This window comes from Sturnira hondurensis, unplaced genomic scaffold (genome assembly GCF_014824575.4).
Source record: "Sturnira hondurensis isolate 20B ecotype Veracruz unplaced genomic scaffold, ASM1482457v3 Scaffold0000867, whole genome shotgun sequence".
Classification (NCBI taxonomy): Eukaryota; Metazoa; Chordata; class Mammalia; order Chiroptera; family Phyllostomidae; genus Sturnira; species Sturnira hondurensis.
Genome location: NW_028073498.1, coordinates 2,865,912 through 3,150,302, shown reverse-complemented (window position 1 = coordinate 3,150,302; position 284,391 = coordinate 2,865,912). Strand labels below are relative to the sequence as shown.

The 284,391-nt window shown below is 51.6% G+C and overlaps 2 protein-coding genes and 1 long non-coding RNA gene across 8 annotated transcripts; 1 reads left to right on the top strand and 2 right to left on the bottom strand.

The window, feature by feature from the left end:
• Positions 1–54,054: 54,054 nt before the first annotated feature.
• Positions 54,055–61,399, bottom strand: LOC118990628 (uncharacterized). Of its 3 annotated transcripts, none has more exons than XR_005067275.1 (2): positions 60,798–61,399; positions 54,055–54,361 (listed from the first exon to the last, which is right to left on the bottom strand). It is a non-coding gene; the product is annotated as an uncharacterized LOC118990628 (long non-coding RNA). The 3 variants fall into 3 exon arrangements; XR_005067276.1 differs by lacking the exon at positions 60,798–61,399 and adding an exon at positions 54,811–56,380; XR_005067274.1 differs by lacking the exon at positions 60,798–61,399 and adding an exon at positions 54,815–56,380.
• A 95,947-nt stretch (positions 61,400–157,346) lies between these two features.
• Positions 157,347–235,748, top strand: SLC6A6 (solute carrier family 6 member 6). Of its 4 annotated transcripts, XM_037051287.1 has the most exons (15): positions 157,371–157,415; positions 169,022–169,058; positions 196,448–196,690; positions 198,416–198,550; positions 199,636–199,870; positions 208,675–208,807; positions 214,800–214,934; positions 216,045–216,148; positions 216,278–216,402; positions 219,980–220,092; positions 225,101–225,238; positions 226,348–226,450; positions 226,999–227,099; positions 229,210–229,380; positions 231,674–235,748. In XM_037051287.1, exons 3-15 carry the CDS (start codon positions 196,462–196,464, stop codon positions 231,812–231,814), a joined length of 1,863 nt encoding a protein of 620 aa, XP_036907182.1. In that variant the 5' UTR covers positions 157,371–157,415; positions 169,022–169,058; positions 196,448–196,461; the 3' UTR covers positions 231,815–235,748. The 4 variants fall into 4 exon arrangements, with proteins under 4 accessions (XP_036907190.1, XP_036907182.1, XP_036907204.1 ...); XM_037051295.1 differs by lacking the exon at positions 169,022–169,058 and having other exon boundaries at positions 157,347–157,415; XM_037051300.1 differs by lacking the exons at positions 157,371–157,415; positions 169,022–169,058 and adding an exon at positions 187,712–187,818.
• Positions 235,749–238,528: 2,780 nt separating this feature from the next.
• Positions 238,529–283,434, bottom strand: GRIP2 (glutamate receptor interacting protein 2). Its single transcript, XM_037051277.1, has 24 exons — positions 283,371–283,434; positions 267,270–267,350; positions 266,867–267,002; positions 265,848–265,993; positions 265,074–265,160; positions 264,428–264,503; positions 263,054–263,199; positions 262,046–262,193; positions 261,765–261,934; positions 260,610–260,735; positions 260,135–260,284; positions 257,040–257,226; positions 256,448–256,593; positions 255,746–255,826; positions 253,270–253,336; positions 253,021–253,166; positions 251,950–252,094; positions 249,883–250,022; positions 249,067–249,246; positions 247,877–248,048; positions 246,134–246,239; positions 243,005–243,148; positions 241,909–242,055; positions 238,529–240,732 (listed from the first exon to the last, which is right to left on the bottom strand). Exons 1-24 carry the CDS (start codon positions 283,408–283,410, stop codon positions 240,574–240,576), a joined length of 3,126 nt encoding a protein of 1,041 aa, XP_036907172.1. The 5' UTR covers positions 283,411–283,434; the 3' UTR covers positions 238,529–240,573.
• Positions 283,435–284,391: the final 957 nt, after the last annotated feature.

The following is a 284,391-nucleotide window of genomic DNA, read 5'->3' as shown; positions in this document are numbered from 1 at the left end:
CACAACCCGATTCACTGACTGGGAATTGGAACAAACAACTCTTTGCTTCACAGTCTGGCCTTCAATCCACTGAGCTACACCAGCCAGGGCCAGTTGTCTCATTTTGTTTTCTCCCCTTTATTCCCCTCTGCCCTACACCACCCCTAACACCAGCATTCCCCCACCTTAGTTCATGTCCATTCCATGGATCATATATATAAGTTATTTGGCTTCTGGGTTTCCTATACTATTCTTAACCTCCTCCTGTCTATTTTGTACCTACCATTTATGCTTCTATTCCCTGCACCTTTCCCTCATTTTCTACCCTCCCTCTCCCTGCCAATCCTCCATGTGATCTCCATTTCTGTGATTCTGTTCCTATTGTTTGCTTAGTTTGTTTTTGTTTTGTTTTCAGGTTCATTTGTTGATAGTTGTTTGTTGTCATTTTACGGTTCATATTTTTGATCAACTTCTTTTTCTTAGATAAGTCCCTTTAACATTTCATATAATAAGGGCCTGGTGATGATGAACTTCTTAACTTGACCTTGTCTGGGAAGCACTTTATCTGCCCTCCCATTCTAAATGAAAGCTTTGCTGGATAGAGTAGTTTAGGTTGTAGGTTCTTTGCTTTGTTTGCTTTGCTTTGCTTCTCACAACGTTGAATATTTCTTTCTAGCCCCTTCTTGCCTGTAAGGTTTCTTTTGAGTAATCAATTATTTGATAGTTTTACGAGAACTCCTTTGCAGGTTAACTATCTCCTTTCTTCTTGCTGCTTTTAAGGTTCTCTCCTTGTATACTTCTATCTTGAGAAACTTAATGATGATGTGCCTTGGTGTGTTCCTCCTTGGGTCCAACTTCTTTGAGATGCTCTGAGCTTCCTGAACTTCCAGGAAGTCTATTTTCTCTGCCAGATTAGGGATGTTCCCCTTCATTATTTACTCAAATAAATTTTCAATTTCTTGCTCTTCCTTTTCTGCTTCTGGTACCCCTATGATTCAGATGTTTGAACGTTTAAAGATGTCCTGGAGGTTCCTAAGCCTCTCCTCATTTTTTTGATTTCTTGTTTCTTTATTCTATTCTGGTTGAATGTTTATTTCTTCCTTCTACTCCAAATCATTGATTTGAGTTCCAATTTCCTTCCTGTCACTGTTGGTTCCCTGTACATTTTTCTTTATTTCACTTTTCATAGTCTTTACTTCTTCCTCTATTTTTTGACCATACTCAGCCATTTCTGTGAGCATCCTGATTACCAGTATTTTGAACTCTGCATCTGGTAGGTTGGCTATCTCTTCATCACTTAGTTCTATATTTGGAGATTTGATTTTTTTTTTCATTTGGGCTATATATATATATATATTTGTCTTGGCTGCCTGTTACATAGTAAGGGGCAGGGCCTTAGGTGTTTGCCAGAGCAGGGCAACCCACATGGCTGCTTTGTGGTGCTGTATGTGGGTGAGGAGTCACAGAGGGAACAATTCTGCTTGCTTGGCTCTTGGCCGGCTTTCAGTCACTTCCCCTGCTACCCACAAGCAAATTGGGCCCTTCTGGTGGTGGTTCCCAGGTAGGTGGGTTTGTGTATGTTCTAGGACCCTGTGGGTCTCTCCAACAAACTCTCCTGTGAGGCTGAAAGTTACTTCTGCCACCGCAACCCCCACAGCTTTTTATAGTCAGAGGTTTGAGGCTTTCCTTCCCTGGGCTGAAAACTTGGATTGCACAGTCTGTCTTGCTCCCCAGTTGGTCCTCCATTTGTCTGCACACAAATGTAGGACGGCCCAGTCCTGCGGCCTTGGCCTTGTTGGAATCCTCTACACTCTGGCTGCCTGTCTCCATCCCTCCCACTGGTCTGAATGAATGTTTCTTTTTTAACTCCTTGGTTGTTGGACTTCCATACAGTTAGATTTTTTGGCAGTCTGGTTATTTTTTTTTTTAAACTTGTTGTCTTTCTTTTGGTTGTGTGAGGAGGCAAAGTGTATCTACTACCTATGCTTCCATCTTGGCCAGAAGTCTCAATTTATATTTTGCAACATATGTTTGGTGCATATGCATTTAGGATTGCTATGTCCTCTTGGTGGATTGATTCTTTAATCATTATATAACATCTTACTCTATCTCTGATCATTTTTTTTTATCAATTCACTTTATTGAAGAGTGATATAGATAGTTCTGCTTTGTTTTAAGTAATGTTTGCATGTCGTATCTTATTCCTTCCTTTTACTTTCAACCTGTCCATATTATTATTTTTGGAGTGAGTCTCTTGTAGACAGCATAGAATTGGTTCATGTTTTTTTAATCCATTCTGCCAATCTCTGTCTGTTAGTTGGGGTAGTTAGGCCCTAGAGTTTAATTTAAAAATAAATTTAAGGTAAATATGGATATTACAGGACTTAAGCCTACCATTTTATTTTTTTATTTTTTGTTTATTCTCTCCATTTTAAATTTCTTTGTTTTCTTTTTCTGCCTGCCACTTTTTAGAATTTCATTTTGATTTACTAATATTTCTGAGTATATCTCTTTGTGTAGATATTTTTAGTGATTGCTCTAATATTAAATTGTACATATATAACATCAGTCTGCTGATGCCATCAGTCGAAGTACAGAAATGGCAGCAAACTTTATGTTGCTTTACACTCACCTGTTTAACATGTAACTCCTTTAAGTGCCTCTTCTATAAACATGTAGAGCTACAGCAGCCATTGTGATCATTGTTGCTTCAACTATCAAATGTAATTTAGGAAACAAGAGGAAAAGGAAAGTGTATTTTATTTACCCATATGTTTGCTACTGTGTTCTTTCTTTTTTCCTTAGTGTTCTGAAGTTCTTTTTAAAGCTAATTTCCTTTCTGTTTAGAGAACTTTCTTTAGTCATTCTTTTAGGGTAGGTATACTGATGATAAATCCTTTTAGTTTTACTTTATCTGAAAACGTCTTGGTTTCCCTTCATTACTAACAAATATTTTTACTAGTTATTTGATTCTGGGTTGAAAGTTCTTTTCTTTCAGTTCTTGAAAAATATTACACCACTTCCATCTGGCCTCCATGGTTTCCTGTAAGAAATTGGTTGTCGCTCAAATTCATTTTCTTCTTTAGGTGAGGTGTAGTTTTTCTCTGACTATTTTCAAGATGTTTTTATTTGTTTTTAGTATTCATAAGTTTTATTGTGATGTGCCTTTTGTGGATTTTTTTTGAATTGATCTATTCTCATGAAATACACTAAGCATCTTTCTCTTGCTAAACTTGGGAAGTTTTCAGTTATTATAACCTTTTCTTCTTCCCCTTTTATTAAGATATAGTTGATATACAAAAAAGCTGCATATACTCAATTATATAATTTGGTGAGTTTAAACACATTGTATAGCATATGGACATGCTACCATCACCAAAATCAAGGTAATAAACATATTAATCACTTCCAGAATTTTTCTTTTGTTCCTTTTTGGCTGATTTGTTTGTCTATTTGTTTGTTTGTGATAACAGCACTTAGTATGATATTTACATATTGTAAATGCACAATACCAGTGTTTTCCAGCCTCGCCATCTTTCTCTGCTCCTGGAACTCTGATGACACACATGTTAGCTCTTTCATTACAGTCCCACAGATCCCTGAGGCTGTGTTCTTTTACCCGCCAGTATCTTTTCCCTTGGTTATTAAATTGGGTAATTTGTACTGTTCTATATTCCAGTTCATGGATTCTCTACTCTGTCCTCTCCATTCTCTCATCGAGCCCATCTTCTGAGCTTTCATTTTTTTGAGGTTATTGTACTGTATTTAGAACTTAAAGTTCTAAAATTTCCATTTGGTTTGCCTTGATAGCCTTTATTTCTTTGCTGAGGCTTTCTGTTTATTTCATTTTCAAGTTTATCCACAAGTTCTTTTTGGAGCACTTTTATTTTTATTTTTACTGTTTTTATCCTCACCTAAGCACATGCTTATTGGTTTTAGAGTCAGGGGAAGGGAGAGAGAGAGGGAGAGAAACATTGATGTGACAGAGAAACTGATCAACTGCCTCTCGCATGCACCACGAATGGCAACTAAACCTGCAATCTAGGCATGTGTCCTGAGCTGGGATCTAAGCCGTGACCTTTCAGTTTATGGGACAATGCACCAATAGCTGAGCCACACTGGCCAGGGCTTGAAGCAATTTTCATGATGGCTGTTTTAAGATATTTGTCAGATAATTCTAATAGCTGCATCATCTCAGTGTTTGCATCTACTGGTTGTTTTTTTAAAATTTATTCAGTTTGAATTAATGCTGGTCACTTTTGTATTATTTAAATGTCCTTTTAGCTGGCATTCTTTGACATCATTTCCACAGGAGAAACTTCCTCATTATTGACAGGAGGATGTAAAAGTGTAAATTTCCCACACAGCCTCCCATTGACACTCAAATGGGGAGGTTCCATCACTGCTGGGAGAAGATTAAAGTCCTGACTCTTCACTAGACCTCCTCTGACACCACCAGAGTGGAGATGGGGAAGGGCACATTATTACTGTCAGCGAGAGGAGTGAGTCCAGGCTCCTTACCACAGTGGGGCACAGAGGCATTAACGGCCCTCAGAGGTAAGAGCCTCACATCCCTCCTTGGCCTCCTCTGACACCAGGGCAGCAGGGGTGTTGGAATGCTTTGTTATAACCTCGTGTGTGTGAGAGTCTAGCTCCCACTTTAAAAAAATATGTCTATTTTATTCATTAGCTATCACTTTTGTCCCAGTTTTCCCCCCTCCACCCGGTAGCTCCATTCCCTCCAGCACTCCCCACTCTTAGTTTGTGTGCGCGGGCCATGCAATAAGTTCTTCGGCTACTCCTGTATGGTTCTTAACATCCTACTGTTTATTTTGTACCTACCAATCTGTACTTCTTAATCCTTGCACCTTTCCCCTCATTCTTCCCTTTCCCCCTCCCAGCTGATAACCCTCCAAACAATCTCCGTATCTATGAGTCTATTCCTGTTTTGGTTGTTTGCTTAGTTTGTTATTTGGATTCAAGTATTGATAGCTGTGAATTTATTGCTATTTTAATGTTCATTGTTTTGATCTTCTTTTTCGTATATAATTCCCTCTAGCCTTTCATACAATAATAGTTTGGTGATGATGAACTCTTTTAGCTTTATCTTGTCTGGGAAGCACTTTATCTGCCCTTCCATTGTAATTGATAGCTTTGCTGGATAGAGTAATCGAGGTTGTAGATCCTTGCTTTTCATCACTTCGGATACTTCTTGGCAGCCTTTTCTAGCCTGTAAAGTTTTTTTTGAGAAATCAACGGACAGTTGTAAGGCAACTACTTTGTAGGTAACTCTCTGCTTTCCTCTTTTAAGATCCTCTCTTTATCTTTAACCTTTGACACTTTGATTATGATGTGTCTTAGTGTGGTCCTCTTTGGGTCCATCTTGTTTGGGATTCTCTGTGCTTCCTGGACTTGTATATCAATTTCCTTCACCAAATTAGGGAAGTTTTCTTTCATGATATTTTTAAATAAGTTTTTAATTTCTTGCTCTTTATCTCCTCCTTCTGGCACCCCTATGATTTGGATGCTGGTACATTTCAAAATGCCCCAGAGATTCCTAAGCCTATTTTTTAAAATTCTTTTTTCTTACTGCTGTTCTGATTGAATGCTTTTTCCTTCCTGTATTCCACATCATTCATTAGATTCTTGGCTTCATCCCCTCTACTGTTGGTTCCCTGTAGAATTTTCTTTATTTCACTTAATGTAACCTTCATTATTGTCTGGGTCTTTTTTATGCTTTTGAAGTACCCAGTGAGTTCCTGGAGTATTCTGATAACCAGTGTTTTGAACTCTGCATCTGATAGGTTGCTTACCTCTATTTCATTTAGCTCCTTTTCTGAAGTTTTGCTCTGTTCTTTCATTTGGGCCATATTTCTTTGTTTCTTCATTTTAGCAGCCTCCCTGTATTTGTTTCTTTGTATTAGGTAGAACTGCTTTGACACCCTGTCTTAGTAGTGCAGCCTTCTGTAGAAAAACGCGCCTGTTAAGTTGTAGAAAAGTGCACCTGTTAGGTAAGTTGTATAGGTAATCAGCAGGGTGGGACAGCCCATGTATCTGAAGTATCCAAAGCATCCGCTCAGGCTAGGGCCCCAGCTTTGGGAATTAGAGCCTGAAAGCACCAACTGGAAAGACTTTCTCAGGGTCAAGCATCTGGGAGAGGCCCCCAGGCTCACAGAAAGTTCATTGGAGAGACCCACAGGGTCCTGGAGAGTACATGGGCCCACAGACCCGGGAACCAGCACCAGAGGGGCCCAATTTGCTTGTGAGAAGCCACAGAGGGGACAGAAATCTGAGAGAGAGCGCAGAGCGGAGCAAAGTGCCATTTTTTTCCTTTCTCTGACCCCACCCCCACATACAGTGTCACAACCCAGAGACTAGGGTTGCCCTGCCCTGGTGAACACCTGAGGCTCCACCCCTCATACATAACAGGTGCAAACAGACCAAACATTATGACTCAAGAACAGCTCAAAGCCCCAGAGCCTATAATTCTAAGTGACCAAGAACTAGCCAACCTTTCAGATGCACAGTTCAAAATACTGGTGATCAGGATGCTCACAGAATTGGTTGATTTTAGCCACAAATCAGAGGAACATATGAAGGCTAAACTGATTGAAATGAAGGGAAATGCACAGGAAACCAATAGTGATGGAAAGGAAACTGGAACTCAAATCAAGGGAGTGGACCAGAAGGAAGGAAAAATGACCAAACAGAAAAGAAGGAAGAAACAAGAATTTAAAAAAATGAGGAGAGGCTTAGGAACCTCCAGGACATCTTTAAATGTTCCAAAATCCGAATTATAGGGGTACCAGAAGGGGAAGAGGAACAGCCACCAGTGGAAAACTTATTTGACCAAATAATAAAGGAGAACCTCCTTAATCTGGCAAAGGAAATAGACTTTCAGGGAGTCCAGGAAGCTCAGAGAGTCCCAAAGAAGGTGGGCCCAAAAAGGAACACACCAAGGCACGTCATAATTACATTAGCCAAGATAAAATGAAGGAGAGAATCCTAGAAGCAGCAAGAGATAAGGGGACAGTCACCTACAAAGGAGTTCCCATCAGACTGTCAGCGGATTTCTCAAAAGAGACCTTACAGGCAAGAAGGGGCTGGAAAGAAGTATTCCAAGTCATGAAATCCAAAGCCCTACAGACAAGATTGCTGTATCCAGCAAAGCTTTCATTTAGAATGGAAGGACAGATAAAGTGCTTCTCAGATAAGGTCAAATTCAAGCAGTTCATCATCACCAAGCCCTTATTATATGAAATGCTAAAGGGACTTACCTAAGAAAAAGAAGATAAACAATATGAACAATGAAAGGACAGCAAACTCACAGTTATTAATAACCACACCTAAAACAAAAGCAAACTAAGAGGACAGCTAGATCAGGAGCGGAACCATAGAAATGGAGATTACATGGAAATTTAGCAACAGGGGAGTGGGAAGAGGAGAAGGGGGGAGAAGGTACAGAGAATAAGTAGCATAGACAGTAGGTAGAAAATAGATAGGGGAGAGGGCAGGAATACTATGGGAAATACAGAGTCTAAAGAACTTGTGACACATGGACATGAACGAAAGGGGGGAATGGTGGGGGAGGGGTGTGCAGGGTGGGGGGGAATGAAGGGGGGGAGTGGGACAACTGTAATGGCATAATCAATGAAATATTTTTTTTAAAAGAAAAAGTTAAACTAAATTCTACCACCAAAAAGGACTGTTAACTTTTTGTGCCCTCACGGTGTTTTATTTTGAATATGCTTACAAACATGCATAAATGTATATGCATCTATTTTTAATATCAGATGGAATCATTTTACATGAATATCTCTTAGTTTTTTATTTTGAAATGATTTCAAGCTAAACAAATTGCAAGACTCATGCAAAGCACTTTTATGTCTCCTTCAGTCAGATTAACTAATTGTCTGCATGTTGCCCCATTTTATCCTTTTCTCTCTTTTTTGTCTCTGTATATACTTATGCCTATATTACATAGTACATATCATATATTTAATACATTACTTAGATTTTATATATCATGTTATTTATGTATTGCTGTATTTGATTTTGTTTTACTTAATTACTGGAGAGTAAATCACAGACATATTTCCTTTATCCTTAAACACTTCAGTGTAATTTTCTAAGAACGGGACATTTGTTTGCATAACTATGGTACAATTAACATTGATACACTACTCTAATCTACAAACGTTCAAATATTGCCAATTGTCCCAATAATATTTTTAGCATTTTTTCTGGTTCAGTATCCAATATAGTATCTTGCATTGTACTCAGCATTCATGTCTCTTTAGTTTTCTTCAATTTAGAACAATTTCTTAGCCTTTGTCTTTCCTGAGTGTAGCATTTTTGAGGCATACAGGATGGGTGTTTTTCAAACTGTCCCCTCGGTTGGGTTTGTCTGATGCTTTTTCCTGATTAGACTCAGATCATGTCTTATACCAGGAATACCATTGAAATGGTGTTGTGTCTTTTTCTGTGCCTTTCTGTGTCTTTTTTCATCAAGGCACTTGATGTCAGTTTGTCCCGTTATTGGTGATGTTAACCTTTATCTCTTGGTCAAAATTGTGCCTTCCAGGTTCGTACATGGCAAAGTGACTGCTTTTTCCTTTGCAATTAGTGGATAATTTGTGGAGCGATACTCTGAGACTGTGTCAATGTTGTCTACCTCATCAAATTGTCACCCACAAGTTTTAGCATCCATTGATGGTCCTTGCCTGAATCAGTTGTTACTGTGATGAGTTCAAAAGGTTATTTTCGCATTTCAACCATCTATTCTGCATTGTTAGCTGGCATTCTATTAAGGAAGTGGTTTCTTTTTATATACTTTTTTACTTAGAAATGTTAATGTTTATTGCCATATTGTGACATAATTCTGACACGAACCACCTAGAATTATTGCAGACTCCACAGTTTAATGGTACAGCCCTCAGCACCACTGCCCTCACTTCTGATGGCAGCCACGCTTCAGGGGTCCCCGGCTCAGCCACTGTTTTGACCACACTGCAAATTTGGGGGTTCTCATAACTCCCTCAGTTTTGATAATGACTTATACAACTCAGGAAAATGCTATACCTATGATGATAGTTGAATTATAAAGAGAATAGGCCAGGACCAGCAAAATAGAATGAGCATTTCCTCCTATAAGTTCTCAGCAGCCTCTGCTTGGTGCCAGGTCCTGTCCTGACTTGGGCAATGGAAGCATAAGTCCAACATGGGGGGGAAGATCCACCACTTGCCATTGATGAGAGGAAGAAAAGACCACCCAGGCAGAGGGAATGGTGTTGCAAAGACACAGGGGCACAAACAACATGGTGCAGTCCTTCAGCACAATCAGAACATTGCTGGAAGCAAGCGACAACATTGTGGACAATGAGGCTAGAGTGTTGGGCTGTTTGTCTGTTTGCACTTGGTTGTGTGGGCCATGGGGGAGCAGAGCCTGCAAAAGTAAGCGAGTAGAAGAGTGTCAGGATCATAGCTATGTGACATAGTTAGATTTTCAGAGTGAAAGAGAATGCAAGGAGAAGATGCCCAGAGACTGCTTTTTTTCTTTTTCTTTTTTTTTAAGGAAAAGCAAGAAGTGATAGAGGTACAAAGGCAGGAGCCACGGAAAGTAGGGGTGCACAGGTCGAGGAGAAATGTTCCAAGAAAAGCATCAAGGAGACCACACCGAGATGTCTGAACCCCCCTTTCCAGCTCCGACTCCCACCCATTAGAAGCCATCTCATTGGCATCAGTCTTAGAGACCGATGAGTGTCCTATTCCCATCTTGTGTTCTTGCTAATTTCTCCCAACAGGATGACCCAAAGAAATCCACGCGGAGATGTTGTGCCCTGACTGGTTTGGCTCAGTGGACTGGGCGCCATCCCACAAACCGGAAGGTCGCTAGTTCGATTCCTGGTCAGAACACATGCCTGGGTTGCAGGCCAGGTCCCAGGTTCCGGGAGGGTGCTGATGTTTCCAATGTTTCTCTCCCTCTCTTTCTCCCTCCCTTCTCTATAAAAATAAATAACTAAAAATATATATAAAATAAAGAGATAATGTAATTAAACTTCTGAAGACCAAAGACCAAGAAAAATCTTGAAACTAGGTCAGATGCAGCGTACCCGATTTACTGAGTTAATGATAACTCCACAAGTATGTGCAGAGCACCACACTCTTCATTAACATGCTATTTTTGCCAGGCTTTGGTATCAAAGTTATCCTGGTTTCATAAGAGGAATTTGGAAGTGTTCCTTTTTGCTCTGTGCCCTGAGATGTTTTAAATAGCATTGGAGTTATTGTTTCTCTAAGGATTTGGTTGAGTTCATTTATGGGCATGGTGATTTGTTTTTTCTCCCCCTTTTCTTTTTTACATCCTTGCGAAGGTGTTCCCATGCAACCATTACCACAGTCAGTGTGGCGGGCATTCCCGTCACTCCCCAAAGCTTCCTCACGCCCCTTGGCACTCCAGCTGTCTTCCACCCCATCCCTGGGTAAACCTGCTTTCTGCTACTATGAAGTAATTTGCAAGTTTTAGAATTTATGTAAGTGGAATTCAATAGTATGCAGTCTTTCTTTGTGGGGCTTTGTTCATTTAACATAATTATTTTGAAACTCACCCATGTTAGGTGTGTCAGTAGTTTATTCATTTTTATTGCTGAGTAGAATTCCATGGTGTGAATACATCACCCTTTGTCTATACATTCATCAGTTGAGGGACATTTGAGTTGTTTCCAGTTTGGGGATATCATAAATAAAGCTTCGGTAAACATTCATGTACATATAAGTCTTTGTGTGAACATATATTTTTCCTTTTTCTCGGATAAATACTCAAGAGTGGAAAGACTGGGCTGTGTGGTGGATATTTCACTTTTTCAGGAACTGCCAAACTGTTTTCCAGAATGTTGCATTCACATTCCCACGGCAGTGCACGAGAATCCCAGTTGCTCCACATCCTCGCCAACGCCAGCGGTACAGCCAGTCCTCCGAGGGGATTTTAAGCGGCTGCAGTTGGACAACTTGCTCCATTTCTTCTCTTTGTCTTAGGTGTGTGTTGCCTAGATGACGGAGTTGGAGGCAGAGCTTAGGCACCTATGTTTCACTGCAGGGAGGGGGTGGGCAATACAGACTGAGGGAAAATGAGAAGTGAGGCCAGGAAGGATGAAAAGCAAACACAAGGTGGTATATTGCTGAGCTGGTCACAGTTGCACAGTTGGTCACTCAGCCATGCCACATCTTAGAGAAACTATATGGAGCGGCAACACCTTGAAAGAGTGTATGGGAGAGGAAGGGAAAGTATCCACTGACGGTTTCCATTTCCTGTCTTTCACATTTGTCCCGTGGAGACCTTAATTCCCCTGAATGTGCTGCACGGCCCCTTAGGACAGCTGCTGGGGAAGCCAGATCTGACACCCTAGAGTGCAGTGTGGACATCCTAGAGCATGGTGCTTCATCTGAGTCTAGAAACTAGAGCTTCTGTGTGTCCAGTAGGGTGAGACCAGGCCACTGGGCAGTGTGGTTCTTGCACTAAAGAGTGAAGGGAGGCCAAAAACCAGACAGGGCTCTGAGGGAGGCTGAGCCCATAGTAGTTAGGATATGAGCTGGCAAGGAGGGCCAGGGCTCCCCTGAGCAAGCAAAAGGGGCCAGGGTGGTGGCAGAGTTGGTGAAAGTGAGTAAACTTGGAGAGATCTGTGCATTGAGTTGGGTAGAGTCTACTGATTTGTAATGGTTTACATCCATTAGCTCCTCTGCTCTTCGACACAGGCCTGGAATACAGGCAGGGATTGATGTCCCTGTGTTTCAGACGAAGAAAGTTAGGTCTTCCCCAATAGACAAGCCCAGGATCGTATAGCACGTGGGTGACACACTTGGGTTTTTGGGCGCTGGGCCCTGTGCTCTCTTCATGTACTACGTGAATTCCAAATATTTTCAGATGTATGTTTTGGGGGCCAAGTCTGGTTTGGGGGTATCTTCTGGAAGATAGAGCAGCACATCTTGAGTCTTGTGTTTGTTCTTTTTTCAGTCACTTTGGGGAAGTGAAGCAGCAGGAGGTCCAGATACCTAGGCTGCACAGGGAAAATGGTCAAAGACCTGGGGGTCTAGTCCCCTTGTGTGACCTTGGGCTAATAATAATTTTCTTGGGGTTTCTGTTCCCTCGCTCAGCAAACATTGGGTAAAAGTGTAGGCACTTGCTCTGGCTGGTGTGGCTCAGTGGATTGAGCGTGGGCCTTTGAACCAAAGGATCGAGGTTCGATTCCCAAACAGGGCACATGCCTGGGTTGCAGGCCAGTTCTCAGCAGGAGACGCATGAGAGGCAACCATACACTGATATTTCTCTTCTTCTCTCCTTCCCTTCCCCTCTAAAGATAAATAAATAAAATCTTTTTTAGAAAGTGTAGGCACTGTGTGTCCGACGTGGTGTGAACTGCAGGGAATAGAAAAACGAGTATAGTGGTCTCTGCCCTCATGAGATTTCTAATACTGACTCACATTACATGGAGAATCATTCATATATGCCTCATAGGGCTGTTGGAAGAATTAAATGAGTTAATACTTGTAAAGCACTCTGAATGGTGCCTGCATATCATTGATGTTCAATAAGTATGATGATGAAGACAACTGGCCTCACGGGAGACATACTTTAGTAAGTCTTTTACATGACTAAGTGAGGAGTGCGCAATACATCCTATGAGCCGAGAACACATGACAACTGTGGAGCCATAATCTCCGGTACTTGAAGCTCCAGTCTATCAATATTAGCTTCCTGAGCAAGACATTTATCTTCTCTGTGCCTTAGCCTCCTCATTTGCAAAATGGGACTTTAATTTTGCCATTCTCGGGATGAAATGAGTTAATGCCTGTGAGATGGAGTGTTTGCAAAAATGACCCCAATTTTTCACCCTTTTCTGTATCCATGCCTCCTGTTTAGCGGTGGAGTTTCTTTCTTCTCTCACCAGAAAAGGGGATGGCCTGGTAACTTGATTTGGCCAACTGAATATACCTTTTTACTTTAACTGAGTATACCTTCTTTCTTTGGGATCTCAACATCACTATTTGAAGAAGTCCAAGCTGCCCTGGCTAGTGTAGCTCAGTGGATTGAGCGCGGGCCTGTGAAACAAAGGATCACGGTTCGATTCTCAGTCAGGGCACATGCCTGGGTTGCAGGCCAGTTCCCGGTGGGGGACAGATGAGAGGCAACCACACATTTATATTTCTCTCCCTCTCTCCTTCCCTTCCCCTCTCTCTGAAAATAAATAAATAAAATATATTTAAAAAAAAAAGAAGTCCAAGCTAACCCAAAAGATAAGGAAAGACCTAGGCTCAGTCATCTCTATCGATCCAGCAGTTAGTCAGTCAGTCCCCAGAAGCAGAGCCAGCTTGCTGGCCTTCAGTTAACCACAGACACATTAGAGGGACCGGTCAATACCAGAACTTCCCAACTGAGCCCAGCCTACATTGCCAACCCACAGAATTGTTAGCAAGCTAAAGACGCCATCAAAAAACTGTTAGAACTAATAAATCAATTCAGTAAAGTTGCAGGATATAAAATCAATACACAAAAGCCTGTCACACTGCTCTACACTATCAGAAAAAAAATTAAGAAAACAATCCCATTTACAAGTGCATCAAAAAGAATAATATATCTAGGAATAAATTTTTTAACCCTCGCCCAAGAATATGTTTATTGATAGATCAAGAGAGAAAGAGAAACACTGATACGAGAGAAACATCAGTCAGTGCCCCCATACATGCCACGACCGGGGACTGAACCCACGATGCAAGTGTGTGCCCTGACGGGGAATTGAACCTGCAGCCTTTTGCTTTATGGGATGACACTCCAACCAACTGAGCCACCTGGCCAGGACCCTAGGAATAAATTTAACCAAGGAGGTAAAAGCCCTGTATAATGAAAACTACATTCATGGCAGCCCTGACCAGTGTGATTCAGTTGGTTAGGTGCTGTCCCATAAAGCAAAAGGTTGCTGGTTTGATTCCCAGTCAGGGTACATGCCTGGGTTCTCCCTGCTTGGGGTGCATGTGAGAAGGCGACACACCGAGTGATGTTTGTCTCGCACATTGATGTTTCTCTCTGTCTCTTTCTCCCTCCCTTTTCCTCCGTCTAAAAATAAATAAAATCTTTTAAAAAAAGACATTAATGACAGAAATTAAAGATACAAATAAATGGAAAGATATTCCATGCTTATAGATTAGAAGAATTAGTAATGTTAAAATGTTCATACTACCCAAAGCAATCTACAGATTCAATGGAATCCCTATCAAGATTCTAATAGCATTTTTCACAGGAACAGAACAACATGTGAAGAACCATGAAAGACCCTGAACAGCCAAAGCAGTTTTGAGAAAGAAGAACAAAGCTGAAGGCATCCTGTAACTTCAAACTATACTACAGAGATAAAGTAATTAAAATAGTATGACACTGGCATAAAAACAGACACATGAATCAGTGGAACAGAACAGAGTTCAGAAAGAAACCCAGGCATATATGGTTAATTAATTTACAATGAAGGAGTCAAGAATATACAGTGGGGAAAGAACAGCCTCTTTAACCAATTTCCCTGTTGGGGAAATCAGACAGCTACATGCAAAAGAATGAACCTGACAGCAGGGATGGACATGGAGAACATTATGCTAAGAGAAATAAGCCAGTCAGAGAAAGACAAATACCATATGATTTCACTCCTGTGTGAAAGCTAATGAATGAACAGAACCAAGAAGGAGAATAAAAACAGACTTATAGATAGAGAGCAGAATGACAGCTAAGGGTGGGTAGGGGGAGGTTAGGGGGTGGAGGGATTGAGTAAAAAGGAAAAAAGACTCATGGACATGGACAACAGTGTGCTAATTGCTGGGAGGAGGAGGAAAAAAAAAGAAACGAAACTGGACCACGGTCTTACAACATATACAAAATTAAATAAAAATGAATTAAAGACCTGAACATAATACCTGAAACTACAAATCTCTAAAAGAAAACAGGCAGTAAGTTCCTTGACGTGTGTCTTGGCAATGATTTGTTTTCATCTGACCCCAAAAGCAAAAGCAACAAAAGCAAATGTAAACAAGTAGGACCACATCAGACTAAAAAACTCTGCCCAGGAAAAGAAGCTATCAACAAAACGAAAAGGCAATGTACAGAATGGGAGAAAACATTTGCAGATTATATATCTGATAAGGGGCTAATATCCAAAATGTATTAAAAACTCATAACAGCTCATTAGCATAAAAATCTGATTAAAAACATGGGCAGAAGATCTGAATACACACTTTTCCAAAGAAGATATACTGATGGCCAGTGGGCTGTACGTGAAAAGATGTTCTACCACATTAATCATGAGGGAAATGCACATCAGAACCACAGTGAGACATCACTTCACACCTGGGAGAGAGCCAGTCGGTGGGTGCCAAAGGTGGGTGGTGGGTGGTGGGTAAGAAGGTTTGATTTCCTGTCGACTGTGAAGGGCCATTGATAGGGTGTAAGCTGGGAGTGGTGGGATAAGAGCCGTTTTAGAAATACCCTGCAGTTAGCAGGAAGGATCAGAGATGGCCTGAGGGAGAGAGAATGACAGTGTCAGCCTCCTCCTTACACTTTTTGTAGCTTCCCATGACTCTCCAAATAACTCCAGACTCCTCAGACTCCCCAGGGCCTGGTGCGACTTACCCTTCACTCTGTTGAATCACTCTCCCCTTTTCTTACTCCATTCCACCCACACTGGCTTCTCTTCATTCCTTAGATGTGCCCTGGTTTGTCTCCCCTCAGTGCCTTTGCACGTACTGTTGCGTTGCCTTCCCTCCTTCACTTGTGCTCATTCTTCAGATCTCTAACTCAAATGTCACTACATCCTTAAACTAACATCACCCTGATATACCCACCTGAAAATGCTGTGCTTTTCTTTTATGGCATTGAGCATGATTTAGACTTACATGTGTAATACAGGAGTTCTGATTGGATAGGTATCTCTCTTTCCCACCAAACTGTAAGCTCTGCCGGTCTGTCTTGTTCATTACTATGCCCCGGAGCTTGGCCCAATGGCTGGTGTCCACCAGGCATGAACAAAATAATTGTAAAATGAATGAAGGGGCAGACTATCCATGCTCAATCTGGAATCTCTCCGTCCTGGGTGGACAAACTGGTCTTACCCTGGAAGTGTTGCCCAGGACTCTGGCACCAGTTTTATGGCTGGAGGACACATTTAATCCGGCCAATAAATAAGCCATCCCAAGGGCCCCAGTGGCTGTACAGAAGGTCCTCAAGGAGAGACCAGCACTGATGTGGAACATCCAGTTCCCCAACCTCAAGGACACGGAATTCTCCTGCAGGGTTTTAATCATCTGTTTGAACAAGGAATGCTTTTCCCAAGCCTTGCTTCATAAATGAGTCTGTGATCAGAGACAAACAAACAGCCCCTGTGTGGACATCTGACATCTGGAAGATTTCATCTGGGCAGCAGCAGGAAGACTTCACGGATAAACACACAGAACTGAGAGAAACAAAAACCTTTGCAGCCTTATCCTATTGCCCCCAAATAGGACAGTCACTGGCACCTCTCCCCTTCATTTTTCAGAATCCCTCTCCTCACTTAGAGTTCCTGGCTCATATATCACTATTTGTGGGATTGTGTGTCCATCTTTCCATCTCCCACTAGAATGCAAGTTCCATGTGGGCAAAGACAGGTCTTGCTTACCCATTGTTTCCCTACGTATATAGCTCAGTGCTTAGCACGAACCTGGTTTCATGAATGTTTGCTGACTGCATAAGCAAAGAAAGGGGGAGGGAGAGGGAGAGAAGGAAAGGAACATGATGAGGCTACTGCACGTAGCCCCACTGAAAGAGTCGTTTTGTTCCTTGCTGGATTTTTGGCACTCACTTCTATATCCTTGTAAGGACCACCCAAACTGTGCACTTGTCCTTGAATCTCCTTGATCTTCAGCCGTGCTTGCTTCCAATGGAGACCTGCTTCCCTTGTGCTGACTTCCTTGCGAAACCCAACAAGTGTCCCCAAAGCTGTGTGGTTATTCCTTCTTTGTGAGGCAGCCTCACACCAAGGACTGGGAACATCTGGAGAGCAAGAACCTGCTGTCGTCAGGCTCATCCTCCGATCGTCCACACCTGTCCCCCGCAGATGAGTTGATTCATTAGTTCATTTTTTTTCTACCAAGAAGTATTCAAGGGCATTTCAAGGTACACACTTCAGTTGTGTTTGGGACAATGGCCCCCGCGTCTGGGCCTCCCATTATTCTGTTTGTGGGGCTAATGAGAAACCAGTGGGGGCACTGTCAGCCCCTGCCAGGCAGCTGTGCTGTTATGTAGGACAGAAGGGGTGATGGCATCAGGAAGCCCAGGTCAGGAAGCGATGGAGGGTACCCTGTGTGCCGTCCAAAGCCTGTGGGTCCTAATTGATCACCCAGTTAGCCCTGAGGCATTTGGAAAATGAAGCTCACTTAGACAAGAGGTACAGAGCTGGGACTGTGAATAAAGCAAAGGTTTGGGAGAACCTCTTGGGGCTGTGCCAGTGAGACCTCGGGGTGAGCATGGTGTTTGTCTGTTGCACAGTTTCCTAGTGGTCATTAAACGTAAGCTGAGTGACAAAAACCAAGACTCTCCTTCCTCTGTCTTCCTTCCAAGCAGCCTGAAGGCCCAGGGTCTCAGCTGAGTGGATGAACTACTAAATCATCACATAAGAAGCCCCATTTAAGACTTAATGGATGACACCAAGTCTGGATTGTGCTAGAAGTTCTCTCATCTATTGCCAAGACAGTTTCTTTGGGGGACTGCCCTGACCACATGTCAGCCACGCCTCTGCGTGGTTGTCCAGTATGGCTGGGTCCACGGTCCCTTCTAGGGACTGATGTTTGCCTGGCAGCTCAGGCCTGAGATCCAGGACTTTTTCATCTTTTTGTTCCCAGACGATCTCATCTGGAGCCCTAGACCTTTAGGAATGTGTTTTGCCTGGATGCTAGGGATGAGACTAATGAAGTCTGAGTTCTTGTCCATTCCCTCTGGCTGGAATGTAGTTCTGAGTGTGGGTGGAGGACATCTTGAGCATGGTTCTTGTTTGCATCCTTGGTGACCTTCCAGCAAGAAAGGAGGTCAGGACTCAGTGTCAGTTCTAATAGGAACTGCATGGGGGTTCCAGTAACAGGGAGGTGGGTCTGAAGAACTGGAGGAGGAAGCACAGGTGGATTTTAGTCCTCTCATCCCCACCTTTGTTGCATGCCATTGCATTGACAGCCTGTCTTGGGTGTAGTTAAAATCTTATTTTCGAGCAGGTTCTGGTCCCACTACTCACTCACTGTGTGACCTGGCACCACCTACTTGTCTTCTTTGTGCCTCAGATTCCTTCGTGATTCAAATCTTCTCTGAGCTTCAAACCTGCCAGTCACTTGAAAGACATCACAATTTTCCTTGCTTCTCAAAAACAAAGGACAAGAACCAATATGCAGCCTCTCCTTCCCAACAGTGTGAGCTGTGGTTTGTCTGTAGGGGCATTAGCACGATGGTCCCTCCCAGGCCTCAGGGAGGAAGAAATGCAGTAACAAGCTTGAAAGGGATTTGCAAACTAAAACGGGCAACGCAGAGATGTCTACACCGACACCTGTCCCAATTCTCTCCCAGGTACCACAGGCTATATATTGTGTCACCTGTTTGCTTGTTTCTCCCACAACACTGCTCTTCAGATGTGTCTTCCCTCAACAGCGCTGATTGTGATGACGAATGCTTATATTCGGAGAGTATTGGGTGCACCTGGCCTTAGGCTAACTAGTGTGTGTGCATGTGTGTGTGATCACATCTCTGATCACTCCCCACTCAAAGGTGCAAAGACTGAAGCACAGAGTTTACCACCGGCTCTGCCTGTGGTTCTTATTCCTCCCCATGGCTCAGATCTCAGCTGTGCCTGCAGCTGGTATGTGTATGTGCATGTGTGTGTTGGGTTGTCTATGTTGTGTATATGTGTGTTTGATGTGTAGGAGTGTATTGGTGTGTGTCTGTGTTTGAGTGTATGTTGGGATTTGTGTGTTTGGTGTGCATGAGTTGGTGTGTCTATATGTGTGTATAGGTATGCATTTGGGTATGTTGGTGTACATGTGTTTTGGTGTGCTTGGCATGTGGGTGTATGTTAGTGTGTCCATGTATCTATATGTATGTGGTATTGGGATATGTTGGTATATGTGGGTTTGGTATGTGAGTATCTGTTGGTATGTCTGTGTGTGTATGTATATTGGGGTGTATGTTTGGTGTGTTGAGTGTGTTAGTGTGCCTCTGTGTTGTGTGTGTTGATTTGTGTGTCTGTGTCTATGTGTGGAGTCAGTGAGCTACTGTGTGTAAAGCCTTGGGCCTGGAACATAGTAAGTTCTCCATAAATGTGGGATGTCATTTTTTTAAATCTTATTTTCATTATCAAAGTATAAAAATTCAATAAAGTACACAGCTGATAATTGTAGAGCTTGACCAATTTGCATGAGTACACATGCATGTAACCACCACCCAGTTCATGATATCAGGCCGACTCCCTAGCAGTTTCTCTCTAGTCTCAACTTCTCCACTCTTCTGATTATTTTTTTTATTTTTTAAAGATTTTATTTATTTATCTTAGAGGGGAAGGGAAGGAGAGAGAGAGAGAAACATCAATGTATGGTTGCCTCTCATGTGTCCCCTGCCAGGAACCGGGAACTGGCCTGCAACCCAGGCATGTGTCCTGACTGGGAATCGAACTGCGATCGCGTGGTTTGCAGGCCTGCACTCAGTCCACTGAGCTACACCAGCCAGGGTGCTTCTGATTTTTTTTTTTAATATTTTAAAATTTTATTTTAAGATAGAGGGAGGGAGGGAGAAGGAGATGAAGAGAAGCATCAATGTGTGGTTGCCTCTCACATGCCACATGCCACAGGGGACCTGGCCTGCAACCCAGGCATATGCCCTGACTGGGAATCAAACCAGTGACCCTTTGATTTGCACTCAATCCACTGAGCCACACCAGCCAGGGCTTCTTTCATTATTTTTTCACATGAGTTTTCAATTTCTTGCTCTTCCTCTTCTCCTTCCTGAATCCCTATGATTTGGATGTTGGCACATTTGCGGATGTCCCAGAGGCTTTTTACACTATCCTTGTTTTTTTTGAATTCTTGTTTCTTCTTGCTGTTCTGGTTGAATGTTTATTTCTTCCTTACATTCCAAATTGTTGGTTTGAGTCTCAGCTTCCTCCCCTTCACTGTTGGCTCCCTGTAGATTTTTCTTTATTTCATTTAGTGTAACCTTCATTTCTTCCTCTATGTTGTTGCCGTACTCAGTGAGTTCTTTGAGCATCCTGATTACCAATATTTTGAACTCTGCATTTGATAGGTTGCTTATCTCTCTTTCATTTAATTTTTTTCATGGGGTTTTGTTCTATTCTTTCACTTGGGCCCTATTTCTTTGTCACCTCAATTTGGCAACCTCTGTGTTTGTTTCTGTGTATCAGGTAGAGCTACCTTGACTTCCTGTTTTAGTAGCCTGGCCTATTGTAGAAAAGGCACCTGTAAATTGTGTAGAGCAGAGCCTTAGGTAATCGCCAGGGTGGGGCAACCTGATTCACAGTTTGTGTCTGCGTGTGTGTGTTGGGGGACATCCTCAGAGAGATGACAGTGCCATTGCCTGGCTTCTGGAGATTTGCCTGGCACTTGTTTTGTTTCTAGTCACTTCTCCCACTGCCCATATGCGACTGGCATCCTACCAGATGTTGCCCTGGCACTAAATCCCAGAGTGAGTGGGTTTGCACACATCCTAAGACCATGTGGGCCCTTTAAGCAAAGTGTCCTGAAAATCCAGTGGTTTCTTCCTCTGTCTTAGCCTCCACTGGTTTTCACAGCCAGAAGTTATGGGGATTTATCTTCCCAGTATGGGAACCCTAGGCTGTGTGGTCTGGCCTGGGGTTGGGATCACTCACTCCCAATGTTTCATCCCCAATTTTTATCCCCCACATGTGAATGTGGGACCACCCATTCCTGTTCCACCACCGCCACCACCTCTCTGTGCCACACCACATCTCCTCGCCTCTCTGCTGCCCATCTCCGATTCTCTACCTCTCCTACCCGTCTGGATGAATGTGGCTTCTTTAAATCTTTGTTGTCGGACTTGCATACAGTACAATTTTCTGGTAGTTGTAGGTGTCATTTGTTTTGAGGTTTAGTTATAATTCTCTCTGTGGCTGTGCGAGGAGGCAACGTGTGTCTATCTACACCCCCATCTTGACCAGAAGCTGATATCCTCTTTTGTGAAAATGCCTGTGCAAGTCTTTTGTCCATATTTAAAATTGGGATGTTTATCTTTTTCCAATTTATTTTTAAAAGTTCTTTATATGTTCTGGATACAAGTTCTTTTTTGTAAATGGATTGCAAAATTTTGTCTTGACCTGTTTTATTCAGGTAATTTTTGCCTACTCCCAGGGTTCTTTTCTAGAAGATTTATCTTTTTACTTTCGTCTATGATCCATCTCAAGTTAATGCTTGTGTGTGGTATGAAGTAGGTTCACTCTTTACCCCCCACAGATATCCTGTCGAGCTAATACCATGTACTAAAAGGGCCACCTTTCCCCACTCAGTTGTGGTGCATCATTATTGTAAATCAGGTGTTGAGTGTGTGTCCGTCTCCTTCCAGACGCTGTATTCTGGTTTATTCGGCTACTATTACGCTATACTACACTGTCTTACTGCAGATTTATTTAAAAAAGAAACTCCTGATACCTGATTTTGTAAGTCCTCCAGCTTTGCTCTTTTTAAAAATGATCTTGCCTACAGGGTTGGGGAAAAGTAGGTTTCCAGTTGTTCATTTGGAAAATAAAACAATAATTAAGAAATAATACAAGAATAAACTGAGTTTTGTGTACTCACAACTGGAAACCTATTTTTGACCCATGCTATATTTTAGGTCCTTTGAATGTTCATATAAATTTTAAAATCAGCATGCTAATTTCTCAAAAGCTCCTGCTGGGATATTGGTTGGGTCTGCATTAAATATACAAAATGATTTGGGGAGATTCACATCTCAATATTATCAAGTTGGCTAGTTATCCAATGAACATGCATTAGTTCTCAATTTATTTAGGTCTTCTTTAATTTTTCTTCAGTGTTTTGTAATTTTTAGCATGTAGATCTTGCATCTCTTTTGTCAGATTTATTCATAAGTACATGATGATTTGTGGTAAAATTTAACTGAAATTTGCAATTTTCAGAGTAATTCAATGGGAAGATAACCCTTGTCAACATTTATGCACCCAACATAGGAGCACCCAAATGTATAAAGCAAATCTTGATAAACATAAAGGGAAAGACCGATAGTAATATAGTCTTAGTAGGGGAATTTAACACCCCATTGACATCTGTGGGATAGATCTTCCAGTCAGAAAATCAACAAGGAAAGAGAGGCCTTAAATAACACATTAAACCAAATGGATTTAATTGATGTCTTCAGAGCATTTCACCCCCAAAACAGCAGAATATATATTCTTTTCAAGTGCACATGGAAAATTTTCTAAAGTAGACCACATGTTAGAAACACAAAACAAGTCTCAATAAGTTTAAGAAGACTGGAATTATATCAAGCTTCTTCTTTGACCGTAATGATATGAAACTAGAAATCAATAATAAGAAAATAACTGAAAAACATATGAAGACATGAAGGCTAAACAGCATGTTACTAAAGAATGAATGTGTTCACATTGAAGTCAAGGAATAAATCTAATGAAAATGAGAACACATCAACCCAAATTCTATGGGACGAACGAAGCAAAACCAACCCTAAAAGGGAAATTCATAGCATTACAGGCCTACCTCAAGAAACAAGAAATGTCGCAAATACATTATCTAACTTTACACTTAAAGGTACTAGAAAAAGAACAACAGACAAACCCAAAGTGAAGAAGAGAAATAATAATGATCAGAGTGGAAATAAATAAAATCAAGTCTAATAAAACAATATAAATGATCAATGAAACCAAGAGTTGTTTTTTTGAAAAGATATACAAGATTGACAAGCCTTTAACCAGACTCATTGAGAGAAAAAGAGAAAGGACCCAAATAAATAAAATCAGAAAGGAAAGAGAATTAATAACTGGCACCACAGAAATACAAAGGATTGTAAGAAAATTTTACAAACAACTGTATGCTAACAAATTGGACAATCTGGATGAAATGGATAATTTCCTAGAAACATACAATCTTCCCAAACTGAATCGGGAAGAATCAGAAAATCTGAATAGACTGACTACAACTAATGAAATTGAAACAGTAATAAAAAAAAATCCCAACAAACAAGAAGGTTCTATGGCTTCACAGGCGAATTTTACCAAACATTAAAAAAATTAACACTTATTCTTCTCAAGCTATCCCAAAAGCTTCAAGAGGGGAGAAGACTCCCAAGCTCAATTTATGAGGCCAGCATTATCCTAATTCCCAAACCAGATAAAGACACCACAAAGAAGAAAATTATGAGCCAATATTTCCAATGAACATAGATGCTAAAATCATCAACAAACTATTACCAAATCAGATCCAGCAATCCATTAAAAAGATCATGCACCACTGTCAACTGGGATTTATTCTGGGGATGTAAGATTGGTATAATATCTGCAAATCAAGAAATGTGATACATCACACAAACAAAATGAAGGGCAAAAAGCATATCATCATAGATGATAGATGCAGAAAAGGCCTTTGACAAAATCCAGCACCCATTTATGATAAAAACTCGCAGCAAAGTGGGGATACAGGGAACTTACCTCAATGCAATAAAGCCATATATGACGTACCCACAGTCAACACCATACCCAACGGACAAAAACTACAACCATTTCTTAAGAAGAGAAACAAGACACAGATGTCCACTTTCACTACTCTTATTCAACATAGTACTGGAAGTCCTAGCCATAGCAATAGGCAAGAAAAAGACAAAAAAGACATCCAAATTGGCAATGAAGAAGTAAAACTGTCATTATTAGCAGATGGCATGATACTTATGTAGAGAACCCTAAAGACTCCACCAAAAAACTACTAGAACTGATCAATGAATTCAATAAAGTAGTAAATAAATATCCAGAAATCAGTTGCATTTTATACACCAATAATGAACTATCAGAAAGGGAAACGAAGAAAACAATCCCATACAAAATTGCATCAAAAATACCAAGGAATAAACTTAACCAAGGATATAAAAAACCTGTACTCAAAAAATTATAAGACACTGAAGAAAGAAACTGATGAACCTAAAAATAAATGAAGATAAAAATAAGCATATACTGTGTTAATGAAGAATTAACATCATTAAAATGTCTGTAGTACCCAAAACACTCTATAGATTCAATTCTTATCAAGATACTAATGAAGTATTTTACAGAACTAGAACAAATATTCCAAAAATTTATATGGAACTACAAAAGACCCTGAATAACAATAGCAATCTTGAGAAAGAACAAAATTGGAGGAATCAGGCTACCTGATATCAAACTACACTACAAGGCCATAGTAATCAAAACAGCATGGTACTGGCATAAAAACAGACAGACAGATCAATGGAGCAGAATAGAGAGTCCAGAAATAAACCCATGCTTCTATGGTCAATTAATTGTGGAGAGCCAAGCAGGATAACGCGTGCCAAGGGAGTTGGAAGCAGGCCTCGGGTTCAGCACAGCTGCCCCAGGCCATGGAAGACTGCCTGATAGATTGTTGTAAGAAAACAATGACTTGGCTGCTTGCTATATCACTGTACCAAAAAGGAGCAGCAAATGTTCTTAAAAAATAAAGTGTACCTAGCCTTGCAATTTGTCTTTCTCACACTCTGCTTCAAAGCTGGCTCAATACCTACCGCCTGACTTTACTGATAAACAGTTCCCTCCTCTGCATCCCAGAAAAGGGACTCCACTTTCACTCTGTCTCTTTATTTCTCAGTCTCCCATCATCTTCCCTCAAGACCTGACTGATCTAGCTGTGCCAGTCACAGCAATTAATATTTGACAAATGAAGCAATAACATACAATAGAGTAAAGAGAGTCTATTCAATAAATGGTGTTGGGAAAATTGGACAGACATATGTAAAAAAATGAAATTAGACCACCTTCTTATACCATACATAAGAATGAACTCAAAATGGATTAAAGACTTAAATGTAAGACTCAAAACTCCTAGGAGGAAATATAGGCAGTAGAATCTTGGCCATTTCTCATAACAATATTTTTTCTGATATTTCTCCTCAAACAAGGGAAGCAAAAGAAAAAAATAATCAAATGGGACTACAGGAAGCTAAAAAGTTTTTGCACAGCAAAGGAAACCATCAACAAATGAAAAGACGAAACAACATATTTGTTAATGATACATCTGAGAAGGGGTTAATATCCAAAATTTATAAAGAACTTACACAACGCAATACCAAAAAAGCAAACAATCTAATTTAAAAATGGGCAAAGGACCTGAATAGACACTTCTCCAAAGAGGGCATGTAGATGGCCGATGGGCAAATGAAAAGATGCTCAATGTCACTAATCGTCAGAGAGATGCAAATTAAAACCACAATGAGATATCACCTCACACCGGTCAAATAGCCATCATCAATAAATTGACAAAAAAAAAAAGTGTTGGCGAGGATGTGGAGAAAAGGCCACCCTTGTGTACTTTGGTGGGGATTCCGATTGATACAGCTGCTGTGAAAAGCAGTATAGAGATACCTCAAAAAGTCCGAAATGGAACTGCCTTATAACCGAGTGATTCCACTTCTGGGAATACATCGGGAGAAACTAGAAACACTAATTCAAAAGAATATATGCTCCCCTATGTTCACTGCAGTGTAATTTACAATAGCCAAGATTTGGAAGCAGCCCAGGTGCCCATCAGTAGATGAGTGTATAAAAAAAAGCTGTGGTACACTCACAATAGAATACTACTCAGCTGTAAAAAAGAAAGAAATCTTACCTTTTGCAACAGCATGGATGGACCTGGAAAGTATTATGCTAAGTGAAATAAGCAGTCAGAGAAAGATGAATATCATATGATCTCACTTACATGGGGAATCTAATGAACAAAATAAACTAACAAACAAAATAAAAAGAGACTCATAGATACAGAGAACAGACTGACAGCTGTCATAAGATAGTGGTGTTGGGGGGCCATGTGAAAAAGGTGAGGGGATTAAGCCAAAAAGCACCCCAAACTCATAGACAGGCAACGGTATGGTGATTACAAGAGGGAAAGGGGGTGGGGAGAGGTAGAAAAGGGTAAAGGGGTATAAGTGGTAACAGAAGGAGATTTGACTTTGGGAGGTAAACACAATACAGTATACAAATGATGTATTATAGAATCGAACACTTGAAGCCTATATAATTTTATTAACCAATGTTACCCCAATAAATTCAATATTTTTAAAAAGATTGCATTTATTTTCAGAGAGAGGGGAAAAGAAGGAGAAAGAGGGAGAAAAACATCAATGTGTGGTTGCCTCTTGTGTGCCCCCTCTTGGGGACCTGGCCCACAATTTGGACATATGCCCTGGCTGGGAATCAAACCAGTGGCCCTTTGGTTTGCAGGCCAGCACTCAATCCACTGAGCCACATCAGCCAGGGCTCAATAAATTAAAAAAAATAAAATAAAGTTTTTATTTTATAATCATTGATAGTATGTAGAAATTCAATCGAGTTTTTAAGTATGTTTTATTGATTATACTATTACAGTTGTCCCATTTCCCCCCATTTATTCCCCTCTGCCCTGCATTCCCCCTCCCACCCACATTCCCTGCCTTTAGTTCATGTCCAGGGGTCATACATGTAAGTTCTTCAGCTTCTACATTTCTATACTATTCTTAACCTCCCCCTGTATGTCTTCTACAGACCTCTTCCCTCTCTCTCTTCACTCATTCCCCTGCTGATTACCCTCCATGTGACTTCCATTTCTGTGATTCTGTTCCTGTTCTAGTTGTTTGCTTAGTTTGTTTTTGTTTTTGTTTCAGGTGTGGTTGTTAATAACCGAGTTTGTTGTCATTTCACTGTTCATATTTTTATCTTCTTTTTCTTAGATAAGTCCCTTTAACATTTCATATAATAAGGGCTTGGTGATGATGAACTCCTTTAACTCGACCTTATCTGGGAAGCACTTTATCTGCCCTTCCATTCTAAATGAAAGCTTTGCTGGATAGAGTAATCTTGGATGTAGGTCCTTCCTTTCATGACTTCGAATACTTCTTTCCAGCTCCTTCTTGACTTCTGGGTTTCTTTTGAGAAATCAGCTGACAGTTTTATGGGAACTCCTTTGTAGGTAACTGTCTCCTTTCCTCTTCTGTGTTTAAGATTCTCTCCTTCTCTTTAACCTTGGATAATGTAATTATGATGTGACTTGGTGTGTGCTTTCTTGGGTCCAACTTCTTTGGGACTCTCTGAGCTTCCTGGATTTCCTGGAAATCTATTTCTTTTGCCAGATTGGGGAAGTTCTCCTTTATTATTTGGTCAAATAAGTTTTCCACTCATGGCTGTTCCTCTTCCCCTTCTGGTACCCTTATAATTCGGATGTTGGAACATTTAAAGATGTCCTGGAGGTTCCTAAGCCTCTCCTCATTTTTTGAATTCTTGTTTCTTCATTCTTTTCTGGTTGAATGTTTCTTTCTTCTTTCTGGTCCACACCATTGATTTGAGTTCCAATTTCCTTCCCATCACTGTACATTTTCCTTTATTTCACTTAGCATAGCCTTCATTTTTTCATCTAATTTGTGACCAAATTCAACCAATTCTGTGAGCATCCTGATTACCAGTATTCTGAACTGTGCATCTTATAGGTTGGCTACCTCTTCATTGCTTAGCTGTATTTTTTCTGGAGCTTTGATCTATTCTTTTATTTGGTGTGCTTGTTACGTAGTAAGGGGTGGAGCCTTAGGTATTTGCCAAGGCGGGGCAACCCATATTGCTGCATTGTGACACTGTCTGTGGGGGAGGGGTTTGAGAGGGAACAATAGCGCATGCTCCTCTCTCTGCCGACTTTCAGTCACTTCCCCCGCTTCCCACAAGCAAATTGGGCCCTTCTGGTGCTGATTTCCTGGGTGGGAGGTTTTGTGTAGGTTGTAGGACCCTGTTGGTCTCTCCAATGAACTCTAATGGGAGTTTCTCCCAGCGCTCAACCCCCACAGGTGTTTTGAGTCAGAGGTTTGAGGCTTTATTTCCCCATACTGAAACTCTGGGTTTCCAGATCTGTTTGGCTCCCCAGTTGTTTCTCCCGGTTTATTTGCATGTGAATGTGAGACCGCCCTGTCTGCCAGGGGCTGCCTTGCTCCACCCCTCCTACTGGTCTGAATGAATGCTTCTTCTTTAATTTCTTGGTTGTCAGACTTCCATACAGTTCAATTTTCTGTCAGTTCTCATTGTTTCTGTTTTTACCTTTGTTGTTGTCCGTCTTATGGTTGTGTGGGGAGGCACAGTGTTTCTACCTATGTCTCTGTCTTGGCCGGGAGTCCTCAACTGATTTTTGAATGTTGATTATATCCAGAAAACTTGCTAAATTTGTTTATTTATTCTAACAGTTCGTAGAATATTTTGGGCTTTTTCCATGTACAATATTATCATCTGAAATAATGATAGTTTGTATGTTTTCTTTCTAATCTTCTTGTTTGTTTGTTTGTTTTTATTTCTTGCCTTATTGAAATGACCAGGCCCAATGCTGAATAGAAAACGATAGTGGTAGGCATACCTTTCTCATTCCTACCCTTAGGAAAAAAGCAGTTAATATTTCATTAGTAATAATGATGTTAGCTGTGTGTGTGTGGTGTGTAACATGGCAGATACCCTTTATCAGATTGAGGAAGTTCTCTTCGATACTATTTTCTTTTCTGAGAGTTTTTATCATTAATGGGTATTGAATTTTAACAAACATTTTTCTGTACCTGTTGATTTTAGCTCACAGCTATAGATGTAGCTCTAAAAAGCTGGGGATGGTTTGTGACTGGTCTCAGGCCAGAGGTTTCAGAGGCAGCTGTGCCCTGGTCAGGGCCAGATGACATGGCTGCAGGGGGCAGGGATGCTAAGTCCCCCTGAGGACACTAGGCAGTGACACTCACATGACCACCCCTGGGGGAGTCCTTGTCTGCTCACTCTCTGCAAGGACTTGGAGTCTGTTTTCTGAATGGAAACCAGTTGCTCTTACATATAACCCTGTGCCAGGCATGTGGGATCCTGGTGGGACACAGGACACAAGTGGTGACTCTGCCGGGCCCTCAGGAGTCCCCATGTGTCATGTCATCATGCAGCTCTTCGGAGGAACCAGATTTGGCTAGAACCAGCGGGGCTGTGTCTCTCTCCTCCACCGTCACAACATCTCCCTGCCAGGCACCACGGCCCTTAGGAGTAGTTGGACCGTGCAGAAACAGGGAAAGGACAGTGGAAAATACATCAAATGATTCCCGCCCTCACCCATTTCATCCCCTGCCCAGTTGTCTTGTGGATTCTTGGCCTTCCCAATGTGGTCTGGGAAGACTTAGCAACTTTTCTTCCAGACCCCCAGGAAGCCAAGAACAGGAGCTGCCTCAGGCCATTTTTGTCCCTAAGTCTCTTTTCAGAGAATTTCTGGGTAGATGAGAGAGATTGTGGCTTGTGGGCAGTCAGGGAAGAGGGCCTATCGTTTCACATTTCTGACTTGGCTCAAAAATTCAAGTTCTCCAATTCCCACACTACATGTTTCAGTCTACTGGGAATAAAGACTTTGCTTCCAAAGAATGGCCAGAACATTAGTTGCTTCTGCTGTCTCTGCTCGGCTTCCCTCACTGTTTTCCAAAGCAAGTCTCTGAACCAGCCAGGCTAGTGTAGAGGTTAGGAATTGTGGGGTTACAAGGAACAGAAATGGATGACAAACCATCCCAACCCTCCAAAGAGGGGGGATTTACTGGCTCATGGATCTGAAAACTCTAGGGGGAAATGGCTTCAGGTGTGGCTGAACCCAGGTGCTCAAAAAATGTCAATCAGAAATGTGACGCACAGGAAACCAATAGTGATGGGAAGGAAACGGGGACACAAATCAATGGAATGGACCAGAAGGAAGAACAAAACATCCCACCAGAAAGGAATGAAGAAATGAGAATTCAAAAAAATGAGGAGAGGCTTAGGAACCTCCAGGACATCTTTAAACGTTCCAACATCCGAATTATAGGGGTACCAGAAGGGGGAAAGAAACAGCCACGAGTGGAAAACGTATTTGAACAAATAATAAAGGAGAACTTCCCCAGTCTGGCAAAGGAAATAGACTTCCAGGAAATCCAGGAAGCTCAGAGAGTCCCAAAGAAGTTGGACCCAAGAAGGAACACACCAAGGCACATCATAATTACATTAGCCAAGACCAAAATGAAGGAGAGAATCCTAGAAGCAGCAAGGGATAAGGGGACAGTCACCTACAAAGGAGTACCCATCAGACTGTCAGCGGATTTCTCAAAAGAGACCTTACAGGCAAGAAGGGGCTGGAAAGAAGTATTCCAAGTCATGAAATCCAAAGACCTACAGCCAAGATTGCTTTATCCAGCAAAACTTTCATTTAGAATGGAAGGACAGATAAAGTGCTTCTCAGATAAGGTCAAGTTCAAGGAGTTCATCATCACCAAGCCCTTATTATATGAAATGCTAAAGGGACTTACCTAAGAAAAAGAAGATGAAAAAGATGAACAGTGAAAGGACAGCAAACTCACAGTTATTAACAACCACACCTAAAACAAAAGCAAACCAAGAGGACAGCTAGATCAGGAGTGGAACCATAGAAATGAAGAACACATGGAGGGTTAGAAACAGGGGGGTGGGAGGGGGAGAAGAGGGGAGAAGGCACAGAAAATAGCATAGATGGTAGGCAGAAAATAGGGGGAGGGCGAGAATAGTAGGGGAAATATAGAATCCAAAGAACTTGAGACACGTGGTTATAAACTAAGGGGGGGAGAATGGTGGGGGAGGGAGGGTGTGGGTGGAGGGGATTGAAGGGGGGGAATAGAACAACTGTAATGGTATAATCAATAAAATATATTAAAAAAAAAAAGAAATGTGACTTCATTGGCTCTGGCTTCTCCTGTGGCTTTATTCTGAGCCAAGATCTTCCCTTGCAGTAGCAAAGAAGACCCAGGCATATATCCTTGCAGCTTGGTAACTCCACTGGAAAGAGAACACCCCTTTTCAAAAGATGAGGCAAAAATCCCAAGACAGGCTCTCATTGGCCAGGCTCAATTCACACACCCGTATTGAGAATCAGCCCCCCTGGAAACATATGGTCTGAGAATGTAGGAAGAATAGATCCTGAGATAGAAAAAGGGTGCTGCAACCAGAATTAAGGATGCCAGCCAGGCAATATCATCAGGTGCCACCTGCCCCAGCTGTCTCTGTCCACCATGATACCTTCATTCAAATGTTTCCCTTTGTGGAATGCTGTTTTCTCTCCCAGGTTTAATTCCTCCTTTCCTTTGATCTGCACCTTCCCTGAAAGTCCTCTCCAGCTGTCCAGACCACTCAGACCTCCTCCTTTTTTGAATTTACCCTGTGCTGGCTGTCCAACTTTTTGGTGTCTCTGGGCCACACTGAAAGAAAAGTTATCTTGGGCCATGCATTAAATACACAAACACTAATTAAAACAAAAAGAATCTCATAATGTTTTAAGTAAATTTACAATTTAGTATTAGGCCACATTCATAGCCATCCTGGGCTGCATGTGGCCACCAGGCCATGGGTTGGACACCCCTGATACATTTGGTTTTCTTTTAGATTAATATAACTGGATTGCTTTTTTCTGATCACAGCAGCATAATACTTGTTCCTGGAGTAAATTAGAAACACAAAGATGAAATCCCATTTCCCACAGGGGCTACTTTGGGAAGGTGGCAGTGTGCGGAAGACCGAAGCTGGAATAGAAATTGGACCGGAGAGGAGGAGGGCCAGGACTGTTTGGGGGCAGGGAACCAGCTCATGCAAAGACTCAGCAGGGCTGAGGGAGGGGCAGAGGCTCGGGGCGCAGGCATGAAGGGAGGGAGGGCCAGGGTCGGACAGGGGGGTGGGCAGAGGAGTGGATGCCACGGTGTGGAGGTGAGCTTTCATTCTGTGTAAGACAGGGAGCCACTGGAGGATTTCAATAGGGAGGCAGTGTGATCTGGCAGGGCACTTTGGGAACGCTCTCTGGGCCTTGGAGCGGGGAAGGCAGAGTGGCAAGGCTGGAACTTGGGAAGCACTGCAGGCACCCTGCTAGAAATGGTGCTGGTTCTGCCCGAGGTGGTGGCCATGGAGAGGGAGAGAAGCAGGCGGGTGGTGTGGGGGTCAGCGTGGGGCTTGAGTAGCTGTGAGGATGGGATAACATATATATACACTGCTGTGGAGAAGATGGAGGATAGCAGACAGTCTCTTTAAATGGATGGGGAAGGTGGGTTTATACTCACATTTTATATAAGTTGCATGGAATTGTTTAGTGCTCTTCCCCTTGCCCCCACTCAACTGAGTATCTTTCCATATCAATAATGTATCTTTATGGCATTCTTAGCAATGTCTGCATAATATTTCATGTGATTTACTATACTTTTAAAAAATCAATATCCCGTGGGTGGACACTGAAGATGTTTTTGTGCTGCCCATTTAGTACTTGATTGGCCACCACATTGCTTTGTATCATAGTTGTTTGTCCCATTATCTCACCTGCAACTTCCCAAGTCCAGGAATCGTGTCCTTGTTCTGCTTCATCGCTCAGTTTCTTGCATTCTGGCCACTAGGTGCCAGTGTTGCATAGTATCCCCTGGTGGTTCCAGCCCACTCCAGTCTCAGTGCTGGGAGCTTATGGGAAGGGCACCCAACCTCCAGCTCTGACCTCTAGTGGGAACAGGACAAGACGACCTTCCTCAGAGACCCATGGTTAGTGGACCTCACATCTTCAGTGCCAACTCCTACCCTTGAACTGGATGTTTCCATGCTTCCCTGCAGGAATGAGGGGGCTGGTCCCCTGGGTTGTGGCGTCTGAAATGTATTCAAATTGCTGATGTTGCCTGAGATGGTTCAAGGGGGTGCCAAGATCTACATTACCAAAGCTTACTTGGTATGTTTTTTAGAAAAATAGTGTTTATCCTTTAAATCCATGATTTCACAGTTACTATTATTATTTAGAATGAGGCTGTTAAAAGTTCTAAAATTTAATTTAAAATTGTAAGTTAAAGAAAAACCATTGCATAGATAGCACACAGATGAAACATTAGCTTCATTGCAAATCATGGTCTTCCAATACAGCAGGGGTCCCCAACCCCTGGGCCACAGACCGGGCCGCACAGCAGGAGGTGAGCGGTGGGCCAGTGGTTGAAGAAGCTTCACCTGTATTTACAGCTGTTCCCCATCACTCCCATTGCCACCTGGGCTCCGCCTCCTGTCAGGTCAGGGACAGCATTAGATTCTCATAGGAGCGCGAACCCTGCTGCGAACTGTGCACACGACTAGGTCGCCCGGCTCCGTATGAGAATCTAATGCCTGACGATCTGGGGGGCGGCTGCAAATACAGATGATCGTTAGCAGAGAGGTTTGACAGCACAGAAACAATAGTAAATCAACTGCTTGCATACTCATATCAAAATTCCATCAGTGAGTGGCAAGTGACAATTAAACTGCATCTGGTGACAGGCTTTCCCATGGCAAGTTGATATACTTCGATTGTACAGCTGCATCTCATGGCAGGCTTTACGCCAGAATCCAAAAATACCATGAGTCCTAGTTAAATTACGAGTTCATTGTAACAGGTGATTCACATTCTCCAAGCCCACTTTGTATAATATGTGGCTACCCAATGAAGCCATAAAACCTTCAGAACTGCTTCCCCACATGGAGACCAAACACCCTGCATTAAAACACAAGCCTTTGGAATTTTTCAAAAGGAAAAATACCATGAAGAACAGAGGCAGTTATTGAAGGCCACCACTTCATCAGATGAGCCCGCACTGGGAGCGTCTTTCTCAGTGGCTGACCGCATCGCTGAAACCAAGAAGCCCGTTATGCTTGGTGAGGAGTGGATCCTGCCTGCTGCTGAGGACATTTGTTGTGAGCTTTTAGGAGAGGCTGCAGTTCTAAAGGTGGCATGTGGTTCTCTTCCGGCTAGCACTGTAACTAGACAAGTTGATGAAATAGCAGAGAAAATTGAAGAACAGTTGATAGAGAGGATTAATGAGTCACCGTGGTACGCAGTCCTGGTTGACAAGTCCACTGACATTGACAAGAAGGCGACAATGCTTGCATGTGTGTGATATACTTTTCAGGGGGATGTGCATGAGGGTGTGTTATGTGCATTCTTGTTGCTGCAACACCACAGCAGCAGAGCTGTCCAAGTCTTGGAATGATTACATGTCAGGAAACCGAACTGGTCCTTTTGTGTCGGGATGTGCACGGATGGAGCAGCTGCCGGACTGGACGGCTTTCTGTTTTCATGACTCGGGTCAAAGAGGTCGCGTCTGAAGGTGAGTCTGTGTGCACTGTGTCATCCATAGGGAAGTGCTGGCTGGCCAAAAAATGTCACCTGCACTTCACAGCATTTTGCAGGATGTGATTACAATCATCAACCACATTTAGGTACATGGCCCTGACTCACGTCTGTTCACACAGCTCCGTGAGGAGGTGGACACAGAGCACATACGTCTCCTTTCACACACAGAGGTGAGATGACTTTCTAAAGGTAGGTCCCTGGCCAGAGCATTTGAATTGTGAGAGCCGCTCCAGAGATCTCTTTTAGGAAAACAGTCACCACTGGCCGCACATTTCAGTGATGCAGAACGGGCCGCAAAACTTGCTTGCTTGTGACATAAGCAACCTGCTCAGTGAACTCAATCTGTCACTTCAGGGGAGAATAACTGTGCTCAAGTCAGCAGATAAAGTGGCTGCATTCAAAGCCAAACTGGAATTGTGGGGGCGGTGAGTGAACACGGGGATTTCTGACATGTTTCAGACATTAGCAGTGATTCTGAAGGAGACGGAGCCAGGGCCTGCCTTCTCCCAGCTGGTGCGTGATCACCTACCTCAGCTTGCAGAAGAGTTTGAGCATTGCTTCCCATCCACAAAGACCCTGGGAGGAATGAGGGACTGGGAGGAATGGACCCGTGGCCCATTTGTGAATAAACCAGGTGAGTCGACTTTATGCTGGAAGAGAGATTGCAAATGACGGTGGCCTTCAAAGCGTGTGTGAGACAACTTCAAATCTCTCCTACATTCTGGATTGAAGTCATGATAGAACATCCAGAGGTTGCGACAAAAGCACTGAAAAGCCTGCTTCCATTCTCGACATCTATCTTTTTGAAGCAGGGTTTTCTGCAGTGACAGCACCAAAATGAGATCACGGAGTGGACTGGACGTAAGCAGCACACTTCGGGGGTCACTGTCTCCTGTCACCCCCAAGTGGGACTGTCTAATTGCAGGAAAACAAGCTCAGGGCTCCCACTGATTCTGGATATGGTGAGTTGTATGATTGTTTCATTATATATCACAATGTAGTGACAATAGAAATAAAATGCACAATAAATGTAATGCACTTGAGTCATCCTGAAACCACCCACCCCCACCCGCCCTGGTCTGTGCAAAAATTATCTTCCACAACAACAGCCCCTAGTGCCAAAACGGTTGGGGGCCCTGCAATAGTGGATCCGGATAAGAAAGTATGATGCCTGCATACAATCTTAGAATGACTGCATATAAAAATGTAGACCCCAGAGAACATCAAATCATAGACCCTTGGAGCCCCAGAAATAGTCTTTGAACCGTTATATGTTTGGTTACATTTTCAAGAACATCACAGGAAAATGGTATTTGATAAAATAATCTGTAACTCCTAGAATCCTGGGAAACCTGGGATCCTGGTGTCTTGGAAGATTAGACTGAGGGGCTCCTAGACTTCTAGGACCCTAGTGTGACAGGTCTGCTTCCACCCCTTCTTTGGCAGAGGAGGAAATTACAGTCCAACAAGAGAGACTGGGTGACTTGTAGGAAGCCCTGCTGAATGCTGACCCTCGAGGCTTCACACCATTTTACACGCCAGCTTCTTGTCTTTCCTCGGTGACCTTAGATTTCCCTCTATTGCATGATGCTCAGGCCTTCCACCTGTGCCCTCCCCCCCCCCCCCATCCAATGCAACTTCGTATTAGTCCTTTCTCTTCTCTGTATCAACACTTACTCATCCTGTGTCCTTCCCAGGAGCTCCTTTTCTGTGCTGGCAAATCTGAGGGGTTAACTAATCCATACTGCCCCATGTGATTGGGCAAATGAGTAATTCATGTAAACACGTCCCCCCTTTGTAAAAAACACGTGCCTCCTATGGAATGTTGCAATCTACAGGGCGGTGCTGATGGTAGCGTTTCAGGCAGTATGACCAGTACTTGAGGGTCTGGCATCGTGGGTGTCCACTGAGGTCACCACGTATGTTGAACCTCAATTTTTGCTCTTCATTCCCACCTAGGAATGAGGAGATTGGATCTGGGATTGCAGAGGTTGGATGCCCAGGTTGGATGCTGCTTTGTCCTTCCTAATCTCAGTGTACAGGTGTCCAACTGGCGATCAAACTGGGGATCAAGCTCCTAGGGTCCTGAGCATTGACAAATCCTTCCCATCTGTCATGAGACAGGTGTCACCTCCTCTGGAGTCTTCTAGGATTACTACCCTCCAACCCCGCCCCCCACAGAGCTGAACGTCTCCTAAGGGCCTGCCTCATACCAGTGCCCCTCATTTGGGCTCCAGCTGTATACTCCAAATTGTGTTCAGTAGTAACCCCTGTGGAATAATTATTCCCCCAATGCCCTTATAATGTCTTAGATGTAGTGCCCCAGGCTTTGCCAGCCAACTCAAAGGTTCACAGAGGCCAGTTCAAAATGCTGGGACTGAAGAAAACTGGAAAATTTACCAGAGTGGTCACTCCTCCCCTCAGCCAGAGAGGCCATCTGGGAATGAGGGCCCAATGTTGCCAATGGGCAAAAGCCCAAAAGCCCAAAAACCCAATGTTCCTCTGGGCTTTTTTTCCTGGAAATATGAATTTTGGAAGTAAAGGCTACCAATTTAAAATACTGATAATTCCTTTTACACAAAAGTAAAAGTAATCAATCCCCTTTCAGGCCAACTCAAGCACATGGACGGGTTCGGCCTTCGAGCCGACACTTTGGGACCCCTGCTTCAGGTCCTTGTTGGGTGTGCTGTGGCTGGTACAGTCACAGACAACAGCGTGGTTTTGGGCGGCCATGATGGCTGCGTTGCCATTCATTTCTCTATCAGCTGTCTGTTAGAGTGTTTTGAACTCTACACTATTAAAGGCTTGCGGCAGAAGTCAAGTGTGTCAGTGTTAAAACATGACTCCCAGGCCTGGCTGGTGTAGCTCAGTGGATTGAGTGCGGGCCTGTGAACCACACGATCGCGGTTCGATTCCCAGTCAGGGCACATGCCTGGGTTGCAGGCCAGTTCCCAGCAGGGGACTCACGAGAGGCAACCATACATTGATATTTCTCTCCCTCTCTTCTTCCCTTCCCCTCTAAAGATAAATAAATAAATAATCTATTTAAATTTAAAAAAAAAAACATGACTCCCAGATCTTTGAGCACTCCTTCCGTCAAAATGCAGGACAGAACATAGACCCTCCTTCTGCTTCACTTACAGAGGAGAGCAGAAGTGACCCTGCCAGTCTCTGGGCCCCTGGCCCTGGGAACCCGGCCGGTCTGCCCTGAGGAAACCCAGGCCGCTCGTGAGGAGGCAGGCCCTGCAGAGAAGAACCAAGGCCCCCTCCCGTCAGCCCCGGCTGAGCATCCCCCAGCACCGGCTTTGCATCTGTGCATCTCCTTGGGAAAGAATCTTCCAGGCTTCCCTGTCAAGCGACCCCAGCTGAGGCTACATGGAACAGAGACCCACCTTCCCCTTGAGGCCCTGCCTGAAATGCAAATCAATGAGCAAAATAAATAACTGACTGTTTAAAAGCTGCTAAGTATGGGCGTTGTTTATTTCTTGGCAATAAATAACTGGAACATGGAGGAAACCGGGTTCAAGTCCTGCTTCCCTTGGTCACTGACTAAGATCTTGGGCCCTTTTCCTCCCTGAGCCTCAGTTTCTTCACTTAAGAGAGGTTTGGTCTGCCACCAAGTGACAGTGTGACTGTGGATGATGCAGTATCTGACGTGCAGCAGTGGGACCCAGAAGTGGCATCACTGCCTTGGAAGGCAGTCAGACACCATGTAGGGAAGCCATGACATCAGACCCTGCACCCCGTCGTGAGACCCCTTGGTCAATGCTTGCACCTGGGACAGCTGGATTGTGAGGGCAAGCAGCTAGAAACCGCCTACCCGTCCAACCAACAGGAAAGGGCCTTGATGAATCGAGGTTCCTTTATAGACTCAGTGTGTGGATTACAGCTCTGTGGAGCGATGTGGAGCAACCTCCCTAACTGACGTTGAATCAAAAAACAGTTTGCCAGTGACTCATACAGTAAAGTCCCATTTGTATAAAGTTTGAAAACAAGCAAAAACCAGTCAGTTAACAGAGGCAGATGTATGTGTGAAAACAAATATGGGAAGGGTACATTCCAGATGCAGGGAGCGATTACCCTTGGGAGAGGGAGGGGAGAGAAATGCAATCAGGGAGGGGTTGCTGGGGCTTTTCCGGTGTCTCTGACAGGATCCTTGAGGAAGGGGAGGAGCAGCAGCAGCAGCAGGTCGGGATTTAATAGCCCTGGGTGAGGAACCCATGGGCACCCAGTACGTTATTTTCTGCAGAATTAAACGTAACAATGCATGCAAAACGCTTAGCACATGCACGGCACTTGGTAAGTGGGCAAACGCAGTAAGGTGTAATGAGAATGACTGCGATGCCTAAGGAACTCCGCCATCCCGTAAGCCTGCAGTCCCGAAAGCTTCTAGGGTAAAACCACACATTGTTGCCGGGAAAATTCTCGGTGTGTCTCCCAAACTGAGTGCCTGGACCAGAAATAAAGGGGGGATGACAGGAAAATGGAGAGTTTGGGGAGAGAGAAGGATTGATCAAAAATGCTAAAATTAAGACCTCTATATTTTGAAATAATTCCATAATAAAACGAGCAGAATTCATAAGTGAGAGATTGGGGTCAATGCGGGAGGCTCCTCCTGTTCTCTGAGCCGCCCTGGGATGATGCACCTGTGTCCCCACTCTGTCCAGCACGTGTGGGCTCCGTATGACTTCTCCCCCTCCTAGAGCTGAACAGCTAATACAGGATTGCCACTGTGCTACCGAGAGAGAGACACACACACACAAAAAGGCAGAGAGAGACAGAGACAGAGAGAAACGGTGTTTGTGTGTGTCTCCGGGAGTCTCCCTTCCTTCTACCCACATTCAAGTTGGGGAGGCCCTCTTTCCTCTGCACATTCCCTTCAGGGGCCATGCAAGAAGCCACTCATGTGACAATGTTGACTCAGTGGTGTGAGGAGCCTGGATCCCTGCGTGACCTTGGGTTTTGGATTTCTCAGTGAGTTTGCGAAGTGCGTGCAGTGGGACATCCATAATTCTCATTTTCTTCTGAGCTCTGGCAACCTTTTAATCCCAGTGCCCTGGATACCCACCGCCACCAATGAGGTGATAGAAATAACAATTGTGGCCACCATGTATTAAACACCTGAGAGGTGGTTGTCTCATTGAACACCCACAACAGACTTCTGACAGATGAGGTACCCAAAGGTCAAAGAGGCCCTGTAGCTTGCCCTGGGAAGTGGAGTGGAGCTGTAGTGAAGCTGGGGCTTGCAGGGGTGGAGAGAAGAGGACTGCCTTTGCACTGGCCCCCGCCCACCCGGCCTGCCAGCCACCCAGCCACAGTTCCTCCTACTCAGTCCTCGGGCTCTGGATCCCCACCAACACCTGAATCCTTCCCTGGGACAGTCTGGCCAGGCAGGCCTTGGGTCTGATGGACTTAGGCTGGGAGCCAGGCCTGGGGAAACTGGGGACAGACAACGGATGCCCGAGGCCCCACGCATGCCAGACCTCTTGGCACCAGGGCTGTCCACAGTGCCTGGCCTCAGGAGGGGGCAGTGAGTAGAAGAGCAGGCACCCTGGTTCAAAGTGCTACAAACATCTGAAGGTAAGCTACGGCCAGGGCTGTGTGCCTCCACAAACCATCGCCCCTGCTCCAAAACATCAGTCACTGCTCACATCTGCTGCGTGCATACCACCAGCCAGTGCTGCTGTGAGAGTCTTATGCATGTTAATGAACTTCATCCTCTCAGTAATTCTATCAGGTCTGTCCTATATTTGCCCCCAGTAGACAGATGAGCAAGCTGAGATGTAGAGATGTTAGGTAACTTCTCCAGGCCACATGGCCAGGGAACTGTCAATCCAGAATTTTCCCTCTCAAAAGTTCTGGCCCAGAGCATGCACCCTAAATAAAGCCCACAGCACAGCCCATCCTCACGGTGGCTGGGAGGCTGGGCTCTGACCATCTCATGATGCAGACAAAGAGGCTGAGGCTGGAGAGGTTTGAATTTGAGGCCTGAGGCTCACTCTTGGTCATGAGTGGCATCCGGACCTGAAGCCGAGCCACTAAGCAGGTGTAGGGGAAGAGCAGGAGGACCTAGAGGACTGTCCCATCCTCCTGACAAGCCCTCCTGTACTGCACTGCTCCCCACCCGTTCCTACTTGCCTTCCCCACCCCCTCAACACAGAGTGGAGGAAGCCTGGAGGTGACAGTGAACCTGGAACTAGGTTGAGAAATCTGCTTTGGAAAACTGTTGCCTCCAGGAGGGTCCTGCTTCGACCTCCCAGTTCTTGTCTTATTAGTGGCTTCAAGGCAGAATGGCCCCGAGGAGAGAGAACTCAAATGATGGCCCTACCGTTCCCTGATTGTGTGACCTTGGGCAAGTTGCTTTGCCTCTTGGAGCCCACGATTTCTCCTTCATGAAATAAAACTGACCTCTTGGGGTCACTGGGCCCAGCAGCTTCCTTATGAGACTGACAGGGAAATGTTTGCTGAGATGGGACTTTGCCTCATCTTAGCTGAGGCTGAATAGTTGAGAATAATGGGGGACAAACACCCCCACATCCTAAGGAGAGGTGTTAAGACAACATTCTACAAAGTGGTCTATCCTCCACTATAGGCTCGGATTGAAGAGGGAGCTTGGAAGAGTACGGCTGGAGGCTGTGGGTGGGAGGGCACAGGCCCCATGCCATTCCAAGCAATGATGGCTGCAGGGTCTCCTGGGAACCAGCAGCATGATGGGTGGAGATCCCTAGGAGAATGTGACCAGTTCCTCCTGTGTGAGGGGCGTGGGGCCGGGAGCCAGAGGCTGCCGGGATGGGCAGAGTGGAGAGAGGTACTTTGTAGGCAGATGGGCTAAGGAGGGGCTGGGGACATGGCCAGGCTGAACCTGCCCTCAGGGACTTGTCCAAAGAGAATTGACTGTGGTGTGAGGTGACCCAAGGAGAAGTGAATTGTGTGGGGCATCCTGTAAGGGCAGGTGTCCAGGGGCCTCAGGAGTGCCCATGACAGCATGGGGGGACACAAGGCACCGCTGAGCGTGAGCACCTACGTGGAGGCAGTTGCCACAGAGAGGGCTGGATGCCAGGTGACAGCAGCACCACCCAGGGGGCCGTTCTGCCCCCTCTGCATTCCCCACCCAGGACGGACCAGGACTGGCCTTCAGGACTCACCCTTAGGCATCAGCCAGGTGGTGGTGCAATTTGGATACAAAATCCCAATATTGATTTAATTTGGCCCATACTGGATTTCCTAATACCTAAAACAACACCTCTGGTGACCCCAGAAGTGACCACAAAGACTAAGAGGGAGGCTGGGTTTGGGGGGTGGGGCAGCACCTTCCACAGACCTCACAGGCAAGGTGTGAGGACAAAGTGGAATTGCCGCCGCCCTCCGAGTGCCCCTTCGGCTCCTTGCCAGGCATCAGTAGGGGTTACTGGGAACAGCAGGCTTCCCTGACCTGGGGAGGGGGTGCTGTCAGGCTGGGCTCCCCCTCTGACGTTCTTTCTACAGGGAGCCATGCTTGAGAAATTCACAGCCCACGCATCCCCACAATGGCCTCTTGTGAAGTCGTGAGAACAATGGCAACGTCATACCAGTGAGGTGGCCTGCCTGTGCCCCCACCCGCCACAGACATGGCGCCTGGCTGCACCCACTTTCTGGGTTTGGAAACACAGGCCGAGAGGTCCATCTCAGGTTACCACAGCTGGAGGCCAGACTACCTTCTGCACTCTTGTTTGTTTTTAGCCGTGGGAACCCTGTGAGTTTCCCACCTTGACCGTTCTAAAGTGCACAGTTCAGTGGCATTAAGTGCATTCACACTGTTGTGCAACCTGTAACCCCGTCAGCCCCAGAACCCTTTTCCATCTTCCCAAAGGGAAGCTGTGCCCACTAAACACAGCTCCCCACTCCCCTCCCCTCCCGCCCGTCACCCACCATCTACCTACTGGCTCTATGAATTCGACTGCCCTAGTGACCTCATATAAGTGGAATTGTACAGTGTCCTTCTATTTATTATTATTATTTTTTAATCCTCACCTGAAGATATGTTTATTGATTTTAGAGATAAAGGAAGGGGGAGAGAGAGAGAAAACATCGATGTGAGAGAGTAGCATAGATCAGTTGCCTTCCAATTGCTCCCTGACTACGGATCAAACCCATAACCTAGGCATGTGCCCTGACTGGGAATTGAACACACAAACTTTCAGTGTGTGGGATGAAGCTCCAACCAAATGAGCCGCCAGGCTAGGGCATGCGTCCTTTTATAATTGCTTTATTTCACTTACGTAATGTTCTCAAGGCTCATGGGTCAGAATTTCCTGTCTTTTTTAGGCTGAATAATACTCCGTTGTCTGTATAGACCACATTGTGCTGATCCATCCATCACCAGGAAAAAATGGCAATGAACACTCGGGTGGCTTCCGCCTCTTGAATAACGCTGCTCTGAACACAGGTGCACGAATGCCCTTCAAGACTCTGCTGTCAGTTCTTCTATTTACCCACAAGTGGAATCGCTGGGTCATCTAGTAGTTCTATTTTTAATTTTTTGAGAAAACTTCATCCTGTTTCTGCAGCAGCTGCATCATTTTACATTCCCACCAACAGTGCACACGGGCTCCACTCTCTCCACCAACACTTAGTATTCTTTTTCAATATTAGCCGCCCTAATGGGTGTGGTTTGGGCAGCATTTCCTTTATTATTCGTGATGTTGAACAAATTTTCATACACTTCGTGGCCATTTGCATGTCTCCTTTGGAGAACTGTTTATTCAAGTCCTTTGCCCAGTTTTTAATCTCATTTAGTTTTTTGTTGTTGGATATTTTAATATTATAATAATATTTAATATTTTAATATTTTGGATATTAAACCCCTGCCATATGTGTGATTTGCAAATGATTTCTTCCATTCTGTAGGTTGCCTTCCTTTAGTTTTTAAAACGAACTTTTTATTAAGGTATCAGCTGCACACAGAAAAAGGTGTGGAGCGCAAGGGTGCAGCTTGATGAGTGGTCCCAAAGTGAACACACCGGGGGGATTGGAAGTCCTTCCTCTTCACTCCCCCTTCCAGGCCCTTCCCCGTCCCCCTTCCCCAGACGTCACCAGGATCCAGACGTCTAACAACGTAGAATAATTTTGCTTATTTTTAAACTCTATATACACAGAATATCACAGTCTGTAGTCTTTTCTATTCCTGGTTTCTTTTGCTCACCACTCTTAGAGATTCATCATTACATGTCACTGTAATTTGGTTTTATTTGTTGCTATGTGATGTTCCCTAAGTGGGTCTTCTACAAATTACGCTTCACCTGTTGGTGGTTGCCTGAGCTTACCCCCGCCGCTCCCCCCCCCCCCCCACCCCGTTGGAGCTGCTGACATCCTGAAGCTATTGTCGATGAGGCATCCCCTGGCGGTGCCCAGTGGAGGCTCACGTTGGGCCCTGGGTGGGGGTGGGGGGGTGGGGCACTATTATGCTCCTCAGCTGAGATGCTCCGCAGCTGAGATAAGGAGAGGGAGGATGTGGGGAGACCATAGGACTCCCCTGTGAGGCCAGAACTGGGGCTCTGCCCATGACTGTCCGACCAGTCATGGGCAGAGCCTCCCCTGCTCTAGCTCAGGCCTGCTCACACCCTCTCATAATTCCCCCGCCTCCTGTGGCGCGTTTGTTGTCTGCCTGCCCTTCCCCAGCAGGACCCACGAGATAGTCCAGTGCCTAGGTGTGTTGCCTGCATGACTCCATCCCGCCCCCGGTTCTCCCCACCAGCCTGTGTGGTGGGCAGGGGTGTTCCAGGCTGGGAGCCTTTCCCCTCCACACCCCTGGCCCGGGTCCAGCAGGTGCTGTGGGGATTCTGGCCAAGGCATCCAAGGGGGAGACCCCGTAGCTCTGGCAGGAGGTCCCTTGTGCTGCCAACACCATTTGGGAACCTGGTCAAGTGACCGCACTTCTGTGCCTCAGTTTCCTTTTTTATGCAAGGATGTTGTTTAAAGAGTTAAGTGAGCTGGTCCCTGAGAAGTGCTCAGTGGAGTGGTTAGGTGAGTGTCCATTGTTGTGGTGGCTGTGATAATTACCCCTGCTTGTTATTGCTGTCAAGGAGACAAAGGGGGCATTGTTTCCTGGCCCTGCCCACCCCCCCTGCCACTTTCTTTTGAGTTTTGAGCCTCCCTTGAGCTTGGTAAAGTGTGGCCTCCCCAATGAAATCTTTGTGCCTCGGACCCCACCCCCCGCCTTCTGGCCCTTTGAGGATCTCTGAGCCAAACAGGTGGCTCTTCTGTTTCCCTACAGCCAATTAAATTCAAAGTTTTAAAAGATGATAGCTGTCCACAATATAAAAGGTAAAAGTCTCCAGAAAAAAAACAGAAAAATTGGGGTTTTTCTCTTTCTCTCATTTCTGGGCCCCAGCTGCCTGTCCCCTCCCGTGTCTCCGATGTTCCCAGTCCCTCATGTACGTCTCCAGACATATTATGTCACAGACAGGAATTGTGCCTGCATTTACCTTTCACAGAAATGGGACTCTCTTCACCTTGCTATTATTACTATTATTATTATTATTTTGCTATCATTTTTCACAACAAAAAGAAATCAAATTGAGGAAAGCAGCCCCAAATCATTGCTACTTTAAAGCTTTTTATTTTGAAATAGCTTCAGACTCGCAGAAGTTGCAAAAATAGGACAGAGTTCCCATGGACCTTTCCCCCAGCTCCCTCCAGTCGCCCCCAGCGATAACATCTTACATAACCCAGTGCATTGTCAGAACAAGGAAATTGACTTCGGTACAAAATTACTAACTCAAAATCAGACCTTATTTGGGTCTCACCAGTTTTTACATGCAATAATTGTTTTGTTTTGTTTTCCTGTGCACATTTCTATGAAATCTTATCACATGGATGGATTTTGTAACCATCAAAATACAGACCTCTTCCAATCACCACAAGGAAACTCTCGTGTATTGATTTTTATAATCACACCCTTCTCAAACCTTGTCCCCTAGCAACCACGGATTCATTCTCCATCACTATCATTATGTCGCTTTGACAATGTTACACAAACGGAATCATACAGCGCGTAACCTTTTGAGCCTGGCGTTTTTTGCTCAGCATGGTGCCCTTGAGATAAATTCAATATGCTGTTTATCAATAATTCATTCCTTTTTATTGCTTCATAGTGTTCCATTTAATTGGACAGACCACAGTTTGTTTATCCATTTGCCTGTTAGAGACAGTTAGTTGGGTTGGTTTCAGTGTGGGGGGACTACAAATCAAGCCGCTGTGAATGTCCGTACACAGGTTTTTGCACGAACCTGTCTTCATTTCCCTGGGGCGAATACCCAGAGGGACAATCGCTCGCTTGTATGGGAAGTGTGTGCTTAACTGGACAGGAGACTGCCCGACCGTTTTCCAGGGTGGCTGCGTCCCCACAACAGTGTCGGAGAGCTCCAGCCACTCTGTCTTCTTGTCAGCCCTGATTTTGTTCGTATTTCTTTTTATTTTAACCATTTTAACAGGTTTGTACTTGTAATACTATTTTGTCAACTTTAGTTTGCATTTCCCTGGTGGCTAACAATGTTGAAATCTTTTCTTGTGCTTATTTGCCATTCATATGTCCTTTTTCGTGAACGGTCTATTTAAATGTTTCACCCACCTTCAGATTAATGTTTTTTTGGTTTTTATACTGAGTTTAGAGTGTTCTTTATATATTCTAGATGCAAGTCCTTCTTGGGGGTTGCAAACACTACTTTTTCCCGGTCTGTGGCCTGTCTTTCCAGCCTATTAACAGAGTCTTTCCTGCAGCGAACATTTTTAATTTTAATGAGGTACAGCTTACCCAGTTGTTTTTTATGGACTGTGCCTTTGGTGTCATGTCTAGACACCTTGCCTCTTACTTAATATATCCTGTAGATAGTTCTATATCAGCATGTTCAGAGCTTCCTTATTATGTTTTTGTGGCTGCAAGTATGCCAACTGACAAATAAAGCATAATTGATTTAACCGGTTCTCTGCAGGGGACCTAACTGTTTGAACTTGTGCTTCTACCGACAGCGCTGCAGTAAATAACCTTGGGCGCACACTGTGCTCGCGCTGCAGCTTCAGCCTGTGGGTAAGTTCCCAGAAGTGCGGTCACTGGCCGGAGGGTTAGAGCGTTTGTAATATCGCTCCCTCCCCCACCCCGGGACCTCCCACCACGGTGTATGAGCGGCTGCTATTCCTTCCACCCCCTAACACAGGATTTCTTCGGATTATTTTGATTTTACCAACTGGAGAAGTGATGAATGATTTCTCCATGTGGTCTGCGTTTAGCTTTCTCTTAAGGTGCTCACTGTGTTTTCAGTCCTGTGAACGTTTGGCTCCTGACCTATGCCTACTTTCCTCCTGATTGACGAGAAGGACCCCACCCTTCGCTTTCTGGATGGGGTGGGCCGTGGGACCAGAGAAGCCCTTCCAGGCCAGCACTCACTCATTGATGGGGCCGAGACCTGACCTGCCACTGTGACTCTCGTCCCCTGTGTTGGCTCAGTGTAACCCCCTATGAAATGGGGATGGGAATAGCACCTACATGTAGGACTATTGAGAGAAATTCTTGAGTAAATATGCACAAATGCACTTAGAACAGTGGCTGGCACCCGGTGAGGGGTATAGAAGTGAGAGCTCTGTAGTTAACAGCACTGTACTACAGCACGGACAAAGACCTGAACATGTGATGCTGCGTGAACTGTGTGGGGAGCAGAAGCTGCTGGCCATTTCTGGGGTAAAACGTGGAGAGGCGAGGGGAGAAGTTGGTGCTGAGAGGCGGGAGGGACCGGGTCAGGGAGCCCCTTGGCCTTGGGTCCCCTTGGAGTGGCCTGGAGCAGCAGAACCAGCTGGCCAGGTAGGCCAGTGGCAAGAACAGTGAGCTCGTTGTTAGGGAAGGAAAGCCGATGGTTGTAGGAGCCCAGGCCCCAGGAACTCGCACGTGTGCTGTTGCCAGATCAATTCTCAGTCTGGATGGGATGGGGAGGGTCCAGCTTTCCCCAGAGTGGCCCCTGGAAGTGCCACCATCGCTAACGGAGCATCTGCTGAGCACCCCAGTGCCCTCACCCTACTGGTGCTCAGCAGAGATCCGTGGCGGTAGGTAATTACCCACATTGTTGGGGGAAGCGGCGGGTCAGAGAGGGAAAGCCACTCGCCCCAGTTCACACAGCAGAGTGGGTCTTGAACCCAGGACTCCCAGACTCTCCTCCAAGCCACCTGTCACCCAGAGTAAGCTTTAGGCCAAGCTTGTCCACTGCCACTGCACCACTAGAGACATCTGAGAGACTTTCACTGAAAATATGTGCCTATTGGATTTTTTAAAACTATAGAACCAATAATTGCTCTTGATAAAATATTGAAACAGTACCAAAGAACGTAAAGTGGAAGATAAGCTTCCACCTCTCCGGCCCCCAGAGCGCACGCTGTCGGTGCCTGGCCCAGCTGCCCTCAGGGGTGCTGGCCCTCCCCTGGCTTCTGCAGGCCTTGCTCCTAGCACCCACTCCTGCCACATCCCCCAAAGGGTGGTCCTTGGGCTACTGGAGACGTTTTGCCCATGACCCAGAGAGCCTAGAGTGACCTCCACCCTGACGCCAGGTGGCCTGTAGCCAGTGAATGGGTGACCCAGGAGTCAGAGCAAATTCTGAGGTGTTTACCCTGAGCCCTGCCCCCTGCACAATCAGCCTGAGGCCACCGTTTTGCCTGGTTACCCGTGACCTGGTTTGCCATCCTTCCTTGCCCTGCTCCCCCTGCTCCCCACCAACATTCCCCTGCCCCGCCCTGCTCTGCCCTAACAGGTCACTCAGATATGAAGTCTGGTCCCAGGATTGGCCTTTGTGAAAAACAGCCACAGCAAGTTACAGAAATGGCCCCTCTTCTTCACCCTTTCCAGGATCCATGCCCTTGGCAGCCCCCACCCACCGAGATGCCGGACTTGGCCAGGTGACTTACTTTGGCCAAAGGGATGTTAGCAATCGAGATGCAAGGCAGGCTTGGAAGCATTTTGTACCATCAAGCTTGCTTGCTCTTGTGCCTCTGTCATTGCCATGATGATGTGTCCAGGCGAGTGGGACAGAGGATGAAACAAATGGCACCAAGCTCAGCCAGTCCAGTCGTCCTAGCTGAGGCCATCCTATGTCGGCCACTAACCAGCCTGCCCCGTATATCTGAGCCAGCCCAGCCAAGATCAGCAGAGCAGACTAGACTTTGAACTAGAGTAGCCATTCCCAGGCTAATGAGCAATTAGTGCTTATTATTGTGTGCTACTGGCTGTTTTAGGGTTGCTTGTTACACAGCATATTGTGGCAATAGGTAACTGATGCAGCAAACTTACTCTACTGCCTCAGGTATCTTTTTGTTACTAGTTTTTGCACATGTGAAAGCATAACTTTGATACTGTCCTAGGCGCCGATCAGTCTTCCACTTGATACCCTCTCAGCCATCCTCCCCTTGGTGTACACAGGCCCCTTTTATTCTTTTTAATATCTGCATAATCGCCATCTCTGGGGCCAGACCAGCTTATGCCCAATCCTTTATTGTTGGGCATTTGGGTTCTACTGTATTTTCAGTATAATCAATGCTTCTGCATTGAGGTCCTTGTGCATCCATCTTTGAGCAGGTATATAAAGACCTCCAGGATCCTCACCATGAACTTGCTCACCTATCCTTATTTCCAGGTTTGATAGCTACCACTTACTTCAAAAGGTCAGACTTTCAAAACTCCCCAGCTACCCTCCAATATTGAGTCAATCAAAGAAAAGGGGCAAAAAAGTCTTATGGTTTAGGGAAGAATGAGGGTGTCTGAGTGGTTTAAGCATCTATCTATCCATCCACTCATTCATTCATCCAATAGATATTTATTGGTGTCTGCTATGTACCTGGTATTATCTGAGCCCTAGGGAAAGACAAAAATCCCTGCCTTAATTAAGCTTATATTCTATGAGAATTAATAGATCACACACATACATACAAAGAAAAACATTTAGGACACAGAAGGTGATAACGCTGCAGAGAAAAACAGGCAGGGGGAAGGACAAAGGCCATTGAAGTACAGGTAAAAGAAAGGTCTGTAATCTTTAAAAAGATGGCAAAGGAAATACATTAGTTTGTTGTGGTTGTTGTAACCAAGTACCACAAACTGTGTTGTTTAAACAACAGAAATTTATTTTCTCACAGTTCTGGAGGTTTGAAGTCCAAGATCAAGGTGTTGTCAAACACCTTGATGTTTGACAAGGTTCTTCCGAGGCCTCTCTCTGCAGCTTGCAGATGGCCACCTTCCCCCTGTATCCTCACACCTGTCTTCCCCTTGTGTATGTCTATGTCCCAATCTGCTTTTATGAGGACATCAGTCATATTGGATTAGGGCCACCCTAGAGACCTCATTTTAACTTAATCACCTCTGTAAACTTTCTATCTTTAGTTACAGTCACATTCTGGGATCCCAGGGACTAGGACTTTACCACGAATTTTTGTTTTGGAGGGGACACAATTCAGCCCCTAACAGGGAGGCATCAGTGAGCTTGAAGGTGAGACCCATGGATATCTTTATAAGCATTCTGGACATGAGCAAAGATTATGAGGTAAGAGCATGCCTGGTAGGTTTGAGAAATAACAAGGATATCAGAGCAGAGCCAAGTGAGCGAAGTGGAGAGAGTCGAAACTAGGATCCAGGAGGTCCCAGGCAGCAATTGTGCCTGACTTCATAGAGGCAGGTGGGAGCCACAGAAGGGCTCTGAGCAGAGGAGGTGTGTGCCCTGCATCATGCTTTAACAGAGCCCCTCTGGCTGCTGTTGGGAGGGGGAACAGAATGGGAGGTGCTGTTGTCATGACCACTGTTCACCATGTGTTTTCAGGTCTGCATCAAAACACTGCTCTTCACCGGCTGCATTAGAACCAGGTGTGGCTTAGGACTGCTTCGGTTGACGGAGTGGGAGCAGAGTGCTGTCATGGCTTCTGGGGAATGCTTACAGACACACTCCAGGCCGTGCTCTCTCTTTCCCCTGCTATGGTGACGGTCAGTGTGGCAGAGTCGAGTCCTAGATTGGCTGCCCCCAAAACCTGGGTCCTGGACCATAGTCAGAGGGACATGTAGCGAGAAGAAGGAACACACCTATGTGGTAAACCCCGGGGATGTGAGGGTTGTGTGTTACCACAGCACAACCCAGCCGGCCCTGACTGGCAGAGAAAGGGGACACAATGGGGTCGCAGCGATGGAGACACTGATTCATCCATGTGGCAGATGATGGGGCTCCGGGCGAGGTGGCTGCAGTGGGAATGGTAAAGACGATTGGTCTCCGCACATATTTTGAGGGTGGAGCCAATAGGATTTGCTACAGATTGAATGTGGATGAGTCTGAGATCTGTGTCCTGAGAAGCAGAAAAAGGTGGAAGAGCCATCAGCAAAAGCAGCACAACCAAGGACAGCCAGACTCGGAGAGGGCGGCAGGCCCTGTGGAGCTGGAGAGGTCCCTTTAACTCAGTCCCTGGGGAGGTGCTAAGGGGCAGAGGGCTGTGTGCTGAAACCATGGGCTGTGGAGCCGGCATGGACCACCCTTGCGTTGTCCGTGAGGGCCTGGGATCCCCTCCCACCTCTGAGCACTAGGCTTCTAAGGAACAGGAGTTGTAGGTGCAAGCCACTGGAAAATCCTGGGTTTAAGTGAGAGAAAATGAACTCAAACTGCTTTCCAGTTTGAGAATGTATTGAGAATATATTGAGTCCTGTAGCTGAAAAAAAAAAATCCAAGGATAGTTTGGATTTCAAGCACAGCTGGCTTCAGGTGGTTAAAAAAATGTCCCCTGGCATCTGTCTCTCCCTCTCTCAGTTCTTCTTTCCCAGGTAATGGCTTTGCCTAGAGCTGTCCCCTGAGGAGGCAAACCTAGCACCTGCAGCTTCGGGAACATCCCACCCTTGGCTCAACCTGCAGGGAAATTGATGGCCCTCTCCCTGAGAGCTCACCCAGGGCTTCTGCCAGTGCCTGTAATGCCTGGATGCAAACTAGAAAAAAAAATAGGTGGACATAATTCTACTCTAGCAAGGAGCTTAAGCAGAATAAAACCTGGACTCTGCCTCCCACTCACCTTGCCTTAGTGCACTTGTCCAGTGCACAATGTGGATACGTCTTTATAGTGTCTCTGGACCCAGCAAATTACCTGGGAAGGCTCTCATTGGCCAGGCTTAGGTCACATGTCCATCCCTGAACCAATCACTGTGGCTTAGAGGAGTGGTATACTGACTGGCTAGACCTGAGTCTCAGGACCCCTTGAAACTGGGAGTGAAGTGTGCCATTAAATTACAGTGGCCGGAGAGAGAGACTGATCCCTGGGAGGAAAATGGGGGTGCCGTGAATGAGCAGAAGTCAGAAAAGGGGGTGCCAGGTGCTGGGCAGCCAGAACCAAAGGAGGTCCCCTAGTCTTTGAGGAGATCAGGCCGGAGTTTTGGACAGAGAGGTTGCAGCCGCTCTGCCTTCCTGAGGAGTGGGGCAGCAAAGGAGCAAGAGCAGCTCAGAGAACGTTTGCTGACAAGCAGGGAGAGTCAGGGCTTGTAGGAGCTGCCTGGAGCCCAGGCAAGCAATCTCCGATTCCTGCACCCGAGCCCCCTAATTCCGTACCTTGATCCTCACCCCAACTCTTCCCACTCCTGACTCTGGTGTCCTGTATAATTGCTTTTGTCTCGCTGGATTCAGTGGGTCCCTCCTTCCAGCATCCCAGGCCCTCGCCTCCCGCGTGCTCACACCCCACCTCTACCCAGTCTTAGCCACATTTAGGTGGTTGAGCTGGGAACAAAGCAGACAGAGGGGGAGCCTGTCTCCTAGCCCCTGAGAGCTGTACTGGGTCAGGGCACCCAGAATAGGTCTGCAGGGACCAGAAGGCCATGGGGAGGGACAGCTCTAGGACAGGGGGGACCTTTTTTCCTGCCGGGGCTGTTCCCAATGGGCTGACTGCCTGGGAGGGAATGTGTGGGTGTGGGAAGGTGCTGTAGATGTGGTTTGGAGAAGTCAGAGCTTGATCTCTCTGCTGCGCATCACCTAGGGCCCATCAGGTCTCTGGGAGGCTTGGGAATCTACATTTAAGCTGGTGCCTCAGGGAATTCCCATGGGAACCACTGGCCCTAGAGCATCTTGGTGTTTGTCCGACTCAGGTTCCTGGCACAGGAAATTGTGCCCCAAATAAGGATCAATCAAGGTTACCCAAGAGCTCTTGCCCTTCGCTTAAGGTGGGGCTCCCAGAGTTACACTGGGAAAGGAAGGCTGGACTGCTCACCTGCCCCCGGGCCCCCTGGCCCGGCTGTGCTGGGCCGGCTGTGCCGCTGTCTGCTGTCGAGACACTGGGCTTTGTGCTCAGGCAGCTGTTGGCAGCCAGATGTCCACACTGGGTCTCAGAGGGCTGATGTCATTGGCCTGGGGCCTCACAGCTACTCAGTGGTGAAGCCAGGATTTGAACCCACATCTGCCAACCTCAAGCCTCTGTGGCTGTAACCACAGGGAACATGTGGCATTCGTTAGGCTCACATCTGGCCCATTGTGGCTTGTTTTTGTGTCCTTTTATAACAAACAATTAAAAAAAAACCCAGTCACTGACATTTATGGAGTGTCAGTTGCTGAGAGCCAGGCCCTTCCATGGTGACATCATTTAATCCCCTCAATCGCCCTCAAAGGCCTGACTGATTTCATTCCTGTTTGCAGAGAAAACTAGACAAAATGAGTGGGTATACCTTTGTTTTCGTTTCTTGGCCAGCTTAGCATTCTTCACCCCTTTTTATGGAAGGACACCCCAATTTCCCTTTGGGGAACCTCCCTCCCCCAGTGTTGGCAGTCTGACCAAGACTCCTCTGACTAAGGCATAGGCATAGGACCCAGGCGTGGGCGCTCTCTCCCGGGACTCTGCTGTTCGGATCCCGAGGCCCATCTTCACCTTGAAGACTCTTCCTGCTGTACTTGCCCCAGGCCCCTCCTCTGAGCGCTGCTGATTCTGAGACTCTGAAGAGTGACCACCCATCCTCCCAATAAATAAGGCCCGGTATCTTTGGGTGCAGTTAGCTGAGCCCACTTCTGTTGCCTGCAGGCTGGACTCCTAGCCATCCAGGGGAGTTTCTGAAGTTCACACAGGTGATGCGGGACTCAAACCCAGATGGCCTGACGCCAGAGTCCAGCTTAGCTACTGCCTGGGGCCTGTGGACATTTCCCAAAGTGGTTGTAAAGTTTGCATTCTCTTCTATGATACAGCCGCACTGGTTTTTGTTACATGGATAACACCTTAAACCACTCAGAAGATGATTTTCATTGTCCTCAATTTTCAGGGCTTCACCAACTCCACAGACCAGATCCTGGCACCCCAGAGGCGTATGTACATCCAGTTTGAGACGTGTATTTGGCTCCTTACTGCAACCCAAGGCCTTTGCTCAGAAACCTCCTCCCCACACCCGGCCCTCACTGCTCTGGGGTTGTTGGCAGGGCCTGGGCCCTGGGACCCTCTCCAGGGATTGGGTGGATGGGGGTCCAGCATGACAGTGCTTTTTAGGACCCAGTGGATTGACTTGCCTAAGTCTTCCCCAGCTTTGGGTGTTTTCACCCAACCCCACATTTTTATCATATCCACATTCTTCCTGTGTGATCATTTTCTCAATGTTTTGTGTCAAATTGCCACATGTCCATTCTTTACTTGAAAAGACCTCATTCATATCACTGCTGGAAAGGGCACTGTGCATAAATAGAATACAGCAATGCCCAGAAAACCACATACATCACAGTCCAACCAGACGTTGCTGTCTACCCGGAGTGCCAGGTCGGCTGGGTCTCTGCCAGGGAGTTCCACAGGGGTTAACTAGGTGTTGAGGATGCCCGGCCCCACGCCGATCACTTCCTCTGCGAGTGAGCAGATGTTATTTATTTCAGGCCATGTTGTGTGCCCATGCTTCACATTGGGGGAGACACTGGTCCTCACCGTACAGCTGAAAACAGAGAGGGAAAGGGTCTTGTCCACAGCCACACAGCACACCAGGAAAGAGAGACTAGAACAAGGGCTATCCCACCCACATTCCAGCTCTCTCTGTAGCACTTAGAGCACTTCAGATGCTCCTAGGCAACTCCTGATCATCTGGAACCTCATTTTTAATCCCCGGCAGCCACTCCCCTTCCATCTGTCAGGTCCAGGCCCCCCTCCTCGCCCCGCACTGCACCCGAAGTGCCAGTTGGTGCGGGCTCTGCAAATGCAAACTCATTTAAATGTCAGCTGGAGCAACACCCAGCTAGAAAGGCAAACAGGTGACAAAAATAGATGTGACAATCACAGTATCCTAGACTGTCGGCAGGCGCTTCCAGTCCCTCTTAACCATTCCCGGGGGTAAGTAGCCCTGGAAGAATCAAGATAACTACAGACTCCTGCCCAAAGAAAACTCACGCACACAAATAATTTTGCATGTCACTTTGGAGGGGTCACAGGGCCATCGCACCTCAACATCTCCAGGTTTTCAAACCCGTCTTCTGGACTGGGGTTCCGAGAAAGAGTTCGTTTGCAGAAAGCAACTTGATCCTAAGAATTTGCAAACAACTGGTCTTGGTGACTTTTACCGGCAGCTCCAAGTTAGCAAGCGCTGAAGAAAAGCCCAAGTTCTGCCCAGAAGCAGCAGTGCAAGGTCCACCATTCACAAACGGAAACCTTACCCCTGACTTATCTCTTTGTGATGGTGAGCCTTGGGGGTTTATCTGAAAGGTGGGGGCACTTGTGTCCGGTCAGTAAACCTCTTTAACCACTTTGAAGCAGATCCAAGGTGAAGTGTCGGCAGGGGAGGCGACACCAGGTCTCCAGGCCTCCACAGCTCGGCCCCTACCCGCTGCCGGCACAGTCCCAGGACACCAGCTGCACAGAACACAAAAGCAGCCACACCCTCTGGCTTATGCAACCCCAAAGGCCTGGCCAAGGTCCTGAGTGGCCTTAATGTGTGTGCCTTGCCCTTGCCATCTCCGTTCCCCTGACTTCACACAGGAGAGGGGATCCCTGGGGTCAGGACCAGCCCATACCTGCTCTCTTTCTTGTTCTAGGACCTTGTAAGCATAAGGTCTTCGCACGGCCCCATTTGAAATCTGTTCTCATGGTGGTTTTGTTTTGTAGCTAGGATTTGGGGAAAAGCTGTCCCACCCTGAAAGGAAGTGGTAGGGATAGAAGTTGAAGGAAAGGACTGGAGAGAGAGGCCCCTGGGACAGGAAGGACGGATGATTGATGAGAAGGGAATGAGAAATGGTTGAAAAGTAGCCTGCAGGAAGAGGAAAAGAGGACTGATGGAGTCCGGCTGTGGGACTAGCAATGTGAAGGTGCCAAGAGAGGGTGTCACGTGGCTGGGAAGGATCAGTTTCTCCCTGCCATGAAAGACAATTAGAAAGTTCAAGGCTCAGAGAGCTGACTTGGTGCAGATGGGGCTGAGAAGCCAGCTCCTGCGTGTAGCTGGGCTGAGAGGCAGGCACGTGGTGCCTGCTGAGTCCCTGCCATGGCCACCTTGCCCTCCCTGGTTTTCTGCACTGCATACGCTGTAGAATGCGCCCCAAGCACAGCACCTGAGAAGGATAAATGGTCCATACTCAGTTGCCCCAGTTTCCTCACCCATGCAGTGGGGACAGTCGCTTTCAGTGTTGCTGGGAGTCAGAGATGGGTCGGGGGTGTGGAGGGTCTGTCCAGGGTCAGGGAGTGGCACACCTGCTTTCTCCTGGAGGCATCCTGTAGACCCAGTAGGTAACCTCCTGGAGCTTACGCTCAGATGCCTGCGGCGTTTGAAAACCAGGGTGCCGTGTGGGCTGGTGGTTGCACGTTCAGTCCCAGGCCATTCCTTTCATCACTGAGAGGCAGAATAGTGTAGGGGCCGTGAGCACAGGCTTCGGAGCCATGTCTGGATCCAAATTGTGGTTCTGCCACTTACCAACTGTGAACCTCTGAATCTCAATTTCCTCATCTATGAAGGGCTTAATCAGTGACAAGACAGACCATTAATAAACAGCATACCTGCTGTTATTTTGCATCAATGGCACACATCGCTAATTGATCAACATAACTGTTTTCTTCTTTTGCCCCATGGAAGATATTGTGGGTAGATCAAGATATTCTTTCTCCCTGAGCCTCAGACGCTTTCTGTGTGCCCAGAGCTCCAGACAGCCATTCCCAATAGATGAGATTTGGCATTTGAGATTAAACCTTTTTGCCATCTTTGTTATAATGCCTACAGAGCACAATTCCTGGCACAAAACTGATTGTGTAAAAATGTCAGTTACTATTCAGTCTCTGCTCAGCGCAGGAATCCTTACCCATTATCCCCCACTTCTGCTGACTCACCTCCAGTGACAGGGAGCTCATTACTTCCTCAAGCTGGCCATCTGTTGCTACACAGTTCTGATGATTAGGAAGTTCTCGACTCTCCCTCCCTGTATTTCCCTTATCCCTCAGTCTATAATTCTATGCAAAGTACTCCCTTCTTTCCTGGGTTAGCTGCCATTATGGATTGAAGTGATTTATTTTTAAACAGTAAATTTGAACCACTCTATGGGTAAAGCCTTCTCTCAGCTTGCATGTATTTGATTCCAGACTAGTTAAGCAGCTTCGGCATTTGATGGACATGTTGGGGGGAGTATGTGAGCATGGATGGGTGCGCGTGGATGTGTCTGTGCTGGAATCTGTGGGTGAGGGGCAGAGAGGAAAGAGAGTAAGAGTGTATTCTAAAGCCTTATAATACACCAGGCCAATGTCACTCCTTATGTAAGCCTAATAGCATCTCTGAGGATTGGGGCTGCATTCAGGGCCCTGTCATTAGCTGATTAAGGCTGATTATTCCAAGGGGAGGGACAGTAAAGAGGGACATAAAGTTACATAACCCTCCATTTGTTTGGATTTAATCCACACTTCTAAATTTAGGAGCTGGAAGACTGCAAAGGTGAGCCCCTGGCATTTGGAGATGGCACTGGCCACACGGGGACCGTGGGGCTGCTGAGCACCGGAGCCCTGTGGTGCCCACAGTGTAGGTGAGGGTTCTTGTAGGGGGACAGTTCAGGGGCCACCTCTCACGGCGCCAGGGGGACTTATGTGGGCAGCCAGTGCTGCCCAGCACAGTTCACACCCCAGAGCAGGTGACCATGCAATGGGGGTGGGGGCAGTGGTGGCACTGAGTGTGGACAGCACGGTCACAGTGAGGTGAACTGGAACCCGCTGTCCTGATGGGCTGGGCAGTTCTAGGAAAACCTGGGCAGCCGTGGTTACCCCTGGGGCGCAGCGTGTGTCTGTATGTGGTCTGGTGTGGCCACTTCCAAACTGATCTCCACTCTGCCGGGACCCATAGCTTTCCACTTCTACCTATTTGATCCCAGGGTGTCAAACTCATTTGCATCAGGCGTTCACGTTGCGTGTTGCCCAGGGGCACTGCAGCTGAGGGAGCACCTCACAGCGAAGCTAGCACAGACTCACATGTGCGAGGATCATTTTTGCAAGATGGCCTCCTAGGAGCTCTAACACAGTCGTTATTACAACACTTTTCTGGAAGCTGGAAGCCAAGTGTCTTGAGCAAAGGAAGTCTTTTCCTGATTTTCCCAAACATGTTTTACGGGCCAGCAGCACCTTCCTCCAGCCTCCATGGTGTCAGCTGCGGCAACCCGGAGTTTGGGTTGCAGTGGTCCTGTTCGAAGAGTAGCTGCTGAAAACCGAGGAGAAAGAGCAGCTCTCAGGCTGTGACTAGTCAATGCAAGGCCTCAGAAACACTTCCCAGGCCACTGCAGAGAGGCGGGAGCACCCGGTAATGGCACATGCGATAAAGTGCAGATAACAAGCACTTTATCAACGGTAAAGAATCCACGCCCATTTTAGGAAGTGGTATGAAGTTGTGTCACAGGAGGACAGGAGCCAGACTTGGCCCCCGCCACTTTTTAGCCCTGCAACCTGGGATGAATCACCCCACCTCTCCGGGCTTCCGCTGCTCAGCTGTTGCATGGGAATCAGGTGGCGGCCCGCTGCCATGTAAGAATCAAATGGGGAAACGGCTGTGAAAGGCCCTGCCCAGGAGCCCGGGAGTGGGTGCTCTATCAATGCTTGATTTCTCTCTCAACACCACTCTAAAAAGTGTCCAGGCCATGGCAACACCAGAATGTGGGATTTTCTTTGAAATCCTATGTACTTAGGAAAAAAACCATGTCCAATATCCTGGCTAAAAGTACCCTTTATGTCTGACTCCCTGCTCACCTGCCTAAGCCTGGCCCCCACCACACTCCCCAAGCTCACTCCACTCCTTGCTGTGAGTGGAGGGTGAGTAGCTACTTCTTCAAGATGTTCCCAGCTCCCCCCTCTGGGGAGGGCCTCAGTCCCATCTGCTACAACAGACAAGTTTACTTCTCTTTTTATAACCAGGCTTTTACAAATCTGCTATGCAACGGCTTCAGTGAATTAGTTTGGCTTACGCCAACTGTTAAGTGGACTAAAAAATTTGAATGGCATTAATTTTGTAGTTTACAAGTCTCTTTCATCGGTCATCCAAGTCAGCAAATGTTTAGTAAGTACCTACTACATATTAGAAATGGTTCTAAGTTCTTTTCATAAAATAATTTACTCACCAGGAAGGCACTGTTATTATCATTACCCCATTTTACAGGTAAGGAAGTTGTGACCCAGAGTTGGATTTTCTGTAGATCTCAGTGTCTTAGCCTGTTTGGGCTGCTATAACAAAATACCACAGACTGGGTGGCTTATAAACAACTGGAACTTATTGCTCTCAGTTCTGGGGGCTTGAAGTTCAAGATCAGGGTACTGGCATGGTCATGTGAGGGTCCTCTTCCTGGCCTCAGACTTCTTATGTTCCAAGCTGGTGGAAGAGACTAGGGAGCTCTCTGGAGCCTCTTTGATAAAAGCACGAATCCATTCACGACCTAATTCCCTCCCAAAGGTCCTACCTCCCAATAACCATCATCTTTGGGGATGAGGATTCAACATATGAATTTGGGCAGGATGGTGGAGGACACACACGTTTAGATCATCACACTTAGAAAAGAAGGTTTTAGAATTTCTTCTGTGCACAGCCTCCTTCCTATTGCCAGGTGGAGCCCAGCCCATCCAACGGCTGTGTGTGCAAAATTCTCAGAAGTAATATATTTCACCTGCAAGCAACTAAGAGGATCCAGTTTAGGGGAAGTTAAGTTGTGGATATACTCCATTTGAGTTTACTGATATAAATGCCTATGGTTCAAAGTCAGCAACCTTGGTGTAGAAGGCTGCCTCCCTACAGTGCACTGTGCCTGCTCACCTGGACTGTGATTCAGAGATGCTGGTTTGTAGTTCGTCTCACCACATGAGTACGCTTTATGTCACCCAGCACAGAAAGCGTGCAAATGGCGAAGGAAAATCGGGCCTGAAACGTACAGAACCAGAAGCTATTCTGCAGAAAGTTCTTCCTACCGATCGGACACGTGAAATTATAAATGGGCTATTTGCTTCTTGTTGCTATTGTCCACCCCTAATCCAAACCGAGTTTTCTTCTGTGGGAGTAGACTGAATAATGCAGAATATACCATAAAAACAACACATTTTCTTTCTTCTTCGGGGAGGATCATGCAAAATGCAAGATCAGATTTCCATGTGTGTAGGGCACAAACTTCCAGCTGTACTAAAAACAACACACGTCTCTACAACAGACCAAATATGAAAGCTTAACAATGGTGCTGAAACATGTGTGTTTACATAAAACGTTTCCAAGAACATCATGTGAAGCTGAAACCTTCCTGAACAATCGGTAGTAGTAAAAGCTCTATTTGATAGGCCATGCTAAAGGGAAGACAGTGATCTTTTAATTACCTATAAACAAAATGAGAGAATGGTCATCATATGAAGGTGATCAGTGAAGTGCTGGGTGAAGGGATTATAAAGGAATGTCAGACAGTTGATTAATAAAAAAATTTTGTGTTATTTTTCTGGTTTATGATGTTTATGGCATTTGTCAGCTTTCTAAAAGTTCTAATTTTCTATGACTCCTTTTCTCACTCTAAATCTTACCTTTTGGACCTAATTTTCTATTATTTTCCTTAAGGGATCTCCAAACTGTACAGGGGTGTCCAACCTGTGTTCCACCGGCCACATGCAGCCCAGGATGGCTGGGAATGGGACCCCACACAAAATTGTAAACTTATTTAAAACATTATGAGATTTTTTTGTGTGTGATTATGTGTCACAGGGTATTTAATGTGTGGCCCAAGACAACTCTTCTTCCAGTGTGGCCCAGAGAGGCCAGAAGCTGGACACCCCTCCTACAGGCTTTGGGCTCCACCTTTATAAATGTCTCTATGGCAGCTACCAGGATAGGGTGGCTCCCTTGTGCAAATGCAAGTTCATACAATCCCCTTTTTCTTCTTTTAACACAGAATATGGCTTACAGCCGTTGCACTGGCAGCGGCAGCTGTGCCAGCTGTGCAGCAAGACAAGGGTCGCGGCGTGGGGTGAGGATGGTGGCGGGGCACCCAGGAGCAGCAGAGGTGTGGAGAAGCTGCTGGATTTGCACTCAGTGCTAGACAGGGAGCCAACAAGAGCTGCCCACGACACGGTGGGGAGCGAAGGAAAGGAAGACAGCGAGGACGATTGCGGCTGCCATTCTGATTTTCCTTCGGCGGCCGCGACTTGGGGAGTCAGAGCTCTGGGAAGGCTGCTGTGGGCGGAAGCGGGACAGGCCTGTGTCCGGCAGGCGGGTCGGTGTTAGCAGCCTCCGCTCCCCACCGGGCGGACGCCCCGGAAGCCCCCGGGGCCGAGCGCCAGGGGCCCGCAGCAGCCTGCCCGGCCTTCCGCGCGCAGGCGGCCTGCCGCGGCCCGACACGTGCGGCTCTTCCCGTGGGCGCCCACGTGCAGCCCCGCGTGCGCCGCAGCCTCTGCCGCCCTGGCCCGGGGCCCGCTGCCCGGGCTGCGGCCCGCTCCAAAGAGGAGCAGACGCCTGCCGATGGGGGCGGGGCGAGGTCGGGGGGCGGGCGGTGTGAACTGGAGCGGGAGGGGTAGGGAGCGGTCGGGACCCCCCTCTGCGGGCCCGCTCAGTGACCTGTGCCAAGGGCTTCGCTTCCCCGAATCTCCGCTTACCGTTGAGGCGTGTGAATGTGTCCTTCCTGGACAAGCCTGGGCTGGCTTGTCGAGCTTTTCCAGGGCTGAGATGACAACAACAGTGATAATAAAACAGTAAAAACAACCGTGACAAACATTTACTGAGTGCTCGCCCTGTGCCAGAAACTCTTACTCATATAATCCCCCAGCAACCTTATGATGTCAGCCCTTTTATGGTCCCCGTTTTACAAATGAGGGAATTAAAGCAGAGGGAGTTGCTCATATGATGGTTGTAATTACCACAAATCACCATAAAATAATGGCTGCTATCAACCGTGGCGAGACTGATGGGGCTGTGCTGAAGGAGGGCTTCCTGTGTGCAAGCAACTGGCACACAGGACCACTCTACGTTTTATATCATCCCCGTTTTATGGGTGAAGACTGAGTCTCGGAAATAAAGTCACCTGCCCATAAAGACAAGTAGTCAAGGGGCAGAGTCAGGACTCAAGCCTAGACTACCTGAACAAACTCTCAGCCATGACGGCCACCAGCCATTCCTGAGGGGGTCTTTTGCCCGTGATCCCCCGTCTCCTCCCCTTGACCCTGTCCCTAAGCTGGGTAGGGCGGTAATGGCCTCTGCCCACAGGGTGCTCACTCCTGCTTCACTGATTTGTCGGGCAGTGACTGCTGCACCCAAGGGCACTCAGCTGGGCCCAGCAGAAGCTGGATGGAAAGCGGAGGGGCCTTGGCACCCACTTACCATGCACTTGCCTGAGCCCGCTTCCTGCCTTTGGGCTCAGGTGAAGGAGCCCAGAAAAGCCACTTCTTGTACATTTTCTCCTCCCGTGGATTTTAGGCTGGCCAGCTTTCCAGAAGACACCTGTCTTCCTTTCCTGCCAGGTGCCTGGTGATCTTGCCATCACTCCTGGATCTGCTGGCCCTGCCCCTGGTGAACTCTGGAGGCCTGGACTAAAAGGCTCCTAAGGAGGCCTGGTGCACTTCTGAGGGGTGGTCACTTTGCACACTGGTCCAGAAGTCTCCCAGTCTTGGCCTCAGTGCATCCCCCAAACCCCTGCCCTGCAGACCCTGACCTAGAGAGCCTCCGGGGCCTGTCAGAAACCTGGATCGTCAGAATCTGATGGGGCAGATAGGGTCGGGGCCAGGAAAGGTCACACTCAACCGAGAGGCTGGGGCTGTGGTGTGCCACCGGGAAGGAGGTGGCTGTGGGCCTCCTGGCTTCTCCACTCCTAAAGAGGGCTGTGAGGCCCTGGAGTGTGGCCCAGCCTCGTGTGCCTGGTGTCAGCTATGTGGCTTTCTCTGATCTACGGAGCTGGGCTGCTGGGATGTGAATTGAAGATCACCTTCGGCCGAGGCCCTCAGCAACTGCTGGCCTGGGGACTTGCTGGCTGGAGTCCTCTGCATGTGGTTGTCTTTCTCCCACCACACTGCCTCCCTCAAACCCCATGGCCTTGACCTTAGAGACCTTTTTCCTTGCTGAAGGTATAAGGCGGTGGTGTCTTCTTCACATGTGAGGGATTGTGTCACGAATCCCTGCATGTGGAGGAGGCCGTGTGGTTGATGAGAGAGCCTGGGCCAGGCAAGAAAGGCGCCTGAATGTTTACCTGCACCAGCCCTGTCCTGGGCACGCAGCAGCTGGCCGGGGGCAGAAACACCCGGAACTCAAACCCAGGCCTTTGCCTGCTGCCGCAGCGTTCTCCCCACGCTGTCTGTCCCACACTAGGGAAACATCTCCCAGGCCTCGGAGGCCCCCTCCTGTATACTGTGCATATGTGCCCTCTGTGGGTTTCACTTGTTCTTTGTTTCTTTCTTTTTTATAGCAGTATTAGGTTCATAGCAAAATTGGGAGGAAGGGTCGGAAATCTCACACGCATGCCCTGCCCCCACACACGCATTGCCTGTCCCGCCAGAGCTGTGTACCTGTCACTTTACAGTCCCACACAAAGTAGTCTTACTGCCTGAAAATTCCCTCTGCTCCACCCATTTCTTTTAAACTCTACTTCTACATTTTGAGAATAGAGATTTCTTTTACTGGGGTTTTTGCCAATTTAAAAATCATGCTTAGGAGTCCCTTGTTAATGGCCCCTCCCATTCCTAGGATAACCACTGCTAGGAGTGCCCATGTGTGTTTCCTTCTCTCCGTTCTATCTCTTCGTTTTATGTCTTTGTAAACATATGCCATTGTGGGGGTCAATCACGTGAGAAGTCAGGAGAGGCGGTACCAGGAGCTGGCACTGACTAAGTGCCTACTGTGTGCCCGGCCTTTCACTCTCACAGTGCCCCTGTGAGGCAGTCGTGATTTGTTCCTCTGCCTCACAGCTGGGAAGACCGAGTCTCAGAGGTCCCAGGGGTAGTAAGTGTCAGAGCTGGGATTTGAGCTCGAGTCTCTCTGACTTGGCTAAGAGCTCCGCACTTGGAAAAGCAGAAAGCATGGTGGTGTGTGAGGAATTCTATCCTTGCATCACGGCCTTGGGGATGGAGACTGAGCCCTACATGGGAAGGGTCTGAGGAAACAGCTTGTCTGGTGGCTGAGCCCCCAGAGGTGGAGAGAGAGGCCTTAGCAGCCTGCAGTGTGGCTCCTTCTCTTCTCAGGCATAGTTCCTAGAGGACCCAGGAACCTGGGGGAAGAAATGATCGTCCCACCTGCCAAGTCCATGTCCACAGGACGTGCCAGCAGAAAGAATACACCCACTCAGAGGAATGTGTCATGCACACTTGCACACGCACACCCTTGTCCTCACGACATCCAAGGCTCCCTCTGCTCTGTTATCCCAGCTGAGCCTCACATCAGGGCTGCCTCCTCTCGTCGTTGCCTAGGTCGTGCACCGCACAACTGCAAGGGGCACCCGCCACATGGACTGTGATGTGAATGGCACAGCCTGCAGTTGTCCGACACAGTGGCACTGGTCCCTGCTCACAGGGACCTGGGGGAGAGCCAGGGATACTTGGCCCATTTTAGAGCTGATGGAAACTGATGCTCAGAGACAGCCAGGCACCGACTTCCCCAAGGGTCACGGAGTGAGTCAGTGGCTGGAACAAAATCTGTGTCATCTTTTACCTCCCTTCCCCCAGCATTTCAAAAAGAACTTTTTCTTCCTAAAACTTTGGTCTACCTTAAAGACAAATCATATTCAAACTTCTGTCTTTCTATTTATTTATGCCTTCATTCATTTATTTATTTTTCAGAGTTTCAGGTAATTTGCTTATGAGGCACACAGGTATGGATCTGCTTGAGAACCATGCCTGGTGTCTTGCTGGCTGTGCATCCTACGCCTCCATCTTGGCCAGAAGTCCCTTTCTATTTATTTTTGAAGAGGAGCCATTGTCACACGATACAAAATCTTAAGAGCACAAAAGAGCACAAGGAGAATGTTGCTTCCCCTCCACCCCCACCCCCAGGCAGCCAGGGCTGCTGTGTTGTATACCCTTCCAGAGATGGTGATGCCCTTTACACAAAAACGGGCGCAGCTGAGGCTAATCCCACCTCGCAGCTTTCACTTTATACACCCTGCAATATATCCAAGCCCTTCAGGCTGACTGATTCTTTGCTTCACTGTGAACAGGATTCTGTTGTGCGGGGGCCTTGGAAGTCACCGGGGTTCATTGTGGCTGCTTCTGCTCTCTCACTAGAGCAAACGGTGAGTGCCGGGTGGATTCCCTTCACATGTTTCATCTCACGAGTCTGAAAAAAGCACCTGGAGGATAAATTCTTTATTTTTTTAAAAACTGCAATATTTCATTTTTGAAGCAAAACTAAAGTATCATGAAAGGACATACAGGATGAAGCAAAAAGTGGATTTACAATTGTGAGATAGGAAACAGTTTATTCTTGTATTATTATTTATTAATTATTGTATTATTTTCCATATGAACTGCTGTAAACCTCCTTTTGCCCCACCCTGTATAATAAAGTAAAAGAGAAGGTCCAACCTGCCCGTCCATATAGATTCTACTCTTTGGAAGTGATCACTGTTTCATATTTTTTTTTTAAATTTTAAAGATTTTATTTATTTATTTTTAGAGAGAGGGGAAGGGAGGGAGAAAGAGAGAGTAAAACATCAATGTTTGGTGCCTTTTACACGCCCCCCTACTGGAGACCTGTCCTGCAACCCAGGCAAGTGTCCTGACTGGGAATTGAACCAGTGAGTAACCCTTTGTTTCACAGGCCAGCATTCAATCAGCTGAGCCATACCAGCCAGGGCCACTGTTCCATATCATTTCACAGCTTGCTTATGCGGCTCACTATATGTGGTTGATTGCAAAAATGGCCACAACCCTTCATACCTCCCTGTTTCTGTGCCCTTCCTAATGTGATTGTACAGTTTCTCCCATCAAGAGGAAGAGTCTACTTCCTGCCTTGAATCTGGACTTGGTTATATGCCTTATTTTGTCAAGTAGAACGTGGCAAAAGTGATGCTATGCCAGTTCTGACCCTAGACCTCGAGAGACCTTGCATGCTTCTGCTAGCTCTTTCATAGCCTTGCTGACCACTGTGAATAAGCTGAACCAGCCTGCTGGAGGATGAGAGGCACGTAGAGTGGGGCAGAGTCAGCCCAGTTGTCCCAGCCAAGGCCCCAGAGAGCAAAGAGCCCAGCTAGAACCAGCAAAGCTGCCTCCCCGATCCCGAGCTGGTCATAGGTGCATGTAGGAGCTCAGCAGAAACCAGAGAGCTGCCCATGTGAACCCAGCCTAGTTGTTGACCCTCAGAATCTCAGGCTCACTAGCTAAATAAGAAATTTTTTCAAGCTACTGAGTATGAAAGGATCTTTTATGCAGGTTTATCAAGGTGATAGGTGACTGATACATGTATCCCTGAGATATTTCCCCAACAGACATCTGGGCCAACTGCATCCTTTCTTGTATTTCATTTGTGTGGAAATACCATGATTTATTTTTCCAGTGAGTTCTTGGTGGACTTTTGGGTTGTTTCTTTGCTTTTGTGCCTCTGTCTCCTCATCTGTAAAATAGGTCTGATAACCCTGCTTTGAAGTTAATTTGTAAGAATTAGCATAGGTGAGCCCTGCTAAGTTGGTTAGCATGTTCTTCCAATACACCAAGGCTGCAGGTTCAATATCTGGTCAGGGCACATATTAAGAGGCAACCAATGAATGTATAACTAAGTGGAACAACAAACTGATGTTTCTCTCTCTCTCAAATTAAAAAAAAAATTAGCTTAGGTGACACTGAGCTAATGGCTTACACAATAATGGCTGACACTTAGAAAGTGGCTGGCATGTGTTTTTCACCTTCCTCTTTCCTGTGGCTCAGTTCCCACTCAGACGGGAGTGGCAAATAGGTTCATCTCAATGCCAACTTGTCCAGTTAGCTGCTCCCCTGAGCTTGCACTGGGAGGGATCCTGAGGCTGTGTCTGGGTCAGAGGGAAGCAACACCATGACTGGCCAGTGGGCCTGCCATGTGTGTGAGGTGGGGGTGGTGAGAGAGGGATGTGTGCGTTCCGCCACATGTCTTCATCTGAGCTGAAGTGGGTCTTGCTCATATTCATTCAGAGGACTGTATGGCCAAATGACCTTCAGGACCTAAGGGGAGGGCTCTGGGAGGATTTGGACCCAACTTGCTATGTGACCCTGGACAGATGCCCCTTTCTTTCTGTACTTGTTTCCCCATTGGGACAATGCTCAAGTTGGTGGCAGAGGTGCGACTCAATCCCAGGTCAGCTGACTCCCCTACTATCCTTCTGTGCCTGGAGGCTGAACCCTCACAGGGTGATCTGGTCTGGAAGCATGGCTTGCCCGTGCTGTGGGCCCACAGGGCTCCTGAATGACCCGTCCATTCCCACCCAGGTTTCCCCAGGACAAGATAACCTTGGAAGCCACTTGCTGGGGATGCCTTTCTTGAAAGAAAAACCAGGTTGAAACCCCTCAGCAGCACTGTGCCCTTCCGTTTATATGCACCCTGAGGATATAGCCCTTTGTGTTGGGGGAGGTCTCTGTTCTTTGTGCTAAGGGCTTCTCTTTTATTTTTACTTATCTTTTCTCAGGAAATTGTCCATGGGATAGGCTTTTTTTTCGTTTTATTGAATTTATTGGGGGTGACATTGATTAACAAAATTAGGTAGGTCTCAGGTATACAACTCTGTAATATATCATCTGTTTGTTGGGCTGTGCGTTCACCAGCCCAAGCTGAGTCTCCTTCCATCCTGAGGGTCTCCTACTCTACACTCTCTACCTTGAGCAGTCCTGAGCACATTTGTATTTATCTATTTTTCCAGAAAATCTGCAAGTAAAATTTAATTAAAATTCAAAAAAATATTTAAAAAAGAATAGTAGAGTACATTCTACCCTAGACTACAGTAGTATATTCAATTCTATGGAACAGAATATAGCAGAGCCAGAATAAATGACAGGCTGCAAGACAAAAGGAGGTTGAGAAGGAAGGCCTCTCTCCTGCTTGCTCACCCTGACGTCCCTGCCCACCGAAGGTGCCCTGATTCAGAGCTGGGTGGGCAGTCCTGCTCCTTCCTTCGCCCTCAGCAGGCATGGCTAATCGATTGCAGCACTCTTCCTCACTGAGCCTAAATACATCCTCATTATCCTTCTAGGTAGCCACCCTCCATTCAGCAAAGAGAAAAACTCTTTTCCATCTACAGCTTAAAGTGACAGCCTTCTTAGGGATCACATTGTCTGAGGGAGGAGGCTGGGGCTTGGGTGGTAGGATTTCCAGCATTGTTAGCCTATGGTTAGGTTAGGATCTTGGACTAGGAGAGGGGCATGTTTAACTGTGAAAAGTCAGCATTTCCGGAGGCACACACAAACACTCTCACACATCCTCCCCTCCCACATAGTGTTCTTCTGCTACAGTATTGCTTCTTAAAAATATTTATTTATTTATTCTTCAGTGTTTCCAACAGCTTCCTGGTCCCTGTTTGAAGCCAGACAGGCCCTGGCCAACACTGACCTACTACTCCGGGTGCACAGGGAGAATCCGAGGGACAGGGTTCCCTCTGCGCCCTCTCACAGTGACATGATGCCCTCTAGAAATAGTGTCCCCCTCACTGAGCCTCAGTTTTCCTCCTCTGACGAGGGAGGAAGAGAATAATCCCACTTCTTAAATTGCTGGGCACCTTAAATGAGCTAACGCATGACGGGCTCTGAGCACAATGCCTGACACTAGAAAGTGTTCACTCAAAAAGTAGCTATGATCATCTTGGTTGTCATCATCATCATCACTGTGACTTCCTCCCAGGCTCGACCTCCCCTTTCTAGGGCCAGCTTTCCCGAGAAAGCAATCCAGGGAGGCGGCAGTGCGGAGAACAGTGGTGGGAGCCGAGCCGAGCGGACAGCAGCTCCGTGGACTCTGACCTGGACTTTGCAGCGCTACCCCTCCCCTCCCCCACCCCATGCTGGCATCTCCAGCAAAATCACAGCCCCTCCCCGCCTCCCAGGCCTGTCCACTTTTGACCACAGTGGGGACCAAATACAAAGCCTAGGAGTCCTAGTTTACGGAGCTGAGGGAAGCAGGGCTAGTGCCTGGGGCTTAGGGGAAGCCATATACACCTGCTCAGTGTGTGTGCTGGAGAACAGCAGTGTCAATGTGTCTTTGGGGAAAGTGTTGTAAGATGGTCACCGAAGACTGCCCCTTATCCCCTCCCACCTGCTCCACTCAGGCTTTCATCCCCTCATTGTGCTTGCACTGAGCACCTGGCCCAGCCCTCCCTGCCCCACTCAGCCTCTGGGCTCAGAATCCCAGTCTGCACTTGAGCGATGAACGAAGGCTGGTAAGAATTTCCATGAGGCCGGAACATTTGATGTCTGTGCAAACACAAACCACAAAGTACAGCCTCTCTATCCACTTCTCTGTATAGTTGTCTCTGGGATCCAGAGACAACTCCAGCCCCTCGAGGAGCCCACAGCCAAGGGGCAGAGACAGCACAGGTGCAAACCTCCTGCTTCCTGCCCGTCCTGAGCTCTGGGCACCCACGTGTCACCGGCTACAGACTAGGAAGCTGAGGGCCAGACAGGTGTCACGTGGTGCACACATCTACTTCAGCGATTTTCCACCTTTTTAAAAAAGACGTTAACTATTTATTTTTAGAGAGAGGGAGGGAAGAAGAGAGAATGAGAAACATCGATTCGAGAGAGAAACATCAGGAATCGAACCGGCCAACTTTCGTTTTGTGGGATGACACCCAATCAACTGAGCCACACTGGTCAGGGCAATTTTCCACTTTTCCATCTCATGGCACATATAAACTAATCACTAAAATTCCGTGGCACACCAAAAATATATATTTTTGCCAAGCTGACAAAGAGGTGTAATTTTGATTCATTTGCACGAGATGGCTGTTGTTGTCTTGGCTGTCGTCATTTTTTAAATTTGACAGTCTAAGGGAAAAGAGGTCAATGCCCTGACTACGTAGTTGGGCACTGCGTGTTTTAAAGATTCTTGCGGTGCAACAGTGAAAAATTGCTGGTCTAGTTGATTGTTGAGTCAGGTGTGCTTTCTGCTGCCCCAAGTGTAACAGGCTCCAGGTGGGTTTCCATGGCGCAGATTTAGGCTAAGAAGGTGGGGGTGGGGGTGGCATGGGGAGGGGCAGGAAGCAGGAGATCAACTAAGTGGGCAGTAAGTAGGTTAGGGTGGTTGGCACTAAATTGTCTCAGGTTGGGGGGACAAGAAAGGGAGACAAGGGCCTAAGTGAGTCTGGAGGAGCCAGAGGACTCAGCCCCAAACCACAGGAGTGTCACCCGCACACCGGGCCAAACCCTGAGCCCTTAGCTGGGATGTGGAGGAATCAGATGCTCTCCTTGCCCTGGGAGTTCATGAATGACCTTGTTGGTGAGTCAGACCCACAAGGGGGAAGCACAGGCAACTGAGGAGGGCTAGGGAGCCCCGACCCAGCATACAGGACCGGAGAAGGCTTTGGGTGGATGCAGGGCCTACAGGGCCTTCCTGCACCTGAAAAGGTGCACAGCCTGGTGGAAAGGGATGGAGGGGACTCTGAGGCAGAGAGACAACGTGTGCCAAAGCTCTGAGGCTGGAGGGAGGTGTCCAAGGAGGTGGTGGAGAGGGGCCATAGAACGGGATCCAGAGCCCAGGGAAAGGACCCCCTCGGGTGAGAGGAGTGGGGCAAAAGGAAGAAGGATGCAGAGGCTGGTTTGTAAATGTTGGGGGTGGAGGAATGAATGGCAGGAGATATCTTTGTCCTCCCCACACTCCTCAGTCACTGCTTCAGCCATCCCTGTCTCCTGGCTATTTCTCCAGTATTTCTGCACACTCACTCCTGCCCTTGCACGTGCTCTATCTTCCCCCTAAACGCTGTCCACCCCTGTCTGCAGGGCTCATTTCTTGTTATCATGCCAGCATAGGGAAAGATCCCTACCAGGCATTTAGAGAAGTTGTGGGACCCACTTAAGGCCAGTCCTTGAACTTGGGTCTATAGATTCCAGGTCCTAAGCACAAAACCCTTGTGCATTCCTCAGTCCTCACCATGACACTGTGAGGTGGGCGATATCATGCTTATTTTAGAGGCAAGAAAGTGGCACAGCCAGTGAGTGGCAGACGCAGGACCTAGCCTAAGTCTGGGGAACCCATCTCTGGGTTCCTCGCATGTCTCCCGACACCTGCTGATTGATAATAAATAGAGAGGAGTCTTTTCTTTCTCCTTCTTTCTTTTGGCCTTTTCCCCATTTCTGGGGACTTGGGATGCAGCTTTTGGAGTGGCAGCTACGCTAGAAAGAACAGGACATTCAGTACCTGGCAGGAAGTGCCTGGCATCGAGCCGAAGGTGGGAGCTGAGAATCGGTGGGCACCTCCATGCCTTCCTGCACGTCTGCAGTGGGTTGTTGCTTGGAGACCTGGGAAGGCGGGAGTGGCCTCACCTCCATGGTAGCCTTGTGTTGACGGTGAAGCTGGCACTGTTTACAAATGGAAAGTGGCCGGAGTCCCAGGAGGGAAAAACATCTTCTCATTGGCATCTTGTTACCTGTCTTTGATGTTTCCGGGCTTTGGGACTGGGTTATGGCTGTGAGGTCAGGGACACAGCCTTAGGAAGTGCTTGTTTCTTGGCACCAGGAGGTAGCAAGTGGGGATCTTGCAGCATTTCACCAGCATTCACAACCAATGCCAAAATCATGGTCGTCTGCCTGGGAAGACTACCTGGACACACAGTTACCTCCCAGTAACACACACACACACAGGGGGTTGGGGAGCCCCAAAGCTGAGGAAACTGCAGCTTCTGTAGCATTTACTCAGCATTTACTCTGCTCCACACGGGACACACACTGGCCACAGCGTTGGCCAGGAGTGCTGCATTTGACCTCGGCAAGCTTCTTAACCTCCTGAGCCTCAGTTGCCACGGCTGGAAGATAGAAATAGGAGTACAGCCTCATAGTCTTGCAGGCAAGGATTAGAATGAATGCCAAAGCCTTGAGTGGGGCTGTTCCAACTGCCAAACCCTGTTCAGGGACTGAAGCCTGTATAGATTTGGGCAAATTAAATCATTTGGGTTTTTTGAATGTTAGGATATTTTTATTGATTTTCTGTGATAAACTGGATGGAATTGGAACTAAAGTCCACATGCCTTCAGATTAAAATACATATGGGAGCTATTAATGAGTGTCTCCCCAATAAATTTAATTTAGAAATATATGTGGAGAAGAAAAGAAGAAGAACTTACATCGATTACTCACGATAGCCGAGACATGGACACAACCAAGCTGTCCATCGATAGGGGAATGAACAAAGACCCTATGGTATACAGCTACAACGAACTGTTGTTCAGCCATAAGACAGAAGGAGACCCTGCCATTTGCAAGAATCTGAAAAGACCTCGAGAGCATTCTGCTAAGTGCACTAAGTCAGACGCAGGAAGAAAAACATTGTGTGGTCTCACGTATACATGGAGTCTAAAAGGTCAAACCCAGAGAAACAAGAATTGGAGCCTTGGTTACGAGGGGATGGGGGGCAGGGGAAATGGGGAGATACTGGTCAAGGGCACAGACTTCCAGCTATAAGATTAGTAAGTTCTGGGGATCTAATGTATAGCAATATGTCTCTATGGATATAAATCTAGATATAGGTGAGAATTACGTAATACTGTGCCATGTACCCGAATGCTGCTGAGAGAGTAGATCTCAGATGTTCTCACCACAAGGAAGGGACGGTGCCCACGTGGCAGGTTCGCGGTGTCACCTGAAGTCACAGTGATGGTCGTTTTGCAATAGGCAAGCGTATCTAATCAACACGTTGTGCACCTTACAGTTACTCAATGTTTTGTGTCAGTTACATATGTTAATAAGGCTTGGGGGAGACTTTAAATTAATTAATTAATTGATTAATTAATTATGTTTAGAGAAGAAACATTGATTTGTTGTTCTACTTATGTATGAGTTCTTTGGTTGATTGTTATATGTGCCCTAACTGGGGGGGGGGCACGGAGGGGGCACATTGAATCTGCAACCTTGGCAAAGTGGGACAAAGCTCTAACCAACTAAGCTACCCAGTCAGGGCCAGAGAAAAATTTTTTTAAAGAATACATGCTGAACTGTGTAGGAAACCATCAAGACATTGATTGATGAGCCTGCGCTGGAGGCCGGGACAAGTGTGTTCCCCGTCAGCCTGGAGCTTGCCCTTTGACTTTCTTTTTCCCTTTGACTTTCTTAAGGGTGTCTTTTGATGGAGAAGAGTTGTTAATGTTAATCGATCACAGTGGATCTATTCCTTCTTTTCTGGCACCTCGTCTTCTGTTTAAGAAGCCCTGGTCGGGCACTCTTTTGATGGTCCACACTCAAGTCCATCATCCACCTGAATCAGTTTTGTGTGCGGAGCTGGGGAGATAGTCAAGGTCTGTGGCTTTCCATGTGTCACCAGGCCTGCCAGCACAGGGTACTGAAGGTCGCTCCTGCCCCGGGGAACGGCAGTGCGGCGTTTTCGTGTGGAACGCTGCATGCAATGGGCACAAGAAGCGGCCGCCTCCTGCAGCGGCGTGGGTGAAGTCTATGGCTTCGTGGTAAATAAGAGAAGCCAGACACACATGAACATGTTCCAGAGAGGCCCCTGCGGTGAAATAGGGTGACTGAGGACACTGCGGGGCAGGGCTTTGGCTGGGATGAGGCACAGGAGGGCCTGCTGGGGTGTGGAAATGTTCTGTATGTTGACCTGGGTGTGGCGGCTCCACAGGTGAGTACAAATGAAAAACATCTGTGCGCTGTGCCTTAAGATGAGCTCACTGAACTGCTTGCATCCCACATGCCAACTCGAAAGAGCGCCCTTGGGCCTGAGGGGGGAGCAGATGCAGTGTGTGCTGCGGAAGCCGCGAAGTGGCTTTGCAGAGATGGAGACTTAGAAAAAAAAAGGGGGCAGTGCTTGCCACCCGGAGGCTGGTCTGGCTTCCAACAGGGCCTCGCTGTTCTCCTGTGGAACACAGACACACTCAGAGGATACCAACCTCAGGCAAGGCCCATTTGGGACCACGCGCCAGTGAGACACAGCAAGGCCACTTCATAGTTGTGTCTCCGCCCAGACTAAACGAGACCCCTGTGCCACCCGCCAAATGCCAAGCACACCTCTTCTCTCAGGCTCCTCCTTTGGCTAAAACGAGAAATTACTACATTTTTACCAATGACAGCTTCATCGTGTTTTTCAGTCTCCCCTTTCTGTGGGTGAGATTCACTGAGCTCCCCCAATCGCGGAATTGCCCCACTCTCTGGCATTATGCAATCTACCTCAGGCCCTGCCGCCTTGGGCGCTCCTCCCGATCACCCAAGGAAGCCTGAGTCCTGTCTGATGGCTCTATGCTTGTACCTCTGCCGACACCCCACCACCCCCTGGGGGTGTGACCTCCCTGTCGCAGTGAGTAGCAAACCCACCCCGTACAACTACAGGGGGCTCCAGGTGGTCTCTGGCTGGAGGTCATCTATAAGACATTTTATCAAAGCCCTAAAGAATGATCACGTTTGCCAAGCGCAGAAGGAAGAAAGGGTGCTCCGGGCCGAAGGCATAAAATGAGCAAACACTTTCACAGAAGCTGAAGGGAAGGGTACGTTGAGTGCGCTTGTGTGTGGGTCTGGTGAAGGGGGTACAGTGGAGGTGGGTTGGGCCGGAGTGTGACCCATGTCAAGTGACAGGCTACAGGATGAGGCAGACCCACCTTCAATTGTCCGTCCAAGGCGCCTCACTCTCCTCACCCTAGTCCGGCCCTGGCGGCGTTTCCGAAACTATCTGTAGCTCGAGGCCCAGCCCCAGCCCTGGGCTGGCTGTCGGCATTGCTGGATTCTGGTCAGGATGCAGTCTGTTGAGAAATTAGGGGATGAAGCTGTCACTAGTGCCATCTCTAAGGTCAGCCCTGTATCCTGCTGCCTGCAGCGACCATTTCCAGCCTTCACCTCTCACCACACAGCTCCTGTTCTCCACCTTCCCCGTCCCCGGTTGTGGGGCATGGGCAGGGGCCCACCAGCCACCCACCCTAAGCACCATACCCACCCAGGTCTCTCCCACTGAGGTTTCATTTCTCGTTCCTGGACTGTTGCCACAGAAGGAATTCGGCAGCAGCTCCTGCACCCTGAGGCCAGCCCCGAGCCCCCAGGGCTCCACAGCCTCTGCCCCCCAGAACTGTGCTCTCTTCCCCAGTGTTCCCCTGCCCCTACCCCCACCCGCCCCCAGCATTGGCTGTGCTCCCCCTTTGCTCACCATCCTAACACTCCCAACAAAAGCTTCCCTGGACTCCACTCCACTCCTCCCCAGGCTGGCCTGCTCGCCATCCCTCCTGTCAAAGGGCATGGCCCCCTCTGGTCAGTCCCAGACCAACTTTGGGTCCCATCTGACTTCTAACCCCGGAGGCTGCTTCTCCCTCTGCTCAGGCAACACCTCCTGCCTCTTGACCCCTGGAGCCTCTGCTGGGCTGACTCCTCCTCCCCTGACTAGTGAGCTGTGGATGCTGGAGATCTGGGTGTCTCTGTTCTCACTTCTCTTTGGGTGACTTCACCTCCTCTACTGGTTTCCATGACCACACCAGCACCCAGATCTCTCTGCCAGATGCTTCTTTAACGGGGTGTAGCCAAGAGGGGGGCCTTCAAAAAATTTTGGAATGGGGCCCAGAACTCAAGGTGTCAAGGAAATATTGGAGAGACATATAAGATGTCCTCACCCCTTCCCTCACCCCGCCACCTCCCCTCAGCTGTGAGTTGGGGGAAGGGACACATGGAGCAGGAACATGCAGGGCTGTTTAGCACAGCCACAGCTTTGCAGCTAACTTCTGGCATGGTTATTTCACATGTCTATAACCTTTAACTGGTTGCATAGATATGTTAAATAGCTGTGGCCTTGCTCTGAGCCAGGGGGATGGAAGTGACTTCCACCCAAGACGTAACTGGGAGGCAGGTCCCCTGCATTACAGCTTCTCTGTGAGAGCTTGGAGAAGATTGTCTCCATGCCGTGGGGCCACACCTGCCCAGACTCACGATGGCAGCCCAGTAAACTTGTAATCATACAGAAATGCTGGCAGGTGTAACTGATAGTAGGAGGAGTTGGAAATGGGGGTACAGAGGAAGATTGGCTCAGGGATTTAAACCCAGACACGGCAGCCATTGAGAGAGAGCCACGTGCTTTTGGCCAGAGTGGGGACCCCCACAGCTGGGGTAGAGAGAACCACCATGCAGCTTTAGCAAAGAACCACCACTCGGCTTTGGCAGAGCGGCGACCTCCCCTCTCCCCGCAGCTTTGGAGGAGAGGAGAGATCATGTGGTTTGGCCACAGTGCAGACCCCCACAGCTCTGGTGGAGAGAAGAGCCATGCAGTTTTGGCCAGAGTGGGGACCCCTGCAGCTCTGATAGAAGAGGACCATGAGGCTTTGGGGTGCTCCTTTTGGCCACGTGGCCTGGGAAGCAGGAGAGACTTTGCCTGGAAGAAGGTGAAAGAACTCTCGCCAGTAGGCCATGAGAAGGTGCCACATGGCTTTGGAGTAATTAGAGATCCTACCTGGATGGCAACACAGCTGACAATGCCAGGGGTCTGAAACACAGACGCGTGCTTCTTTTCCAGAGTTACGGTACCCCAAATTAGGGCAGAGGGAGAAGGAAGCACTGTGGGCATCTATGGGTATCCAAAAGGACTTTGATATTTTAATGAAGACATTAGGTTACTACTTTAAGCCTGTATAGCATTAAATAAACATTTCCTTTCCTTTTCACACATCTCTGGCATTGAGAGATATCTTTCCTATCTGGTGGTGGGCATAACGAACCTGGTAGGGGGTCCTTTTGGTAATAGTATATCATGACCCCCCCATGGCCCTGTGTGTGTGCTGTGTTCTGTAACAGTTTTTGGTGTCCCTGGGTGGGCCAATAATTGGGCGCCCCCTGATCTGTTCTGTAGTACTTCCCTGTGAGCTCCCCAAATTCCAAACACCCACCTCAGGCTTGGTCCCCCGTATCAAACATTAGTGAGCAATGGATGGGACAGAAAGAGCTCTCAGCAGAAACTGGAAAGGTGGAGGGGAAGCAGGATCGGGAAGGGGAGAGAGTCTAGCAAGGATGGCAGAGGGTGGCTCTGGCCTGTCCCCTAGGAGCCCCAGCTGGAGGCAATGTCTCTGGGCTTGCACATTTCTGCACCCACAGCCAGGGCCTGGGGCTGCCCCATGAGGTGTCCATTCCCAGGCACGGCAGCATGGGGGAAGGCAGTCTGCCCAGAAGGAGATGCAGGAGCAGGCCTGTCCTATGGCACAAATATAAGTAGATGTGGGGGCAAAGATCTAAGAAGGTAGCATCCAAGACCACACCCGCCATCGGCCCAGGCCGCTCCCCTCCGGTATTTGCCACCCCAGTGAGTGGTGCCTCCTGGACCCAGGCCGGAGGGCTGGAACTGCACCCTCTAGCCCAGGTCCGTTTAGTCCAAGCTTCTGGGCCAGCTCCTCTTCTAAGCCCTGCACTGGACACAGGCAAGGGGTGGGGGTGGGAGGTGACACAGAGAAACCCAACCAGGCCTTGCTCCAAGGAATTCCTGGTCTAACAAGAAAGGCACACTTCTAAAAGGACCGTTAGGAGCTCCTGAGACTAACAAATGGCCAAGGGAAGGGCGGCTGCCACTCCTCCCGCAACTATTCCTCAAGGAGGAGGGGCCCCTGGGACTCGAACACCTGAGTAAAGCCAGTCAGCTTGGAATTGGGGCAGGAAGATCGGGTCAGGGAAGGCTTTGCAGAATGAGGAGCCGTTAGCCAGGGGAGGAGGTGGAAAGGGTGATTCAGGAGGGAGGCCCGGCGAGAGCAGAGGTGGGAGGCAGGATGCAGCTTGTTTTATGCAGAGAACACCGGTTTCACCGAGAATTCCGTGACTACCTGCAAGGCACCTGAATGGTCTTCTCTGGAGTCCACGGTGCAGAATTGGGTCCCTCCCCTTCCTTCCTGGTGAATGTGGCCTGTGGACACCGGGACAAAATCATGCCCTTGACCTGGCTGACAACTGCCTAGGACCATGGTGGCCAAGCTGAGGACTGGAGGTGGGGGTTCTTCGACAGCTCTTCAAGTTAGGACAAAGACCGTCTCTATGTGCAAATTAGAAGACCTCAGTGCTGTACGCCGACATTGGAGATAGTGATAGAGACGCGGTGGGTGTGGGGAATCTGGTTGGTGTCCCGACACCTTGGATGAGCCTCAGCACTGCACACCCTCCCTCACCTTCTTCTCCCGCCCTCCCTTCCTGGTTTCCTTTCTTTCTTCCTTCTTCCTTCTCCCCTCTCTTTCTCTTATTTGAATACTGGCTGTATTTAAACAATGTTTCATAATGTACAAGGTTTATTTGGGTAGAGGTTGTCCAGAGGAGGTGTAGGAGACCATGCAGCATGGCGTGGGCTCAGCCCCCAGTGGCACACATTTACTGCAATGTAACTTCCTAAAATCCACACTAAACCTTCCAAGGATGAGGGTAACCTGTTCAACCACGTTTGCCCTTTTCATTTGCAAATATCCCTCTTCTATGATGTGATTAGTGGCATTGGCTCCTTTGTTTTCTGTGAAAGGTAACCACCTAAAGCAACCTGTGCGCAGTAAATAAGGACCATCCTGTAATGTGCCAAGAAACCCAATAAAGGCCTGTCATGGCAAGGGCCACGGCTTTTGCTCCCCTGGAGAGAAAAGCCATGCTGTCCCTTTTCCTCCACCGGACTCAGTAGTCCGTGTGAATGTTTCATTTCCTCCATAATGACTCGGACACTGTGGGCTGGACACTGCGGGCCGGTGTCCACTTTGAATAGGTGTCTTTCCCATCTCATTGATAAAGAAGTAGAGGCATAGTGAGATTTACACGGTTTCACAGACACTCAAGGGTAGAACTTGACCCCAGCTATTCTGAATCCTAGCCCTGTACCAGTCAGGAGACTGTTGGAATAATCCAGGCCAGAGATGGCAGTGGTTCAGAGATGGCGCCCACCATGGAAGAGCTGGGAAGTGGTCATGTTCTGGATATGAGTTAGTTGTGGTCCAGAAAGGAAATAGAGGGGTCAAAGGCAATTTCAAAATTTTCACCTGAGAAACTCAGAGATGAGTGGGTTCGAGGGCAGGGAATCCTTAGGGTGATCAGAGCCAAGTAATGTTTGAGGTGTCCATTAGACAAGGGGGGGTGTTCAGGAGGCAGCTGGACACGTGGGTCTGGAGTCTGGAGGTGGGTAGGGGGACCTGGACAGGAGATGCACATTCAGGGTGATTGGAACATGACTGGCGAGGCCTCCAGGTGTGCATACAGGCAGAGAAGAGAAAAGGGCCAAGGACTGAGTCCCAGGCTGTGCCAAAAGTTGGGGAGCAGAGAAGAAACCAGAGGAGGCCCTGAGAGGAGGGGCCACAGGGCCAGGTGGGTTAGCAAGAGGAGATGAGCTGCTCCAGGAGGCGGGTGGGGGAGCCGGCTCCTGGCCCTGGGGGAGCGCAGCCCCCAGCGGACTGCAGAGGCTGACAGCAGATGGCTCCCCTGGTCCAGCAACCTCAGCATTTTGCCTTAAAATCCTCCCTCCACCCCTCCCCCACAAGCATAAACTTTCCTTAAATTTTTTACAAGAAAAAACAAATGATGATTAATACCTTTCCAAGGGGCTCAGTAACTAAAAACCAGCTTTTACGTGATTCAAAAGCTGAGCTCTTCAATACATCCCTTTCCAAAAATAACAAGAGCAAAAAAACCCAACACCACATATACAGAGTCCTATTAGACACCAAAGTGGGAAGGTGTCCAGAAAAATAAAAAAATATTTGTCTAAGGTTTTAACAACCAAACTGACACTTCCCCACCTAGCCCTTGGCCCCTCCCCTTGGCTTCCAGGCTCTAATCCACTAGGGCTCTAATCATAGCTGAACAACAGAGCGAGGGCAGCCGTGTTTTCCCAGGGGTGCAGGCCCACGTCAGCACATTCTTCGGTGGTGGGCCTGGCCCATCCAGGTCTCCAGAGCTGGCTTCATGCTCCTGGGCTGATGGGCTAAGTGACTCTGCTCGGTGGTCTCCTAGTTTGAGTCTGTAGCACCTGCGTTTCTCCCTACAGTGGGACCTCCTGGTCCCAAACCAGGAGACCCCAAGTTTGACCACAAGGGGCCAGTCTTAGTAGACTGTGCTGAGGACTCCTCACTCCTTGGGCTGGCATTCGATGCCCTTCCCTCAGGGTCAGCTCTTCCTGGCATGCACCTGGCGGCTCCCACCTCTGAGCGTTTGTAGCTACTTTTCCCTCCATCTGATACACTCTCACTGCTACTCCTCCCAATCTTACATGTTCAAATTCTCACCATCTTTTAAGAGCAATGTGACCACAGAATCTCACTGACCTTCCACGGTCCTGATTTGTACCTGTTACCCTGGGTGATGGTTAATAGTACCCCCTTTTGCTCTCAAAAATACCCTGGTTCAGACAACACATTCTCTAGTCACCTGACAAGAGGTCCAGCTCAAACTCCTGCTTCGCAAAACCACCCCTGGTCCCCAGGGGGAAGGGCTCTGTTATCCTGACCTTGACCGGTCCCAAGTCCCTTTCCTGAGTGTGTTGCACTCTAGCCGACATGCTCCTCTGTGCAGAGCCGCTTTCCCCTGCCAGGCAGATACAACCCCTTTACTAAAATATTTAGAAACAGTGTCATGGCTTAGATTGCATACCCCCAAAAGATACATTAAAGTCTTAACCCTGGATACCTATAAATGTGACCTGTTTGGAAACAGGTTCTCTGCAGATTTCGCCCAGTCTTGAATCACTGAGGTGGGTCCTAATCTAATATGACTGTGACCTTGTAAAAAAGAGACAGAGACAGACACGCACAGAGGGAAGACGACATGAAGATGCCCAAGAAGTTGGCTGTGTGACCGAACCGATGCAGCGATAAGACAAAGGATGCCTAGGGTGGCGGTGGAGCACTGGAAGCTGGGACGAGGCCAGCAGGGTTTTCCCATGGGCCCCCAGAGACAGCGTGGCCCTGCTGGCCCCACAGCCTAAGACTGGCATCTGTCAGAACTATGAGACAGTGAGTTGCTATTCTTTTAAGCTGCCCTGTTTTCCATATTTTGTTACGGCAGACTTATGAAATTAATCAACATAAAAACTACCCTTTTGACTAACTGTTTCAGTGAGATATAAAAGTCACCCTTTTAAGGTGTAAAATCTGATGGATCTTTGGTATATTTGCAGAGCTGTGTAACCATCAGCACCATCTCGCTTTAGGATGTCTCATCACGCTGAGAAGAAACCCAATGTCCGTCGGCAGTCACTCCCCATTCTCCTGGCCCCTCAGGCAGCCACTCATTTGCTTTCTGACTCTGTGGGTTTACCTATGCCACACATTCTGTGCAACATGCGGCCTTTTGTGTCTGGCTCCTGCCACCTAGTGTCCTGGGTTCCAGCTTCATCCACGTGGAGCATGTACGGGTACGTCACGTGTTTTTACAGCCCGTTCTTCAGTGATGAACACTTAGATTGTTTCCACTGTTCGTAAATGATGCTTCTGTGAACATTTGCGTACACGTTTTTGCGTGGGCAGGTATTTTCGGTTCCCTTGCATAAGTGACTCTTTTTAATGGCAAGATAATACCTGCACGCAGTAAGCGGAGTTGCCAGGGGCAGGAAGAGCCCACAACTGAAAGCCAGACTCTCTCCCTTCCCTGTCCAGAGGCCACCGTTTGTTTTGGTCCTGGCCTTCCAGAAACGTCTTCTGCAGATACGCACTCAGGCAAGTGAAGATTTCCTTTCTCCAGCACGAGTACCAGCAGGTGACTGTCCCGCACCTTGTTCTTCTCACACGGCAATACCTCTGGGGGCTTCGGCACCGCTGCACGGAGCTGCACTTCACCTTCAGCGTCTACCTCGCTGAATTGCCCGACTGCATTTATTATTTGTCGAGCCGTTGGAAGGGCGTTTGGACTGCTCCTAAGCTTTGGTCACCGCAAACATGCCACCCTGAACACGTGGCACACCCATGCAGAGATTCCTGCGTCGGAGGGGTGGGAGTAGGCCAGAAGGCCCCGAGGGGGATTTGCTGGGACATAGAATTCGAACTTTTCTGCAAATGCAGCAGCCAGATGGCGATTTTATGGAGCTGTCACAACCCACGTATAGAAACTAGATCCTTGGCCATCAATGTTAAGAAAAAAGCCCAATTTTTCTCTTAAAAAATATTGACTTTCAAGAAGTTGGAAGTCTGCAACTTTAAAATAAGCCAGATTAATCCAAATAATCATTCTGAAGTATCAACTTGGTATCATGGTATAGAAAGTCTGTTTTCTCTTTTCATCTTGCTAGCCCAAAGACAGGCTGTAAAAACAAACCTCGGTAACTCTGTGCCTGTTGTATTCTAGCTGGACAAAGTTTTCTTGACAAATCAATTTTATCATGCAGCCTGCCTTGAAAGTTGAGAATCATCAGGTGAAGTCCACTCTCCCCACCCTGACACTAAATTAGCTCGGTGACCTTGAGAACACGCCTTGTCTTCACCAAGTGATGGCATGCTTCACGGGGAGGGTTAGGCAAGACCGAGACTCTAGGACATTAAGCTTCTAGGTCACGCTGGTCTCTGTACCGTCACAGCTCCTGTGTGCTCGTGGTGGCTGGGGTGGCCCTCTACTTTGATATAAAGCCTAACTTCAGACAAGGAGGTAATGTCAGACTGAAATGTCTAAACCTTGCTTAACTTGAAGTGCCAACCAAGGGTTAATGTCACATTTCATCATTTAAAGGAGACCTTCAGGGACCTTGTTTGCCTAGATGAACTCAAGGCCAATCCTATTAACCTGTGCAGGTACCTTTGGCAAGGGTTTTGGGGAGGAGGTGGGGCTTGGGACTGTCCCAGGGATTACAGATGAATTAGCATTTCTTGCTCTGGCTCATTACCGGTGGATGGAGGCGCCTCCTGCAGCTCCCAGCAGGTTGGGAGCAGGAAGTTGGGTGGTTTGGACAGCAGGAATCTGGCTCCACAAAGGCTGCTGAAAAGCCATTGTTCCAGGGTTTAATGGGCCCTTTTGTTGGCAGCTTTCTCCTGTCTCAGCTGGAGCCAAAGTCTTCACCCAGACACTGATAAACAACACATTCGGTGCCAGAATAAGCTTACTGAGACTCCCCTGCCAACCAGCCATTCCCCCTGCTCAAGAACCTTCACTGACTCCCCATTGCCAACTCACTCTCTGATTGCTACCCCAAGATGACCACGGTCTGGCCTAATTTTACTGCCCACTATTCCTTAATGTTTATTTTTTAACATTGTTAGAATGTTTTTTATTTATTTATTTATTTTTAGAGATGGGAAGGGAGGGAGAGAGACATCAATATGTGATTGCCTCTCACATGCCCTTCACTGGGGACCTGGCCTACAACCCAGTCATGTGCCCTGCCTAACAGGGAATCAAACCGGTAGCCCTTTGGTTCACAGGCCAGCACTCAATCCACTAAGCCACACCAGCCAAGGCTTTTAGTGTTTTATCTATTTTTATTTTTTTAAGATTTTATTTATTTTTAGGCAAAGAGGGAGAGAGGGAGAGAAACATCAATGTGGGGTTGCCTCTCATGGGCCCCCACTCTGGGGACCTGGCCTGCAACCCAGGCATGTGTCCTGACTGGGAATCGAACCTGTGACCCTTTAGTTTGGTGCTCGATTCCCTGAGCCACGCCAGCCAGGGCCCTCTTAGTGTTTTATTTTAACCAGCATGGTTCTAGCATATAGTCTGGCCAAGCACTGTGTTAAATGCAATGCAAGCATCATCTTGATGAGCGTTCTTTCTTTTTAATTACGTTTTGTTGATTATGCTGTTACAGTTGTCCAGATTTTCCCTCCTTTGTCCCCCTCCACTCACACCCTCTGCTCCTTTCAGACAATCCTCCCACCAACGTTTGTGTCCCTGGTTCATGTGTATATAATTCTCTAACTACTCCATTTCCTTTACTGTGCTTTACATCCCCACGGCTTTTCTGTAACTATCTATTTGTACTTCTTAACTTAATCCCTTCACCTCTTCACCCATTCCCCCACACCCCCGCCCATCTGGCCACCATCTTTGATGAGTGTCCTGCAAAAGGTCTTATCCCTGTTGCATAGATAAGGAAACTAAGGTCCAGAGCAGCTAAAGCGGCCTGCCTGATGCCGCACATCCAGGCAGCAAAGGGCCGGTCTCTCACCCTGAGCTCTCCCTCCCTCCCTGCCTGAGGTTGGGGCTGTGTGCCGAGCACTCACTCGTGTGAGCAGGGCAGTAATGGAGGGCTTCTGAGGGGGTGACACTGAGAAATGTGAGGAGGCGAGCTAGGCAATGGGGGGAAGAACATTCATGATGACAGAGGGAGGAGCAAAGCCGGGGCCTCAGTTTCCTTATCTGTCAGATGTGTATTTGTGTGTACAGGTGTGTGTAAATGAGAGGTGTTGCCTCCTGGTTCTTGATTCTACTTGCACGCTAAAACACCCTGCATTTCTCTTAATTAACCCCCAGAATCAGAGAGTGAACGGTGAGCACCTCTAAATTCTGTGCCCTAGATGCCTTGGGGCCTCACCCCTGGCCCCACCAGGCTGCTGGCTGTAATCACCCTGCAACCTGACACAGGAAATAGACAGACAGCTGAGATGAGTGTGCTGGGGTGGGGGGGGCCTGGAGTGGGCGAGGGCTTTCCCCTTTAGAACAGGGCGCCGTCTCCACTACGCCATCCTGTCTTATACATCTGGTCGGTCTACTCACTCTCATCGTTTGCAAGGCCCTTGTGGCAGTCTGAGTTTGTGACTCTGGGGTGGTATGGTATGTTTGTTTTACAAGGATGGTGAGGACCCATTACTCAGTTCCTGTTCCGCTAATACACCTTCGACAGCCATGTTCCATCTCATTTGCTGCTTTTTTCCTCTTCCCTGGTTTCTCATTCCATTATCTTCTGTCCTTTTCCTCTACACTCTCCTCAGTCCTCAACAAATCCCCTCCTACCCCTACTTATTTCTCGTGTCTAAATATACTTTAACATAAGAAGTCTTTCAGGGGGTCAGGGAGGGCCTTGGAAAGGGGGTAACACTGTGAAACCAGAAGAGTTGATATTATTCGTGCTGCCTGTCACCTACCAGACCCAATAAGCAGAGACAGGATTGAATCGTTATGGGCGCTTTATTCAGAGCTTTATTCAGATGGTCGGTGGTCTGAGAGGATGGTGGGTTTGTACCCTAATGGATAATCTTAAGTTCTATTTTAAACTGACCCTTTTTATTTTTATTATTTTTTTAAAGATTTTATTTATTTATTTATGTTTAGAGGGGAAGGAGAGAGGGAGAGAAACATCAATGTATGGTTGCCTTTTGTGCATCCTCTGCTGGGAGTTGGCCTGCAGGGAACTGGCCTGCAACCCAGGCATGTGCCCTGACTGGGAATCGAACCGCGATCCTCTGGTTCGCAGGCCCGTGCTCAATCCACTGAGCTACACCAGCCAGGGCCTAAACTGACCCTTTTTAAAAGGAGAAGGAAAGTGTAGGTAAAGGGATTGGAATTCAGGGGGAAAAGTTAATCAGATAACAAGCTGCTGCATTCTTTCATCTGTGTCCTGGGCGGTGGTCTTTATCTGTATCCTGGTCAGTGGGTGTCTCTCCCTGGAGCACAATGGCTCAGATACCATCTTGGTGACTGGTAGTCTTCCAAAGGCACAAAGGTGTTAACACCTAGGGTCTCCTGGAGTCAGGGTGAGTCATATATTCAGTTCCTGGAACAATTACTTTTTACATACATTGATTACTAAGCTTATTAGCTATTACCTGAATCTAAGATTTTTCCAGCATTTGAGTCCCCTATCAACTTGAGCAGGACTTTGAGGCTCTGAACAGGAGTTTGTTCGGTAGAGACGGGAAGAAGTAGCAGGAGACCAGCGAGCTTAAGTGTGAAGACTGGATTCATACAGGCAAAGTTGGAATTCTAGCTTCTCTACTTGTCAGCTCTGTGAACCAGGACAAATTATACCACATCAGCAAGCCTCTGACTGTTACTGCATCACCACAAAGGGCCTCAGTGACCGCAACAGTATAAAGGGAATTTCTCTAGCACCGACTGGAGGGCTGAGCTCAGCCTTCAGTGAGAACATTTCTGGTGCTCGATTTACAGAAGGCACGCTATAGATATTTGTTGAGTGAATGAATAGATATTCCGGGCAGAGGGGATGGCATAAAGAAAAGCTTGGCAATGAGACCAAGCACAGCATGTCTGGGGAACTGTCTTCGTGCCAGAGCTCGCGATAGAGCCTGATCTTACTGGCTCCTGAGAACGGCTCACATCTCTTTCCGACTCTGCATTCAGGGATGTTACCTCAGTAGCTTGGAATCCACCGCCATGGATGTCTCTGCGCCATGGATGTCTCTTCACCATGGAAATTGGCAAACACTACAGATCAGAAGGTCTTTTTCCCTCCAGGGAGTTGGTTGACCAGCACACTGTCCCCTGTGGCTGGGAAGATGGGTAGGGTTAGGTTTCAAGGGGCCTTAGACGTAGGGCCTGGAGATGTTCTGCTCACTCTGTTTACTGTAGGACTTTAGAAAGACAATTGGAACCCACCTGACCTGAATAAGATATGTTTTCTAGAACTAAAAAAAAGCCCAGAGTTTTGAGTTCCTAAAAAATCCCAAACATGTCACCATATTATATTTACATTATTCTAAAAATAATCAGCTCAATTTTTTAAAGACCATTTATTTTATTGAATTAGCAAAACTTGAATTAGAAAATCACTTAATTTCTCAAGCTGAAAAATCAGGAGATTTTTTAATTGTGAAAAATGGGGTTCGAAGGGCCCTGTGGGAGAGGGGGGCAGCAGCCCCTTCACTCGTGATCTTGTAGGACAGAATGTCTGTTGGCCTTTATCTTGACGGCAATGGGAAATCATTGGAGGGTTTGAAGCAAACAATGTTATCGGATTCTGGTCTTGGAAAAGATGCCTTCCACTGCTTTGTGAAGAGCCCAGGGCTGGGGTTAGGGGGTGGTGGGCAATATAGATGCAAGTAGACCAGGTAAGAGATAACAGGGCATGGAAAAGAATGTTCCTAGAGAGACAAGACCACATGTTCTCTTTCCTCCTGGGTACGCCACTGAACTACACATTTCCCAGGCTCCTCTACAGTTAGGAGGGAGGTGATGTAAGCCACTTTTAGGCCTAGGTATAAAAACCTCCCATATGATGCCCAGGTTATTTCCCTAACACATCTCACCCCAAGGATCCAATGTAGGTCTGTCTCCAAGGTGCAAGGGATGGCAGAGTGACTAGCTGGAAGGATCGTGGGTGGATGAATGGCTGTGTGGAGCATCCTCACCATCTATTTCCCTGCATTGGACTCCTGAGAAGAACAAAGCTCTATAGTGTTGAGCCATGTGATCTGGGGCTGCTTGTTATAGCAGCCAACCTGACCAGGGTTGGGAGGCTGTTGGAAGCAGAGACTGGTGTGCAATCTGAGAGCACTTTATGGGTAAAATCATGGGGCTTGTGGTAGACTGGACATGGAATGAGGGATGAGGAGGCATTGTGGGCCACGCCCAAGCTTCTTAGTGAATACCTTTCACTGTGCCTTTTACTGTGGGGGGACCCTCAGGGGTTTGATCTTGAGCTTGGTGTTTTTGAGACATGAGTCGGGATACTGAGAGGCTCTTCTTTTGGCCTGTGCAACCCAAGGCAGGCTGACGGCTCATCCCAGGAGCACATCTTGGTGGTGAAGGCTGCCTGCCATCCATAGGGGAGAGAATACAAGGAGCTTCTGTCTGTGGCGTCATCAGAGACTACCCGTGCGGTCAGGGGAAATACTGAAGGCTTCCGTCCCCGTCCAGCACACATTCCACCATGTCCAGACTCTGGGCCCCAAGCTGTAGCAAGGCTAATGTTAAAATTACTACTCACTGAGTACCTACTATGTCCCAGACCCCATGCCAAGCACCAGACTACATGACTTTATTTAATCTTTAGTCAACAGCGTTGAGAACAACTAGTGGCCCCATTTGGTAGGTGGTGAAGCTGAGACTCACAGAGGTTATGCAAGCCAAGCCTTTAACCCAGGCCGGAATTCCGGAACCCCTCATCCCAGACATGGAGCCAAGCCTGCCCTGAGTGCTAAGACTGACAATCTCCCAGAGCCAAACATGGCCCAGTCTCCTGCGTTCTCCTAGTGAAGGCCCCTTCAGTCCCTCATAGTTCTCACTCTTCTCAGCTGGGCGGTGGCAGTTCCTGGCATGTCCCAGAGCCCTCTTCTTTTGTCTTCAGGAGGCCTAAGGCTAGGACACCATATCTTATTTTCCTCCCTCAGAGGGGGCTGTCACTCTGTCAGGTCTTGTGGCCTAGATGACTGGTCCAACCACTTTTGGCATAGTAAAGAGACCACACGACCCTAAATTCCTAGGCTAGTCTGGAAACCATTTCAACCAGCTTAGTCCGCAAGTAGGGTTGAAGGCATCACAGAATCCAAGGGACAATTGAACCAAAACCTAAAATCAGGTACCTAGATGCCACTACAACCTCCACGTCTCTCGTCTCTGCTTCTTGAGGACTGTCACAGGCAGACCCGGCCTCTCTTCTCATTTAGAACAGCCTTACCTTTGCTCAGCAACTGCTCAACTCCACACTCCCTCCCAGCTTCCTTGGCTGCAGCCACGAAACATAGCTGTGGCCAGTGAGATGGAAGCAGGTATCTGCCGTGAGTTCTGGAAAGGTTTTTGTTCTTTTTGACAAAAGGCATCCAACACAGCTGGCCTAACCCTTCTCCCCTTCATCCTTCCTTAAATGCAGATATGGTGGCTGGAGCAGGGGCAGCTATCTTACAGCCATGAGAAAAAGGAAAGACAATGACAGAATTCTGGTTGACCCTACTGGGTGGCTAAACCAATGTCCACGGTCACTTCCCTCTAGACTTTTTATCATATGAGAAAAATATAACTATTTATTAAGCCATTGATGGCCAGATTGGTTTTGATTTGCAGGGGAAAGCTATTCTGATGGAGACAATTGCTGTCACTTTCACTGTGGCTGCATAAATGGAAACATAATTATCCCTGGCCCCCGAGTTTCACATTTTACAGCACCTGAACTCAACCTTCTGAATCCCAGGTTCAAAATAACATTCCTGGATTGGGACCCATTGGCCTCATTTAGATTGCTTCTGCCTGGCCCAGTCACCACTGGCAGGAAGGCAGGCTATGATTGGTCCATTTGGTGCCAATCCCTAGACCAATGAGCATCGGCCAGCACATGAGTAGAAGGATTGCCATTAGAATATGACAGTAAGAAGGCCTCTGAGTAGCTTGATCTATCAGTGTCTGTTCCAGTCACCCAGCCAAGGGCACTGATTGGCTTATCTCTAGTCACCCCCTCCAGCTTTTCTTTATTCCACCACGTTTGTCATTCATTCATTGTGTGCGTGCTACTCAGTGTGGCAGTAGGGCAGGATTTGAACTGGGTCTGTGATCTAGCCCATTTCCACTGCTCATCCCCAAGGGCAGCCTAGCTCCATATAACCACTGGACTCAGTTTGTAGGCTTGAGGTCAGACCTGGACTCTGCCACGTACTGGCGGGTGACCGACCGTTTCCCACTGCAGCTCAGTTTCATCTACAGTGGGTCTGGGCTTCCTGCTGCTCTGTGTCCTCTCTTGGCTTCAAAGTCAGCAGACTGGATTCTATTCCCTCCCCCTCCCCCCATTCCTGACTGTGTGACCTCGGGCAGCTGTCTCACTTCTCTGTGCCCAATTCCTTGTCTGTAAACCAAGGGGATAATTCTGACCTTCTTGGTTGTTGGGGGTAAGAAGATTCATGAGATAACTCTGGGCCACACAGGAGGTGCTCAATAAATACTAAAAATAAAAATTTAATGGCCCTGAGGGAATGTATGACAAGTCATAGGCAGAGTTTCCTAAGGCCAGACACTCAGGAGGAGCTTGGGCAGTGGGTGGGATCCAGCCCAGAGATTCTACTGGAGCACGACAAGCAAAGGATCTCGGAGACCCCTGCGTTAGGCCTGCGTAAGCTCATGAGACTGGTTGGTAGATGTGGGTCAGTGGTACATGCCAGTACCTAGGGGAAGGGCAGGAGAAAGCTGCCCCTGTCCATCTGAGGGCTGGCAGCCACTAGGGCCACATCTACGTAGGAGAGAGAAACCAAGGACAACACATGGGACCTGTCAATGACAGCTGCTGGCCATGGAAGAGAGGCTGACCTTTTCTTAGTCTCTCCCTGCCTTTCCCTGGCGCTGGGCAAGGCTGGGTGGGTGGACAGCAGTGCCAATTCAGGTGTTTAGGTGCTTCCTGCACAATTTTAAAGTGCTTCCCTAGAGGCAAGCTCCCTGCACATGGCAGGCATGCACCACCACCTTCCAGGGCCAGGCCTGGGCCAGGGCTTCAGAGAAGGGTTCGCCCTGCCTTCGGCACCCTCACTGACTCGTGGAGGATAGAGAGTCCAGGCCAGATCAGAACAGCCCCTTCATCTTACCTGCTGAGCATCAGGCAGTGTGACATGCACATTCATGCACACGTCACTATTACTCACCAAGACTCCAGGAAAGAGAGGGCCTATTATTATCCCCATTTTACAGAAAAGGAAACTGAGGCTCAGAGAGACGAGCTAGCTTGCCCAGGGTCACAAAGTCAGGAAGTGGAAGCTGGGATTCCAGACCAACTCTGTCCAACCCCGAGGACTGGTCTCTTTCTCCTGCATGACGGTCTCCAGGGCAGCAAGCCAAAGCCGAAAGTCAAAATAGCTTCCTGGTGTCATCAGAGGCAGTGAGCTGGGCACCAGAGAACTGTGCCTGGTTCCCCAAAGTCCTCACAGCCAGGTCTAGCTGTCTGCTTGAACCACCTTTCCTTCCTCTCCCCAGCTGAGCTCTCCCTCTAGCTGCAGGCCTCCGTTTGGATGCCACCTCCTCTGGGAAGCCCTCCCTTATTTCCCCAAGTTGGAACTCCTCCTTTCAGCTTTCCCTATTTATTTGAACCTATTGCTTCCCCTCTTTGCTTGAACCTACTGTCTTTCTTGGGAGACTCCAGCTCCAGAGAACAAGACTATTTCTGTCACATCCCCCACAACATCTTCAGGTGTAGGTAGCAAGGTGCCTGGTGCATAGTAGGTCTTCAATAAACGTATGTGGAATACATGGAATAAATGGGCTTTACTAGGTCTTTTCCCCAAAGGGTACAGACCCTTTCCTTGGTTTAGGTACTACATTGCTGGACCAAGAGGAACAGGAGTCCCAGGGACTGCTTCTCAGGAGCCTGTCCCCACCCCCCAGGGTGAGATGTGTCCCCAGAGCCCAGCCCATTGAATTTTTTCCTGCAGACTCACCCTGTGATTCATTCTTGGCCCCTGGAATGCCTGTGTCTACCCAGAGGCCACAAGCCTTGGTGCTAAGTTTAGTGACTGCAGAATGTCCCCGTGAAATTCCAGGCAGAGCCAGGGGGCTGGTGGCACATTCCACAGAGCTTCCTCGGGCCCTCCCACTCAGTGCCAGGGCCTGAAGGGGAACCAGCGTCCTTTCAGTAAACAGCCTGGGAGGGCTGGGTTCCCATCTCAGGGCCTTGTCCTACAGCCACAAAACTCAAGGACAAAGGTTTTCCTTAATGTTAGAGGAGCTTGGCTTGGAGGAGGGGCAGCCCAGAAGAGCCTTTGAATGATGCACCACAGCGGAGAGCAGCCTTGCTGAGGTTCCGGGCAGACTCCCTGCCTGGGAACCCTGCTGACCCGTTGGATGCTCCGTGCCTAGAGTAAAACTCTCCTGCTGAGGGGTGGGGCCTGCTCCCCTGTGCCCCCTCCCTAGGAAATGGAAGGATCTCAGCTCTATTCTTTGGGCTTCAGACCCCCTGTCTCCTGCCCTTCACAAGGCAGCACCCCTAGCCTCCCCTTGCTCTGTAGGCCCCTTCACATTTTCCCTGTCTGCTCTGCCCCTCTCCTAAAGATAAGCCCAAGACCCCTGAAACAGGACTGAACAGAGGAGACATTGTGAGGCATACTGGGGAAGACCCCTTCATCTCTCTGAACAGGGTGTAGCTATGTGTGCACCCTGAAGGCGGTGACAGGGATCTCAAGTTGTCTCAGACTCTTGGTTTGGGTCAAGCCTGTGGCCCATGAAGACCGCTAGATCTTGTTCAGCAAACGTGCTCCCCAGGGAGGCCTCCTCCAGGCTGCACTGGGGCCCTTGGTTCCAGCCAGCTCCTCCCTGACCTGCATCTTTCCAAACAGGAGAGATCCCAGCCCCTCCTCACAACCCCAGCCTCCTGCTGCTGCATCTCCGTGGTCACCCCAGCACTGAGCAAAATGCCTCCACAGAGGAGGCACCGAGCTGGAGGCTCTTTATAAAATGGGAACTAAATATATGTGGATTGTTAACAGTTTAAAGTCTAATTTAAAAGAATAAGGTATTCAGTGAAATCAGTGGGGAAATGAAAACACTTTTAACAAATGGAAAAATGGATATCAGATAAAAAAGAGTCTTAATGGCGACTTCACCCCACCATCTACCCAAAACCAATTGGAGGTGACAATTAGTAACAATAGCAATAATGGCAGGAAGAAACTTGCGGAGGCGATGGAGGTTTCTGGCCTTGATGGCCGTGATGGGTTCCTGGGCGCACACTCATCCTCAAACTCGTCTAGTTCTGTACACTGACTATGCAGAGCGTTCCGCGTGTCGAAAAATACTCCATTTAAAATGGATCATAGGCATAAATGTCCAATGCACAACCAAGAGGACACAGAGACGCCTTTGCTACATTAGGGAGGCAATGGTTTCTTGGTCAGGACACAAAAAATACTAGCCTTAAAAGAAGAATATGAAAAAATAGGACTTCATTCAAATTCAAATTTCCTGCTCATTAGAAGACACCGTTAACAAAATCAGTAGGCAAGACAAAGACTGGGAGAAAATATTTACTGTGTGTGTGTGTGTGTGTGTGTGTGAGACGAAGGACATATTCCCAGAACATATAAAGAACTACAGATCCACAGTAAGAAGACGAATGACCCAGTTGTAAAAAAAAAGCCAGAAGACTCGAGCCGACAGGACAGAAGAGGGTATGCTAACGGCCGGCATGCCCGTGAAAGGGCACTCAACACCAAGGAAATACGGAAATATTAGAATCAAAACTACAATCAGACACTACTTTACACCTGCCAGAATGGCTGAAAAATACAAGAACACACAACACCAAGTGCCATGAGGATGTGGGACCAACTGGAACCTAACACTCGGCTGGAGGAAAATGAAAAAGGTGCAGACACTTCGGAGAGCAGCTGGGACAGCTAAGGAAATTCCAGAGTTACCTTAAATTAAGCGTACACCCACAGAGTGTCTCGATCATTCTGCTCCTAGCTATTTACCCAAGAGCAATAAAAACATATAGAACACGGTTTATACCAAGACTTGTGTGAAAATGTTCACAACAGCTCTCTTCATGTTAGCCCAAGCTGGAAACCGCCCAAGTGTCTATCACCAGGGGAGTGGACATGTGAACTGTGGAACATCCTCACAATGGAATACGACTTGGCAATCAGAACACGTCAGTGGCTGATAACAGCGTGGGTGACTCTCCAAAAGGACGCGCTGAGGGGACGAAGCCAGACCCCGAAGAGTACATCCTGTACAGATCCGTCTGCGTGAAACTCTGGGACAGGCAGAGCTGGCCCGTGGTGAGAGAAGCCAGGGCAGCGGCCGTCTCTAGGGACGAGGAACAGCCGTGAAGGAGTTCAGGGCAAGTGTCTGGGTGCTGGAAATGGTCCACGTCTCGCCAAGTGACAATGACAAGGGTGAATACAAATGTAAAAATGCATAGGTGACCACTTAAGATTTGTGTTAAGTTATTCTGTACTAATTATATTTGCCTTTAGCAAAGTGCATCTTTAAAAAATTCTGAAACATTTTGTGATATTCCTAATAACCTAAAATAATAATAACATAGCGAATCATGGATTTTTACTACCCAGCTTAAGAAACAGAGCGCGACCACTATGTTAAGACCTTCCTGTTTTCCTCCCTCCTTTAGAGGTCTGGTTAGAGGTCCAGCACTAGCTGGAATTTTGTGTTGATTATTCCTTTGATTTTCCTCCTAAGTGCACCGCCTCTGCCCATTCCCTTCAATAGTTTACTGTTTAGTGTGTCTGTTTGGCCACGATATGTAAACGGAACTATTCTGCCTGTGTTCTTCTGAGACTTGCTTTTTTCCGCTCACATCATGTCTCTGACATCCACTCCTGTGTGTAGTCGTAACTTGTTCGTTGTCCTCCCTGCCTGGTATTCCGGTGCGGAGTTGAAGCACAATTGATCGTTCTCCTGCTGATGGACATTGTGTTACTTCTAGGTTAGGGCATGTGGTGCTTGTGCACACCTTCGTGTGCAAATGGGTACAATTTCCTCTAGGGTGTAAACCCAGGATGGGAATTGCTGGGTTACAACAACTTTGCTAGAAATTCCTGGAGTGTTTCCAAAGTGAACCTGGACGATTTTGCAATTTACCTTGCCACAGCACAGGATGAAAATTCCACATCCTCACCAAACCTTGGAGTTATTGGTCTTTGAAATGCCTGGAAACAAAGATAGGAATCACAAACTCAGATGCTTTGGAGGCCATTAAAGTAACCAGTGACTGGACTGGGGGAACTGTAGGGATGGGTGGAGGCTGCGGCAAACTGGAACTGTCTGAATTAGGGGCCTCGGCTGTGCTCCCTGACCATGGCTGGGAGGAAATGCAGACCCAGGGCTGCCAGAGTACTGGAGTGTTCCAGAGAATCCAGAAATCCAGATTTTTATTTGAGCCACAACATCTGATTTTGGAGTGTCAGTAACAATGTCAGATTTGTTTAAAACACTGTATTATACGAAGTACATGTGTGGGCCAAGCCCGAACTCTCCTAGTGGATTTATTTCATTAAAATTCAATGCAATTGCATTTATAGCTGTTGGAACTTACTGGAACTTTGGCAGGTGACTGACTGAACTCTCCGTGGCTTACGCTAATGTACTGCAGAGCGTCATGCCCCTCTGGTGGAGTCAGCATTCTTCCTCCTGCCTGATTACTCAGAAAGCTTAGCTTTCCCCTCAGAGGCATGAGGGTAACGAGGTGCTATTCTCATGGGCTGTGCCGTTAAATCTCACTCATTTCAAGCTACCGGAGAAAATCACTCCCTCCTTCACCCCTGCAACTCTTCCTGTAACTTGTCCGCCGTGCAGCAGTCAGATGCAATCTTTCAAACTAGAAATCAGATAACGTCACTTCCTTTAGCTGGCACCCTTCATTCGACCCCCATCGTGCTCAGAGACAGTCCGGACTCTTGACCGCGGGCCCTTCATTGCACCCTTGCCGTCCACTCTGCTTCCCTTCCAACCCACCCAGCTCCCACTCAGTCCCCACATGGGATGTTCGCACATGCTGTTCTGTCTGCCTGGATCCCCCCTCCCTCTGATCTTCCCATGACCGGTTTCTTCTTAGCCCCCAGGTCACCTTCCCAGAAAGGCCTCCTCGGACCACTTACTAAACAGGAAGTCACTCTACCTGGCGCTCTCACAGCCCTTGTGGGGGTCCTTCTTTGCACACAACATCCACAACCATCTCACACACCTGCGTACGTTTTGGCGACTACTTTCCTACCACAGGATCAGATCCCTGAGGGAAAGACCTGTCACCACCATGTCCCCAGCCCCTGGTGCGGGGCCTGGAACGAAAGTAGCTTTTGAACGAATGGATGTATGTGAAGCCCCTCCCATGAGCAGGACACTGTGTTAGGGGCCGTCATAGAGTGAGACGGTGACTGACTGAGGCCCTGGCTTCGGAGAGACAGGACCTCGGAGAAGAGGCCAATTACGTGTGGCACACATCAGGTAATGCCCATGGTGGGGCTGCAGCCGAGAGGTCCCGGCATGGCTGGGCTGGCTGTTTGCAGCTGACATCTCTTTCCGTTGTGTGCCCTGACAGTTGTTAAGTACAGTATTTTCATTTTCTTCCCTGGATAAAGCTAGAGGTGAGATCAATGGCTGGCAGGGCAGAAAAGACTGAGAGGCGATGAGCACTGGATGCTGGGTCAGAATCCAGCCCTGTGGCCTTGGGACGTCTCAGTGTGGATGAGGGACAGATACCCTGACTCTCAGAGCTCTATGTGAAAAGCTCTGAACACCAACCAGCAACTCTTGCCAGCTGATGCAAGGCCAGGAGGTTTGAGTAGAGTCTGGGGTCATGGTGGGGTCGGGGGTAGGGGAGTGCCTTCCTGGCAGATGGAGGGGAGAGAGTTTGAGCCAGGTCAGCAGGTGGGGAGGAGGGCAAGGGGCTGAGACTCAGGAAAAAGCCAGGGCACCTAGGACTCACACGGGCCCGTGGTGTCCCATCTGCCCTCTGGCCCGACAGGGATTTAACTAAAATGCTCTCCTCGAGATCCTAGAGGAGCTTCCACCTGGAACTTGAGCTGCTGTCACTCCCGTGGGCTTTCCTGGGGGAGACGAGGGGTGCCCATTCCCTGTGAAATCTCTAGTGGGTCAGGTGACCTCTTCTCAGACTGAGTGACCTCTGGGGACCACCTCTGGGGGCTGTGTGTGGGAACATGCCAGAGAAGGCTGGGAAGGGACGATGTTTATCCCAAGGGAGCTGCTATATCGTAAGCCACAAGGAAACCAGACTCAGAGAGGTTAAGTGAGTTGTCCAGGGTCACACAGCAACGACCACGGAGACTTAAACCCAGCTCTTCTGACAGCAGGATCATGATACGAAGGCACCGTGTGGTCCTTTGCAGGTGCAGGCGTCAGCACGTCTAACCCTCGTGACAGCCCGTGAGGCAGCTGGAGTAGTTTTCCCGGGTTGTTCAGAATTGAGGTCTGAGGGTCAGAGAAGCTCAGAGCAAGGTGGTGAGTGGTTGAATCAGAGTGACGACAACATGCACAGCCACAGTAGTGGTGGTAACACCGAGAGCTAGCACTTAAACGGTGGCTACTCTGTGCCTGGCACCGCCGTAAGTGCTTTGAATGCCTTAACCTATTTAATTCTCACAACTGCTCTTTGTGATATCTGCTAGTTTTCTCCCCGTTTTACAAATCCAGAATCTGAGGAAGAGGGAGGTTTGGGTCTGCCCGGCTCCTGAGCCTGCACTGTACACGTGCTCAGAGGCAGCCAGCTCATACTTGTCTGCTGCCCCGGAGGGCGCCCCTGAAGCCCGCCAGAGAGGTGGCAGGCCTCCCATCTGAGGAGATGCTGTGGGACGGAGCCCCGGACGGCCTGGGCCCCTTGCTCTCTGTGCTGTGCAAGGGGAAGCGTCTGTGTTACACAACCAGTCTGAGCCCCATGTAAGTGGGTACCAGCCAGGGTGCAGAAGCGGGGTTTGCCCCAGGATGCACTGGGGTTCTGGCTTCTCCAGCAGGACTGAGTCCTGGATTCTGGGGGGCTCCACAGGGCCCGGTCCTGCCCTGCCCTTGCCTTTTGAAGGCAGTGACCTCTCGGGAGCCAGGGCGGGCACAGCAAGGAGCTGCCTGGCAGCCAGCAAAGTGGAAAACATGGCTCTAATCAGTCTAATAGGTGCGCTCTGGGCATGTGCATCGGGCGCAGCTCCAAAACAGTGCAGGCTCCTGTCCCCCCGTGGGGCCCAGCTGGATCTGGCTGCCTGGAGAGAAGCCTGGTGCCTGCCAGGCTGGAGTCTGCTGTGGGCCCCTTTCTACCTTTTTTTCCTCTGTTACACATTTATTGAATGCCTAGTGTTTGCCAAGCACAGTCTACTTTGGGTCCTAACTCATAGTGTTCATCTCTTAGTTCCAGTTCTCAAAGCTCCTGGGGTGAGGGCAGCCTCCACTCCTCGCATCCACTGTGTTTGAGAAATGGGCTCTGACAGCCCTGGGTTCGAATCCACGATGGCCACTGGCTCACTCTGTAACCTCTGGCTGTTGCTTCCCTGTAAAATGGGTTGATGGCTCAGCCTGTTTTTTTGTTGTTGTTGTTGTTTGTTTGTTTGGTTTTTTAAAGATTTTATTTTTATTTATATTTACAGAGAGAGGAAGGGAGGGAGAGAAACATCAGTGTGTGGTTGCCTCTCGTGTGCCCCCAAGTGGGGACCTGGCCTGCAACCCAGGCATGTGCCCTGACTGGGAATTGAACCAGCGACACTTTGGTTCACAGCCTGAGCTCAATCCACTGAGCCACACCAGCCAGGATGGCTCAGCCTGTTAAGGGTGTGGCTGTGAGGGCCCCTCCCTAGGTAAACTGAAGTCCCATCTCCTCCAGGAATCCCACCCAGGCTTCTGGAGCCCAAATCTCAGATGGCTTCTCCCTGCTTGTCTCTGGCCTGACCCTATCGTGTACTGGGAAGCATCAGGGTGAAAGGTGAGAAGTGGTGATCGAGGTCAACTCTGACCTTCACACAGTGCCCGGGGGGACCTGAGACCTCTCTGGCCTGAGATACCTCAGTGAGCTAATGGCAGAGTCGGCACTAGAACTAGGGCCTCAGGGCTCCCTCTCCAGCGCTCTTCTCCAGATAGAGCTTTCTTGAGGCAGCTGAGCTAATGATGAAGAGTACGCTTTGCAAGTGAGCTTGAATCCCAACTGTACCACTTACCAGTGTGGGGGTGGGGGGGTGGGGGCAGGTTCTTTCTTCTTGCTGAACCTCAGTCTCTACATCTGTAAAAGGGATGATAATGATACTGTTGTTAGAGTGTTTCAGGCCCTGGGTAAAAGCCGGGGGTTTGAGATTCTCTGGCTCCCTCTGGGCCTCGTCTGGGCTGGTGTGGGAGACAGCGTGGGAGAGAGGGTGGGGAAGAGCATGGGCCCTGGAGCCAGACTGTTCTGGTTCAAAGCTGGGCTTTGTTCCCTCCCAACTGTTTGACTTTGGGCAAGTTACTTAATTCCCCATGCCTCAGTGCTCCATCCTCTAAAACAAAGTTACTATAGAAACTTTCCTTGTTGAGGATAAAATGAGTTAATATTTGTGAACTGCTTGCAACAGGATCTGGTAAAATAAAACACAGATGCCTGTCTTGATGTCTTCCTTCCTATAGAGCCCGTGGGGCAGTTGCGAAACCCACAGGACAGGGTGTCCGGAGCATCAATGCCCAGGCCTGCTCCTCAGCCCTCTGTCTGGGGGGAAGGTGACCTCCAGGAGGGACAGTGGGCATCCTGAGCAGCGGTCACTTGGTGGACAGAGAAAAGATCAGAGTGCTTGTGCACACTCATGACGCTTTTAGAAATTTCATTCTGAGTACGTGTTTTACAATCTACGTAATATGCTAGTTCGGTAGCATGTCTGTACTTTATAAATAAATATCCATCTTTAGAGGCTGTGTATTCATTCAAACTTGGTGACCATTTTGCCTAAAATAATACCAATCCTAAGGAAACATTTTGGTGGCGGGGGGCAGGTCAGTGCTGAGCATGGCATTAATACGCCCACCCCGCCCTGACTCCTGGCCATCTCGGGCCTGTGCAAGCTGCACCCCCCCCCCGCCGCGATGTTTCATTATCTTCTCCTCTCAGTTCCCTTTCCCCCACATGGACAGCCCTTCTCCCATGGGAAATGGCACCTACTTTGTACAGAACTTGCAAGACGAGAAAGCTTCTATTCTTCAGTAAGATTGTTCCGGGTAAGACTTTCATGCAGAAAAGGCTGAAACCAACACATGGAGGACTTGATCAATTTTCACAACCTGAACATGCTGTGTCCCACCAGATCAGGACAAAGAACATAATGGATGTTCCATAAGCCCCCATGTGTCCTTCCTAGGGGGCCACCCTCCTGCCTTCTGACACCATAGAGTCGATTCAGCTGTCCCTGAACTTTATGCAGATGGGGACATGCCCTGTGCGCCTCTCCGTGTCTGGCTCCTTTTGCTCAGTAGCACATCTGCGAGGTTCATCCATGCTGGCGTAGATCGCATCAGTTCTCTTTGTGGTCTGGAATGCCCTCGTGTGTAACAACCGAACTTGTTCTGTGCCCATTCTCGCTGGACGTGTGGGTGTCTCCAGCTGGGAGCTGTCACAAACAGTGCTGTGCGTTCCTGAACACATTTTTGATGGCCATAGTATGTGTCTCTGTTGAGTAAATAGCTGCGGGCAGGATTCTCGGTCCCGGTGCACGTGCTCACTCGGCCTCAGGAGATGCTGCCAGAGCTTTCCGAAACGCCTGCACCTGCACCGTTCGGCACTCCCACCGGCGGGGTAGGAGAGTCCCGGCTGCTCCTCGTCCTTGCCGGCTCAGAGTCTGTCTCTCTCATCACAGCCATGATAACGGATGTACCTGGATTTGTGACTTTTGTAGGTGATGCTGCCTCACAGTTTTCTTTTATTTCTTACTTCCCCCTCCCACAAGCTTCCCCCACATCCCTCTGAACAGCTGGAAGCAAAAGCTCCTGTTTGCTAAACACTTAGTATATGTCAGACCCAAGAGCTTCATTCTACATCTATTTCATTGAATGTTTTCTACCACCCCATGAGGAAAGTACCACTTTGCAGGTGAGGAAACTGAGGTGCAGAGATGGAAAGACCCCTCTCCCGGCCCAGCTGACCATTTCAGTTGGCAGAAAGGGGGTCAAACTGAAAAACTCTTGTGTGCCTTAGGGGTGTTCTGACCCGATTTCTCATTTGCCTGAAGTAACCAGGATTGGACTCAGGGGACGGTGTCTGAGGGACCACAGAAGTGTGCGTTCTCACGACAGGAGGCAGGGCTGGACCTGCAATCAGTGCCTTGATTCTGGGAAAATCCTGGTTCTTCCCAGGCCTCGGTCTTCCCAGCTGCAGCATGGCAGTGCCCGGCACGGGGCACAGACAAATGTGTCTGCTGCATTAAATGACACTCGCAACTTTGCATCGAGTCCCTACTGCATGCCAGGTGGTCTTCAACTGTCACCTCACTTATTTCTCACAAAATGTCTTCAAGCTGTGTATGAACATCTCTCCCCGTCATAGCCGAGGACACTGAGACCTGGAGAGGGAGACACACCTGAGCACCCTCACACTGCAGACAGCAAAGCCGGGGTTGGAGTGCTCATGGCTCACCACGGTGCCCAATCTCCTCAAGGACCCATTTGGGGGGCTGAGCTTTACAGAAGCTATAGAATTGCTTAGGTGTTGGAATGTATTTTTAAATTGTTCAGGAAAGAGGAATGTTCCCCCCCCCTCCAAAGTAAGTGGGAGCAAAATGTCAATGGCAGAGTTATGATGTGACCTTGGAATTCTACTCCTAGACACACACACAGAAGAAACAAAAACATGTGCACAGTGAACTTGCACCTGAGTGTTCACCGCAGTGTTGTCACAACAGCTAAAAGGTGGTTAAAGACCAATGTCCACCCACCGATGACTGTACACACAGAATGCAGACCATCTATGCCAGGGAACGTTAGTCAGCAATGAAAAGGAATGTGGTGTGGTACTGACCCTTCCCAGCACGGATCAACCTTGAACGCATTATGCTAAGGGAAAGAAGCCAGTCACAAACGGCCACAGATGGTGTGATTCCATGTATGCAAAATATGCGGAACTGGTTAATTCCCAGAGACAAAACACAGATCGTGGCTGTCTAGGGCTGGGGTCAGAGAGGGAGCGACAGGGTGCAGGGTTTCTTTTTGGAGTGATGAAAATGCTCTAAAATTAGATTGTGGTGAGGCTGCAGAACTCTGTGCTAAGAAATGCTGAATCGCACGTTTTAGAGGGATGAATTCTGTGGCATGTGACTATGTCTCAATAAATCTGTTTTTAAAAAACAGAAAGTAAGTGGCTGACCATGAAGTGTGGTGGACAGGACTCCCTCTGAGGGCTTTCTGCAAGTGCGGCGCCGCCTCACCCCCAGCCAGCCTCTTCCCTCGGTCAGCCTTGCCGCCCTACACCGCCAACCGTTTTGAGAGCATAACAAAAGGTCATCAGAATGCACTTGGCATTCAGGCCTCACTCGCTGTGCCCTTATCTGCAGGGAAAATTCTTGGCTGCTTCCCTGTTTTGTTTTGTTTTTTAGGTCCCAAATTATCTCTCTAGTTCATTCATTCTTTTGTTTATTCATCAAGCATTTATCAAGCACCTACAGTATACCAGTTTGTGTTGGTCAGGAGACAAATATAATTCAACCCCTGTCCTCAAGGAGCGAATATTTTGTTAGGGGAAACAGACCTAGAAAGAGCAAAGCCTGATGGGATGTGACACATCTGGTCGTGCACTTGACGACTATTCACTGAGTAAGTGGGGCACACCAGACCTGCGTCTGGGGCTGGGGGAGTCGTGGTGCGAGAGAGGCAGCATGGCCTGACGTGGGTGTGCAGACCACAGCTGCACCGTGCGGTCCAGGTCCCAGCTCCGCTGCTGACCCTCTGTGAGAGTGTGCCTCTCTGTGAAACGAGGACGAAGTGGAGCCTACATTATAGAACTATTGTGAACATTCAATGATCCAATATATGTGATTGAATAAATGGATTTTAGTTTTGATTTAACTGGCCGCCCTGTATTTGGAGCAGTGCCTGATCCCTACGGTGGACCCAGGAAGCGTCGGCTGTACCACATTCATTATAGTGGCATTAGATGTGATCAGTGCGGGGAAGCGCTGAGGCTGTGGCTTCCAGCCTGAGGGAGACTCTGAGCTGGTCAGGTGATGACTGGGCAAATGGCATGACGCACAGAGAGGGCAGCTTGGGCCAAACCCTGGGGCAGAGTGACCAAGGGGCTGAATGCATAGAAGGGGCAGTGGCAAGGATGAGGGATGGGGCGGGTTCTGTGGACCGCTGGAGCACCTGGTTCTCTCTGCCCTGGCCCTGTGTCTGCGTTGGGCTGGGTCGGGGGACAGGGGAAGGTGGCCTCTCCTTTTAGGTCCCAGGCAAACTCACGGTGTTGAAATTGGGGGAGGCCTCTTGAGCCAGCCCAGGGAGAAAGGGACAGCATCCATGGAGAGAGAGGGTCTAGAGACAGAGCAGACACCAGCTGCTAAGATTCCAGGCGGGTGGGAGGCATAGCATTCGAGTGTTTTCCCCACGTCATCATCACTGCCTTCTGAAATGGGCATGTCATTGTCCCCATTTTATAAACGACAAAACTGAGCCTCTGGGAAAGGAAGCACTTGGCCAAAGTCACCCAGCCATTTTTCCTGAGCCCCACATCTTTAAGCCCCAAACCAGGGAAGAGGGCAGTGGAGGTTCTGGAGGCTGAAGCCCTGAGTTAGGGTTGGGGTTAATCAAGCCTGTGTCAGACTGAGGCAAGGCTTCCCGTGAGCCCAGACAGCCCCGCTGCCTCCTCGGACCGCAGTCTCCTTCTCTGCAACATGGAAGCTGCAACACTGAACTCACCTTCCCGATGGCCCGGGAAGCGTTCGAACGTGCCAAACACCATCCAAGTGTCCAGGACAGACACGCTCTGCCTGTATGACCTCAGGCAAAGTCTCCTGCTTTCTGGGCTTCATGTCATAGTTGGTGAAATGTGATTTCTAAGTCACTCTCATCTTGGAAGTGCTCACCTGGGCTTGAGCTGTAGTTCGTAGAGAGTTGCAGGGTTACCACCTGGAGGCAGAGCGTGCAGGCTGACTGGGGTATGGCTGCCAGATTTTGCAAATAAAAATACAAGTTGTGCTTTGGCCGGGCAGCTTGGTTGGTTGGAGTGTTGTCCTGGGCACCAAAAGACTGTGGGTTCGATGCCTGATCTGGATACCTACCTAGGTTTTGGGTTTGATCCCAGGTTGGGGGGGCATGTGGGGGGCAACTGATCAATGTTTCTGTCTTACATTGGTGTTTTCCTCTCTCCCTTCCTTCCTCTCTAAAATTAATAAGAACATATCCTTGGATGAGATAAAAAAATTAGAGTTATCCTCTTAAATTTGAATTTCAAACAAATAACAAATACTTTGTGTCCCATACAATATTTGCAACCCATTTATACTTTAGAAATGTACTTGTTTATCTGAAATTTTAGTGTAACTGGATGTCCTGTGTTCGATCCAGCAGCCTGAGCCAAGGGAGGTTGAATGCCTGCCTGTAAGGCACTGGCCTGGGCCTCTCTTCATCTGAAAAACATGGGCCCAGGAAGCCAGTGGCTTGGTGGGTGGGGGTAGGAAAGTCAGAGGGAAAACATACTTCCCACTCCAGCCTCCTCGTTGCTTTTGTCCTTGCTTTGAAACTCGCCCATGCCCATGGCCGAGCACCAGCTCCATTGGCCCTGAGACTGAGAGCGGTGTGATGCGAGACCAGCCTTTATCTGATGGGCAAGCTCGGAGAGGCCGTTTGAGTGTTTGAGGGCCAGGGTGCTGGTGGGCAGGCCGGGGAGCCCCCTGGCCTTGGCAGGCTCTGGGCCCCAAATGATCTGGGCCAGCCCCCTCCTACCTGCCACTCCCCCACTATGACTAGAACCCAGCGAGCACCCTGGGTTCGAGGACTGCCCACCTCCCAGGAAACGCTATGCCTGGACCTAGTCCACCGCTTGACTGGGGTCTCTGACCATTCCATAGGGAAGAGGCCCTTCTCCCCTTGGGCCCTGTTTCCCCTCCTACCTTAAAACAGGATTAATTTCTCTGACCACTCCCACTGGGGAGAGCATTTTCGAAGCCCTCCTGCGTTGGCCTGGACTGCAGTGGTCTCTTTCCTACACCCACTTCCCTCCGTCCAGCCACACTGCCCAGGGCCCCTTTCAGCAGGCAGGAGGAAATTATTGCTAAAGGGACTAACATGTAACCCTTTTCCATTCTGCTGATCGCGCTCTCTCTCTGTCCCCCCTCCCGCTCTGTCTCTCCCTTTCAACCTGTCGTGTTGTTTTGTATTTGCTACTCAATGTCATATTCCTTTGGGTGTGGGGACACTCATGGGGGACCCACATCAGCAGCAAGGCCTCACCCCACAACTCAGCACTCACGCACCCACTCAGTTCCGGGTTCCCCGTCCCATGAGCTGCCCGGACGATGGCGGTGCTCCAGATGGAGGTGGTGGACTGAGCCAGGTATCTCCCCTTCCCTGGCCTGCCACCCCCACCCACAGTGACAGGCAGCCACAAGCGTAGCGTACCTTTTGTGCTGAGGTGGTGTTTCTCTGGACTAGGTTCCTTAATCTGTCTGCCGGATTAGCCCGCCAAATGCCTCTGGTGCTGCCAGTTTGGAGTGAGGAAGCCCGCTGCCCTGCCCTTCTCTGAGATGCTGCAGGCTTTGGCTCTAGCCCTGTCTGTGCCCGGGCCCCGGGGAGTCAGGGCCTGGGGTGCAAGGGGGAAGGGTCATGGGTGGGGCCTTTAATGTCACAGAGAACTGGCAGGAGGCAGGACCACATGGCAGCCTTGGTCCAAGTCCCCAGCGCATACTCCATTGTCCCATCAGACTTCAGTAACATATGTTCAAAGATAAAATTACGAATTTCCAGGCAGCCACTGGGAGCTTTACAGCCCAAGCGCAGGGCTGGCTCTTCTGAGTGACTGCTCTGGTCTCACTGGTGAAGGCAGACATCCTGCTCCCTCCTGCTGCGTGGCCTTTGCACAGACTACCCTCTCTGCTTGGAAGGAGAGCATCCCCCCCACCTTCCCCATTCCCGCACATGCCCCAGTCTGGCTCAGGCTTCACTTCCCTGGGAAGCCTGCGTCGTTCACTCCCCTACACTGGAGGTCTGTGAAGGCAGGAGCCAGGATTTTGCTAGTCAACCTCTGAGCTCCCAGAGCCCGCCACACAGTAGGGCTCAGCTGGTGTGGAAGGAGTTAGTTATTAGCTGAGCAAATAGCTGGAAGAAGGGAAGGGGAGGGGGGAGATGCCTATCCCGGATGGTAGGATCCGCGGATCGAAGGCCTGGAAGTGACAGACCTGGTGTGTTTGGCATCATTGCGCTCTGAACCAGAGGGCTGGTGCAGCGGAGTCCACAATGTCAACTTGGGGTCATACTGTCAAGGGCCTCAAATGCCAGGCTCAGGATTCAGGCTGTGTCCTGGACAGGGCAGGGTTCTCTGGCAGGAGGGGAGCAGGGGAGTGCCGTGGCCACAGCGGTGCCATCGGCAGACTGGAGAGGGTGGCACTACCTGGGGGAGGCTGGTACAGTTGTCCAGACCGGGAGCTGTGAGGGCGGAAGGAAAGTGGACCGGTTTAGCCTCTGCCTGCTGTGCTGGGCCCCCACAGCCTAATCCTTTCCCTGGACCAGTCCCAGTGAGGTGCTTCAATGTCACGTGACCGCAGATCCCCTTGCGAGGGGATTATTGCACTCTCCTGCACTTCCTGGGCCCCGAGAAGGGCAACGACACATGCCAAACTACAACCACCTCTGAATCCTAGCACCACCCTGGGGCTTTTCTCACCTGACCGAGGGTCCGGATTTAGCTCTGGGTCTGAAACACCACTCCGAAAAAGAGAACACTAGAGATCTTGCTGGCCACTGGAAAAGGGCGTGTGGAGAGAGATGAACAGGTGTCACCAAGGAGAATAGGTGACTACTCAAGGAGCACCTGAGGGGCAGAGTCTTATCTGAAGGATTGTTTGAAGGGTCGCTCTTAGAACAGAGAGACATCTAGACCAGCGGAGATGCTGGGAGAGGGGAGGGGGCCAACTGAAGGGCCGTGTGTGCCAGGGGAGCACAGTGGGTGATGGCTCAGCGATTGCCGAGTGTATCCAAGCGGCTTGCTGGAGTGGGGAGAGACCCTGGCCAAGGCAGAAATACTGGGTGGTTCTGGAGTCCATGGGCCAGACTGTCCTGGGGTCAACCAAGGGCCACAGCTAAGGACACTGTCCTCCCTGAGCTATGGGCACCCGAGAGGAAAGGGGTGGGTAACCTGCAGGATTCTGGAGGAAGAGCATGGTGGCCAGTACACTGAGGCTATAGAAGAGAACTCGTTAAACTCATTAGGCAGTTTACACACACGTGCTTTAGAAGCGCCAGGAAGCTCCAGAAGAGAGAGCCAATCAGATGTCATTTCTGCCCTCAAGGAGCTTCCAGTCTTGGGGAGGAGAGAGGCCTCAGGGAATTAATTTTGAGACAAAGGAGGTCATTCTCTTGAGAGAGAAGTACATATTGCTGGAGGGCCAGAGCTGGGGGGGGACTGGAGCTGGGAGATGCCCAGGGTGGGTTCAGGCCTCTGCCCTGAGCAAGGCGAGGGAGGCCTCCTGGGCCTCCGTTTCCTCTCTCAGGTGTAACTAGAGCAGGGGTTCTCAGCCTTGATGGACCATAAAATGCCCCTGGGGGCTTATTAGCACACAATTACTGCCCCCCCGCCCAGAGTGTCTGATTCTGTAGGTCTGAGGAGGGGCCGGGAAGGCACATTGCTAACAGGTTCCAGGTGCTGCTGATGGTGGTCCCAGGAACCCGGCTTTGAGGACCAGTAGACTCACGTAAGGGTTTCCAAGCCTCATTTCAACCACTAACCTGTCTTCAGGAAACCCCACAAGGAGCTCTAAAGGAGAAGCAGGGCGCAGTGGAGAGCCCTGAGTTCAAGGGTTAACTACCTCTGCCTCCGTCATTCCATCAGCGAGGAAGGAAGCAGCCCTGAGTTAGCACTGGGTCTCTCAGTGGGGTCAGATGTGGTTTGCCATTGACCAGGTGGCCCGGGTAAGCTGGCTGTGTGCGGTTTCTGGACCTCTGTTTCCTCCTGTGTGAAATGGGCTGTGGGGAGCGTGCGGGCGTGAAGCTGCTACCATGGGGAGAGCAGTCAGCATTTCTGTTCTTGGGACTTCTCCCTGCATCCTCTGGGCAGCCGCACTGGCCTGTGGTGCTCACAGCCAAGATTCCAGCTGGATTTGGCCCCCAACGCCCTAAACCACAGGCATGTGGCCGCCCCCACTGGGGAGGTACAGACCAGGGTTAACCCGGCCCCCGGCACCCCCTGGCCTCTGGCTTTGAGGGAGGCTGAAGAATACTTCCAATTACAAAATCTCCCAGAGCAGCGGCTGTTTGGGGTTTGCTTATCTCTCTGCCCACCCCTTAGATAGCCCCTCAGGCAGGGGCTGAATCACAGGGTGTTGTTCTGTGTTTTGTTCCTGAATTTTTCTCCAAGAAAGAACCCACTGTGTTGGCAATGCCTGGGGGCCGGCAGGGCACGACAGTCAGCACCATCACCCTCCTGCCAGGGCGGGTTGCGGGAGTAGAGAGAGTTCCAGGGCTTAGTTTTCTCCTCCCAGTATCTCCTCCCTCCAGGGAGTAGCTACCAAGATGTCAAAGTGGTTCCTGATGTCCCAAGTCCTGGGTTTGTCCATAATGGCCCCTGGAATGCCTCTCTCTCTCCTCTCCCGGTGAGGAAACCAAGGTGATTAGCTCCCCAAGCCCAGCAGGGCCTCTACAAGCCTAAGCAGCCATGTCTGCCACTCACACCCTTTCGTTCCCACCTTCCAGCCTCTGCTGGACTGGGCCCCCATCTGTCTTGCCCTCCTTCCTCTCCAGAGTGGCCAACAGTCCCTGTTCTCCCAGGACTGAGGTTCCTGGGACACAGGACTTTTGGTGCTCAGGCTGAGAATGTCTCAGACAAATAGGGTGAGTTGGGTAGGGCACAGACAGAATGGAGTAGAAATTCAGAGTCTAGCCTGTCTCCACCCCTTAGTGCTGTGTGGTTTAGGACAAGCCACTCTGCTTTCTGAGCCCAGTTCCCCAATCATAAAACTGGCCTTACGAACTGTCCTTTGAGGGCCATCAATAATGGCAGGTGGGATAATTACTGGGTTTAACCAGCAACTCACAGCAAATGGAAGGGCCCAGAATCCTGCAGTCCAGTGCCCTCCATTCCCCACGTGTTTGGGTGTGAGATTCTGAGCCCAGCAGAGAGATGTCCTTCACCAAGGGAGTGGAGGTACAGCAGGGTGGGGCCGAGCAGCAAAGGCCTCTTTGAGGAGATGACCTTCAGGCTGAGTCACAAAGAAGGGGAGAGACCAAAATCTGGGGGAAGAGTATTCCAGGCAGTAGGAACAGCCAGTGCAAAGGCCTTGGAGTGAGGACTAGTAGATGTGTCCCAGGCCTATGGGGCCAGAGTGGGAGACAAGGTCAGCAAGCCCTGTGTGAGCCAGGCCGTGCAGATTGGTGAGTGAAGCAGAGGTGGGTCCATGGAGGTCGTGTGAACCACATGGGCTCGCACGGTGAGCATGGGGGTACAGAGCAGAGTGGGAGCCATGTGAGGCTGGAAGTGGGCCCTTGGAGCTCGGGCCTAGCAGAGGATGCTGCCATTTGGTGCCCATGAACCAGGGGATGGCAGGGTCTGAGGTGTGATTCCCCCAATGCCCACTGAGCTAGAGCAGGGCACCCAGATGTGACCCAGTGCCGCCTAAGTGGGGAGCAGACTCCAGACCCCTGAACAGCAGGACCAAAACCGTCAGAAAAGCCAGCTGCACTTTGTGTCCAAGGGACTGGGTTCCAGGCATTTCTGGGTAACACTTAGTGTGTCAGCAAGATAATGAGAGCAAAGGTCGCTGCCTCTGGAGACTCTGCCATCCCTGGAGAAGACACGTAGCCCCAAACTCACCCCCCGCCAGGTGCTTGACTCGTTCATTCACTGAGAAAACTTTAACGGATTCAGGTCTGAGTCAGATCCTATCTGCAGCCACAGAGCCTCATCAAGACCCGTATCAAAATACATACATAATGGGACATTTTTTGAAAGAGGGACTTGGCCCCAGGAAAATGTCTGCAGAGGTGAGGACATTTGAGCCAAGTCTGTTGGAGAAGAAGAAACGACATTCTGGGCTTGGAGTGTGACTATTACCAAGGCACAGAGCAGTGAACTTGCACGGCTTTTAGTGGCAGGGGACAGGCCACTTGTCAAGGGTGATTGCATCACAGGGCTCAGGGAGCTGCGGAGGAACCGGAGGAGACCGGGAGATGGACGGGGCTGGGGGGTCTGATGCCGTGGGCCCTGGAGTTTATCTCACCAGCTCCAGACTCTAGCCATTGCTGAGCTGGCTTCCGGACCCTGAGACCCTCACTCCTGTCAGCAGCTTTGTCGCTTCTGCCTCCTGCTCTGGCCCTCCCGGGAGCTCCATAAATCAACTCTGCTCACCTCTGAGTTATTTTTTCACCGTGGGGATGCAACCTCGCACATGCTTGGCCTGGAGCGACCCTTCTGCTGGAAGGAGACATTGAGGCCTGTGCTGATCTGGGAAGGGCAGCTGGGGCTGGGAGACTTCATCCCTACTCGTGGGTCATTAAACATGGCCGGGCCAGTGGAGGGGCTCAGTGCCCACAGACGGCGCCCAGAGAACAACGTGGGGCTCACCCTCCTCCCCAGGGTATGGTTCAAATGAAGAAAAAATACCCTGAGGACCCCCTCATCGACACAGAGGTTCTGCCTCCAATGTCTTCACATTTTCTTATTGAGCCGCTCACTTTCCTTTCCTAGTTCAGTCAGCTCTCATCCTGGCTGAAATCACCAGGACATTAACACCCCCGATGTTTGAGCTGAAAAAAAAAAAGATGCTAGCTGATAGCCGAAGTGTTAACTGAAAACTACGGTGTCTAGCTGAAAACAAAGATGTTAGTTGCCNCTCCTCCCCAGGGTACGGTTCAAATGAAGAAAAAATACCCTGAGGACCCCCTCATCGACACAGAGGTTCTGCCTCCAATGTCTTCACATTTTCTTATTGAGCCGCTCGCTTTCCTTTCCTAGTTCAGTCAGCTCTCATCCTGGCTGAAATCACCAGGACATTAACACCCCCGATGTTTGAGCTGAAAAAAAAAAAAGACGCTAGCTGATAGCCGAAGTGTTAACTGAAAACTACGGTGTCTAGCTGAAAACAAAGTTGTTAGTTGCCAGAAAACACCCATGATCACCAAGATACAGGCTTATTTTTCAGATCTTGGCTAAAAGTTAGGCTTGGCTAATAACTACAGGGCTAGGCGATAACTAAGACGTTGGCTGAAACATTCAGCAGTTAACAGATAGCTAAGGTTGATAACTATGATGTTAATTCAAAAGTAGGATTTCTATAACTCAGTCATTAAGTGGCTATCCAACTATTGAAGCAGAAACCTCAAAGAGGTGCTTGTACACACGCATTCATCTCAGGATTACTCACAATAGCTGGAACGTGTCCCCTGACCAAAAAAAGGAGAAACAAAATGTAGTGTATTCATACAATGGAATATTATTCAGCCTTAAAAAGGAAGGGAATTCTGAAATATGCTACGACATGGGCGAACCCTGAGACTTTACGCCAAGTGAAGCCATGTCCAACTGAGAATGAGGTACCTAGTGCCTGGCACATAGTAAGTGCTGAATAAACATGACTTCTCCTGCCTTACACATCCCTCCACCTAGCGCCCCTTCCTCCTCATTCATGCCTGATAACCCCATCTTTCTGGGTCAAACACCAGCCACAAATTTTTCCCCTTTTGGCTTAACAAAGGCAAGTTAGAGTTGACCACAAAACAGAACAAAATACCTGAAGGAAAAAGAAAAAAACTGTAAACAAGCCCTGGCCCACCCCATATGCCTCTGAGCAACACACAAGGCGGTAGGGGGCCTGCAGGGAGCCTCGCTCTGACCAGCAGGCACTGAGAGGCCTGAGGGCCAGCCCCCGGCTTTGCAGCTGCCAGGCCTGCCTGTGAAGCCAGGCTCCACCTTTCGGTGGCTTTAGAAAGTCGCTTTGCTGTTCTGTGCCTCAGCTTCCCCATCTGTGAAACGGCAGAGAAGTAGTAGCGGTGCCCATCTGTCTGACGGCCCTCTTGCTGCTTGTCAAACATTCTGCTGAAGATGGAGCATCCATTTATTTATTTATTTATTTATTTATTTATTTATAGAGAGAGGGCAAGGGAAGGAGGAAGAGAGGGTGAGAAACATCGATGTGAGAGAGAAACATGGATCAGCTGCCTCTCACACGCGCCCTGACGGGGAACCAAACCTGAAACCCAGGCATGTGCCCTGACTGGGAATCAAACCAGTGACCTTTCGCTTTGTGGGATGACACCCAACCTACCAAGCCACACCGGCGAGGGCTGACGGTAGAGCATCTAACACGGTGTGAGGGAGAGTGGAGCTTTTCAAGGGGCAGCTGCCCGTGTTCTCCCATTGTAGCAGGAAACGTGGGGGAGTGAATGCGGCCACGGACTGCGAGTGCCCCAGCCTGCACCGCTTCTCCACACGAGGACTGTGAACACAGTTAAAAGAGCAGGGCGCACTGGCTTTGCCCCCGGAAAGCCCGTCCAGAGCCCTGCATGCAGCAAGTCCTCTGTTAATCACACGTTTAAGCTCTAACCCAGGGGTCTTAAATTTTAGGGTAATTGTCTTTTAATCTTACCCTCCTTTCTTCAACAGGTTCTTACAAAGCAGCTCAAGGCCCCAAGTCCAGTTGGCCTGGTCCTCCTTCCCCTGCCTCCAGCTGTCCCTGGACATCCCCATGAACCACAGTGTGCAAAATCCCTGCTCAAGCCCAGGGATGGTGACACCTATCTGCATTTACAGTGCACCTGCTGTGTACTCTGCATTGCCTGAACCAGCTGTCTCTACCCCTGTACTTCTCAATCACAGTCCTAAAAACAACATTTCCTCACCCCATTTTCCACAGAAGAAGACAAAGCCTGAGAAACACTCTAGTTTGTAAGGTCTCCCAGCTTGGAAGTGGTGGACAGTGATTTACAGTGAAGCCGGCCTCTCAGTCTGTGCTCCCTCTACTGACCCACGTGAGGCATAGAGAAACTGAGGCCTGGAGCTGGGGGAGTAGCAACTCCCTGAGGCCATGCTGCTGAGTCTGGATCAAGGCAAGTGTGATTGTAGTGACTTCCAGGCTGAGGAGCTGTGCTGGGAAGGACAATGCTTATGGGTCCCCAGGGTGGGGACAGTTTGCTGCACCAGGTTTTATAACTGTTCCAGACTCTGCTGTGCAACAGACGAACATCAGAGCAGCTGAAACCACATCCAAGTTTAGGGTGTTGCCATTGCCTCGTGCAGGCCCCCAGCTGGGGACCTGGCCTACAACCCAGGCACATGCCCTGACTGGGAATCGAACTGGCCACCTTTCAGTTTTCGGAACAACACCCAATGCACTAAGCCGCACCAATCAAGGCATTAGGTGTGTTCTTAACTGTCATCTTCTTCACCCTGCACAAATGCCCCGTTAGTAGAAGGAGAAACTGAGGCTCCAAGAAGGTTGGTAACTTGCTACTTCTCCCTGACACTGAGACTCACTTCCCAATGCCCTTGGAACCTATAGCAGGGGTAGTAGTGTAAGGGAGGGAAAGGCGTGATTTATAACCTTGGGGATGCCTACTGAGGATCCTCTCACCTCCCCCCACCAAACAGAATGTGGGCTCTACTGTACATAATATATCTTTATTGAATGCATGGTGGCATGGATGCAGGTCAGATTCAGGGGTGGCGCTTTGTAGTGTTTACTGAATGAATGAATCAATGCATGAATGGATGATTCTCTGTAGGGTATATTAAAAGGCTCCCAGCCACTGTGAAGGGGTAGAGAGGAAGCTTGGAGCAGTCTGCTCCCCGCCCTCACTTATTTTCTCTTTCCACCTTCCTATCCCTCCAGGGGAACCATCTGCCCAGCTCAGTTTCTTATTTGGAAGTAATCATCTCTGCTCCCCTCTGTCTCCTGCCTCCCAAAGCTAGTTCCATGATCCATTCCTTCAAAGAGACCTCTTTCTCACCCTGGCTGGTGTGGCTCAGTGGGTTGAGCACTGCCTGCAAACCAAAAGGTCACCAGTCAGGGCACATGCCTGGGTTGCAGGCCAGGTCCTAGCTGGGGTGTGGGGGGCGTGCAAGAGGCAACTAATCAATGTTTCTCTCCCTCTCTTTCTCCCTCCCTTCCCCTCTTAAAAAAGAAACAGGATTAATGGGCTGCCTTGGTTCCTTTCTAGGGGACAAGTTTGTACTTTGAAAGGGGTAGTTCTGAGAAAATGGAATCTGAGAACTTGTGTGGTCTGGCAGCGTCCAGGATTGGGGAACAGCCTGGGGTTGGAGTTAGGGCTCAGGGTCGGGGGACCATGGGTCATCCAGGAATCAAGTTAGTGCTCAATCTCTGACCACAACCAGAGGTTCCTTAGCCAGAGTCAGGGCTGAGATCTCGGTGTACAACTTGGGCTGGGATTCAGCTGGGTTCAGGTTTGGGCTCAGACAAGGACAGACCAAACCGAGGACACAGTCAAGATTTGGGTTTAGTTCATTTTGGGAATCATCCTTGTGGATTAGTTGATGGTTAAGGTCAGGGCTCTACCTAAGACCAGGATCAGGCCTGTGCCTATGGCCTGAACTGGGACTCAGTCTGCGACCGGAGTCAAGACACAGGTTATGACCAGGATCAGGGCTCAGGCTGAAAGTAAGATCAGGGCTCAGCCTGTTTGGGGGTAAAGAGGTGGCCTATGAATAGAGTCAGGACTTAGTCTGTGACTGAGATCAGAGGTAAATCTGTGGGTAGAACTAGGGCTGAGTTTGGGAACAAACTCTGGCCTTGGGATTAGGGCCTCGGCCAGGAACCAGAGCCAGAGCCCAGCCTGTGACCAGGGTTGGGACCCGGGTTACGATCCGGATCAGGGCTCAGCTTATATTTGAGGCTGTTAACAGCCAGGCTACAACTAGGATGAGGAGTCCGTCTGAGACCATGGTTAGGGCTTAGCCGACATCTGTGTGCAAAAGCTCCTGGGTGGATTCCTGATGAGAAGAGTAAACACAGCTTCCAGAACCACTTGGCTCCCTCCAAAATCTTGGACCCCCTCGGATTCAAGGGAATTTTCCTTCTGTTGCTTAAAAGCCTAGCTTTTTACGTGTGGGCACTATCCTGGCGCTCCCACGCCACCAGGGGAGCTGCCTCAGTGCCTCCACCCAGACCCCTGTCCCCCACCTTCTTGCCAGGGAGCGTTCTGGCTCCAGGGTTATTAAGGAGGAATCTGTGGGAAGGAGCGTGTAAACAGAATCCGTCACATGGGGCTGGGGCAGGCGCCGGTCCCTCCTGTGGCTCCTCTGGCAGCAGCACTGAGTGGGTGATGTTGACAGGAGACTTCATGAGACCCAGAGGGAGGTGCCCTGGCAGGGCCCACCTGGACGGCAGCCCAAGACCGTAATTAAGTTAATTCCGGTGTGTGTCCCAACAAGCGCAGAAGCAAGACCCGGGCCAGGGCCCATTCATGCAGGGCTCCACGAGTCTGTCATAATGACAGGGAAAAATAAGTTTTGGAACTTACGTAACCCCACTGCTTGGGCTCCAAGGGTTAGGCCTAAATTGCTTTTCTTTCCCCGGAAGTGCACATACTACAAAGCAGTACCTGCGTAGCAGAGTCACCTCTGTGGGCCATAGGACGTGAAAGAGCTCAGACCAAGGACTTGGTTCTTGTCCCCATTTCTCAGAGGAGGCCAAATGAGGCTCAGGGAGCAAAAGCATCTTGTTCAGAGTCATGTGCTCTGGATACAGGACTACCATCAAGCACCAGATCCCAGGTTTCCTGCCTCAAACCTCCCCAGTGTGAAGACTTCAGGTGACCAGGGGACAGAGAGATTCGTTCTGCCTGAGAGAGAGGAAAGAAAGACTCTCAAATGGGGCCCTGTAAAGGTGGGATGTGGGCGGCCAGGCCGAGGAAGGGAAGAGCATACCAGGCAGAGGGAACAGCACGTACAGAGCCACTGTGGCTGGAAAGAGCACAGAATGATGGGAGGAATCAGCCATCCCAGGGGGCTGAGTGCAGGTGCAAGGGTGGGTATGGGGAGGAGATTGAGGTGAGGTGGTGAAGAGCCCTGTACGCCAGGGGAGACATAGATAAGCCTCCCACCACTTATCTCATTTCACCCTCACAATGGACCTGTGAGTTAAATGCTTTCATGGTTCCCATCTGATAGATGGGTAAACTGAGGCTCAAGAAATTTGAGACATCTGCCCAAAGCAACACAGCCAGAAAGTGGCCCAGCTGGGGTTGGGAACCCGCATCCGCAGGGCTCGAAGCTACTCCCTTAAACATACTTATATGCTGCTGTAGCCTTCCCCCACCACTTTCCGGGCCAGAGTGGGGTACCACCAGGACCTCCAGGAAGAGGGGAGGAGAGGGGGACAACTTGCCCAGGAACAGGGCAGCAGCAGAGAGCCCATTTCTGACCCCAGGCTTCTGCAGAGCTGTCTCTAAGGCTGAGGAAGCAGAGGGGCTTGGCGGCAGGGTAAGACCCGTGGGGGTAGAGGAGGGAGAATTTAGGGAAGCCAGTTCCAGCTGAACTTGGGCTTCTTAGACAGGAAAGGAGTGTCCCATCATGGGAGGTATGTAGGCAGGGGAGAGACGGGAGAAGGCATTCCTGGACTGAGTTTCTCCTGAGACGAAAACTGCACATCTACGTTCTTAGCAGCTCTCACTTCTGCAAAGAGCCATTTTTGGCCTTTGGCAATTGAGGGGTATCTTTGAATCAAGTTTCTAGAAGAGGCAAAGCCTGCCTCAGGGATGCTTTTAGCACCTTGAAAACAGCCTCCAAACAGAACCTGGAGTGAAAGTCCCTAGTGTGCAGAGATCTCTCCGTGGTGTCTTATCTTTTGCCTAAGTAGGAGGCAACAGATGCAGGAGCACAGAGAGGGGGAGCAACTGACCAGGCCTCACACAGCATGCGGTTCTGGCGGGCCTCCTGAAAAAGGGATTTGGCCAGACTCCACCCTTAGGGCGAGGCCCTCCCGTGTGGGTCAGAGAGTCCTTGACCTCACCCTCAACCAGGAATGAGAGTTTGTTTTCAGCTGAATATTTCCCCAACCGCAGATGAGATGGGACAGGACTGCACATTCCAGATTTTTGGCAGCTTGGGAAACTGTTCTGTGGGTTCTGCCTGGTCACTTTGCCTCCTCCTGGTGGCCTGCTGCCCACCCCCCTGGGGTCTGGCTGCCAGCTTGGATGAGAACCTGCTTGTGGCCAAGGATGCTGGCAACACTCCGCGACCGCCCTCCCCTTGCCCCACGCTCCAGACTCCCCTGTTCCCTCCCTTGGATCTCACCTCCACAGACGTCAACCTGGGTCGTGGGAATCCCATCAACATCGTGAGGACAGGCATCTCAGCGGAGGGACAGCTCGTGGGGCAGCCCAGAGGCACATTAGCAGTGTGGGCTCCTTGGAGAAGGGCCTGCGCGCTACATGGCGGAAGCACAAAGCTCCTGCCCCAGAAGGGGTGGGCGATGAGACAGCAGGGTGGACACGGGCCGGCCTACCAAGGGCCTGGAGCACCGAGGACTTGTGTTTTATCGTGGAGCAGTAGGAGCCTTGGAAGTTGGGCAGGGCAATGCCAGGGTCAGAAATGTATCCCAGAAAGGGCAGGTGGGGTGGGCAACACGCAGTGGATTGGACAAGTTAGAGTATGAGGACCAGGAGATCAGGGAGGGAGCTGGAGTGAGGACCCAGCAGAAGTGAGGTGCTCCAAAAGACAAAAAGACAGGCCAGGTAGTTGACTGGCAGTTGTGGAGCTTACAGATACTTATATTAGGGCCCCCATTTTACAGAAGAGAAAACTGAGACTTAGAGGTGACTTGTTCAAGATCACATGTCTAGGTACTGATGCAGCTGGCACCATGGACTCCAAGTCCCAGGCCTTTTCTCTCTACTGCAGCCCCTTGGCAGAGTTCAATGCCTTTGACACCTGAGGCTAGGATTTCTGAGGTGGTTCATGCCTCCCAGTGAGAGTCTAGTCAGAGTCTCCGCCCACAGCCCTCCCAAACCCCGCCCCCCATCCCGTAGTATGTCCTATTCTTCTGCATAGTCTCTGTCTCCCTTTCCACTCCTGGGTGGGGCCCATTTTGGGAAGTTCAGGGGTCAACCTCCCTTCTTGCTTTCACCCAGCCTAAGTCTCTCCTCCCTCTGCAGCCTGGCCACTGTCCCAGACCAGGCCCTGTCATGGCTCACCTGCACAGTGGAGCAGCTTTCTCCCCATCACACTGGCTCCCGTGCGCTCTGCCGTCTTTGTGATGCCAAACTGTTTGATGTCCCCAAATAGAGCAAATGCTTTCACATGGCCATGACTGTATTTGCCATTCTCTCTGCCTCATTCCCTCTTTCTGGTAAACTGCTATTCACCCCTTGACACCCAACTGAAAATCACTTCCTCAGGGCTGCCTTCCTAGACTGCTGCAGACAGAATCAGTCTCTCTTCTCCGCACGCTGGGAGGTTGCTTGCTTGTCTGCCCCACAACCTGGGAGGGCCTTGGGGGCAGAGGACCTGTCTCATCTCTGTGGCCCCTGCAGTCAGAATGAGGCCAGGCACACAGCGGATTATCAATAACTGCTGAGGAGAAAGAGAGATGAATGAACAGACAAGCAAGCGAGTTAAGGAACGCCTAACGCTCACGCCTTAGGAGCACAGGTGGTCAAAGACGGGTTTTGAAGCCAGACAGATCAAGATCAACTTCCAGCTCCATCACGTGCCGGCTGGGTGGCCATGGGGCTTCAGCCCCCAGAACCTCCGTTTCTGCCCCTGGAGAGCATTGCCAATCATTCTTAGTGACCAGCCTGAAGGGCCAGTTTGGTAACACACTGATAACAGACGCAGCACAGTGAAGTCCCCTCAAGTAATTGAGCATGGGCTCTGTGAAGCCAGCTGGCCTGGGTCCGTTGCCTCTGCCACTTTCCAGCTGTGAGTGTGGCCAAGTTACTTGACTACTCTGTGCCTCAGTTCTCCCACCTGTAAAATGGAGAACAATAGTGCTGACCTCATAGGGTGTTTTTAAGGATCAAATGAGGAAATGCGTGTGACATGCTTACAACAGAATGTGGCAAGGGGGAAGCACCAGATACACTTGTGTCTCACAAAGTGTGCAGAAAAGTGCCTCACACTAGGAGTGTGTTGCACAGGGCGAGCGGCCTGCTCTCCCGCCTCCTCTCCCTCCACCCTGCGGCCCAGGGAGGATGCGCAGCGACGAGTCAGGGTCAGAGAGGGTTCCGATCACCTCTCATGGCCATGGCCCCTCTTGGCGGACACGGCAGGGGCCACTGTGCTCCCACACAGATGCTGAATTATCAGCCCACTTCAATGATAAAGGCCTTCGTTTCAGAACCTTCCATGACGGAGGACGCACTGCGAGGGAACTTCGGCTGAGTGAGTTTCGACCTGAGCTCCGCTCCAGAAGTGCCTTTCGACGCGCTCCTTCGGAGCCCGAGTCAGAGTGCTCCCTTTCCCTCCGCAGGATCGGTGACATTGCTACGATCGGGATTATTTTAGTCGCTATTCTTTTTTGAGTGGTAAGTACCAAGTGATTCAGCCAAACTGTGTAATTTAATTCCTTTAGCCTGGTGACAGGAGTGCCATTCCCAGTGGGAAGAGGAGGAGACAGGCTTAGAGAGACTGTCAAATAAGCCTCCAGTCACCCAGCGTGGAAGTGGTGACACACAGAGCCCCCTGTGTCGGGCCCCAAAGCAGCGCTCTTAACACTGCTTCTCAGCACTGGCCACGGGTCGGGGTCAGCTGAGAAGCTTGGAGAATGTTGATTCTGGGCTGGGCCTGGGTCCTGGGCTTCATAAAACTCCCCAGGGTATCTACCGGGAGGCCAGGTCGGCAGGACAAGTCTGGGTGACAGAGGAGCACACCTAGGGAAGAGATATCCTGTGGGAGAGACGTAATCCACGCAGCTCTAACCCTTGTCCCCTCCCCCTCCCCAACACACACAAGGATGGAGTGAGCATCGCTGCTTTGCTGAGCCAGCTCCTCCACAGGGACCAGATTTAATTTAATAACTAAAGACCAGACCCCTGCCCGATGCAGGCTTGGAGCGTCCAGAAAGCTGCTGCTCCTCAAGGAGGCAGCAGGGAGGCAGCAAGTCTTACTGTGGCATTTCTTCCAGGAGCCCTTCCTGACTTCGGACCGTTCCCTGCCTGAAAGCTCCCATCTGGCCTGGCTCATTTCTCCACACAAAATCTTGGGAGTCTAGTTCGTCTGGACTCTGACGCAGGCCTATTCATTTGGACGTTCCAATGAAGTGTCTTCGAGCCCACATCTCCCTCCAAAAGCTCCTCTCAGGTTTACAGACGCCAGCTCTGTCTGCTCATCCGCCCTCCCAGAACCGGGCAGATTCCACAGCCCAAAATGTTCGGGGCTCTGACCCCAGTTCCTCCTCTTCCAAACTCAGTGGCGTTGGGCTAGCCATCTAATTTCTCTGAGCCTCAGTTTCCTCATCTGTAAAATGGGCACCTCGACATTATTCACATAAAGGCCAGCAAGATTCAGTGGGAGACTGGCACACAGGAGGCAGTGAGTGGTGACTGAGTTCTACCTTGACTGTAATAAGAGAGGGATAGTGAGCAGCTCAGCGTCTCGCCGCCTACACTGTAGGCTCTGGGGGTTCACATCCTATGTGGCCCACAGCTCTGACCCCAAGTCGTCATCCTGCTGTCAGAGATGGACTGCGAGTGGCCATCCCATGGGTCGGAGGCTGGCACAGCTACTGCTGCGCTCCCCAGCTCCCCTCCACCCAGATCAGCTTTGGTCCACATTGGCTTTAACAACATGATGAGCCTGAGCCCTGGTTGAGGAGCCCACTGGGTGCCCCTCCCGCCCTCCTCTAAAGCTCTCTCATTCCAGCCCCACAGCCCCACTCTTATCTGGGCCTCCAGAGGTGCACACTTCCTCACTCTCACCCTGCAGCAGGCTCTGCCCCTCAGGCAGATTCTTCACCCAGTGGGAGCCATGCAGACCATTTTAAAACACTGTGATCACCTGGTTATAAGTCTCGTGGCTCCCTGATCCCTCCATCTCAGCCAGCCTCCGGAGGCCTTTTGTAACCTGGCCGCAGCCAGGCTCTCCACCACCTCCCGCCTCCACTACACGTTCTACCCGCCCTGCACCTCTGGAGCTGCCTGAATGCGCCAAGTCATCTCTTGCCTCTGAGCCTTTGCACATGCTGTTCCTCCTGGAATGCCCTTTCCCTGTCTCCTCTGCCAACTGGCTCCCATTCAGCCTTCAGCTCAAGTGCCTGGGGCCATGGATCTTTCCAGTAGGGGTCTCTGCAGATCTCGTGGACTTCCTCACAGCATGGGTTGGATTTCAAGGGTGAGAATCTCAAAAGAACCAAATGGAAGATGCATTGCCTTTGCAGCCTAGCACTGGAAGTCACACTGCATCTTTCTGTCATTGTCACAGACCCACCCAGACTCAAAGGGAGAGAACATGTAGACCTCACCTCTCAAAGAGAGGAATGTCCAAGTCACATCATAGGATGAGCCTGTGCGATGGGAGATGCGGCCACTCTTGGAAAACAAAATGCCACTGACGGGAAGACCAGTGTAAGTAAGAGCTGCACAAGCACAGTGCCTGGGGACACTCAGTACAGGGGCCGAGGTCTGGGGCCCTCGCTCTCTCCCAGCTGCTGCCTTGGTGGACAGCGTGGCCCGACTCAGTAGGAAGGCTCAGCGATGTTAGTCCCCTCTGCAAAGTGCATGAAGCATCGGGGAAGATTTCTCTCTGTACTTGGAAATTTCACAACTGAACAGGTTTTGAATTTTAAAGCTTGAACTGTTAGCAACCTTGAAAATTCCCCAGTGGCACTGAAAAAGTAAGATGGGCCACAAATTATTTCAAAGAGATTTGGGGCAGGAAAAGCAAGGACATTTTCCAAGTACGCCTGGCCTGCTGAGGATCATGTCTCCCAAGGTTTATTTGGAGAAAAGGATCTGTCTGGCATCCATCCTTCTGACCACAGGAAGGGCCTGGAATGTTCTGGGGAGATGTTCTGATGGGGTCCATCAGAGGCCACAGGACAGAACTGCAGGCTGGGGATGGGGGTGAGGGTGCTGGTGTGGGGAGAACCACCCCAGATTTTCTCTCTTCCTTTTTTAAGACCCTGGGCCCTGCTACCTTCGCCCTCTTATCAGTTGTCCCCAAATGACTGAGATTTCCAGGTTGTGAGGAGTACTGCAGAACCCATGAGTTAGCCACCGACACCCTATTTTGGCCATTGCATCTGAGGGGACTCCAACTTACCCTAAGGCCTCCGATCGCATCATGTGGATCTCCTAGGCCTCCAGTGTAGACCCCTGCCCTGTCTCCCTGGCCAGAAAAGGCAAAGCTGTGTGACCTCAGCGCATCCCCTCTCCACTGTGAACTGCTAGTCTCAGGGACACCACGGAGTGCTCGGCGACCCACTGTGGTGGGCTGCGCTGGACGCACTCATTATTAACACAATGGCACCATCTTCCAAGTTAGGGCAGGGCGTGAAAAGAGAAAGGGGCTCAGGACCAAAGGACATGAGCTCTTTCACTTCTGAGTGTGAATGAACCTTTCACTGAGCATTTATTGAGCACTTACTGTATACCAGACCTCAGACAACACTGTGGACACAGCGCACAGGAGGAATGTAGCTCCTGCCCTTGAAGGCGCACTATCTGGACTATTGCAGAAATGGGGGATGTCTAAGCAGAGACTGAGGGCAGAGAAGAATTATCCAGGGGGATGGGGAGGGGCTGCTTTCCTGACAGAGGGGAGATGCGGGGGGGCCCGGGTCAGAGACCACAGCGGCTTCTGGGCACAGAGTGTGAGCACAGAGGCAGAGCTGGAGGGGGGAGAGATGATAAGAAAACTAAAATACACAACATGTGAGGAGCTAGAAAGTGCTGAATAGAAAACTAAAGAGGGAAAGAGGCTGAGAGTGTGTTGGACGGTGGGGGTGGGTCGGCCATTTTAAATAGGGGAAGACTGCCCTGAGGGAGGACCTTTACGTGGAAGCCAAAGGAGGGAGAGCTGTGTGACTGTCTGCGGGAAGGACACTCCAGGTGGGGGCCGGGGGAGCAAGTGCAAAGGGCCTGAGGCAGAGACCTGAGATTGGCACCAGGAGGCCATGCGGCTGGAGCAGAGGGACAAGGGGAAGGTCATGGAAGGTGAGGTCTCAGAGGTGACGGGGGTCAGACTGTACAGGTTTTGTGGGCCACTGTGAGGGCTTTGGCTTTTCCCCAGTTGGGGTGGGAGCCATGCTGGGGAGGGAGGGTGCTGCGGAACACAGAGGAATGAGGATTGACTTGGGGTCTAACGAGATCCTCTGGGCTTCGTGAGAAGAGGCGGGAAGGGCAAGGGAGAAAGCATGAGGGATGCTGGTGGCCTCACGGGGGGTGGCAGTGCTGTGGCGAGAAGTGAGTGGTGTGTGTTTTGAAAGTGGAGCCAATAGAAACTGAAGAGAAAGAGAGAGAGAAGAGCGAGGAGGAGAGGGGAGGGGAGAAAAGAGAATGGCAAATATGGCAAATTCATGGCACACACCTCTCTCCGTTCTCTCCTGGGCCCAGGACACACCACTGACTGAGGCCCTGCGCCCTCCGTTCTCAGACTGTTGCTCAGCATCCTCCTCGTCCCGCACCTGTGGGCTGTCACTCCCGTTCATCAGGATCAAATACCAGATGAGGTTAGAAAGCCATCTAAGCTCACACAGCTGTGGGAACCGTTATTCGTGGGCGCTACCCTGTGCTTGGCACTAGTTGCTTTTGGTTTTTATTGATTTATTACGATTTTAATTAGTTAATTTCCAGCTTTATTGCTAGTCGTTTTTCAAATTCCCTCATATCAGTACTCACAACACAAACTATGGGGTTGGCATCAGCACCCTCACTTCACAGATGAGGAAACTGAGGCGTGAGAGGTCTAGAGACTTGCCCAGACTTTTCCAGCCAGGAATTTCAGCCCCAGGATTCAAATACAGCGCTCACTTATTCCAACTCCCCACAGGAGGCCCTGGAGACTCCGCTCCCCACCCAACTCAGGTCTCACCCATCACACCTGCACCTCCAGCAGGCTGGTAGAGGCAGGTGTGAGCCGAGCACACCTGGAGGACGAGAACCCCGCCCACCGACCCCTCAGCTATCACCAGGCAAGGTGGTGTGGAGGGGTATGTGCTCTGATTTTGGGAGCCGGGCCCAGGCTGGGGGATGGCCCTGCCCAGCTGGGGGGCTGCCAGCTGAGCCCAGCCAAGGGCGTCAGTCTTTTCATTCTGATGACACACCTGACAGTGAGAGCCGAGAGTTACTAAGGAAAAGGTACAACTGAGGACACATTGCCATCAGTGCCTGCAGAGGACACCAGCCCCAAGGTGGTAGGGCTGACCATTGTCATCTGGGCCACACTTCCCTCCACTGGGGCGTCTTCTCTGTAATTAGAGTGGATGTCTGTCTGTCCTGATGTACTGTGGGCTTCTCCAAGATCCTGTTGTGACCTAGGAGGACAAAGAGGCTCATGATTCCTCAGGGGGCTCCAAAGTGAGACCACCTGAGCTTGGACCCCAGCTCTGCCGCTTACCTGTCTGGGCCCCTCTCCAAGAATAAAAGGAATAGCAATAGCATCCACCTCGTAGAGTTTTGTGAGTACCGTGAGTGGTCATATGTGTGAAATATTTAGCACAGCAGGTGCTCAGGAAGGTTGACTGTCATCATCGTCATCATTATTCTTCCCTGAGTCTTCAAGGTCCACAGGGACCTGAGTGGGTGTGCCCAGTGCAGCTGTGGAAAAACGTAGTGGCAGCCAGCCTCCTTGAGGTAGCGTGGGGTGCAGGGGCCTGAGGGGGCTGGGCATGAGCCCATGTGAGCGAACACCTTGCTGTGTGACCCTGGGCAATTCCAGTGCCCTCTCTGGACCCCACCTCCCCCTTGTTCATGGGCAGGCATAACCGAAGGCCCTCCCAGCTCCGCAGCTCTGCGACTAGGCTTTTTTGGGGAAGGAGTGCTTGCCTTGTGCCCAGCCCAGGGCCAGGTGCTTGGCGATGCTTTGATATTGGATTTGGAGGGGGCTTGGGGCCCCTGGGCCTCCCAGTCTCTTAGAGGAGTAACTGGGTCTTACTGGTTATTTGGTTTGCCCCAGGCATTCCTACCTGCTCCCTGCTGCCCCACTCTGCCCCCGACCCCCGCAGGCTATAAATGTCAGAGATGAGCTGTGCTCTGTCCTGGTGCTCTGTAAGGCTCAGCCTCTGTACCACACAAGCTCTCCCTCCTCCTTCCACACTTGGGTTGGGCTCCACCTCTTCCAGGAAGCCTTCTTTGACACAGGCTGAATTAGCTGACTTTGCAGGCCTCCTCAGGGCCCCTCTCATGAGATGGCTGGCTTTGGGGTGTGTCTCCCTACCACATAAGTGCTCTTGGAGATGAGCAGTTGCTGTGTCCCTGGCACCGCAGAGTGCCAGCCGTGGCAGGCATAGGGGGTCCTTAAGGAATGATGAATGGAGGAGTGAAGGAAGGATTGCATGGCGGCCACCTATGACTCTAGGAATCCTCGACACAGGTTGCCTAAAGGTACGGGATGTGCTGAGAAAAGCACAGAGTGCGAGGAGCCACGCTGATTAGGATCCATTCCTGGCTCTGCTCTGCTGGGGCGGGAGGGCTCAGCACAGGGCTGGGTGTCCTGTAATCCTCTCTGCCATGTGCTCTTCTGTCCCGTCAGCAAACTGACGCAGGTCTCTGGCTCTGAACTCTCCCAGGTAACAACAGCATCTAAAGAAAATTGTAAAACTGCTCTGTCTTTATTCTATTTGTTTTTTTGGTTCCATCTGTTTATAGCAGCCAATTCTCAGACGTGATATGGATTTTCCTTTTTACCTATGTTGACCTAAGCAATAGTGTCAGCAGAGGGGTTAAGCCCCTGGACTCTGGGGGTCAAGTGATCCAGGTTCAAATCCCAGCTCCGCCCTTGGGCAGTTCTCTTTGCTTCAGCTTCCCTACCTGTACAATGCAAGGATAGCATTAGGACGCCTGTCCAGCCTGAGGACTGTTATGGGGGTTGGTTTGGACCTGAACAGTGGCATAGTCAAGGTTACCTTCTGCTATGAAAATGTTTTAGAAAGTGTGTTTATACCGAGCAAGCATGCTAAATAAACAGGGTGACTGGCAGACATCATGGCTTGGGGAACGCTGGCCTGGGCCACCGCTCCACCCCACTCCCCAAAGCCTGCTGCTACCTGCCTGCCTCCTGGGAAGCCCTGGGAGCACAGCCTTAATCTCTGAGCTGGTAAACATGTGCTCAGGTTTCTCAGCTTTGTCCTGTTACTTGGAGTGCTTCTCAGGCCCTGTCTTTCCTCCCACCAGCCCCACCCACCACCCTGATCCCAAAAGCCCTGGGTTCCAGGTTCAAGTCCATCCCTGACCTGGGCCTTAGTTTCCTTATCTATGAAATGGGCAGGGGTACCAGCCTTTTACCCTCGAACTGGGCATAATGCTGTTTTTACCTCATAAGCTATGACGAGAAATGGAGTTGCAGTTAGCATGGGCATTGTCCTTACTGTTGCTCACTGGCTGGCGCAAGCCTTGGCCACAGCGCCCCAGGAGAGTCCACTGTGCCCTGCACCACCCCTGCTCACTCCCACCTCTCCCCTCTTCCCTAGCTGGGACCCTCACCCAGGATGCCCCACCCATTCTTAACTGGCCACCCCACTTCCCCACCTCTCTGGACATCCCACAGGACAGGAACCAAGGGCTTTACCTGCCACCTGTAGGTTAGCTGGGGAAAGAAAGAATAGCAAAGGCCACTCAGACCTTGGTTACTAACTGGGTGGCCTCAGGAAGCTCAGTGGACTCTCTGTGCTTCAGTTTCTTCATCTGTAAAATGGATAGTAGCTTCCTCATAAGGTGATCCTGGTGATTTCATAAGCTGCGTGCCTGGCACGCGGTCAGCCTCCCGTGGCTATGCCCACTGGGATTGCCATCCTTTTGAGGCTCAGACAGGGTGGCAATCCTTCCTTCCATAGCGTGGTTTCTGGCACTGTGCTTGGTCTTAGCATGTAAGGAGAAATTCGCCTCATCCCGCCCTTTCTGCACACAGCTACCTGGGCAGCGTGGCAGGTACCGCTTATCTGCCCACCCCACAGCCGGTTCATCCCACCTCCACGACAGCCAGCCCTTGGCTTCCAGGCCGCATATCCAACCCACCCCACTGCTGCTCCACGCCTTTGACGGTGCCTCGCTGCCCTCACCCCCTCCCAGCGCTCTCCTGCTGCCCCCCCTGACCTGCGATTCCCTAGGTACATCTCATACTTTCCCAGCTGGGCCTCCAGCCCAGAGGCCTCTTGGGCCAGGCCCGCTCTGTCACCTGCTGAAATCTTACTCATACTTCAAGGCCGGCAGCCTGCCACCTTCCGGAACGGAGCTGAGGCCTAGGGTCAGCCAGGCCTGCATTTAAATCATGGCTTCTACCACTTCATCTGCTGCTTGATCTGGGCCAGGTCACCTTTCACCTCAGAGCCTCAGTTTTCCTATCTGGGAAACAGGACCACGTTGGAAATTGAAGATAACATAACTTGTCCGAGGTTCCGAGGCTCTTGACGCCCAGCCAAGCATTTGTCAGCGTGATTTTGTTTTCTCTTCCCAGCTGCACTGTGACGTAGGGAACAGCGAACATTTATGAGCAATGACCCCATGCCAAGCACTTTATGTGTATTCACTCATTTAGTCCTCACAACAATGCCCTAGCAAATGACAGAGCCAGGCAGTCTGGCTCCAGAACATGGGTACGTAGCCACATGGTGATGGGATCTCTAAACACACCCTTTTCAGATGAGAACACTGAGTGGGACCCAGGGAGGAAAAGTGGCTTGTTTCAGTCCCCACGGCGAGGACACAGCAGAAAGGAGTCCAAGTGTAGACCATGCCAAGCCCCATGCTCACTGCCCTCTCCCGCGCCCAGGATAAGGCCAGGCACACGACACAGCCTCTGTGGAGGAGACCGAGTGGGGCCCCTACCAACTCAGGAGATCACTGCCCCTGGGAATCTGCAGGCTCCCTCAGGGGGCCTGAGCATCTTTGCCCAGGGTAGAAATGACTTGTGAGGAAGCGGAACTCTCCCACCAACCCGGGAGTTTCTTGATATTGGGAACTTTGCTTCATTTATCCATCTACCTACCCACCCACTCATCCTTCCACCCATCCATCCATCCATTCACACATCCACTCATAACCCATCCATTCATCCACCCATCCTTCCTTCCATTTTTCTCTCTATTCCCCCATCACTCCACCTTCCATTTATCTACCTGTTTATCCTTCCTGCCTTCCTTCATCCATCCTTTCATCTATCTATCTTTCCATCCATCCATCAATCCATCCATCCAGCCAGCCAGCCAACGCCTCTTCTCTGCTAGGCCCTGTGCTGTGTTGTGCTGTGGATTTGAGTGGATTGTCCCAAGTCTCCAATATCCAGAACTCACTCCCCAGTAAAGAAGACCAATTTATAAGCCAGTGGGATATGAAGTGACAAATGCTATGTAACCGAGGCGGTATGAAGGACTATGGTAAACCAGAGGAAGTAGAGGACTCTGCTTAGGTATTGAGGAAGACTTCCTGGAGGAGGTGCCCTTTGAAGGGCATCTGTGTTAATAAGGGCTTTCCAGTGAAACAGAAACACTGAAAAATATATATAGAGAGAAAGAGATTTATTTTAAGGAATTGGCTCATGCAATTATGGAAGCTCGCAAATCTGAAAATTAGAGTTGGCCGGCAGGCTAGAGACGCAGGAAGAGCTGATGCTGCAGTGCTAGTCTGAAAACCCTCTGCTGCAGGATTTCCTCTTGCTCAGGAGAGGCTTGGTCGTTTTGTTCCAGCCGGGCCTTCAACTGATTGGACGAGGCCCACCGATGTTCAAGAGGACCATCTGCTTTACCCAAAGTTCACCAAATTAAATGTTCATTTTGTCCCAAAACACTCTGACAGAAACATTAGGATAATGTCTGACCGCATCTTTGGGCACCGTGGCCCAGCCAAGTTGACACATAAACTCAAACATCACAGCAGCTTATATGAGAAGGAAACACAGGGGTTCAGAGCGTTCTAGGCAGCAGAGACAATCCTTGCATCGGTCCAGAGGTGGCTTTGGGACAGCGGACAGTCCAGGATGCAGAATGCGGGCAGGAAGGTCAGAACGGGGGTCGGGCAGCAAGAGCAGTGAGTAGGTGGACCAGTCCGGACATGCAGCAGGCAACATTTGATGAACTCTGACCTCTCAGGTAGGTTAAAGGGAAACGGAGTGGTTCGCAGCTGACATTGCCCTTCCTTGCCCCTTCCCCGACCCTGGGGACCTGCCAGGCCCAAGTCAGATGTGGCGGACAGAGAAGAAAGCCTGGTGGGCAGGGGCTGCTTTAGCTGCTGCCTCCAGCTGCCCCCAAGTCCGTGAGAGGCCCTGTGTCTTTGTCGGGGAGAGACTGGCCTGGCCGGGTTCCCTTGGGCTTCCTACCCCCACACTCTGACTCACTTCACCCCACATTCTCCATGCCATTTCCTGATCGCCTTCTCTGCTTGGTCCATTTTGTCCTTGGCTGTATCTCTTTCTTTCTTTGTCTCTCTCCTGCTTTGGCTGTCTCCTTTTATCCCTCTCTCACTCTTTCTTGTTCTCTGAGATAAATGGCACAGGTAAATGGCTCTTTGCCACCCAGGCACTGGAGCATCCCCGATACAGAGACTCCCCCACTGGTCACATCTCAGAGACCACCTTGTCCAACAGCCAGGACGACTGGGAGTCTTGCCCGGACCACTCAGCAGGTGGGGGTGGGGGCTGCGGTAAGAAATGCCTCCTACCCCTGACTCAGGAGTGCGCCACGGTAGCCTCTGGGGCTGGGACACTTTTCTCAGGCTCCCACAATGACTAAACCCTTGGTTTGCTGGAAAGGCCAGCTGCCAAGGGCCAAAGACTCAGCTTAGTGAAGAATAAGCTCAAGGGAGAACCCATGGGACATCTAGGAAGAGGTGGTCATGGAGGCGGATGGCCCATGTGCGCCTCAGTTTCTCTTCTCGTCCCTGTCTTCCTCTGTGATCCCGCCAGTCCTTGGAGAGCTGCAGCTGGGGCCCCATTGGGGGTCTGCACAGGCCCAGGCCCCTCCCTGGTATGCCCCCTCGGAGGCCCCACATTTCCTGCCCTTCAGCTTTCTTCCTCAAACCTCTCGGTGTACAGCCTGGCGCACAGGTGTCCATCTTCCTTGCTGTGTGGCCTTGGGCCAGTAAAGGCCCCTCGGTGGACATGGGGCTCATCACCCTCCTGGGCAGGCCTCTGGTGTTGAGTTCCTGGCATTAATCTCTCTTGCTTCACTTTTCTCATCTGTAAAATGAGGGTAACAGCACCTGCAGTAGAGCTGTCGTAAACTATGGACTAGTCCGTATCTGTAAGTGCCTAGAATGGAGCCTGGCACACAGTAGGTGCCACACAGTCCTTTCCCTCTCTCTTGTTAGTGTTGTTGTAGTTACAATCCCAGCGAGTGGCAGGGCGAAACAGGCTTCAGCCTCTCGTTTCTCTGACGGAGAAGATGCCAACTCCGTGGGCGTCTCGCTCTGGAAAAAGAGCTTAAGAAATTCCCACCAGCTGATGCTGTGATCTGCGAACAATGCCTCCCAGAGGTCAGGAGGCCTGGACACTCACCCACCTCTGCTAGGGGACCACGGGCAAGTCTCTGACTCACTCTGTGCCTCAGTTTCTCCACATGGAAAATGGTTTCACCCCAAAGCTCTTTCCAGCTCTGACATGATTCAAATCTGGGAAATTTGGGCACGAAGTCAGCCTAACAAGTATTTATGTGTGAAACGCTGGGTGAGCCACCCCCTGGTAGTGGGAACAAGGAGGAGGGGAGAAGCCTGAGCTCTCTGTGGTGGGCGGGACAGCGGGCTCTGATGCCAGAACTCCCAAGGGTGGTCTGCCTGCTGCCGCTGAAGGACACGGACTGGCGGGATTCATCATCCCCGTCTTCGGCCAGATCAGCCTCTCACTGGGCCCTTTCCCAGCTCCAAACTCTCAGTCTTCCACAGGCATCCTCTACACTCAGCTCAAAACCCCCTCACTGAGGAGGTGCTCTGGGCGCCCCCCCCCACCCCAGCTGTCATCCTCTTTCCCTGTCCTTCCCTCTATCCTCTCTCTGGTTCTCCTGCTGGTTGCTTTTTTTCTCAGTTCCCCTGTTCTTCCTCTCCCCCTTTGTTCCTGCCCATCTTCAGCTAATTTCTTTTTGTCACTCCCCCACCCATGCCTTTAGCAGCCATACCCAGCTCAGCACACACCCCCACCCCCACCCCCGCCCTAGCCTCCCTCCTCCCGCTGTCAGTGTTTGCCGTGGAGTGCTGGGTGCGAGCCCTTCCAGCAGGGAGCAGGCGCACACTCGCCTTCCTGTCCTGGACCTCTGTGGGGCCCCGCCCCCCACTGCACCCCGTCTGATCCACACCAGGGCTTGGACAGGACACCCAGGGAGCCAGGGTCACACAGGTCGGCAGTGGCAGTGCCGAGATCAGCCCAGGCGCTCTGACCCTGTTTCCAGGCTCTTCAATCGAGCGGCCACATCTGCATCAAGAATGGGGTCCCTGAACCACCTCCCGATGGGTCTTTCTGAAGACAGTGGGGGACGTGGGAGGCAGGAAAAGATGGAGGTGGACATAGATAAGCCAACAGGGGCAGGAGTGGGAGGGACCCTTGGTGTCTGGTGATATCCAGACGAGATTGTCCAGCAGGGCCCGCCGTGGTCTGAGACTGAGCAGTCTCCGAGGGTGACCTGAATTGGCTCTTCCCGCCAGGTTTGAGTTTGTGTCAAGCCAGCGCCTCATGCCTGAGCGACGACGTGAGGGTGGGCAGGCTCCCTGGCAGAGGCCACCCTGGCAGGATGGGCAGGGGCCTGTGCCAGGCGCCAAGGGTTGATGTTCTCCGGCAGTGGGCAGGCAGGGGTGGCTGTGGGAACTCTGAGAGAAGCAGCTGCCTCTCCCCTGGGGGTGGGAGGGAGGAGGAGACGAGAGGAGGGGGGTTTCCTTGGGCCCCAGTCCTTGGGGTGACGTGCCTGCCTGTCTGGCCTGTCTGGGGCATGAGCTGACAGCCCGACTGTGTCCGTGGAGGCCGCGCCCCAGGGCCCGCCCAGTGTGGGGTGGCGCCAGCTGCTGGTGCCCTGGCCCTTGTAGACTTGCCTCTGCCCAAGGGGCTCAGGCTGTGCTCCACCCAGGTCAAAGAGGGATGACACAGCCCACCTCCCTGTAGCCACGCGAGGGTCTAGGCACCTCACACCGCCTATCCCCCAGGGGAAGAAAGAGCGGTACAGAGAATGGGGGTGGCCCAGGGTCGCACAGACAGTCTCTGATCTGAGGTTAGAGACCCATATGCCACGGCTTGTGGCGGTGTCCTCTGCCCCATCCTGACCCTAATTCTCAGTCACTGTTGGATCCCCACTGTCCCGTTTAACTCTTGGCCTATAGTAGATGTTCGGCACATGTTTGTTGAGGAAATGAGTGAATGAACGGACTTGGGAAAATCTGGAAAAAAGCACCTCGGGATCACTGATTGGATCTCAGATGCTCTAACCAGGGGTGGCCAACATTTTGGCGTCTTGGGGCCACACTGGAAGAAGAAGAGCTATCTTGGACCACACATTAAATCCACAAACACTAACAAAAACCGATGAGAGAAAAAAGTTTTAAGTAAATTTATGGTTTTGTGTTGGGCTACATTCATAGCCATCCTGGGCTGTATGTGGCCCGTGGGCTGGGGGCCGGACACCCCTGCAACACTGTTAGAGTCTTCCTCTGAGCGAGCACGGTGATTATCCCTGTATCACAGATGAGGAAACCGAGACTTAGCGCGTATTTTCTCATCCAGTGCCCCAGGCAGGAGTTGTCTTATGGATCCTCTGTCTTACCCTGTGTCTTGTGTGTTATGTCCCCACACTACCCCACACTACTCCACACTACTAAAGCCCACAGTGGATTTGGAGCTGGGTGGTTTCTGACCACTGGGCAACCTTTCCAATTGACACCAGGTCAGGTCTCCTCTCTTGGCCACCCCCTGGCTGGGATGGCCCCAGGACCAGCCCGGATTCAGGGTCTCTTTTCCTGTTTAGTCACAGAATTTAATTTAATTTAATTTTTAATTATATTTTATTGATTATACTATTACAGTTGTCCTTATTTTTCCCCCTTTTCTCCCTTCCACCCAGCACCCACACTCCCTCAGGCCGTCCCCACACCACTGTTCATGTCCACAGGTCATGCGTGTACGCTCTTTGGCTACTCCATTCCCTATACTGTACTGTACATCCCCATGGCTATTCTGTGACTGCCTATTTGTACTACTTAACCCCCTCACCTCTCATTCATTCTCCCACAGCCCCCTCCCATCTCTTTATCTTTAACTCTTGGCATTTTAATGATGATGTGTCTTAGAGTGAGACTCTTTGCATCCACCTTGTTTGGGACTCTCTATGCTTCCTAGACTCATATGTCTACTTCCTTCACCAAATTAGGGAAGTTTTCTTTCATTATTTTTTCAAATACATTTTCAATTTATTGCTCTTGTTCTTCTCCTTCTGGCCCCCCTATGATGTGGATGTTACATTGCTTAAAGTTGTCCCACAGGCTGCTTACACCATCCTCATTTTTTGGATTCTCTTTTCTTCTTGTTATTCCGATTGGTTGCTTTTGCTTCCTTATGTTCCCAATCATTTATTTGATTCTCGGCTTCATCCACCCTACTATTGTTTCCCCTAAATTGTTTATTTCGATTAGTGTATTCTTCGTTTCTGACTGGATCTTTTTCATGCTGTTGAGGTTCTAAGTTCCTTGAGCATCCTTATAACCAGTGTTTTGAAATCAGCATCTGATAGATTGGTTATCTCCATTTCATTTATCTCCTTTTCTGGAGTTTTAATCTGTCCTTTCATTTGGGCCATGTTTCTTTGTCTCTTCACTTTGGCAGCCTCCTTGTATTTGCCCTCTCTTGGGAGTGTGGCCTAACGTAGTAGGTGTCCTGTAGGGTCCAGTGGCACAGCCTCCCCTATCACCCAAGCTGGGTACTTGAGGTATATCCTTTGTGTAGGTTGAGTATACCCTCCTCTTGTAGTTGAGCCTTGGTTGCTGTTGGCAGATCAATGGGAGGGATTTACCCAGGCCAGCCAGCTGCAAGGATAGGCTGTGACCTGACCTCCACCCTCCATTGAGGATCAGCTGTGCAGGGGCAGGATATTGGTGCTCTGATGTGGTTTGGAGCTTCCACTGGGTGTGCTGGCCCTGGGGTTTCCCGGGTGGTGCAGGCCAAGATCAGTTCCCACCCATTTTGCCTGTAGCCACCTTACCTGAGATGGCCACTACTTGTGCTGGGCTTGGAGATCTCTAGACTTAGCCAAACTGTGAATCTAGGCTGCTAGTTTCAGGCCTGGGGCTCACTAAGGCCAGCTGCTGCTTGTTTAGGAATCTGTGAAACATAAACCAAGATCAGCCATTCATATGGAAGAGCAGATTGGGTGGGCCCATAAGTTGGGTGGAGTGGAGTCTCTGGGGGTCTCCAAGGCAGGTCAGTGTTAGCTGGATTGATGGAATGTTAGGTACAGCACCAGTCTGCTGGCTCTGTTGTGGGGAGGGCCTAGAAAAAGGGACAATGGCCTCTGCTTGCCTTGATGCCAAATACCTCAAACTCCCCCCCCCATACCACTGGTGCCCCTCAAGCTGCCTCCCCAGCACCTGAGCCCAGAGGAAGTGAATCTAAGTAGGTGAGTCCATGTGTGGGCTCTTTAAGAGGAACTGCTTGGGGCTCCAGACGTTTCTTCCACTGACTCAGTCCCCACTGGTGTTTGCAGCCAGAAGTTGTGGGGACTTATCTTCCTGGCACTGGAGCCCTGGGCTGGGGGGGCTGGTGTGGGGCTGGGACTTCTCACTCCCAAGATACCCCTCCTGAATTTTTACCCACCACATGTGAATGGGGGACCAGCCTGTTCCATGTGGGCGCCCCTCCCCCCAATCCGGATGGATGTGGTTTCTTTAATGGCATAGTTCTCAGACTTCCTTTCAGCTCGATTTTTGTCAGTTCTGAGTGATGGTTGTTCTATATTTCAGTTGTAATTTTGTTGTAGTTGTGCAAAGAGGTGAGCCATGTCTTCCTATGCTGCCATTTTGACCAGCAGTCCTTAATTTGTTCATAGAAAGAGCAAGTGAACATCATTTGAGGCTCAGTGGAGGTTTTTCTGCCACTTAGAAGCTGGTTGATCTCAGATAAGCCTTTAAGCTCTCTTAGCCCACTTTCCCGTCTATTATGTCAGAACCAAAATCATACCCACCTTGACCAGTGGCAGTTAAACACAGGAACGAAAGATTGAATTAGAGCCTCTCTGTGGAGTATTATACAGCAGTGAAAAAGAATGACCTTGTGCTACAGGTACCAACTTGATGAAGAAGGAAAAAAGGCAAGTTCCAGAAGAAAGTATTCAGTGTGGTCCTCTTTATCTAAAGGTTAAAGACACAGAATATTTGGCATATATTATTTGTAGATAGTGAGAGAACAAAACTACACTTTAAACAAGATTTGGTTACCTTTGTAAAGACTGAGGTATCTGGAGGTGTTCAGCTTATCCAAGGTACAAGTTTGCTAAAATGTAATCTTTCTCAGCATCACTTTCTATCTGTGCATTACCCAGGCAAGTGATAAATGTGGATGGGACCTGCATAGTGGCAAAGGACAGGGAAAGCAGGGGCAGGTCCAAGTGATGTTTTGAAGGTATATATTTTAAATATTTTTTAAATATTTTATTTATTTATTTTTAAAGAGAAGGGAAGAAGAAGGAAGGGGAGAGAAACATCAATCAGTTGCCTCTCGAACACATCCTGCCTGGGGACCAAACCTATAACCCAGGCATGTGCCCTGACCAGAAATCAAACCGGCAACCTTTTGCTTCATGGGTCAACACCCAAACAACTGAGCCACGCTGGTCAGGATGAAGGTATATTTTGACAGGACTTGCTTTGGGGCTGCATGTGTCTTTGGGCAACTGACTTGACCTCACTGAGCTCAGTTTCCTCATCTGTGAAATGGGGACAGCCCTGCATGGAGTGCAAGGAGACAGTGCATCGGGTCTATAAATGCTCAGCACAATGCCTGGCTCACTGAGGCTCTCGTCCAGAAGTAGAGGGCGTTAACCACTGTGGTCTTTATGAAGTAGGGGGTGGGTGAGGGGTGGGGCCACATGGGGGCCCCCATTAGCCTACTAGTTGGCCAGGGCTTCCACAGTTTCTCCCCACCCCCATCTTTGTGGTGGGAGATCAGTCCTAGAGATATTTTGCTCCAAGCAATCCCTAGAAATCCCTTCCCATGTGACTCCCATAGGCCCTGCTAATCAGTCATATGGCTGACCTTGAGCTTGGCCACACAAGTCCACATCACCCTCCTCCCGTGGTTGTGAAGTCCTGGGCCTGCAGGGTCTCCTGCTGGTGGAGAGGAGAGGCCTAGCCAGCACCTGCAGCCCAGAGTGTGCCAGGGAGCTGGGCTGAGTCCTGCTGTGCTCACTTAAAAACCCTAGGAATAATAGACCTGGCTCTGTGACCTTGGCCTATCTTCACAGCTCTGAGCCTCGGTTTCCTCATCTGTCAAATAGGGATACAATGGCACCCACTGCAATAAAATCACGATTTTCTATTGCCTGACTAGAATGGAGCTACTTTTACTGTTAGTATTGATCTGAAACTTGTCTCCAGGCCCTGCCCCTGCCCCAGCACTACAGTTCCTAGCACCACGAGCTTTGTTTCATCCACTGCTAGCCAAAACGGCGGCCAGCGCAGGCCATGACAGTGGCACAGTATGTGACCAATTGCTTGAGTCAAGTAGGAGTTGGTGGCTGGGTCGGGGGGGCGATGTCTCAGGAAGTCTCCGGCCTGAGCTTGAGTCGCATATGGGCTCTGACCCCTGTGTGACACTGTCCCCGACCTGCCTAGTTCTCCTGGACATCAAAAAGCCACCTCCTCCCTGAATGGTTCCAGGCCAAGAAGCTTTCTCTCTCCTCCTCAGTCCTGTTGCTGTTCAGCCCAGAGCTCCTGGCAAGTCTGGCTATGTATTTAAAGGCTCTGAGTGGTGCGTGATGTCCTTGCCAACGAGGCTTTGTCAGGGTTTGGTGGCTTTGTTCATCCCTGCATGGCCCATAGGGTTTGCCCTCCTAATGAATCCTCTGAATGGATGGAGTCTCTCTCTGGAGGCCTGACTGAGGCTAAGCCTTCTTACGTCACCCCCGTGCTCCCAAGGCCAGACACGGTGACTGGAACATGGGATAACTGGAGCAGAGACGAGTGTGGAGCAAAGGGCTGGTAGGGTTCTTCCCTGTTCGTTGGGATCTGGCTGCCCATGTGCCCCATCTGGGTCCCTGTGATTTTCTCCTGTTCTTCACACCCTTACACATCCCTCACCCACACTGAATGGGGCTGACCCACGCAACCAACAAGATATCGCAGAAATTACCTTGCGTGACTTTTGAGGTTTTGTCATATGGCAGCACAGCTTCTTCCTGAGGCTGGGGCTGCTGCTTCTGGAGGAAGCCAGCTGCCATGGGGACAGCAGCCTGTACAGAGCAGCCGAGACTGTCTTGCCAGCCCTGCACGTGAGCCATCTTGAGAGCAGAGCCTCCAGCCCCAGTGAAGCCCTCTGATGACAGCGGTCCCAGCTGATAAGTTGACGGTGACCTCAGGAGAGACCACACTGCCCCCTCCTAAGCCAGAAGCACCCTGCAGAGCAGCTCCAGCATTCCGGGGCCACAAGGAACATGAGATCTAGTCAATGTTTTTGTTTGGGGTAATGTGTTACACAGTGATGGATAGCTGATACAGGCCACCGGGCTCCCACCACAATCCTCAGGACCGAAGGGATTTCAGGCAAGAGCTGCCCCCGAGTTTCTGGAGGAGTACTTGTCTCTCTGGTCAGGTTGCAGGTGCCACACAGGACTCTGACCCTATGCCTGGACCAACGTGGGGACGTGTGAGCCTGAGCATTGGAGGGGGAGCAAGCTGTCTACTCCAGGCCCCAAGCTGGGAACTTCCTGTCCCCAGGAGGCAGACCTGACTGTTCTCAACACTGTCACTCTGTGACAATGAGAACAATGCCCCCCCAAGGCAGAGCGGGCTCCCTGGTGATTTTTGGAGTCCAGGGAGGGGGCCTGAGAGTTTTATTAACCAGAAATTGCTTCAAGGCCTGCTGGGTACCCAGGTCAGACTCCAGTTCTGTTTTTGTTTGTTGTTGTTGTTTTTTAAATTTATTGCAGCATCAAACCACAAAAGTCACAGTTTCCCCGAATTCAGGCACACCCAGTCATGACCCAGACATTCTCTGCCAGTCTCCGGATGCCCAGCGCCCNTCTCCGGATGCCCCCCCCCCCCCCCCGACTCAAGCAAAATAACAGTGACTGGGCACCTACCACATGTAGGAGCGAGGCCACCCCTCACCTCCCCCACGGCTGCCCACGTCAGCACTTGCCTGGACTGGTGCCACAGCCTCCTCTCTGGTCTCCCTGCCTTTGTCTTCACTTCCCTACAGTCCATTCTCCAAATGGAGCTAAAGGGTCTTTACAAATGGTAAATCAGGTCATGTCATTTCCTGCTCAAAACCCTCTACTGACTTGGTGCGTAAAACTGAGAACTTGCCCCTGCTGGTGTGGCTCAGTGGATTGAGCACAGGCCTGTGAACCAAGGGGTCACTGGTTCAATTCCCAGTCAGGGCACATGCCTGGGCTGTGGGTCAGGTCCCCAGTGGGGGGGCATGTGAGAGGCAACCCCACATCGATGTTTCTTTCCCTCTCTTTTTTCTTCTCTTCCCCCTCTCTAAAAATAAGTAAATAAAATCTTTTAAAAATTTAAAAAAAGAAAACTTACTGTAACAGTGGAAGGATCCGGGGTTACTACCTGAGCAGTCCAAGATTCCTCCCAGTGGGAACACAGACATTTTGAGCCTCCTGATGGGATGGGACATGAGGGCCACGGCCCCACCTGTGAAGTCTCGACCCGGCCTATTTAAGGGTCTCAGTTCATGTGAAATCAGGGGAGAGAACAGCCAAGTGACACCACAGGGAAACCGACAGCCACCACAGCTGTCCTGGGCTCTTCATGAGACTCAATGACTTATTCTCTGTCACCAGACAAACCCACTGTCCCTTCCCAGGACAACAGGAGTGTTTCATCCAGAGCTGATAGACACAGTGAATTTCTCAGACATCATCCTGAGTAAAAGAAGCTGAGCACGTGAGAAAATGCTGTCTGATTCCATCTATATGAAGGACTAGGGCAGCCCGAACCAATCTCCCGTGATAGAAAGTAGAACTGTGGGTGCCTTGGGTGTGGGTAGGGCTTGCCTGAAAGGAACTTATGGGAAACTTCTAGAAGGATGGAAACATTCTGTACCTCGATCTGGGTGGTAATTATACGTGAACAAATTCACCAAGCTGCATACTTAACATTTGTTCACTGAATGGGTGACATATTTAATTTAATAAAGTAATTAAAGCAATAGACTTTCTAAAAAGTCAATGTCAGGGGAAATAGGTGGGAGACTATTCTAGTTCAAAAGCATTTGACATAGCAACTAAATGCAACGTGTAAAAGTTCATTAGATCCTGGTTCTAGGAAAGGAGAGGGGAGGGGAGGGGGAGGAGGCTCAGCCATATAAAACATTTGGGGGGCAATTTGAACACCGATTGAGTCTTAGGGAATTATTTTCATTTTCTCTGCTAATGATGGTAACATGCTTATGTAGAGGAACATCCTTGCTCTTAGGAGACACATGATCAAGTGTTTAGGAATTAATTAGGAGTCATATGGTCTTCAAGTTATCTGCAAATACTTAAGCAAAAAATATATATATATATGAAGATAAGACAGTGCGTACCAAAATGCTAACAGAGGCTGAACCTAGGTAAAAAAATATGTGTGTGTGCATGTGTGTGTTCTAAATTCTTTCAACTTTTCTATATATCAGCATTTTTATAATACAATGTTGGGAGTACAATGCATAAAATCTAAAGTTCTGGCTGTGGCTCGTGAGGTCCTATGTCACCCAGCCCCTGCCATCACTGATCTCATTCCCTGTCATTACCCACATTGCTCCCCTTACTCCACACACACACAGCTGCCTCTCTGGTCCCAGAATGCTCCACACTCCTTCCTGCCTGGGGCCTTTGCCCTGGCTGTTCCCGATCCCAGACCACCATGCCCTACATTACCATGTGGCTGGCTCTTGTGACTCAGGTCTCAGCTCTGATCCCAGAGGGACTCAGTAGCTCAATGCTGTCCCAGGGGACCCCAGAACTTTCTGACTTTTTGCAGCAGTCCCCCAGTGTGTTGGCGACACCTTTCCCGGGAGGACCCTGGTGGGGGTCGAGGCTCCAGATGTTGATGCCCTGACCTGGGAGCCCCACGCTGAGAGCAATGAGGCAACGGCTGCATCCTGGAACAATGAGGTGTCCCATGTCTTTTTCCCAGGGAGAAAGTCTTTCCCATGAGCCTCTACCCCAACAGACATTCTCTTACGTTCCATTGGCTGGAACCTACTCACATGCCCACCCCAGACCGGTCACTGAATTTGGGGGATAGGATGGCTGGAACTCTCTGGATGAATTCTCTGGACGAACTCTCTGGACCAATTGACATTATCCCCTAGGGTATGGGCATGTCGCTCCATCTCCTAAATCAGAGTTCTCTTGGCCAAGAGGAAGGAAGATGGCTACCGAGGAGACAACGCCAGGGGGTGGTCCTCATAGGTTTCTGGAATGTGGAGATGATAAAGCTCACTTGGCATCTGTGCCCTTTTTAATCCTTCCAGCAGGCCCAGGGAGCAGCTGGTGGTCTCCAATCCCATTCTGCAGATGAGCAAATGGAGGATCAGAGAGGCAGAATGCCCTAGTGCTGGCTGGTCCCACTGCAAATTCTCCGTGAGTGCAGAGGCTGCAAGGGTGGGACAAGCAAAATGTCATGGAGATCCAGGTGGGAAGAGATTTCATCAGACTGGGTAGTGCAGCAAGGCTTTGTGGAGGGGTAGCACTCAGTGGTGCCTGAAGAGTAGAGATTTCAACAGAAGCTAGGCAGGGTGTCAGGAGGAGCAAGCAGAATGGGCAAGGCCAAGGATGGCAGGGCACACCGTACATTAGAGAGTGGAAGGACAAGAGCCTAGATTTCAAGGCCACCCACAAAGCCAAAGGAGGGCCTGTTCTTTGTTTTGCAGGCAATGGGGAGCCACTGAATGTTCTGGGGGAAGGGGCAGGGACATTGCAGAGCAAGCTGAGAGAAAACTGCAGGTGTGGGATAGAGGCCGGGAGACCACGGGAGAAGCCGGTCCTGAGCTGTGGACACGGAGAGGAGACCCGGTGGCGGCACAGATGGCCGGGAGCTTGTGGGGCACTTCTCTGGGGGGAATATTTCTACTTCCTGGGCGATTGGGCCTCGTCTGTGACATGGCATCATGGCCATGCCGCTGCCTCTCAGGGGTCTTGTGGAGACTGACGTTCACAGCCCAGCCCATTTGTAAGGGGCCTCCCCTTCCCATGCCTGTTCAGCACCGCTGCTCGCTCCTGTGTCTGATCCCTTCCTCCGTAGTGGCCTTGCTTCACAGAGACCTGCACTTGCTTCACATTCCACGGACTTCCAAAGCGGCCTGTGAGGGCCATGTTATTTGAAGGGTCTTGTCCAAGGCACACAGCTGGGGAAGGCTCCAGCCACAGTGTCCTGGAAATTGGGGCCTTTGTACCAGTTGCATGTGACTCTCTGGTCCACAGCCCCACTGAGTTAGGCTTACCCCGCTCAAGGACTCCCAGGACCCGCAGTGGCCTGCCTCAGGTGACTCCATCTCACCTCCAGCCCATTCTTGGACCACCTCTTGGGTCCCCCCTCCCTGCCTCTGTCCCAGCACTGCCTCATCTCCCAGACCTGCACCTTCTTTCCAACAGTGCCACCCCCAAGGGCCCTGTAGAGGGATCTGAGCCTCCTGGCCGAGGCCAGGAAAATAGGCAGAATAGCTGGGTCCTGCCAACACCCCGGGGCCCAGCCAAGGTGCAATTCTGGTCTACAGAAAACCTCACACGTGGAAGAAGCACTTAGAATCCTCCCGAAGGGAACCAGGAGGTCCATGGTGAGCTGAGGTTTTTCTTTTAAATGCTGACTGACGCAATTCTGTGAATCACTAAAATGGGCACGGGGAGGCAGAGCTCTTTATAGCAGAGTGAACAGTTGGCAACAACAACTTCAGGTATACCAATTTTGGAAATCCTCCTGGCTGATGTCTTCCGGGATGCTCTGGCTGTGGGAGAGGGAGGACTCAGTTTATGGCTTCTCAAGTTCACACAGATTTGGAGGTTCCTTAGGCCTAGGTACTAAATCCCCTGCTGCCTGACATTCCCCCATTAGGACAGGAGCCTCTACCCAGCTTTATTTCCAGTTCCTTGTTAAGGCTGAAAGCTCCCACTACTGTGTAACTCTCCCTCTGAGGCTGGAGAGGCAGTTCAGTTGCAAGGGGTATGGGCCGGGGAGGTGGTGCTAATTCAGGGAGTTTAGAGAGGGCTAGACTCTGGCCCCGGCCTCAAGGAGCTCAGGAGTAATTACACAAAATGCACTGTGGCAAGACGTGTTACCTCTGTTACCTAATTCAAGAGGAGCTGTTAGCTTGGCCTGGGGAATAGGAGGGCAGACCTACTGAGGGGCTGCTCGTGCAAAGACTCCCAATGGGAAAATCCAAAGGGAGCAGAAGAGAATCCTCTTGTGTGGCTGGTGGGAGAGTTTAGGGGTGAGGGCTGGCGGTCCAGCTGAAGAAACAGGATTGGGAGACCTGGAGGGCTGGCCGAGGTCCCCTTTTGGTGGATAATCGGGAGCCACCGAGGTTCTTTAGCAAGAGAGTGACATGTGAGTTGGTTTTTCTCCAGGGACTCAAGTGGAGCAAAGCCAGTGAGGAGGGTACTGGCAGGGGCTGGGTGGAGGGCAGAGCCTAAGTCAGGGACAGTGACTTGAGCTCCCCCTATTTGGAAGAGTCTCCTAGGATGCCGTGGACCTGGGGGCTGACAGTGAGTTAGGGCTGTCCAGATGGGACATCTAAGCCCCCGATGAGGAGCGGGAAGAGGCCAGGAGAGACGAACCCCTGGATAACTTAAGATGGTAGGGCTCAGCCCTTTATTGCACAGATGGGGTAACCGAGGTCCAAAGAGGGCCGGGGTCACACAGGCGTTTGTGGCAGTTCCAGGCCTCAACCCCGAGCTTCGAGCTCAGTCTGCTCCGGCAGGCACCCCCTCCACCACTCTGGAGTCAGCCCCCAATCCCGCCTCTGCTCCCCAGGTTCTGTCATATGGGGGTAGATGTCTTCATGTCCCTGTTGGCAATGATAACACCTTCCTTGCTGGGCTGCTACAGGCATTACATGAATTGGCAGGTACAAGAGCTAAAAGCAGGGGCTGGAGGCAGCGAGTGCCCGAGAGCATTCCTGCCACAGTTGCCTCCCCACCTCCACCCCTTCTCCTTCCCCTTATCTTCCTTCCCGCCTCCACTCCCGCACACAACACTTGCCCCCATTTTCTTTTTCCCTTCTAAAGCAAACAGTCATCTACCTGGTCAGGTGTGCTTTATGAAAACAAAAAAAGAGCGAACTCACAGCTCCCTGGGGGATTTGCCAGCCAAGGGGAGACCCTTGCACCCACACTGCTGTCCGCTGACCTCTCCCACCTTTGGGGGTCTCACCGCTCCTTCTCGCCACAGAGCCTGAAGTGTTGGCAGCTATCGCAGCTCCATGGTACAGGTGAATACACGGAAGTGCAGAGAGGTGAAGTTACTGCCCAAGGTCACACAGCGTGGAACTACGAGAGTTAGGACTGCCTCACCCCAGAGCCTCTGTGCTGGGCCCTGGTGCTGGGGAAGGGCGAGGCCTTGGGGAGATTCTCTCCAAGGATATGTCACCCATTCACTTTTTCACTTATTCACTCATCATCATCTGTGTTTCCTCATGGATCTCACATTTCTTTAAAAAAAATTGTTTTGTCCTGGCTGCTGTGGCTCAGTGGATTAAGCACTGGCCTCCAAACCGAAGGGTCGCTGGTTCAATTTCCAGTCAGGGCAGGTGCCTGGGTTTCAGGACAGGTTCCCAGTTGGGGACATGCAGGAAACAACTGATTGATGTGTGTCTCTCACACACTGATGTTCCTCTCCCTTTCTTTCTCCCTCCCTTCCCCTCACTGTAACAGTAAAAAAGAAAAACAAATTTTGTAGTTGCCATTGACATTCAATATTGTATTAGTTTCGGATGTTCAGCATAGTGCTTACACATTTATATAACTTATGAAGTGATCCCCTCTGACACCATGCAGTTATTATAATATTATTGACTATATTCCCCATGCTGTACTTTACATCCCGTGACTGTTTTGTAACTGCCAATGTGTACTTCTCAATCCCTTCGCCTTTTCCACCCAGCCCCCAACCTCCCTCCCATCTGGCAACCATCAGTTTTTCTGTATCTAGATCTCATCTCTCTCTCTTTTTTAAAAAAAGATTTTATTTATTCATTTCCAGAGAGATGGGGAGGGAGAGAGAAACAGAGGAAGAGAAACATCACTGTGTGGTTGCCTCTCATGTCCCCTGCACTAGGGAACTGGCCTGCAACCCAGGCATGTGCCCTGACTGGGAATCGAACCAGCGACCCTTTGGTTCCCAGGCCCGTGCTCAATCCATGGAGCCACACCAGCCAGGGCTAGATCTCACATTTCTTAAAGATGCAAACTGTCCTTTTTATCTCTGTGTTCCCCAGTCCTTAGGAGCATATGAGGTGCTCCCAGATGGAAGTTAAAGAAATACACGCAGAAGAGAATATTTGTGAACACAATAGGTCTACGCTCTATGGCTTCGCTGGCTCATCCAGCTTATTCCTGGAGTCACTGCCTTCAGTCTTCCATCCCTGGCACTCCCAGGATCACATCTTGCTGGGGGCACTGCTGGTTGACCTCTAGGTGTACATATCCAGGTGTCATTTGTCAATCTTCTTTCATCAAGCTTCCTTTGAGTCCACTAACCCCTCCTCCTTCATCATACCCATGATTTTCTCTTGGCTCCCGTGATATGCCGTCTTCCAATTTCCTTCAACTTCCTGCCATTCTTCAGGCCCTTTTATGGGCTCCTCTTCTGAGACCCGGGTCCTCCTCTCTCTCAATGCACTTTCTCTAACTATTCTCATAAATTCCTTGGGATCTCAAATGCTAGTCAAGGAGGGCTTTTGTGCCCTGACTGGTGTGGCTGAGAGGGTCTGCATCGTCCTGCAGACCAAAGCGTTGCAGGTTTGATTCCCAGTCAGGGCACATGCCTGGGTTGCGGGCCAGGTCCCCATTTGGGAGCATGCAGGAGGCAACTGATCAACTTTTCTCTTATACATTGTTGTTTCTTCCCCCTCTCTTTCTCCTTCCCTTCCCCTCTCTCTAAAAAATAAAATTAAAAAAAATTTTTTTAAAGAGAGGAGTTTTCATGAAGAGCACCTAAACCCAAACCACCAACAAGAGCCTTTCTCTAACTAAGACATGGAGAAGAGACAATATCAGGTGAAATGAAATTAGTGGCACAATCACCAGACCCATAAGGGCCTTCACCTTTTTCTTTCACTTTTGATCACTGAAAAGCATTTTGACACAGGAGCAGGAGAACACCAGCATTTAATGACCATCTTCTCTGTGCCAGGCACTGTCTACAGTGTAACTTCACTTACTCCTCACCAGCCCACAGAGGATTAGAGTGGGAAGTATTAGTTAGTTTCAGCTGTGTAACAAACATTCCAAAACAAAGTGGCTTAAAACAATAACAGCGTATTTGGTGACTGGGCTCAGCTGGACGGTTTTTCTACTGGCCTGGCTGGGCTTCCTTGAAAGTCTGTGGTCAGCTGGTGGGCTTCCCGCCACATAGTCTCTCACCCACCAGAGGGCTACTCTGGTCTTTTTCACATGGCAGGGAAAAGGTTCCAAGATGGCATAAGCAGAAGCTGCAAAGCCTCTTGAGGCCCAGGCTTGAAACTGGCACAGTGTCATCCCCACTACATTCAATTAAGCCAAGCAAGTCATGAGCCAGCCCTGACACGAGAGCAGTAGGGACAGATCCTACCTCTTAATGGGGAGTATCAGGACCAGGTCCTGATCTGCCACCGGGACAGTCTTGCAGAGGAGCCTGGGAGGGAGAAAGCAGCTGGAGAGACTCCAGATCTGGGGCCCCTCCCACAGCCCCAGACCCATATGCCTCTGAGCTCAGAAAGGCAGACCTCACTGGAGATGCTGCTCTGAGGGGTCCGGGCCAGTTTGAAAACCCCAAGAGCCAAAGCTCAAAGAGGGATGATGGCCCAAGGCGCCCTGGTCATGAGGGCAAGCTGGGACTCCCTTTCCTGCATTCTTTGTCCTGGGTAGTGTGCCCCAAACCTTTGTCAGGACTTCTTGTACAAGTTTTTCTTTTGCTACAACTCACCTGTTATGGGTTGAAAAGTGTCCCCCCAAAAAGATATGTTGAAATCTTAACCCTTGGCATCTATGAATGTGCTCTTATTTGGAAATAAGGTCTGTGAAGATGCAATCAAGTTAAGATGAGGTCACTGGGGTGGCCCTAATCCAACATGACTGGTGTCCTTATAAGAAGAGGGAAATCTGGACACAGGGGCGGGCAGCTGTGTGAAGTCAGAGCCACACAGGGAGAGGATGCCTTGGGAGGAAGGAAGCAGAGAATGGAGCGATGTCCCTGCAAACTGAGGAATGCCAGGGATGAATGGCAACCACCCGAATTGAGGAAGGGGCAAGGAAGGATTTTTGGCAGAGTCCCTGGGGGCTTGTGGGCCCATGACACATAGGCCTTGGACTTCTGGCCTTCAGAACTGTGAGATGACACGTTTCTGTTGTTTAAGCGACCCCCATCCCTGCCCCTCCCCCCCACCATTGGTGGTGCTCTGTTCCGGTCTCCCTAGGAAACACGCACACTTTCTGTGTCCCTACTCATTTCATTGGTTTTCCTTCAGATGGACTCATTTCCACACAGCTTGCACACATTTTGCTTCAGAGTAAATCTCCCGTCCCTGCTGTAACTGGAAGACCACAATGCTTTCTGTAAATAGAAGGCTCCTTAAAGCCAAAGACAATGAAAATCAGACAATCTAGCCAGAAGCTCCTGACCAACAGCTTTGATCTGGGGCCACCTTTGCTGGAAAACCAGACGATAAGTGACAAAGGGTGTCGAAGACCCACAAGCCCCTGGCTGAGGCTTCGTGATCTGGCAGAGGGGTAAGAAAAGAATCGACAAGAGAAAACTCCCTGATTCCCTGAAAATGTCTCTTTCTGAGATGCCTCCGGTGACTTGGGCATCAGAGTAGCCACTCCTCCCCGTCCCACACCCATCCTCCCTTGTGTTTGAAGAACTCGAGGGCCAGGAGGTTTGATGATTCCTCCAAGGTCACGCAGAATGGGTGGCCAAGTCTGGATTTGAGCCAGACTGCTATGTGCTTCCCAGGAGATCACACGTTGGAGGCCTCTCGGTCTGTCCAGTGGCCTTGGGTTGTGTCCAGGTGGCCAAAGGTTGAGTGTGTGGGCACAGAGCAGGGGCAGTAAACTCTGAAAGCTGTGCAAACAGACAGGCCGCATGTCCTAGTTGTCCAATTACAGCCAAGTGAAAGTGTGGCGGAGTTATTACTACATTTTGAGGCAACTGGACCTGGGCAGAACTGGACTCACACTGAGGGGATACTCCAAGTGATGATCAAAAGGTTTTTTTCTTCTTACTCCATTGGACCACGTAGACTGAAAACCAGGGTCCATGCCAGCAGCTGTTCCACATCCTGTCACATGTGGTCACGTGTTAAACCACAGAGGTCATGGAGCGCATCTCCAAACAGGCATCTCCTCCACCCTTGTTCTGACCCCACAGCCATCTGCTTCCTTCTCCCTCTGCCTCTTTCTCTTCTCTTTGCTTCCATTGCCTGCTCTGGCCCATGGAAAGGAACAAGGTCATAACTGAGTCAGATCTGCTTGGATTCAAACCCCAGCTCCACTGTGTGGCCTTGGGTAGGCAGCGCATCATCTCCGAGCCTCAGTTTCCTCATCTGTGAAATGGGTCCCCTCCCCCCAGGGTACTGGGAGGGTCAATGTGGTCATACCCATGGGCATTTGATTCAGTACCTGGCACATAGTAGTTCGGTAAATACTGCTTCCCTCTTCCTACCAGAGCTCGAGCCTCTGTCTCCTCTGCTGCACAGCCTGCCACAGGGCTTCTCAGCAACCCCATCAGTAATGAGAACTGTGCTGAGCCCTGGGCTAAGCCCTTCCCTGCATTAACTCACTTAATCTTTCCATCCACTTTGTGCGAGAGATATTGTCACTACCTCAGACAGAGAGGCCTGTGCCTGAGAGGGCCCCTCGGGACCACTTTCCAACAGGATGAGGATTCTTCAGAGCCAAAGAGAAGTGCCTACCCAGGGCCCAGAGTGGTGCACTGTCGGCCTCTTCCCCCATCCACCCATCTGGGGGTGGAGAGATCCACTGGTGTGTCCCGCAGGCTCTATGAGGGCCAAGCAGGCTGGACACTTCAGGGGCTGCAGTGTGTGGCTGAACTGGAATGGGCTGTCTTGTCATACGTGAATGCCTGCAAAGTTGCTCAAGGCTGAGGGCAGAGCCAGGGGTGGCAGGAGAGGAGTGAGGGGCGGGCCAGGGCCACAGAGGAAGTGCTGGCTCTCCCTGCACCACCACCTGGAGTATCAAACTCCAAAGAGACAGAAAATTTGTCATTCAAAAAAGTTGATCAAGCTCTGGCTGTTGTGGCTCAGTGGATTGAGCGTGGGCCTGTGAACCAGGGGATCGCAGTTTGATTCCCAGTCAGGGCACATGCCTGGGTTGCGGGACAGTTCCCAGCAGGGGACGCACGAGAGGCAAACATACATTGTATTTCTCTCCTTCTCTTCCCCTGTAAAGATAAATAAATTTTAAAAAACACAACATTTTTTTTAAAAAAGTTGATCAAGTGATAAAGGGTGATGAAGACACACAAGCACCTGCCTGATACTTCTTGATTTGTCAGAGGAATAAAAAAAGAGAATGGCAAAGAGAAAACTCCCTGATCACCTTCCAGCTCACCATGAAAGTATACCTGCCTAGGAGGAGAGGCAGGCTAGGTTTTATTTAGCAGCATAGTAGCTTGACGTATAACTTTCCCATATCAAGACAGATACGGGCCTCCCATTCCTTGCCTTGAGGCAGGTCCTGCCAGTGCAAGGAATGGCCTGGTGTCATCCCTGTTCTGCCAAACAATGACCCACAGAGGACAATGCATTCATCAAGTAAAGGAATGTGCTGGCCCCGACCAGTGTGGCTCAGTTGCTTGGGTGCCGTTTTGTGAAATGAAAGGTCACGGGCTCAATTCCCAGTCAGGGCATGTGCCTGGGTTGTGGGTTTGGTCCCCCGTCAGAGCATGTACAAGAGGCAACCAATTGATGTTTCCTTCCCTCTCTTTCTCTCTCCCTTAACTTCTCTCTAAAAATAAATACATAAAATCTTAGGGGGCAAAAAAGAAGGTGCTGGGAATAAGCCTTTTAATACACAGGTGGAGAAGACCAGACTTAAGACCTGTAAATAGCATCCAGGCACGAGGGTAGATAGTGCCCCTGGAGACCTGCTTCAGGTCCGTGTGGCAGGCCGCCTCCTTCTTCCCTTGGTGACAGGTTCCCCGACTTGCACAGAGAAAGCATTGGCTCTTCCCCTCCCCCAGCGCCTGTCTGGAATTGCCCTGAGAAGCTTGCACCTGTCTCTTCCCTTCCCATCCTCCAAAGCGAGCCCCTTACCTCCGGTCAGGCATCGGACACCTGGACGGTTAGCCTCCCACATCTGTTTTTCCCACTGTCTCCCACACATGCTTCTCCCTTGCTCATTCCATTTCTCCAAGATGGCAAAAATGACCTTAGATGGGCTCTAGGGTCATCCTCATTTTATAGCTAAAGTGAGGCTCTGTTTGGGACTGGTCCCTACCTTACTTCCACCTGGTGAGGGTCAGAGCCTGGAACCTACCCATCTACCCTACAGCTGGAAACCACAAATGAGAAGCATCTTCTAGGCACTGCTGTGTGTCCTGGGCCAAATCACTCACCCTTTCTGAGCCTCCATTTCCCTGGGAAAGTGGCCTGGGGTCATGGAGAGCTGAGGGATTCTGGGATTCCAGGAGTGGAGCTGGGGTGCCCTGCGTGTGAGCCAGGTCCCACCCTGCCCGGCTCAGATGACCAGTCTCAAGGGCCCAATCAGGGCAGCCTTGGATCAGGCCATAAGTGGGAACAAAACAGACCGGGAGCTTGCCTCCCTGGCTTTGTTTATTGTCTAGGAGCTGGGAATATTTTGAATTGTTGTGTTTGCAGAGGGAGGGAAAAATAACCAAGTATAAGAAGGCAGCCAGTGAGAGGCCCGGGCAGGAATGCAGAGGACTCGGGCCTGCCTGGGTATGTCTGGGAGCTGGTGATGCTCCCAGAGGCCCAGCACCCTCTAGGTCGAGGATGCTCGGCTCAAATTGCCCAGAGAATTTCCCTTTTTAAAAAGCCTCATGCCCAACTAAATTTGGATTTCTGAGGGTGGTGGCTAGACAGAAAGGTTTGTTGATCTTCCTGGGCCATGGCAATGGGCAAGCCAGGCTGAAAATCTGTGTGGCCCACTGGAGGCCCCATCAGAGGGCTTGGAAAACGGGACCCCTGGGTCCCAGCCCAGAATTCCCAACTCAGGAGGTCTGGGTGGGGCCCAGGACCGAGAATTTCTCACCAGTTCCAAGCATTGCTACTGCTGACCTGGGGGCCACACTTTGAAAGCCACTCACTGAGGGTGACAGAGCCTTTAAGGATCCCTCAGGGCTTTGATCCAGGTCTCTCTAGGGGAGGGGGGAAAGGAGGCAGCTCCCATGGTTGAATGCAGTCTCCAAGACTCGTCCCTTTCCCCAAAGCTACACGGACAGGGAGTTTTGCAGCGCAGTTGTGTGTGTGTGTGCATGTGTGTAGGGGTGCTCCCATGTGTGGGCGTGTGTGGCAGGCGGCTCCAGAGCCATTCATTCACTCTGCAGACATCTGTCGGGCACCTCCCGGGGCCTGGCACTTCTCTAGGCCTGGGGATATGGCGCTGGACCCTGCCAACTCAGCCCTGCCCACGTGAAGCAGGCAGCCTAGCTGCAAAAACAGGTACCTAAAAAGTGATCAGTGTACATTCACAAGGTTATCTAAGTTAGGAGGAAAATAAAATCAAGCCGAGGCACAGTACTGGGGGAGGGGCAGGTGGCTATCTGAGACACAGTGGTCAGGGAAGCTCTTTGGGAAGGAGGCATGGCTGAGGCCTAAAGGGTAGAAGGAGCCAGTCCTAGGGAGGGCTGAGGAGAAAGTGTTCTTTCTCGGCAGGGGAATAGTCAGAGCAAAGGCCCTGTGGCAGAAGGAGTTAGGGGCTGAGAGAAAGCCAGAAGAGTAATGTGGCTGGAGAAGGTGAGGGTGAATGACAGAGATGTGGCAGGTGGGGGTGGGGAGGGGAGGAAGAAGGGGGGTTGTCTAAGAGGCTGTGAAGAGTGTGTGCCTAGTACCAGCATGGTAGGGGCTACCCTTGGGGTTCAAAGCAGAAAGGAGAACTGAGTGGGTCTGAAGTTCTTGTTTTGCTTTTTACTGGGATATCCATGGCATCAACTGATATGCAACACATCTAAAGTACACAGCTCCTTAAGAGTATATGTGTATACACCTGTGCAGCCTTCGCCTAAATCAGGTTATAACACCTTTCCAACCCCCAGAAGGGTCTCTCAGAGTCCTTCTGGCCAACTCCCCCTGCCCCTGCCCGCATGCAATCAGGGCTCAGACCTCCAGGCCCCTGGACGCGCGTCTCCGGGTCGGAGAGTCCCCACCCCTGGAAGCAGCGGCACATAGCCTGTGGTCTGAGGCGTTCTTCCCTCCCTGGCAGGTGCTTAGGAAATTCCCCCGGGGCATTGCGCATCTCAGGAGTCTTTCATCTGTTTGTTTTTCTCCTACAGATGTACACAACCAGGGCTGTTCCCCCCCTTTTTTGGCTATTATGAATAGTGTTGCTATTTACAGTCTTGTGCAAAAACAAAATTCAACTGAGTAAATTTGAAGTTCTAATTTGCTTTATTAAGCAATTCATTAATTGGGTAGATTCCAATTTAGTAAACAGAAGGTCTTCTGAAGGGCTGTACCGAATGGAAGGTTTTTCTAGAAGAGAAGAGAGCGGCCAAGAAGCTATTAGCAAGAGAAAAGAAAGGATTATTTGGGGGCCGGGACATCGCCCTTTTGGGGGAAGAGAACAAGAAGGGTTTTATCATGGATATTGCCTCTTTTTTGAGGAAATGTAGGAGGGCCCTGGACGGATTACCTCGTTAGTGTTGACCAGAAAATTCCAGACTGGTGGATTATACTTCTGGAGAAGGTCAAAAGTCAAAACTACGACCGGGTTAGGTATTAAATCTAGGTTTGGTATCATGGGCTTTTAGCATACGACACTTTGGGCCTGTGGCTTTTCTTTTTCACACTAGCCATAAAATTAGGGATAAAAAAGGAGTCCCACAAAGAGCAATCTCTGAGGCTGATCTGATCATAAATTCCTAACTGGGCAGGTCATGGTGGGTAGTCACGCGCGAGGCCCAGAACTTCCTTGTAAAAGGCTTATCTTTGCTCTAAGCAAGCCCTGCGCATTGTTTCTGTGCATCTAGGCTAACACTTTTGTTAACCTCTTTTTAGACAGCTTCTTCTAAACCCGACTGCCCTTTCAAATCCCTCCTTCTAAAGCGTATCCACACTCGAGATAACGACCCTGTCATCTGTTCCGCCTTGCCTTTGATGGCCTAAAAACCAAATGCATTCAAGAAGTTGCAAACTGTCATTACTTGGGACCTTGTTCTCAGTCTGTTGAGATCTTGCTTCCAGGTGTATGCTCTGTTTGGCTCAAATGAATTATAAAGTCTCTACAGGTTTGAACATTCTGCCAGCTTAAGGTTAAGTGGATGTTTAAACCTTAAAGGAAATTGCTAAACTGTTTCCGCAGTGGATGTGCCATCCCCTGCCGCCCCACCAGCCATGGAGCAGAGTTCCCGGGTCCCTCTGGCTGCTCACGGAGATGGGCTGAGAAGTGGGAGAGAAGGCGAGGGAGGAGCCCCGCCCCACACTCCGCAGCAGTCACCGGAAGGGCGATGGTGGTCTGCCGGGATCTGGAGAGTGGCGGCAGCCTCGGTGAATGAATAAATACGCTGGTGTCTCCGCCCCCCAGCTCTGCAGGTTTGCCTTCAGCATTGTTACCTTCCCCTGCCCTGGGGCAGATTTGCTGTACCCCCAATGGGAGAGGAGAAAGCGAGCCCTGAAGGCTTGCCACCCACAGACCACATCCATTAAGGGTCTCCCAGGGTCCTCTGCGCCCCAGGCCCTGTGCTAGGCACTGCTAAGGTCCCTACCTTCCAAGTGCTCCCACTGGGGCTCCAAGTATGCGGGAGATCTAGGCTGAGGGAAGGCAAAGGGTTAAGGGATTTGGGGGAGGGAACAGCATGGGGTAAGTCCCGGAGGAGGGGCAGCCAGGGGCACACCTGTAGGAGGGTCATCCAGTGTCCTGCCAGGCGCCAGACTTGATGCTTTTTGTGAGTCAACTGTGCTTAATCCCTACAATAATCTGGGGCATAGGGGTTGCAATTAGTCTGGCTTTACAAATTGGGAAACTGAGGCACATGACTCACTCTAGTTAACATAGATCAAGAGAGATGAAGCTGGCGTTTGCAAGCAGGCAAGAGGAGGGTGGGTAATGAGAAGCAGCTTCCTGAAGGCTTAGCTGCTCTGGCCAAGCCTCCATGGTACGGCCCTCCGTCTGTGCATCTCCTGAGGAGTGGACACATGGGGTGTGCCCAAGAGAAAGTGACCACTCAGCAGCTTCATCACTTTGTCTCCTTAGGGAATGACTTTCATGGAGGTACAAGAGTCTGGCCAGTTGGACCTCCAGCCGGCATTTCACCAACTCTCGTTGGTTGCCTGAAAAATGAGATGACCCACTCTGTGGCAAGGGACAAAGGGCAAGTTCGAAGTTTAGGATCAGTTTTATTTTATCATTTTCAACTGCTTTAAAAAAGAGCACTTCCTCTAGTCGCCCTTTCACAGTCCCATTCACTGCCTCTAAGTTCAGGGCTGCAGGCACTTGGCCATCTCTCCTCCTGCGCCTTCGGGGAGCTCTCCCAGCTATTGATTTTCAGTTCTGAGATGGGAAGAGGTAGTCCTAGGGGAATTTCAGGCTGGCTTGTGGCTTCGGAAGGAAACCACTGCTTGGGTTTCCTTGAAGTTCCCTCCTCATTGCCAACAGTCTCTGTTCCTGGGCGCTCACAGTCTCTTTCTAGAGCTTCCAGCTGCCATCCCCTGGTGAGGGGACAGGGTGGTGCACTAAATACTTCATGACTCTCAAACTCAGCCCCTTGCAGGGGATGAGGAGGTGGCATAAATGAAGGGACTAGCCAGGTGGGGACTGTGGCAACCTGTGGAGCCCATACCCCATGTGAGGGTGTGGCGGATGCCACTCACAGGGATGGCAGACAGGCAGCTAATGGGCCTGAGGCGCCATTCTTTAAAAAAAGATTTTATTTATTTATTTTTAGAGAGAGAGGAAGGGAGGGGGAGAGAGAGAGAGAGAGAAATATCAGTGTGCCAGAGAAACAGTTGCCTCTCTCAAGCTCCCAACCAGGGACCTGGACCTCAACCCAGGTTGTGCCCTGACTGGGAATTGAACCTCTCGGTTTGTAGGACAGTGCCCAACCCACTGAGCCACATTAGTCAGGGCTATCTTGCGACGTTTTTTTCCAGAGAAAGCAGACATTCGGGTTTCCAAAATGTGAACCTTCCCATTTTTTTTGTTTTGTTTTTTTTAGATTTTATTTATTTATTTTTAGAGAGGGGAAGGAAAGGAGAGAGGGAGAGAAACATCATGTGGTTGTCTCTCTCACGCCCACTACTGGGGACCTGGCCTGCAACCTAAGGGACCCTTTGGTTCACAGTCTGGCATTCAATCCACTGAGCCACACCAGCCAGGGGCCAAGTTTTTATTTGTGGTAATTAATTCAAGTATTTTAAAGCCCAGTGGAGACCAGAGAAGCACATCTGAGCACTGGGTTCAGTACAGGCACTCCTCCCCTCCCCCACCTCCAGTTTGAGACCTCTTGTCATGATGGTTCAATGAGGCAGGATTTATTGTCCCATATTATGGATGAGGAAACTGGGGCACAGGGAACAGGCATGCAGGTCCAAGTCATACAACTGGGAAGCAACAGAAAGGGGAATAGACACTGGGGGTCTCTGGCTCCATGCCAAACTTTCCCCACTCACCCGGGGTCTGCCCATGGATGCCCCCCAACCCTTGCCCTTCTCTGCCTCTTATCTACCCACTGGTCCTTGGGATGAGGTTGGACCCCTCCCTGGCTTCTCTGCTCCTCTCTCTCTCTCTCTCTCTCTCTCCTGTCCTCTGGGGCTGAGTTTTTGTCTGACAACCACTAAGAACCCAGGAACATCCTCATTTAAAAGTGTGGCATTTAGACCTACATGGCCTGGGTTTGAATTCCAGCTCTACTATGTGACCACAGAGTGACCGTGGGCAAGTTACTGAATGTCTCTGTGGCTCAGTTTTCCTTCCTGTGAAATGGGAAGGTTAATAGTACCCACCCTACAAGGTTATTGTGAGGACTGAACAAGTTAACATATGTAAGTGCACCACACTGTCCCCCAAATGCAGCTAAGTGCTATCTCTATAAGGGTTTGTTAGATAAAATAAATGCAACAAACGTGTTCAATACCCAGTGTGTGCCAGGCCCAGGACTCAACAGGGGCACAAAGGACCAGATCCCACCCCTCCTGACATTAACGGCCTTGAGAAGGAAGGCAGGGGTTGGCTGAGACCTGTCCTGTACTCTTTGCAGACACCATCTGCACTACACTGGCCTGCCTGAAGTTCAGACCACCCAACGGACCTTTCAAACTGCAGCCCTGGGCATGTCACTCCCCTCGTCCCTCCTGTGGCCTCACCACCCTCACTCCCTCCCTCCAGGCCTAGCTGGGCCCACATCACCTTTGCTTAGAGCCACCACCGCTCTTGCCAGTGAGTCTTCGCATAGTGGCTCCCTCTGCCTAGATCACGCTTCCCTCTCCCTTCTCCTCAACCCTGTGGCTTAGTCAAAGCTTCTGGGTTCCATCTTCAACTCCAGAGCCAGCTCCACACTATGACCTGCCTCTTTGCACAGAGTCTGGGGAGTTTCTGTTTGCTGTCTGCTCATTCAACTCACAGAGGAACCTCATTCCGTCAGAAGGGGAGGAATGTGGGGACTCAGTTGCTTTCCTCTCTAGCCCTGGTTTCCTTACAGACAAAAAGGGTACAGGTACCCTGAACTCAAAGGGGAGATCTGAGGTAGCTGGAAGTGGATGCCACCTGGAATGGAAGTGGATGCTGGGATGCTGGAGACACTGCCGGTCCCTGGATACTTCCTGGAGACAGGGACACCTGGGCCCTGTAGAGAAGGGCAGGGAAGGCACAAGAAGCCAAGCAAGGGTATGTGCCAGGGGTGGCCCATGTCTGGGTTGGCTGGGTTGGTTGGGTTGGGAGCCAAGGCAGCAGGGGGGCCCAATGAGAAAGCCAGGGAGAGGCCGTGTCATTTCCAGAGTCCTGTTGTTCAGCATCCTGGGTCTATCCCAGGTCTGATGTGGGGGGTGTCTGTCTGCAGGGCCTGTTTGGTACTCCTTCCTTTACTCTTAGTCCAAAAGGTGAAAGGATCCATGAGCTAGCTCTCCACACAGTCTCCTAGGTTCAGAGAAGGAATGAGAGAGAAGAGAAAACGGGTTCGGAGAAGGAAAAACCTTGCCAGAAGTCACACCGCACTTCCCCTCATGCTCAGCCAGGGCCTGGTTATGGAAAATGGTCTCTGAGGACTTGCTCATGCAAATAAGGACAAGAATAATGGCACATTCCCCATTTTCATTTAAAAATAGTCTCAGTAGCTGACACTTGCTTGGCACTTAAGTGCCTGGTGCTGTTCTGATTGCTTTACACTGTTAACCTTGTATCTTCACAGCAGCCAGAGGAGATAAGTTCTCCTATTTTAATTTCCATTTTACAGATCAGGAAGCCAAGGCACAGAAAGCCCCAGTATCACTACCCCAAGGTCACCCAGCTGGGGCAAAACCAAAAATCCAGGAGCTCTTTATTGGCTTCACGTCACAATATCAGGTCGCCCTCACGCCTGGGGGAGGCAGCAAGGGGGGGCTGTTGTGCCCATTTCTTGAAGGAGCATATCAAGGCTGAGAACCTGGATGATCGCCCAGGAGGACACAACAGAGTGGTTTGGACTTCGCAACTCAAGGAACCACAGGCCCCGCCCATGAACCAGGTGGACAGGCAAGTGGTGGGGTCTGGAGGTTGGTGTTAGGAGCCAGAGCAAGGCGGGGTTGGGGCCTCTTTTAGCAGAAAGGGGCTGAGGACTGGCTGTACCACTTGGTACCAGGAGTTGTAGAGTAAGGGTTTCCCGGAAAATGCGCTGTATTGGGGAAAGCATCGTGCCGAGCGTTCGACCACCACCTGAGGTGTGCACGCGCGTGCTCGGCGAGCCCAGGCTCTTTGTGTGTCCGAGCTCGTGCGCGCGTGCATGTGTGGTGTGTGCGCGCGCATGTACGTGTGTGTGTGTGTGTGTGTGTGTGTGTGTCCCCGCGTATGGGGAGGGGCAGGGTGCCCCGGGCCCGCCCTGGCCCCGCCCAGGCCCCGCCCCCGGCCCGGCCAAGCTGGTATTTTTCCACCCAGCAGGATGGGTGATGCTGAGAGCTGCCGGCTCAGACAACAGACACGCGAGGTCAGGAAGAAGCCGCTTATAAATTACTGCTTCCTTCGCGCCGCTGCCAGCGTCGAGCTCTGGGCCCCAGTTGCAACCCCGCTCGCTGGCGGTCGCCGAGCCCAGAGGACTGCGAGCTCGGAGACCCAGCCACGCCGCGGAGCGCGGAGCGCGGACCCTGCGGGCCAGAGATCCAGCGTGTGGGCAGACCCCAGCGAGTGGAAGGCAGCGCAGCGCCGCGGACGCCCCAGGTACCCGAGGGAGAGGAGCCGGGCTTGGGAGCCCCCTCCCTGTCCCCGTACTCCAGCTGGCCCCGACCTCCTCCCTATCCATTGCCCCTCGTTCTGGCTCCCCTTCCACCACCGAGGGAGGGACGGAGGGTCGCCTGCCCAGACCTGCTGGCGAGGCTGTTATTGTTTCCTAGGCGAAAGGGCTCGGGCTTTTCATGCAGGCGGCAGGTGTGTGTGTGTCGGTGTCTCAGTCTCACTGAGGTCTGTTCTTCGCGTCCGTGTGTGTGTGTGTGTGTGTGTGTGGCCGTTTCTTCATATCCCCAGTAGCAAGCACTATGTGACCCAATGTATGCCTGCCATTCTCTGTGCCCAGGGCTGTGTGTGTGTGTACGTTCTCATGTGTCTGTGATACCTGAGTGTGGTTGTGTCTTCAGATGTGTACACTGTGTCCGGTGTGTGTCTGTGTGAACTTGTGTGTGTGTGTGACTGTGGCTTCAAGTACCTGACTGTGCACGTGTGTCCACCTGAGTGTGGCTGTGTCTTGAGGTCCCTGTTTGTGGGAGCTTGTGTGTCTTCGGCTGTACCTGAAGGGGCGTTTCTGGTGTCTAGAGGGCTGAACAGCAGCGCTGTTATTCAGGGCAGACACTGGGTGGGTGGGGGGGTGGTGGTGATAGGGCGGCATGGCTCCAAGGGTACTGCCTGTGTGCCGCGTGCAGGTGGCAGTGCCAACATCCAGCCGTCTTGAGGGACAGCTGGAGGCCAAGTGGGTCGGGGGCAGGGACAGCTAGACACTCCTCCTGACATTTCCCCTTCCTTTTGGGGGTTCCTCTTTGGGGCAGGAGGTTCTACTGCTCCTACCAGGGAAGACATAGAGAGAATCTCAGGATTCACAGCCCTGAATCCTCAACCTGGACTGGAGGGAGGACCTGTGGGCTGCCTTCCTGGGCACTCAGAGGGAGGTGTGTGCTCAGCAGGGCCACTAGCCTGGCTATTTTGGTCATTACCAGGCCTCTGCCAGATCCCAGCCTTCCCCAGGACCAGCCCTAAAGGCTTGGGAGGCAGCCCAGGCCCCCTGTTTCATGGCTGGTGAAATAAATTAGCTCAGTAACCGCCCAGATGCTTGAACGGAGGGTCCTCAGGCTGAGGTTTGAGGTTTAGTGGCGCGTGGCTCCATTTGGACTTCGGTAAATTGGCCCACACTTTGGCACTGCTGACGTTCGAGTGAATGTCATAGAGGAGATCTTTTTAAATTTCTTTTAAATTTTTTCTTGGCTGGAAGGGAGGGGAATCTCATCCAGAGTCTCCTAGCCAGAAGGAGTTTATTTTTATGAGAGAGAGAGCGTGGGTGAGCACTTAGCAACCGCCTGCCTCCCTCTCAACCAGGGAGTCATCCAGGGAGTGTGGGGTGGGCACGAGGAGGTGTGGGGTGGAATGGGGAAGGAAATTCATCAGGGTGGTGTTGGGAGGGGGCATTGGAGGGGGCCTGAGGGCACTGGCTGATGAGTGCCCACCATAGGGTGGGATGGCAAAATGGCTAGAGGTCCTAGGCCTGGCTCAGCCCCCAGTTGACCTTGGAAAGCCTTTTTTGAGGCCTTAGATAACTCATCTGTGAAATGGGTGGAGTAGACTTGTTTATGTGATAACTAGAATCTGTCCCCAGGGAGCTGAATTCAAGCACTGTGCCTCTGTCTTAGTGGGCCTGCAAACTTGGGTGATTCCCTGGGCTTCAGGCAGCCAAGGACGCCAGTGCCAGCCTCACTGTGTCCTTGAGGGGATTGAGAGAGATGAGACTGAATAAGCCTGTAGTAAGCTGTAAAGCTGGGCTAGGCTTCAGAGCTGCTGATTAGAGAATGTCACGAGGTCCCAGGTCACAGTGGTATGTGGTAAGAGCTAAGGCATACCCTCCAGCTTTTGTCCTTCAGGGATACCTCGACCCTTCTCTTTTAGCTCATTCGCTGTGATTGGCTCTGCTTTGTGGAGTTGGGAGGCCCTAGTGGGCAGTGCCCATTTTACAGATGGGCAAACTGAGAGTCACTCAGAAGATAGCAGCTTGGCCGGACAGTGGTGGGGTTGGGCTCAAAGGCCTTCCCTTAGCCAGATGAGAGTTTTGTCTCTGGAGTTTTAGTAACTAGTGTCTTGGGGAGCTGACATTGAACCAGGACTGGGGAAAATGAGGGACAAAGGTGCCCTGGTCCTCAGCGTCAGAGGATGAAGGTGTGGGACTCATTGGCACCTCAATTCTGCCCCTACTTATCCATCTTCCCTTCTTTGTACCTTCTCCGGGGGCCCTGCCACTTTTCCTGAGCAAGTGCCAGCCCTCTAGGAGGTAATGTGGTCTCCATGGTGGCATTGCTCACTCCCGTTTGTCCACCTGTCAACCTGTCAACAGACATGGGAGCTGTCCCTACCTGAAAACCTTCCCAACGTTCCCCAAATAAGACACTTGAGTCATTGAACGTATTCCTGTAAATAGGAAAGTGACGAAAAATAAATTGCAAGGAGCACTGGAATGAAGCCTGGTGCAGCTGGAGGGGGGCCGGGGTGAGAATTAGGGCCGGCTCTGAAGCCCCAGAGTCATCCTGGTTGGTGTGGACTGATCCCGAGTTTCCACAGAAGGTCAGAAGCAAGAGTCCGATTCTTCTAGAGCTGTGTCTCAGCTATGTCCTCTGCACTGGCCAGCTTATCTTGACCAGAGTGTTGGTGTGAACTAATGGGGTCTGGGGAGGGGCTGTGGAGGTGGACATCTCAGTGGCCTTCCAGTGTGAATGAGAGCTCTTTTGATGTACCTCATTTAGTTGGTTAATAAACCCTGCTCAAGTCAGGTCTGATCAGACACTGGATTTGGGGCAGAATATTGGCTTTCAGAGAGCTCATGACCCAGAAGAGAAAGGACAGGGTGGCAGCCTCTATGACCGTGCCATCCACGGGGTGCTGTAAAGACTCCATGTGCGTTGATGGCAAGGTCCTGGGCAGGAGGAACTTCAGCTTCTTAGAGGAGGCGATTTTGGAGTTGGCATCTGAATGGGCTTGTGTTGTGGGCAGTGGGCACAGCAAGTGCAAAAGCACAGACACGCCTTCCAGGGCCCCAGCTGGAGAGAGGAACTGGTGGAGGCCCTGAGTGCTAGGCAAATAGGCTTAGCCTTTATTCTGAGGGCAGCTGGGGTAGAAATAGCATCAGACTAGGTTTAAGGACAGTGGTGAAGAAGCCAGTTAACCCCCCAAGCCTGGGAGACCCCTGATGGTGACTGAGGAACTAGGCTGGGGTGCAGAAAACCAAGGGTGGCCCAGCCCCTGTTGGTCAGGGCACAAAGCATTTTCTGTGCCAGTGAAGCTTGCCTTGAGCTCTTTTTGGTAACATAGGGTAAAGGCTTGGACATGCTGTTTAACAGGTTCACAGGCCATTAACTTACTGGCTTTGACCTCCTTGGGAACACAGGGCCCCCGCCTCTTTAGGGTGAGATGTGTCTGCCTCACAGGGCTAGACAGGGCCGCCAGGCCTCCCTTCTCACCTCATCTGGTCAGGGGCTGGGTGCAGGGGGTCGCGGTGGCTGGGAGAGGGCAGACAAAATGAAAATTGTTGTGTTTCTAAAACTGGGCAATCAACCAGCCTTCTCTTGTAAAACCCAACCTACAGATCACTCGGAACAATTAAAGGGCAGGGAGGTCTGTAGGGGGCAGGGGCAGTAGCAGTTAATTCTAGTCTGGTATCGGAATTACCTGAACGACTTGTTACAAATGCAGATTCCCAGGCCTGGTCTGGACACTGAATCAGAATCCCTGGGAGTGGAGCCAGGGAGTCTGTATTTTAAAATATTTTCTCATGATTTGAAAAAGAAATTAAATTGAAATATAATTTACATGCAGTGAGATGCGAAGAGTCTGCTACAGTTTGATGAGTTTTTGTGAATCACACAGGTGGTGATACCTGTGTAGCCGCAGCCCAGATCAGCCCTTGAACTGCTTCTCTTTTTTTTAGTTATATTTATTTATCTTTAGAGGGGAAGGAAAGGAGAGAGGGAGAGAAATATCAATGTGTGGTTGCCTCTCGTGAGTCCGCTGCTGGGAACTGGCCTGCAGCCCAGGCATGTGCCCTGACTGGGAATTGAACTGCTATCCTTTCTTTGGTTTTCAGGCCTATGTGCAATCCACTGAGCTACACCAGCCAGGGCCTTGAACTGCTTTATTGTAGAGCATTTCTAGTTCCCCTGGAAAGTTGTCTGTGCCTTTCCTCTCCCGAAGGGAACCTGTTTCTGATTTCTGTCTCCATAAACGAGTTTGGCCAAGCCTAGAACGCACTTGAATGGCATACATTCTTTTGTGTCTGGCTGCTTTCTGCCTGATGTTCTCGAGACCCATTCATACTGTTCAACGCATATCAATAGTTCGCTCCTTTTATTTCTGAGTAGTGTTGTTGTGCGGATGAACCAGTTTGTTCAGCCATTCTCCTGTGTATGGACATTCGGGTTGTTTCCAGTTTGGGGTGATTTGGGATAAAGCTTTGATGAGCATTGGTATACAGGGTTTTTTGTGGGTATATATTCATTTTTGTAGGAGGGGGAAACTGTCAAAGAGATCTTTTTTAATTACAAAAAACAATGCACCTCAAGCAATACAAAACTGTATAAGGTAAAAGTGATTCTTTTATATATGTATATGTATTCATTGATTTTAGAGGGAGAGAAGCCGGGGGCAGGGTGGACATCAACCGTTTGCCTCCTGTAAGTGCCTTGCCTGGGGATTGAACCAAAAACCTTTTGGTGCACAGCATGGCACTCCAACCAGCTGAGCATCCGGCCAGGGCCAGAAGTGATTCTTAAAGATCATTTTTAAAAAAAGTGCAACTTAATCTTTAGTCTGTCCATCTGGCTGTCAACCTATCATCTATCTCTTTTTTAAAAAATTATATTTCACTTATTTTTAGGGGGAGGGGAAGGGAGGGAGAAGGAGAGGGAGAGAAACATCAATGTATGGTTGCCTATTGCACACCCCCGACCCAGCCAGCAATCTAGGTTATGTACCCTGACCAGCAATCAAACCAACAACCCTTTGGTTTGCAGGCCGGCGCTCGATCCACTGAGCCACACCAGCCAGGGCTCACATCTATCTCTTTATAACAATTAAGGCCTTAAAGATGATACATTTTCCCTCTGCCTACAGCTTTAAGTGTATCTCTCAGATGTCAGTGTGGACATATGCTCTTTTTTATTACTTTCTAGATCAGTTTTCATTTCCTCTCCCATCTAAGGGTCATTTAGGATCTCTAGATGTGGTTTTGTTTTGTTGTTAACAGACATGGCATTGTGTTGTTCTTGGTTCTGCCACTCACTCTATTCAAACCACAGAGCATTGTAGAAATGCTGCTTTTCAGAACAGACAGTTCTGCCCGGACATTCTGAACCACTCGTGCGCATTTGGGAGGCACCACCTAGGCTGGCCGGTCTCGGTCACCCTGCTCCGTGAATGAAATGTTCCCACCCCATGGCTTGAACTTCCCTGACAGCGGGGAAGCACCCTGATGCCATTCAGCATTGTGCCATTCGGCAGACGGGAAGGAGCCAATACTCACTGAGCACCCACTCTGCCTTAATCCCCCGAGTGCGTTTTAAGACTTGGGGTCCCTGCCGCCACCTGATAAAGGAGTTCTTCCGATCTCAGAAAGACGACTAGCCCCCCTGCTCACCCAGCTGGGAAATTCAGAAGAGCCTTGGAACCAGAGCCCATTTCGTTCTAATGTTTACTGAGCACCTACTGGGCACCAAGCATAGTGCTGTGGGCAGGGGTACAGGGTTAACTAAATCGAACAGCCCTGTGCTCAAGTAGCCGCGTGGGAGCGGAGGAGATATCTCTCGGGAGGAGTTAATAAACAACCAGGAAGTTTCTGGCGAGACACACCTGGGGAGGTCTGAGGGCAAGTGGGTCATTGGCTAGGAGTGTGGGGACTTTGGGATGATCGAGGTAGCCCTCCCTGCCCACCCACCGAATGGATGAGGAGACTGAGGTCTGAGGCATAGATCCAGATCTTGAAGATAAGACATCAGAAAGGGCCATTGTCTGCAAATTTGTTCTTCCCCAGCCCCACCTGCCTTTCAGTGGTTATGCAAAACAAGTGAATTGAAGGACTGATTTTTACCTTGGTCTCAAACTTTCTGTCTCAGACTTTCAGTGGCCATTGTCAAGACTCCTGGATCCTGATATTATCACAAAGAAATGGGAAAAGGTGTGAAAGGGGAGTTTCCTAAGGGTTTCACTGCTAAGGAGACACCTGCAGAATCTCGAACCGGGGAAAGCAAGACCACACACGTGGGGTGGAGCCTGGAGCCTGTCTCTTGCTGGGCATCCCCGGCCACTGTGGAGGAGGAGTAGATCTGAGGCAGCTGTGAGGGTACTAGTCGGTGTCCAAGCAGGTCTGGGCTGAAGGGCAGGAAAGCTGAGTTCTGGTTACTCACCTTGGGTCCTCCTTGGCCCCTCTGAACTTCAGCCTCCCTCAGGGTCGCTTCAACAAAGTTCCAAGAGTCCCACCTATCCCAGGGCTTTTCCTAGCACAAAACAAAAGTGATAAGTGAATTACTGCCATGTTTTCAGCAGAAAGGCCTTAGTCCCAGGGCCCAGCTTGCCCGCCGCCTGGTTGGCTGAAGTGGGCTGGCGGGTTTCAGCAGAGTCCTGCTTAGTGGGTGGTTCAGAAGGCTCTGCCATCTTGCTGCACAGCCAGTCAGCACCTGGAGGTGATGGTGGCTTAGCCCTCATGGGGGACTCAGGCCAGGATTCCAAGGACTTTCATTCTGTTACCAGATGGCACTGGTATCTCCTCTCTGGGTGGATGTAACCACAGCTCAAGAAAACAGCTTCCTCACCAGTCTCCATGCCTCCCAGGCATCTCTCTGTTCTGCCACCTACTTCAGGAACCACTTGACAATGCCTGGCACGTAGTGAGCACTCAGAGAGGTCACAAAAGTTGAAGTATGATAGCTATAAGCTCACCCTTCCCTGAGCCCCTTCAGGGCAGAACTCAAGTCTCTGTAGTCTGCCTTTAATCCATCCACCTGACTGGGTGGGCTCCGTAGCAGGTGGGGGGGATGCTCCAGCACAGGGCCTGGTGTGCAGTAGGTGCTCAGTGTGTGCACACGCACACACACACACACACACACACACACCCCTCTGTTTCCCTTGACCCTGGGACAAGAGCCTATATTTTAAAAATCTGAATGAGTACAGGCTTGGAAATTAAATTCACTCATCACCATCCACCCATCCAACAAATATTTATTTGTTCTAGGCAATGTGGCAGGTGACCAAGATAGACTAAATCGTGCCCTCATGACTCTGAGCACAAAGTGATGAATCTCCACTGGGCACAGGGACACCAGGGTTTGGGGCCCCGTGGCTGCCAGCTTGCTGCGCCTTGATGGCGAGTGCTTTCCCTTCTCTGGTCCTCAGTCCTAACTTGTAAGGAAACTTGTGTTTGGGGGGGAAATGCCTGCTGAGTAGAAGGGGGAAACATCCTCTGTGGTCTCTACTGGGGAGTGCATGCCATCACCAGGAAGGGTGCCACTCTGGCTAGTCCCCTTTAAGGATGCTGTTGTTGTCCTGTTGGCTTGCGAGATGTCTCGGTTCTTCCCCTGGAGGGAGCCTGCTGGTTGGGGGCCTGGAGTTCTGACATGCTTTGAGCAGAGCAGCGGCACCGAGCTTTTAGTAAAAAACATTCCCCGGGGAACAAAGCCAGTTTTTCTTCAACCACCAGTAGAAGAATAGAGGCTAGAACACACCTTACAAAAGGGAAAGAGAAAGAACCACTCTCGCCCCACCAAACCTGCCAGCCTCTGCCCACTTCCCTGGACAGAAGTCATCTCTGTCTTCCATTTCTCACCAGTGGAAAGTGTGGGTTGTTTTGAAAGGATTCACCTCCCAGGCCTGAAAAAACAGTACCGGTCACCTCAAAATACTCTCTGGGGGCAGCTCTGGGCCACAGGTGTGTTTTCTGTGTCCACATAGTTTTACACGTTTGAGCCAGTATTTTTCAGCATGGGATTTTTTCTTTTGCACCTGCATCTGGTCATCTGGTTTCTCCGACCGACTGCAGTGCTGTCCCACCCAGCAGCACCCCTCCCCCACCCCCAGCGTGCGGGTTTCCATGGCAGCGTGGTGCAGGTGGGTCCCCAGTGGAAGTGTAGGGGAGGTGACCCAGGAACTTCATCTCAGTAGCCTTTATTCTGTTACCTTGGCTGAGTCTTGAGATCTGTCGCTACCTACTTGCTCACTGAGTCTCACTGGAGGACATACCCCACCTGTGCCCCTTCCCCTCTCTTGAGCCATCAAGGGGCTCAAGGGGAGGCCAGGAGATATTGGAGAATTTCTCTTCCCTTTCAGTGTTTCATTACCTCCGACCCCTGCTGGCCGTTCCCTACCCTACCCCGACCTTGGCTCTGCCTTGGGGTGCTGCACCCACAACAATAACACGTGGCTTGGCCCCCCGGACTGGGAGCTGTAGGCCTCCCTTGGGTTCTTGTTCAAACGCCCCTTTCTGTGCAGGAGGGCTGGGGGTGCTGAGGTTCCACAGGCCTAACCAGCACCCCCAGGCAGTGCCAGAGCTGCTGGTCTGGGGCCCACTCCCAGCAGAGGAGGGGTCACAGCCGTTGCCCCCTTCACTCCCAGCCCCCCCCGCCACCAGGCTGCCTGTGGGAACCAAGCCCGGGGCCTTGTAAGCCTCGCTTCCCTAACCATCACAAAAGAGACCATTGTTCCCATTTCTCACGAGAAAAGCTGAGGCTCCTGAGTGAGCAGGTGATTAGCCCAGGGTCACACAGCTGGGAGGCAGCTGAGCCAGGCCAGACCCTCTGGGCGGGTGCCACCTTGGAAAGGATGCTGGTGGGGAAGCCCTTTTCTGCTGAACAGTGTCCCTGGTCCAGAAGCCACAGGAGGCCTTTAAAGGCAGCCAAGTCGGATGTAAATCAGGGAGAGTCCAGGGCCCGCCAGGCCCTGCTGACAGCAGGGCAGCCGAGGCAGCATGTCAGGCCCCGGCCCACAGCGGGATTTGGCACTGGCATGCTGCCTGGGGCCAAGAGCCGAGGGGGGATGCTTACAGCTCCTGGAAGAGTGCGCTGGAGCCCTAGGAGGCTCCCTGTCTCTTACAGCCTCCCTGATACTTACAGGAACCTCAGGGTGGGGGGCTGGCTGGAAGGGCAGACAATGGAATGAGCATGAGCTGAGACCTGGTGCTTCAATTGTTTAAAGACTGCTCATCCTTAAACCACACAAGCCCTTTCCTTAATTGGGGGTCTGCTTTGAAGACAGGGGGCATTGGTCTCCTGCTTGGCTGGGGATGGGGCTTTATTTTGCACTGGCACCTGCTCCGAGAAACTGGGAAGAGTAGAACAGACTTAGAGTCTAGCTCGAGGAAATGTAGTCACTGCAGCAGCAGCTGGAGCCACCTGGGAGGGAGCTCATCAGAATGCTGACTCGGGCGTGGGGTGGGCCGGCTCCTGGCTGTTCCAGCGGGCTCTCCAGGCAGGCTCTCCAGGCGTACCCATGAGGAGGGCGGATTCCTCCAGCAAGGGGAAGGCACAGAGGTCCTGACCTTTCCAGTTAGGACCTTTCCAGTCTGCTGTCTTGGTAGCTAGAGTGCCACCACTGCAGGGGGAACCTCTGATGTCACTTCATCTGTGCCCCACTTGACTGAGTGTTAGAGAAGGGGCATGCATTCAGTCACACAGCACATACAAAGCAGAGCATAGGTCCAGATTCCTAGGGTTGCAAGCAGCCAAAAATCAGTTCAAACTAACCCCAAAACACTAAAAAAAAAACCCCACCATTTACTGACTCCTTTGACTGACAACCCCCAGGGTTGTATGTCAGGCATGGCTGCATCCAGGTGCTGAGAGCTGTCACTGGGACTCCTTTCTCCGAATTTCTGGATTCCATGTCCTTCCTCTTTGTGCTCCTTTCTCCTTGGGGCACCCCCAGTTGTACAGGGTGTTCTTTCTCTCAGTGTAGCCATCTCAGCTTAGAAAGAGCCTTGTCTTTTACCCAATATTTCTTTGTGTCGCTCCCGTCATCACTCTCATTGCTCAGGCTTGGTCATGTGCTGCTCTTGAGCCAATCGTGACAGCCCCTCTGACTGACCAGGCCTGGCTCACATGTCTACTGCTGGAAATAGGAGGGGAGTGGGTCAGGCTGCCCAGAGCCACAGAGACCGAGAGTGGGCATGAGTGAGTCTCCTGGGGGAGATCCATGCAGGCTGTCCCAACAAGAAGGTGCCAGCCTTCTGGACTCATGGGACCTAGTGTCATTCTGACCTTGTGCAAATGCAAAGTCTCACGCCAGATAGAATTGTACTCTCCTTCCTCTTTTTCCCTCAGTGTTTGCTTGTGACCATGCATTAAACTTGCTACCTTCATCTTTCCTGTTGTCTCTCTCCTCCTGATATTGCCCAGGATAGCAGGTACACATCGCCACTCCCACTGCCCACACAATTGGAGACGTTACTCCTCCCCACGAGCCTTCACAGAGCGTGTGTCCACCCAGAAAACGAAGGCTCCATGAGGTCTCTGTCACAATTGGGCCTTTACCAGGGGGTTCCGTGAGAGTGGGGACCTCGGCTGTCCATTGCTGTGTCTCAATGCCTTGAACAATGTCTGACACAGAGTAGGTGCTCAATAAATTGCCAACTGAATGTTGCCTTGGACACAGTGAATGCCACTGGGAGCCTGTGGACTGTGGGGTCCTAGCACAGCAGCGAGGTCGTCTCATACCGGGGACAGGGAGCCCTCTAGGGCTGGGGTGGTTTCTGCGTCTGAGGAGGAGGCTGCGAGGGCAGGTTGCAGACACAGTGGGGAATGGGAAGCACTTGGCCTGGAGGACCCTGTCTGCCCTTCCTCATCTCTGCTAATCCATTTAAACATGCGGCCTTGAATGTTAAGGAACCATTTCCCGGATTTCTGCATTTTTGTATTCCAGTACAGCTCTGCTGGTGGAACGAGGGGCAGAAGTGATCTGTCCCCACTTGCATTATTTTCCAAATTGAGTTCCAAAGAACATGTTCTATTAAGAAAAAAAAAGGATTCTGGAGTCAACCACATTTGGGGAGTGCTTGGCTCAGCAAAGTTCAACTTTGGCACATGAATCTCAGAGCCTCTAAACAGTCGATAAGTGTTCTCCAAGTGTCTGGGGTCCCCAGGGCCTCCCCCAGCCCACCTATCTAGCCTTGGCATGTCCCCTTGCTCACAAGGAACAGTCATTCCCAGATCTGGGCATGTGACTGGGCTAGTGGGGTGCTCACAGGGGTGCGGACCTTAGTGTTGGGGCAGGGGGGCCGGCTTAGCCTGCAAGGTGAGCCATCTCCTCCCAGCCTTGGACTTGGGCATCTGCTCCCCCCAGCACAGGCTGCCTGTGGACAGTTTTGGGGAAACTGCATCGCGGAGAGGGGTGTGTGAGCAAGTGTATCCTCATGCATGCGTGTCTGCGTGTGAGCGTGCAAATGTGTGCACAAGCGCCTCAGCACCTCAGTTGGACATTGATGGGGGCACCTCCTAGTGTGTGTGAGTCAGGCGGTCTCATCTGGAAGAAGACTGAGTCCTAGTCACAGTCACGACCTGACCAGATCTTTCCATCTTTGCTTCCTCTCGTTGTGATAGGTCCAGAACGACAGCCCTTTCTGAGAAGCCTCCAAACGTAAGTGGCACTGAGCTCTCCCTACGATCATAGGTTGCACCTATGTGACAGTGACCCGAGGTGGGGGGTGCAGGAGCTTGGTGTTTCCTCCAGGCTCACAGAAGAGGAGACAGACCCAGGCCCCAGGCTCTCGTCCACAGATTGTCACCTCTGGGCGGTGGGTCCGTAGCCCTGGCTGGCCACCTGTGCCTGCCTGTGCCAGGGAGGCAGCCCTGAAAATGGGCCAAGCACTGGTTTCAGAGGCCTGGCCTTGCTCCCATTCTGGCTTTGCCACCAGTAGTGATGGGGGCCTTGCTGAGCTGACCCTGAGGACTGGGGCCAGGCTTCTGTGAAAGGGTGAGCATCTTGGCTCTGGGCACAGACAGGACACTCCAGGAATCGAGGCTGCCATCCCAAGTTTCTCTTCATTAAACTCTGCATTTTTTAAAAATTGAAAACCATCAGAAAAGTTGGGAGAATATTACAGTGAACTCTGTGTACTCTTCACTCACATTTTCCTTTGGTCAACATGCGCCACTTTGGCTTTGTCTTTTTCTCTCTAGAATATAAAAATAGTCACTTTAATACTCTCTCTCTCTCTTTTTCCTTAATCTTTGGGGGTTTTGCCGTCAAGATGCCCCTTTACCCCAAACCCTTCAGCATTTGCAAGAGCGAGGCCATTCATTCTCTTATGTAAGCACACATAACAGTCCACCCCAGGACTTTTGACATTGACACGGTCCTGTTATCCAATCTACAGACCAAATGACATTGCGCTTTTGCTGATTGTGTCCTGGTACTTATAGAAGCTTCTTTCCCCTCCTTAGTTCGGGACGGTGACTGTGGTTTTCAAAGGGGTTTGATGGGGCTGAAACCTGACTCACTCGCTTTTCTGTAGATGTCTTCTTTATTGCAATGTAAAATGTTCTCGCTCTCGGGCTTTCGGAGTCTTTTAGTTGTGACATTCGGTAAGAAATACATTTTGTGACAGTACGCCGTATGTGCTCACACACGTATACACTCATGAAAATGAAACCACAGTTTCAGAAATAATAACTCACGTCCTCACTATCGGTGGTCCTGTTCTCTTCTGGGTTCTTGTGTAAAAATGACAGCCCTGACCCTCTTAAGTTGATTTCATAACTCACTAGTAGTTTCTGCTCTGGAATTGGGAAATCCTGGCTTTCTGGGCAGTGATTTCTCTTGGGGAGTGCGGGGAGGAGGAGGTAATGGCCCCTGACCAAGCTCCCACTGGTACAGGGTTGGGTTCTGGTTGATTTGGGGTCACCTAGAAGCCAGAACTAGGAGAAAAGACCCAAAGACCCTTGGCCTGCTGCTGCCAGCGGTGGACCTGATTCTATCCCTGAATCAGGGACAGAATTCCTCCCTGAATACCCCCCCCCCCACCCTGCCCCGGGTACTCTGTCCAGTTCTTCATGCTGTGACATCACACATGGACAAGCAGGTAGGCTCAGGACACCACCCTGACCAGCTGCCAGGAGGCATGGAGGTGTGTGTACCACACCGTGTCACCTCCAGAGTCATTGCCACAAACATCATAAATGTCAGTAAGAATACTTGCTAGCATTTAACTCTTGAACATCATGTGGAATGTGCTGTGGGGTTTAATGTATACTGGTGCATTTTACTCTCCAACACTCCTATGACTTGGGTGTTGCTTCTCTTTGTAAAAAAGATGTAACATTTATTGAGCATTTACTCTGGGTCAGGCACTACTAGGCTCTTCCAGACTCCCACACCCCTCACAGTGGCCCTGTGAGAGGGGCGCAGGTAGCTCCCCACACAGAGAGGTGAGCCAAGGCTTAGAGAGGTGAGTTGACTCCCCCGAAGGGCACGCAGTTGGGAAGGATTTGAACCCTGGGCCATCTGACCCCAATGGCAGCCTCATCCAGCACTGCCTTCCCCTGTCCCTCCCCTGCTGGGGGCAAACTCCCACTTCAGCCACTTCCTGAGGCTCCATCCTGGTTAATGAGTAGCCCAGGCAGCTGGAATCCAGGTTCCTGCTGTTGAGAAGGTGGAATGTGAGATAAAGAGAATATTGTGCTAGGGGCTTGGTCCCCACCAGGGCTGGTGACTTTACTGGAAACAAACAAACAGAAGCCAGCCATCATTCCTCTTCTCCAAGGCTTGCTGACCCACCCACATGGGGTGGGAGCTCATTTTACAGGAGAGGCAGTTGGGGCTGAGAGGTGGGTTTGCTCAGGCCTTTCAGATGCCCCTTTCAAGCAGCCCTCCTGGGTTTACTTTTGACATGGTAGGCAACAAGGACAGAAGCCATCATTCCTGAAGTCTGAGCATTGCTGGGTTGCAGCCCTCCTTGCCGCGCTTGCCAGGTTCCCATCTGAGAAAAGGGCTGACAGTCACTTACGATCTCCTCACAGGTTTGTGCACAGGCAGGAGGAGATGGTGGGTGATGTGTGTTCAGCAGACTCTGAGTTATCAGTGAACCAGCCAAAACACTTAGTATTCCTGATGGAGCTAGAGTCAGGCAGTTCTGGGTTCAAATCCTGGCTCCACCCTGTGCCAGCTGAGTGACCTTGAGGGGAGAGTCACCCTGAATCTCTGAGCCTCAGATTCCCCACCTGGAACCTGTAACATGGAACAGTAATAGCACCCAGAAGCGTCAGAAAGACAGTGAGTGCCAGGTCAGGGGTAATTGGTCACTTTGTCATCACAGTGGAGTTTTGAAGCACTCAAGAAGCCCAACAAAAATTACCATATTTTTTCCGTGTATAATGCACACTCACGATTTTGGCCCAAACTTTCAGGAAAAAATATCTTTCATTTTAATCTTTTCTTTTATTTATTTATTTATTTATTTATATTTAGAAACAAAACCAGTTATCGTATTCCAGGGTATTATTTTGCATACAGATATCGTTATTGCTTCCTAGAGTTATACTTCTAATGGATAAACATAAATAAAAAAATTGAAAACATTTATATAGATACAGATGAGTGCTACTCATGTATAACACACATCCTTATTTTTCCCTCAAAAATCTGGGCAAAAGAGTACGCGTTATACACGGCAAAGTGTGGAGGTTCCAAGAATGTCAGTACATTTTTTCATCTCATCTTCCTGGCAGGACTCCGCAGCGTGCCCCGCCCGCTCCCAGCTGAAAAGCAGATCCACCCTCCTGCGTGTCTGGGATAAATTTAGCGAGACGGGAACCTGTCTGGGCTTGTGAGAATTCCCACGGGGCGTTCCCCCTGCCTCTGCAGGTTGTCAGCTGGCAGGGAAAGGCCGTTCATACCATGACCTGAGACCTGTACAAAGTCAGCAGAGCTCCCTCTAAGGGCCAAGGCAATGAGAGTGGTATTCGTGGTTTGCTACCTGATTTAAAAATTGACACAGATTTGACACAGATTTGACATTGTGCAAGTTTAAGGTGTACAACATATTAATTTGATATATTTGTGTTGTGGTATTGACTGCCGTTGTACTATTAGCTAACACTTTCATCACATCACATAATTATCATTTTTTCAAGTGTTGGGAAGTAATATCTTTAATACAGAAAATTTGGAGAGCACCAAAAAGTCAAAAAAGAAGAAAGTAAAAATTTTCCCAATTTCCATCATCCCAAAATGCGCTGTTGACAGTGAGACCGGCACCAGGTGTCAGACCGGTGGAGTCAGGCCAGACCTCGGTTCAGCAACCTCGGTAGCTGAGTCTGGCTAAGGAAGAATTCAGAGCCCAGAGTCAAACTATAAGCAAAAGTTTATTGAGAAAGTCACAGAGGCAGAAGAAGTGAGCTGTAGAAGAAACAGGCTCAGTAAACAAGTTACAGAGGCCAAAGAAAATAAAGGACCCTTGGAGCTTAGGAAAGAGACAAAGAAGAGGTGCTTGGGGGGAGGGGTTGGGGTGGGGTAGGTGTTGGGGCTGGAGCCTGAGCTTCGTGGGGACCTTCATCTAGGGCAGGGGTGTCCAACCTGTGGCCTCCGGGCTGTATGTGGCCCAGGATAGCGATGAATGCAGCCCAACACAAAATCATAAATTTATTGAAAACATCACTTAGTTTTATTACTAAGTTTTATTACTTAGATATGTACATTTTCTATATTAGTGGTTACAAACTTGGGACCTGCTTGACAGTTTTAAAAGATTATCAAAAGGGCCACTGCATAATTAGAGTTATTGTGTGAGGACTATTTTGGCTGATCTGTGGCAGTGGGTATCACGAATACTGTGCACGGAACTTTTTTTGCTCATCAGTTTTTGTTAGAGTTTGTGTGTTTAATGCATGGCCCAAGACAACTCTTCTTCCAATGTGACCCAGAGTCACCAAAAGGTTGGATGCCCTGGTCTAGGGTATTTATCTGGAGGTCTGGGGAGGATCCCAATAGAATATTCATTAGCTGTCACGAGTCTGCAGCTGGTGCTGATATCAGCCGTTCCATTGCTTGCCTGGTTTTGCTGTTCTTCTGGGCCTGGAGCTGAAACACAGCTGACCCCTAGATGTCATCCCCTAGGGGTTAATGCTGAAGGGAGTGTCAGCAAGGGCTCACCTGGGAGTCTCGTGAGGCCACCCTTAGGGCCCTTGTCCGTCCTCCTGGGGGGTGTCTACCGCAGGAGCAGCTGCATACCAAAGGAGGGGAGGTCAGGGCTGCTGGACCAGTGTTTGAAAGGTCAGAGGGTCTGTGCACAAGCTGGGGAGGCAAGGTCACCCTGGGGGCGAAGCTCCAGTTTTTCTCGTTGCTGGGCTCCCCAGGCCCTCCCCACCACGCCGTGACTTTCTGTGTCCGGCTATCCTTTGGCTTACCTTATAGCCATATGTTATTTTAAATTTTACATTTTTCTATGAAAATTGAACTCTCAGCTTGGCTATGTTCGGGAGCTGACTCCCTGCCCCCCCCCCCCCCCCCCCCCCCCCCCCCCGCCGCCGCCAACACCACTCCTTACATGTTTCTGAGCAGCTTTCTGGGTCTCAGGTCTTCTCACTCAGGGGTCCGAACTCCTTTGAGGGCTGGGTAGTGTGTGTTCTGTGCGTGGGCCGTGTGGCCTCACCGCTGTCGTTGTAGCTAGACTACGAAGCCAGTAAGTATGCAAATGATGGGTATAGCTTTGTGTCAGTAAAACTTTATTTACAAAAACAAAAGTGTTGGATCTGGCCCAGGGACCCCCAGTTCAAAATGGTTTCCATTTGTTGGGTAAATCATCATTTATTTAATTACTTCCCCAGTGATGAGGAACGGGACTTTTGTAGTTTCTCTTTCTTGTAAACCACTCTGCTTCGAACATCTTTTTTTCCTTTCCATTTTTAACTGTGGTAAAATACACGCAATGTGAAGTTTGTAGTCCCAGCCATTTCGAAGTTTGCAGTTCAGCCGTGTTATGTGTATTCACAGCATTGTGAAACCAACCTCCGGAACTTTTTCTTCTTGCAAAACCGAAGGCATCGACCGTGTTACACACGGTCTGGTCAGCAAACTGGAGTTGCCAGCCCGAAGGGCCTATGCATTTTTAAGATGCTGAACAGAATGTTGCCAAATTTTTTACTCTCCAGAAATTGCCCTAAATGACAGCCCTGAGGCATGGAGAGTGGCGTTGATTCCCTGGGGAGTCCCTGCCTTTGGGCTTTTAGGGAGCAGAGGATTTAAACAATCCACCCCAGAGACCTGGCTCTCAATCTGCTAGCCTTCCTCATTTGGGGAAGAAAATAAAAAGTAAACAAGAGATGTTATAAATAGTGGGCCAGACTCCGAGGATAAATACATCCTTTAGAGAGAGGAGAGGGGTGGTTAACATCTTACTTAGCTCAGATGTCCTGTGAGTCTGGGTGTAAAGGTCGTTTGACCTCAGCCTTACTGTGTGACTTAGGTCAGGTCAGTCAACCCCTCTGGGCCCGAGTCCTGTGACAGAGTAGATGTGATACAGAATGATGTAGGATCTCCCTTCTCTGATTGTCGTGAGGATCAGGGAGGAAAAACTATGCAAGTTCTCAGTACATGGAGGGACACATAGCAATTAACAAATGGTAGTTATTGTAATTGCCGTGCCGTCTGCTACCATTGTTGTAACTATTTCCGACCCCTCTGTCTCAGGATAGTCTGAATACACAGACAAGAATAGAGTGAGCCGCCCTTTGCAGTTCTCAAAAAACGTTTCCATCTTTCCTACTTACGTTATCTTACAGCATAGTTATTACTGTCTCCATGTAACAGGTGAGAAATTTGAGGTTCATGAGGGCAGTGGCCAGCTCTAGGTCAGCCCCATGTCAGGACCGGCAGCCTGGGATTTAGCCCACGTCTTTGGCGCGTAGTCACTTCACAGCTGCTCGGGGGTGGGGCCTCTGGATGAGCAGGGCGATCTGGGGGCCTCCCTCTCCAGTCGCACCTGTGTCGGGAAGCTCGGGTTCCAGGTGAAGAGAAGACTCCCTGGGTGTATCTTCCTGTCCTGGCTTGCTAGTCAGGGATTTCAGGGAGAGGGGTTACAATTCTAATGTGTGGGGGCTTCCCCACACCACCAAGCAATTCTCCCACGCCAGCTGGGTGTCCTAACATGCCGCTCAATTCTGACACCATCTACCTGGGGTGGTGCCAGCTTCCACTTAATTAAGGGCTCAGTCCACACGTCTGCCCCGCCCCCCTTCACACACCAATTGCGAGTCCAGGTTGTCACCTGGGCTTCCAACCAACTGGCTTGAGATTGGAGGACCCCCGACGTCCTCCTTGGGTTCTGTTACTTTGCTGGGTGGCTCACAGAACCCAGAGAAACATCTTTCTTACTAGATCGCCGGTTATTACAAAAGACATGGCTCAGAAAGAGCAGGATGGAAGAGATGGCCAGGGCTTGCTTAAAAACCTTTTGCTAGAGAAGTTACAGGCCTGGGGTGTGAATTTATGATCAGATCACCCTGTGAAGTTCCTTTCCGTAGAATCCTTTTTCCCCCACAGTCTGTATTCAGACCCAGCCAGGGAAGGCCCCCCCAGAGCCTCCTATGGTACCGGGTGTCCTCACCTAAAATATGGGACTGGAATCATATCCCAGGATGGCAGCTGGGGCGGCAGTGCTGAACTTCGACTGTGACTCTTGCTTCGCCATTCAAGAGCTGGGCACCCCGGGGTGAGGGTTCTCCTTCCCTGAGCTGGGGGGCTTACTGTAAAACAGACAACAGCGCACATGCCCTTCTTCCTGTCTATACGTGCTTAGGGGAAGGGTTGGCCCCGACCCTGGCCTGGCAGCTCCGTGGTGCGCCTCTGGGGGTGGTCTGTGTGGACACCTCAGTGTCCAAACATCACTTCCATCCTCCTTCCTTTGTCACTAGGAACAGCCACAGGTAGTTTGGGGTTATCTGCTTCTCTGTCCCTTTGCCCCTCATTTCCAGCCCTGACTTGGATCCCGACGCACCTTGCACATTTCCTGTCTTCACCCCCAAATCCTCCCATCTTCTCTTCTCCTCCTCTCTGAGCTCTTGGTCCGTGGGGTCCCACTGGGGCTGTCGAGATGCCACAGTGAGGGACGAAGTTCTTGGTCATGTTTTCAGGGTCAAGTGGTGCTGTGAGCCTCTGCTTGTTTCGCTGTCCCCTGCTCTTTTCTGGGCATCCTGCCCGTCCTGACCGTTTCTTCACACATGAGATCTTTCTCTTGCCCATTAAGTTACTGGGGCCCAGAGGGGGCTGGGTCCTAGGGATGAATCTAAGGCCGGGCCCTGACCAGTGGGAGGATGCTGTGCCCCATTAGCTGTGCCTGTCAAGGGGGAGCCTGGGGGAGTGTGGGGTGTGATAGTCCATGTGACATGACGTCCTTGGCGGTGGACGCCTGCTTTGGAAAAAATGTGGACACGGAGGAGCCAAAGGTGGTGAAATGTCCGTGCAGCAAGAGGCTTCCTCTGAGGGGCAAGAAGAAAAGGAGTGTGGCTGTGTGTGTGTGTGTGTGTGTGTGTGTGTTTTAATCCCAGGGCACACTCACTGATTTTAGAGAGAGGGGAAGGGAGGGAGAGAGAGAGGGAGAAACATCGACATCAATGTGAAAGAGAAACGACATCAATGTGAAAGAGAAATGTCAATCAGTTGCCTCTCATGTGAACCTTGGCAAGGACTGAACCCAGAACCTGGGCACATGCCCTGACCAGGAGTCAAACCCAGGACCTTTGGGTCTACGGGATGACACCCGACCCACTGAGCCACACGGGTCGGGGCGGAGTGTGTGGTCTTCAGTACTGACTCCCTTAGTTTGTACTCCAGTGGAGGTTTTCAGACCAGGCAGCTAGAGGATTTGATTCCACTTATTTCCTGGTCTTAGATTTTGTGCTGGCTTTAGCAGTGGATAACACATCCAGACACTGTGGATTAGGTTGCCGAATAAAATGCAGGGCGCCCAGTTAAATTCAAATTTCAGATAAACAATGAGTCATGTTTGTAGGCTAAGTATGTCCCGTGCAGCATTTGCTAAATCTGACAAGTTTACCTTTGCAGCCTTTATTTATCCTATGGTCCAGGGAGGTCATTCCCATGGAAACGGTGACGAACTGCTTCTTGAAGTTTCAGATTGTCCCCATGAATTTAGTTACAGTGGCTGTCGCCCCAGCCCTGACCCTCTTTGCTGTGAGACTCGAAGACGCTGCTGCCTGGGGCCTCTGTCTCCTCATCCAGGCACCAGAGGGTCAGCCGAGTTGATTTACGAAGTCCTGTTGTGACGGAGAGAAGCATTCTGTGTACCCCAAACTCGTCTGAGTGGAGACAGCCCTGGGGGAAGGTTACAACGTTCTCTGCAAAGAAGCTGGGCCCACAGAGGTGCCCGGTGGTGCCACTGCGGCCACACCGGGTAGGAGACAGGGTGGGTGGCTTTTGAGCTCCCTACCTGCCCTCTCCTTCTCTGGGGTGCTACCCAGGAGGCCCCTGTTGCCCTTGCTGGTTTATTCCTCCTAGACTCTCTCCTGTCCTGTGATGATCTCTCAAACCTGAATGAAGTCATTTATTCAACATCATTTATTCACGTACTCAGTTTTCATTGAGCTCCCACTGTATGCTGGGCACGGTGCTGCGTGATGGGGATAGAATGGGGAACAGGGCAGGCGGAGAGAGACATAAATGATTCCACAGACCATTAGTTGCACAGTGAGGCAAGGGCCCCCAAAACTCAGTCACTGTGCATAACCAGGAGACTGGGTCTTGTCTCAGAGGGAGGAAGGACCTGCCTTGGGGATGGGAGCCACCCCTCCTTCTCATGACCCTGTCTGCCTCCACCTTCCCATACATGCTTCTTTATAATGAGCCGCCAAGGGCTCAGAGAGGTGCAGCGAACTGCCTTGAGGTGTCAGGCCTCTGCTTCCTGTCCTGGTGCTGTCCAGAGAAGAGTGCCTGCTCTGCTGTGTCCTGGCTGTGTGACATCCCTCGGGTCCCGTCTCCTGCTGGGCCTCAGTTGCCCCATCTGTAAAATGGAGACTGTGATGCCCACTGGGTTAACCGGCACACGTAGGAGAAGGCAGTTTGGTACACTGAAAAGCTTGATGCAGACATTTCTCATTAACATGTCTTATTAACAATGGCCATAATAAAGTGCTTTCAGGGACAATTTAGTCACCGTAAAGGCCAAAACTCACCCTAGAAGACAAAACTAGAAAAGGCGAACCCTGTGTTCCTGGTAGGGCTGCTTGTAGGCACTGATTCCCACACATCGGACCTTCCCTGGCCAGCTGATCCCCGGCCCGGCCTGAGAGTCCCGGCTGAGGGTAGGCCTGCCGCGTGCATCTGGGGAGACGGGGTGCCCCTCACTTTTAAAAAAAGTGAAATTAATTTTGTTTCATCTTCATGAACAGTATGACAGATGATGGTGACACAAATATAAGCAAGACATAGTGTCAGTTTTTTAGACTAATATGTGGACATAAATGAGTTTTTATTCCCAGTTTTATTGAGAGATGACTGACGTGCATCGCTGTGGAAGCTGGAGGCGCACGGCGTGTTGTGAGGTGATTCCTGCGCAGGTTTAGTCGGCGTCCCTCCTCGGAGCAATCAGCCCTGCTCCTTTAAGGTCGCAGGTTGCAGGCCTTTTGTTTTCTCTGTGGCCATTTGAGAAATCCCCGCACTTGTGAGCCTCATTCCAGCCCTGCTGACTGAGGGGAAGGCCCAGGTGAGAATTACTAAGGCCAGGGAAGTTTGGGGAAACGTCTAAACGTCTGAAAGCTGAGAACCGGAAGCTTGTTTGTTCTGTCATCGGAGTGTTACGGACTTTTCCTGGGCCTCAGGTCCTGGCGGGGTCCCGGGGGGCCCAGAGGTGAGTGAGTATCACTCCGCCCAGGCTGGGTACTCCCAGGCCAGCGGGGAGACAGATCGGGTGTCCATTGGCAAGGGAGGGTCTCTTAAAGATGCTTTGGGCACGCACAGTTTGAAAATCTTTCCCAGAGGCCTTAAATAAACTCTTGCCAGGTGGGCACAAGACCAGAAGGGCATCACTGGCAGAGAAACTGCCCATAAAAAGGCAGGACAGAGTGAAGGCGTGGTGTGGACACTGCCCATGTCATAAGTGGGGGGTACGTCTGGGTGTCCTGTTCAGGGGGATGGGAGAGGGGAGGGGTGGCGTGCTCTTGCCGGCGGACCCCAAATGCCCTGCTGAATGGTCGGTCTTGATTCACTTTGGGGGACCAGCCAGAAACCAGACATCCTCGTGTAGTGCTTCCAGGTGCCCCTGAAAGGTGTTGTAGCTTGTAGTTGTTTTGACAACCGGCTTCTGCTTAGGAAGGAAAACAAAGCGCAGCTCTCACCCAGACATGCTTGTGGGAGAGTCGCAGATGGGGCTGGAGGTCCCGGGAGGAAACCCGCTCTGATGAAGTGTCTAACCCAGTTTTGCCTCTCACGTGGTTTGGGAAGCATATGACGTGCCTTGGGAGGGGGTGGCAGTGCCAATGAACTGGCTGCTGCATGACGCAGAACGCCGATGGAGAAGCTGTTTATGTGGTATTTTCCCTGCGGGACAGACCAGCCCCGGGTGTTTGTGTCTGCCTTTCTCAGCTGTGGCGGATGCTGCGAAGCAGGGTGGTCCGCATTTGTTCACTGTGTGAAGTGAAACGTGGCTGAAGTTCAATCAGGGCCACGCTGAGAGCAGAGCCGGTCCCGTGCTGAGGCACTTCCTTGCACCTTCCCCTGTGTGATGCGAGGTGCCCCATTCTACAGATGATGCAACTGAGGCCCCAGAGGAAAGTGACGTTCCTGAGGTCACCACTTCTTACAGCTGGCAGATAGCAGAGTTAGGTCCCAATGAAATCTTTTATAGTGACACAGGGTAGGCGAAAGTGGAACTAGGCAAGTGTATTTGGGGAACAGTCTCAAGGGGCGTGGGGGTACCTGTCTGGGAAGTCAGAGGACAGAGGTGGAGAGGCCCCTTCTCCCCAGTGGTAGCACTGGGTAGGAGTTATTTAGAACTGGGCCATCTGGGGGTCAGTAGGAGCTGACTGACCAAGTAAATAGATGAGTCAATTAAAAAGGATGGATTTCTCAACTATTTATAGTTCTGGCCTAAATCTCAGCTATCCTTGCCCTCAAGCAGTAAAAGGAGACTTTTCCCAGATCTCCATCCACAGGATGAATAAGATGATTAAGTTCTGGATGGGACACTTTGCTAGAGGGTCCCGGTGAGAGAAAGCTCAGGGGAGGTGTGGCAGTGGGGGATGCTGTCCGGGCTTCAAGGGAGGAGGCGGTGGAAGGGGGCAGTTACAATGCCGAAAATGACGGGGCCTTGGAGACAGAACCCCTGGACTCCACCCCTTCCTCCTTCACTTGAGATTAGCCACACCCCTGGACATAGCTACTTAGTTGCTCTGCACAGGCTGAATTTACATAGTTAAAAGCTCTTCCTGGGCTGAGGGGCCGGTATTTGGCCATCCCAGCAGACACACCCAATTAAGCGGGAAGATCTCTGTGAAGCACCTAGTACAAAGCCTCGGTTAAGTGGGTGTTTTGGCGGCTGCTGTTCTGCGGTGGAGACTGGCTGCAGCCTCATCCTTGGAGATGTGAAAATACCAGTGATCTGGGCCCATCCAGAGACCTGGATCCTAATCCAGCTGGCTAATTTACAAAATGACACCTCTGCCTCCTGCTGGCCTCAGTTTCTTTCTGTATCAGGTGAATAGGGGAACTTTCTGGTGTAAAAGCCAGGAGGTGCCCCAGACCCAGTGGCTGAGCACCCAGGACTCTGGAGCTGGGCCTCTTCCTGGCTGTGCAACCTTGGTCAAGTCCCTCAACCTCTCTGAACCTCACAGGGTAAGATCCCTCATTTCATAGAGTGCTTGGTGAGGACTGGGTGAACTCCTGCACCCAAATGTCGGACGCTGAGCCTGGCACACATGGGTGCCCAGCCCAGGGAGCTGGTATTCCTCTTTGGAATGGGCCGTGCAGTTGGAGGATTCTCCATATGTCAAAGGCACTGTGCTCAGGGAGTCTGCCTGAGTGGAAGAGGGAGTAGGGGACAAGTGCGAGAGCCCTTAGGTGCGTCGGAGTTCTGAACTGAGTGTCCTGCTGAGGGTCTGGTGGGGACAGGGGTTTCCTCAGAGGCGTCCAGCTTAGACCGATTGTGGTCCCTGTGCTGGGAGCCACTTGCCCAGGTGGTCTACCCCTGACCACCAGTGGGACCCTCTGCCTACCTCCCCCCCACCCCTGCCAGTCCAAATTCTTGCCTCTCAGCCCCTGAGTTGACCAAAGGCAGGTCGGCATTCCCTTTGGGTCAAGGACCTCCATGGGATTTGGGGCTCTGATGTCCCTGGGCCTGGGAAAGAATCCTGAATAAATAAGGAGTTGAACCGGGTCCTAAGCATCCAAAGTTGGAGCAGGCTGGAAAGGTAAACTGGCTGTGCAGAGTCCAGAGTTGAAACACTGCACACTGGAGCTCTTATGCCTAGGCCTCAGTTTCCCCACCTTAAATCAGGCACATGAGGCCAGATGACAGTATTGAATTTCATGAACTAGACACATTCAAAAACCAGATCAGGGTGGAAGCGTGGAATGGCCTACCCTCGGGCTGGTAAACTTTTTATTTGACCACTTAATGGTAATTTTTAAAAAGATGTCATCTTTTCTCAATATGATGTTGTGAAAGAAATGACATTTTTAATAATCGCCCCCCTCCCTGTCCCCCAAAAGAAGGAAGGCTGCAGTGTTAGCAGGTAGGGCTAATAGGGTTTAAGAAAGGTGCCCACTCAACCCCCCACCCCAGGCCTGGGCCCCTGCCCTTGGCTTTCTCGTTGTACTTGGGGCTGGTGAGGGCTCACCCAGGCTGGCGGAGGCCTGGCACTGGACAGCCATGGACGGCGTAGAAGCTCTGAGAGCAGCTGCAATGACCGCTGCTGTCTTGCCTTCCTAACAGTGGGCAGATCTTCTCTGGGATCTGCCCCAATGGGAGTCGATGCTCACCCTCATGCACAACATCTTAATATGCACCTGGTGGCGTGCCTGGCTCTACGTTGAGCAGTTTACCTGCGTCAGTTTCTGTGATCACCCCTCTGTCCTGGGTAGCCCTGGGATCAGCTACATTTTTAGCTGAGGAAACTGAGGCATAGTAGGCAGCTCAGGGCCACACGGCAGAGTCGGGATTTGATCCCTAGCAGCCTGAGCTTCCTGGCAAGCCCCCTTTCCCTTTCTGATCTTAGTCTCCTTATCCATGAGCTCGGGCCTGGGGGCCTGGGCTGGTGCGTCATTCAGTGATAGTCTGGTGAAAGGTCTCAGGTGTCCAGTGACCACTAGGGTTTTGAGGCTGCCAGGAGTAGTTGGGGGGGTCACATATCTGATTTCTGCAGCTGCAGCCATCCTGGGGGACACCAGGAAGGCCACCTTTCTCTCCTGAAGGAATTTTTTCACAGCTGCCCAGAGTCTCCCGCTGTGAACAGTGGGAAGGAAGCAGGGAGGGAGGCCTCTTGGCCACTCTGCTCCAAGTAGCTGGGCTGCAGTTGCCCCCCGAGTTGCCAAGGTCACTGTGCTATCCCCTTTCCCGGCAGCTTTCACCGCAAAGCCTTTGTCAGCTCTCGAGCCCAGGCCCCAGTCCCTGAAACGTCCACCTCCCGCCTTGGCAGGCACCGCAGTCCTAGGGGCCAGAACATCACCAACACCTTGTGTGGGGGCTGTAGGCACTGGTCTAGCTGCCTGTTCCTCCCCCTGCCCTCCATCCTTCCACTTGCAGCTACCTGAAATATTCTCCCAATTGCACCCCGAGGCCAGGTAGGGGAGGTGACAGGAGGTTCCCACATTCATGCTCAAAACCCAGGAAGCCACAAGCCCATGGCACCCACATTGTCTGTCATCCAGCAAAATACTGGGGGGGGGGGGTTACCCAGGATTCNCCTGAAATATTCTCCCAATTGCACCCCGAGGCCAGGTAGGGGAGGTGACAGGAGGTTCCCACATTCATGCTCAAAACCCAGGAAGCCACAAGCCCATGGCACCCACATTGTCTGTCATCCAGCAAAATACTGGGGGGGGGGGTTACCCAGGATTCCCCATCTACCCCACTGAGGAAGAGGAGAGGAAGTTGGAATAGAAGGGAAGGGGCAGCCAGGAGGAGGCTGGGTGGGTGTTGCAGTGACGGCCCTCATCTCAGAGATGGCTAGCCTGCGTTTGATCCCTGGGCCTGGCATTGCAGACCCTTGGCTGTGAGTCCAGGCTGTCGCTGGTCTCAGGGAGAGTACGTGAATCTGGATCTCATTTCTGCATCTGACATTCTGTCCCGGTGATAGTCTGGATGGTCCACACAGACTAGCTCATTGAACCCCATAGCCCTCAGAGGTAAGCACTGTTACTATTCCCATTCTGTGTGTGAGAGACTGAGGCACAGGTTTATTTACAGAGTGCAGAGAGAGGGTTGTGTGTGTGTGTGTGCATACCTCCATGTCGTTGGGGAGGTATGCACACACATCAGAGCCCCAAATCCCATGGAGGTCCTTGACCCAAAGGGAATGCCGACCTGCCTTTGGTCAACTCAGGGGCTGAGAGGCAAGAATTTGGACTGGCGGGGGGTGGGGGGGAGGTAGGCAGAGGGTCCCACTGGTGGTCAGGGGTAGACCACCTGGGCAAGTGGCTCCCAGCACAGGGACCACAATCGGTCTAAGCTGGATGCCTCTGAGGAAACCCCTGTCCCCACCAGACCCTCAATAGGGCGTAGGAGAACCAACGGCAGACTGTTGAGTCTGCCAAGTGGTTACTGGGGCAGGCTCCGGACCTGCCGGGGCTGGTGGGAATGAAGCCGGGCCGGGCCCAGGCCCCTGCTGCTCAAAGTCTGGCAGGAGAGACCATCCGTGTGTACACATATGTGCACACCACGCATGCTCTCGTGCACTCTCAGCCACTCAGTCTTTTTTATTGGTTGATTTTTGTTACACATTTTATTGAGCATTTCCAGTTCATTAGTACCACTGTTCCCAACATCACCTGATTGTAAGATTCATTCCAGAGCTGGGGGCCAGTTTAACAGCCTTGAAGATTCAGATTTCATAGGTCTGGGAGTGGGGGCGGAGGCAGGCGCCAGCCATTGCAGCCACAGTCCCAGGAGAACTTTGGATTTGTCCGGAGTCGTACAGTTCTGAGCAAGAGCCCAGCGCCTGGAGAACAGTGCAACGATGCCGGGCAGAGGAGGAGAGGAGAGGAAGGGGGTGGGAAGGAAAGGCTTCCTGTGGGAGGTAAAACTTGGGTCAGGTCTTCAGGGTGGGTGGGACCCACCTAACCATGAACCCACAAAGCACAGGAATGAATGGGGTAGTGCTGGGAGGGAACAAGGAGGCCTGGGGCTCCTGGGGAAGAAGGGAAATAAAGTGGCAGAGGTTGTGGACAGGGGCAAACAAGTATAATGAGCCTTGGCTAGCAGCTGGGAGTCACCGCTGGTTCTGGAGCTGAGGGTGACACAGCCAGGGGTGGGATGGCTGGACACAGGCTTGGCAGAGTTCAGGGCACCCCTCTGTGGAGTTTCCAGTGGCTGGGGTGGCCTTGCTCTCTGAGGCTGCATGTGTGACGGAGCCTTAAGGAGGCAGTGCTGTATCCTCAACTGCACAGATGCTGTCGATGTGCAATGGGACTTCAGTGAGAATCTGAAGGAGATGGAGGTCGTCGGGGCTGCCCTGGGGGGTGGTCTGCACATGTAGGGGGACCGCATTTGAGAGATATCTGCCTTCCCTTGAGCTCCGCCAGACCCCGGCGTGGATCTGAGTGCTGAGTTTTCTTCTCGCCGAGCAGTAGCTGCTGTTAGGCACCATCTTGTAGCCTTGGAAGTCGCTGCTGCTGCTGCACCAACATCTGCCAGCCAGGTGGAATTAGGTATGAATCCAGTCCACCTGTCAGTATCTAGGTCTGAAGTAAGAGCTTTCCTTTCAGCCTCTGGCACCCGCTGTATTCCCCAGGCTGGGGATGTCAGGAGTGTGTCTGCCCTCGACCACCTCCTTCCAGCTTCAGTTTCCCTTCTGGGAACCCTGTTCCTTGCGGCTCTGATCGTCCAGCTGTGAAAGAGGCTGGCATCTCTTGTCGTTGCTCTGTGCTGGGCCCGGGTCTGTTTCCTCATCTAGAAAGTGAGCTTGCATTTGCATGCTAAGACCTCTGAGGACCCGTTTGGAGCTTTTGGGTTTTGTGTGGGATCCAGCAGCCTCTCCCAGCACTTGGCAAACCTTTAGGGGACTATGGAGAATTCACCTCAAAATCACTTTGGAAGATTCCTGCTCAGGGAACAGGTTGTGTAATGAAAATGGATTTTCTAAAGCTTGGGGGCTTACCTCTCAAAAAATGGCAAAGGTTCGTAGACTTTTGTACCTCTTGGGGCAGGGGGAATGTGTGCTGGGGTGCTGGGAGCACACCTCTTCCCAGCAGAGTCAGCAGGGACCACCCTTCCTCTGTCGACCTCCCTGCCTGTGTCTTAAACGTCTGCCATTGCTCTGTCGCCCTGACTGAGGAGCGCTCACAGCTGTGAGGTAGATACTGACTCCTACGTTGAGTGTCTCCAGACTTCTGAGCCCTAAATCTTCCTGACAGGTGTCCACAGTGCCAGGCGCTTTTGGGAAGCAGGCCCTAGGCCACAGAGGGGCAGACACATAATTATTTATGGACCCGAGACTGCGGCATGACCCGTGAAGCCCGGGCATGTCACTGGGAGTCCTTCATCCTGGGACATTTGTTGCCTGTGAGTTAGTCGGGGACAGCCTGGGCCAAGCTGCACTTTAGGAGTCCCTGGGGGTCTTGGGTGGGCTCCGTAAGGTGGAAGACCCCTGAAGCTCGACTTTCAGATAAGTGAGTTCAGGCGACGGGTCCTTCACTCTGAAGCAGGGGCAAGGACGGGTCCTTCACTCTGAAGCAGGGGCAAGGACAGCAGACATTGCTAGCTGATCACCCCCACTGTCTTGCGAAATCCCAGGCTGTTTCATTTTGCAGGTACCCAACTGTCCTTGCACTGAATTTCTAAATTAGGGTGAGGTAAGGGTAGAGCTAGGAAGGAAAAGGAAGGTCTTTCTTCATTGAGTAGAACCATGTGTAAAAGAGGAACAATGAAAACAGGGAGCTTTTCGACAAGCATTACTGAACTGGAAGTTCTTGCACACTGTAGACAAGATATTACGCCTGCCTTACGGGGGGCAATGCTTAGATGAGAGAGGCGGCTTGCCCAAGGCCCTGGAGCAGGGTGCCCTGGCTGGTTCCCCCGGAGCCGTACCTTCCCTCAGAGCTCTGCTGGCAGGGTCGGTTGGGAGTGGCCGAGCTCTGAGTGGCACTGCGCCACAGGCGTGCCATCCGCTGGCCTTGTCACCCAGGGCCTGTCTCCAGTTTCTGTATAGTGAGAGAGGGGCTGCTCTTTGTTCCATTTTTAAGGAAATCTTCACTTGAGGATATGTTTTTATTGATTTGAGAGAGAGAGAGAGAGAGAAATGACGATGTGAGTGACAGCCATTTGTTGCGTCCCCCATGTCCCCCAACAAGGCACAAACCTGCAACCCAGCATGTGCTCTGACCAGGAATTGAACCCACAGCTTTTTGGTGCATGGGATAATGTTCCAACCAACTTGAGCCGCCCAGCCAGGGCTCTTTGTTTGCTTCTCACAGCCAGTGAGAAGGTGGCTTTCGGGTGGCTTAAAAGGGGAAGTTTGAGGAAATAAAAACTAAGCTTTTTTTCATGTCTCTTTTTGTGGCCTCCAGAAATAATTTGGGTGCCACAGAGCCTGCTTCAGGATCATGATTGACTTCACCCCACCCACCCCCACTTCCGGCAAAACCAGGCTGAGGCCTGGGGTGCTGGGGAAGCTGACTAGGAGCAGAGTGACAGGCTTGTGGTTGGTGAGTCAGTGCCTGGAGGCTGTGGCCTGCTGACTCACCGCCCTGTGCCTGAAAACAGGCCCCTGAGCACCCAGTAGACATCATGGCGGCCCTCCTCCGTTTCCCTAATTCTGTCCTTTAGCTTAGCTTCAGTTATGGTGGCAGGTGGCCTATGCTGGAAACCTGCTAAGAGGCATTTGGGGTTTGAGCCCCTTCAGAGGGGATCGGAGAGGCTTGAGGGTGCCCGCACCCCCTCCTTCCTGCGGAGTGCAGGGCCAAGCCCGGCTGGCTGCCTCAGTCAACGGGTATCATGAGACTTCCTCCTTGAAGCCTCTTTCATTCTCCCTTCACTCAGTTGTGGGCTCCCGTCCTCCTCATGAACTTGTGGAAAACTTTCAGTTACTTTGACAAATGAGCTCCTCCCCCTGTCTCTGGGCGTTAGCACCGTGAGGGCATGAAGGTGACCTATGCCCCCCACAGTGGGCCTGGGCCAGCCGAGCAGTTGGCACTCCGTCAGCACGGGACAGCCTGTTCTCCTGACCAGCTCCTGGTGAGTAAGGGCCTGCCCAGGACAGGGGATGGACTTGGCTGAGATCAAATAGCATCAAAGGCTGACCCTGTTCTTTCCAAACCCCCGGGCCTCACCCATGGAGGGATGAGGGATTGGGATTTGATTCACGAGAATATTTTCTTCTCTGCGTCACTGGCCCAGGGGAAGGACTTCCGCCACCCATCTGAGGTGGGTTCCTCTTTCCAGCTCCACCTTCAGCCCATCCCAAGGTACCTGGCTCCTGAGGAAGAGGCTGGGTGGCTTCGGAGTGTTTGGGCTAAGGACTTGGGCTCTATACAGGTCACCACTAGAAAGTCCCCACTGACAATTGCTTACTGGGAAAAGCCCGCTCTGAGCCCTCAAATTTCCCAGAGTAGGAGGGCTGGGTTGGCTTGGTGGTCAGGGGCAAGCGTGGGGCTTTTAGCTGAGTGTGCTGAGCCTTCAGTGGGGTGGAAGGAAGCTCTTAGACACTCCCACTACCTTCTGCATAAATCTAGGTTCTAACCCTAGCCTGCAGGCCTTGTCTTCTCTCCAGGTCACCCTGTGCCCTGTCCCCTCTTCTCCTCGGTTCCTACACTGGCCTTCTCTGTTGCTTCGCCTTGCCCAGTGTGGTCCTCTTTGCACATGCTGCTCCCTGCTCTGAGAACACCATTCCCCCAGATGTTTGCCGTCCAGAGCTCCCAGTGGTGTGAGTTTGGACAAGCGGCCTCACCTCCTGGGGCCGCATTCTTTCATCCAGGCTTCTAAAAGGAATAAATGAGTTGGTGCCTGAAAGGACTTAGCCTGGGGCCTGCCTACGGCCAGTTCCCAGAGGGGCTTCTCTGACGCCCCATGCCCCCTGACCTCATCCTGCTTGGTTGTCTGCTACATGCCAGGCCCGGGCGTAACTAGGAACTCGTGTGTGTTTGGTGTCTGTCTCCCTTCTGGAATGTCAGCTCCTCAGGGCCCACACCCATGCCCCCAGTTCCTGGAGCCGTGCCTGGGCATCTAGGGTAGGTTGTCAGTGAATGTTTATCCAGCTTTCACTGCTTGCTAAAGCCACTTTTGCTCTGCTTTCTCCCGGGACATCTGAGGTGCAAAGGGGAAGTAGCTGCCTTGCGTGACCCACCCGAGCCAAACTAGACCCGGCTCTCTAACTCCTAACCCACTGCCCTTTCCTGAGTCCATGGCCTGCTCGGCTGGTGCCTGGGGCAGCTCTTGGGGCATGCTGCCTAGCTCGCCTTCACCCAGCGCCCAGCCATCCTCCCCTGGCCCCTCTCCCCTTCCCCAGGCCCGGCCCTGCCGCAGGGGAGCCTTCTGCAACCCTCTGCCTCCTCCCTGCAACTTTCCTCTTTGTTTGATCTTTGCTGCCCGCCTGTGGTCTCTGGGCCTTGGGGCACGGCCTGATATCTCTAGGGAGATAAAAAGTTGGGATCCAGACCTTTACCCTGCAAATGCTCTTTGGAGGGGAACAGGACAGGTGGCCAGGTGGCTGTGCATCAGGCCCCCATCCTGCCCTGCTCCCCACCAGGGTTGTATGTACCAGAGGCCGGTTCTTTCAGAATGTGCCTACCTTCCCCCGTTTTTCCTTTGCAAACGACGGACGAGAAGCATGGCCTGCTCTGCTGGGTCCCTGTGTGAAGGTCACTTGGCCCAGGGTTTGGGTGCAGCTCCTGGTCTCCTGCCTTGTGGCCGAGGGGCCTGGGCCAGATCCTCCCTGGGGAGGCTTCGGAAGAACGAAATGCTTCTGGGGGTTGAAGGCTGAGCCAAGCCGGGTGGGTGCGCTCAGGGGGGGTGGAGAGGTCTCTGGGGGTGGACCTGACCTTTTGGGGCGGGGAGGTTGCAGTGAGATTGGGGAAGGGAGAACCTTGCCCACAGCCACTGAGCCCAGGTGGGTAACAGGTCCCGTCCCCAGAGATGGCGTGCTGAAAACAGTTCCCCGAACAATTCACTTTCACTAGGACCAGAATATTGCCGCTCATTGTTCAGGCTTTGTTCCGGGCAAAACAATGCCAGGCTTCCTGGATGACCTCACTGGGGTGGGCCATCAGCCCTGTGAGGCTGGGCTAGTCAGCCTGTCTTTTGCTGTGGCCACCTTGAGTGACCTGGGGCAATGGTGTGACCAAAGAGGGCAAACTGTTTGTGTTTGGCCCACACAGGGTTTTAGAAATTGGACAATGCGTATGCCCACACGGCTCGGATTTCAACCTGTCTTGAGAAATTGGAGGAGCTGGCCCCAGTGGGCCCCAGTCCCTGCTCCTCCCTGTGGCCGTCCCGCAGTTCTCCTGTCCCCGCCAGGCAGGCCCCCAGAGGCCTTTGGGCTTTGAGGCCTTTGAGCTGGTCACACCTGAGTTAGCCTGAGTTAAGAATAGATAACAGCATTACCTTTGAAATGTGGTTAGCAAATCTGTGTGATTTTTTGACAATGTGTTTTGGTTTGCTGAGAGCATAGCTACTTGCTTTTACTGTCAAACAATAACAACAATAATAAAAGGCAAACTTAAAAAAAGAATAAACAAGATAGAAGGATACGGTCCACATGACTCAATCAAATGATTAAATCTTCATAGGTGTACCTTTATAAGAGAAAAAGAACTTCCTTTGATTAATTTCTACTTTTCAAAATCAGGTGCCCTAGGTGGAGGGTGAAACTGTGCTGTTAACACAGCGCACTTTGGAGGTGGAGGGTGCCCGGTCGGCACACATTCCCAGGCCAGGATGGCGTGTGGCACAGGCTGCTGATTGACCCCAGGCGTCTTCCTCACCACGCCTGCCCAGAGCCTGCAGTCTGTGGAGGCGGCGCTCACAGGAGCCCCTTCAGACCCAGCAGAGAACTCTGGGAGTCTCTGTGTGCTAGAGGAAGCCCCCAGTCCACCGTGCCATCCCCGTCTGCCCCAGTCCCAGAGGTGTCATCAGTCCACCCAGCTCATTCCTGGGGCCCTGGCACGGACTGCTCTGCAGGTCCCCAAGCCCTGCCCCATCTCTGTCATGTGGTCCCTCACTTCCCTCTTTGTCCTTGCCTACTTCCCTAATTTGCCAGCCCGGTCCAGTGGCTTGAAGTTGGCTTAAAGGCGCCAGACCCAGTCTGACTTTGTGACTTTGCTGAAGTAAGTGATCCCAAATGGCCAAGTGGGTGAACACATGGAATTTAGGGGCCAAAACGGACCTGGGAGCCATTTGAAGCTCTGGTGGCCTTTTACTTGCTGTGTGACCCTGGGCAAGTGACTTCATCTTTCTGCGCCTCATCATCAAAACAGATGGCAACAACACCGTGGAGGGGCTGAGAAATCCTTGCGTCGCCTTAGCGTAGTACAGAATAAGTGTGTATGCTGTCAGTGCCCAATAAATGCAGCTTGCTTGCCGTCCTTCTTTTTTTTTTTTTTAAACACTCAGGATAAAATGTCTGCCACATAGTATGGTAAAATACAAAATCCAGTATTTATTAATCAGTTAGTATGTACCAGGCTCTATGCTGAAACTTTTATTGGCATCATCCTACTTACTCCTTAATCCCTGGGAGGTGAGTTTTATTTTCACCCCGTCTTTTTAACCAAGGAGGAATCTGAAGTGCAGAGAAGGTTGTCACTGGCTCCAGGTCACAAAGCACAGTTGTGACCTCAGTAAGCCCGGAACACTAGCTCTGGAGTGGATGGGGGACTGGAAAGGAGGGCAGACAAGGGACCAGCAGTGTGCTTCACTCTTCAGCCAGCCCGGCAGGCAGGGGCCACTCAGGCCTTGGGTTTCCCCACTTGTAAAATGGGTCTGTCATCCAGGTCTCCTCCTCCCCCAGTTCTGGGACGCTGGGAGCCTCTTCCCTGCCCCCTGAGGTTTGCGGAGACACGGCAGCTGTCCAACCAATCATAGAGTCTGTGTGTGTGGTTGGCCCTTTTGGAGTGGGGGGAGTACTACGAAGAGGAAACAGAACAAGTCCCTGTCCTCTTATTTAAAAGCATGGCAGAAGCTCCCGAGAGACTAAGTCAGTGACAATGGGAGATTTAGGTCATTGCTCGATATAGTATAGCCTCGTGGGAAGTTGTTTACTGGGGAAGGGTCAGGTCTTGTCGGGGAGGCTGAGGCAGGGAACCCCCTAGCAGCTGGGCAGCTTCTAGAAAAAGACGGAAGGGCTTGGTTTCCCCACGTCCCTGGCCTGAGGCGTCAGATGCTGGGGGAGACAGCCACAGCAGCACCTGCCACTCAACCTAAGGCCCAGCTGGCTGGCCTGCAGGCACCTGGGGCCAGAGTGGGTGGGAGGGCACTGCAGGCAGGCAGGCAGGGCCAGTGGCCCCCACTTTGCACTGCTGCACCCTCTGGACCTCTGTAGTCCTTTCTCCCCCTCTGGCCTCAGTGTCCCCATCTCAGTCGTGCTCCCATGCCTTGGGCCTTGAACTCTGGCTCCAGTGCCCTTTCCTGCTTGAACCTCAACTCCTCTATCCGTACAACTAAAAGCCCCTCCACAATAAGGGTCTTTGAAGAGTGGATAGAAAACTGTTTTCAGACAGCTCGGCACAGAGTAAGTACTGCTAGTTTTCAATCGGGGGAGCAAAGGAACCTAAATCCATGGCGTTGCTGCCACCAGACTGAATCTGTCTGAGTGGTGCCAGAGCTGACCAGGTCATCTTCATGTCGTCCCAAGCGCATGGCCGGCTCTGGCCTCAGCCTGGAGCAGAGACGAGGAGAGCTGCAGCTGGGCCGGGAGGGAGCCTTCCTCTTGGAGCCTCTGTCTTGGGGCTGGTCTAATCGCCTGTGGCTGTACTAATCAAAGAGGAAGCTCTTAAAATGGGGAATTATGTATCACCTTCGCTAGAAAATAGTCCTGGGCCTGGCGCCAACGAAAACAGCGCTCGGGGCAGGCAGCGAGGCAGTGCCTGCTGGGCCGCCTGTGGAGGGAGCTCGTTTCTAAGCTCTGGATCCTGGGGTGGGCTGCTGGGTGTGATGGAGAAGCAGTGGGCCTCTTCAAGCGTCGCCTGAGATCAGGCTGGGCTGGCAGAGGGACGGCAGAAGCAGAGCCAAGAATTTGGGCACATCACAGTCACTGTCACAACCAGTTTCACGACCTTGGGAGTGTCACTTGGCTCTCTGGGCCTTGCTGATTTCACCCTGAGTAGGACTGACCCCAAGGTCAGGCTAGACCCGATAATAATTATAGCAGTTATAACAACAGTCATACTAGCAGCTGCTATTTAGGGAGTCCACACCACATGCCAACTAGTGTTCTAAGCACTTTCTACACACCTCTCTCATCAGTCCCTACCACATCCCTGTGAGGCAGGTACGATTGTGCCCCTTTACAGATGAGGACACTGGAGACCAGAGAGGCTGAATGATTTGCCTGAGGTCACCCAACCAAGAAGTGGCTGTCAGCACTGAGGCCAGGGTTCAAGCTTTGATGCCTGCAGGGGCCAGGCTATCACCCGAGGGCCTGGAGAGGCATGCAGGCAGTCTGAGCCTGAGGAGGGGATAGACTGCAGCAGTTCTGTGGGGCTAGTATCCCAAGGAGAAGGGGCCCTGGTAAGCTGTGGGGTGTAGCTGGGAGGGCCTGATGGTCTGAGGGTACTCTGTAGGTTGCCTTTAGCTGTCATGTTGAGAAGAGATGGGAGGGGGTGGGCAGAGTGTCAGCAGGCAGGCCTGTGAGGAGGCTGCCTCCCATGCTCTTCCAGGACTACTGGGGCCTGCAGTGAGGTGGTTGCCATGGCAATGGAGAGAAGTGGGTGGGTGCCAAGAATATATGAGAGGCTGAATCCACCATCTTGCTGCTGTGGGCTTCTAGAGGCACAGGGCTGGTCAGACACCCCGGAGGGGCTTGGAATGAGACCCTGGAGAGGGAGTTCGGGTGTCTGCACCTGGGTGTGACCTCATCCTGCGTGAGAGAGCATTGAGGGAGACTGTGGAGGATGGTTTGGCCTGAGGGAGCCAGAGGCAGGGCTGTGAGTGCAGTAACCCCAAGGGGGGACAGGTGACATTGAAGGAGGAACCCATCTCTGGATGCTCCCTGGGTGAGGAGATAAAGGAAGCCCCCCCACACCAGGCACTGACGGGCCCCAGCTCTGCCCCATTCAGGCCCTGCCTCCACCTGGGCTTGGCTGCAGGGGTGGGAAAGATGGGGCTCTGAGTGTGGTGAGGGGGCTAGAGACATCACTTTGTAGGCAATCAGCCTGGAACAGAGGAGGTCTCAGAGAACTTGTTACTTCCCTACTTCCCCCCCATTTCTAGAGAGTTCTCTGAGTGCCAATGTGGCAAGTGGGTTTGGGGGACCAGAGGACAGACCCGGGACTCTCAGGGTAGCCAAGGGGAAGCAGACCCCGGGTCCTAGTGGGGATGAATTTTGCCAGTCTCGGCTGCCTATGTGAGCAGAAGCTGGCCACCTCCCTCTCATCTGGCTGACCTTGTGAAGTGCCTTCCAGCTCTGAGATCCAAGGAGAGCCCAAGAGGGCGGAACCAACCTTCCTCAGAGGCTCAGGGGTCATTCCCTGAAAAACATCTTCACTAGGAGGGAGTTGAGTCCCACATCCTCCAATTATGCTGCCGTCCAGCCAGCCCACAATGGATCACTCAGATAACCATCGGGGGCTGCACACATTAACACTGGAACAATGCTGGCTGCGTGGGCTATTTTTACAGTAGCCGTATGCCCGGCCGAACCCCCACGTCGCCCCAAGGGAGCAGGGTAAAGAAAGGCCATGCGGATGCCGCCGCCAGTCTGCGCTCTGGGAGACAGAGGAAGGGCTCAGTGAGCCGCCCGGTGGCTCCAGGAAGCCTTTTCTTGGTCTGCTCTCCACCAGATAGCAAAACAATTGGGGTCCCCCACCCTGAGCCATGGAGAGGAAGGAGGCGTGGGGGAAACAGGGGTTCTGTTGTGCTTTTGTGCCTCTGCTCCTCCGGGCACGGCCCCTGAGGGCCTGGCTGCTGGGGCCAGGCCAACACGTCCCCTCTCCTCCACACCCCAGGCCCTCGGGCAGCCCCTGCCTGGCTCTGCCTGGGACTGCCTTCTGGGCCAGGCAGCGAGGAAAGCAAGGCTGAGTCCTGTGGCTGGGAAGGGGCCCAGCTGGGGTTCACACTTAGCACCAGCTGCTCGCAGACCCCACTCTGGGTACTGTCTACCTAACTATTCTCGCTTGATGACCTGCTGTGCACCAGGCTCTGGGCAAACAGCAGTGGGTGAGAGAGGTCCTTGTCCTCATGGGGGCGCTACTGTGGTCGAGGAGGAGGCAGCTAGCAAGGAGGCAAGGACGTGAATCAACAGCTTTTCAGGGAGTACCCAGCAGTTTGGCGGGACAGACTCAGACGCCTGCGGACCGTGTCCTGTGAGCTGGATGCTGAGCTGGCCCAGGCCTGCCCGTGTGACGGGACCGCATCGGGTCCAGCTGATGGTTGCCAAAGGGAGTGTGAGCTACACGCCGTCCGACCTTCCAGTTTTTCAAGAGAACCTAGAAATCTTCACTTTGCTCTGAAATCTGGTATTTTCAGTGGTGGCCACCAATTTGGACTGTGGGGACCAGTTGTGTCCCAGGCTGCTTGGCTATGAGTCGGTCACCTTTGCCATCATCCTTTCCATTGCGCAGGTGGAGAAACGAGGGTGGGTAGGCCCCCTGCCTGGTAGGGGTACACCCTTGAAGACGTCCTGTCCCTCTGGGTTGGGACTCCTGATGCTCTTGCTCTCAAGGCCAAGTTCCCAAGGAGAGTGAGGAGTAAGGGACCTGAGGACATATGGAAAGAAGGGGCTCTGTCCTGGCTTGGTGGCAGATGTCCTCTCGAATGGGGTTCAAGCAGAGTGGGCCGAGAATAACCACAAACAGCTTCTGGAGGCTTAGGGATTTGATGTTTTCTGGGGGTCTTCCATCGCCACACCGGACAGGGAGTCAGGGAGCAAGGAGCCTGGAGGATGCAAGGCTCCGAGCAAGCCAGAGAATCCATGGGGAGGGGCGGACAGAGGGAGATTGGCTGGCTTTTTTTATGTAATCCTCACCAGTGCAAATCCCTTATTTTTTATGCTGCAGACGTGAGACTGGTTAGTGGGTTGTGAATATATTTCATAAACATGCATTTTTCCACACTTTGACGGAAACCCCACTTTCAGGTGGCTCCCATTCCAGCCTGCAGCCCCATTCCTCATTCGCTTTGCGTTTGTCCATTCTTCAGAGTTAGGGTCAGGCGCCTGCTGGGCTTCAGGCGCCGCACTGCATCCTGGGTGCCACAGGGGCTGTCGTTTTCTCTGCAGATCGAAATTTGAAAATAGTATTTATTCATTTCCAGAAAATTCAGGCAGGTGTTATTTGGAGGGTGCCTTAGAACTGTCTTGGATGTGTTGTATTTTATAGCGATGGTGCCAGGGCAGGGGTGGCTTTGTGCTTATGCGCTGCCATCAGGTGCAGGATGAGGTGGGACATTCGAGGACCACAAACGGGTACACACTGCTTCTCTTCAGCAGTTGCCCAAGGAATGGAATCTGTCGATTTCTGAGCTGTCAGGTGTCCGATTGCCTGCAGGGGTCTGAACACTCAGGATGCTGTCAGATCAGTGGACAGACAAGGGGATGGTCAGCTCCCCGCCACACAGGCCTGGGGAGGTCAGAGGCGAGAAAGGAGAAGTTGTGTTGAAGACACACAGGTTGTTCCTTACCAACGATGTCTTGGGTTCTGTTTTGTCCCCACAGAAAGCGAGGAGGAGATGGCCACCAAGGAGAAGCTGCAGTGTCTGAAAGACTTTCACAAGGACATCCTGAAGCCATCCCCAGGGAAGAGCCCTGGCACACGGCCTGAGGATGAGGCGGAGGGGAAGCCCCCACAGAGGGAGAAGTGGTCCAGCAAGATCGACTTTTTGCTGTCTGTGGCTGGCGGCTTTGTCGGCTTAGGCAATGTCTGGCGTTTCCCGTACCTCTGCTACAAGAATGGTGGAGGTGAGTCTAGGCTGGGCAGAGAGGAGGGTGGGGACAGAGAGGGGGTGGCATCTTGTGCCCTGCTTGCCCTAGTCCCCACCTTGTCCTCCCTCGGTCAGCCTGCTGCACCCTTACCCCACCCTGCCTGAGCGACAGGAGAGGAGCCTGCCCGGGAATCGGAGGGTGCTCTTTCAGGGTCTTCCCGTGTTACCTCGAGCAGATCCCTTCTACTTTCTGACTCTTCCAGTTTGCTGTCTCCAAAGAGGGGTGATGAGACCCATGTCCCCCAAACCTCCAACACTCACACTCCCTTCATAAATTTTATCTGTGCGCCTCCTGACTGCTTCTTACTTTACATCTTCTCTAACATTTGCTTTGGCTTCCCTAATTTAAACCAGATGTGGTTCAAAAGCAAGCCCTGCTTCCCCTCCTCAAGGGAAAACCAGCACCGTTTGCTATAATGGAAAGATGTCCAGGAAAAAAAGATACAGTGAAGAGATTTTTTTATTTTCCTGTTTTAATTAAAATTTCTTTTCCAGTTTTGCTGAGATATAATGAACGTATACCCTTGGGTTAGTTCCAGGGGAACAGCGTCACGATTGGATAGGTGTACATGTTGTGAAACAATTGCTCCAATGAGTTTGGTTAACGTGACTCACCTCAGGGTCACACAGTTTTTTTTCTTGTCTTGTGAACTCTGAAGTGTAACGCAGCGTTATTAACCACAGTCACCGTGCTGTGTATCCGTCCCCAGGACTTACGTGTAACTGGAAGTTTGTAGCTTTCACCATCCTCACTCATTGAAGATATTTTTGAAAGATTGAGGTCTTAGTTGGGTGGTTGGTTCGGGTTGTGGGGTTTTTTTAACCCGAAGGCTGTAAGCTAGAGCCTCTCTTGGGGCCGCGGTGCTCCGGTCGGGCGGTGTGTGTGGGACGGCCACTGTGAGGCTGGAGGGCCCGAGGAGACCCGGGTAGGGAGAGCTGCCCGTGACTGAGGGCTTGCTAGTCAGCAGAGGTGGGCGTGCTGCATACAGCCCACATTAGGAGAACCGCTTTTCGGGAAATCCTGCCTTAGAGTCTGGTTTCTTAACCTTTTATAGGTCTCAGGTGCCTTTGGGACTCTGATGAGTGTTCTAGACGCTCCCCAGAGCAAAGCGCATACACATACACCCAAGTTGCCCACAGTTTCAAAGGGTTTATGGACCCGCTGAAGCCATTAGTGGACACCAGGTAGGAACCCTCCCCCCAACTCTTTCCCCCTCACTCCTCCCCTGGCTCCCACCCCCAACTGGAGGTGCCCACCTCTTGCTCCTCATCGCAGCGTCCTTGCTAGCTAGTTCGCCTCAGCTTCCTGCTCTGGGCAAGCCTGAGGACAGGTAGGTGAAGGCTTCCATGAGGTGGTCATGTTTGAGATGGGTCCTAAGGGCTGAACAGCCCTTATTCAGATGAACAATGTGGGGAAGACAAGCAGGCAGTCGACACAGCTTGACCAGAGGCTCCAAGGCTTAAAGCACCTGGTAGACCTAAAGAAAGTGAGAGGGCGCACTGGCAAGGTGATGCCCGTTGGACAGGTGAGCAGGGCCTGGAGAATTTTCAGCCACGTCCAGGAATTTGGCCTTCACCCCTCATATCCCGCACATATTCTCTCTGGTTCCATTGTCTGGGAGGGCTTGGGAGTGGGCACCTGCAGCCTCGGCTCTTGTGAGAGACCCAGCCTGACCCTCATCCCTCTCTGCTCTCTCCACAGGTGCATTCCTCATACCATATTTTATTTTCCTGTTTGGGGGCGGCCTGCCTGTGTTTTTTCTGGAGGTAATCATAGGCCAGTACACCTCTGAAGGGGGCATCACCTGCTGGGAAAAGATCTGCCCCTTGTTCTCTGGTGAGTATGGGACAAAGGTCCGCCTGGTGATCACTGGTTCTGCCAGTTTGTGCTGAGCACTTGCTGTTTGCCAGGTGCCTCATAGCCTCATGCAAGTCACTTGGCACTGTGCCCACCAGAAGGTAGCAGCCCGTACCTGGTATGTGTGGTGCTGCTCACAGTGACTGCTCAGCACATGTCAGCTGGCCCCAGCTCTCTGGGCTGTCGAAGGGTAGAGAAGCTAGCAGCTGCTTGGCAGGGTAGTGCAGAAGACAAGCACTCAGACTCAGGGGTCGTGTCTGGGTTCCAGTCCCTCTTCCTTCTCTTGCTAACTCTTGTGACTTTGGGAAAGTCACTTAATCTCTTTATGCCTCGATTTCTTCCTCTATAAAATGGAAACAGTATGCTTACTTCAGTGTGCAGACAAAATGACACATGGGAAAGTGCTGTGTCTTCATCGTAAGCCCCACATCAATGGTACCTTTACTATTATAACATTCAGTCTTTTGCCTAGTACCTAGCATGCATTCATAATACTGTTATGATTATAGTTGGCAAGAATAGAGGGATGTGTATCTATTTAGTCACCTATATAAACCTGTCCCTCTATTGTCCATCAGATCTTTCTTCTTTAAACTAGTCAATTTAATTAGATTATCCATCCATGTGTCTGTTCATGTGTCCATCATCCATCCGTCTACCCGTCTACTCATTCCTCCATCTATGCGTCTCCCTAACCTTCCAGCCAATCACCAGCCATACACCCATCCAACAAATCACATGCCCATCCATCAATCCAACATAAACCCATTCAGCTCTCTGTCTGTCTCTCTAACCAGTTCTCTCACCATTTATCCATCTAACCACTCACTCATTGACCTATCCCACTTCCTTGCAGGATCTTCTATTCATCTAAGTATCCCATTAATCCAACCGTCTATTTTTTCACCCATCCGTCTATCCATCTAGTCACCCATTCGCCTTACACGTATTTGCTGGTCACTCTTGAAGGTCCGCTTGGGGTGCCACAGCCTTCCGTTAGAGCATGTGGACGCAGTGGGCCTAGCCTTCCTCCTGATGCTTGTCTTGCTTGTCCCTGCCCACAGGCATCGGCTATGCCTCCATTGTGATCGTGTCCCTCCTGAATGTGTACTACATCATCATCCTGGCCTGGGCCACATACTACTTGTTCCAGTCCTTCCAGTCAGAGCTGCCCTGGGCGCACTGCAACCACACCTGGAACACGCCGCATTGCATGGAGGACACTTTGCGCAAGAACAAGACCCTGTGGAGCACTCTCAACACCAGCAACTTCACCTCCCCTGTCACTGAGTTCTGGGAGTAAGGCTGGGCTCCCTACGGAAGGAGGGAGGGCCGGGGTGGGGGCAGGGAAGACAGCCCACTCCTTTGTCTTCTCCCCAGCAGTGTGGGATTGGGGAGAAGGTGGGTGGGTGCAGATTTGGAGATAAACCCGTGCCTCTGGTCTCAGGCCTGGAATCGAGTCCCAGTTCTGCCATTTTACTGGCTCTTTGGTGTTCAGCAAGTATCTGCCCCTTTCTGAGCCTCAGCGTCTTTAACTGTGAAATGAGGGGAATGGATCGTTCTAACACCTGTGGGATCTTTATGAGATTTTCTCCTGAATGCAGGTATATGTACTTATATTGTCTGAAAATGGTATAGTTTTCTTAATGTATTTTAGAAGAAATATAGTTAGCACGTTGAACCTGTATGGCACAGAGAAAAATGCATATGTGAAGCTAAAGTAGTTATTTAAGTGAAAAGGTAAACAGGTAGAGAGAAAATTATGTGTCAGTTAGCTTTTGCTGTGTAACAACCATTCCCAACCCTTGTGGCTTTAAACAACAACCGCTTATTTGGCTCAAGGTTTTGCTGATTGGCAGTTTGGGCTGAACTTGCCTGGGTAGTTGTTCTAGTCTTTGCTGGGTTCCCTCATGGGAAGGTCAGCTATAGGGCATGAGGGTAGCTGTTCTGGGGATTGAGGGGTTATTGGCTAGGGTGCCAGGGTCCATATGATCTCATCACCCAGCAGCAATCTAAGCTTATTCAGAGGCAGCTTGACATTCCAAAGCAACAAATAAGAAAGTCCCAGTCAAGAGCAGTTTTTAAGCCTCTGCTTGTATCATTTTTTTTTAATGTCCTATCAGCCAAAGTAAGCCACAAGACTAACCCAGATTCAAGTGGTGGGAAAATAGGTTCTGTCTCTTTATGAGAGGAGTGGAGAATTGTGGGCACTTTTCCAGTTTACCACACTATTGTCAATAGGAGCAGACACATAGGACAAACGTCAGAAAGGCAGCGTGTAGAGGGGCTTCAAGTCCAGTTACCTCTTAGCCGAGGTAAGAGGTGTACTAGCCTATATGGGAAATTTCTTCTAACGCAGCCCTTGGAGGCCAGTTAAAGATACATTTAGTGCAGCACTTTTCTTGCTCTTCGTGGGTGCAGCCCCTCCAACTGGAAATAACCGCGACAAGGCCTTGCATGAAGCTTGAGTCTGGAGGCGGGAATGCTGGGGTGGACCCTACTCATCACGCGATGATACTCCCTCTCTCTCGTGTGTGGCTTTGCTGTTTCCAAGGTGTCTCCTCCCCTCTTAGCGCCCAGCCTAGGAACAGGCCCACAGCGGAGGAGGCGACTGCCCGATGCTCAGCCCCAGGCATGCTTTGAGGCAGGAGCCGGGAAGTAGTAGGCAAGTCAGTCAGTTCTCACTCAGATGGCAAATGTCCCTGTGTCCCTGCCATGACATGTGGGCCTTTCAGTATATGCCACCAGGTCCCCAGGGCTCTTTACTTGCACATGTTTCCCCTTGCAGACAGAGGGGGCATTACAAGCACATTTGTTCCCCCCCCCCCTCAGCTGCCCACCGTTTGAAGAACGGAGTTTATAGACAGAGAAGTGTGGAGCTTTATTCTTCTCACTTCAGCGGGCCTGAAACCACGGCCCTGTCCGCCCAGGACACTGGCACTTAACCCGCCACTTGGGCGCCTGCTGGGGCCTCATGGCCTTGGGGGTGGATTAGCTGCCTGGGCTCAAACCCTAGCTGTGCCACTTCTAGCCTGGCCAGGTGCCTCGCCTCCCTGGACCTTGGTGTCCTCACCTGTACCTGGAGAGGTCACAGCACTACCCTCCCAGGGATGGCCAGCCCGAGAACCTGTGTGATAAATAGGGACCATTGTTACTTATTTAGTGTTGTACTCATAGTGGAGAAAACTCCAATGAACAGGTCCTCTTGGCTCTCCCTTTAAAGTATATTCAGATCCTGACCACCGGCCCCACTTACACTGCAGCCCTCCACCTTCCACCTTGGGACCCTCATCGTTTCTCTCCAGACCCAGCACTGGCCCTCTCTCTGCCTGCCTTGCCCTGCATGTCTGCAGTCGATTGTGAATCCAAACATGTTTCTCAGCTCAGAGTCCTCTCGTGACTTTTCCTCTACTCTGATCTCACCCAGCTCGAGAGGATTTTAAGTGTTTCTACTCAGTTAAGTGCTCACTGACTGCTGAATCTTCTTTAGTTTTTCTATTTATTTATATTTAGAGAGAAGAGAAGAGGAAGAGAGGCAGAGAAATATCAATGTGTGGTTGCCTCTTGCGGGCCCCCTACTGGGGACCTGGCCCACAACCCAGGCATGTGCCCTGACTGGGAATTGAACTGGCGACCCTTTGGTTCACAAGCCATCATTCAGTCCACTAAGCCACACCAGCCAGGGCTAATTCCTCTTATTAATTACATATCTGCATCCACGTGGTGGTGTAGCCTGGAGAAGCAAGTCACTACCCAGTTCTGGCCTCATTTTCCCTTCTGCAAATGGCCATCCATATAAGCTGGGCTTTGAGGGGTAAGTAGAAGCTCACCAGGCTGAAAAGGCGAGAGAAAGGGCATTCTGGGCAGAAGGAACATCCCATGCATCCTGAAAGCACATGATTGTTTTGGGAACAGCAAGTCATTGGTTTGGTCAGAGCATAGGACACCTGGGGCCAGGGAGAAGGACTGAGGCCTTGAATGCTAGGCTGAGTTTGAGCTTTCTTTTTTGTTTTTAGAAGGGGGACCCACGGAAGGCACACAAGAAGGGGAGTGACATGAGTGAATCTGTGTTTACTGGACATTGCTTAAGGAGCACTGGTGGGAGAAAAAGTGGGACATGTATTAAGCACTGACTCTATCCTGGGCCTCGGGGGGCTTAGCCATCGGTGGGCTTAGCCATCGGTGGGTCTGGGATCCATTTGGGGTGAGATTCAGCTTATAGGACTTCCCATGAAAATAACCACCAGCTCCACAGTGACCAGCTCTGGGGTTTCCATAGAGAAAGGCTAGCTGGGTTCATACCGAAGTGTGTCTGGCTGGTTCCTGTGTTGAGCTGCAGAGCAGTGTGGGTCTGCCAGAGGCCAGCGTCCCTGCATCTTGAGCTGAAGCCCCATCACAGCCGTTGTTTCCCTTCTCTTACCCGCACCAGATGCATGGGCCCCTGAGCTGTCTTTTCCGTGGGCAGATGGTTGCCAGCTGGGTGCTCAGGAGCTCCCTGGGAATCAAGCAGTGAGGCACCATGGGACCTGATACTTCCTCCTGTCCCTGGACAGAGGAGGACCTCGCTGATCATCCCTCCAGTTGTACAAGAGGAGGCAAGAGAGAGCAGGGGCTGGTGCTCCATCCCTTGGTGTGGGAGACTGCCCCTGGCTCCCCCACGTCCCAGCTGCACGTCCTCAGGGCAGCCGCCTCACCCATCCAGGCCTCAGCGATAGTGGTGCCAGCACCCCACAGCCTGCTAGAGTGTCAAAGAAGCTAAGATGGGGCCTCCAGGTGGGGCTTAGTAGACAGGACACGGAGGACCAGAGAGATGAAGCGATTTGTCAGAGGGTGCTCTCTAGCGGAGTTCCCAGCTCTGCCCTCAGCCACCAGATGCTGCCTTCAGTGTCTATGTGTTTCCATGAGCTGTGAGTCCAGGCTAAGTACACAGCCACAGGTAACGTTGTGCCATGTGTGTGTGTGTGTGTGTGTGTGTGACCCCACTCTGAGGTTACGGGTGGGGTCTTCTCTTGGCCTGGATCCCCTGTGCCCACCCCCCTCTGCGATGCTAAAGTGCCACACTCAGCAGGGGCCAGTGAGGGGCCCTGGGCCAGATCCCTGGGAAAGCCATCTGTCCTCCGAAGGTAATCGTTACCCGCTGGCTTTATAATTGAACTCTGGGTCAGTGCGTCACCTTGGTCCTGCTCATCCCAGCTCTGGGGTCCTGTCTGTCCTAAGGGTCCTGCTTTACCCCTAGCCCTGGAGGAAGACAGGCGGGGCCAAGTCTGGCCAGTGCCCTCTTTCCTCCCCAGTTCCTCCAAAGCCCTCTGGGAGCTCAGCACGTATCGTTAGACTTTATTAGAATCAAAGAAATGAGTCATATTTGCAAACAAGCCCTGCTCAGCCAATCTTCCCCTGCAGCTGTGGGAAGGGGGAGGCGGGGGAGAAAGCCTTGTGTGGCCCCATGCTCAGGGCGGACGGGCTCTTTTATAATTGTTGCCTCCATCAGTCTCCAGGGAAGAGCCATCGCCAATAAATGGCTGGCCCGCAGTCAAAAGGAAACGATTTGGCCCACTTGGAGGACGTATTTACATCTCTGAGTGCCGGCTGGACGGCAGCAGGCTGGCCGACTCAAAACAGACGTCCAGGCAATTCTTTTTTGGATCCCACCCTGGAATGAATCACTACTATTCTTGGACAAGAATGCAGCTCACCTCTGTCTCTCCTCCCTCTGTTTGAGAGATGCAGGGGAGTTTGGGAGGCTGGGGCCCTTGTGAAGGGCAGCGTAGGATCCCGCACCCTGGTGGCAGGTCCCCAGGGTGGCATCAGAAAAAGAGACCAGGCCCAGGGTTGATTTTTAGCTGGGTAATTTTAGGTGAATTAGTGAACTGATCTGAGCCTCAGTTTCTGCGTCAACCAAATGGGCGTAATTGACTTAGTCAACTGATGTCTGTTGAGCATTTACTGTGCCAGGCACGGTTCTGAATCTAGCAGGGATGAAGACAGACACAGGTCCTCTCTCCGTGGAGATGTTGTTGTGGTAGAATGGACATGAAACAGACACCACAAACCAAATTTTAATAGAAAAGTGATAGGTGATGGAAAATAGAGCCAGGGCAGGGTGGGAGTGGCCAGGGATGCTTTTCACACAGGGTGGCCGGGAAAGGCCGACTGCCCTGGTGAAGAGGGGTTTGAACCGAGACCTGAAGTAGGCACGGGGGTTCAAAGGTCCTGAGGCAAGAGCATGCTCCACCTATTCTGGGAATATTCCAGAAGGCAGTGTGGCTAAAGGAGGAAGGGAAGGGGGCCATGTGGGAATGAGGCCCCCATATGGGACTACCCACTGTACGTACAGCTTGTCCTGGACATGGCCCATTTATACCGGGAGTCCTGGGGTCATTACTAGGCACCATCCTCCTTGTAGGCATCAGGGTCTAAATGATAAGAGTGTTTGGACATGTTCAAGGAGACAAAAAGGAATGGGGCAAGTTGGGGGGGCCTGTCGGCCAGGTAGTTTGGAGCCACAGGAGGTTGGAGAAGAGAGGAGGGCATGGCCTGGTGTGGGTGTTGACAGCTTGCCGAGAGCCAGCTCGGGGCTTGGAGAAGGGACAGGAGGAACAGGAGGTGGGGCCACAGCCCTGGGGAGCAGCGGGTGGTGGTGGTGGAGGAGATGTGGCCAGGTTCGGGGCAGGCTGGCGTGGCCAGAAGCCACCTGTGAGAGGCGGTGCACCGCAGCGGTCCCTCGAGGGCGTGGCGCTGCAGTTTTCTGAGCACCGGGGGAGGCCCAACAGACCCTGGTCTGCTCTGTGGCTGAGGCTGGTGGTGGTCGGGGGGCGGGGCAGGGTCTGACAGGAAAGGGACCTGTGGAGGGTCCTTTGAATTGGGTCCCCTCAAAAATGGATTTGGATGGATCCACACACTTTCCGGCCTTTGTGACTACACTTGAGATAACCTTGGAAAGGATGGGTGTCTGTCGCTTTGGCCCCAAGCCCATGTCAGGCTGAGTTGGGACAAACTATGATTGATGAGACATGTCCCATTCTTAGAACATCTGCATGGCCCATTACAGACGTGTTCCAGAGTTTAAAATAATTTGTATAAAGGCGATAGGTGCACATTGAAAGCATTCAAATAATGAAAAAGTATATTTAATGCCAAGCGGGCCCCGCCTCCCCCACCCCGCCCCCAGCGGCAGCAGTGACACAGCCATTGTGTTCCACGTCCTGCCAAAACCCGTCCTGCGTGTTGGAGCACAGTGTGTGCCCACCCCTTTCTCACAATAGGGGGCACGCCTGGGTGCTGGTCCTCACCTGGCTTCGTTCCCCTGTGTGTCTCCAGGGCGGAGTTCCTTATCAGCACCCAGGGAGCTGTCCCCAAGTCGGCGGCTGCAGGGCATTCCACTGTGTGTCTGTGCCTGCTGTGCCCTGTCCATGGCCATTCGAGCGGCTGCCAGGGCTTGCTCTTACAGACGGCTCTGCGAGTGGGCCCTGACTTTGGCTGCACGTGCCAGTGTGACTAGACAGGAAGAGTCTCGGGACTGGGATTGCTGGGTCGAAGGAACCATGCCCTACCGTGTGCCCAGAGGCACCCTGAGATGGTACAAGGAGATTGCCACCAGTAGGGGGAAAAGCAAGCCATGCTCAGGTTCCTCCCCGTGGCTGGCCTGGCCAGTCAGTTGTCCACAGCAAGCCAGCGTGGCAGCTTCCCGTTCGCAGCGGGCACCACTGGTTTTCCCAGAATGGTGTTGGTGAACTGTCTGCTGGCTTAATTAATGCCTGCAGAATCCCAGCTTCTAGGTTTCTGGCTTCTTGGCCAAATTGCTGTTAAGGAGAAGGCTGTCTTATGACTGGGTGCCTCCTCAGCATTAGCTGAGTGCCTACTGTGTGCCTGCCTGTGGGATTCTTGTCTTTGGGTTGTCTAGAGTCTGGTAGGCAAGCCGGACTTGTCACCCAGGGTGACAGCCAGTGTGAGAGGGCAGGCAAGGACTCTGGTTGGTGGTCTGCGGGGCAACGGGAGGGCTTCCCTGGAAGCACAGGGATGGTGTGCGTGGCCTCGACGAGGCAGCTGCGCTGCAGGGTGGAAAGTGCTCTCTCCCTGACACTGCCATTCACGGGCACGCCTTGGGCCTCTGCCCCCGTGCCCGGCCTTCGCCGAAGGCGCTGAGCTCCGGAGGCTGCGCAGGGAAGGCTTTGTGTTGTGAAGCTGCTGCAGCCGCCAGAGCCACGAGCTTGGCAGGGCCCCAGGCGGGATGCTGTTGGCCGCCAGCCCTGCCTTACGGGGATGTCCATGTTCCCCGGCTCCAAGGGTCCAGGTGATTCCGGCCCAGAGCGGGGACTGGAGAGATTCTTTTTAAAGTTTGGGCTCTATTTTCTCTGTGAATCAGAGGGGCCGTTAGGTGGAGTCCAGAGGCCCTGCCGGGCTTTGGAGGCAGGCGGGCCTGGGCTCAGGGTGCCAGCTCTGCCCCTGCTGTCGGTTTTGGGGGGCCCCCCAGCCTTGTTTTCCCATCTGTGAAAGGGGGTAAATGACCTCTCGTCCTCGGATAAGATGACGTAAATTGAAAAGAACTTTTTGGTGTTGCCACAAGCACCCACCGTTCTAGGTGACGGTGGGAAGCCCATTGATGTTGGGGTGACCAGCTAAAAAAAGACAAAGGAAAGCCACCCCTTCTTAAGGGTAGTGGAAATATTTCATGGCTTGGTCCAGAGTGACCTGCAAACTTTCCATTCACCCTAATTAAGTCCTTTCATTCCCTCAACGTGTATTTATTGAGGCGCTACTAAGTGTTGCGTGCTGTGCTAGGTGCGGAGCACAGCAAAGAAAGGCCTGGCTAGAATGCCAGTTGAGTGGGAATTTTGCATCTGTTCAAGGTCCTTGTATTGAAGCTTCTCTGAGGAATAAAAAAGAAGTAATGAAAACATGTCCGCGGGGAGCACCCCACTGCTGGCTGAGAGTTGGGCGTGGTCTGGAAGGCTTTCCCAGCAGCATGCTGGGCAGGAGCCAGTCATGTTTTACAGATGAGGAAACTGAGGCAGAAAGTCACACAACTCTCTCCACCTCTCCTGCTTCAAAAAGGGAGCTGACTTTTGTTCGAGGGAACCCAGCATCTGCCAGGGGAGCCTGAGCGCTCTACCTCCCATGGTGTGTCGCCTGGAGACTTGGTGGACTGGCGACCTCGGGGGCCAATGTCCCTTTGCTCAGCATGGCTGCCCTTGGTCAGTGCTGCACCACTCAGAGCTTTGGGACTGGGGGGACGTTTCTGGGCACCAGGGTGCACGGTCTGCTCAGCTGTCGGCGCCCTGTGCTGCCCTGGCCTGGCCTCAGACAGCATCTGCCCCGTGGGGTGTGCCCGAGCAGGTGCTTGTGCGTGTCAGCAAGGTTCTGGGCTGCAGTGCCCGGTGGGGCTTGTGGCTGCCCTGGGCTGATTGTCCTTCAGATGGCTACCTGTCTCCTGTCTTCACAGCCCTGGAAGGGGCAGGTTCAGCCAGCACTGCGCAGGTGCCAGCAGCTGCTCCGGGCCTCTCAGCAACACGACAGTGAGAGCCACTAGGTTTCTCTGTGACTGGCTGCAGCCCCTGGCCCCGTCGTTAGCGCTTTGTGGGGGTTTTCACAGAATCCCCGTGGGGAGGTGGGGGCAGTTCTACAGCCCCAGGTAGAATACTCTGTCCCCCTTGAGGCTTTCATTTTCGTGAGAGATCCTGAGAAGAAACATGAATAAAGTGAAAGAGGCACGGGGCAGCTTGGGAGGGGATGGTGGCTATTTCTGTGTTAGAGGTAAGAGCGGGGTCTGGGAGACTGGGTAAGTGGCACAAAATCCGCGACTCCACGGCGGAGCCGGGTCTACAGAGCATCAGTGACAAGGTTCTTGTTTCACAGCCAAGGAGACTGAGGCTTGGGGGTTCACTTAACTTGCCCAAGGCCAGGCTGGGTTGGACCCAGGTTCACCCGCCGCAGGAGTCGGGACTCATCCCCTGGGTGACCTCCTCAGCCGCTCTGTGAGGAAGGTGGTAACTGTTTCCCGAGACCAGCAGGGAATTCCAGGGCCTGGAGAGGCCAGGTGACCTGGGATTTGAACCCGGCCTGCCCGGAACTGGGCCCGACTGACTCTCGGCCCCCTTTGCTTCCAGGCGCAACGTGCTGAGCTTGTCCTCTGGGATCAACAGCCCCGGCTCCCTGAAGTGGGACCTCGCTCTCTGCCTCCTTTTCGTCTGGTTGGTCTGTTTCTTCTGCATCTGGAAGGGTGTCAAGTCCACGGGGAAAGTGAGTTGTGCTTCGGGCCCTCCCCTGCCTCACAGAGACTGGCCCTGGCCGGAGAGCACACCTGGGACGGGGAGTGGGCTGATAAACCAGTCCTGGAAAAGCATGTAAAGCCCTGGTGCCTCATGTCAGCATAGAAAGACTCCCACCACGTCTGATTTCATGTTATCACTGGGTTAACAACGAACCCGCAAAATTCCTGAAAATGGAGCAGCTGGCTCTCTCTGCAGCCTGTGCGGGCTCCCACACGCCTCTGGTTCCCCCGGCAAGGTGTGGGCCGGAGAGCAGCTGTTAGCAGATACCTAATGTTGAGGTGGTAATGGATAAGTTATCTGGAAATGAGGTTTTCTGCAATTCTGTTAATTAGCAGCTCTTAGTGGAGAAGCAGGGGCCCTTGCTTCTTCCCTTGGGTCCCTGACTGGCTCCCTGACCCCTGGGGGCTTATTAGACGTGCAGACCCCGAGGGCCTGCCTTGGACTTCCAGGCAGAATCTGCATTTGAGTAGGAGCCCAAGATAATCCAGATTTACACTGAGGTGAGAGAAGCCTGACTTGGAGTTTTGCAGTGAGGTCGAATTAACTAAATCATCGTACCCCTAACATTTTAGCTGGTAACTAAGATGTTCCTTATTAAAGAAAACTGTCACTGATGATTAAGTCCCTCACTCACAACTAAGATGTTAGTTGTTAACAGAGTGTTAGCCGTGACTGAAACACATGCTGCTGATTAGTGTGACTACGGGGCTGTGAGCTATTAACAAAGGCAGTGGCAGGTCATTAAAATGCCAGCCTTTAATTCAGATTTCAGGTATCCACTGGTTCATATTGGCAATAATGGAAATGTTAGCCTGTAACTAAAATGCTCTGTGTTGACAGAGCCGAACACTTAACCTGCTAACCAAGCCATGGACTGGTATCATGGCCACTGTAATGACAGAGTCAGGGCACAGGGGTCTGTGGTCGGAGGTGTGAGCCTGCACCCACGGTGCAAAGCCAGTAGGTAAGGGGTCGGCTTGATCTGCTTTTACATTCCCCCCCGTCAGTTGCCCCGTCTTGATAGGGGGGAACAATCTATAAGACCAAAGAGCCCCCAAAGGTCAAAAGAGCCTATTAAAGTCATATTTGAGGTGCAGCGGTGGGCAGTAGAGATGTCCGTTGAAGAAGGGGCCGTGGCTGCACCAGAATTTGCAGTTGAGGACCACGTGCTCTGGGGCTGAAGAGCCCGTAGGCATAGGCGGGGACCGATCTGAACGGATTCCAGCTGGGCAAGACCTGGGCCCAGAGGCAGAACGGGATTGCTTCTGGAGTGGGGGCCTGCACCTCCCACACTCTGCCTGTTTCTCGGGGCAGAACCGCCCTGTCTGGGACCCTGAAACCCAGTGTGGAAAGGAAGCAGGCCAGGCTTCAGAAGTCCCCACCTAGCCAATAGTGTCCCCCAGGACGGGCAGCAAGGGGGCAGCTCCCTGGTGGCCACCCGCCCGTGTCATCCCATTTCATCACCGCCTCTCTTTAAATGTTGAGGAAACTGAGCCTGAGGAGTGAAGCTGCTTGTCCAAGGTGCTCCCTTGCCTGGAGCCTCAGTTTCATCACCTAGAAAGTGGGTGGTAAAGAGGGTTAGAACGCCAGTCCCTCCCCCACCCCGCCTCCGTTTCCCCACGTAGAGGTGAGTCTGTCAGGAAGTCTCCGGAGCACTGGTCGCGAGCCGTGCTGGGCACACCGCCCTTCCTTAGTCCTCACCGCTGTGAGCCTCTGCGCCCGCCTGGTGCTGCTGCCCGAAGGGGCCAGGGGTGTGCCGGACTCGACAGACAGACAGAAGCCCCGTGGCCCAGCGCTGGCGGAGTCTTTGGCTGAAACCAGGGGAATGTGTAGAACACTGGCTGGGCCGAAGTAGGTTTACGGTTGACAGTACGTGAAATACGGCGTTTACTCTGGTATTAGTATCCATTAACAATGGCATTTTCTGTACAAACAACTGCAAACCTGCTTCCACGTGACCCCTCAGTGGAGTGAGAAAGTGAGAAGACCTAGGAGGGAGACTAACGCGCAAGAGAGAACAGGAAGCGTCAGGCGCCACCTCAAACAGGGTGGCCAGGCAAGGCTCACCGGGAAGGGGACTCTGGCGAAGGTCTGAAGAAGCGAGGGGGAGCCTGTGGGTCCCTGGAGGAGAGGGGACAAACAGCTGGTGCCAAGGCCCTGAGATGTGCCTGACCAGACCCTTCGGAAGCCCCCAGTCTGATGGAGGGGGCCAGTGTCCACTCGGAACAGCGGGCAGCAGTTGAGACACAAGGGAGGGGGCAGGAGAGTAGAGTCAAGGCAAAAAGTTCCAGGCTGCGAGTGTGGCCAGTTGAAGACGCGGCTTGTTAAAGGTCTCCTTGCCTGCCCCTCAAGACAACCTCCTCCAGCAGCCCCAGGTCCCTGAGGGGTGGGCGTGGCTCCCAGGATGATTGTAGTGTCTGGGCAAGCCCACAAAGGCCAAGACAAAGGCAAAGTTAGACTCAATGGCCACAGCCTGCTAGCCACCCTGCCACCAGCCCTGGCTTCCAGCCCTAGCCACAGGCCAGGTTCACAGCCACCACGGTCCAGGGAGGTGAAGTCCAGACCCTCACACAGGAAGTACAGTCCCGTGGACCCAGTGGAGGGCCCTAGCACGCACGTGTTCTGAGACTGTGCCTCCAGGGCAGTGGCGGCAGTCAGAGCCAGAGCCCGTTTGGGGCCTCAGCACTGTCCCCACGAGCTACATAACTGTGGGCAAACCCCTTTCCCTCTCTGAGCCTCATTACCGCTTTGTGAGAAGTGACTTAGCAATGCCACCTCCCTCTCTGCACACAGGGGTGCTGTGAGGACCCTCAGGGCCCGCCGAGGCACTGGGCTCTGACCCACAGCCCCACCTACCTAGACCTCCCTGCCGTAGAGGAAGCTCAGGGCAGCAGGAGACTAGCCCATCTCTCCCCTGCCTCGAAGGCCGCCCTCTCCCCACTGTCACTAGAGAATGAGGAAGAGTCATCCTCGAAAGTTTCCAGGGCAATTGGGCCATAGGGCATTTAGGTCAAGGGCTCGGAGGAGCCACAGAGGTTTGCCAGCAAGAATGGAAAACTACCATGTCCCGTGGCAAGGCCTGCTGGGCCACCACCGGAGGCCCACTGGCGGCGGCTGGCACCAGCCTCTCCCACAAGGATCCCAGAGGAGTCACGGAAAAGTTGAGAGAGAGGCTCTCAGGGGCTTGTCCTCAGAGCGGTAAATTTTGCAAAACAAGGGTGGCTTTGCGAGGAGGCAGCCAAGGTGAGGCTGTGTCCATTCTGGCTTTGGGGAAGAACAGTGACAAACAGGAGACACAGGACCCTGAACCTGGCTGGCCCAGAGCCGATTCCACCCCTGCCACTGGGAGCTCTGTAACCCGGCAGCTCTTCTCGGGTGAGCGTTAACTGAGTCGGCATGCGTCAGCCTTTAGGGTAGTGCCTGGCACTCAGTAAGCGCTCCGCAAGTGCTTGTTAAACAGATTAAATACAGAAAAACAAGGGAAGCCACCCCCTTCCCCCGGTGGTGTCCTGTGTCCCTGACACAAAGCCCTCTGGCCACTGCTTGGTCGTCCAGCCCAGTGGAGCCCAGCTGGCTTTGAAGTAACCGCCCTTGGGGACCGCCTGCTGTCAGCAGCTATTGTCCACCAGCCTGGGTGTGGCTGCCGTGGCCCAGGGTGGGGACTGGTTGGGGGCCTGTCCGCAGGAAGGGAGGAGTGGCCCACTGGTTTTCTTCTTGCACCCCTTCGGGGGCTCCCTGCCCCAGGAGAAGGAAATCAGGTAGCTGGGGAAACTGAGGCCCAGAGGAGAAAGGGCACCTGGGGAGAGTGCGGCAGAGGCGGGAGTAGGGCCCGCCTGTCCTATGGGGCCACCGGGAGTACTTCCTCCCTGCCGAGGTTTCTTGAGGTCTCACTGCGAGCTAAGCGGGAGCAAGGTAAGCACGCAGATTTCCCTCTGCCCAGCTGGGAAGTGGCAGAAGCCGGCACAAACCCCAGTCTGTGCCCCAAGCTGACACTCTCGGCCACTTCCCCCACCCCACCCTCAGAGGGAGCCTCAGAGCTCATCTGGTCTGAGCACGCCCTGCTTCACAGGTGGAAAAATGGAGCCCAGGGAGGGGCAGTAACTTGCTCAAGGTCTCCCAGTAAGCCAGTCCCGACCCCTGGGGGACCCCAGCTACTCCCTCCGGCCTTGGGGGGGATTGACTGATCTGCCAGATGCAGAGGGGCTTCTTACTGCTCGAGTTGTGGTCTGGAGGCGGGCCCCGGGGAGCGTCCCGCTCTGCCACTCCAGTGTGTGGGACCCACGGAGGCAAGCAAGGGGCTCTGGGCCTCAGTTTGCTGGGCCTCAGTTTGCTGGGCCTCCGACATGCAGGTAGTGATCAAACCTCCCTCAGAGAAGGAGGGCAGGTCCGACTGTGTGTAGAAGTTACCGCGCTTGGAATAGCGCCGGGCACACAGTAAGTGCTCAATACATGCTGGCTGGTGGTATTGACAGCAGGCGGCTGAGTCAGGCAGACCCCGAGAGTGTCCTGTTTGTCCTTTCCCGAAGCCCCTTCCCGCCTGTTTCCACACAAAGAGATGGTGGCTGCCCGAGAATTGTGCCTCTCCAAGGGTTCCTGTGCCATCCAGGCGAGCTCTGTCACCCTGCTGGACTGCAGCAGTGCTCCGTGGCACCCTGGCACTGCCTCCTTTCCCCCAACACCACAGCACGTCTATGCTGTTTGCAGCCTTAGTTTTCCCACCTATAAAGTGGGTGTGTTGGCTGTGTGGTGGTTCCTTCGTAGTTTCTTGACCCACAAGGCCCTCAGAGGAAGCTGGGGGTCTGGGAGCAGTTCCTGAGCTCAGCAGGTGACCTGGGCTAGTCTGAGCCCTGCTGAGCCTCAGTTCCCCCCATCAGCAGGCAGCCAGTGTGTCAGTTTGAGGAGGGTGCGGTGACATGACGTGGCCTTGTGCCTGCAGAGTTGCAGCTCAGCCAGTGCCCTGCTGGATGTCTCAGGATTTCACATCCATCCAGCCACATGCCTTAGAGCTCCTTGCAGGCATAAACCTTGCCTGGAATCTTCTCCTCGTGAAGAAAATGGTGAGGAAATCCATCCCCGAGAACTGAGGCCACAGGATGTTTGGAGACCAGTGCTTTCAGGACAGGAGGAGGAGAGAGAACAGGGCAGGCCCTTGGGGACAAAAGGGCCCAGGCTGGGTTATCTCTTGTCCACACCTTGCACTGGCCTTGGCCTGTCTGGGTGTGCTGTGTGACCCAGGGGAGGCTATGGGCCTCCCATAGCTCCAAGGAAGTGGAGGGCCTTCCCCGTCCTGGCCCAGGGGCTTGAGAGGCCTCATTAGGAACGCCATCCCATTAAATCTTGGTCTCACCACTTGACAACAACTTTCTCTTTGTCCTGTCTTCGTTTGACACATGAGGCAACAGGCCTGAGAGGTTAGACCTGGTGCTGGAGGTCACCCTGCGAGTGCAGGGGTGGGGGAGCTGGGGTTTGAAGCCGCACTTCCTGATTCCCAACCACGAGTCCTACCGGCAGTTGTCACATTAGCTCTTGGGAACTGCGTGCCGTGCGCCAGCTCCTGGGCTGAGCCTTGTTCATACGCACTGGATAGTTTACTTCTTTTCTTTTTTTGATAGTCTACTTTCTTATTTTGCATTTTCCTTCTCTACCCTCTAGAATGGTAGTTCTGTGAGTGCAGGGATTTGTTTTCTGTTTTGTCCACCACTGTATTTCTAAATATAAATATTTATAGGGTTTTTTACTGAACCTTACTAATGACTCTATGAGGCAGGTACTTATTACCCACCTCATACTTATGTAGGTGAGACAACTATGGCCCAGAGAAGTTAAGCAACATGCCCAGGGTCACACAGCAAGTGAAACGGCAAACTTAGCCACAGAACCCCTGCCTCAGGAAAGATTCTCTAATTTGACAGCGGCAGGTGGTGCCACAGGCCTCCCTGAATCCCTGTCTTTCCTTGCAGGTTGTCTACTTCACGGCCACTTTCCCGTTCGCTATGCTCCTGGTGCTGCTGGTTCGGGGACTGACGCTTCCCGGTGCGGGCGCAGGCATCAAGTTCTATCTGTACCCTGACATCAGTCGCCTTGAGGACCCACAGGTACTGTGGGGCAGCCTGTCCTCCCTCCCACCCAGGGCCGTGGTTCTTGCGTGCCATCACCCCCTAGTAGTTTTCCACTGGGCAGCGGTGGATCGTTCACAGCGCTGTGGGCTTGTCCAGCTAGCTGTGTGTGTATTTTTTCATGCCGAGGACTCCTGAGGCAGGCCAATTATAGAGTCTTCTTCAGGCGCCATGCCAGGGAAGAGAGAGAAGTCTTTCTGAGTGAGTTTCTCCTTGGACCTGGCCTCTGTCTGCGCCAGCTGAGAGAGCTGCTGGCTTCCTTGGCCAAGGATGGAATTCAGAGTTGGTGACCTTGGAAAGTGGAGGCATCATTTCTGAATGTCCACCTCTTGGCGCCTGGCCATGTGACCACAGGGGATTGGAGAAAAGCCTGGGAGATTTTATGGGCTTGTTTAGGGATCTTTTTGTCTCCAGGATCCTCAACCATCAGGTTGCTACTTTGGGCCTCTTCCCCACTCTCTTCTCCCTCTGGGCAGGTGGTGGGGTGAGACAGGGCTTAGCTAATGGCATCAGAGGATGGCGTGGAAGGCAGCTTTGTGGCCATGAGGGAACCTGCCTAGCCAAGGTTCTGGAGAGCAGCTTTGCCTGGATCAACCATTAGGGGATTCTTTCCAACTTAGGGTCCCCAGACAGGAGCAATTACAGCAGAGACAGCAGCCTTGACTTCACAGGCTGCCACTCGTGCTGGGCTGGGTCCTTATTCTCTGAACCAGCGAAATAGCCCTGTGGGGAGGGGCTGTGGAACAGGGCTGTGGAACCCATTTTACAGAGGCTTTGGGAGTCATACTGACTTGCCCACATTGATTCCATGGTTGGAATCCAGATCCATCCACCTTAAAAGCCCAGCCTCTTAACTCGGATGCTGAGTGACTGGGTTTCTTCAACTCCAGGGGTTCCTTGCCGCTCAGTGCTGTCTTGAAAGGCACCTGGATTTCAGCACAGATGCTCCAGTTGCAATCGAGAATCTGCGCATTTTGATGGGCAGTCCTCAATGGTCAGGTGGCCAGGGACCCACACTGCCCCCTCCAGGAGTCCAGCTCTAACAGCCCCTTCTCTCTCTCCTCGCCACCCACCCCCGCCACCCCACAGGTGTGGATCGATGCTGGGACCCAGATATTCTTCTCCTATGCCATCTGCCTGGGGGCCATGACCTCACTGGGGAGCTACAACAAGTACAAGTACAACTCGTACAGGCAAGTGATGTGCCGGCGGGCCTGGTGGACCTTAGAAATGATGATGTTTAAAGAAAAAAGAGAAGAAGTAGGGAGCGTGGCTTCCTTGTGTTGTGAATTAACTTGCTCCCTGACATATGTGTAACTTAGGGACTGTATGCTGCTGGGATGCCTGAACAGTGGTACCAGTTTTGTGTCTGGCTTCGCAATTTTTTCCATCCTGGGCTTCATGGCACAAGAGCAAGGGGTGGACATTGCTGATGTGGCTGAGTCAGGTATGGTGGTATTGGTGGCAGTGGTGGTGGGCACTGCCACCTAGTGTGTAAGATGAGTACTGCAGGCATGAAGCCAGACCCCAGGGGCTTTGGAGGGGGGGGACGAGCCTGGTTTCCACAATGGACCCCCCCCACCAAGATGTCCCATAAGTACCAAAGAGTACAAAAGCTAAATTTTAAACACTTTCATTGCAATTTGGCCCAAGGGGCGGCAGAAACATGGGTTTGGTTCAGTTGGGGAATATTTAGCTACTTTCATGTGGTCTTTCCCTCTCCCCCTGCTCCCCCAGCAAACTCCTGGTTTCTACAACAGAAACCACTGCCCTAACTCAGGCCCAAGCCAGCCACCAATCGGCGTTCCATCACCGTCTTCTCAGCTTTGGTTTCTGTATTTTGCACTTTGCTCCCAGCGCGCTCCCTCTAAACAAACCCATTCATTCATTCCACTGATGTTTAATGATTTATTGAGTCTCTACTCTGTGTCAGGCACCACCGTAGGCTTGTAGTGGGGAAGACGTTGGGCGTGGCAGGTCGCCCGCTGGGACAGGGACAGATGTGATTTGGGGGTGGGTTGAGGGGACACTGTCACCCTCATGGGGTGTCAGCCCTATTGGCAATGTGCTCCTCCCCTGGACACTTGGAAATGAAGGACATTCTCCTAAAATCACAGACTCTTCAGAGCGTGGGATCTTAGGCTGGATCCTGGAGCTCCAGCCGGGTCTGTTCCAGTATCTGGGAACCATGAGGTCTTCAGCTGCTAGAAGTCTAGAGCCTCAGAACCATAGTATCTCAGGTGCCTAAATTCCAGTACTTGCCGAATGCGCTGAGTCCTGGACTTGTAGCTTTAAGACGGCAGTGGCTTAGACGTGGGAATGAGAACCTTAGGCTCCCAGGATCCCATTAGTCCACCTTTCTGGCTTCTCTGCCCATTCCCAGCCCTGCCCAATTCACCTGGAAGGTGGCCTTCAGTTGCCTGGAAGTTTTGTTATTTCACATACTTCCTTCTGCTCTGCCCTTACATTAGTGTGATGTAAGGCCCTTACTCCAGGGACCACCACAGACCAGGGACAGGTTCAGCTGGGGTCCTGCCAAGGTGTCACCCTTGCTCATAAGACCCTGGAGTTGGGGGTTGGGATGCCTCAGCATTGTGCATTCAGATGTCTGCTTCACAGATGAGACCACTGGCCTGAGAGTCTTGGGTGGTCAGGGTCAGAGCTGGGGTCTCCAGGGTAGGGCCCCTCTGACATGACGGTGACCCCACACCTGCCTCCCCCCTCAACCCTGGATACGTGTGAGAATGTGTTGGGACTCCCCTGGCTTCTCTGAGCCCCTGGGCTCTGTTTTTGTCCTCACTGGCAGTGACCCAGCCAAGCCCCACCCTCGTGTGCAGGACAGCGTGGCTGGTCCACCCTTGGCCCCATGCGTTTCTCCCCGACCCGGCTTCCATATCAGACCTTTGGACCTAGTTTTCCTGCCCTGAGAAGCCCCCAAAGGCAGGCCTAAGACCGAGGACACAAAGTAATTCCAGAAATACCCACAGCCACCTGTGATTTGGCAGAGTGGTGAAGGGAGACACTAATACGCCTCCTTTGCAGATGGCTTTTTTCCAGTTGAGGGCTTGCAAACTGATTCTGATAGACCGGGAATCGCCAGGAGCAGCGGAGCAAACTTGGTGGTGGGAGATACGTATCCAAATGCAAGATAGCTCTCTGTGGACAGCTAGGCATTTTTCTGTGTATGTGTAGATGGTCAACCTAAGTTGTTTTCTTCCTCCCGTCCACTTCAAAGACCTTGGCATGTATTCCCCACGGTGATGTCTGAACAGCCGACACATCAAGGGTGATTATTTCTCTAATAAGCTTTTAACAAGCACCATATTGAGTCAAGTACATTTGAACAAGATCATTACTTAGCTGAATGGAGTGCAAATGAGACGCAGAGAGGCACGTTCTCCACCGACTGGCATGCAGAGCGCTCGGAGCGGCCGCGTTGTTTCACAGGGATTCTTTCTCGAATTCACCGAGCGCATTTAGACGGAGGTGCTCAGACCCTCTCCCAGAGGCTCGCTTGCGAAAGGCAAAACTGAAATACAGAAACGAGTGCATTGAGCATCTTCACAGGCCCCAGAGGGGTGGGGCCCCGTTTTACATCTGTCTCGAAGTCGGCTGGACTTGACTCCTCACGCAGAGCTGACGTGTTGGGGGACTGGGGGGAGGGGCAGCCTAGGTAGCAGCATGGTTTCCTGGTCCAACTTTTGCTTTGGGGTTAGTATGGGCACCCCTCCCACTGCTCTTAGGAGCTAGTTTTCTAGCCACTCCAGGACGCTCGGTCATGGTCAGGTCTCCTCAGGTCGAGTGGACTCTGGATCATTAAAGGACTCGCCCTTGACCGCCACATTTCTGTTTAAAGCCGTGCAGTGTGATTTCTGGCTCCAATTTATGTCAATGTTTTTCCCTCCATTCTTAAACCATTCATTTGCTTCTGATATCTGCTTTAAGTATCCTGCCTCTAGTCCTTTTTTCATTTCACATTTCTTGACCTTTTGGTTTGTTTGTTTTCAGTTTCGGATTTTATTTTTTCATCTGGGGCCTTTTAAAAGGCCTCCTGTCTCTTGGACCCACAGGTCTCAGTCATAGCCCAGCTCCTCCCTGGCACCTTCTCCCAGGTTGGCTGGAGACAGGGCGAGACGTTTCTCCATGTCCTCAGAATGTTTCTAGTCAGAAAGGCTCCCCCTGAGCTGTTGGGGCTCCTGTCTCCCAAGCCCTGCGGCCAGACTCTGCCAGAGTCCCCTCCTTAGAGACCAGAAGCCCTTTTCTAGGGACATGGTGTTAGCATCTGGGAATCTGAACACAAGAGGGTTTTTTGAGAGTCATATATTGTGACCTGCTTCCCCCACTTCTCAGGTGGGGAAACTGAGGCCCTGAGCGGGTACGTGGTAATGTAAAGAGTGGGGGGGCACAGTGGGAGGAGCACTTGAATGCAAGCCATGGGTCCCCCAGGCCTGGCAGCCCACCCCGAGCACTCCTCCCTCCGCTTTGGGCCCTGGCTGTGACGGTGCCCCAGTGGGTGCGCAGAGGCACCGGGGAGAGAGGCACATTGGCTGTGTGGGGCATGGTGGTGTTTTTTTCCTGCTTAGGCAGTGTTTTAGTAAAAGTGGGAATTTGGTAGTCAGCTAACCAGGATGTTCCCCCAGCTTCCTTCCAGCAAGGAAGGAAGTTTGAGGTGGGGGTGCTCCTTTCCGAGCCGGCGGACTGAGTCCAGGCCCAGAAGGCCCACTGCCCACCTCAGATACCCCGGGGCCATCTGGATTCCAGGGTGTGAGGAGGCCGCTTGTGCTGCTGCTTAGGAGACAGATGCTAAAACGGGGCCCCACCTGAGCCCCCGCGTGTCCCGTCCAAAAGCGAGACAGGCCTGGTCTCTTTCCCCAGGCCCGAATTCCGGCCCGGCTCCTCCCTGCACTTCGGGTTTGGGAGGCCTGTCCTAGACCCAGGCGTCTCTGTGTGAGCTCAGTGCTCTCTGTGCTCGGCCTCTGACGCGTCTCCCCACTCTGCCCCTCCCCGTCTTCTCTTCCCTTTAGGTCCCGGCCTGGCCTTCATTGCCTACCCAAAAGCTGTGATGATGATGCCGCTGCCCACATTTTGGTCCATTCTATTTTTTATTATGCTTCTCTTGCTTGGACTGGATAGCCAGGTATGTACAGATGGAGGGGCTGGCCCCAGGGTGGGACTGGCCAGGGGGGACCTGGCTCTGGAAAAGCCCCCTTGTTTGTGCCGTGTGCGAGGTGGCTACTCCCTCCCCGTCCTCACATCAGACTTGCAACAGCCGCAGCTTGCAGTGAGTGAGGACCTCTCTGGGATGCCAGGAGTGGGAAAGGCCCGGGGCAGCAGGAGCGTGACGTGGCCCCACAGCGCAAGTCTTTGACCTCAGCAAGGGGAAGGACAACCGAGGGGTGGTTAAACAAAGCCTGGGTAGGAAGTAGAAGGGCAAGGCCGTTCCCGTGGAGGGGTTGGGCAGGGGCCCAGGAGTGACGCCGGGCACATGGGCCGTGAGGAGCCAGGACCAACATTTCTGCTTACGGCACAAGGTGGTCCATGCCTTAGCCCTCATCGAGAGTCCTGAATGGGGCCAGAGAAACCTGAACCGCTCTTCTGTGCTAACTAGAGGGTCGGAGGGCTTGTCCCCACATGGAACCCTCATCCTATAGTGCGTCCTGAACAGCCCAGCTCTGGGCAGCCTCCCTCAAACCCACCCAGCCTCGGGCCACCTGGCTTCTGCCCTCCTGGGGCAGAATTCCGCCTCTTAATCTCCATGTCCTATCCCCTCCAGGGCTCAGGCCTCCACCTGGTGCTGGGTGAGAGCCAACCAGGGCTGCACCTGCCTTTGAGTAAGACGATTCTAAGCCTCTATGTGACATTGGGCACGTTTCCTCCCCCCCTCTGAGCCTCAGTTTCCTCATCTGGTAAATGGGTATGATTGTGTCTCCATTGCCTCCCATGAAGCACCAGGTGCAGTGCCTGCTATAGAGCAGTCATGACCTCTGGTCACCTGTCCCTGGAGACAAGTGTATTTTCACTGGGGTCTTCTCAAGATGACAATTTCAAGCACAGGTGTGACCCCGGAAGTGGGGAGTTGGGGTGTGCAGGGCAGGTGGTCCTGTTCCCTGGGCTCATGAGAGCCGTAAGTGTGGTGTCTGTCACCGGAGCCAGCATCTGAGGTTGGTCACTGAAAGCAGGCGTCTTGTAGCCTCATGTGTGGTCTGGGGGTCTGGCTGATTCAAGGAAACCCAGTGAAAGGAGGGGCCTGCAGCCAGTTTAGGGAAGGGCTTTGCCCAGGGCGGGTCACAGGAACTCAGAGCCAAAGTCTTAGACAATCAGGCAGAGCAGAGGAGGTGGTCCAAGAGCAAAGTCAAGAACAGAGCGAAGGATTTGTCCGAAAGGGGAGCGGGATTAGCAGAGAAGACGATGAAAATATTTGGGGGATTGAAAACAAAATACTTCCACGGCTGTTGACGGGCCGGAGCTGTGTGAACAGCAGGAGGACTCCATCAATCATTCCTATTTAATGAGTTTGGCCTTCGGAGGCCCCAAGCACATGGCTTTTATAACTTCTTCCAGACCTCTAAGTGAAAGTGAAAAACAAAAACAGAGGTTAATAAATGATGAAATCTGATGTCTTCGTGGGCCCACAACAGGCCCCGTAGTCTGCTTCCTGAGTGAGCGTTGGTGGTTTTATTTATCAGATTTTCTCCCTGGGAGGGAGGTGGGGCCAGCGAGGCTGTGTACCTCTGAGCTCAGGCCTGCGGTGGCCAAGGCCCTGGGGGAACCTCTGTGAGCTCATAGCCAGCCTCAGAAGGAAGGTTCTCTCTCCTTGCTAGAGCGTAGCCTGTTTCACCAACAAGGGACATGGCTGGCTGGTGCCTGGTGAGCTGGGTGGGGCCTGGTATCTCGGGTTCAGTGGCACAGGCTGTGATCCCTCCTTCGAGTTGTGTGCTCTGTGAGCCTGGGGATACTGGAAGGTTTTGCCAGTGCTGGTGACTGCCACACATACCGCCAGCACCGGGACAGGGTCAGGGCACTGCCGTTCACAGTGTGCACCTGGGCCAGACTTCACGCCTGGCTTTTTATGTGCGTGTGTGAGCCGTGAAGTACTCAGAATGCAAGATGGCCGTCTTCCCCATTTCTCGGGGTGTGGTTCAGTGGGGTTTGGTACGTTCGCCTGGCTGTGCAGCCGTCACCATCACCTGTGTCCCAGAACCTTTCATCTCCCCACACCAAAACTCTGCCCATTAAACACTGCCTCCCTCCCCTCCCCCAGGCTGGCTTTTTTCTATATTAGCTCCTTAATCTGCACAGTGTCTCAATGCCTGAAAAACTGAGGTTTGGGGAGATGAGGACTCCCCTGGCTGAGGCCCACACAGCTGGTCAGGGAGTGGAGCCGTGTGGTGCGACCCTGGAGCTGCCTGTTCCCAGACCTGCTAGTTTGTCTCTCTTGTCTCCCCTCTGAGTTACCCCAAAATAGTTCCCCCCTGTGGAGGTGCAGAGGCCCACAGTCGACCTTAGGCGTGGTCTCTCACTTATGCAGGAGCTTGACCCTTGCTCATTATAGAAAATGTTCTCCCACAATTTCGAGCATTGAAATATGCTAGAAGTGGAGGTGGGTCACTCTCTCAGGAGCTGTCATGCTGCTGGGCATGTCTTGGTAAGACAGGGGAGGGATGTCCCTCACCCAGGGGCAGATGCCAGTAGTTGTCTGGCCTGCCCAAGGGGACACAGTTTGTGAACAAATGTGACAAGAAGAGAGCTGAGCTGGAGCCCATCTCTCAGGAGCTCACCCATCCCAGACCCCTGGTGTGGGTTAAGGTTTATCACCCAGTTGCCAATTCACTCTAATTATTACTGGAAAGGGAATCAGGCCCAGAGTGGGTCTGCCTCAGGCCAGCCTTGACTTCATGCAGGAAAGATTTCACAACATGAGGCTGAGTGATAGTGAGAGGATGTTTATGGAAGCTGGGGACAGTAGAACTAGGTGGGGCTGCTTCAGCTCAGAGAAGTCAGGAAAAGGGGGCCTTGGAGACAAGTTCAAGGGTAAGTCCAGTCAAGCTGCTGCTGCCCATTGCTCCCCTAGTTGCAAGTCTAGTGGAGTCCCTTAGAGTTCAGGGGATGCACGGATGTGGGGGAGGGAGTGGAGGGAGGGGAAGGCACGGGTGGGAGGACTGTCCAGAAGGCTCACACCCTGGATCCTTGTCTCTAGAGGGTTTTGAAGACTGGGAGTATAGGGGAGGATCTCAACAGAATATTCATCAGCTTTCCCAGGTGTGCCTTTGTAGGGTCGTGGTCTCCACTGCTTGGTCAGCACCAGGGCAGGGGTCTAAGTCTCATGGCCATCAATATGCCAGGGGAGGAAAGGCCACTGAGAGGGTGAGGTCTGGCACCAGTTTTCCCCACGGCTAGGCACCTGGGGCTTTCTGCCCTGGTGACCTTCTGCACCTACTGTACATTGCTCGGCCAGTCTGCTCAGCTGTCTGTCTCAGCTTCCCCATTCCACTTGTCAAAGAATTTTCCTAGCTTCCTACTAACCTGCCTCATATGATTTCAAATCTGCCTCAGCATGCCCGCCCATTTTACAGGGGGAGAAACTGAGGCTTGGGAAGTCAGGGCCCCACAGCTGTTCAGTGGGGCAGGTCCGAAGGGGCTGGTGGCATGGGGGTGAGAGAGCGGTGTTCTCTGGAGATGCAGGCAACTTGGCAGCCAGGGGCTTGGGCAGGCCTTGGCCCGACCCACTGTGACGCTGGCTCTTCCTGTCTGATTTCCCCATCTCCAAACGAGAACGAAACTTTATGTTTAGAGTCCTTTTGAAGCTCGACACTTGAGCTGCGAGTTAGCTCTAATTCAGCGGCAGTTTAGGTTCGAAACCCGTTTCGCTGACGCTTCAGTTAGAGGTCAACACATTCAGTCCCTTGTATTGGGTGCTTTTCGAGAGCCTCTTGGTCACCGTTACCCTGAGTCCCCGGCAACAAAGAGTCACCCCTCCTGCGGCCTTGAGTGCACGAAAGGGTCCACTGCTGGTCTGTGTTCTTGATCCTCCCAGGACGCGTCCCCGAGGAGCAAGGGCTTGGCCCTGCCTTTGTGGGAGGAATGCCGGGGAGAGATTCCTCTCCCAAAGCCGCTCCCAGATGACAGAACAGAGCAGGGGGGTGGGGGTTTAGCTTTTCAACTTTTAAAGGAGTAAGACGGGCCTCAGCGGGCGCGTTGGTCGGCAGGGCAGGTTGTCTGCAGCCATCCAAGTGTGAAACGAGTCCACGAGCTCTGGAAGCCTGCGGTCCCACCTGGTGCGCATGGGCCTGGAGAGAGCGGCAGGAAAGAGTCCTCGCCCAGGTCGGCTGCAGAGGCCGGAAGCCGTCCGCCGGGCACTGGTTAGGTCTGTGACACGTGTCCACAGGAGGGAGGTTGATGCTTCCCTTTGAAGACCGAGGCAGCACTCCGTGTCATGATAGGGAAGTCTCTAAGCTCATTTATTAGGTATGCTGATGAGAAGATTTAGAAAGACTGGGAGTCATGCTAGAACATCACCTCATGTTTGGGGGCCCAGGGGTGGCTTCCGGAGTCCCTGAGCCTTGGAGGCCTGGCTTCAGTGAGCTTACAAACATAGACATGTAGGTGTGCACACGTGCATGCCTGCAACATTCTCTTGTGGGCCTACAAGCCTCAAAGAGTTTGAGCTACCACGTGAATCTGATGGGGAGCCCGAGGCCCAGACTTGCCTTGGGTTCCCCCCATTTATCATGCATCTGTGGAGCAGCCGCATGTGCCCGGCCCAGCCGGACACTGTGACCTTGCAGTGAGGGGACATCGCTCTTGGGTTCAGAGAGGACCAAGGCCAAAGTGGGAGGAGTTTGTCCTGGAAACACACGTGCCAGGGCAGAGGTCAGCATTGGCTTCAGAGAGGCGGTCAGTGGAGCGGAGTCTTGGATGAAGGGGGAAAGGCGTTCTGGTGGCAGGATGAGGCTCAGCAGAGGTGCGAGCTGCGGGATGTGGGAGGAGCTGTGCATGGGCCACTGGACTTGACCAGCAGGCCAAGCCCGCAAGACTGAGTTTGTGCATTTGGACTTGACCCCGCAAGCTGACTGCTAGGCTCCTCTCTCTAAGTGGAGGGGAGGTACTGGGCACCTGCCACTCACACCCCTCTTTTTTCCCCCCAGTTTGTTGAAGTCGAAGGACAGATCACGTCCTTGGTTGATCTCTACCCGTCCTTCCTAAGGAAGGGTTTCCGTCGGGAAATCTTCATCGCCTTGATATGTAGCATTAGCTACCTGCTGGGGCTGACGATGGTGACGGAGGTAGGTGGCTCTCTTACCAGGCACGAGGCGCCTCCCCTTCTCAGGGCTCTTGACACCCCTAATATGTGTCTCAGAGCAGTTCAAGGTCACACTGCCTTCTCGTTCCCCTCAACAGCTGGGTGAGAGGACCTGGATGGGTAATCTAGACCTCCCCAATGCAGGAGCCCTGCCCTGCCCAGGGGACTCAACCTACACTGTGGAAAGGAACTCAGCAGATGACCCTAGCTTCTCCTGCCTTTTTCTGTTACCATGGCAACACTGCTGCTGTCTCCTTCCCTCACCCTGGGAGGCCTGGGGGAGGGGTGCTTCAGCTAAAACCCATTTTAGCAACAGCTCTGTTCCTCTGTGACAGTGTAGCTGCCTTTCGCAGGCCTGGAGGGAGGTGGTTCTCGAGGGTCAATACTGCAGGCAGTGTGGAGGCCAGGGTGTGCTCTGGGCAGAGAGTGGCGGGGGCCAGAGGAGGGTCCATTTGAAGTGGGACAAAGAAGCACAAGATGAAAGGAGCAAGAGTTAGGCAGCATTGGATCAGCAAGTCTAGCAGGAGGTGGACCAGAGAAGAACAGAGCCTTGTGCCAACCAGCGCAGGCCCGTGGGCCGAGCACAGGCCCAGGGCAGGCTTTTCCTGTGTGTCCCCACCCGCCTCCCATATTCTCCAGCAAAGGTTGCATCAATTCCCGGATTCGGTCCAGGGTTTTCCACCACCACTTTCCTTACTGCAAGTAAAAAATAAATTTTTTCTGGACATGTTTGTAAGAAACCTCCCTCCACAACAGGTGGGTCACAGGCCCACACACTGACCTGCTGGCTGTTGCTGAAGTCTTCTGTTTAGGCCACGGCTGGCCTTAGGTCCCTGCTTTGGGAGCAGGCTTGAGTGAGCGTGTTGTTTTGTGCAGACGACGTGCTGCTCTGCTTTCCGTTTTCCCCTGTGTGGGTGTGTAACCAGTCAAACACGGAGCGGGGCGTCTTTGTACAGAGGTGTCGGGTTGTTGTAGCCTTTGCCAATTTTTCTTTTGGGCTTATATTTTTTACTAATATGCCAGAGCTCTTTATATAGTAAGGGCTTTAGATACCAAATAACACGTTGAACATCTTTGTGTTTTTCTCCACAGGGTGGCATGTATGTGTTTCAACTCTTTGACTACTATGCAGCTAGCGGTGTATGCCTTTTGTGGGTTGCATTCTTTGAATGTTTTGTTGTTGCCTGGATATATGGTGAGTACCAAGTTTTGCGTACCCTTTCTCAGGTCTCTCCTTCGGGCCTATTCAGAAGTTTCAAAAAGCAGAATTCTAAGAGGAATTTATTGAGTTGAGCACAAAGGCCTTCCCTACCTGGACTTTCCGGCAGACGGCTGCCCCTCCCCTGCACAGATCACATCGCTGTAGCTGCACTAGGCCCTCCCTGTGCTGAAGGTGCGAGGTGTGACTGTGTGTTTGTCAAAACACACAACTTGGCTGTGCAGGGTCTCTCTGGGATAAACTGCTCTGGGCCCAGGGATGGTGCGTTCAAACTTCCCGGAGACCTTGGGCTGCTCACACCAGGTTTTGGGTGTGCCTACGGGGGCCAAGAAAGTGCGGGATGCCCCATTACTTTTATTTTAGATAAACATCTGCCACAGCTGGGTCTGTGTGTGGTCAGATGCGAGGACGCGGGTCAGGCCCCAGAGCTCCCTCGTGGCTCTTGAGCCCTTGCCCCGCTGTTCCCGGGGCGGATGCTGGCATTGGACACCACGTCACCGTCTGCCTACCTTTGTCTCTTGCAGGCAGTGATAACTTGTATGATGGTATTGAGGACATGATCGGCTATCGGCCCGGGCCGTGGATGAAGTACAGCTGGGCCGTGGTCACTCCAGTTCTCTGTATTGTGAGTTTTCTCTAGCCTGGCTGTGGGTAGCAGTGCAAAGAGGGATGTGGGTCAGGACCTGTTGAGAAATGCAGGGGATCCACGATAGAGCGCGTGACTTTTCCCCAAACTCCTCGAGAGCCTGGGTGCCCACTTTCAGTCCCTGACTGAATGAAGGAGCCACTGGGGTGTCCAAAGGAGAGGTCATAGACGTTGGAAATGTGGCATGTCCATGGCAGGCTGGGGGTCCTAACCAGAGAGGGGGCTTCCCAGCAGAGAGGTGCTCTGGGCTCTCCCAAGACCGAGGAAGCTGCAGACCAGCCCCGGACCCAAGGGCAGTGAGATGCCACACTCCTCTTCCCACCGAGATCCCCGACCACCACCTTGGAGCGTGGCCTTGCAGTGTGCCCGGGCACCCTGCCTGCTTCCAGCCCCCGCTCGGAGGCTGCGGCCAAAGGGAAGTCCTCTGTGGTAGAAGCTGCTTTCCCGTCAGTGTCTGAAACCAGTGCTGAGCTTCGGAGCTAATGGCAGGGAAAGGCATCTGCTCGACCATCTCGGCCCACACCGTGGGAGGCGCGGATGATGGACGTGCTCCTTGCATTCAGGGACCAGGGGCTGAGGAACATATGGGCCTTCCCCTGAGTGGCCTCTGCTCCTGGGCAGAATAAGTCGACATTGCCGTTAACTCACTGGGTAACTTTAGGGGGCCCCATCTCCCCAGTGGTAAAACGAGGAGACTCTGACGTGGGGTGTGAGTGGCAGCCGACAACCTTAGGTTGTCACTGTTGTTATTTAACATGGTCGTGGCCTTTCCAACTGAGGTGCTTATTTTTCCCATAAAAATAGGTGAACTGTAGCAGCCAGGAAGCACAGCAGTTGGCAAGGTGTTTTTAGAGAGACTGTATCAGGTTCGGAGCCCGTGCTCGCATTCTTACGGGTGTTTGTTTGTGGGCGTCTCCCCTCACCCCTCTGACCGGCAGTCTCTTCCGCCCTCCCCNTTTATATTCCTATCACCCCCCCCCCCCCCCCCCCCCCCCCCGAGCAGTTGCGCAGGTCAGAGACCGGATGCACCTCAGGGTGGCAGGGTGAAGTCACCCTAGTGGAAAGAGGAATGTGACAGGCAGGTATAAAGCTTCCTCGTGTTTGGAGAGCACAGAGCAGCCATTTCCCGGCGCTCCCCCATCTAGCAGCAGCTCCCACACAAGGACAGAAACGACAGCAGGGCCGGGCGTACAGCAGGCGCCCACCTCGAGGATGGCGTTTTCACATTGTGGGTCATCCACGACGGCCTGGGTTGTGCTCTGAGATGTTGTCGTTCTGATCAGAGCAGGAGGCATGGGCCCTCCCAGCCCAGCCGCATGTGGGGAAGGCAGCCTTTTCACAGGGTCTGGGGCCCAGAGCTGACCCCGCCTCATCCCATCCCACAGTTTATGGGTGCTGATGGCTGTTGGCCAGTTTCGTGGGCCTAAGACTGGGCCGTGGGTACCCAAGGCTCAGGTCCATGCCTTGTTCTGGGGAGCTGGGCCTGGGGCTCAGAGATGGCGATGGGTGGAGAGGGGAGCTAGCATTTATTGTGTACCTGGAAACTGTACCAAGTGCTGGGGACAAGACGCATGCCTCCTGCCCTCACTGACTCGGTTTGGGTGGACACGACCCATGCTGAAGAGGTCACTGTGACCACAGCAGTCTGGGAAGGAACGTCTGGGCAGTGCCTGGACCAGTGAGGCAGGACCATTAGAACTAACTTAGCAAGGGGGTACAGGTTAGGGGAAAAGAGGTCCAGTCTGAGGGAACATCCTGGCCTAAGGCCCTGGGCAGGTGGCTGAGGAGCTGGAAAGGATTCAGGGTAGCGGGAGCCCAGAGGAGCAGGGAGAGGAAGGGGTGGATGAGGAGGGAAGGGGCGCAGCTCGTGGTGACACTCAGCCAGGCTGAGAGCTTGGCCTGCATCCTGAAGGCCCTGGGGAGCCACAGAGGGTTTTGAGCAGAGAACTGACTTGGTCAGGTTTGCACTGGGGGAGGTCCTTGTGCTGCGGAATGGAGACAAAGCCCCTTGGGTAGGGCCTGCCCTGGCGCCAGAAGCCACCCACCCCCAATGCCCAGGACCCCCCTGACTGCCCCCATCTCTCCACAGGGATGTTTCATCTTTTCCCTCGTCAAGTATGTGCCCCTGACCTACAACAAAGTGTATGTGTACCCGACCTGGGCCATCGGGCTGGGCTGGAGCCTGGCCCTGTCCTCCATGGTGTGCGTCCCCTTGGTTATGGTCATCCGCCTCTGCCACACAGAAGGGCCGTTCCTTGTGGTGAGCTCCGGGGGCCCAGGCTGGATTCGGGGGGTCGGGGGGAGGCCGAAGGCCAGCCGGCTGTCAGTTTACTGAGTGATCTGAGTCCCACACCCCTCCCAGCCCCAGGAGACTATGGGCAGGAGAGTGCATCCTGGAAACATGGGAGCAAGTTCAGGTTCATGGGGCCAACGCAGGGCTGTAGCAGGAGGGGAGAGTCTGCCAGGCAGAGACCTGGAGATGGACGGGTGTGGGACGTGTTGCACGGGGGTGTGACAACACTGGGGCAGCAGCGACGCATTCTGGGGGGTGGGGGAGGGAGGCCCAGCTAGGATCTAGGGCTCTGTCTGGGGAACAGAGGGGCTGCTGTTTCTGAGACAGGAGCCAGGGAGGAAGCCTGAGCCCCACCCCGAGGCCTTCCCTTACCCTGGAGCCAAACTGCAGATGAACCCCACCCTGCTGGTGCCCCTTCCCCAATCTGTGGTCCTGTCTGTTGCCCACCCTCAGAAGCCACCTCTGTGCTAGACAGAGCCTCCAGCTTCCAGGCCTCTGTGCCTGCCAGTCTCCTCCCCTGAGGCCTCCTCCCCACTGCCCACCTCCTCTCACAAATTCCTCAGACAATACTGTAGATTCCAGGCCAGCCAAACCGGGGCTCTTTCCAAGAAATCCTTTTCTTAGAATCTCGCTTAACCTTTGGGCTTGGGCAGGCTCCAAGATTGCACTGTTTTGTTCTAAGCTGTTTTTTATTGTTATTCTCTTAAAAATCTGGAGCCAGGATGTCCTGGGGCCCCGGCTCTCCCTTGGGCTGGGTGGGTTTCCTTGTGGGCCAGGGAATGGCCTGGAGGTGGTGTGGGTAGGGGAGAGGCGAGGGCAGGCAGAAAAGCACCAGCCTTCCCTCGACGGACGGAGGAAGTAGACAGGGCTGGGCCGGGGGCAGTCACGGAGCTGCATCTGAGCCCGGGCCCCAGAGTGCTGCTGCTGTGCTGGGCTCATGGGGTTTCCTCAGAGGATGCAGGGGAGGACCCCAGTATTCAGCCAGAATGCTGCCTGGCCCTATCATTTGTTAACATATTTCAAAACTGAGCCTGGGCCCCTTGGGGCACCCCCTGCACATGCCCTCTGACAACCCAGTCCCTCCCCAGGAGTTTCCAGACTGTTCCTACCATCCAGAAACTAAAGGGTTAATTGGATACATAGCCAAGCCATTCGATGTCCGTTCTGATTGGCCAGTGCCCACAGCAATTACCCAGTTCAACCCTGGGGCTGGACACCAGGACGTCCAACAGGTCACTCACTTGTGTGTTCCTTCAAAGCTTAACTTGAAAACATTGCTCCAGCTCCAGTTCAGGGGTTTGGTCAGAGTGCGCTTGGTATAGGGGAAAGGGAGGGGGCGGTAAGGAGCCACTCTACCCCAAAGCTGCACCCCTTCCTTAATCTTACTAGTCACCCCCCCCCCCGCCCGCCCCGAAGGCAGCCACCTGTCTCTGCTATGTCGCCCCTGGAACTCCTCCCACACAGTTGCCCAGGTGGCCTCCCAGCATGAACGTCTCTTGGAGCAGGTTCTACAGACCCGGGTCTCTGCCCTGAAGGAGGCCAGTGGCATCTTACCCCACCTTTAAGCAGCGCCCAGGTGGCTGTTCGGGGGCGTGCGCCTCTGGTCCGCCTGCTGTGTGCACACCCCATTGTCCAGATGTGCAGACAGTGGAGCAATGAGAGGGGTGCAGGTTGCCCTTCCTGCTGGCACCCCACCCCTCGCCCTCTACCTGGGGTCTCCAGCCGGCCCTCCAGGGACCAGGCAGGCAACCGAGATGGGGGCAGCCCCGGTGGCAGGCCCGGGGGGGATGCGCTCAGGTCTGGCCCGTAGTTACCAAGGGGCCACGGGGCCCGCCGTGGCCAGATCTTACAATTTTAAAAGAGAAGATGGAAATCTGGATTTTTAAATGAAATATGATAGCTTTTAATAAGCAGCTCTGAACATTTCTGATATACTGAAACTGAATACCTAGATAGAGAACTTCATGACTTCTGTCTAAATAAATTCCTGAGTGGACACTGGACAGAGGCGGTAGGGAGGCAGGGGCCCAGCTCTGCCATTGGCTCATCCCCACAAGTGGGCCGCCAGCTGCGAGGACAAAGGGACCCTAGAGCACCTTGGTTCAACTTCTGTATTCGCCAGTGGTTGAAGTGGGAGTTCCCAAGGGGAGTGGTTTGCGAAAGGCGAGACCGTGCACCGGCTCAGACGGGTAGATAGTCGCAGTGAAAAGGAACCAGACTGCCTGACTTGCTGCCTGCTCCTGTCCCCTTCCTTCTCCAGAGACTCAAGTACCTGCTGACCCCGCGGGAACCCAATCACTGGGCCGTGGAGCGAGAGGGGGCCACGCCCTTCAGCTGCCGCTCGACCGTGAACGGCGCTCTCATGAAGCCCACGCACATCGTGGTGGAGACCATGATGTGAGAGCCCTCCGGGCGGCGGGCCGCTTTCCTGCTGTTTACTAACATTAGATTCTCATAGGACCAGGTTTACAGAGCTTTATATTTGCACTAGGATTTTTTTTAATTGTCACAGAAAATATTACTGTGTGTGTGTGCACACGCGTGTGTGGTGTCGTGTGTATGTGTATTTTGTTTTGATTTGGGGCTATTTTGTACAAAAAAAAAAAGCCCCATGGGCCGAGGTCCGGGGCAAGGCAGAGCTTTCATACTGAATTAGATGTATTTTATGGGAACTGGTAAATTTTTCTTTGTATTTTTTTTTACATATATATATACACTTAGAGATTGTCATATACTTTTACCACTTGAATCGATCTTGCCAGCAATAGATCTCATTTTCAAAAGCAATTCTTCGGTGCTCATGCGGCTGGCAGAAAGTTCTGCCCCAAAAAACGCAGGGCGGGATTTTCCTGGGACAGCAGACCCATTTTAAAGGTGTAGTACCTCCCCAACCTGGTTCCAGTAGAAGCAGCCAGCAGGGAGCCGGGCCCACCTGTCAGGGCTGGAGAAAGGGGGCTACGAGGAGACGCCTGGTTACACTTGCTGTGGCCTGGAGGAAGGGAGACACCTAACTAACGGTCCCACCCCTCAAACAAAGGCACTGACTTAACCCTGACAGGGGAGGCCCCGCATCGAAGATCTGGTTCTAAGTGGTAGAAACCGTTGCACCAGGAACAAAACCCCAGCTTTTATTGAGAGGTCAGTGGTGGATAGTCAGAGGGGCTGTCAGAACCAGCCGTCAGTGCTGGGTGGTGAGGCTGGGGCTCTGTGTTCAGAACACTCAGCCAGCATCCTTCTTGGCGCAGCCCCCGTGGAGACTGAGGCTGGCCCGGCTGGAGCCCTCAGGCTCAGGGCCCGTCCCCACAGGCAGGGTCTGTCGCATCTCAGTGGGGTGCCGTCAGGTTCTGATCTTTCCCCTTCTCTTGAAGCTGCCTGTAGGAAGGAAGCAGCATGTATTTGGTGAGGAACAAGGGGTGAGCGAGTGGACCAAAGGATGTGGGCCCTGGGGCTCGGGGCCCGGTGTTGGGGAGGGGTGCTTTCCACCCCCTCACCTCTCCACCCTCATCTCCCAGAGGCTGGGAAACTCCAACAAGCTCTTGTTGAAGATCCCAGCCCTGGGCCACGAGGGCTCCACGCAGGGAGCACCAGGAGTGTCTGTGGAGGTTCACTGGATATTTGAGCCCAGTGAAGCGCTCCCCAAACCCTCTCGTAGCTCAGTCAGAAGTGCAACGCCCCTGTAGACCCTGGGGGACAGCAGAAGTCTGCATTTCGCAGCCCCTGTGATAGCTGGTGTCAGACATGCACTGTGTGGGGACCGAGGGGAGGCAGTGAGGGAGTGTGTTTTTAGGAAGCTGGGGTTCATGGGGCTGGCACCCCAGAACTGGCTCAACCAAGTGCAGTGTCCTTTCTGAACCAGAAGCGAAGGTACTCTGCCTTTAACATCCCGAGTGTGGACATACCTCCACCCTGGCCCCTATTTGGACCTAAACTGTGCCATTTAAAGTCACTTCCAAGTTCAGACTCCAAACCGAAACGTCACAAAGGGCAGTGACCGCCTGTGGGGCAGGTGGGTGGAGAGTGAAGTCCACCTCAGGCTTTCAGAGCAGGGGCTCTGAAACCTGGAACCCCCCTCCCCAAATCCGGGAGAGGGAGGAGCCTTTTGGGTCCCCCTCCCGAGGGGCAGAGGCAACTCTGAACCTTCGGAATGTCTTGTCTTTGGTAAACTTTCACATTTCTCTCTTTCCAAAGTGTACACTCTGCCAAACAACACCTATTCCAAGCCGTTCACAGTTCTGGCGTGTTCCTGTGTTTCTGTGTATTTATGGTTGCCACTATGTCTGATTTGATTTTATTGTTTGTTTCCCCCTCCCCTACTTTTACCGAGTAGCAATGTGACCCTTTCCCTCCGTCTTACGGAACTGTATGCAGTTCACTAACCACTGTCAGTGACTGGGGACAGGCGACGTGCAGGAGCAAGGGGGGCTCGGTAAGCTGTGGCTGCCTGGGCATCTGGGGTCACTTTAGGCTACATACATCTCCCCTGTGGGGCTCAGCCCCCCAGGGAAAGGTCAGCGGGCGGCAGGCAAATCGCAACATTCTGGAAGTGGCCCAAGGAAGGCCTCTTGTAAGATTCCCAGACCAAATTCTAGACCAAAGACACGTGCAGACCAAGTCCCCAGGTCCCGCCTGCTTGGAAGGTCAGCCACTGTCCCCAAGCCCATTCCTCACCAGTCTCCTGGGTCCCTGTCTTCAACTGTAACCCTCATGTCTGCTCCCCTGGCTCTGGTGTACCTGCAGAACTTGGATCTATGAGTACAATGTGTAATGATGCACGACTTCTGTATGTCTCCATGTAAAGGAAACTGTCATTGGCGCTTGTGACTCTGGTCCACCTGTCTCAGAGAAGGGGCAGTCCTCCGCCCACTCTCTGCCGGGATGGGTCAGAAATTCTGATGCCCACACATAGTCCAGCCAGCCAGACCTGGAAGGGACGTGAGGGAGGTGTTTGGAGAATGTGTTTAGGACGCAGAAATAGGGACGGGCCCCAGGACAAATCTCACCAGGCAGGTGCTGCGTGAGCTGGGCCCGGGCCCGTGAGCCCCTGCAGTGGAGCTGCAGGGTCAGTGATGGAGAGGCTTCCGGCCCCACCCCCACAACTTAACGCCCTCATAAAATGGGGAAACTGAGGCCTGGAGCAGGGGAAGGTCTTTGGCATGGCAAGTGGGAGTGGAACCAAACCGTCTGCAGTCAGTTCTAGCTGTGTGTCCTCTGACATGTGACCTCTGACATGTGTGTGGCAAGTGGTGAGTGCGGCTCCCCAGTGTTCTCCCCAAAGACCAAGGAGGAGCCTTTAGGAAAAAAGAAACACTCCGTCCCCAGCGTTGGGGAACGAGGTGAGCAGCACCTGCCACCCCCTGGCCATTGGTGGGCCAAGTGGTCCCCGAGCTGTGATTCAGCCTCCGAAAGGAAAGGCAGCCCCTGTTCACCTCCACCTTGGCCCTGCACCCAGCAGTCCTTCGTGAGCTGGGCATTGAAGTTCCCATTGCACACGAAGCAACTGAGGCCCAAAGAAGCCAGTCGGTGTCCAAAAGGCAGAACCCTAAGGCAGGATTTGGCCTGAGGCCACATAGGACAGTGGGGAGTGGCCTTAGATTCTGATTTCCGGGTGGTAACAGCTCCCTGTCTGCACCCCTGGCCCCTTGCTCTCACCCCAGGTCCCCAGCACACCTCCAGAGACAGTGGGGAAGCACAAGGGGCACAGGGCATTCTTGTATCACTAGGTCCCTCCATACAACGGCCAGTGGCCCAGCCGACATCTCAACCCTGCTGCCCCTCTGGGTGGGGAAATGCTCTGGGCAGCTGGTCCTAAAGGCAGGTGCCTCCCTTCCCTCCCACACCTCAGACACAGGCCAGGAAAGAACTCAGAGAAAGCCCTTCTAGGGGGCTGGAGGACCCACCCAGCCCTCAGACCCAAGGTCAGGCCACTCCAAGCTGGGCCGTCCACATGGTTGCTGCAATCACCACTGTGCAAAAATGCAACAAGCACAAAGCCACAAAACAAAAACCCAGACACTGAAACTGGAGAGGAATGTGGGGCCCTCCCTCTGCGAAGGCAGCTGGTTTGACAGGAGGCTGCTGTATTGTTCCCCTGTGGGCGTCACTACAGACCCCTTCCTACAAGGTCCCCAGGGGTGGAGCATCTTGTGACACATTTGGCTTCAAACTGAGATGTTAGCGCCGTGGGTTTTTTTATCCAATTTTCAAGTCCTTATCAACTGTGACTCTGAATTTAGCACAAGAGAAAGCCGAGAACGTGAGTCTTGCCTCCTTCCAGAAATATGTCTGGCTCATCAGGACATTTTTTAAACTTCAAAATATTTTTAAGATATTTTGAACTTTTGTAAAAAAATAACTAACGGGAGACTCATCTGAGGAGGAACATTTGTATTTGAATAAGATCTCCTTGGTGTGTAATTCAGTCTTGCAATATATAAGCTTTTGTGTTAAATGTTTCTGATATGAATCCCTGTATTTTGCAGGGTTTTCCTTTCCTTTTTTTGCTTTGTAGATAAATATGTATATCAATATTTTAAATTCATCTTTGCTTTTTTTTTAGAGGAGTTTGTAATCACCTTATAACATGAAAATAAACATTTCCTTTTTAAATCCAACACGTGTGGGTTCTATTTTGATGAGGCTGTTTTTTCTTATGTTTGACAAGTGCTTTCCAGTTCATAAGAGGCTTTCTGTCCCGCCCAGGCTGCTCCGCAAAGGAATTGTCCAAGGCTGGAGACACTGGGCGGAAGCTTCCAGGTGGGATGAGGTTTGCACAAGGGCACACGGCAAGTTGGTGAAAGTCCATCTGCACCCAGGTCCGCTGACTCCTGGGTCTGTACCGGCTGCTTCTACTGGTCCTACTGAATGAAGCTCACCTGCGACACCCATAGATAGCCCCATGCAGCTGGGAGATCTCACAGTCTCTTGAGCCTCAGTTTCCCCCTCTGGACTAAACCACCGCCCCCTTTAGGTGTTCAGGGATGACCAGAGGTGATGCCTGTGCATCTCGCCCTTGCCTGCACTGGCTTCCTCCTCCCCTAGCACAGGGTGACCCTGCTGTAAGCCTAGGAATGGGGTGTAGGGAGGGGGTACCACCCTGAGGTCAGTGCCCTTCTCCCTGCCCCCCCCCCCCCCTCCCACCAGGTGCAGTCACTGAAGCCTGATCCCATACCATCCCATCAGGGCTCTGATTGACAAGTCCAAGAGTGGGGCAGGGGCAGGGGCGGGGCTGCTGCTGGATGATGGGTAAGTGGCAAGTCCTAGAGGTATGCACATGGGGCCCTCAGAGAGGAGGACACCCTCAAGGTCAGCGGTTGGCACAGATGTCCTCAGCCTTGGGGATCATAAGCCCAGTACACTGTTCTAGATGGGGAAGCAGGCCAGGCGAGGGTTGGTGTCCGGGCAGCCTTCCCGCCCACTGCCCCATCACCCTTCAGGAGTGGGCAAGGTCAGGGGAGCCTGCTGGGTCCTCTCCTCAATTTCCCAAAGTCTCAGTATTTCATTTTTTATGGACAGTGTTAGAATAAAACCTCCCTCCCTCTTTTTTTCTGGCTATCTTTGTTTCTGTTGGTCTCCACCCACCTTCCTCCCTTTCTGAATGTTTTGGCCACGAGGCTTGTGTTCAAATCCTAGGCTCATCCCTATTACCAGTGTGAGCTTGGACAAGTTACTCACCCTCTCTGCGCCTCATTTCCTCATCTGTAATGTTGAAATGGTTGCAGAGCCACCTCTGAGAGCTGTTGGGAGAGTCCAGGGAATTCTCACAAAGCTCTTAAAATTGCCTTGTGTGCAGGCAGGCCGAAGAACCAGTGCTGCCTCTCAGAAGACCAGCAGTGTCCTGTGCAACACCGCAGTCCCCAGTTTCCCCTGGTTTTCTTAGCCCGCCCACAGAAACGCAATCCGTGTGGTATAGCTCCTGCTTACATCCCTCCTGAGATGGGGAGCTTACTCCCTCTGGCGTAGCTGATTGGAAGAAGCTCTTCCTCTGTCCACACAGAGCTGTGGCCCCCTGGTGGGGCCCAGGCCACCACCCCCAGGCTGCCCTCTTGGCCCCTTCCCTACCCAGGCTGCCGGCCTGCCACTCAGCTGCCTCAGTGGCTTCCCACTGCTCAGAGAATAAAATCCGTAGTTCCTACCCAGGCCTTCATGCTCCACGGGCTTCGGTCTAGTCTCTAACACCACCCTTGTGCGTGCCTCCTTTCTCTTCCTTGCACTCACCAGGTTCATTCCCAGCTCAGAGCATTTGCACTTGCTGTTATCCCCGCTAGGGACAGCTTCCTCCATGTGTCCCCAGGGCTGACTCTTGTCCTTCAGGTCTTGGCATAAAAGCAAAGCCCTCCCTGACCCAGTCACTAACCCCATTACTGTCTTGGTTTTTTTTTTCATTGCTCTCTATTCCTCCTGAAAGAATTCTTTATGATTTTTTTTCACTTGTCAATAGTCTGTCTTCCCCTAGAAGATAATTCCATGCAGACAGGACCTCATCTGTCTTGTTCCTGGTGGTTTCCCAAGGGCTAGAATGATGCATAGTACTCAGCAAACTTTTTGAATAAATGAATTAGTGGATTAATCGGTGAGATTAATCCTGCAAAAGCAGGTGAAATGTTACAAGATCCAAACAGAAGCTGACTCTTGCCAGCCTTTGATTAAAAAAAAAAGGTAAACACCCAACTCTAGGTACATTTAAATAATTTTATTAAAAAAATCCAAATCAACCCAACAGCATCCCACCCCCCAACTTCCAAGTCACTGCGGACCCCCAAGGGACAGACAGGTTTGCACGAGGCCCCAGCCGGCCCCCAGTGGCCTCTGCAGGCCGCCCCTTGGCTTGCGGTGCTTCCCGAGAGCCCTAAGAAACCCCATGTAGAAAAATACAAGGAATATGCTCTCATCTCAGCCAGAGAAAAATACAGCTTTTCAGGGTGGAAGGGGCACGTTGCAAGGGCTGTACCAAAATGCATAGGCAGGCAGGACGCTCGCCAGGGACAGGTGTCGGGAAACGTCAGGTCTGGGACGAACGATCCCATGAGAAGCCAGAAGAAATATTGCATATGAGAAGGCCGGCCACAGTGAGGAGGTCTGCCTGCCAGGCCTCCGGGCCTCGTTGCATCTGTGGGTGGGGGGAGGGGGGTGGCAGAGGCTTCAGCCCGAGGAGGGAAGGGAGTGTTGGTCAGGGTTCGGTTGCATCTTCCCTCGCCGGCAGTCAACACAGCCTTCCCAACCCAAGAGGCCCTGGGAGAATGCTCTGTTCAGCTCTGTCAAATGACAGAGGCCCAGAGAGGCTGGGCCACTTTCCTAAGGTCACACTGATGAGGCTGCAAGTGGCCATGTCTCCATTGTACCCCACCCCCCACCCCAATCTGAGGGTTCTTGGCATTTGCTTGGTGCCCCTGTAATGGGTGGGCAGGGCCCTGTCACTGGGGCATGGATGCGAGCGCACAGGATCCAGGTAGCAGAGGCACTAGGCAGTCCATTCAGGGCACAAAGGGCTCTTCAGGGAGGGTGCACGGGGCAGGGGACGGGGAATGGGAGGGGTGAGGAGATGGGACTCAGGTCCTTAGGGAGAGTGTGGGCAGGGTGCCAAGGGGGCCACAGCGGACAGGAAGACTCCTACCTGCTCAGACACTGTCCACCCCTTGATTGTCCAGAAGGTGCACCAGACTAAGAGGGGGTCACCCAGACCCAAGCAGAGGCTCAGAGGGCAATTAACAGGCCTCTTGATTCCCCATCTGGTCCCGTAGGGTGGAAGAACATTTTCAGGGGACAGAGGTGGAGGTGGGTGCAGCTGGGAGTGGGCGCCCTGTTTTCCTGAGACCCCCATTAAGAGCTGGGTGGGGCAAAGCCAAGCCCCAGGCCTGGCTGCATACTGCCTGCCCACCTCCATTCCAGGGGCCACACACTGGGCCACCAGGGGGCGGCCCGTGCCCGTCTTAAAATCAAGCGTTTCTGGTCTGTGAAAAATGAGGAAAAGGATTTTAAAAGATGCTGGTGCTTCCAGATTGCTACTGGGAAGAAACTTCCTCGAATGACCACCTTGGACACTGTCACCACTGGGTGGGAGAGAAAACGGCCCATCTCTCCGCTGGTCTCTCTCCCGTCTGTCTCTCTCTCCATCTCTGTGCTTATCCCTCATTCTCCTGCTCCACCAAGCAGGACCTTTTATTTCCATGGCTTCCCATCTTCACTGAATGGAGGGTGAACGGAGCCCTAATTTTGTTCCCAAATGACTCCCTCCTCCTGGAGGGGCCTGGGCTCACAGGGGTGTGAGCAGATGGGTCAGCAGCCACACAGCCTTCGAAAGAAGCAGGAGGGGCTAAGAGCCCAAAGCCTGACATGGCTGCCTGGTGGGTCCAGGACAGCAGCCTTACATTGCAGAAGCTACAGACCAGAGATGCCATGAATGAAACAATCAGTGACTTTCACATCAAAGGGCTGGCACTTCCCAGATTCCAGAGGCTGCAGCTCAGAACCTTCTAAGAGGGGACATCAGAACTGGAGAATCAGCAAGCCCCAAACACCAGAATTCTGGAGGAGGTGGGCTCCTACCCCAAGCAGCATCCTTCCTGGCTAACAGCTCTCCAGCTGAGGTGACCCCCCAGCCTCTCCCTGAATGCCCCTCATCAGGAAACTAACCCTCTGAGCACCTGCGGATGCATCACCAGGATGCCTCACACCTGTGGATGCCTCTACTACCCCACTGGGATATCCAGCTCCCGCTTGCTCACCTCCCGTGACAGGGAGCTCACTCCTCTGTTGTAGTTCATTCTAGTTCCACAGCTTTGCTGCAAGCAAGTAAGTGCTTCCTACACTGAGCTGTGCTTTCCCCACCCCAGGTACTCCTCTGAGGAGGAGTACTGTAGGAACTTGTAGCCACCTCCAGACCTCTTCAAGCTGATCAGCTTGTCTCTATTGGGCTGAGCACCTTTCGCCATCTTGGAGACCCATAATGGAAAAGACCTCGATGCCTCTCCACCTGGGGCAGGGGCCTCACTGCCTGGCACCCCAGTTCACAGAACCAGAGAACAGAGACAAGGTCCCATCCACAACTTGGAGCCGGCCAGATGGACAGATGGACTAGTGGGTGGCCATGTCTCCAGGCCAGCTACCGGTCTGGAGGCCAGGATCTTACAGAGTGGCCCTCTGGGTGCCTGGACCAGGCCGACCTCAGAGCATCCGGGGGCTGCTGGGGCCTGGCGCCCGTGGAGTCCGGCTGCTCTGTGCCAGTGGGTTGCGGCTGACAACCAGCTCCAGCACGTCACCCGACTCAGCCAGGAGCGGCACCGCCAGGCAGCAGTCGAAGTCCCGCGTGCGCACGTGGTTGACCTGCAGGGCACACAGCCTGGCGTCAGCGCGTGCAGTGGGGCTGAGGGGTGGGAGTCGTGGCATTTCCTAAACGTGGGCCCGGCCCCAACCAGACACAGGGCACATCTGGAACATGCACACAGAGGAAGTCATTCTGCATTTAACTCTTTCAGTCCTTCTAGGGGTTTAATGGAACAGCAAGTACTGGGAGGTGCCGGCACATCCTTCATACCCCGACGCCTGCTTTTCTCCCTTTCTAACGTTAGAGGGCGCACACGTGCTCAGGCCCCTGCCTAGGATTGTGTGACCAGGCCCTTTTTCTATTTTATTTGTATTTTATGTTGGCTTTCTATTTCAAGCAGTGTTGGGTTTTCATTCCTGATTGAGAGAAAAAATTCTTTTAAAAATAAATTTAAGTTGAAAAAACATCATCAATTTAGAGAAAACATATATTCAGTAAATTTAGCACAAATATGGCAGAAATCACCCCAAGGGAACAAAAGTAGCTGGGGCAGGTGTTTGGGCCAGGACGCCCATAACTGTCCATCTGCTCACCCACATTTCCCAGCCTCCCTTGCAGTTGGTGAGGTCACATGACTTATCTGGCCAATAGCCCATGTAGGGGAGTGATGGGTGAAGGCAGAAGAAAACTATACGCAATTTTCCAGCCTGGTTTCCTCTGCTGTAGAGTCTGAGGCAATGACAGGGGGTGGAGCCTCCATCAGCCCAGGTGGACACATGCAAGCAATAAACAATGTATTTTTCAGACTATAAGACACGTTCCCCTCCCCCCCAATTTGGGAGGAATAATGGTTGTTAATGCTGCTGTTGGGTTCTGTTTACATTTATATTGGTGAAATATTATGTTATTTATGTTATTAAATATTTTACCACATTTTTTGCTTCAAATTTTTTTCCTATTTTCCTCCTTTAAAACCTAGGTATGTCTTATGGTCTGGAAAACACAGTGACTGTTCATGTGTGTTAAGCTGCCAAGACTTGGGGGTTGTTACTACAACATTGGGCCTGAACTAATACAGCTGGTGTTGTCCTTCCCTCCTCACAGATGGAGAAGCTGGGCTCAGGGAAGGGAGGTACACCACCCAAGGCCACTCAGTCAGGATGGGAGTGGGGGTCTCTCCTACCCTGGGGCTCGAAGAGAGCACCCTGCCTGAGGTGCCCCTGCCACAGCATTACCTGGAGGACCCTGTCGAAGGGCTGGAGGCCCCCACGCTGCGCAGGCCCGTCAGGACGCACAGTGTGGACATAAACACCCTTCTCCAGGAGGCCATCCGAGACGCTGAAACCAAAGTCGTTCCTCACAGGGTCCTTGTGCAGGGTCACCTGGGAGCAGAGGCAGAGAAGGTCTCTAGAGTGCTGAGTGTTGTCACCAGCTTCCCACAGGGGCTGAATCCCTTGGTCTGGCATTCAGTGCCCCTGGGACCCACCCCAGCCCCTTGCCCAGCTGTACCCCACACTTCATTGCCTGCGCAGCCCATGCCACTCGCTCCCTCCCCTTCTGCACTGCAGCGGGCCCCACCCCCAGCTCACAGCGCTCAGTCACAGCAGGGCCTCCGAGGAAGGCTGCGCCTTTTCGGTCCTCCCAGGAGAAGGCCTCAGCGGGGTGCCCATGTATTTTCACCCCCCCCACCCGACACTTGTTCATCTCCCACTTTGTCACATAGTTGGCTTCAGGCTCAGGGTTTCTGAGAGCTTTGGGGTGAAAGTTTTTTTCTCCTATGTGTTTTTTGTCTGTATGATAACCTACAGGTGGCAATAAAAAATGCTGACTTTAAGCCCTGGCTGGTGTCACTCAGTGGATTGAGTGCCAGCCTGTGAGCAAGGGGTTTGACTCCCAGCCAGGGCACACGCCTGGGATGCGGGTCAGGTCCCCAGTAGGGGGCATTCGAGAGGCAACCACACATTGATGCTTTTCTTCCTCTCTTCCCCTCTCTAAAAATAAATATCTTTTAAAAATGTTGACTTTTTAAGGTAGTAGTAAATATATACACGTGTCTACACACATAATATATAGAAGCCTTTATATTTTATATGTATACACACACACAATAACTTAAGTTGGGAAAAAGTGAGTCTACTTAAAAATATTAGTAAGAGTTCAGCGTGTCACACAGGGGTGTGTGTACCTGTGCCTGTGGTGGAAGTTTGGGGAAGCCAGCACAAAATCCCCCTTTCCTGGTGGGCAGGAACAAGGGCCCATCTGGAGCCCGGGGCGAGTCCCTATGGCACCAGGACACTCGCCCAGGCCTCCTGCGCCCACCCCAGCACCCACCTTGTGCATCTCCAAGGGTGTCGGCAGCAGCAGCTCCCGCATCTCCTCCGGGGAAGCTCGTCCCTCCTGGCCCCTCCTCCAGGGCCGCTGGCCAGGCCTGCCCTCGAGAGCCACGCTCTGCACAGTGCCTGTCATGATGGATGCCTGCGAGGACACAACCTGTCACTCGGATGGTCACTCTGTTTCAGTTGGCTGCTTTGGACATCTACCATGTGCCAGCCTTCCAGGTCTGAGTTGGGGGGGAGCCCAGGTGCATTGCTGGCCTCCTGGGGCTCGCAGGATCGACAGGTCACACTAGCAATCAGAAGAATCATCCCCTGACCCTCAGTTGGCACTAACTCTGGGTTGGGCTCAGTTCTAGGTATTTTACGCATAGAACTCATTTTATTCTGTGTGTTATTACAAGGCCAGCAAATACCGTTTTGTTTTTTGTTTTTTCATTTTACAGATGAGGAAACAGAGGCTCAGAGAGATTAAGATTTGAACTCAGAGTCTGGCTCCAAAGTCGAGGATCTTAACCACTTTGCTACTTTGTTAAGTGCAAAAACACATAAGATAAAATCACACAAGGCAGTGAAAGTCACAGAGGCAAGTACATGGGAGGTGAGGGCCTAGGACAATACATGGGAGGATGAGGGCTCAGGGAAGCTTCCTGAGCTGAGATCTAAAAGATGAGCTAGAAGAGGGGTTGGAGGCAGAGGCAACAGCACGTGCAAAGCCCCTGTGGTGGGGGATCCCGAAGAAGGCTGGGGGTGGGTGCATGGAATGAGGCTGGCAGGCAAGGGCTTGATCCTGCCCGTCCTGTGGACTCCAATGAGAAACGTTAACTGTATCCCGAGAGCACTGGGAAACTCCAAAGAATTTATGCAGGGGGTAGCGGGGCAACATCAGATTTGTGGATTTAGTAGCATCTTCCAGGTTCTGGGTGGAGACTGGACTAGGAGGTGGGCATGGAAGCCAGGAGGGAGACCTGTTAGGGACCCTGTAGTGGCCCAAATGAAAGACAGCTAGGGTCTAGACAGGGACTGTGGCAGTGGAGAAAGACAGAAGGAGTGGAGTTAGAACACGTGTCAGAAGGTGCGCTCAGGGAACATCCTGAGGAGTCTTCAGTGCCACGCTCCGAGCTGAGAGCAGCCCATCTGTGGCCCTGAGGGAAACTTAGTCACATTCAGCCCAGGAAATCTGTAAGTGGGAGTAGGGGTGCATTCGGGGCTGGTGGGATGGGGGGATGTACTCCTTAGATGTGGTGTTACACAACTTTCTAGGCACAGAGGTATCTCCCCAGCCTAGAAACTTCTCCCGCCCATCACATTACCTGAGTTTCCACTATTAATGCAAGGCTCTGTCTCACATTGGGGCTGGGGGTTTTGGCCGTTCAGAGATCCCCTAAGGGAAAGACAAGGGGCTCAGAATCCTGGGGTCATAGAATCATTACAAAATGAAACCAGGATATCATAGGCTCTTGGACCCCTAGCATTATAGGATTTTAGAACTTCCCATGAAGATGCAGACTGAGCTGAAACAGAAACTCACATCTCCCTCCAACTCTTGTGGTAAATTAAAAATTTAAAAATAAACACTTTCAGCCCTGACCAGGTAGCTCAGTTGCTTAGATCATCATCCTGATTCACCAAGGTTGCAGGTTCGGTCCCCCGTCAGGGAACACGTAAGAATCAACAAACGAACACATAAATAAGTGGAACAACAACAACAAAAGTTGGTGTTTTTCTATTTCTAAAATCAATAATAAAAATAAACACTTTCAAAGCAAGAAAGAAAAATGTAGAGACAGGCATAAGCAGGAGTAGAACCATTTGGCCTGTGGAAGCAGACATGCATGTTAGGAGCTGGGGTACCAGCTCAGGGAAAAGCAGGGAGCTAGTGGAGGGACACCCCATGTTGGATGGGGACTGGAGATGTCTACCTGCCAGTGCACGGGGTCAGAGAGGAACCTCCAGGACTGCTCCTGGCCGGCGAACCATTTGTGGGAAGCCGGGAACCTCCACGCGACCACTGTCTGAATCTGACTTCCATAAATAGAAACCCTGAGCCGAGAAAGTAACATGGAAAACTGGCTTGGAACTGATGGAGATCAAAAACCCCAGCAAAGACCTGTGAGATTCTGCCTCAGAGATGCTTCAACAACATCCCGCCTACAGGAGCACTCACTGCTGAAAGAAACACAATGATGCAATACAAAGTCCGCCTGCTCACAGATGCAACAGGCGAATAAGTTTGCACCCAAGAAACTAGGAAAAAAAGATGTCTAAAGAAATAAGTCTGCTTAAAATGTGCAGAAAAATAAGAAAACGAGACATTAAGAAAAAAGACTGTGAAAAGTTGAAAAATAATGAGAAATTACAGAAGTAAAAAATGTGGAAGTTAAAATACAGTATTTAGGTAATGGGTGCAACCCTAGCCTAAATACAGTCAAGGAGAGAATTGGTGAATTGGAAGACATTAGGAAAGCAACTAGAACATGGCACAGACAGAATGTGAAAGCACAGCAGAAATTTTAATGATTGCTTTCAGAGTACGAAGGAGGCTCTGAGGCGACCCAGTCCGATCCGCCCTAGATCCTCCTGGGCAGCAGGTCCATCGCGGGCACTGCTGACCTCGCACGAGGCTGCATTCGCCTCTGAGCTCCTCTGGCTCCTCGTCTCCTGTGTTGTCAATGACGTCGACATCCACACTCTTCCCCAGGGCACGCCCACAACCATGCCCACATATGGCGCATGCACACGCACACACCAAAACTGCCCCTACGCACCCAGATGTGCATACTTGACACACGTGATCTTAAGAGACACTCAGCATTTGTGCGTGCATGAGCGTGCTCACATGCACACATACATACACAGTCCCAATGCACACGATGATGCCAGAGATGCTCACATGTGCACACACCCGATGTGCTGACCCACAGTGCTTTCAGTCACACTTGCGTACATATTCATGCACAGTCTGCACATGTTTGAAGGCATTTTTACACAGAGGGTACTGGGTGAGTGCACCTACGGGTTACATGTGTGCACAAACCCATTGACATGCTGGCTTCCCATGGGCACACACACCAGTGTGACCGGATGCAAGTGGCCCTACATGGGCCTGCAGGGCAGGTGGCCCTACCTCCAGTTCCCTCAGCAGCTCTGACTGACCACACGACTCCAGGTCTTCAAGGGCTTCCCCAAACACACGCCAGAAGCCTTCCTTCTGGGCAGGGCCAGGGGCTGGGCTGTAACGTAGGAACCAGAGAGCGTCAACTCCTGGTGGGCGGGTGGGTGGGTAGGCAGGCTGGGACCTGAGGAGTCTTCTAAATGGCCATCAGCGTTGGGCTCCAGGGGCCAGAGGGTGGGCAGGCGGACGGGCAGGCGGGCATCCTCAGTGGCCATGCTGGGGCCCTGGGGCAGTGGTGGGTGACACGAAATGGGGGGAAGACGCAGTTAGGGGCAACCAAGACTGCCGGTGGTCAGTTAGAACAGGGGCAGATGAGGCGGGGTGGAGAGCGGTGACACAGGATGCCTGGGAAGAGAGACAGAGGGACGGACAGACAGACAAAGAGGAGATCCATGGTGTAGCCCCAGAGGACAGCTTCTGGACCCACCCAGACATGTGGCATCCTAGGACAGTGACAGGGACAGAGCTGGAGCCAGCAAGGACACGGACGGATGGAGAGGATGGAGCATTTGGGCTGGGGGAGGGGTGGAGACCGCCCCGTAACTTCCATCACAGGTGGTATGAGCCCATTATCTGCTCTGAAATCGAGTCTCATTAGAAAGGTGGCAAATCATACTTTCATGGATCAGAGTTCACAAAGCCACCTGCCATCTACGAAGTTCTGGCTGTTCATAAAATCGGCTATGATTTGCAAAGCGCTTTCTCTTTTCCAAAGGCACGCAGGCTTCCCTCCAGGGAGCCTGGGAGACGATGATGAAACATAGTTGCCTCCTTCCCTTCCCATTTTAAGATGAGAGGACTGAGGCTGAAGGACATTCTCTCTCTCAAATCAATTGTACACAGTTGGGCTATGGCGGTGAATACAGGGTGGCCCTTGTTCTCAGGGAGCCGAGGAACCGATCACAAAGTGTGGACTGGGTGACACGCACTGAACCGGGGTGCCACACAGAGACACAGCAGAGCCAGGCCACTACCCAGGGAGACACAGAGCGGCCAGTGCCCTAGGAGGCTCAGCCTAGTAGCTGTGAGGACAGCGGAGGGAGGAAGGAATGTCATCTGCCTGAGAAAGTCAGGGAAGCATTCCCGAGGCAGGGGGACTCCAGCTGGGTTTTGAGGGATGAGCAGGGGCGTTGGCCAGGATTGCAGAGGGAAAGGTGTTCTGGGCAGAAGGAACTGCCTGACCCCGAGCACCGACATGGGAAGGGGGTGGCTAGGACGAGATGAGGGACAGCATTCCTGCAGGGGGCCAGGAGCCTGCTCCTTCAGGGAGACAGGCTGAGTTCTTCAAAGCCAATGTTACAAAAACCACCATATCCATGGCCCCGGGCTGGTGCCCATAACCCAAAAGGCCCTTGCAGGGGGCGGCCAAGCCATTTGGGCTAAGTCAGGAGGCTGGGGTTGGAGTTCTGAGCCTGCTGCTGCTCTGGAGAACAGGGGACTTCCAGGCTTGGGAGGGGCAAATGAGGCTGCTCCCCACCCCTGTGCCGCTGCCCCTGCCAAGCCGCCACCTGCGTGCTTTCCAGCTTCTCCGCCTGGCTGAGGTAGTCTGTTTGAGGTGTCTCTCCTCTCCCAGGTGGGGGTCCAGGCAATGCTCCTCCATCAATACCACTGCTTTGGCTCAGGGACTGGCTACCCTCACCCATCCTAACGAAGAGTCCATGACTGTCTCTCCCACACAGCGTTCCCACCACAGACCTAGATGGCGGCTCCCAATCCTCCTCCTCCTCCTCGGGGAAGCTCTTGTCTGCAGGGGCTGGGGTATAGCTCGTCCTTCGGGGCTCAGTGGGTGGGGGGCTGCTTCTCCGCCGGCTGGGCTGCCACTCCTGTGGGTTTATGCTCCGGGCTGTTGTCTGTGGAGTGTAGGGACCTGGCAGGTGGAGACAGGGGATGTCTGCATCATCCCTGTGCCCTTAGCTCACCCTCCTTACGGACCCATTTCTAGCCATGCTGGCTGATCCTGAATAGGTCTGTGCCCTCTCGGGGCCAGCATGGCCACCCAGAGTGCCCCGAGGGCTCCTGCCACCCAGGTCCCTACCCCACAACCCCTCGGAAATCCTGATCATCTGGCAGAAGAGTTAATGCCTGGGCTCCAGGTCCCTATTCCAGCTCCATTGGGCTTGTCTGGGCAGACCCCGGCCTGAGAGGGAGGGTCAGTGTATTTACCATCCTTCTCTGCCGCCTTTCAGAGCTCTGGAGGTCCTGAGTGGGGCTGAGCTGGGACATGCTGACCAAGTGCTGCAGATGGAGGAGCTCTGACCCAGAGAATGGGGACCAAGGCCAAGAGCCACCCAAGGTCACTTAGAGGCCTCACTCCCTAGTTCCCTGAGCGGGGCCTTGGGGACTCCCTGTGGCCCTGGGTCACAGAGACCAGAAGACCAGCCACCCGGGCTCAAATGCCCCCTGCCCCTCCCGAGGCTACCCATGGGTCTCAACATACACAAACAGGGGGATTTGTGTCCTAGGAGGGCAGCCTGGAGGTTTCCACCCCAAGCTGCATTTTTTTAGGATGGGGTGGGAGGGGCCTTCTGCCTTCCTGTATTCAATGGGATGCAGTGCACACTGACTGAGCACCTGCTGTGTGCCGGGCATCAGGCTAGGGTGCAAGAGACAGCAGCAGGATGAGCGTGGCCTCTAGCCTCAGGGAGGGATGCTGTGGATGCTGTTCAGAGGGTGTGAATACCCCTGGTCTGTGCTCTGTGGAGTGAGGCTCCCTGAGAATGGCTAATGAGCCCACCAGGTCTGCCTTCAGGGAAAGCGTCTCTAAAAGATGGAGCTGGGAGAGAAGGCGGGAGGAGGGCCAGGTAGAGGAAACAGCCCCCAAAGGCCAGGTGGCAGCAGAGACCCAGGGAGAGGGTGTTGTTTGTCCCAGGGCTCTGAGCTGTTACCTGGGCCCCCAAAGCCGCTCTCTGTGGCCGAGCCATCCCAGGACTCCACGGCGCTGTCCACACTGGGCACAGCGGGTGAGAACCGGGCTGCCAGCAGTCCTCCTTTGAGCGCCTCTGGTGGGTCCTCATCCACGTCACTGGGCTCGCTGAAGCTGCCGGACTTGTGGGGCTGGAACGGGCCTGGGAGGAAAAGGGGGAGGTGTCACTGCCACTGGCCTCTGACCTTAGAGGTGCACAGATGCTTAGCAAGCCTGTTTCCCCACTTGAGTCTGGTTTGGGAATTCACAGGTGCTGAGGGCCCCGAGCCTGCTGCTGGGCAGTCTGACACATGGGAGGTGCCAGGTGAATAGACAAACCCATTTCACAGATGGGAGCTCTGGGGTGTGAGGAAGCTGAACAACACATCCATGGCCACATGTTGAGCAACAGTGTAGCCCAGATTAAAAGGAAGACCCCACAGCTCAGGTTCCTTCCATTGTACATGGTGGCCTCCCTACAAAGGCACGGGGGACAAATTCAGGGGAAGCTGAGGAATGCACAAGCTATGGCCACAAGGCGCAACAAGCAGTCTGAAGAGGCAGAAGGTGGTGAAGAAGAGGGTTCAGAACCAGCCTCTGCCCCATGCCAGCTGCGTGACCTTGGGACCATCAATGCCCCCTCTGAGTCTTGTCTGCTCAGCTGTCTCAGGCATCCTGCCACCTCCACAGCAGTCAGCAAGAGTTCTGTGAGGTGGGGCACCATGCCTGGCACAGAGGCACAGAGAGACCTCCCTTCCGAAATGGGCCAAACGGCCCAAGGGTGTAAGGTGAGGCTCACGGTCTAGTTGCTTCTTGATCTTCAGCGTGACAGTCTCACCAGCCACCTGCAGGAGGTGGATGGCCTCACTCAGTGGCCGGCCCTTGAGGCTAACATTGTTGATGGCCAAGATACGGTCCCCGACGTGGATGGCACCAGTCCTGGGGAGGAGGCACAGGGCAGGGGATGGGTGTTAGACATTCAGGCCTTCTCGGGGAAACCAGGAACCCCAAGGCAGTAGTCTGGGTGACCTCAGTTAAACCCAGCTGCCATAAGAAAAGCAAGTGTGACCTTCAGTGGCATCAACAGAGGTATAAAGTCTAGAATCTGGGAGGGGATTATTCTGTCTAACTCTAAAGTTAGGTTCAGGAGCCAGTATCAAGCATGAGTCAACCACAAACTAGCAGCCAAATTTTAACTACATGATCGTGGGCTACTTTCCTAACTTCCCTCAGTGGCTTCATCTGTACAGTGGGGGTGATAATACTTATTTTATCGAATTATTATTGAAGGATGGATGAGTAGAATGGATTCAGATTTCCATCTAGCAGAAATACACAGGCAGCTGTTCCTCTCCCTGGGCCTCAGGTCCCCCACTGCCCCCCCACCCCCGAGAATGAGCATAATCCTCATGGCCCAGTGGTTTTCTACCTAGATACTATTAGATTACCTGACGAACTCTTTTAAATAATGCAGATGCCTGGGCCCACCCCTGAACTACTAAATCTATGGGGCTGGGGCTAGGGGAGGTGATTCGGAAGAGCAGCCAGGACTGAGGGTGGGGACAGAAGTTGCAGCGTCTGCTGAGAATGCACTTGACCCAGGTAGAGAAGAGAGAGGCTGAGGATTGGGGTGGGGAACCTAAATGTGATGATGCACCCAGGTAGGCGCTCCCAGAGGGTCGAGACTCCCTCATCTACTTGTCTCCAGCTTCGCCCAGCAAGCCCTCTGGGGACTGGGGGAGTGAGTGAGTAAGGGAATGGTAGGTGTGTGGGGGGGTCTGAGCTGGGCCTCCAGCCGCTATGGGGCCCCTGAAATTTGCTGGCCTGAACTGAGATGCACTGAAAGTGTAAAATACACACCAGGTTCTGAAGACGTAGTATGAAGAAAAGGATGTAAAATACTTTGTTAATGTTTATGTTGATTACATGTTGGAATATTTAAGATTTACTGTAATTGTTTCTTTTTACTTCTCTAATGTGGCTACTAGAAAGTTTATAAACAAATGGATGGCTTGTATTATATTGCAGTGAGATGGCCAAGCTAGACCAGCCTGATAAAAGTAGGGGAAACTGTTTAGTCCCTGGCACAGCATATTGCCTGGTAGGTACCCAGTAAATGGGGAGTTTGAGGTCAGAACCAACCACACTGGCCTCTGCAGTCTTCCATATGTCCAGTGGGGGGCGCTCGAGGAGCAGAGACACCAACAGGGAGCTGTCCTATGAAGCCTCAGCTCCCCCCATCCTCTGGCTGCAGCCCACCACCCTGTGGCCCCTCTTACAGCTGAGGGGGGAATGCTCCCTCTCACCTGCACTGGGGTGGTATCCCTTGTGAATCCTATGGGCCACTTCCACCTCTGGGGCCCAGATCTACCTGCTCCCCCCAAAACCAGAAAACCTGGAGTACCCCTCTTCTCACAACTTCCTCAGCTGCCACAGTTTGGGGGATATTTCCCAGGGGAGAGGACAGGGGGGGGGGGGGGGGCAGGCCACCAGTGTGCCAGGAAAAGCCCTAGACGGGGCCAGGATCTGGGGGCTGGACAAGACCCCTATACTATGAAGGTACAGCAGGTGCTCCAAAAAGGCCCACAGCGCTATTTTCCAGAAAGGGTAGATCCCCCACCCCACCCCAGGCAAGGAGGGGGCAGAGGGATCAGCACACCTTTATCCAGCACTGACCTGGAGCTGGGAGGTCTGCAGGGCGCTGGCCTGCCTTTGCGGAAATGAGGCTCAGAGAGGGAAGGGACAGACCCAATGGCCCCCAGAGCACAGGTGTTGGAACAAAGGTCAGAGTCCCATTAGGTTAATCCCCAAGCCCAGCTTCTGCTCCAGGAGGGTCTCTGGCCCACCCTAAGGGGCTCTGGCTCACCTCTCAGCCAGACCTCGCTTGGTGAGGCCTGAGATGACAATGGGGTCAAAGGGCTCCTCTGTGCCGGAGATGGTGATGCCCAGGGGGCCCCCGTAGCGTTTCAGCTCCACCGTATAGCTGATGGCACCTGTGGCCTCCTGCTCATCTGCAAGGGTGGCAGCCATCAGGGTGGGGTCCAGTGGGGCAGGGTCCAGGAGCTGGGCACCCTTGGCCCCTCGAAACCTTGGTGCACTTACTCTCTCATACTCATCCACTCACTCACCCACCAATTCACAGTCACTGGTGCTGTGACTTCAGATGGTGCAATCTGGGGACTCTGAGGCCATTTGCAAGCTCCAGAATGTTTTTTTTTTTGCACCAAACACGATTTAGAAAAAACAAACAAACCATGGAACGAATATTTTAAATATTTGTGTGGTGTGTAGATTTCACACACTACACAAATAAAACAATGATGATGGTGGTAACACTACTCATGATAAGAAGCAACCAGAATCCAAGTTTATCTTTAAAAAAAAAGAAAGAAAGAAATGGGCCCATAGGTGACTGATTGTCTTGCCCAGAGTAGGGGTTGGTGACTGTCTCGCTGAATAAGGGATCTGCCCTCCAGTGACCACAGTCCTCACCCCTCCCTTTTGCCTCCCTAGCTGTGTTACTTTTCTCACCTTCTGTCAGTTCACTCACTCATGTCGCCTGTCTGGCCTCAGATGTGTCCCAGTTTGCAGCATTTACTCGGTCACTCACACACCCACCTGCACAGTGGTGCATCCCATCTCCATTCACGCCCCGCCTACTCATCCACTCACAGCTGCTCCCCAGGGGTCTCCTCTGCAGGCTGCGTGCAGGGCACAGGGATCCAGGCGGCAGCTCGGGCCCCTCACAAGGGTCCTGGAGGGCTGCAGACTCCAGGTACAGGGAGAGGTCTGTGGTGCTGCCCCTCCCTGCATCTGTCCATTCAAGGACTCCCCACCACTGCCCCTTCTCGGCCAGAGGGAACCCTGAATCACATGCAGGAAACCCGCTGGCCCGGAGGGTAGACCTTGAGAGGTGGCAGGGTGGGGTGGGCCATACCAGAGTTGTCCTCGTCCTTCCGGATCTTCAGCTTCACCAGGTCCTCACACTGCCGCAGGATCTGCACGGCGTCCTCCATGGCACAGTTGTCCAGGCGGATGTTGTCAATGGCCAGCAGCTTGTCACCTGGCTCGAGGGTGCCAGTCCTGCATGAGTAGGGGTTGGGGGCATGATGGAGCCTGGCACATGCCAGCGCCCCACACACCCCCATTGCCCACTCACCCCTCCTGGGCCCAGGGGCGCCCCTACCTGTGTGCCACACTGCCTTTCTTGATGTCAGAGATGGTCAGGGGCTCCCCTTGCTTCCTGCTGGCCGCTGGAGGAAGAGAGGCCGTGTCTCTGACCTTTGGTGGTTTCATCCTCAGGCGGGGTGACCCAGGATTGGGGCATGGACCTGGAGCCTCAAGCCCTGCTTCCACTGGCACCTGGTTGGGTGGCTGTGAGCAAATAGGCTCACCTCTCTATGCCCTAGTGCTGCCCCTCTGCAAAATGGGGGTGCTGCAACAGACCTCATAGGGGTGTTGTGAGATTGAACTAGATGATGCAGGCTCCTGGCACACAGCAGGTGCTCAATCCACATCAGCCATTTTTTCCTCTTGCCCATCCCCCAGCAACTGGAAGCTCCTTGAGGGTCCATGTCTGGCTGGAGTCTGCATCCCCACACCTGGCACAGGGCTGGGACCCAGACCTGGGCGATTCTGCCACAGTGGTGTTCTTCCTTCCCTGGCTGCAGGGATTGTTGGCTGCTGGCGGCATACAGCAGAATCCCATTCTGGGAACCCCCTTTGGCCGAGGGAGCAGCCTCACTCGAGGTGCAGCCTACATGCGAGCCTAGTCCATGAGCCGATGCAGAGGCCTGGCTCCCAGCTTCAGCCAGGACGACTTCCAAAGCCCCCAGCTGACAGCGCTCCAGTGGGGCTGGCCGGGCCTCCGCTGCCACTGTGTAGCAGCTCAACTTCTCCCTGGGCCTGGGCCTGCGAGCCTCATTGCTTGCAGGTATTGATCTCGGAGGTCTCCTCAGTAAACCCCTGCATGGAACTCCTTATCTGGGGAGCCGTTTCTCGAATATGCCCTAAGGGCTGGCTAAGTTTTCTTGAAAAAAAGAATCCCTTTGGTCTAATGGGTTTTCCCATCAGTGACCAGGTAATTGGATTCCCTTCAGGACATTTTGGTACCTTTGCAGGTGAGACACAGGTGCCCCTTCCAATCAGCCTACTGAGGAAAGAGATGGCAACTATGTTTACATTGAGTGGGCAGTCTTGTGTCACGGACAACCTGAGCAACTGCACCAGGCGGCCCTGCCCAGAGGCTCCTAGGCTGCAAGCAGCTTCTCCCCTCCTAGGCTGCTCAAACTCCCACTTCCACGGCCTGCAGGGCCTGGGGCCGGGAAGAGCTGCAGCAGCAGGCCTCTGGACAGCTGCCCCTCCCTCCAGCCCTGGTCGGGGCTGAGGAGCTTCCCACACGGGGAGGGCGGTACTGGTCCTCTGTTCTCAGAGGCAGTCCTTGGGGAATGGTCTCCCCGCCTCTCTTGTCTGACCTGGGGTTGGCCCACCGATGTGTATGCTGCCCTAGGCAGGGGGACACCAGCCAGGAGGAGGCCACCTCAGCAGGGCAGTGGGGGTAATGATGCTGTGGCCAGGTGGCTGGGGCCTCTGCTCCCCTCACCCCAACTTCTTTCCCCTGGGGCCCTCCAGGCTGAGCTGGGCTGAGCCGGGCTCTTGACTCCCAGGTTCTAATCAGCCTCATTCTCTGTTCTCATTCATTCATCCTATAATTGTTCGTTCCTTCATTCATTGAGTAAAAATTTATTGAGTCCCTACCATGTGCCAGGGAGGAAAATAGCGGTGAACAAAACCCACAAAGATCCCTACCCTCCTGGTGTTACCAATCTAGCAGGTGTCACAGGTAATGAAGAAAACTGAAAAGTAGTTTTTCAGGTGGGAAGGTGTGGCGTGGAGAAAAAGGCAGAAGGGCAGGGACCGTGTGTGGAGCAGTGCAGTTCTAAATCAGGTGGTGGAGAGGGCCTTGCCCAGGTGACGTGAGCAGAACCTGGAGGGGGTGAGGGCGTGGGCAGAGCGGCAGCCAGTGCAAAGGCCCTAGGCCCAAGGAACACAGCCTGTTCGGGGAACAGCCAGGAGGCCAGCAGTGGCTAGAGGAGTGTGCCGGAGGGAGATGCAGGAGGCAAGGTCAGGGGTCACGGAGACCAGATTGCAAAGGGTGTCCTGGGCCGTGAGGCCTTCAGCTGTCACTCAAAGTGAAACGGGGGCCCTGGGAGGGTTCTGAACAGCCTTATGCTAGAGCAGCTCGCTTTCCAATTTTTGTTCTGCAGTCCTCACTTTCGTTCCTTTGACAAATGTGAATTTAAGCACTTGCTGTGTCTCAGGCCTTTTCTGGGCACTGGGCGCGCAGAGGCAGACGGAAGACCAAACCCGGCCTACGTGTTTGGTGCCACATCCCCCCATGGGAGACCCCAAGGGCCTGGAGACTCTCATGCAGAACAGGAAGCCAAGGCTTTGAGGAGCTCCAGTCTCACTTAAGGACAGAGCTGGGCAGTGCAGGATGCAGGGAACCCACGCCAGCCAGGCCTCCCACTGGGGCCTTTCCCCTGGGTCAGAGGGTATATTCTTCCCCCCCGGAAGCTGGGCTCACCCTGCTGCCAGGGACAGGCAGGGACAGTACAGCAGGGATGGCATGGAGGGGATGGCACGGCTCGGAGGGGACTCACAGCTGATGGTGATGCCCAGCTCCACGCCGCGCCTCTTAGGCAGCTTCACGTGGAAGGTGCCGCTACTCGGGATGACAGATTCTGGGTATAAACAGACGTGGACCCGTGTGAGACCCAGCCCCACAATTCTGGGCCAGTTGGGAGGGAACCCAAAGGTCACTGTCCCAACCCTGTCCTGCTTCTTACACCTGACAGCTGAGAAAACGGAGCTGACGGATTGGCCCAAGCCCATTGATCCACCCAGTGCGAGTGGCATCGGGACTGGAACCCAGACCTCATGACTGTCAGCCCAGGGGTCCCCACAGCCAGATCCAGCCTAGTTTGGATCCAGTGACGACTTCCTGAGCACTATTATGTGCCAGGCCTGAGGTGGAGGTTTTCACGTGATTTATCTCCCCTAAGCCAAGCAACGTCCCCTGCAGTGACAGGATTCTATTCACTGTTTTAGAGTTGGGGAAACTGTGCCTTGTCCAAGGTCACAGGTTGCCCCAATCGCAGGACCAGAACCCTACCCCGAGTTCCTGTGCAGAATCCCTCATCAGCCCTGAGGCTGGTGTGTGGAACTCCTTCCTCCCTGGCCAGTGCCTGCTGCCCCCCGGCTGGCGCTCAGGCATGCACCTCTGCACCAGGCAAGAGCAGGCTGGAGGCAGCAGGGAGCGCAGGGTTCCGAAGCAAGAGGAGGGGTGGGGGGCACGCACTCACCCGCCACATCGAACTCGATCTCCAGCACGACCTTGCGGGCCAACGCAGCATCCCGCAGCAGCTGGTTGGCTTCCTCCAGGGTCCCATCCTCGGTGGCAATGCCGTTGATGGACAGGACACGGTCCCCCACCTGCAGCAGCCCACACCTGAACCCCAGGCGAGCCCAGCAGAGAAAAGAAGCTCCATCACTGTCACGACTCCGTTGGGAGACAGGAACGCCGAGCAGGGGTGTTACTCAGCCCTGCCTATGTGAGCTAGAGATCCTCAGGCAATTCACCGCGTGACTCTGGCTAAGGGCATCTCCTTAGTTTCCCTGTCTGTTCCATGGGAACGATGTTGTGCCTTATAAAACGTTTACATGTAGGGCTCTGACCTCAGACAGATAGGGCTTCAAGTCCTAGGGGTCTCATGAGCTGTGTGACCCTGGGCAAGTGAATCGGTTTCTCTGCACCTCAGTTTCCTCATCTATAAATGGGGCTGGTGATGGTTAAGTGAGATAACTTGTAAAGCCAGGCTTGGTGTGAGACTCGAGTTCCCAGGCTGCTCATGAGTTCCCATTGAAGAGTGGTCGGCCGGTGGAGAGGGCACTCACCTCTCCGCAGGGCTGTCAGGCTCGATGAAGCGCACCAGGGGTGGGGAGGACAGGGTCTCAGTGGCGAAGATGCCGCCCTGGAGCTGCAGGCCGAAGCCGCTGAGGGGGTCACCGCAGAGCACAACCTCTGTGATCTCCGTGTGCACGATCTGCCCGCCTGGCCCCACCGTGCTGGAGGCCAGAGACACTGTGGGGCAGGTGGGCACGGCTCTCAGTGAGGCCGACCCAGCCAGGCCTTCCTGGGAGCCAACCCACCCCTGCACCAAGGACCTAGGGCCAGAGAGGCAAGGGGGTGGGAGTCCTGACCGCCCTGGTGCCAGCCAGGCCCATTCTGAGCCTCGGTTTCCTCATCCGTACGATGGAGTCGTCATTCCCACTGGGCAGGGCTGCGGCAAGGATTAGGGAAGACTACCCCTGGGGCTGTCTTGTTGGACAGCAGTTCTGAGGGTCAGTGATATCATTAACTCAGATACTCAGTTAGGTTAGCCATGTTACAATGCTGCTATATACTACAGTATGCATTATGTTATTTTTTGTAACAGCTTTTTTTGTGATACAATTCACCTACTCTAGTTTTCACCAATTTAAAATATACAATTCAATGCTTTTTGGTATATTCACCAAGCTGTGCAACCATCACCTCAGAAAGAAACACTGTTCCTTTTAGCCACAGCCCCGCATCCTCCCATCTCTCCCGGCCCTCGGTAACCACTAACCTGTTTTCTTCTCTATAGACTGACCTATGCTGGACATTGCGTGTCAGTGGAACCACATACGTGATCCTCGTGTCTGGATCCTGCCACCAAAAAGTTTTCAAGGCCCACCCATGCTGTACAGTGGCATATATCAAAATGCTACTCCTTTTTAAGGCTAAACAGCCCACTGCATGAATATACCTCATTTTCTTACCCATTCATCTGCTAACGAACATCTGGGCTGTTTCCACTTTATGGCTAAATTAATGAATAATGTGCTATGAATATTCATGTATAAGTTTCTGTGAGGACGTGACAGAGGCCTCCTCTTCTCAAGGACAGATGCCCAGATATGGGGCTGCTGGGTCACATGGTAACTGTATACGAACTGATACTTGATATAGTACTTAATATAGATTGTGTTATGTTTCATATGTAAAATGCACTTATGTTATTAATGTGGATATTGGAAAGGGACAAGGAAGTACAAATTGGCAGTTACCAAATAGACCCCGGATGTAAAGCACCGCATGGGGGACAGAATCGACAATATCGGAGTCACTGCGCGGTACAGAGGGGCGCTAGGCGCACCGCGGGCCACTCTGTGGGCACACGATGGTCTGACCACCAAGCTGCGCCCCTGAAACTGATGTCAAGTAACACTGAATGTCAGTGGTACCTGAAAAATCCTTTTAATTTAAAATATGGATACTAAATATAGTTTATGAAGTAAAATTTATTTTTGTATTTCATTATATTACTAATTACATTACACTATTATATCCTTATACACCATTTTGTTATATTTCATATTATAGATTACAGTATGTATAATATATTGTTGGGTATATTGTGTTACTATATTTACTTCAATTATTTTTTTACTATTATATCCCTTATGATAATGAATGTCTGGTACCAATGCAGGTGTTCAAAAATGTCATTTAACTTGCCCTGGCTGGTGTAGCTCAGTGGACTGAGTGTGGGCTGTGAACCCAAGAGTCACTGGTTCGATTCCTAGTCAGGGCACATGCCTGGGTTGCAGGCCAGGTCCCCAGTGCAGGGTGCAGCCACAGACTGATGTTTCTCTCCCTCTTTCTCTCTCCCTTCCCCTCTCTCTAACAATAAATAAATAAAATATTTTTTAAAATTTCATTTAACTAATTAATTAATTGTTATTATCAATGATAACTTCATTAACCACACAGTCTAGGCAGTGGATAGGTGAGGAGTCCCAGAAGCCCCGGCGTCCACATGCTCCTCCCTATAACCAGCGTTCCCGAGTCTCTTCACCTGCACACCCCTGCTTTTGCTGGCTGACAAAGGTGGTTGGTAAAGGTGTTTCATTTCTCAGCTGACTGTGAGATCTCTTTCCCTTTCACCTTGGCTGCCGGGAAGCTCACAACCACATTCAGCTCTCTTCAGGTGCCGGGTGCCTTGTGCTCCTCTCCTCCCTCACCTGGGCCCATTGCAAAGGGCCCAGCTTGGTCCTCCGTCCCTCCCGAAGCCTCTGCAGCTCACGCGGCAGGAGGCAGGGGACGCTTTCTACATCAACAAAGGAGATTTTAAACTTCTGGGTGTTCTTGTGACTTTTGCTACTCCACATGGCTCCTGCATTTTCATTCACTACTATTTGCCTTCACATTTATTCACTCTTTATAATATTAAAATACCTCCATAAATACAAAGAAAAGTCTCTAATCAAAAGGTGAGTAGCCCCAGCTGGTGTGGCTCAGTGGACTGAGTGCCAGCCTGTGACCCAAAGGGTCACCGGTTTGATTCCCAGTCAGGGCACATGCCTGGGTTACGGGCCAGCTCCCCAGTTGCGGGGCGTGTGAGAGGCACCAGATGGATGCATCGCTCATGCATTGATATTTCTCTCACTCCCTTTCTCCCCCCTTTCTAAAAGAAAATAAGTTTTTAAAAAAGGTAAGTAGATATGTATGTATATGGCAACCATAAGGTGATTGCATTCTGGATGGCTAGTCTCAGGCCTGTGTGTCTTTGTCCCAGGAAATCTTTTACGTGTCAGAGAGCAGACAAGCACACGGTTACTCCCAACACGGGCATGGATCAGACAGGACTGAGCGGGAGACAAACGAAGTGGAGTTCCCGCGAGACCTTCGTGCGAGTCTGAAAAGGCACCCCGTCCTCAAGGAGCCTCTCTGCCGCCACCTGCTATGGGTCTTCCATAACCAAGACTAGAATGTCAAGTGTGACTCAGATGGGTCCTCATGCAGCGCTCAACCTGCCCAGTCATCCACGGTGCACCCCTCATGCTATTTAATGACTCTCTGCCCTCACACCCGAGGCCCTGCTGCAAATACCCCCCAGCCTTTGGCAAGTCTCTCTGCCAGGCACACAGACAGCCCCGAGGTGGGGGAAGAGGGCATGGCTTACATGAACTCTTGTGTTCCCTCCTGCGCTGCCTCCTCCGCCCCATTGTGGTCCTGGGGCTCATGGGCTGGGATCCTCGGGGAAGGGTGCCGGGGTTGGTGCGGGAAAACGTGTGGTTCGTGATCGGTGAGGAAAATGGAGTTGAGGATAAGGCTGGGGAGACAAGAGCACAGGCCCGTGACCCCCAGTAGGGCCCTCTGCCTTACTGCACAGTGGGTGCCCGGAAGCCACCCAACCGTGGGGAGACAGAGGGATGCCTTCCCCCGTGCCCCTTAGCCACCTGCTGCGTGACCTCGGGCAAGTCTCTCCCCCGTGGGCGTCCAGGACTGTGGGGAGCTCGCGGACCTGGTGAAACCCAGCTGCTGGGACAGGAGCCCCTCTCATCACTAATGAGCCCGGGGGCCCTGGGCGGCCCTGGCATCTCTGAGTCTAGGTTCCCTCCCCTGTGAAACACGGGCAGCCACAGTGGTCGCGTTACATCGGCTCTGATCTTGGCCGGCAGTTGTGGCCCAGGTGGGTGTCCTGTAGTGACCGGGCCGGGGGCTGTGGCAGGAGGGCACGCAGGGCTCCCAGCGATGTGGTTGCTCACTTCTCTGCACCTTCACTGCAGCCAGCGGAGAGAGAGAGAGAGGTGCAGGCACCGGGGGCTGAGCAAGTCCAAACGCGCCACACACTCCCCCCACCCCAGGCTGCGCTCCCATCTACAGGCGAAGGGAGGAAGGCAGGACCGGCAGGGCCTGAGCTTCCCCTGAGCCGAGGGAGGCAGTCAGGATTCTGCTCATGTGTCCTGTGATGTGCCTGTCGGGCACTGGACTCAGGGCTCAGCTGTGTGGCAGCAGGGACAGGGGAGGGAGAGCAGGCCCAGCCAAGGCCCATAGCGGGAGGTGGTGGAGGAGGATTTGAACCAGGCCGACTGGCCCTGGAGCCTGAGAACCCATCTGTCTGCTCTGAGGAGTGCAGCTGTAGAGGGCACCTGGTCACGGCACCGTGGGAACCTGCCCCAAGGCCATGGTCCTGGCAGCCCTTCCAGAGGCTGAGCCCTCAGGGTTCCTGGCCTGGCCATTTCTGCCCCTTGCTGGGCTCTCAGGGGCAACTTGTGTGCCAGGGCTCCTGTTGAGTTGGCTGATTCCTGCTCAGATCTGCATCTTCCCCCTTCAACATTTCACAGGCCTTCCCCCCCAAGGAATTCTTCTCACTCATACTCCATCTGGGCATCTGCGTCCCAGGGGACGCCGGAGATCCTGCCGCCCACCTGCCCCACCTGACCATCCACACGGGTGGCCACTGAACCCCACCTCCCAGACTGCCCCAGGTCCTGTCCTGGCTCTTCCTTCTGCTGCGGGGTCCTGAAGGGTCCAGCCTGCTACAAAGTGTCCTTGGAAGGGGGGGTGAGGACCCAACTATCTCATCCCATTGGTTCTCCCTTCCTGTGCAGTGCCTCCACACTCGCCCTGGGCTTGGCCAACTCTGCAGCCAGCCGCCAGGTCCCTTGGACTACTCACTTGGCCCCTCTGTGCCTCACGTCATCATCTGTACAAGTGGACTCAGAGAGTAGCCACCCGCCAGGATAATGGGGAGGATCAGAAGGAGTTAAGACATTCAGTGTGCCCTGAAATCCCCCAAGGGGACCCACCTGCCTCGGAAGGCTTCAGGGGCCGTCGACTGTGGGGCGCGGGCAGAATCTCCAGCTGCACTTTTTCTGACACACTGGCCAGGAGCTTGGTGGCCTCGAGCAGCGAGCAGTGTTCTGTGCTGGCGCCGTCGATGGATAGGATGTGGTCTCCAGCATGCAGCGCTCCGCTCCTGGCCAGGCGGGGCGGTGAAGGGGGAGGCTGGTCTGGCCAGACAGAGCTCTGGGTGGCCTCTCCCCCGTCTGCCCCCCTGCCCTGTGGCAATGCCCAGCACGTGCCTCACCTGTCCACCACACTGGCCGGCTTGATGCGGTCGATGGTGATGACTGGCCTGTTCCGGTAGGAGCCGGCGGTGAGCGAGATCCCCAGGGCGGACCCCGGCGTCTTGGTTATTTCCACTATCAAGGGCCCCGAAGCATTGGCCACGGTATCTGGCACATGGAGAGGAAGAAGAGCTCATGAGGCAGATACTGAGCACTCTCGTCCTCAGCCTCACTCTGCTGTCTCGATTTAATTTTTATGGCCTTTCGTTACAGAGAGGGATCACTGCATCCATTTTACAGAAAACCGAGATGTGTGGAGCTGAAGGCTTTCTTTGCCCAAGTTCGCAGAGCCACTGTGCAGCAGGGGAGGGCAGGGCTTCAGGTCTGAGGGGCTGCACCTCAGGGCTGTGCGGGGCAGCACCACTTTGCTCACGTTGACGGAGAGCCTGCTGGACGCTGGCTGAACTGCAGTGTCCACTGCGACCCTTCCCCACCCCCACCGGCCCACACACAGTGGCTCAAAAATAAGACCTGGCTCTTTTTGCTCTCGATCGACCACCATGTCCAATTTCAGCAAATCGGGCCAGCCTGACCTCTACCACATCTCCTGCATCCGACCCCAGCTGTGTTCCTCCCCAGGCACCTGGCCCAGCCCCCATGGCCATTCTCTCACTTGATGGCTGCACATTACAGGGCACCCCTCGGCCTGTCCCACCTCCCTCCCTCCTGTCTGATACCATCTGATGCCCTCCATGTTTGATTTATCCTGTTTACTGTCCATCTCTCCCCACCATAACCTCAGCTCCATGAGAAGACAGACTCCGTGTGTATTGCCCTCAGCAGACTCCTGCAATACATCCAATCATGGCTGGTGTGCAGTGTTTATTGCCCAGAGAGGCTCAGAGAGGCTGAATGGCTGGCTCAAGGCCATACAGCCTCTGAAGTGGTGAGGATGTGTATCCACTCTCTCTTCCCCTCACCCTTGGGTCTCTACCTGCCCAGCCTTAGCCCTCAGGACCCCAGCTCACCTGGAATGGCCACATCGTACTCCACCTGGAAGAGGGCCTCCTGGCCACACTGCCGCAGAGTGGCCAGGGCTGCAGCGTGGCTGGCCCCGTGCAGTGGGATCCCATCAACGCTGAGCAGCCTGTCACCCACCTTCAAAGAGCCCTCCCTGCAGGGAAGGGCCTGGTCAGCCAGCCTGGCCCGGTGCAAGCACTGGGCACAGCCCTGCCGAGAGGGCATTGGGAGAGGTAGGCACAGAGGACAGAGGAGGGGCAAGGAGTGGGTGAAGGAGAAAGGGATGGAACAGATGGGTGAAGGAATGCATGAGTGAGTGAAAGAGTGAGTGACTATGAATGCACAGCTGGACATGTGGAGCGGGCAAATGGAGGTGGGAGTAGGGTCAGCTCTGACATCTCCCACCCTACTTGGTGCTTGAGAAACTCAGTCCTAGCTCACCCCTAGAACAGCAGAGCTAGAGATGGCTCTCAAGGTCACCCCACCCCCCTCCTGGGTATAGAAGAGGGCACCAGGGTCCAGAGGGGGTGGTGGCCCTGCCAGGGCCACACCACGCCAGTGGCAGGGTGGTGTGGATGCTTCTCACTGCTCATCAAAGAGATTCCCTCCCACTGTCCCCACCCTGGTTTCTCAGCAGTGATTCTGTCCTGGTGACAAATGTGCCTGGGAACCAATTCATCAGGGGCCCCAGGGTGGGGCCCGAGATGGGGTCCACTTTGGTTTGGGTCAAATCCCCACCCTGGAGTGCCTGCCCCAGCAGGTGGCCAAAGTTATTCTGGGAGGTTCTATGAATAGCATGTCACAGGGCCCTGTCCCAGGACGAATTTAGATTTCTGACGAGGCTGTTCCAGGCTTCTCTTAAATGGCCAGGAATCTCCCACTGGGGATGTCAGGGGCTGGGAATTGCATGCGTTCCCGCCCTGTGCCTTCTCTTTTTGGAGGCTCTGGGCAGGACTGGGGTGAGCAAAGCAGCCAGGACTTGGGGAGAGGGAACGGGATTGCACAGGGCCACAGTGACACCAATCGCCATGCCCCCAAATCCCTTACAGCAACTCTCAGGGGCTACAATGTTGGACCCATGCCCCAGTGGGCAAAACTAAGGCCAGGGAGGGGAAGAGCAATGTGACACCAAGGCTCGCTCTCCCCTGGGTCCCCAGAGACAACGGAGTGTGGGGAGGGAAGAGCTTGGGGTCTCCCTCATTTGGGGTTTAGTCCTGGCTTCATCGACAACTCCCTGAGTTGGGCACAGGGTGTCCCCTCTCGGGACCTCAGTTCTCTCCTCTAGAGAACAGGCACAATGGCCCCTGCTCTGCCCCCTCCACAAGGAGCTGGGCTGGTCAGCGCAGCGCAAGGCTGTGAGGCTTCCCCTGGCTCAGGCTCACCTGTCGGCTGGGCCCCCAGGCCGCACACAGGTGAGGACGAGTGGGCGGCACTTGTGGCTGTCTTCATGGGCGCCTCCTGGACAGGGTTCAACAAGAGGCAGACGACCCTCTACTCACATCTTCTTTGACCCCCAGAGGCCCTGCCCCAACCTCTAGGCAGGATCCATTCATTAAACCTGTTTGAGATCCTTGTCTGCTACTTACAGACCCAGACCCTCGCATGAGATACCAACAGCAAATCCCACCTCCCGCCAGCCAGAGCCAGGCTGAAAGTAGGGAACGTGACCAAAGGCCTCTCCCTGTGAAATGGCTTGCTCCCCTTCCTGGGGTCTTCTCCTAGTTCCCCTTTTGCCCAGACGGCTAAGCAGCTCCCACCACTGTTCTTAATCTCAGTGGCAGCTTTCAGCATCATTTTCTGGTACGACCTTCCCCCCACACTCCCCTTAACCACGCGCACTTCGTCGCTTGGCCAGATTTTCTGTTTTACACTTGGCTTAATTGGGTTCAGTCCTTTAAAGTCAGAAGCCAGATATAACTGATATATCAGATTTCTATAGAGATTCATGAAAGCAAAACAGAACAGACACAGAATTAGAATTAACCACTTTCCCGCCCCCCCGCCCCCCGGGGTAACTGTGACACTGACCTCTGAGGACAAAGCCAAAGCTGCTGCCCTCCTTGCAGAGGGAGATGTCCACGGTCTTTGAGATGATCCCCAGGCTGTTCTCGGGGGCTACAGGGAAATGCATGACTCCTTTGAGTCTCTCAGTCACATCACCGAGCTGGCAGATGTCCCCAGAGCTCATTCCAGGAGAGTGGGGTGACCAGTCACAGAGATGACGGAGAGGGCAGATTCTTCCCCGTTGAACAGGCAGAACAAGTGAGGCCTAGAGGGACGCTCTGCCTAACACACACTTAATCCCTCACCTGGACAGAGGAAGGGCCTGCCCGCGCCCACACAGGACTCAGGCTTGAATCCATGGCTGGTGGGCTCAGGCCGGGATTGAATTCCAGACAGTTACCCCATTCCAAGCTTTTAGACCAAGTTTGAAAATACAGAGCTAGGCTAAACCCTAGGCTGCTGTACTCAGCACAGGATGGTAGGGCAGGGAGAGCGGCAGGGCAGGGAACGGTTTATTCAGCCAGTGTTCCCCAAACTTGCCCCCATAAAGGAAAAAATCTGGAAACCAAATGAGCAAAATGACAGTGGGCTATAAACAGGACCCTACCACCTCCTGCTGGCAGCATACTGCAATTGCAGGCAAAGTCCCTAGGTAAGGTATGGATGTTGACAGCCAGTCCCCAGGCCCCACCTACCCCAGGTGGCATGATCCCTCCCCACCCAGGTCTTGGCGGGGAGGCAGCTGTGTGCACCCACAACCAAGGCAGCGGAGAAAGTTCCCTGTCCAAGGGCACCCACCGGGCGGGGGCAGCTCATACTCCACCTCCAGCACCACGCGTTCGCCCACATTCTTGAGCAGGGTGATGATCTCATCGTGGCGGAGCCTGGTCAGATGGATCCCGTTCACTGATCGAATATAGTCACCCACGTTCAGCAGGTCACTCCTGGGAGCAATGAGGTCAGAGTGCATGCGCGGTGACAGGTACCGACATTTACACCCACCCTCCATTGAATCCTTGTGTCCCCTGGATCCTCATTTTATGCACAGGGAATTTAGGCCCAGGGAGGTCAGACAATGTCCAGGGTCACACAGGGTGAGCAGGAGAGCACAGATCCTAACCTAGACCTGTCTGACTCCCAGGCCTGACATTTCCCCTGATGCTGGCCTGCCTTCTTTTCCTTCCGCTCGGGGGTCACCCTCAGAGCCCTAACTGGCCCCAGCTGAGCCTGCAGAGTAGCCAGATCATCACATCCTTTACTAGTCCCTAACACTGTTCCAGGCTTTTCACCACTGATCTGTTCTGTTCAAATGGACACTTCTCAGTGCCCGCCCCATGCAGGCCCAGAGAGGCAGCGATGGAGAAGCTAACTCCCAGGTCTCATGGAACTCATGGTCCAAGGGAGCCACAGAGGCAAAACAATGGGAAATCCAGGGCCATGTGTGCAGAAGTGGCATGCAGCGCTGCGTGAGCAGAGCAGCTGTCCCAGCCTGGAGCTGGGGGGCTGCCCAGAGGCAATGGGGGAGTCTGCCTGGAGCATATCATGGGGAAGGGGACTTCTGGCCAGAGGGAACTGCATAGGCAAAGGCCTAGAGGGCCTGGCAAGATGGGGCACTGTGGCCAAGTCAGCCTTGGGGGGTGAAGGGAAAGAGAAGCTGGGGCCTGGAGTGACAGCCACTATGAGGGTTTCCTTCTGCAGATACGAAGCTCTTGGGTCCTTCTGGAAACTGCTGCCTTGTTGCTTTACCCAAAGCCCCAGAACATTTTCCACTGGTCTCTAGCCCCCTCCTGCTGCCCCCACCAAGCCTCGATTCTCACCTGGCTGCGAGCCCCCCAGGTCTCAGGTTGGAGACCCTGGGCTTCCCATCCTTGTCAGTGCCACCTGAGATGGTCAGGCCCAGCGTGCTGCCTTCTTTCTTGATCAGCTCCACCACAGTGACCCCTCGGAACTCCTCTGCTGACATATGGGGGGGGTGAGGGGGCAGCATGAAGCAATTTTGGGCCCACAGCTCCAAGACAAGTGAGGCAAATACTTGGTAAGGGCACTTGGCTGCGTTACGCTGGGTGAAGTATCTCCTCTTTGCAGAGGAGGATCAGAGAGGTCATGTGGTTGGTCTAAGGTCACAGAGCAAGTTAGTAGCACAGCCAATGCTGTCTGACCCCCACCCAGAGCCTCTGTGCCTCCAGGACAGAGAAAGAAGAAGGACAGGGGGTTCGTTACCTGGAATGCTCTGTCTGCGGCAGGCCAGGGCCACATCGGCTCCTCCCACGTCCTTGCCTCCTTTGGAGTAAGGCCCATCGTCTGCAAGCAAGGTGGACAGAACAGGTCTTGAGTTCCGTTTCCATTCAGATGACCCTTCGAATTTGGAAATCTTCCACTTCACGGATGTGGCCTGTCAGAGGGGTCCCTCCTGCCACCAGTTACACCCGTGTCATTGTGGGGGATCCATGTGGTTTCTCCACCCAGGGGAGGCTCCACCTCTGCTCTTGGGCTCAATAATACTCTTTGGGACACTCGCCACAAATGGAAACCTCATAGCTGCTCCACATTTCACCATCTGCTCAGCCTCTCGGGCATTCCTGTTATTACGGGTAATATTACTCCATCGTACACATAAGGAAGCTGAGGCCCAGAGAGGGACAGCTCCTGCCCATGGTCACACAGCTGGGGAGTTATGCAATGTGGGTTAGAACCCGAGTCTGCTGAGTCCCCACCTGGGGCTGTGCTTGCGTACCTGCTGAGACAGGGGCCTCTCTCCCATGCAGGTAGGTGTCACAGCACATATAAGACAGTGCAGACTGTGCATGAACTTAATCTGGAGTGGACCAGATTAAGGTTCGTTCATAAGGCTGCACCTCACAGTGTACAATAGACAATGAGAATGTCTATTCTCAGACATTCTAGGCAGCGCCAGGTAGGTCTGTCTCCTTCAGCTTTAATTCTAGAAAATGCTCTCCCATTATTTCTTCAAGTATTATTTTCTTCATCTCCCTCTTTTGAAATGCTTAATAAATGTATTTTGCAATTTCTACCTTATCTCCCATGACCCGTCACCCACCTATCATATCCCTTGTCTTTTTTTCTGATCTTTAATGAAATCTATCATTTTGGGTTTTCTAACTTAGAAATTTTCACACATCTCAAACATAAGTAAATTACTAGAATTATATAAGGCAGAGGTTCTCAAAGTGTGGTGCCCAGACCAGCAGTACCTAGTTTTACCTGGGAAATTGTCGGATATGTAAATTCTTGGCCCCACCCAGAACCTAGTAAGTTGGAAACTTTGGGAGTGAATTCCAGCAATCTGTGTGTGTGTGTGTGTGTGTGTGTGTGATTTAGTATATTTACCTAACATTTTTCTCAACTACTAAAAATATGTATGAGGGTTGTCCAGAAGGTATACAGTTGTGTAATATCAAAATTACAGACATTGAAGAAGATACAAGAAACATTGTTTTTTGTCCTCCCCTCTATTCCCCTCCACCCTCCAGCCCCCCTCCCACCAGCATTCCCCACCTAGTTGATGTCAATGGGTAGCACATATATAAGTTCTTTGTCTTCTCCATTTCCCATACTATTCTTAACCTCTCCCTGTTTATTTTGTTCCTACCATTTACGCTTCTTATTCCCTGTACCTTTTTTCCTCATTCTCCCCCCTCCCCCTCCCAGCTGATAACCCTCCATGTGATCTCCATTTCTGTGATTTTGTTCCTGTTCGAGTTGGTTGCTCTGTTTGTCTTTTCTTTTTAAGTTTAGTTGTTGATAGTTGTCAGTTTGTTGACATTTTACTGTTCATAGTTTTTATCTTCTTCTATTTCTTAGATAAGTCCCTTTAACATTTCATATAATAAGGGCTGGGTGATGATGAACCCCTTGAACTTGACCTTATCTGGGACGTACTTTGCCTGCCCTTCCATTCTAAATGAAAGCTTTTCGGGATAGAGCAATCTTGGATGTAGGTCCTTGCCTTTCATTACTTGCAATACTTCTTTCCAGCCCCTTCTTGCCTGCAGGGTCTCTTTTGAGAAATCAGCTGAGAGTCCTATGGAAACTCCTTTGTAGGTAACTGTTTCCTTATCTCTTGCTGTGTTTAAGATTCTCTCCTCTGTAATCTTGGGTAATGTAATCATGATGTGCCCTTGTGTGTGCTTCCTTGGGTCCAACTTCTCTAGGACTCGCTGAGCTTCCTGGACTTCCTGAAAGTCTATTTCCTTTGCCAAATTGGTGAAGTTTTCCTTCATTATTTTTTTCCAATAAGTTTTCAATTTCTTGGTCTTCCAATTTTCCTTCTGGCACCCCTATAATTTGGATGTTGGAACATTTAAAATTGTCCCAGAGGTTCCTGAACTTCTCCTCATTTTTTTGAATTCTTGTTTCTTCATTCTGTTCTGGTTGTTTATTTCTTCCTTCTGCTCCAAATTGTTGATTTGAGTCCTGGTTTCCTTCCCTTCACTGTTGGTTCCCTGTACATTTTCCTTTACACCACTTTGCATAGCCTTCACTTCTTTCATTTTTGTGACCATACTCAATCATTTCTGTGAGCATCCTGATTACCAGTGTTTTGAACTCTGCATCTAATAGGTGAGCTATCTCCTCATTGCTTAGTTGTTTTCCTGAAGTTTTGATCTGTTCTTTCATTTGGGCCATATTTCTTTGCCTCAATGCAGCTGTTATGTTATAAGGGGTGAAGCCTCAGGTATCTGCCTGGTCAGGGCAACCCATGTCTCTGCGTTGTGGTGCTATATGTGGGGGAGGGGTCAAAGAGGGCAAAATGCCACTTGCTTGGCTCTTGGCCAGCTTTCAGTCACTTCACCTGCTACCCACAAGCAAATTGGGTCCTTCTGGTGCTGATTCCCATGTGGGTGGTTTTATGTATGTTCTAGGACCCTGTGGATCTCTCCAACAAACTCTTCTGTGAGGCTGGGAATTTCTCCTGTGGCTGCAACCCCCACAGATTTTTATAGCCAGAGGTTTTGAGGTTTTATTTTTCATGCTGGAACCCTGGGTTGTGTGGCCTGTCTTGCTCCCTGGTTGTTCCTCCCAGTTTATCCACACACAAATGTGGGATCACCAGGTCTGCCAGCTACTGCCTTGCCATAGGTCCTCTTCACCCCTCCTACCAGTCTGAATACATGTTTCTTCTTTAACTCCTTGGTTGTCAGACTTCCATACAGTTCAATTTTATGGCAGTCCTGGTTTTTTAAAAAAAATTTGTTGTTCCAAATTTGTTGTTCCTACTTGCTCCTTCTTTTGGTTATGCAAGGAAGCAAAGTGTATCTACCAATGCCTCCATCTTGGCTGGAAGTGCCAATACAAGAAACATTGTACATAGGACAATGATGCCTCAGTCCCCTTCAAAGTAGGCACCTTGGGACCTCACATAGTTCTCCTAATAACCATCAGCTGCCTCATCATATTTTCCTGAATCTCATCAACTGTCTGAAATTTCTTCCCTTTCAAAGGTGATTTTAGTTTTGCCAAATCTGGACTGCAGTGGGCTGAGTCACCTGGGTGATTTAATGTGTCACCAAAAAACTCTGCATGAGATGTGATGCATGAGTGGGCACATTGTGGTGATGAAGCTGCCAATCACCAGTTGCCCCTAGCTGCAGCCTTCTGAATCATCTGGATAGCTTCCACAGAGGAATGTTCAAGGTTAATCAAAATGTGATACAGATTCATTCTTCTACTTGCTCAGTCATTTTGAATGCAATTGCCACAAAAGTACACATGCTCACTTGATGGCATCTACCTTCCCCACTAATTAGTACAGTGAAGTCGTCATTGTTCACACAGGAGCATTCCAGTCCACTCTCCTTCGCTGCCATTACATCGATGTCCTGAGAACTGTTATTATACTAACCACGGCTGGACTCTTTCTGGACAGACTTTGTATACATTAAAAGAAATTCTTTGTGGTGTATATTTCTATGGGTTTGGGGAAATGTGTCCTAAAATCAAGTTTTAGAACATTTCTATTGCCCTCCCAAATTCTCCTTGCTCCTGCCTTGTAGCTAGTCCCGCCCCCAACCTCAGCACCACAAGCCCTGATCTGTTTTCTGTATATAAAATTTTGCCCTCCCTAAAATGTCACATAAAGGCAGTCATATGATATGTAGATTTTAAGTCCAGTTCTGTCATTTTGCACAGTCTCTTGAGATCGATCCGTGATGCTAAGTGTATTGGCGGTTTGCTTCTTTTCTGCTGCGTGGTGCCTGATTGCATGGAGGTATCAGTTCAGTTAGCCATCACCTTGTAAAAGACATTTCTATGGTTTCCAGTTTGGGGTGATTTTAAACAAAGCTGTAAGAAATGTTTGCACACAGGTTTTGGTTTGAATAGACGTTTCCGTTCCACTTGGGGAAATGCCCATGAATGGGATTCTGGGTCATATGGTAAGGACGAGGTTAATTTTGTAAGAAACCACCAAGCTGGTTTTCCAGGTCGCCGCACTATTTCGCAGGCCCGATAAAGGGGGGGCGGGGAGGGCTCCCAGCACTTGGCAACGTCAGTTGGGATTTTATTTCCCGATTTTAGTCCTTCTAATAGACGTGTAGAGATATCTGAATAAGGTTTTCATCCACATTTGCTAGGACTAATGATGAACACTTTCCCCTCTGTGCCATCCAGGTATCTTCCTTGGTGAAGTGTCCGTGCAAAGCTTTTGGCCGCGTTTAAACTGGGTTGTTTATTTTCCTGTTGTTACTGAATTTTTATGCATTCTGGATACAGGTTTTTTTGTCAGATGTAATAATTTACGTTTTGAAAAGCCAAGTGATTTGGCATCACACTGAAGTTTGAGAACCACCAGCGTAATGAATCGTATTTACCCAACATCTAGTTTTGATAATTATTAACTATTTATCCTGTTTACTTCATTTCTTTTTATCCATGCTGAAATACTTTAAAACAAACCCTGGACATATTGAAATTATATCTTTAAATATTCCAATACACATTAAAAATAGGAGCATATTTCCTATATAGAAGAATACCATTATTATACCTTATCAAGTTAAATAATTCCTTAATTATTAATTTAATGCCCACTTCATATTCAAATTTCCCATTTTCAATGAATTGCAAACCAGTAACCCAGGCATATGCCCTGAGCAGAGTCCAACCAGCAACCTTTTGCTTTGCGGGATGACGCCCAACCAACCAACCCACACTGGTCCGGGCCCAATTCCAGCAAATTTTTAATTTGAACAAGTACATATTTGGTTTTTGAAAGTTCTGTTTGATTCTTTTGCTTATCTCGTTGTTTTCCTCTTGTTTTCATGTTGTTTTTTCCTTGTTGATTATTATTTCTTATGTACCTCTAATAATTTAAAATTTTTCAGTATTCATATATTATTCTATTTCTCTATTACTTCAGACTCTCGGGAGGTGTTTTCACCGCCTGCTGACACTCCCTCACAGTGGACTGTTCCCTCCTGCGTCCCGTAATTCCTGGATGATGAGCTCATCTTTAATGGAGCTTTATCTGTGGGAATTTTATTCAGCCCAGTTAACGGCCAGTCCCTCCAGGGTCCAGAGAGAATTTGCAATTCCTTCCCCTGGGTGCTTGCCAAAGGGTCATTACTCTGACACAATGTTCACATTAAGCTGTTGGTTCCAAGACTCTAGAACCACGGAGGCGGTGTATTATAACCTCCAACAGAAACAAGGGGCAAACCTCAGATCACAGATTCTCGAAGGAGTTCACGGGGCGGGGGGGGGGGGGGGGGGGGGGGGGTNCGCTGTGTAGAATTGGGGGGGGGGGGGGTGCTTAGCCAAGGCAGAGAAGCTTTCGTTGCGTCTCCCTGGGAGATGAGCGGACGTTTTCCCAGTCGCCCCTTTCACTGCAGGCATATCTTTCTTATGGTCCTGGCTTTGGGCTGGGTTATCCCTTCCAACGAGGGCAGGTGAGGGCATCCTTTCCTGTGCCCCTACACTGCGAAAACCCAGGCTCTTGGTTATCGGACCAGAAAACACCCCCATTCGTGTGGCCGCCCCAGCAGGGGCGCATCAGCACCGGCTTCCTGCTGGTTTACCGTTCTCACTTTTTGGTTGGAAATGCATTGAACGTGTAGATCAATTTGCAGAAAACGAACATCTTTGAATATTGAATCTTCTCATTGGTAAACATAGTATATTATATCCTCCATTTATTTCTGTTTTAATTTCTCCCAAGAATATTGTAAAGGACTCAGGTAAAGGCCTTACATCTTTAAATATATTCCTAGATATTTGCATTGTTTTAATGCTATAATAAGTGGAAGTGTTTTTCAAATTTCATTTTCTAATTACTTGTTGCTAGTATATAATAGTTGATTTTATATTCTGACCTCTAAAATCCACGTATTAATTGAAATTGTTTATCTGTAATTCTTTTGGATTTCCTGTCGTCCGTGAATAATGACAGCTTTATTTGTTACTTTCTTTTTTTTTAAATGCTTTTTTCTCTTGCTGTTTATTTCTGAAGGCTTTGTTGCTTTTTTCTTTTTCTTTTTTAAATTTATCTTTAAAGGGGAAGGGAAGGAGAGAGGGAGAGAAATACCAATGTACGGTTGCCTCTCATGCGTCCCCTACTGGGAACTGGACTGCAACCCAGGCATGTGCCCTGACTGGGAATCGAACCGTGGTTGTTTGGTTCCCAGGCCCACGCTCGATCCGCTGAGCTACACTAGCCAGGATATTTGTTACTTGCTAAACTGTACACTTTTTATTTCTTTTACTCCCCTTATTGCACTGGCCACACCTCCAGCACCAGACCATCCTTGTCTCCTTTCTAGCTCACCCTCTTCATTTGCTTAGAGTTCATGTGTGCATCTCAAAGGAGTTGAAGCTGTTTTGCAGGCTGCCTGCTCTGCCACAGGCCAGCGCCCTGCCTCCCTGCAGCAGTTCCTTGTTTTATGCACTGTGTGCTGGATTCTCCCGTGTCCTGACAGGAGAGGGCAGGGGACTCATGTTGTATACCAGCCACGCCCCGTGTACACCACTCACACTATTTCCTTTTTCTCCTTCACTTCTCGCAGGGACCCTGGGGGAAGGCAGGTGCTCCCATCACACCCATTTGACAGATGGGGAAAATGAGACTCAGGAGCACAGTAAAGTCACTGGCCAACGCAGCCTCTGCACAGAGCCAGGGCCAGACCCAGGCCCTTTTGCCTGCCCTACCCCATGCTCTAGGCTTCCTTGACCAGATTTTTTTCTCATGCGCCTTCTCCAAGTCCTTTCTCAGCACTGGACTAGATGGGCAAGGACAAGTAACAAACCATCAAACTGGCGGGCTTCCGTGCTGCCTCAGGGGCCCGCCCTCCTACATACCAGATCCACACCATGGGCTCCTGCTGCTTCCTCAGGCCTCACCTGAGCCTGCACAACACCCCCCACCCCACCCCCCACCCCCCACCCGCCCACCGCCCCGGCCAACTCACTGGCCCTTGAAGCATAACCTGCCTGCCACTGCTATGCCTTCAGCCTGGCCTGGCGTTGTGAGCATGGGCCCAGAGCTGAGCCAGGCCTGAGCGCAAATCCTGGCTCAGCCATTCACCAGCTGTGGGAAGATCACTCTTCTCCCAGCCTCCTGGCCACAGCAAAACTAACCCACAGGACCCATCGCCCCTCCTCACTTCTCGGAGGAGGCGTGAGAAAGAAGGGCTGGAAAGGAATCAGCCCTGGCAGGGGGCAGAAGCCACTTATCCCACCCCAGCCAGGTCCTTCCCTGAAGAGAAAGATCACCTGAGAATTCAGCCAGCAGTGGAGTCAGTCTGCACCAAGAACGGGACTCAGCCTGGGCCAGGGTCGGGGCTCCGTCAGAACCAGGAACAGGGTTCAGTCTACAGCAGGCTTCTCAGACTCCACATGATTGACATTCCATGTCAATCATGGCATTCCATGTCAATCAATGTCAGCAATGTTTTGCTGACATTCCATGTGGTGGGGACTCTGTTCTTCCTTGTAGGCTGTTTAGCAGAATCCCTGTCCTCTGACCACTAGATGCCAGTAGCACCCCACCCCAGTAGTGACAACTCAAAATGGCTCCAGAAGTGGCCAGTGTCCACTAGGGGAGCAATATTGTGCACACCCCCCCCCCCCCCCCCGCCAAGAATCACTGCTCTAGAGTCAGAGTTGGGGCTCAGACCAAGGTCAAGGTTGCAGCTCAACCCGGGTCTAACAGCCTAAGTGCTTTCACCACCTGTGGCTCTATCTACTGAGAAACCATCCCTGCTAGCGCTCACTGCACTCAGCCAGACCAGGGCCAGGCTCCCTTTGCTTGCCAGAAGGTGGTGAACAACAAATCAAACCGCAGTTAAACCCAGAATCCTTTCTAAGGCCCCCAGCAGCTCTGCTCTCTCCCCTTCCCCCAGGCCCCCTGTTCACATCGACCTGTTCACATCGATTTAGGCAACACTCCATTAAGTATAATGTCTCCCATTACGGTTCTCTAACTCCCACTTCATTTAGATTCAACAAGATGTTTCTGAGCTAATAAAATTAATAAGATTGGATTATATCAACTGTGTGACAGCAAACTTCTCTGGTACTTCATGAGGGCAATTCTGGAATTAAAATCTCTCTTGCCCTGAGCGGTGTGGATCAGTTAGTTGTGTGTCGTCCAGCAGAGCAAAATGCCACAGGTTCGACTCCTGGCGGATACACATGCCTGGGATGTGGGCTCGGTCCCTGGCCACAGTGTGTATAAGAGGCAACCGATCAATGTTTCTCATTTCTCTCCTTCTCTTTCTCCCTCTGTCCCCTCTCTCTAAAACTAAATAAATAAAATATTTTTTAAAATAAATTAAAAAATAAAATCTGTCTTATCCTATGCAAACGAGATGCGGCCACTGGACAATCCCTCTGTAATGGGCTGTCCCAAGAAGATCCAAGACAAACTTGCTGGCTCCAGGTTTGTGAGTCTGGGGAGGAGGGGAAGGCCAGCTCCTAAGGAAAGGAAGAGAAACTGAGCATCAAGTTCGCCAAACTCAGGAAGATCCCAGAGGTGAATAGAGGGGAACAATGGTGGGTTAAAGGTGGAGTTTGAGCTTTGATATGAAAACAGAAGATTCAGAGACAGCCTGAGGCACCGTGGGATCTCCAAAGGCAGGATTCTGAAGCAAAGGATGCAGGGTTCTGGCTGCTAAAGGCCAGGACCCGTCTCCTGAGGTGCGTCTATGGAATCCTCCAAGCTTGTCCTCGCCCCTCTTTCCTCACCCCAACACCCTGATCTTGCTCTGGTGAACTACTGGGTGCTGGACTGAGTTGCAATGATACCCTCGGGGCAAATGAGGGGCATGGGTCTACTTGTCTCAACACTGAGTGGCCCCAACTCCCTCCTTCTACAATTTTTTTGCCGGCTTTGAGCTCAGGCTGTAAGCCATCTCTTCTCTCAGCAGCCATGCGGGCCTGACACTGTGCTACGAACCAGGAATCAGACACCTGTGTGCACAGAGCCAGTGGGCAGTGAGTGAGGGCTTGAGAGACTCTTCCCTGGGGAAGGCACATGCATTTCAGGGCTTGGCCTCTATGACCTTGCCAGTTAAGACTTCTGCATGTCGAAGACCCAGCACCCCATTCAGAAAGTCACTCATGGGGAATGTTGCTTCCTGTTCAGGGGAGACATAGCATCCCACGGTCATGAGCATCCCCCGGTGGGGGACTCAGGCAGCAAGTAGACGACGGGGAATCAAAGCAGAGCCAGGATTACCCAGTGGCTGTGTGACTTAAGTCTCAGTTTCTCCACCTGTAAAAAGGAGGGTTTATCCCCGCCTCCTCACCGCTGGCTCTAGCCAGCCCAAGCTTGAGAATTTGAAGAAATTATTTTATTTATAGAAATCCCCGTGGGGGATCAGGCCCCAGTCCCCCTCCCTCAGAGAACATGCTCACTCTTTCCCACTCTCTCTCTTTTTTGTTCTGGGACCTGGTAATTACATGCTTAGAGATGAAGGCTTTTCAAAAACATCTTTCCCACCAATTTTCAGCTGGAAACATGCATAAAAAAACAGAGATATTTTTATCCGCGTGTTTCTTTTTTCCTTTCTCCTCCTTCCAGCAATGGGCAATTATGAGCTTTTGCCTTCAGTCCATCCATCCAGTAAGAACTCACTTCAGAGGAGACTCATTTCCGCAGTGATGCCAGCCAGCCGTCCCGGCTAAGGCAGGCTGGGCGAGTGGGGGCACAGGAGGGAGAGGTGCTGTGCCCAGCAGGGCCCTGTACACCTGGTCCCCAGCCCCACGCAGTGCCCAGGGTGGGTGGGTGGGTTTCTTTTTCATTTCATTTCTCTTGAAAGCATTGCTAATTTGCCTTCATTATCTCCGTTTCTCTGGAGCCCCAGGGAACTACTGAGCTTTGACAAAGGAAAAAGGAAGTCAGCCCCCAGCTGGGCTGCCTTGGCCCCGACCCGCCCAAGGAGGAGGCGGGTGCTGGGAGGGGCTGTAGACTCAGCCTTGACTGAGGCCTGATTCTGTGGGCCTCCATGAAGGAACATTCTGGGGGGCCCCTGAGAAAATAAATGCCCAGGAGTTTCACTTGGGCAAACAGGAAATGATGCCGAGCCACCTGTGGGGCCAGCCGGCCCCCATGTACTGATGGGGAGCAGGGGGCTCCCCAGCCACCCGGGGTCCAGTCGTCACAGTTGTACACGGTGTCCCCTCGCTGACTGCTGTCCAAGGGAGCCTGCCACGGCCCTGGGCCACTGCTGGGTCGGGGAGGGCGGACTTCGGACGTGGGCCCACTCGGACTCTGAGTGGAAATCTGCTGCCGACTGGGTAAGGGGTCTGGGACAAGTCACTTCTCTCTGACCCTGGCGCTTCCCCTCTGCGCAGTGTGGCTGCCAGGTGCCCGCCTCGGGGGTTGGTGAGAGGAACCAAGGAGACTGTGTGGTGCCTAGAAACCAGGCAACATGGACAGTGTCCCCCTCGCCCCCTTTCCTCTCCCCTCGCCCCACCCCTTAGAAAGGTTTTCCTAAATGAATAACAGTAATGAAGCAGGATAGGAAGAAGCTGGGAAAATTCCTTGGCAAGTGGAATGGGGAAACTGAGACAGACAGCTGAACAGACAGGCCGAGTGATGCACAGCCAGGTACAGAGGATGACATCTAGGTCTCCACTGTGTTTCAGCTCGACCCGGAAAAGCAGCAAAACCAGACCAGCGACGCCATAGCTGCCACCTGGACCAGCTGCACTGACTAATGACCCCCAGTCAGTGGAGATCAGGTCCCTGACAGGACACACCTGAAAAGCTGATGAACATTCCCTTGAGATCCTCCCCTAAGACCGCCCCTGAACTACCAGCCTTTAAAACCCTCAAGCCGAAGGACCCAGCCCGTGCTCTCCCTTCCACAGCCTCTCTGCCTTTCCCTTCCCCTTCTCCTTCCCTCTCAGGGGTGCATCTCCTGAACTCTAAGGGGTCCCCATGAGACTTGCAGGCAGGGGAGCAATGGGCAGCAGCGTCACCTCGCAGGCTCACCCCTGTCCCCAGGGTCCCCTCTTCCTGACTTCTCCCAGCCAAAGCTGCCCTGCCTAGTCCCTCTCCTGTTGCTTCTCCCGCCCTTAGCCCTTCCTTGTTCCACTGTCCCCAGCTTCCATAAACGTCCTCTCACTATCACCTGGACTCCTGCTGTGAAATCTTTCCTGCTCAAAGTCAAGAGCCCACACACTACCAGCCAGCCCGAGGCAGGCCTGCTCAGGGCTGGGTCCCCCTTCTGGGAACAGTAATGACTGGGGATTAAATGCCAGGCATTGTGTGCTTTATGTGCATTATTCCGTTTAATCCTCACCACTTTCTGAGGTGGCATGATTGTTATTCCCATTTGAAAGATGGGGAAATTGAGGCACAGAGAGGTTAAGTGACCTCCCACTGTGAGGAGCAGGGCCAAGATTTGAACCCAAGCCCTGTTCTAAGGACTTTAAAATTATTATCACTTTATAGTCTTGATAACCTTAGGTGGTAGGTACCATTAGCATCCTGATGTTACAGATGAAGAAACTGAGGCACAGAGAGGTTCGCATGCCCAGGGCCATGCAGCTCCTAAGTGGCAGAGCCAGAGGGCCCCTCCTACCTCCTCCTCCTGCCCCGTCACAGGCCTGCGTGGGCTCAGGGATGATGTCCGTGGCCCCAGCTCCTGTGGGAATGCCTCACAAATAATGTCCCTCTGGCCGTCACAGCCTGACCAGAGCAGACAGCTGGATGGAGACATATCTTATCTGGTTCTGCCCGAAATGACAGCTCCCCACCCCACCCCAGCCTACTCGCCTCCCTGGGAGCCCGCCTCCGTCTGCAGAGGGAAGCATGGAAAGACCGACGCTGCCACAGGGTGACCACGCATTCTGCTCTGTGCACACTTTTCAGGGCAACAAGAGGAAAAAATATCAATAGATTTGAAAAGTAGACTCCTGAGTCACTTGGTGCCAAGGAGGGAAAAGGAGCCCTGGTGCGGACCCTTCCCTGCGCCAGGCCTGCCCTGAGCGTGCCACGGGCGCTGAGCGGGGTCAGCTCCACTGAGCAGTATCTGGTGACCCCGCCTTACAGATGGGGGCTGAAAGTCCGGAAAGGTCACTCAGCTGGTGAGCTGTATAGGAAGGACTGGCACTGGGGCCTTTCTGGTCCCGCAGCAGACGCCCTCCTTAACCCTCAGCTTTGCTCTCTCTCTTTCGCAGTGGGACAAGGGACCCCAAATGTGGGGCACCCTGGAAAGCAGTGCTGGCTTCCAGGAGGCCCCCCACCTCATCAGGGCTCAGACACCCACAGGCAAGGTGCAGCAAGGCTGCTGGGGGCCATGGGCGCAAGGGAGAGCTTGCCAGCCCTGCAGTCCCCCTTCCACAAGGTGTGGGGAGCCTGGGGCACTGGGCCCAGAGCCACACTTTTGCTGACACCCTCCTCTGTGGGGTCATGGTGGCCCCAGCATCATGCGAATGAGATGCAGACTCAGGTCTGGCCTTGGCTTTCTGACTTCTGAGTCTTTGCTCCCTTGCCCCACCCTGAGACCAGCAACGCCAAAGATCATGACCTCAAAACTGAGTTGCCACAGAACCATTTTATTTCCCAACAGTGGCTGCCTGCAGCAGTAAGAAGACTCAGTTCACCCCGCTGAGTGGAAAAATTCTCATCACAGTCCCTCCCTGGACCGCCCCTCCTCAAAGTCTCCCCTTTGCCTGGGAGACTTCCCCTCCCCTTTCCCTCTCCCACCCCAGGCACTGGTCTCCTCGCTGCTGCACTCTCCACACGCACGCCCAGCCCAGGGCCTTTGCACTGGCTGTTCCCTCTACCCAGAATGTTCTTCCTCGGACATCCACAAAGCTGCTGCCCTCCCCCCTATCTGAGAAGGAGACGTCACCGTCTCAGGGAGGTCTTCCCCAGTCAGCCTGTGTGAGCTTCCGCCCGCACCCCCACACCTCCAGCACCTCCCATCACTTCCCTTCCCTGCTTTATTTTTCCTCACAGCATTCAACGCCATCTAACAGACCTCACTTTTCACTTTTTTACCTTAGTGATCTTATTAACTATCTGCCTTCACCCCACTAGGAAATCAGGTCTGGGGGGAGGGGGAGAGGTTTTTATCTGCCTGTTCACTGCTCTGTCCAGCACAGAGAGAGCCTGGCACACAGTAAATGCTCAGTAAATTATTCTGAACTGGATTTCACTTACAGATTAGGAGAATGGGAATCAAAGAGGTGGAGTAAGTGGTTCAGGGTCGCAGAGCAGGAAGAGGCAATGCCAGGGTGCAAACCCAGGCCTCCCTGGCTCTGGGCCGTGGCCTCCGTGGTCTCTGTGGTCTGGAGCCTGGGGCTTCCCCACGGCCACAGCCCCCGCTGTGGAGGAGCAGCTGGGCCTGCCCAGGGATCCAGGTGGTTGTGGCAAGAGCTCCCCCTGATGAGTGGGAAGCCCAGGCCACAGCAGAGGGACCTTCCCAGTCTTGGCTGGGCAGCATGTGCTCACTCAGGCCTAGCAGGCTCTGGAACAAAAAACACTTTGTGGCCTGGAGTCAGGAAAGAGTGGACACTGGAAGGAGGGGGGAAGTTCCTGCCAAAATCTGTGTTCATGCTTACTGTGTGCCCCAGCCCTGGTCACATCCCTTCCTGCAAGGGCTCGGGGTTAGATGAGGGGATAAACAAGACCCACAGGAGCAAGAGTAGACATGGTCGGGGCATGGGCCTGGGAAAGGACTCATGCAGGCAGGAGTCCTGTGGGGCAGAGAAGGGACTGGGCAGTGAGTCCTACAGCCCCCAACCCCAAGCCTGGTGCTCACTGAGGAGTGGCCTGACTTCTCAGGGCCTCAGCCTTCTCTGCAAAATGTGGGGGGCTGTACAGGGTAGCCACCTGTCGGCTGGCCTGTTCCCCTGCTCTGGGGGGAGGACAAGTGAGCAGTCTGGCCAATCAGAGATCCAGTGGTTTTTCAGTGATCTAAGCTGGGCCAGCAAAAGCAGCCCCTGGGGCGATTGCCAAAACTATTGGAAACAGCCCTTTCTTAGGGAGCACAGAGCTAGTTAACCTTAAGCTTGAAAGCAGTGGGGCTTCTGGAGAAGAAACAGTCTTCCTGCAAATGAAACTCCCCTAAAGAGAAGTAGAAACCTAGAGTTCTAATCATGTTAACTAAGCACCTGGATCCTGCTATACCTGAAGCTCAATCTTTGGGTTTTTCTTAAAAAGAGCCTTAGCACTGATACCAACTGAGGCAGGTGTGGCCATGAGGTCCTGTGACCTGGGGAGGCCACTAGGTGGGGGCTGCAGGAGTGAGGGTGGGGGATCAAGGAAGTCATCAGTGAGAGAAAGTCAGGAAGACCATGAAAGGCCTAGAATGGCAGGATAAGGAGCTGTAATCAGATTTGAGTTTTAGCAAGCTCTCTCCCATGGCAGCACACAGGGAGAGGAGTAGGCCAGGAGGCCAGGGAGGAGACTGGGCAAAGGTCCAGGCAGGCGATGCTCATGCCTGAGCCTGGGTGGAGGCAGAGGCCCCTGAGGAAGGAGGAGGGAGACAACTTCCTGCCAATGTCCCACTGCCTTTGCAGCCCTGTCCACAGCAGGACAAGGTGACCTCACTCACCTGGGCCTTAGGTCAAGAGGACAGAAGTGCACAGGCCATGAAGGCAGTGTCTCCATTTACAGCGCAGTTGCTGGGGGTGAATGGGTGTGGTGGCAGGAGCAGATTGCATGGAGTCAAATCCCAGCTTTGCCACTTCCGGCTGTGTAGCCTTGGACAAATCACCTAGCACCTCTATGCCTCAGTTTCCCCAACTGTAAAATGGGGAGAATAAATAGTCCCAAACTCATAGTGTTGTTGGTAGGATTAAATGAGCAAATGCACAGAGAGAGCCTAGAACAGAGTAAGACCTGGCCGGCACAGAGAAAGATCTCGACAGCCGCCAACTATTACGGTTTGCATTATTATTACGTGGGGCCAGGGGACAACCCCGCCTCTGCCTGTTGCCTTCGGTGGGAAGGTGGGAGCCTCTGTTCTCTGGGCCCTGAGAAGCAGGGCGGGGAGCTCTGCCATAGTCAGTCGTGTGTGTGCCAATCCCAAGTCAGTCTGTGTCGCAGCTGTGGAGCCTCGGGGAGAGCACCGGGTCTGCGCCCCCTCGGTTTCCTCACCTGTCCGCTGGGACCACAGTCCCTCCCTCTGGAGTTGTGAGGCGGTAGAGTCAAGAGTTTGTAGAGTGTGAGAAGGGATTGACAAGGGTGGCCCCAGGGCACGGAGTGAAGGATTACCTGGTCCTGGCTCCCTGTTGGGGGGTTTGGAGAAGGAAGGCCAACCCAGCAGGCTGAAACCAGAGAGACAGTTGGACAGCTAGATGGATGGAGCAACTATGTCTGCACCAGAGCCCTTCCTTGAGTCCTAGTCCTGGCCAACCCAGGAATGTGCCAGCCGTGCGACACACACCCTGCTGCATCCCCAGAGCCCCACCAACCGGCCCCCCAGCCAGGGCTCCTTCCTCCTGCTGCAAGGTCCAGGAGCTCCATCCACACCACTCTGACCTCAGCATTTCCTCTCATATCTCTGGGCAGGAAGCCCACTCCTACCAGCTCAAGCTGAGGTGGATGCCCACCCTGGGGCACCCCTGAGGGGCTGAGTACTGCCCTCTGGAACTCCAGAGCTGCCTGCTGCCCTTACCGTGCTGGACAGCCCAGGGGAGTCGGCCCCTGCTGTAGGACACCAGCCAGGGTCAGGCAGACAGCCCCGTCACCTGCTCCCCCTGGCCAGGTGTCTGCCCCCTGCACTCTCTCCAAGTCCTGCATCTCTGGGGAGTGGCAGTCTCAGTCTTAGCCGTCCCAGTTCCCTCTCGGGCAGTAGTTTGAGGAAACAGCCCGAGCACTCTGCCTACAGATCCCCCATTACTTACCCGCCTCTCCAGGGGTCTCCCGGTTGAGCCCACACAGCATGTCTGCTATTGTCCCTGCTGCCCACCGACTCCCTCAGGAGCCACGCTGCTCAGCCCCTCCCACACCCTCCCCAGGGAGGGCCTGTGGGAGGGAGGCTCACAGCTCCCACTGGCTGGGCACTGAGTCCACCCACTGCAGCAGGCGGCTCTCTGCTTAAAGGGGACATGCTGCTGTCAAGTCTGGCTCCTGGATGGGGTTCAACACCTGCACCCCCATAGCCTGGGCAGGAGATCTTTGAAGATGGCATGCCTGGGGTCTCCCCCAAAGCCCCTCTCAACTTTCCCTGGGACTTTGCCAAGTGATTGCTTTCCCCAGCCTCAGTTTTTCCATCCAGAGAAGGGGAAGAGAGCCTTTTCAAACTTTTTTCTTTAAAGAGCAGATTCCAACAGAATCTTACTCGGTATCCCAGACATAAACCAGTGCAGTCAATGGATGATGCCAGGGCATGTCTGTGGGTTTCAGGTTAGACACCCTTGTGCTGGGTGGGGGGCGGGGGGCGCCTGGGGCATTTCCACTGACATCCTAAGCAGATAATAACTACCTCCCCCAGGCCTCAGTTTCCTTTTCTGTAAGGTGGAGCTTAGGAAGGATGAGCCCAGCAGCCTGCCACATGGAGCATCCCCCAGCTTTCTGGGAAGATGGAGCGAGCTGGGCTGGGAATCTGCCTGACTCTGGGCTTGACGGGCAGGGGCAGGTGGTCACGACTCCAGCCCCAGCTGGGCCTCAGCCCTGCAGACTCCTGGGTTCCTCCATGCCGGCTGAGGACTGACCCTGACGACCCCGATGGACTCCCTCCTCCACTCTCCAGCTGCTCCTGCTCTCTGTGCCACCCAGGAGAAGGGTGGGGCATCGTGCCATAGGGTGTCGAAGCCTGAGACTGCTGTTGCATCCAGTTGAATGCATGCGACAAAGAATGAGGCCGATGAGGTCCTGGCTCCCATGGATTTGGACACATGGGAACATGCAGGTCTCACAGTAATT

Bases quoted from the DNA above. Each gene is read 5' to 3' on its own strand.
- SLC6A6 (XM_037051295.1), top strand. From the start codon at position 196,462: ATGGCCACCAAGGAGAAGCTGCAGTGTCTGAAAGACTTTCACAAGGAC. The intron at 227,100-229,209 runs GTGAGTTTTCTC...ATCTCTCCACAG, and splicing joins TCACTCCAGTTCTCTGTATT to GGATGTTTCATCTTTTCCCT. The intron at 229,381-231,673 runs GTGAGCTCCGGG...TTCCTTCTCCAG, and splicing joins CAGAAGGGCCGTTCCTTGTG to AGACTCAAGTACCTGCTGAC.
- GRIP2 (XM_037051277.1), bottom strand. From the start codon at position 283,410: ATGCTGTGTGGGCTCAACCGGGAGACCCCTGGAGAGGCGG. The intron at 267,003-267,269 runs GTAACGAACCCC...ATATGTCAGCAG, and splicing joins CCGCAGACAGAGCATTCCAG to AGGAGTTCCGAGGGGTCACT. The intron at 260,285-260,609 runs GTAACGCGACCA...TTGTCTCCCCAG, and splicing joins CGGCCAAGATCAGAGCCGAT to CCTTATCCTCAACTCCATTT.